General features: G+C 38.0%; 6 protein-coding genes across 13 annotated transcripts; 3 read left to right on the top strand and 3 right to left on the bottom strand.

Annotated features, from left to right (window-relative positions):
- The first annotated feature begins 14,320 nt into the window (after positions 1-14,320).
- Positions 14,321-57,380, top strand: MTMR7 (myotubularin related protein 7). 2 transcript variants are annotated; one of them, XM_040065163.2, is made up of 14 exons: positions 14,321-14,415; positions 25,784-25,906; positions 27,529-27,691; positions 30,964-31,121; positions 32,884-33,012; positions 35,927-36,061; positions 40,866-40,998; positions 45,673-45,782; positions 48,411-48,536; positions 49,302-49,351; positions 51,004-51,204; positions 52,340-52,480; positions 54,115-54,241; positions 54,692-57,380. In XM_040065163.2, the coding sequence occupies exons 1-14, from the start codon at positions 14,392-14,394 to the stop codon at positions 55,046-55,048; spliced, it is 1,977 nt and encodes a 658-aa protein (XP_039921097.1). In that variant the 5' UTR covers positions 14,321-14,391; the 3' UTR covers positions 55,049-57,380. The 2 variants fall into 2 exon arrangements, with proteins under 2 accessions (XP_039921097.1, XP_039921098.1); XM_040065164.2 differs by lacking the exon at positions 48,411-48,536.
- Positions 57,381-62,281: 4,901 nt separating this feature from the next.
- On the bottom strand, positions 62,282-76,708 carry VPS37A (VPS37A subunit of ESCRT-I). Its single transcript, XM_040065106.1, has 12 exons — positions 76,584-76,708; positions 73,030-73,104; positions 71,937-72,051; positions 70,975-71,075; positions 69,878-70,094; positions 68,824-68,894; positions 66,572-66,699; positions 66,425-66,483; positions 66,264-66,332; positions 64,198-64,341; positions 63,408-63,488; positions 62,282-63,214 (listed from the first exon to the last, which is right to left on the bottom strand). The coding sequence occupies exons 1-11, from the start codon at positions 76,706-76,708 to the stop codon at positions 63,408-63,410; spliced, it is 1,185 nt and encodes a 394-aa protein (XP_039921040.1). The 3' UTR covers positions 62,282-63,214.
- A 274-nt stretch (positions 76,709-76,982) lies between these two features.
- Positions 76,983-100,203, top strand: CNOT7 (CCR4-NOT transcription complex subunit 7). Its single transcript, XM_040064877.1, has 7 exons — positions 76,983-77,083; positions 77,633-77,839; positions 78,092-78,285; positions 81,189-81,350; positions 86,800-86,944; positions 94,865-94,975; positions 98,495-100,203. The coding sequence occupies exons 2-7, from the start codon at positions 77,723-77,725 to the stop codon at positions 98,621-98,623; spliced, it is 858 nt and encodes a 285-aa protein (XP_039920811.1). The 5' UTR covers positions 76,983-77,083; positions 77,633-77,722; the 3' UTR covers positions 98,624-100,203.
- A 4,547-nt stretch (positions 100,204-104,750) lies between these two features.
- ZDHHC2 (zinc finger DHHC-type palmitoyltransferase 2) lies at positions 104,751-139,944 on the bottom strand. Of its 4 annotated transcripts, XM_058420748.1 has the most exons (14): positions 139,026-139,159; positions 129,535-129,561; positions 126,474-126,568; positions 124,126-124,163; positions 123,468-123,588; positions 122,477-122,546; positions 120,846-120,878; positions 115,894-116,014; positions 114,995-115,127; positions 112,970-113,096; positions 112,719-112,811; positions 111,524-111,633; positions 111,000-111,077; positions 104,757-108,363 (listed from the first exon to the last, which is right to left on the bottom strand). In XM_058420748.1, exons 1-13 carry the CDS (start codon positions 139,058-139,060, stop codon positions 111,037-111,039), a joined length of 1,044 nt encoding a protein of 347 aa, XP_058276731.1. In that variant the 5' UTR covers positions 139,061-139,159; the 3' UTR covers positions 104,757-108,363; positions 111,000-111,036. The 4 variants fall into 4 exon arrangements, with proteins under 4 accessions (XP_039921222.1, XP_058276731.1, XP_039921223.1 ...); XM_040065288.2 differs by lacking the exons at positions 124,126-124,163; positions 139,026-139,159 and adding an exon at positions 139,809-139,944 and having other exon boundaries at positions 104,751-108,363; XM_040065289.2 differs by lacking the exon at positions 124,126-124,163 and having other exon boundaries at positions 139,026-139,138.
- Positions 139,945-146,671: 6,727 nt separating this feature from the next.
- MICU3 (mitochondrial calcium uptake family member 3) lies at positions 146,672-200,421 on the bottom strand. Of its 4 annotated transcripts, XM_040064457.2 has the most exons (15): positions 200,122-200,421; positions 187,779-187,932; positions 184,207-184,238; positions 183,353-183,431; positions 179,987-180,034; positions 178,577-178,659; positions 173,647-173,718; positions 172,312-172,350; positions 169,899-169,994; positions 164,779-164,879; positions 163,103-163,274; positions 158,232-158,340; positions 157,109-157,266; positions 154,148-154,222; positions 146,672-148,953 (listed from the first exon to the last, which is right to left on the bottom strand). In XM_040064457.2, exons 1-14 carry the CDS (start codon positions 200,419-200,421, stop codon positions 154,154-154,156), a joined length of 1,512 nt encoding a protein of 503 aa, XP_039920391.2. In that variant the 3' UTR covers positions 146,672-148,953; positions 154,148-154,153. The 4 variants fall into 4 exon arrangements, with proteins under 4 accessions (XP_039920391.2, XP_058276628.1, XP_058276627.1 ...); XM_058420645.1 differs by lacking the exon at positions 169,899-169,994; XM_058420644.1 differs by lacking the exon at positions 172,312-172,350.
- A 5,624-nt stretch (positions 200,422-206,045) lies between these two features.
- Positions 206,046-210,421, top strand: FGF20 (fibroblast growth factor 20). The gene is made up of 3 exons (XM_040064980.2): positions 206,046-206,346; positions 208,546-208,649; positions 209,376-210,421. Exons 1-3 carry the CDS (start codon positions 206,046-206,048, stop codon positions 209,619-209,621), a joined length of 651 nt encoding a protein of 216 aa, XP_039920914.1. The 3' UTR covers positions 209,622-210,421.
- The last annotated feature ends 43,315 nt before the right edge of the window (positions 210,422-253,736 follow it).

The following is a 253,736-nucleotide window of genomic DNA, read 5'->3' as shown; positions in this document are numbered from 1 at the left end:
GTCTGTGAATGTAAAGGTCAGAAAAGGTGCAGCTCTCTTCCTGTAACTTATGACTTAGTCTTCTCCTAAATCCTGAATTATGCAAATTTCACAAAACCGAGAATCTGTGTTCAAGATAGATGCTTCAGGCTATGTGCGAGAACAGAATGACTCATCATAACCAGAGTCATATAAGCAGTTTTTTGGTCACTGACATTCAAAAGCTCTGAGTTATCTCCCTAGAAGGGAATTTCAAAGCATGACTGCTCTGATGTTAGAAGATATTACTGTTTCATCCTCAGGTGAATCCATAGACTGTGTCCGGTTGTGTCCCCGCTCCGGGTGCAGGGGTTTCAGGGGGTAACAAGGTGTGCCCACCCCCAAGCTTCAGACCACTAAAATCCAGAGCCAAAGGAATTTCCCCCAGGCTACCTATCACCTGAAGCTCTCTCACGGAGATTTCACAATCCGGGAGGGACCCCGGGAGTGATAGACAAGCTGCCCCAGAGAGGGGGGTTGGGGCAGAGGGGATGTTACATGTCATGTGAGGTATGGGATGATTGACACAAAACACCTTATTATACAGACAACACAAAAGGGATACAGAATTGGGGATACAGTGAAACGAACCATAACATAAACTTCTTACAAAAATCTAATAAAACAGTTCTGCACCACCACAATAGACAATTTATATTTTTGTTCTTTTTTAGAGTGACAGTACTCTCCTCTAGTTGGAATAACCTTCCCTCTTCCTTTCCTTCTCAAATATGTTATTAGGAAGTTACCATATTCTCTCTCTGATTTCATTTTGCCAGGCTCAGTAAGTAAAAACTTTCAGTCTTCTCTTGTGTAGTAGGTTCTTCATACCTCTGATCAAGCTAATTGCCTTTTCTTATATCTAGTCAAACTTTGTTCTTATTTCTTGAATATGGATGAAAAAAAATTGTAGACTCTTTCTTGTAGGAGCTTACCAGGTCCTCTACACTGGCTACAGGACACTAATACTTCCTGTATTTATATATGGCATTCAAACCAGGATTGTGTTGGCTTTTTTTGTCTGAACTACACCTTCAATAAGTTGATTCATTCTTTGTACATGCAATTTCAGATTTGCAGATTTTTTTTTCATATTTTTTAAACAGCTGGCTCATCGAAGTATGAAAAAGGGAAGGCGATTAAGTCTTTTATTCAAGTAGGAGGACCTTAAGACAAGGGGATAATTCAGACAAGTTTGCTTAAAAGGAGAAACTGTGAGTTCATGCTAAAACAATCAGAGTCAAACTGCTAATACGGAAACTTCAATATGACAGAACTCCAGGCATTTAGTAAGAAAACATTACAGAAAGCCCTAGTAGAGGAAAGTGAAAAAGAAACAGGATTTCATAGCAAAACCATTAAGTTTTAGCTCTGGCACCACACAAGTTAAAGGGAAACTAGCTGCAGTGGAAAGAAAGAGAATTAATATTGCTTGGTTTGCTAAAGTAACTGAGTTCAAGAAGAGGGATCTTGGATTTCTCCCACATCATCTTGTGTCAGATTCCCTGGTCTCTAGTAGCTGTTATGCTGACATTGTGTTGTTTAGGTGAGGCTCTTACTTTCTCTTTGCAGCAGCCAAAAACTTCTGGAAACTTCCTCTCTCTCTCTCTCTCTCTCTTTCTCTTCACTCCCCTTCACTCCCCTGCTCTTAATCCCATTGCCATATTCCTTGCCTTGAGAAGTTAGTAAGGAAAACTGACTGCCTTTAAAACTCAGACAAGGTACAGTTCCTGACTATTACACTTTTTCTAAACTCTCCAGTTTTGTGGGAAAAAATGAGGCATCAGATTACATAGAAATTTGCCAGAAAATCAAAAATGCCGAAAAATGGAATAGAATAAAAAAAACCAACAAAAAATTCAGGCTTTCCGTATTGCTAGGCACATTTCCAACACATCAGTCTATCCAGTGTGGACTTTCCCATGCCCAGTATAGAAGCCAGAAGTGTTACTGCACATTAATAGTTAGCCTCTACAAGTTGTGTCAGTGTTCTTGTCCACAGGGACTTGCTGATCACATATGGGAGTGGGGGTGGATCTGGCAGTGTAATGTGGGATCCAGCTTCTCTCAGAGAAATCAGAAAGTGGTGAAGGTCATCCAAAAGTGGCTCAGACTATCATTGTCACTTCATCTTGCACGAGCAGCTTCCCACTGAGTTTGATGCTGAGTCTTGTCCAGCTTGTTTCCAGAATACTTTGACAGGTCTGTGATTCAGCAGTGTCAGAGAGATGGGCTGATGTTACTCCTCTTTTACTCTACACAGAACATTCATGCTGTAGAACTACAGGCTTTTAACTTAGATAGTTTTCCTCTCTTGTCTCTTTCAGAGCAGCAGTCACAGCAGCAGTGTAGTGTAGATGCACTGAATGGTTCCCTCCAGCCTCATTGAGTACCTGTGGAGTTTTCCAAATCAGCCCCTGAAGTTCTGGGCCTAAAGTGCATTCAAATGAACTGTGTCATGGATAGATTTGCTGCAAGTTAGTTGGTTTTCCTCTCCTTTTTGAAAAGGAGAGAGCATAGGAATGACAAAAGAAGCAAAAGAGTTTTGCTGTTCCCTTCACCCCTACATCACAGGGATACAATGAGAAGTTCACTCTCATTCCAACTCAAGTCATGCATAGAATGGGGTTCAGACACTGAGCACTTGCTGTAAGAGGTATTGATGTTAAACCTGATAGTAAAAAGGTGACAAAGACTGTATGTATTGCAATACTGGAGGTGCCAACCCAGAAATTCTCATTCGCTGAATAGATGTACTAACTGGAAACCTGTTCAAAGAGAAGAAATGCCTTTTATTCAGGTTTCAATTTTGTAAGGTGTTGCACACCCCTGGGAAGATTTTTGGGTTATCCTGAGCAGGGTCAGGAATTGGATTCGTTGATCCTTTCAGTCCCTTCCAACTCAGCATATTCTGAGATTCTCTAATGACTTTAATCCTCCCAATTAAAGCCTCTTGAGTTTGTGTGAGTTCAGTGTATTGCAGAATTAGATTCCTAATCAAGAAAAAATTCCTCCATTAAAAGGGAAAGAGTAGTTCAGGGTGAAGGAGGATGAGGATTGTTCAGAGAAGTGAAGACTTGCAGCTATCTTATACAAAGTGACATCCACCACAATAACAGAAACATATTTTCTATTCTTAAGTTCTACTTATGTGTGGGGTTTTTTTGTTCAGTTTGGTTGGGGGGTTTTTTGTTTGGTTGGTTTTGTGTGTATGTGTGTGTTTAATTCAGCTTGAAAGAGACTTTGGTGTACTTCCTCCCCACAATACACTGATACGTTTGTTATGACTCTTTCTGCTGAATAGGAACTTTCATTCTGTTCTCATTCACACCATCCAAATAAGTCTAATTTTAGCAAGATACTTTTAAAAAGTGGCCTCAAACTTGCCACTGTTTAGTTCTGTCGAAGTTTACATTCAAGAGAATAGACAGTGCCAGAAAAATTCTGAAAAATAGCTATTTTTTTACCATTTTCCATTTTAAAACTAGGAATGTCTTGATTTGTACAGATCAGAAAAATCATACAGAGAAAAAGCAGCTACCTCACACTCTACTGCTGGTAAGAACAAGCACATGACAATTCCTTTGACTTAAACAGCCTTGTTAAATGCAAATTATAACCAAAAACAATAACAAAGAAATAACAAAATAACAAGAAAACCAAAAGGAAAAGCTCAGAGTATTCATATAGAAAATAGTGAAATAAAATATAGTTTTGTATTTCTTTTGATACTAACTGGTTATGTCTGACTACTGCATTTTCCATCCCTTGAGCAATATGACGGCTCTAAATTCTCAGGGAAAATATCATAATAGGTACCAGGCTCCAGCAAATACCTAACACTGAAATCTGTTGAAAAACCTGTGAGTGGAAATCTTGATTTAATTCAATGTTGTGAAATCATCTTCTGGAATGGAATCCTGGACCAGGTCAACTTGATGGGAGTTTCATAGCGGGAGTGCATACTGCCATTGTCTTTATGGTATTTAAAGTATCTGCTCCAAGATCTACAGTTGCCAAGGTGATGCAAAACCTTAGTGTGCTTTTAAGAAGAGAACTATGGATGAAGTTATGAGGAGCAGTGTCTGCCATAACCATGCCACATCCTGGAGTAGACAATCTGTTGGTCTCCTTGCTCAGTTTTGCTGTAACCTGTGGAAAAATATGGTTTAGTAGGTTGACTTTCATACAGTAATTTTTGGAGCAAGGCTTGGCCCTGGGCAGTATGATTTACGTATATCTACATGGACATTTTATTGCTGGCAGTGCTACTTCAGCTTATCTTTTCCTAAAGACTTCCAGTGCTCATGCTTTGCTGCCTATCAGTTTTTGCAACTTGGCTCCTCTATTCACCTGGTGAAGAGGGAACTGTCATACTTTTTAAGTGCAGAGGATAAAAACCCAGTTAATCCTGTAATTTGTTTGTAGTTAATAATACAAAAATAATTTAGGAAATGAAGAATCTGACTGCACAGCTTCTGAGTACCCATTAAGGTGTCCAGATTACAGCCGGAATTCTCAATCCCTTCAATAGGTATCAACAAAGCCTGTAACAAAGAGAAGCACCTACAAAAGGATTTCTCAAAAAGTATGAAAAACCCCAGCCTTCTAGTCTGTAATTCATATTGCAATTCACTTTCTCATATTAATAGTAATACATTGGATCATATAGCAAATAGAATCAATTGATGAATTGTTAATGTAATGAATACTGAAAAAATGTGTTTATGATGGAAAACATTTTTGTTTCCTAAAAATGATGTAGCATGGAGTTTATTATGATTTATGCCTACAGTTATTGCTATATCAAAATCTAACTAAGGTCACTGCTGTTAGGGAGACCATGTGTGATATACCAGTGGGAAAATTACACAAGGTTCTAAATTACACAGACCTTGGATTTCTACTCTACTAAATCCACATCACATATTTCTATTTAAATAAGCCCTCAAGGGCTTTGTTTTACTGATTGTTTATTTAACTGCAAAACATACTACTGTAATATATTTCCCAATATTAAATATGGAAAGAGATTCAGGCAATAAAAATTAAGATTATGTAGTTTCATTTAGGCATCTGCTTTTCATATTCTCCATTTATCTTCCCTGTCAGTTACCAAAAATTATGTTTTGATGATCACGTTGAACAAAAAAAAAAATCACAGTGGCATATTATCCATCACAGTAAAAAATGTACTCGGGTGTTAATAAGTGACAGCCTAGTGAAAACCTCACATCTTCCCCCCAAAAGAGTGCATTTCTGCATTGTTTAATCAACTCATTTGAGTCTCAGGCAAATCAGTGGAGGACCCTCTTATCTTTCTTAACTTTACTAATTTTTACTGTCATGCTAGAAATGGTCACTTGTGAAGACAAACCTTTGGTATTTTTATAGATTCACTTCAAATAAATGTTTAACCATAGAATATTTGGAGAGGTTTGTTTTGTTTTGTTTTGTTTTGTTTTTGTTTTTAGAAGTAATTTTTTTGAGGTTCATGTCTCTTCTAAGTTCCAGGTACCAAAAATATTTCTTACTGTCTCTGTGTTTCTCTCATGTAGGCCATATTTCTTTTTCCCATTTCCACATCATAATGAGAAGATAAAAAAAAAGATAAACAAAACTCAAACTTTTCAACAAATGCAGATTTAAAGACAAACATTTAAAAATTCACTGGAATATGAAACAAATGAATTGACTCCTTTGATTTTGGAAATATTCCAATAAAAGGCTTTTCCTACAAAGAATAGAAACTTTGACAAGAAAAAATAGCACCAAAAGCCAAAACACCTAAAAGAAATAAAGTCACCTTGAATCCCAGTATTTCCTTGAGTGATTCTACAAATGTTGAACTTTCCCTTTTGCAAAACACAGCAGTAAGATTATATTTCAAATAATTCAATTAATATAAAATTTTCTAAGATAATAGAGTTAATAGTATGGAAGCTAGGCTTAGACACTTGAAAATCTAGTGAAATTGTTCTTTGAAATTTATTTTTCATGTACCAATATGTAATAAGTACTACAGACAGACACTTCTGGAGTGCAGCTTTGGTGAAACAAGAAGGCAGGGAATCTGTTCCACAAGTATTTCTACCTTGTCAATCTGGCATTTTTTTTTCTTTCTTCCTCTCTCTACTTTTGAGCACCAGATGCAGTCAGAGACACTGGAGCTAGATCTACCTCAGAATTAGTCATTACTGCTTGGAGGAAATTTCTGTAGCTGAGCACTCCTTGACAGTGTAGAAACATTAACTGCCAAGTACAATTCTCTCTCTCCGTCCGAAACAATCCCAAAATTTTCTGAGAACATTGTGTTCTCAGGAATGCCCTGAGATGCCCTCAATCCTTATGAGAACCACCAAACAGTGTGCAAAAAAACTTAATTTCTGCGTGCCAGAGAGCAGTCACTTCTGGATTTGGCACTAACCTTTACTGTACAGTTCATTCTCAGCAGGAAAGATGACACCTATGGGACACAGAAGGTCCCATTCCCGGCTTTATAGAGACAAAATATTTTCTGCCTCTGAGGAGACCACAGAGGATTCCAACCAAATCCCAGGCTCTTCCGTAGGACTAGAAAGGACAAAAGTCAGAAACACTGCTGTTACCTAACCCAGAGATGTATAAAGTTCACGAGGCAGGTGGCTAGTGAGCAAAGACACGAGAGGTCTGCCCTGTGGGGACACTAAGCTTGAGACATGAGGATGTGACCGGTCCCCTTGATACTAGTACAGATGTAGATCTGCACCATTAGAGATGTAAGCTGGCAAGTACCAACCCAGTTCAGTGGTTCATGTCGTGGCATGCAGCAAAAAACACAGTGTAGACATGTGCTTTATGAGTTGACTATAGCCATTAAGTTAGTTAACTCTTAACTCATTGGCTTTTATTACTGTTGACTCAAAGTGGGCAGTTTTGTACAACCATGTCCAGAACTATCTGAAGTTAATGGTACATCTCCTCTCACAGATATTTTTTCCTAGACATTGCATCCTTTCCACTCAGATGAGGACCATTCAGCCATAAAAATCTATGCACCCTGTGACCAACGAGCAAAAGTATTTTTTAGCAATACTCTGGACGTTCCTCTCTGGGAACAGTTACTTCAAACACTGTCTTCACATGAAAATAATTGACAGAGATAAAGGACACAAATTTAATACTACACAGGGTGAGAAAATTTCAAGAGTTACAGAAATTTCCTGAGCTTCAGAGTTTTCAGTCCAGTAATGCCAGAAAGAGTTTGAACTTTCTTCAGAACCCATCCCAAAATTTAACTTTTTCCCTAAACCCAAGCAGCAGTAATGGAACCTGAAAAATACTGACCAGGTGAAACAGTGAATTCAAGTATAAAAATGGGTAAGTTTTGTAAAAGCACATGTGAATTTATTCATAACACACTTTCAGTCTGAACACTGAGGTTTCTATGACCCTTGCTTAATCAGCTATTTCTCAAAAACTAAATTGCTTGTCAGTAGCTTAAAGATTACCATGTATTCTGAACCCCTTTACCACAGAGGTTTAGTGATACTTCACGGACAGCTTCCACAGTGTCAGTTTATTTCCATAATCCTATGATAGATAAGGGGCCAAGGCAATCACCTGAAATTCAGAAGGATTTCAAGAAGCACAAGGCAGCCAAAACTGATTCTGGCCACTTATTGTGATGGCTGCAATGGCTTGTCAGTCAGGTAGGAATCACATCAGTTTCAGCTGTTCTGCAGAGACATTTGAAGAACTGTGTTTGGCTTCAGCATCTTACTTTTAAAAAAAAAAAAAAAAAAAAAAAAAAAAAGCCTAATCTTAAGGTTTGTTTACAGAGGGTGAGAGAAACAAATTATCTCAAAAATAAACTTTCATGCGGAGTGAATTTAAAGTATGAAGCAGCATTTCAGTCAGGGTTTTATTATATATCTTGGGGAAACAACTGTTCATTTTTAAATTTTATATCATACAGTGTTGTAGCTTCTGTAAAATTTGGAGAGCAATAAAAATTAATTTATAATGATCACACACTCATGCATAATCCTGACTATAAAAGCCACAATTGCTTCACTGAATTCTGATCATCCTAGGTCAATGAGGAACTTCAAGATAAACTCTTCAGTATTTTAAACATAGCCTTAGCTAATTCTTGTACAAAGGCAAGAGAATACATTTCCTTTGTTATCCACTTTTTTTTTTTTTTTTTTCCTTTCTCTGGTCTTTTTTCCCTGAATCCAAATATACCATGTCCATATCTTTTTCTCCATGTTGGGGAAAATCCTCTAGGCGGACCACTAATATGGTCCCACAAGTTGAGAAAATTTTCTTTGTGAAAGTATTGGAAGCTGCCTTGCTATCATGATGTTATTTTTCATTGAGCAATACTGCTTCAGACTATACACAGTTTTGGTCTGCTTTCAACTCTATATCTTTATTTTCTTCTCTTGAGTTGTTGCTGAGCCTCTGACAGAATGTTTCAATGGAAATGGTCTAAGACAAAGGTGTTTTTAACAATATGTATCTTCTTTTAAAAGTTATTTTTTTATTCTTCAATATAATTTAAGGAATATTTCCTGTCTAAGATTCGGGACAAGCTAGTGTAAAGGTAGTCAGCATATAACAGATGCTACAGTTTGGAGGCAAATCTCTAAGCAGTATTTCACCTTTTCAAGAATTTAGGAGCTTTAAGTCATCTTGTGGAAAAGTCTGTTTGTCCAGTGGCTATATTGAGAAGCACTTCTCTCCATATTGCAATAGCTGGCTGACCCCTTCCTGTAAGTGCTAAGCTTTCCTTTAGGTGCTGTGTGTGGTATGAAAAATACCAGCTTCAGGACATCACAACTGACCTTCTGCCATTGTATCTCCAGCTGGTTGTGTTGACATGCTTTGTAATGAAAAATGCAGCATTCAGAACAACAGGGTTGAGTGTTCTAATCTTGTTGAAATGCTCTTATCTAATCAACAGCTATAATTTTTGCATAATCATTGCTGTTTCTGCAATTTGTGAAATCCTCATGTAAGTAACTGGAGTTATTATCCTGAGTAATTCTAGAGTTTTGTCTATTTTATTTCCCTGCTATGCATTTTTGGCCAGTTATAACAAACCTGGACAGATATCATGTGTGATGTATCATAAATCATGAATCACAATGTTATGTGGTAGATGTTATATGATATAAATATCAATTTGTTTATCTGCAGAATAGCACCAAACCATTCCAATTTCCAGAGGCTGGATTTCCCCCCCCTCCTTGCAAAAAAAATTGCTTTTTTAACAATGTAACAATGTTTTATAACAAGGACAAATCAAAGACTTTGAGTCACTCTTGAAGGAAAAGTTAAAAGGTCAAACCTAGTAACAGCCAAGTTAAACAATAAAGTCAAAGCTCCTCCTTGCATCCTTCACCTTGTCACATGCAGCTCCTGCTGTGTTAACTGGGGGTGAAGTCTGTGTGTCCACGTTCATTTGCCAGGAGAAGGTTGCATGTTCCTTAAAAAAGTTCAAAAGTCATGAAACAAATATAATCAGACACACTGTTTCTGAATCTGTGGCACTCACTACCTCAAGTGTAATCATGTTCCAGGCAGAATTAATCATTTGACAAGCGGCACAAAACTCCCTGATGGAAGGAAATAACAAGAACAAATCTTATGAGGAGCAAAGCAGCTGAGGCAGCTGGGGTTGTTTATCCTGGAGAAAAGGAGGCTCAGGAAAGACCTTATCACTCTCAACAACTACCTGAAATGAAGTTGTAGCCAGGTGAGGGCTGGTCTCCTCTCTCAGGCAGCAAGTGACAGGAGGAGAGGAAATGTGCCAGAGAAGGTTTAGGCTAGATATTATGTTTAATGGTAACATGTTTAGGTTAATGGCTGCTAGAACTCTGGTCACTGAGAATTTTAGACTTTCTGTGCCAACAGGCACTGACACCCAAGAAAACACGGCATTTGACCTGAGGTGTGGAGAAGGCTTCCAAAATTCAGTGATAGAACTGGGATTATGGGTGTGTAGTTTGAATAGAAGTGTGTATCATCACATGGTGGAAAACTTAGAGTCTAAGGTTTTAGAATATAGTAATATATATATAAAGGAAGATGGAGGTTTTAGGGTGGAGGCTGGTTCTTCTTTTTCACCTTCTTCTTCATGGATGTAGGTGGTATTTTGTAACTGGACGGAAAAGTCCTCATTGTGGGCCATGGATGCTGGTTATTGGGTGAAAAGTAAAAATAATACAGGTGTCATTTTGTCGCAGTGCCCTCGCACGCCTGGCAGGCGCTGACCACAAGCTAGCTCAGCCTCTGCACTGCGGCTGACGTGTGTAAGGTCGGGGTTGCCAGCAGGGCAGGCAACCTCCTCCTGAGGGGCCTTAGCTCCCCACACCAGCGGTAGGACCAGATGGGATCACAACGCCGGCAGCAGACAAAGAGCCGACTCTCTCCAGCAGGGAATAACAGTATTTACTAGGAGGGAGACTGACCAGGAGGTCTGCCCCTGACCGCTGCTGCCAGAGAGAGCCCTGATCACGGATCGTGCACGAACTTTTAACTGGGGGAGGATCAACGGGTGGCGACAATGGGTCAGCCATTCGGGATAGCAAAGGGTGCAACTGGGGGTGTCAACTTCTTAACAGGGAACGAACCACAAAAGGCGGGTGGGGGATTTCCCAGGCACCAGCCTATCACTCGACGCCCTCCCTGGAGCTTTCCAGAAGCCAGGGAAGGGCCCCAGAGTGACAAAAAAGGCCGCCCAAGAGGAGAGAGAGGGGATTGACAGGGACAGGTGAGGGATAGGAATGATTGACACAAAACCGAACATTATATAACAAACCGGTAGGAAAGGAACCATTGGGAAAAACCAAGGGGTACATTGGAAACAATCATTACAAATTTCAACATAAAACTCATAAAATTAACAAAACAAAGACATGCACTTCCACATAATTTCTCAATTAGCCAGTTTATCCTTAAATGGCCTTGTAGAGAGGCTCCATTTTTAGTTTGTTAGCTAAAAGTGCTGTAGAACTCACAGTTTGTGAGACTGTAATATGGATAAAAATTAATAAACATCTGAGTCTGAACAAGAAATACTGTCTCCTGCATTTAATCCTGACTCTGGCAAAAAGAAGATAAAATGCAACAAATGGCTGGACTCAATTATCCTAGAGGTCTTTATCAAACTTAAAGATTCCATAATTCTAAGAAATTATAGGGGTGATTTCTTTTTCTTATGAAGAGGTTAAACCAGCAAAGAAGTACTGTGTAATTGTGGAAGAAAATAATTTTGAAACTACAAAGTAGTTATAATAAGTTCCATGACACTTACTACAAGTTCCATGACGCACATATTACTAGTGTACATATATTATGTTTGAAAATGTATTAATATACTGCATTTTATGGTAAACAGTGGTACTATTTCCCTTTTTTACTATAAAAAGTCTATTTTGCCATGTGTCTTAGTGGACATTTTCATCAGAAGAAAAACTGATAAGAAAGTCACTTTGCTTTGATATAGTCCTATTTGGTTTGTGTGTAATTTTCAACAAATAATGTACAAAGGCCTGTATGATGAATTGCATGAGAAAGAGTTGATGCCCCGAAACCACTTTTTGCCACCAGTGGGTCCAAAAGCATTTCCTTGGTGAAATGTCAAGCTGGGTCTTTTTAAGCTCCATTCCTTATCCCCAAACCTGGGGCTGCACTCAAACTGGTGCTGTTTGCCTTCAGCCCACAGTAACATGGGTTGAGCCCAATTGCAACATCTTCATCCCACATACCAGACTCTAGTTGGAGGATTCTGCCACCTTGTCTATAGCTGTCCCAGCAACAAAACTGTTATAACAATAATTATCAGTTATTTTCTTCCCTACATGGCAGTATTTAATTTATGTCTACAAATCTGTAGACTAGACTTTAAAATAAGTATTAGGAGTACCTAAATATATTCTTTGATTTTGTATTATATTAACATGCAGCCCACAGGAAGCTACCCTTAAACAAGTAAGATATAATTGGAAAATACAAATAAATCCAAAAAGCCTTCCACATCAACACATGGTTCAAATCCAGGCCAGGTAGGTGGTATGCAAAATGCCTGAGTATTTGGGTGACTCCACTGAATATAACAGAAATATTTACATATTGGAAGTGAAATGTGCTTTCAGGTTTTAATAGATAGGGCTGAAAGCTGACTCTGTTACTTATGGATACAGAAAATAATTACACTGTTATGATTTTAGTCCTCAGTGACCAGCCTTCTTCATGGGAAATAAATTAAGAGCTTTATTGGCAGTTTTGGTAGATAGGTCAAAACGTATGTAGTCATGGAAATTTAATTTTCCTGCCCCTACATATTAGTCGAGTTAGAGCAGTAATCTGCAGAATTATCTCTGGTTATACCTTTACAGAGGATTTAATTCCCAGACTGTTGAGGCAGCAATCTCCATGAACCTAAAATGCAGATGAAAAATGTAAGAGAATTTTTAGAAGGCTGTGCTTACTGAAGCTTTCCATGACAATTGCATTAGATGTAACTTTTATCTAGACCCAAGTTCTGTTTACAGCTGCATTTTCCCATCAATTATTTTATCAGCCCAAAACAGGACAAAAACTCTGTCAAGATATTGAGCAACTGATTGCTACATGAACAGCAATGCTTTAGTTTTGCAGCTACTGATGAATGTAAAGCAGAGTTAAAGTGTGTTGTCACTTATGTCTGAAAGTTTTCCTGACATTAACTGTAGGACTTGAACTTGGCCGCGATGAATCACAGAATGTACCAGAGTAAAAGCATCTCTGGGGACTGAAAGGATAAATGTACTTTCTTCCAACTTTACTCATTGGTGCTAATGCCAAAAGATGATAATGTATGCAGTGAATCACATCAGCCATGACTACAAAGGAAATATATTCCATGGTTGGTTAATTCTTAATTGATTCTGCTGCTCTGGCCTAAAATAGAGAATAAAAATATGCCACTGATCAAGAGTCTTGTGAAGTCCACACTTTATGCACATTTATGGATGCTATCCAAACAGCAGCTGAACTATGAGGGAACAGTGGGCAGAAATGTGCCAAAATGGGGGTGGCAAGCAGAATGAATGGTCAAATCCAGGGATGACTTATTTTCCACTCATGATGGTACAGCTTTTGTCTCCTCTAACCTAAGAGTTGATATTCAAAAACCCTCTTGATGTCCTGGGTTTTGTGGGTAAGAAATGGAGAAAAAACCCTAATCTAGCCATTCACTTGCAAGTGGCAGGGTTGGAGAAACTTTGGAACCAGTGCAGCTTGTTCCCTTTCCCTTGAGATAAAATGCATTTCTGTTTTTGGTAATCCCATGTTATTTTCAACCCATATTTTATCTTTCACAAAACAAATTAACCTTGCTCTCTTCTCTGCAGACAAGAAGAGGATAATGTGGAGAGCTTCTGTTGCTCTGGATTTGAGTCCTCTTGCTGTGGCCTTTGTGGGGTTTGTTTGTCAGGTCTCCACATTTATTTCTATGCCTCCATGGGGCTAGTCCCTACTTGTGAAGAATTGCTGGAATACCTTGATCGATACAGAATATCTGGGAATTTTATATTTATAGTGTTTCTGAAAAAATATACTAGCACCTCTAGTCATTTGCATGTTGATATAAACACTGAGAAGTTTCTCTTTTTGCTCCGAATAGGATAGAAAATCAAAGATGGTTAGAGATACCCGTTCTTTATCTTCACACTGGTAAACTGGGAAAACCATCTCAGTGCCATTTCTTTTTGCTTCCTGATGAAACACATCTCTGGCAACAGGTAAGGCAAAAGATGGGGGAAAAAAATTCTGGTATAAGGCTGAAAACCGTGCATCACAGAAAATACTCCCTTGTGCAAATCTGAGGATGTGGCAGAGTCGTGAATTACAGACACACAGAGCTTAAGATAAACAAAATTCAGTGCTTCAGTTTCAGTAGGTGCTTTTTGTCTTTGAGCTACTGTACATGCTGGTCCAGGGAACAAACAAAATGGGGGGAGGCGACCCCAGAGCTCGCTTTATGCCTCCGATCTCATTCATCTCCCCTGACAGAAAGGGCAGAGCGATGCAATGCTCGGTAGAACAGCCGACGGCGGCGGGAGGTGGAGCCAGCCCCTGACCTGCCGGCATCATCTGCCGGCAACAAATCCTCCCTTCTTCCTTCCCATCTGCGCCGGAAAACGCGAGGAAAACATAAAATGAAAATATATTATTAAAAAAAAAAAAAAAAAAAAAAAAAAAAAAAAAAAAAAAAACAAACACCACCAACAAAAGTCTTTTTAGCAGCAGGGCCGTAGAAGCCGGGGAGCGGCCAGGTGCGCAGGGCCGCCTCCGCCGGCGGCGGGCGGTGCCTGAGGAGCTCGGCCGGGCGCTGCCGCCATGGAGCACATCCGGATGCCCAAGGTGGGTCCTGCCGGGAGCCCCGGCCCCGGCCGCGGCAGCATCCCCTCGGCCCCTCCTGCTCCAGCCCAAAGGAGCCTGGCGCCGCAGCCCCGCGGGCCTCCACGGCCTTCCAGCTGATGCTGCGGGCTGGTTTCCGGCTGTTTGCCATGCTAGCTGCCCAAAACGCCGAGAGGTGGGCGCGCTGCTCTGCGGCGTGGGCTTGTCGGGCTGGCCGTTCAGTCCCTGTGTTCGGGCGGGCACTGGCCGTGAGCAGTAGGATCCCAAGTGGGAGCTGTGTTACCTGCTTTTCGGACGCCTCCGGTTTGCCCCAAGGTTTCAGAGTCGGTGATGAATGGATTCGGTGTTTCTACGCATATGTTTGATCTTTAGCCGACGTAATCCGTCTTTTTCTACGGCTTTCTGAGCGCTAGGCCTGTATTTGTTAACAAAATTGCCACCTTGCTCTAGAGGAAGGATACGGTTTTAACGCATAAAAGGTTTAGATTAAAAGTAATAACGGAAAAGTGAAGCAGAGCAATGTGTTAATTTGAAATGGGGTGGGATATATTTTCACGTTTGTTTATTGATTAAATTACTCAACCCCCTGAAATGAAGCATTTATTTGTATTTATTACCAATGTTTAACGAATTTGAGATTAGGGCCTTGTTATTTGTCTATCTCTTTTGGCCTTTAGGTGTTAAGCCGAAAATCTATTAAGAAGACAGGCATTTATAACAACTGCCTTTCATCTCATTTCATGATCTGTTATTTGCCTTTTTGGGAAGGAAGAATTTCAGAATAGTATGACTGTATCCTCCTTCAGGTGGGATAACAATCAGTGGAAGTTGTCTGAAAAAATGCTCCTGGCGAAAAAATTCGCTGAAGAATGCTGAAAGCATGAATGAGAAAGATGTTGAAAACAAATTAATAAGGGTGGCAAAATATCAAAAAAAAAAAAAAAAATGGTTGTATTTGCTGTGAATGGAAGACCCAGGCAAGTCCCTGTTGCAGGCAATGGAAGCTTATCTGTTTTCTTTTCTACAACCAGGTCCTGAAAATATTACTCTGCGTATGTAAAACCCATTTCTGTATGTGATACTGTGAGATGGCACTGTATCAATGCCTCAGGTCGCTGAAAACCTTACTCAGCATGAGGTGATTCTGCAGTCCTGGATCCTGGCAGTCTCTTACATTATAGCTTTGCTAAAAGGTATCTGATATAATAGAGCAGTTTAGAGGGCATGATTTAAAGGTACAAGGGGTACAAAAATCCTTTAAAATTTCCAACATAACTGTAGAAAATCAACATGAGTCACTTCTGAAACACTTCATCTCTCCCGTTACTCCTAAATACACTGAAAAATCAGTGTATCCACAGCTACCTAACAGAATTGATACCTTTGATTATTTTTTAAACACCTCAGCTTAAAATCAATCACCACACCAGAACTTTTTTTTTTTTTAAGTGAATTTGGTTTTGATAATTTGGAACTGAACGTTCAATGCTTTCCAATGCCTGTAATGTAAAAATAGGTAAGGGAAAGCTCACAGTATCATGTGTTAGCCTCTGGTGTCACATTTCCTGACTCCATGCAATCTTTTCCCAAGAGAAATTTGAGAAGCAACTGCCCTGCTATGCAAAGGTATTAATCTCAGAATAATGACACTTTCCTTGATTCACAAACCCAGCCAAATGGAAAATCAAGGTAAATCCCATACTTAGCAAGTTAATATACTTAATAATATCTGAAAACAAAATTCTTGACTCAAGTAAAAGCTTTTCCTTCAAAGAGAGGTCTGTATTACATAGCACTCATTAGATCTCAGCAATTGTTTTAATTTTAAGTGAAATATGACTATAGTGATTTCTGGTTCATAAATATTAAAATTAATCTGATAAAACATAACAGACATTAAAAAAGCAGAGGGTAATTCCGTAACAGTTGGATCGTTAAGGTAACTGCTCTGTGTCAGAGTGACAGAGGAGAGAGAGCATTAGACCTGGCCACATTCTGCAGCTTCTCAGCATCCACAGTTGTATTAGGATCCATCTCTCCCGAGCTCCATTAGTATCCATTTATGGACCTCTCTGAGTGAGTTAGCCAGGACACCTTATAGACAGGATGACGCTCTCTGGCTCCATAGCTTGCATGGAAGCGAATTCCAGAAGATCATGGCTTTAAAAAAATCACCATCTTCTGTCTATTGAAAAGTCCTGAGTAGCTTTCTTCAGTGTTGTTTCCTTCTAGCTTCAAGGATTTGTTCAATAAAAATTCCATGTTCACCTTATCCATGCCTTCACATTAAATCTTGATCACAACCGACCAGATTCTGACAATTTCAGATAAATGTCTACAGTGACCCCAAGATCTCTTTCCTATGTCCAGTCCATTGTTCTGTAGATATATTTTAGGTTGTTTTTCCTGGAGGTATTCTACTATGTCTGTCTGTGTTGAAGCTCCTGTGTGTCTCTTTTGCCCACACGCTGTCTTGCAAGACTCTTCTGGAGTAGGATTTCCTGCTTGCAAAAGCCATTCTGGTGCTTTCCCAACAGACTGTGTGTATCCACCTGCTAAAACACTATTTGGTGTACTGACCATTATTGTTCTATCATTATACTCTTGGTAGAAAACAGGGTGCATATGTGATGTATGCCTGTATGAACATGCATCGGCACTATATTTTCACAAGGTAAATGCCATCCTATGTATGAAGGCTTCTGATTGTGATGGCATGAATTGTTAACATCTGGAATAAAAGTCTTTAAAACGCCTCTCAGGAGCTCTGTCTCTGGGTCAGAAAAAGGGTAAAATCCAACAAATGCTGTAATTTAACAGTTGGAAACCGTCCCACATTGCTGAATGGAATCATATATAACACCCATACCCTTTTAAAAATTAAAAATTAGTAAAACCAATGACTGACATGAGTTTGGATTGAGCAGCAAGATAGTTTAGGATAACTCTCCAAACCCAAAATATGACAAACAGCTTGTAATATTCAGAAAGAAAGAAATCAGCGGTACTTCTGAGAATGTTAGAAGCATGTTTTATGAGCATGTGTAGAGATATGTCTGGCCATAGACAGGATGATAGATACAGAGCTCTGTAGATATGTTCATAGGGCAACTTTATGCACTGTAGCTAATCAGTTACTTTATTTTATTTGTAACTCTTCGTATCATTTGTGTTTGTATATTGGCAGCAGGCCTACTTAATGGCCTTATAATGAAAAACACATCTGTTTATCCCTGGTGTACTAGCTGTCTTCAGTGGACTTAGCAGAGAAATTCTTCTGGCTCAGTGTTAGCAGAATACTTGGGATGACTTGAGTTGCTCAAGTGCTTTCATTTTTGTGATGTTACGGTGAAGTATTTCCTTTCAATAATGCCTCTCTCAGGCAGAATTTAAGATCTGCTCCCACGTTAATGACAAATCTCTTTGCCAGATGTACTGCTTCACAGAATAAATTCCAGCATGTGTGAATGAACTGTGTGTTTCTTTTTGTTTTCAATCTACTTTCCATAATTCTTGCTTTTTTATAAAGTTTTGTAACACGTCCTTTTTCATGAAGTCTCCATCAGGAAACCCATATAGTTACATCCACTTTATATATGACAATATAAATGGCAAAATATTTATCCAGGTGCCTATCCAGATCAATAGCAAAACTAAGCCCAGCACACCCAGTCTTTACTCTCCAACTACATGTTGTGGGTTACTGCATCTCCATCCTTTTTTAAGGTGAGTTGGCATATTCTACCACTTCTGCTCTCTGTGTGCCTTCTGTTGAGATAAAATGTGGTATTATAGTTACGTTCTCTGTATCCAAGCTACAATTCCTTCTGGAAAAGTTTATTTCTGTTATGTAGAAAGGTGGCAGCAGCCCTGAGGTCATATTGGGAAACACCTGGGGATGTGGACTGGTTGTTTCCCCCACTGGGAATGGGAAATGGAGTGCCACAGGCACTTCACTATAGTACTAGAGTTTGGCTAAGCTTTTGTTTAGTTTCCTACTTAGAAAAGATAGAGGAGGTGAAGCTGACATGGCCTTTGCCTTTTATTGGTTTTTTGGGTCATCAGTTTACAGCAAACACATTACTGTAACATCTTTTAAGTGCCAAGTTGCTTTTCTGCTTTTTGAGTATTGTGTGAAGGTGGTTTCTGTACTTTCCTCTACGTATACAACTTAGAGCATCGTGTCTTACAATTCAGCTGGTGTTTTCTGATTTCATAACTGTTATCTCACTTTACATCATGGTTAAAATTGCTTTAGCCTGCTCTGGGTCCAATAATGTGTAATGGCTTCAAATATGTCATTTTCCTTCACTGCTCTAGTCAAATGATGCATTAAAACATCTACACTAATCCTGGAAACATTTAACTCTGATTTTGTGAGTTATGGATTTTTTTCTTATTAATAAATATTCCTTATTTAGAATGTGATTTAGTTTTCTTTGGGTTCTATTTATTCCATCTTTGTGCTATGAAACTTTGAGCCCAAAGGATACAAATTTAATACCAGTAATCTTTGTAGTATACTATGCCAGAAAATGTTCTGCGGTAACATCAGACTGGAGGTGGATAAAATGAGAAAAGAAACTGCAGAAAATAACCACATATTGTGGGATTGGACTTAAAATATCTTCTTGGAATTGTGCTATAAAATATTTGTTTTGAATTGGAGTCATCAAGCTACCTTCTTATTAGTATGAGTTTTGATTTAAACGAAGTCTTATTACAGCCATTATTCTCAAAATATTTAATCAAAAATGGCCAGAAGATCACACAGACTTTCATATTTTCAATAATGTGGCACTCAATAAAGAGGTAGCTGGATAAAGTCACAAAACAAGCTCTAAAAATCATGGGTAAGCCTGTATTTTAATTTGTTGTCTTGGTGTTTTTGTCTAAACCACTAACTCTAAAACTTACTGCACTTAAAAAGTAGAACTGAAAATCATGTCTGCAGGGTCCTCTTTGATTTTTTTTTTTTTTTTTTTTTTTTTTTTTTTTTTTTTTTTTTTTTTTTTTTGCATACTAGGAGAAGTTGGAATGAAAGTTTTTGAGAAATTAGGCTTTGGGATGGTCAAGGCTGTAATCTCTAGGCCTGTTGTTAATGGGCCCAAGTGGATGGTATTTGAGCTATTGCTGTCTGTAAACTAAAGAAACGATTTATTTGCAATAGAAAATGCACACTGACGTTTCCTGGTGTGCAGGTGTACTCTGCTGAGAAAGACAAGCCCCAACCACCAGAAAAGGGAGTCCTACAAATCTATTTTTAATGCAAATCTCTCATGGCCTGCACAGCTGAAATGGCTCGCTACTGCTGCTCTAAAATAGGCTGCTGAACAGGGTGTGGTTTTAAATATGTAACAGAAAAGGCAGTATCAAATACAGGAGTTTAAAGATATATTTCTTTTCAGTATCCCTTGGTTTCATGCAGAATTCTTTATCCCTATATAACTTCACAGAACAAAATCTAAACAAATTTGTCAAATGTATTAAGATTTACTGCCCTGGGGAAGCCCTATTTTTCTTAAATTAAAGCTCTTAGATAGGATTTTTAATAGAACACACTTAGTTGCTCTCTTCTTTTCGTCCTTAAATGAGATCTAACAGAGGCTGAAAGAGAAAACGTTAGGTGTGAGCCTTGTGTTACAATGGTGATGCCATACTGTAATGCTCTATACTCTTGTAATGGGTTCTTGTTTACTGCACCCATTATGCAGCTGCTGCTCAGGTGTACCCAATAATGTGGTGCTGACCTCACTCTTTTTATAGATCTCAGCAGACAACAGTCCCTTTTTTTAAAGCCAAATTATTAGGTAGTTTGTTCTCTGTCTTGCTATTACGAATCATTCCTTACTCTTTTTTCAGCTCTTTTCCTCCATTTCACATTAGTCCTTTAGAAAATTAAACTTGTTTAGATTTTTCATGAATATTTTCCCCCATTCTGCCTGATTTGCCCTGAGGAAACTTTTTACAGTGCATATCTTAAGTGTTTTTGCTTCTATTTGATGATTTACTTTTGCTTTGTTTGAGTATTTTGACATATGCAACCATCTAACTTCATAGACTGTGCATTATTTTACTGCACTTGGGAGATCTTTTCAGGGAGGGAAAAATAATAAAAAAAAAAGCATCAAGTACAGTTTTTATGATTCTTAGGAAATAGAATAAAAACCACTTTAAAAGGCAGCATCAACTGGCAATTCAGTTTTCTTTTAGTCTTGCTCCAAGATCATGCAAAAAATCACTTATTGTATGGTTTGTTTAACAAGTACAACACTATTATCTTTGTGCTGAAAAAAAGAGAAATAGCATTTGGTCTTTTACATGTTGTCTTTTTTCACTCTCAGGAATTATGTTAAACACATGGATAGCTAGGGTCAACCAGGGTGAAGAAAGCTCAGATATTCCACTTGGCCTCAAACCATACCAGCTGTGCTCCCTTTTTCTCATTAGGCTCAGGCTTTTGGCTTTCACAAACTCTTCCCTTAGCTTTTGTCTGCCTGCAGTGCTGAGGCCAGTGAGAGTCCTCTCGTGTATTCCCAGGATGCAGTTTCTTCTGGCTTTTACTCATGTGTGTAACCTTACGAGGTTACACCACACGAGGAGAGTAGGGGAGGCAGTAGAAATCTCTGGTCAGTCTGGAAGCCCAAGGGGATGGAAAAGAAGAAGCCTTTGTAGGGCTAAGTGTGTGACCCTAGGGCCTAGCCTTGGCTTTGGGTCAGCTTTTTCAGCAGCAGATATGTTTGTGAAAGTGGCCTTTCTTTGTTCTTGAAGAATCACTGAAACTCATTTGTACAGCCAAATTTCAAGGTACTTTATCAGTTTTTACGTGAAACTTGCTTTCACCTAAACAATAGAGAAGCTCCTGAGGGTGTGGCCTGAGTGAGGACATTCCCTGCTTGCCTTTAATTGGCAGCTTTAATCGGCTCGGAGGGTTTTCTGGCCTTTCTCCTTCCTGGGATAAGGAATTAGAGGAGAGGAATTAGTCAGTGTTCCTCCTAGAGGAACGGGGAACACTTGGGTATGGGAGCTGATGGCTTTTGTTCTTGGCTGACAAATAGGCTTTTCAGCTTCAAGATGCTCAGTAATAATGGGCAGGTCAGCAATGACCATGGCAGAACTACCTGTTCAAGTGTCTTCCACTTCAGGGTAGGTAATGCATAGAAAGCAAACACATAGACTTAAAACCTATTTTTTGAGGAAAAAAAGCTCTTTGAGATTTTTTTCATAATTAATTTTATTGGAAAATCCTACCGCAGAGACCATTTTGTGTCAGATAGCATCTCTGTGCTACACATGAGCTTTGCTGTGACAGGGAGCTCCAGTTCTGGCCAATCTGCCGTGCAGTTTTGCTTCTCTCTCTCCTTTCCCTGCTCAGTCTGAGCCCACAGTTGGAACTGATCCTGTGTTTATCTGAAAAAGCTTTCCCACGTGGAACTGTGAACAGCCTGAAATAGTAGCAGTAACTTCTGCACAGTTTTGTGATGCTGACGTGTTTGGAGAGGCTGAAACAGCTTAAAGAAGTGAAGACGAAGGTAGCTACTCAAAAAGCATTCAAAAATAGGCCATGCAGTCAAAGCTTATTAAAAAAGTTATCTAAACTAAAAATGAAAACAAATTAGGGTTATTTTTAATAACAGATATTTTTAGGAATAACATTTTGGCACGAGAACTTTTCCAAATGCTTTCAGGGTCATATACTCGCTGTTCTTCCTTAGGTGGGAATCCCATTGAAACTGGTGGGAGTTGTTCCTGAAAAAAACTTAGGCCCATGATTTTCCTTAATGTGACATTTTTTTCTTCAATGACCTCCCGGCAACCTTGTTCATAAGACATTTGTCATGTTTATTCTCTGAGTAAAAAGTGCCTTCCATCTGTTCTTAATCTGTGTTCCCTTTAACTTCTATTTTTTCATCCTTTTTTTCTGTCATCTGTGTTGCATTGAAAATAGAGTTTCTGGGTAACTTTATTTATCTTCACGTAAGCAGTTGTAGTCATTGAAATAAATCTCCTGGTGGTCCTTTCTTTAGGCCAAGACAACCACAGTCATCAGGAAAGAAAAAAAAAGAAGTGGGGAAAAAAAAAAAAAAGAGGCAAGAGCTTCAAATTAATTATTTAAATTATTGAAGTTTTACTTAGATGCTTCTCTCTAGACTGCCATGGCTATTGCTTTCCTTTTAACTCCTTGAGGTCTTCCAGCTCTCAGCTCTACTGACTTGTGTTTTCTGATCTGGTCTCTCACGCCAGCTGTTCATTTTAGGTGAACAGCTGTGCATGGTCTCTATGCTTTTTCCTGACATGTGTCAGTACATACAGAATTTCCTACATTCTCCAATAACATCTAGAGTTGTTTTGGTGGAAAAGTGGAGCATTTGTTTCTAGGAAATTAAATAAAATTATTATCTCTATATAAATTTTGGCTATTAATGCTGATTTCTCAGCATGCTGTGACTTTTCAGTTGGAAAAACTCCTCTTCTTCCAAAGCACTGTTGCAATGTGTATTCCCCTCTTGTGGAAATGAGCATATTCCCATCCCCTCTATTTCCAGACTCTGTAGGTTTAAAGACACTGCTTGACATGGCTTTCTTTTCCTGATTGGAAGAGTGGAGAAGAAGAAAGAAGCCTCATTCTCTGAATCCTTTGATCAATGCCTCATTATACAGATGGACTAAATTTATCATTAGTAAATATAAGATAATACACATGGGCAGTAGGTCTTAACTTATGTATGCAAGCATGACTAAGAGTTACAATTGCTAGTTCTAAAAAAACCAAAACCAAAACCAACCCCAAAACTAACCCAAACCCCACTGTGTTCAGCAGAGGACAAAACAGCAAGCAATGTTTGTGAACTTTCAAAAACTAAATAAAACACAAAACAGCAAACATCACTATTCCACTACACAAACTACAAAAATCTGTTGTACATCCAACTTTTGAATTCTGTTTGCGCTTTTGGCTTTTTCTCAGGAAGTAGACCTCTTGCAGAATAATCAAAAGTGTGGAAGAGCTTGTCTGGAATAGCTTCCATAAAGGTCACAACTATGTAAAGTTGGGCTCTTCATGCTTGGAACACGAGGATGGAGGGAAGGATCTGTCACAGCACATATGGCACATTACTGGTGACAGATTCAAAAAGAGCAGGAGGAAGGGATTTTATTGTACAATGTATAGCTGAAATGTGAAGTTCAGTCTCACAGGGTGTTATGGATGCCAATACGTTACAGATATACAAAATGCTATTTAATAAAATTAATGGAATGTAAACACAGTTATGGCTATTAACAAGTGTGACCTTATCTTAGGAAGGCCCCAGAGCTGGGCTGAGATCCTGAGGGACTATGGGTACATCCTGCCTCTCACACTCTTCCCTCAGCTGCTGCAACTGTCTGTTCTTTAGAGACAAACTGCAGGGAGAGGTGAATTCTTATCTCCCCTGGTGCAGCCACTGCATTTGCTTTGATGAAATCAGTCTTACCACACAGCTCTTACTGCAACTGGTCCTATTTATTCAGATCCAACCTTAAATTTATTTGTAGCTCTGTGTATATTAAAAAAAACCCCAAAACCAACCAACCAAACAAACCCCCACAAAAACACAAAACAAAACAAACAAACAAACAAAACCAAAAAAACCCACAAAAAACCAAAACACACACACACAAAAAAACCCAACCCAAAACCAAAAAAACCAAACCACAACCAAAGAGGAGCTTTGTTGGTTACATTTTTCAGTCATGGGGCTGTGATTGATGGGTGGGAAAGGATGTGACCTAGGGGGTCTGTAAACTCATCCCTCAGCCCTACCCTGCTGTGTGGATGCCTGCTTTGCTTGTGTTTCATGGCCCATGCTGGCTCACTTTGTAGGCTGGGGTGGGTGGTGAGTGCCTTGTGCAAGATCAGTGCCTGTGCAGCAGAGCCCTTGTTGGATGGACTGCAGTGTAGGGACCTTTTTTCATCCAGACAATGCTGATTTGTACTGGTTTTGTGGGTTCCTTTCAGAAGGTCACTGCCTACGTTTTCTTTTGTATCATCCCTCCTCTTTTGCTTGTTGCTGAATGCTTGCTGGGTTAATATTGTATTTCTTCCATTCCTTCTCAAGCCAATACATGACCTCTGAAATAGATGGCCCTGGGAAAAGACTTTGTTCATGCTTTCTAGCAGGTTTTTTTGTTTGTTTGTTTAAATAAATAGTTTTATTTTTGTTTAAAACAGATTATAACTGGCCTTGAGGGAGATGACTCTGCTTTAATAATTGTTTGATTTTAAGCATTTTGCTACTAAACTGGCTTCTTTTCATTTTAAGGTTTTCTTTATTCCTATTTTTTAAATAGTGCAATGTATTTGGAATACACATTGCAAACACGTAATCCTCAGATGTTGGCATTGTTTTTCAGGAAAATCAATTAATATTAGTTTTAAAAATGCTTGTAGTAAGAGGTCCATCAAAACCCATGGTAGCAAATTTATAACTGGGGCAAGTTTTATCCCACAGAATATCTAACTTGTTGCTTTTTTTATTATTCTACTTTCTCAGTCAGAAACCTAGATAGAAGCCTAGAACAGTTTGTGTTCAAAAGGACCTTAAGGGTCATCTAGGTCCTACCCCTATTAGATGCCTATAGCACATGCTATATACAAAATACCGATGGTGTACGAGTCACAAGCTGGTGATCTGAGAGTTAATAATGTGTTATGGACTCTCCTGTTGTCAGGAGTGCAGCAAGGGGACAATGCCCATTTTGTGCCCAAGGTGGGAGAGCAGTGGGAATGGAGCTCTTGAGTCCCATTGAAAAGCTACTGAAGGCAAAAACTTCCAGTGTGACCTCTGCTGTCAGCTCTAACAGGAATGTAGGGACCAACATCAAAATGCTTCTCTTTAACACTTTTAATCTCTTTTAACTCTTTTAACATTGTTTCAAATCTTAGCAGAGATTTGCATGGAAGAAAATTTGCCTGAGACCCATTGAAGAAAGACACTCTACGACTATTATCTCCTACTTACTATTTTAATTTATCTGGAATGGCTTGAATGGAGCTAGAGTTTAGCTGAAAGACAGGCTCTGCCTTGCTCTCACAGGGTTTTGGTAAGATGAGATCACAAGGAAGGGCTCAAGTGAGAAGTTGTCTTTGGAAGTAGTAAGTTTTTGGATACAGAGGTACCACAAGAGAGGGGGGGAAAAGGAACAGTAAGGAAGATCTGGAAATAGATCACATAATATAATCACATTTTCTCATATAGTTCTTTGATATTTAATGTTGTGCTGAAAAGAAGTTTGTAATAGACAAAATGTGAACATAGACGTCTCATTACTGAGCTTTCTGTAATAGCCTAATTATTTACTATTTTTCCTCTGTTACTTTTTTGTATAGGTGGAAAATGTTAGGTTACTTGATCGTTTATCTTCAAGAAGAGCTGTGGTGGGAACCTTATATTTAACGGCTACCCATGTCATATTTGTGGAGAATGGTTCTGAAACTCGCAAAGAAACCTGGGTATGAATTTTTATTATTTCAGTTCGTTGTAAGTGCATGGCACTTTACTGATGGTAATTTAAAAATTGCTTCCAAAACAATTTAAAAATAGTTATTTAGTTCATATGGACGCTTTTATGAGGCCATGTGAAGTTCCAGTCTAGTAATTTTCAAAACTTTTCTGTGGATTCTAGATATTACACTATAGTAAGAGGAGTAGAAGGGCCTTCACTCTATGAATACCAGATGTGATTGACTGAGGAGCAGCTGCTGTAAATGGCACTGGTGCTCCTATCATCCCGGAAGAACTAAGGAGAAATGCCTTGACTGGGAACTACTTCCTTGGCTTTGTCAATTCTTGGCCTTCTCCCTTACTGCTAGTGTTAAATCAGTGATTTTGTCAGTTTAATACTTTAATTTTTTATATAAAGTAGTATTTTGAATTAACTGTTTTGACTGATTGACAACATACGTTGCATTTTCTTGTGGTTTAACCCTAGCTGCTGACCAAGCCCCATGCAGCCACTCGCTCGCTCCCCCAACCAGCAGATCCAGGGAGAGAAGCTAAAGGGTACAAGGAAGAAAATTCGTAGATTAAGATAAAGACAGTTTACTAGGGAAAGCAAAAGCCACACACACAGGCAAAGCAAAACAAGGAATGAATTCACTGCTTCCCGTGGGTGGGAGGCAGGCCGGTGTTCAGCCATTTCCAGGAGAGCAGGGCCCCATCACACATAACGGTGACTTGGAAAGGTGAATGTCATCACTCCAAATGTGCCCTTCTTCCTGCTTCCTTCCACTGTATATACTGAGCAGGATGCCATATGGTCTGGAATATTCCTTTGCTAAGTAGGGGTCACCTGTCCTGGCTGTGTCTCCTCCCAGCCCCCCACGCACTCTCAGTTTCCGTGCCAGCATTGCAGAAGTCCTTGGCTTTGTGTAAGCAATAACAAAGCCATGTCTATATTATCAGCGCCCTGTCCAGTGCAAATCCAAACCACAGCCCCATGTCAGCCACTGTGAAGGAAATTAACTCTACCCCAGCCAAAACCAGCGCACATGTACACATACAGGCACAGCTATTGCTCAGCGTCATAGATCTGAGAGTCTTCTATATAGCTTAATTATGCATCCCTTGTCCATTTTTGCACTAATTAACTGCATCTTCCTTTGATCCCACTATTCCTTACCAGGTTTTTATTGTAATGTTTCATCTCAATTCATCTCAATTTCTCACTTGATGCAGTATTCAAAGTTATATCAGCGTTACCATTCTGCCCATGAGGAGGCACAATATTTTAGCCTTATGTAACTGATGCCGGCTCATCTTTTCATTGTGCAAATAGATGAAAAGAGCTTTGACAACCGCTAGCTTGCAATAAAGCAAGCAAACAAAAAGCTTTGGATAACGTGGGCAGGCTGATGTTTGAGCAGCTGAAACACTCCAGAAATGCCTCTTTGTCTGCAGGTGATGTATTAAGCTGCTTGAGCCTGAAGCTGGAGATAGGAACAAAACTTCAAGAGGGAGGAGCATGAGTGTTTTCCAAAAGAGTAGTGGAAGCTACTGTGCCTGCTCTTGCACATCATTATAAATAATTTTCTTCCTGGAGATTTGACTAGCATAACTCTTCATTTCCCCTCAGGTTCTCCACAGCCAAATTTCCTCTATTGAGAAGCAAGCCACCACTGCCACTGGTTGCCCGTTACTGATCCGCTGCAAGAACTTCCAGGTCATCCAGCTAGTGATCCCTCAGGAACGAGACTGCCATGACGTTTACATATCTCTGATACGTCTGGCTCGACCAGGTATGGGAAGAAAACAGCACAAAAATTGATCTTCATCTCTAAGAGGGAGAATTTAATGGAATCTGTGCATCTTTGTCCGTTGCAGGTTAAAGGTTTTGTCCTTTGCAGTGAAAGGTTTTGCAGCAAGTAATTGTTTTATTTCACTGGGCTGCCTGTGTTTCGGCCAGTTATTATCTACATTTTGAATATGCCTTGTGTGTTTCTGAATTCAGTTCAAGGTCCTTTTGAAATCTTTCCCCTTTTCAATGAAAAACCAAATGTTGCCCCAAAGCCCAACATTTGATTGCCTACGTTATAGCTCCTCTCTGCACTCTGCTCTCTTAAAACCAAACTGACAAAGCTGCTGGATTGTTTATTTTAAACTTTGACTTTAGAAATATAACATCAACTTTTGTTCTTTATTATTATTTTAACAGTATGCAAAGAAATTGTTTATTGTAGTCTTTACAAAGCTGACAACAACTGGCTTTTTTTTCTTGTTAGGAGAGTACCAATTTTATCTACTGTGTAGAGGGGAAAAAAATTGCACAGTCCACCAGCACAGCTACTGAACTTTATAAAGTACTAGTAGTAGCAATAGTACTATATAACCGTAGCAGAAGTAACTTGGTAAGCGAGGTGATGCAGGATGAAAGTATTCAGAGAAATTTAAAACAATTAGGAAAAATTCTATCAGTGGTTCTGCTGATGAAAACCTGGATTCATTCCATGCACCTCAGCTGCAAGTACATGTTCATGTATGCTGGAAGGCATGTGATTCTGTAATCCTTTTTCTTGGAGGCAGAAGGAGGTGTGTGTGCTGCTATGCACCAGAATGATTAAAGGACAAGTAGCTGAGGACCCTGAATACAAGTTTAGTGACTGACTGCAGTGGACAAGAAGGTCTGAGTGAAGAAGATGCAGTAACAACACTGCAGAATTTGCTCTTTGCATAGTTTAGCTGCACAGTAGTTTTCCTTCTCCAGCAAACTATCTGATCATGATTTGCAACAGGATAAAAGCTTGCCTACCTATTCAAAATTAGAAGGCTCTGATTCAAGCTGAGTCATTTGTACTCTTCTGTGTCATTTTGTCAGGACATGAAGCTGTATTTTCTTTAGGTAATAAGGTTACTCAGCATTGGAAGGTATGCTTTGCTCCATGAGCAGATAATTTGACCTCTTCAGGCTCTACTTTCCATTCTCTGCTTGTTCTTTTCATTCATTCCTGAGAGAAGCTCATGTTGTATACTGCCTTATCATGTTCTATGATATCTGATGTCCTAGTTACATTAAAGGTGAAGGTTATGCTTAATTTTATTTTTGCTAAAATTTGAATAAGGTCAAGCTGTAACCTGAATTTGGCCTTTTTGCTTAATTAAGCCATTTTGTAAAGCAAGCTGACCATAAGATATGACATGTTTAATAGCAGGTGTTCAGGTGTTTATGGCAAAATTACTGAAAGATTGGGAAAGGTCCTATAAGTACTGGCAAAGATGTGGAAACTGACCTTTAAGACACTGACTATTAATACTTGAACATTTTTGGTACTACATAGAGATACCATAATGTGATAATACTTATACTGCTGGGGCAGACTTCTGTCATAAATAACCTGGACACATAGGTAGATTTTTAAAGGCTTTCCTTGTGCCAGTGAACAGCAGGTCTATTGGAAAGAGAATCCAGGTGCTTCTGACAACCACAACAAGCAGTGAAAACAGGAGCTCAGAATATTACCAAAAGCTCAGCTTGGATTTATAGATTGTACTAAAACTTTAGGTTAAGAGGTGAGAAATAAACCAGACTGTTTTCCTAATCTATGCCATGCCAGAAGTTTGAAATTAGAGGAACCAGGAGGAGTTTAAACTGCTGGAAAATGTGGAAATCATTCTCTTTTTTTCTCCCTTCTCGAGAGTGTTGATTTTGTCCCTGACAGAGTTAATATGAAGTTTTTTTCTTTCTGTTTTTATACTTTTGTATGTGTATGTGTACAGTAAATTTAGCGACATTTAAAAAGGCAAAACTTAAGTTACATTAGACCTTTCGATGACATAATTGAAATAAAAGTAAAAACTTTCTATAGAAAAAGGTGGGAGCCTTGTAATTATTATTGGGGGGTGGGTTACATTTATTATTTTTATAGCTGTAAGTTCTGTTCAGTACAGAACACAGCAATGTAGTAAGATTCTGCTTATTAGGTATATATTATTAGAAAAGGAGTGTAGTATTTAAATTTACTGACTGTAGAACAAGTATATCAGTGGAGAACTAAAATCAGAGAGGACTCAGATTGTGACTTACTTCAGTTCTAAAGCTGAAGTTCTGTTGATCGGAAAGCTTTAAGGAACTTTGATCAACAGAATGAAATAAACCCTTGTGATGTAGCAATATCGGAAGTATCAATGAGAACAATAATTTCAAGCTGCATGCTGTATACTCATGTGACAGCTGGGATTCAATGGCAGTGGTGTCTGCCTGCCACTGGTCACCAGGATTAGGACACTCATTAAATGCAGATATACTCCTAAAAAAAGTTTAAAACTCCAGCCCCACCAAACTTTCATATATGGTGTGCGGTTGAGGGGGGACAGGTGGCATAGCTACTTAAACAGCTTCCTGGTCATGATAAAATGATTGATTAGCATATAATTATTTTATGCTTTTATGCTTTTGTACATCATGTGTATCTCAAATGCATTTGTTAATAATTCAAGAACAGAATTTTGCAGTCCACAAAACTATGATTCATTGGACACTTTCCTAATTTGGGACAAAGACTACTGAGTATTTTTCATTTTTGGAAGAATATGCTGCACAGTCCATTGTTCATAACTTCTTTTCTTTGCCACAGGATAGATGTTACATTAAATAAAGGGACTTCTAAACTACCTCTAGATAGCAAATTCTTTTGAAGAATAACTGCTTACTCTGGCACTGACTTTAGTTTTCTTTGGATGAAAGCATATTGCTGACATTTTGTCTTTGTGCTGGGAAGGTTTTTAAAAATCTACCGAAGACTAGCAGAATAGTATATTTTAAGTAGCACTTCTGTTAAGGCACGTACATTGCAACATATAAAAATAACAAAAGAGCATGCACTTTCAAAATTTTCTTGACAGTAAAGATAAACCAGGATATGTGCTTTTGTAAAGCAAAGTGTACTCTTCAAAAAGAAGCTGAATCAATATCAATGTCAAGTTCTGGTTTTGAAGCATGATCTCAGGACGAGAAATCTGAAGTCATTTACACTTTCTGCTCCTTTGCTTTTTTTTTTTTTTTTTTTTTTTGCAGTGAAATATGAAGAGCTGTATTGCTTCTCCTTCAATCCAAAATTAGATAAAGAAGAACGAGAACAAGGCTGGAAGCTTGTGGACCTCAATGAAGAATATAATCGGATGGGTGTTCCAAACAACTATTGGCAGATTAGTGATGTAAACAGAGACTACGGAGTGAGTTGTTGTGATTTTTCTGTTACAGAGGCTGTCTGTACAATAAATCAGCAGCCTGGCTGAGGACCACCATAGTGCTTGGTGGCAGCATCTCTTTGTGCTCAGCACTGTACACACATGTAGTAAGGTGCAGGTCCTCTACTACTTCACATGAAATGGCACACAGAAAGTGAGAGAAAGGATGTGTCTTTATTTAACAGATGTGGAAATGAAGAGCAGCAAATAAGTCCACTGTGTTTTAAATATTGGAGTTCAGCTGCCTGGGAAGAAGTTTATGTCATACCTAAGGTTATATGTGTGAATAAGAGTTTTCCTGATGTGTACATTTATGTAAAATTACAATGTAGTCATTTTAAGAAGAAAAAAAAATTGCACCAGATAGTGAGCTTGGAAATATTTTTCCTTGCTGGCTGTTCCCACACTCCTTTTGAAGCATCTGTGATTGACTGTTAGTGTTTTTTACAATTATCTTATAGGTCATTTATCTTCCTAGCTGCCTGTTGTCCTGCCTCATTCAGTCATGTATGATTTAAGACCGTACAATGTTTATTAATTGTGAGAAATAATAACCAAGACATTTTTGAAGAAAGTTTGTCCATGCACTCCATTGGTTCTGTTGCTGGAACATATCCACGTTAAGGACAGACTGTGACATTCTCAGAGAAGACTGAATGTGCTGTAAGGGTTTGTTTTCTTTTTGTTAAAATGAGTGGAAAAAAATGTGTGATCTCTTTTAAGATAAAGTGTAGGAAAAATGTCATCATGAATAAAATTCATGTTCACCACAGCAGCAACTGTAACCACAAGCCTTTCCTTTCCTTTCCTTTCCTTTCCTTTCCTTTCCTTTCCTTTCCTTTCCTTTCCTTTCCTTTCCTTTCCTTTCCTTTCCTTTCCTTTCCTTCCTTTCCTTTCCTTTCCTTTCCTTTCCTTTCCTTTCCTTTCCTTTCCTTTCCTTTCCTTTCCTTTCCTTTCCTTTCCTTTCCTTTCCTTTCCATCAATACATATCTCTTGACTCAGAAAATAATCTCTTCTCAAGCATCCTCAGTGCTTTAGTCATCTCAGAAAGTCAAGGGGAATATCCTTTTGACCCCAGTCAGAATGCTACAGACAATATCAGGTAAAGGGGGTAAAAACAGGACTCTGTCTGTGGTCTCACTTGTTTTCAGAGGGAATTTGGGGCTTTTCTTTTTGCAGGCTCATCAGGTTCCTCTCAGAAGTGGTAGACATTGTCAGGGCTGCTTGCCTTTTGGTAACTTCATTTCATGTGGCTTAATTTTTTGTCTCCCTGTCTCTATTTTTGTCCTTTTTTTAAAAAAATTATCATTTTTTCTGAAAAATTTGGCTCTATTGTCCCTTCCCTTTCATTATTGTCCCCTCCCAGCAGAATGCTTGAGAACTTCACCCACTCCCATCCTTACTCCCAAATTCTGCTACAGAGGATACTGCAGTTGTAAATACATCCTTGCTATATGTACCAATAAACCTTTTCTGGGATGCATGTGTGTTAAACCTGTCTGTTCTCAACAAGATATGAATTAACACTTGGAAATATACCCCTTCAACCCTTAAGCTTCAGTTTTCCCATCTGTAAGTTAGGAGTAATACTTTCCAGCTTCAAAAGTGTTTTGAGCAATGCCAGTGATATGTATACAATAATAACAGACTATTCCCTGAGGTTTGAGTTCCTTGGCATTTTGTTTTTGCTGTGGAAATGGCTAATGCTCCTTGTACTTTGTAGACCAAACAGAGTTTCCTTTCACAGGTCTGTGACTCCTATCCTACGGAGGTCTATGTACCAAAGTCGGCAACTGCACACATCATAGTGGGGAGTTCTAAATTTCGCAGCCGAAGGCGTTTCCCAGCTCTTTCCTACTACTGCAAGGGTAACAATGTAAGTGTGAATTTGTGACCTGAAAGTGATTGCTTATTTTGGCCTTGGTCTCATAATTCTTCTAATAAGGTTTTGTAAGACAAAATCAGTGTTTATTTAATTAAATATATATATATATATAGATAGATAGATAGATAGATAGATAGATAGATAGATAGATATAGATATAGATATAGATATTAGTGTGGGCTGGTTAGTGTGGTTAGTTCATTAATAATTCATTAATTTAATGCAGACATTTAAACCCAGATTCATCATCCAGCTAACATAAAAAATATGTGATCTCTATGTCACAGGGAAGTGGAGTAGTACAAGAGGCCCTGAGACACAGGCAGTGGAGTGAAGGCCAGTAGCAGGCAGCTTAGTAGCTGATTGTGAGAACAGAGCAATTTTAGATCTGGTAGCTTGAGAGCAAGTTGAGGAGGTGAAAAACTATACTTGCATCAGTTAGAGAATCAGGAGCAGCTTTTCAAGAAAAGATCTGTCAAGGGACACCAAAAGGATGGATATAAGAGCTGCTAAATTTTGGCTGAGCAGTATGTTATGGTTTTGCTGAAGAGACTCTCCTTGTCTGCAAGAGTGAGGAGTTCCACCTTCCTCTCTTCATAGCAAACATTCTCAGGGCTGAACACGGAACTGCTTCACTCATCTGTAACCGTTTGGAAAAAACTCCTGTGCCTAGACTATTTGCATTTCCGTTTCTGGCAGCTGAGGTGAGCAAGGAGACCCTTGGACTGAAGGATCCCCCAAACTCGGTGTTTTACATTTGTGTTCCAGCCCCTTCGGGACCAGCTGAGCTCAGCTGTCATTACCAGTTAGGAGAATGGTGTACAAAGGTCCCCTTTGTAATCTCAAAGGATCTGTGTGACTCCTGCTTCAGTCCACAGTGGCATTGAGAGGTCTTCCCTTGCACTGGGGGATGGTCAGGACCTTCCAAGAGACAGAGCTAGTCTGAGGTTACAGAGCATCTGTGGTACTTGCCACACAGGGTAGGACATATTTCTGCAGAATGTCACAAGTACAAATCATAGGCTACAATCTCCATGGAAATCTTGCCTTTACAGCAGCTCTTATCATAGATTTAAGATTCCAGAAGAAAGAAATGAGGCATTATTTTTACTCTTTTACCCTGCATTTCATCAGAGCATTACTTCCATAAAGATCTATGAATTTTACAATGAAGTGGAGAATAGGAAGATTTAAATAGTAAATACAATCTCTGCATAAATTACATATTATTTTTAACATTTTGTTAAGATCAAATTTTCTCAGAGTTAATCACTTTGCATGGTCAACTGTGTCCAAATACAGATACCTAGGATTCAAAACACTTGAACATTTCCAAATCTCAGTGAAAGAAAAGGTCTCAGGGTCAGGTGGATTACAATACATAGTAATTAATGTTGGATGGGTTTCATGTTTCAGCCTGAATGTTTTCCCTGCTGTGGTTGAAATTCAAGTTAATGTTCAAAATACCAGGATCTGAAGTATTGTCTTTACTTCTGGATCCTTTATAGTTTAAAGAGCTAGAAAAAGCAGTGTTGGAGCAAATACCTCCTTGTGAGTTTGGAGGTTGCCAATAAATAGAATAAAGGGAGGAAAGGGGTAAGATTTTACAGCAGTTTGGGGAGAGCCTGCTGCATGTAGAGGAGACAGGTACCACTCACTCAGTCTTTCATAGACAGAGCTTTCACACAGCTCCTTTGTCCTGACAAATTCAGTGGTGATGTGACACCTCTGCATCTTACACAATCTGTGTGAATATGATAAGATCAAAGTCTAGAACTATCTGTTCAGCTTACGCAATAGAATGCAATAAATCACTGGAATACGTGCTGATCAGAAGACTAAACTCTGAATAACAAGAACCTGATGGCAGAAGCATTAATAAAGTATGAACAGGGTCTCACACAATTCTGGGTTTCTCGCTTAAAGACCCATACTTTATTAACTACTGATAGTTCAAAGATGTGGCTGAAAAAAGCATGTCCTTTCTCAGAGTAATAAATAATCTGTAGGACAGTCTGCACAGGTTGTGACCTTCAGTAGGCAGATTCTCTTCATGCTTGTGTTCAGTGCTTAGAAAGTACACATATTATCCCCTTGCCTTCTATAAATCTAGCTGTCCTCTGCCTAGCAAAAAAAAAAAAAAAAAAAAAAAAAAAAAAAAAAAAAAAAAAAAAAAAAAAAAAAAAAAAATCTCCTTACCCACTTATTTCACATTTTGTTTCTTCTTTCCTGGTTTCATCTGGAAAGAAAGTGATCTTGATGGGTCTGTGGAGAAACTCTCTTGCCTCCTTCAACAGCCGTGCTTAATATGAGTACTCCAGGAGTCAGGCTGCCTGACCCACTTCTTATGCAGTGAGATCTTTTTCCAAGGGCAGTGCTAAAAATACATGATCATTGGTGATCTGGTTGCATGTTACACATTTCTGTTTCCTGGACTCATGCTGTCAGGCTGTTTAGTAAAGCAGGCACTGGTATAGGTTGGGTGTAACCAGTCCTGTACCTGGTGTGAGTGCGAAGAGACCTGTTCTTTATGTTAGATCACTGCTCTCATGATTTCAAGGCTGTACTCATCCTCAAGATATCACCTTTCTGGAGTTATTCTACATTAGGGAAATACAATACTTAAAATAGGTCTAAAATTTGGATTCAAGACTAGACTTGGGCCAATGGGATTGTATTGTTTTAATGCTTCCCTGCCTTTTTAAAAATAATGTATTTATTAGGATATAAATTAAAATAATGGATTTTTTGATATGCAATTAATTTTACCATTCTGCCTTTCTCATGTAATTGTACATCTATGCAAACATCTAATGATCTGGTTTTGTAAATGCTTCTGGATGCTAAATAATTTCTACTTTGTAGTTACGTTAGGTTTTTTGTTTGCTTGTCTGCCTTTCTGCAGGCCTCCATATGTAGAAGCAGCCAGCCTTTATCTGGCTTTAGTGCTCGATGCCTTGAGGATGAACAGATGCTCCAGGCCATTAGAAAAGCCAATCCAGGAAGTGATTTCATATATGTTGTTGACACTCGACCCAAAGTAAGTACCTTAAATTTCTTGCACGTAGCAAGGCTGAGTCTGGGCTGAATACATTAGGGAAGATACACCTAAGTGACTGACCGAGTCACTTCTGATCTTAGTTGCACCTGTGTGACTCCACAGGTACATGAGATTTATCAGGAATCTTAACTAGGAACCTTGACCTCTGAGAGAATTTTCTCCTTTACGCTGAACTTTTCCCTTTTCTTATTCTTAGCAAAATGCCAAGATACAGAAAAGTAAATAATAAAGTAATTGTAACTGTTTACACACACAAAGGAGCTATCAAGTAAGTATATTTCTGGTGAGACTGATAAAAAAATAATTCCCATTATAAGATATATTTACAGTTGTTTGTAATGCTGTAAACCGCAGCCTGCTTATACTGTAATTTTCCATGCATTTTTTCTCCTGGAAGTGAGAAAACTCTAATGATGTCTGCACAAGGCTAAGGAAAGATAAGTTCACAGGAATGGAATAGACCTTTAAACATCTCCTGCACTTTTGTGGTTTTGAGAGACAATCTGAAATATGATAAATAGTGACATCAGATGCCATATCTATAAATGGTTAAAAACCCCTGGCCAAGATAAAAAGCTTTAGAAAATAATACGCTACAGAGTAGTGTAGAAACTCAATAATGATCTAGAAGAGGTTGGAAGTTAAAAAAAGGTTGTGTCCAGATTGCCATGCTAGCAAACAGCTCAAGGTGATAAAGATTAGATAGACTCCAGTATCTGGAGGTGAGAGTAGGGGTGTGATCTTTCTTACACTATGAGCAACTTTCCTCTTGAAGTTACCAAAGCCTCTGAAGAAAAGAAATTAAAGAGGCAAATCTCCCCTAAATCCCGTGTAGGTATAGGATTAGCTGTAGCATGGGAAAAGGAAAAGTGAGAGTAATAGTTTGAGAAAAAGGAACAAGGAATCTATTTCAATATCCTGAGATTAGAAGACAAGGTCTGAAAGGGCAAGGTGGGTAAAAACTGAGAAGCATGAGTGAGGAAGGGCAAACCTGGCAGAGCTGGAGCAGATACAGGGAACCTACATGGCTGGTGGCTGAAGACATGGTTGTTGGGGGGAAGGTGCTGTGAGTGCTCACAGCTCTAATGGAAGGCAGTAGCCAGAAAATGAGGGCCTCTCATTGACCCACGCCACTCCAAGGGCTGTGTGGTAACTACTTTGACCTTCAGTTCCCTTTTTTTTCTTGGGAAGACGAGGATGCTACCAGCTTACTTGTGGTCTTGAAGCAAGTGAATTCTGATGAGCACTAGGAAAGGATGGGTACCATTGTGTTCAGAAAGGGCATTAGACATGAAGTACAGACCTAGCTGCCTGAATAATGCTTGTGTAACAGTTTTCTGTGTGTAATAATAGTTCAGCTTGTTTCTTGTCTGATGGTACTGCTACTCTTCCCTATTTAAGGCAGTCTTTGACTGATGGGATTTATTGCTAATGACTTACTGACTTGGCTGTCACTAATGTTTTAGGACGTATTAACAGGAAGGAGCCATCTTTTAATTTTTTCTGATAAATGGCTTTGAGACACCTTCTGTGTGCAGTGATAAAAGCCCATACTTTGTGGAGGTTGTGGAGAGACTGAAATTGGCTCACTTAGCCATGAACATCAGCATAGGTCCAGCAATGCTGGCTTCTTCAGGAGCCAGTCAGACATCAGGACTGTTTTCACTTAACTTCTCTGTAGAAAGGTTTTGATGTAAAGATATTTGTATACCAGATTCCTACTTCTCTCTGGGCAGCAAAAATAGACATATCTACAAAGCTCCTGTGATCCCAGATGCCAAATACAGCCTTTTGTACCTGATAATACATTTATAAATCTAGAGTATATAGCAAAGGATAGATATCGGTGGAAGCAGTTCCTGGAATTCTTCAGGGAGCCTTTAACAAATATAAAGGTAAGTTATCAAGTCTAGTGGATAGCTTCCCATTCCCATAGGTGGCTAAAAAACTATTTGCCTCATATCTCAAAAGAACCACTTTCTTGCAAAGGTCATGAACATCGATGGACCCTTCAGTTCAGCATTCCCAAGGGCTCTTCCCTCATTGCACTTGATAATTTTCAAAACAAAAGGTTTGTCTGTTCATCTAGAAAGCTTTGTTTCTACTTCATTTGGATATATCAGGATGAAAAAATGCAACTTTACTTAAGCCACTGTCATTCGTCTATGTGATCACAGAAGAAGCTAATAAACATAAATGTACTTTTTATGACTAAAACACATTAGTTCTATAATCTTTATAACAAGACTTGGCTTGGTTATCCCCCAGATTAAAGAAAATGCCAGGAAATCTTGCAAGTGGGGTCTTTTACCTTAACAGGTTGTATCCTCATATTCACTGAGATTAATCAGGGACATGCACAATTTAGATAGCTTCACAACAACTACTTTAAGAGCAACAGATGGAATTTTGGTAGATGATGTGGAAAACTTGTCAGTAAATATTGTGGCAGCTGCAAAGTTTGGCAACTGACAGTATTTAAAATAAATGAGTGTCAGAAAGCCTTGCAAATTTAACCTTGTATTTATTTACTTTCCAAGAGTGGTATTTCAGATTGCCCTTTGAGAAAGGATATTTGTGATAAAATTGCTCTGCTGCAGGAACAGTTAATGGTATTTTTGTGCTGAGTACTATATTAGTCAGAGCAGAGATGTTTTTCATTTAGGGTTTCATGGGTTTGTGGTGGCTGAGACTCATGTGTACAGGTCTTTCCTCCTGAAGCTATAGGCTGCTGCAGAGAGACACTGCCTCATTTTGTTTATACGAGAACACTGATGTCAACTTCAAAAGAGAAATACTAAGATTCAGCAGATAATTTATATCTTTGTAGCAAGTCACACAGAGGACTCTGTCCTTAATTGACATGCTGTTCACAGGCTGTATCTTTTTTTTTATTGTCCATTGATAGTCAATACTTCAGCAGACTGCTGGTTGATAGACAAGAATGGAGTTTTTTGTTTGTGCTCTTCCCTGAATTGCATACTACAAGTTAAAAGAAATTTTGCCTAAGATTCGTATAAATCAAAAACGCTGGTGTTTTGCTCAGGTTCCTATCCAGAGTGTGACTCCTTCTGTTAGTCACGAAATTCATGCAATATTTCAATTCCTAATGGTGGTTCACAAATGTAACTTTTTAGCTCTTTCCTTTGAAAGTTAAGATATCAGCTTTGGTCCTTGGAAACCTATTTTGACATATAATGTAAAAAAGCAAAACAACTTCCTCTTGATTGGAGGGAAGATGGCCTCAGATAATCAGTCCCCAATTGTGCGTATTGGTTCCAAATTAAAATTGAATATTGAGAGTAAGTGTGTTTGGGGTGGAAGAGGTCAGAAAAGGAGACATTCTTGTATATCCCCTGATGCCATTTACTAAGCACTAAAATACAGTATTGTGAGTTTCAGATGTGACCACAGAAGCAGTGAATCAATAGTACTGCCTGCACTATTGAGAAATAAACTGGAGACAGAGTTATCTGCATAGCCTCTTGTCCCCTAAGCAATTCCTAAGAGAGACTTTTTTACTTTTTCATGAGCATTGGCTCTCACTGAAATGAAGATGAGTCACTTTTTGTCCAACTGACACCTCATAAAGTCTATAGCCTTTATTATTTTTTTCTTAAATCTTTCCTGAGCAGAAGCTGTTAGTTGTGCTTGGGGGCATGGAGGTTCTGCGCCTTGAGCTGCTTTGTACTTTCAGAGCCCTCATATTTCTTGGGAAGTTTGAAGGTCCCCCAACCCTACAGCATGAATTTCACAGAAAAGCATGGACTTTATGCAAAAAGACAATTTCTTTCCATTGCGCAGTGAGATATGCTGTAGAAAATTCAGAAAAAAAGCAGATAGGTACTTAATAAAAGAATAATTTAGTTAAAAAGACTTATGAAAGAAAATGTAAAAGTACTTAATTAATTTTTATGAGCTCTTGTTTTCAGCCAAAAAAATCAAAATTTGACATACTGAGCTTGGCAGACAGTTTTCCTTCCCACCCAAGAGTTCCAAAAGGGGTGAAAACATACATTAACCCCACCCTTAATTTTATGTTTGGGAAAAATGAACTAAAATATTTAGTAACTTTCCCATGCCAGAAAGCAAGTAACAGATTCGAAGACAAAGCTTCAACTTCCAGCTGAAAGTATTTTTGCTGAAGCGGAGCAACTCCTCTGATAGCAGTGCATTGCAGATGAAAATATTTGTGGTGATGTTGTCAATTCAAATATTTTGTAGTCTCACATAACAAGAGCCAAGTTACTATAAAATCAGGAAAAACTACTCCAGCTCCCTCTTCATTATTGCAAGCTTCAAAGGAGTCAGCTGTGTCAGCTTTTGGATGGTTTGAGCAGTGAACAGGGTAACTTGGGCAACGCCGCAGGGTGAGCGCGCTGTGAGCCGCGGCGTGGCAGATGAGACACTGCCACCTCCTGGGTACGTTCTGCCAGGAAACAGAATGCTGACCCAACATGAAATCAAAACAGCCCTTTAAAATGAAAACCTTTATGCTATTGCAGAGGAACCCTGCCTAAGCTGGGGGGGCTTTGCGTTTAGCCTCACTAAGGAAGTTTCACTCCAAGTGTGTGAAACAGGGATATCAGAGGCTCAGCAACCCAGCGCCCTGCAATAGGCTGTAAACAGGTCCCCGATTCATAGACCCCTGTCTTGACACTGTGACAAATGCTTCCTATTTGTGCCTGCCTTAAACCCCTCTGATTTATTGCTGTAGACCACAAGGTTTGTTTTGAAAAGATTCTGCTCCTGGTTTTCATCTAGTTTTCCCTATGTTTTTCAGCTCAACGCAATGGCAAACAGAGCAGCAGGGAAGGGATATGAAAATGAAGACAACTACTCCAACATCAAGTTTCAATTCATAGGCATCGAGAACATCCATGTTATGAGAAATAGTCTACAGAAAATGCTTGAAGGTAATATTCCTCTTCCTTGGAAACTAGAGGAAAGAATTGATCTCTCTGTCAAAGAAATCAGAATAACCACTCTGAAATCAGCAGCAGTGAAAAAGAGTATGGAAATTAATCTTTACCTGTTGCAGCTGCTGCTGGCTAGTTGGACTTGTGCAATGGAGCATCATGGCAAATACTGGTTGGTGATTTCTTAATTATGAAAACACTTTGTTTCCTGGCTGAAATTCAGATATCATTTCATATAAAATTAATTTTAATTACGTGCACCTTGCTGCTACTATAACTTTTTTTGAAATTTACATTTTGGTGCTGAAATGAAAAAAAATAAATCCTTATAACTGACTTCGAGGCTAGTGGAAAATACAGGGTTTTTTTTTTTTTTTTTTTAAGCTCAGAAAAACTATGGTGTCATTTTCATATAAGATAGTCATGCATTTTAGACTGTGAATTTTAACAGAAACTTATTCATGCCCTGTAAAGAACATATCACATCAGGTCTAGTAATGAAATTCACGGTCAATGGGTGTAACAATTCGTCACCTTCAATATCCCATGCAAATTAATAACAATTGCCTTAAAAATACTTAGCAGTATATAAACCAGCAAACTGTTCTGCCATTTCATATTTGCAGTACATAAGTGTTTAAAGGTCATCTGGGAAAAGAGCAAGGATAAATAAGCCATCCTTGACCCTCAATGGCTTGTTGATTTTTAACATGCAAATAGGAAGTAGTGCTCACTCCGCCATGTCTCTGTATTTACTTCGTGTACATCAACAACTTCCATCACCTCCCAAATCAGCTTCATCTATCTTTTGATTTGATGCTCTGCCCATGCTCTTTTACTCTTCAGCTGTCTCCCATTGAGTGCAAATTTTCCATGATAGGGAAGCCATGCTCTGTTTTCAAATTAGGGCACTTCATGGAAACCAGCATAATGTGTGATGCAGGTAAAACATCCCCTCTCTTCATGAGAGCTTTCTTGGTCTAAGGGTCTCACGTGGGAAAACAGAAAGATTTTTTTGTTTGCTAGGAAGTCTTGTTTGGCTAGGAGAGAGGGTGGGAGAGTAAACAGGTCCCTTTGTTTGTTCAGCTCAAGACTATCAAAGTTAAAATAGCAAACAACCTGCCTGCCTGCATGGGCAGTGTTGTGTATAATTTTTGAGCCAGAAGTTCATGAGACCAGCCCATGGCCCAAGCTTGCATGTAACAAGGTAATTTCTAAGGTATTTAACACTTCAGGCTGCTTGGAGGGCACAAATTCTTAGCATCTATTTTCAAATTAACTGTATAATTAAAAAATCTGCTTTTTTACTGGGTTTTATGTTTGCTGTGTTGAAATCTCTCATGTAGCAACTTGACAGATAAGATTAGAAATCAGAGAAGTTAAGGACTTTTTAAAAGAAAAATCTTATGATTTTCAGCATACTAGGGCTTTCCTTATGTCAGATACTATGTAGGTTTTATCTTTTTCTATTTGTATACATCTCTTAATCTGTTTTTCTGGTGACCTTTTACCTGACTTGAGCATACAAAGAGACCTAGAACCAAAAAGGCTGTCAAGGATGATGATAACACACACCTAATATGGCTTTAATTTTTTATCAATGAATACCTTGATAATACATCAGTAATTATCAATTACTGACGTATTATAAATATCAATATAAAATAGAAACATTTAAAAGAATACATAAATAAGATAGCAATATCACTGTACCTATGTGAATCTTAAGTAAAACATCACACTACTCTACAGAATGGGTCTGCAGCTCATGATCTGTTGTAAGGTTTTATAAGATGCATAAAAACTTTGAAAAGACAGAACTGATTTTAGTTTAATGTGAGCTGTATTGTTGCTTGGAAGTATACAGCATGAAAAGAGGACACCAAAATATAATTGGCCAGATGTGTTGCTGAAATGCAAGGCCAGTTTCATTCAATTTACTAGTGCTAAGCAGAAATGCAGGGCAAAGGATCTTCACATGCCAGACTACAGATTATTTTCAATATACAATTTTTAAAAACTTCCAGTCCTGAGAGAATGTGAAAAAAAAATATTCTTTTTCATTAGAAAATACACTTATATTAGGAATTGAAATGAATATTATAATACATATTATATAATAATAATATTAATTTTGGGGGGGAAAATCTGAGAAAATAAATTTATACTAATAAAAAATCAATATTTTATTTGAGTAGGTGAAAATTGGTTTCAACTTTGTGATTTTTCTGACTTTATTTCAAGCCAATATATCTTCTTTTAATATATACTTACCCTGGTATAATGTTGATTTTCAGCAAATTATACCAGCATTGCAAAATGATTAAATTTTTAGAATAATTTTTTTTCAGAATATGCAAAAATGTTGAGGTTTGACTGTACTGCAGAAGTGAAATGCATTTCAACATGATGGAATTTCCTTTCGGAGAAAAAAGAATATTTTCCTCTACTGCCTTTAGTATAGTATGGATTTTTTATTTTTCTCCATTGATAGATGGGTCTACGTGAAGAACCCTGAGATAATTTTGATCCTTTGCACAAACCTCCTTGAAATAATTCTAAACATTAGAAGGACATTACACAGGGCCTTTTCTTGATAAAGATCCAAGGTCTGCCTGGGGCTGCTGTTTGGCATTTGGGGTGGGCTGTGCTGCACATCCAGCTGAGACATGACTCCCGTGTCCTGTGACTCAGGTGATGGCCCCACATGCTCCCTGTCTGTATTTAAACAGCAAATATGAGCTTCTCCTCCCCTCATACCAGGAGCAGCACTTGCTGCTGTAGGAGCAGCCCTCTGATCCTTGGACTTCTGTGACGGAGCAGCCAGTAAGAAAACCTGTGGGTTTGGCCCACAGTGACCATTCCTTCCTCTTCTTATGGCTGTCCTGCCAGAAATGGGGAGCTAGTCCAGCACACCTCCCTGTTACTTCTGCTGGTGGAAGAGGCAGTTTTCAACATGTGCCATGTTTCTTCCTCCCATCCTGGGACGTGGGCATGTTGCTGGAATTCTCAGAGATCTGCCCATTGGCTCTTGATTTTCCTGTGCATACACTCTGCATGAAGCTGGCCATATTTCTCAAAGGTTTTGGTACCTTTTCTGCTGAGATGGAAATGCCTTTCCCCCTTAGGATAAGCCTCATAATTGAATTCATAATTGAACTCAGTATTAAGGTCCAGATCGGTTGCCAAAGTCATGTGAAATATACAGTGTATGCATTTAGGACAGTATGAACTTTGCTCAGTGAAGTGGTCAGTAAATATTGACTCCAATTTGGGAGTGGGAATGAGCAAAGCACTGTTCCAGCCTTACCTTGGGCTTTTGTAAACAGAGACAGCAGCTTCGGCCAGAATTCAGCCACTAATTAGTCATGCTTCCATCTGCACAGGGACATTAATCATGTGAAAAGCTGTTTGCTTTCAGTGCTGCTATCTCTGCATCTTTATAAATATCCTCCAAAAATTACTTTTAAAATAACCATCTGGAAGGGGCCTTACATATAAACATTGCAAGACTTCGTACGGACACATTAGGCCATTTTGCTTCAGAACTAAATGGAGTTAGGACAGTCAAATAGTTCAGATATGGTACAAGCTCTGTCTTTGGTTTGTAAAATTAAATTTTAGTTACACTGAAGGAAAATAAAGCTGTGCCAGGGGCCATAATGGCCATAAATAACTGAGTCTTTTAAGATTTCCAGACCGCAAGAGACTTAATAAGACATTAGTGATTGACAGATCATACATTAACTGAGAAAAAGCCATGTTTTTCACTCTACTCTGAAAATTAATTTCAGTGGCTGATATATTTTTTCCTTAAAAGACAGTATAACTCTATGTGGATCAAAATAAAGATGTAGCCTATTTATGGGGTGAATTTAGCATCTTACTGTTGAAAATAGATTGCACCAAATTTCACTGAGTATTTGTGCTGGATTGAGGTACCTTATTTAGATTCTGATTACTTTTTTCTTCTGATGCCACAAGCTCTTTATTGTTAAAAAATATACTTGGATACAGCAGAATAGAAACTTAGAGTTAAAACTGAGCAATTGTAATTTTTGTCTTCAAATGTGGAATAGAGGTTGGAAGATTTTAATGAAAATATTTTCCTTGATGGATTATGTCTTGTCCTCAGCATCAGAGTACTTTTTGACTCCAACTGAAGCTTTAATAAGGTTTAATTCAGGGATGGAGAAATGTGGAGTGAACCACTTTTACTCAACCACCATCATCTGTGGTGATGCTGGGAGTAGGAGGCAGTGGCACCATTTAGGTGCCTGTCTCCCTGTCCAATAGCAGAAATCAAATGCTTTCTGTTTCCAAGCCCTCATCATTAGGTACATTAACTCCTCCCAGGGGTTTGAAAACTTCACTTCCAACACAAATCTTGGAAAATATGTGCTTCACAGAAGGATGGATTTGGATTTGTTTGCAATGGGCTTTATGACAGCTTTTCTTTTTAAATTAAATCAACATATTGGGTGAAATTAGACCCAGCCCCATTCCTTAAATATATGTGTTTCTCAAAGATTATGTTTGAGTGTGAAGTAGTTCTTCGTTTCAAAGGATCCATGTTTTACACCATGGATATCTGAAGAAGAGATAACGTAGAGGCTCAACAGTCAATGAAGCTTAAGGGACTCTACATTTAAAATGTATCTTATTTTGCAGTTTGTGAGCTGAAATCACCTTCAATGAGTGACTTTCTGTGGGGCCTAGAAAATTCTGGCTGGCTGAAGCACATCAAAGCCATTATGGATGCTGGCATTTTTATTGCAAAGGTAAAGTGTGTAAAATTAGAACAAAACTTGGAGTAACCAGATACAGAAAATGAGGACCAAATTCTCTGCTTATGGGTAACTTCTGTTATCTCTTCAGTGATGTTATACATGAAAAAAAGCCCATTTTGCAGTGCTTTGTGTATGAGGAGAGGTGATTCTTAGGTGCTGTTTTGCTGTTTTGTCAATATTTTTCTAAAGTAGTAAACAGAAGCTTGTGTTCTTTCACACTGAAGCCTCTACTAGCCTGTGTCTTGTTTTGTCAGGCATGAATGTCCTTACATTACTCCCCAGTAGTGATTATTTTTTCTTTCCCTATTTGCCCTGCCTCCTCCACTGGTTTCTGGACATTTTCTTTGTGGAAGTGGTAGTCATAAGATATTATGTATAGTATCTTATGTTATACACAATCTGTAGCTACTGTGTTATCCCTGTTGGAGTCCAGGGCATTTCTTTGGTTGCCCTGGAGGGTCAGGGACCTGGGCAGGGGGGTCTGGGACCCCAGCCCAGAGCCCAGAGCTCAGAGAGACACTGGATTTGATTTCAGTCCATGGGAGAGGCTTCTTGCACTGCAGGAAGCATTGCAGGCCACAAGAGTGTGAAAATAGTAATTTTGTACATCACAGGGTGAAAAAACAGTGGGTTTGGGATTTTTGGCATTGAAGTGAATGGGGCAAGATGGAGAATTTGGGGCGTTGTCTCTTTCTTCTTCCTTCTTGTTCCCTCACTCCATTTCTGCAGTGACGTTGGCACAAAGTAGTTAGTGAAGATTGGGTCAGGGTAAAGATGACCATTTTAGTAACAGTGATAGACATTGGTAATAAATAGTAAATAAAGAATACGTAGCAATTAGTATAAAAGATAAGGACAGCCCAGAGACAGGAGGAGTCACCAGATGTCCGAGCCGTGGCAAACACCTTTTGGACACTGAGAAAATTGTAAGATAAGAACTAATAAATGAAGCATGTAACCTTGAAGACTCCGTCTTTCCCTGCATTTGGCACAGAGCTTTGCAGAGGGCCAGGACTCTAAAACCACCTAAATGCTGAAGAATTTAAACTCCAAAGGAAAGGAGCCCCCGACAATCCCCTCTGAGTTATCAGGCAACCAACCAAATTCAGCTCTTGAACCAACTTCTGTGTATTACCATGGCCAAACTCTCTAGCAGCTTCTACTTCTATATACTTGAGAACTCTTCCTGAAAATAGTTTTGGCTTTAGTAAGAAATTATTTCCCCTACTTCCCCCCAAAGTAATGTAGACATTTGTCATCTGCCAGCAGTAGCTTTAATTTTGGTAACCCTGTACCTTGTGCTCTCCCTTTTACTGCTTCAATTCTTATTTCTGAGATAACAATTTCTTATTGGCCTATTTATTCATGTGACCTACAGCACACAGCTGTACAGATAAAACTTCATAGGTTTCCCTCCTCACTAACTGCTTATTTCTCTTGCATCACTTCTTCCTTCTCAGAAGGCAACTGTAGTTTTTTACCTGAACAGCAACTGTGTGATAAATACACGTATTATTACTCCCAGCCCTACCACTTTTCAATAGCTCATAGAAATAAGTTCACTTACATTAGTTTTCCCAGTTTTTCTCCAGTGGGTAGGTTTATTATCCTTTGTGCATATGCTTGCTAGCCTAGTGCCTTCTCACACGTGCATTTTGCCCAATTCTTATTTGTACAGTTTCCAGTTCTCTTCTTGATCTTCTGCCCACAGGGGTTCTATTTTGACAGAATTTACTTCTCTCTTGAGATAAATATAAATAATTTACTATTATTCCTCATTCCCTATTAAGCCCAAAATTTACCTAAATGGGATTTTTTTTTCTAACAGTATTTTTCCTAACCTACTTTACTTTCTACTTCCTAAATTTAATTCTCTTTAGAAATGACAAAGACCTTAGAATTAAAAAAAAAAACCTCCAACCCTCAAGTTCTAAAAATAATACAACACCAGGCTCTGGAGAACCCAGTACAATTTCTTCTTTATGTGTTTATGTATAAAATGGTATCCTCTCTCCCCAGTTATTACATTAAAGATACTGATAAAATCTTGTTTATTAGATGTGGAAGTTTCCCGCTGCCACAGGCTTTCCCACAGGCCTTTACAGCATGTCATCAGTGCAGTGCAGCGTGCTGCAATAATGTCCAGGCTAGTGATGGCATGGGAAGCAGACGTGGCCCTTAATGATGAAAAATCACGATGAAAAATTTAGGAGCCATATTGCAAGTATGGCTATTCTTTTAGTGGTATGTAAGTGGCATGAGATGTGTTGGAGCATCTGAATCTGCTGCAGGTAGTTGTCTGCTCTGACAGATAGATGTATTTTAGCTGAAGTGAATCCCACATCTTCCAGTACTGGAGCATAAATGGGTAATTCTCAACCACCATATTGCATGGCCTGAGGTCACTTAAAACTTTTCGAATTAGAGGAGTAACACTGATTTTCAAATGAGATTAATAACACTCAGCTTTATTTAAGAATTTGTGGTAAAGTAAAAATGAATGAGCTTTCCCAGTTCCCAAATTTTAATACTCTCTATATGGCTCTTGTCTCACAGTTTCTCTCTTACCATTGTCTTCCTCCGTGCTTGTGAACTTTCTGACTTTTTCTGTATCCTTAGGCTGTGGCTGAGGAAGGTGTGAGTGTGCTTGTTCACTGCTCTGATGGCTGGGATAGGACAGCCCAGGTTTGCTCTGTAGCAAGCCTTCTATTGGATCCATATTACAGAACTATGAAGGGATTCATGGTAAGCGGGTTCTTTCACAGAGTAAATGAACTATGGCATCACTTTAGATGAATATCTGTTTTTAACAGGAAATAAACTGTCCTAAAATATACTCTTGGTTTGGTTTGGTTTTAAGTAGGAAGGAAGGCTTGTTCTATGTTCATGTTAGTCTCCCAATTTCGCTGTGAAATCTTATTCAAGGTGGGGATCAGTTGGTCACCTGTGTTTTGGTTTTTTTTTCCTAACCTTGACCAAGAAACTTCCTCACAGCCCAAAGAGCTTTTGTGCAAGCAAGAATTTGTATTCATTTGCAATGAACATTTTGAGTGTCAGAAGTATGTCTTTTCTAGATATTAGATTGCAATGAGCAGCTATATTGGAAAATCTGTTCCTTTCCCAGGTCAATAAGCAATAGTAAAGCATCTAGAAGTGGTTATGAAGTTACTGGTCACATGTTAAAAAGATGTTTGATACATTTATAAGTTCTATTTTAGAAAGCAATGAAACAAGATATTTGAAGTTGTGCTGAAATACTGGCACCCTCTCTGCATCCATGAAGAGGGCTGTTTCCCTCAGCTGGCAAACACTGCTCATCACTGATTATATTTTTCTGCTATTTTTGAAAATTATTTAAGATTCTAATATTGCTTGCTTACATTGCTCTTGTTTACCACTTTTCTGCTTATTCTAAAAATTAACTAGTATTCCAACACTGCTTTTTTATACCATCCTGCTTCAACATGTCAGCTCCACCCCACAACATTGAATGCAATATTCTCATTTTAGGTGTTAATTGAAAAAGACTGGGTTTCCTTTGGTCACAAATTTAACCACAGGTAAGGCCAGTGCTAAGGCTTTCCTCTCTCTCTGTATATATATGTTTATGTAGTCTGTATCTGCTGCCATTCCAGTTCTACTTCTTTGCTGCTTTGCAAAACATAGCAACAGAATGCCCCAGGAAAGTGCCATAACCTTTTCTCCAACTATATAATTTAGCTGCCTGGAAAAGTCAGAGTGAAATATTTCTATACATGCACTCCAGAACTACTTAGGGGAATCCTGCGTGCTGGTCTTGCAGTTGTTAGAAGCATTGGGAAGTCCATGTGAGTAATGTGTGTTTGGCTTGCAAAATCCCTTTGGACTCCAGCAGATCTTCTAGCAGTGCCAAGGCCCCCCACAGAAGTCCCTGCTCATCAAAGGGACTTCTACATCTTCCAAGACAGTACTTAATCTTAGGCATGTCTGTGACTTATCCATTACATAAAACATACTCTTCCTGTTACATTCTGTTCTAAAAAACCAGCAAGATCAGAAATGTCAAGCAAATTGGAAAATCATTTATTTGGACAAATATTTTGAACATCGATCCAATGTAAATGCTATTATATAATGAAAATATTTGAAGAACTTAATATATTTAAACATGGATGCATTTTCACATTTTTCTCTCTTTAATGACTTTTATTTTCTGTAAAAATTAAAAATGCAATTTTTATATTGGGGCTTAACTGCATTATATTGCCTGATTTGAATATAAATTTGCTATAGTTTAAAAAATCAACAAAAGTCAGAAAATCTGTGCATCTTCACAGCACCTGTGAAGTTCCAGCAGGAATTACTACATTTAATATTATACTGTCAGTTGTTTATGATTATCCATGGTAAAAGGTATTATGAAATGCAATAACCACTGATAGCTTTGGTTTGCTGTGCAATATTGCTGTATTTTCTTTGATGGTAATAGAAGTTTCAATTTTAGATGTTTATGAAATTCTACTCTGTTGGCATGTGTACATATAAACACACATAACACTCCCCAACCCTCCGCCGAGCAGAATAATTGATTGAAAATGCTTCTTCCTATTATGTAGACTTAAAAAATACTTCTTACTTCTATGTGTTTTTTATTTTCAGGCTCCTTTTCTTCATTGCAAGTGGTTCCAAGAGGCATTTTTATACACAGAAAGTTTCATGTGCACTTGACAGTCTCAGTAGCATGTAAACATTTCCGACTTCCTAGAAATTTCACCAAGAGAGGGCAGCTTTAATCTCTTTTCTTCTGAGGTTATAATGTAGCTTTCCTGCTCAGTTTTCTGGTTTGTGGAATAATCTACTATTTAGAGACTGTCTTGAGACACACTTTTGTCATTAAGTCATTGCAGCCATTCTTCTGATAACTTATGTTACCGGGGTACGATTTATACTGATAGCATTAAAACACAACTATGCAGCAGCCAGCTTTTTGTAGCTGTAATGTAACAAGACACACAATAAAAGAGGCTTTTCTGTTTGTAATTTTGCCTCCACTCTAATTCAGGATTCTTGCATCATTTTTGTAAGTAAAAATATAGTAGTAGTTGAGATTTTAGAGATGAATGCCTAAGTTGTAACTTGCACACTAAAAGTGAGGGGTTTGCTTTCCTTAGAGTTAAATCAGTTTTCTTACAGGAATTCAAGTTATAATTGGATGCATCTTATCTCGTTTCAGGTATGGTAATTTAGATGGAGATCCAAAGGAGATATCGCCTGTTATTGACCAGTTCATCGAATGTGTTTGGCAGTTAATGGAACAGTTTCCTTGTGCCTTTGAATTCAATGAAAGATTCCTCATCCACATACAGCATCACATCTATTCTTGCCAGTTTGGGAATTTCCTGTGTAACAGCCAGAAGGAGAGAAGAGAGCTGAAGTATGAAAATGTTTTCTTTAGTAGCATATTTATGCATGGGGTCTGTGGCTGGTGGTGTATTGAGCAGTCAGACATTCTCCAGTTTGCAAGTATGTGTTTCATAAGGCACAGGGTGCCTGTTGTCTTCTGGTAACACAGATTAATACCAAAAAAAGTTGATCCTCTGCAGTGTGGCTCTGCTGGGAGCATAATCCATGGTGTGCGTGAGGGATTAGTGGAAATTGACAAGAGCATTATGCTTTCAGCCATGTGGGCCTGCCTTTACTGCAGCCCTGACAAAATACAAGGCAAGCTGGCCCTGTAACTCTAAAATGATAAAATTATAGTAACTCTAGTTTAAAGTTCTCAGTTTAAGAGTTACTGCTCCTCTGTCTTTTAACCTGTCTTTGGATCTCATGTCAGGACATTTTAGTCCTGCTCTCTTAGGCACTTCTTTATGAACAGCCTTTTTGTCTGGTAGCCCTCCCTAGGACTGAGTCAGCAGACTGTCCTTCTGCTGTCCAGCCCCAAAACAATTATGAATTAATCTACCTGCCCCGAGGCCCAAAGAAAGACAGCATCATCATTCCTCATGTTTGTATCTGCTCCCCAGGGCCCTGGGTCCTCAATACATGATGATACCCATTGCTTTTCTCAAGCAGCCTGACCATGTCAGCAGTAGCAACGAGAGGCAGGTGCTGATTACTGCTGCCTGTTGCCATTTGGTCCCTTTCACTGCTCAAATGCAGAGCAACCACAGTCCATTTAAAATCAAAACCTTCACAGATCACCACATCCCAAGACCTAACTGTAAGAAATTGCAGCTCAGTGAGGTAGGAGCGCTTTTAAATGTGGGGGTCCCTTTGGTGCAGAGATCACTCTGAAAGCAAAGATCCTTTCCACTTCAAAAAGACTCACCACCTACTCACTCCAGCTGGTTCTGCTTTATGGGAAATGGATCAGATTTTGTTTTTAGTGACCAAAAGTGGAATATGGGTCTCTGTTTCTTTATTCTTGTAACTTAAGTCTAATTCTGTTAAGGAAGCTGATTGTAAACTGGAAGTATGGAGGACAAGAATGCTGCACCTAAGCTTCAGCTATCCCTGAATTTTAAGAGAGGCTTTAATATATTTTTATTTAATGCATTGCTTTTCAGAATCAAAGAAAGAACGTATTCATTGTGGGCTCACTTGTGGAAAAATCGTGCCGATTATCTGAATCCTTTATACAGGCCAGACCACAGTCAAAGCCAAGGGACCCTGCACCCACAGATAGCTCCATGCAACTTCTTGTACAAGTAGGTAGTATCACTTGCTGCTGGGGATTGTAGCATGGGTTAGTACAGAACAGAATGCCTTTGTATGTAAGTATTTCTTGTTCTATAAGGCAGTTTATAGAGAGTAAATTCAGTCTCAGATGCAGTGTGTTTGTTCCTTGTGTGCTCATAGTAGCCAACACCTCTGCACCATTCCACAACAAAGTATTAGTCTGAAAAGAAGCTTAAGATTAAAGCTATATTGATAGTTCTGTGTCCTAATTTCATGCTTACTCACTTCTTCCACTCAGAAATGCCTCTTTCAGTCCCGTTCTCATCTGTTGTTTCTAAATTTATAGCTATTTAACTTCTTGCATTCCAAGATTTTGTGACGTTAGTTTGGATCAGTTGGTGTCAAAATTAAAAAGGATCTTTTCAAGAAATCATATGAATATGAATACTTGCTAAAACAAGTATTTTGTAAAAAAACCCTGGACTTTCCCTATGGTGTTATATCAGACAAAATGAATTTTTTTCCAGATTTTTTTTCAAAATTTATTTAACAAAATACCATCACTTTAGAAATGTTACTATTGACATTCTGAGTTAATTAATTGTGCCATTAGTCTTAACAAGCTTCAGGAGCACTTGAATAGAAATTCATTAAAACTATCATTTAAGTAAAACTGACCCATTTGTTTTCCAGTTGCGAGTAATAGCACCTGTTAAAAAGTCAATAAAAATCGTAAATGACAGAAATTGAATTCTTTAATGTCTACTATACCAGGTCACTTCCACTTTACAACATTTTAAAAATAGTCATAAATCGTCTTCTTTGGGATAGTGGGATTTATAAAATAAGTACTGATACAGCAGATCCTCCAACGGCTAAGTAATCCTGTTGATTAATTACATGGGTGTGTAAAGATTTCCAAGCATGAGCTATCAGATGATAAACTTAAGGGGGAATGTGATTTAAATAGTATACTATTGGGATAGTAATAATAAGCCACCAAGCAGCATGCACATGCTCCAAAAATATCTGTCAGCTACTTGGCCAGACAGCTGCAGTGGACAGCAGGGCTCAGCTACTTAACCTGTCTGGTGAACTGGTTACACACTCAGCGCCTGCCTGTGGCCCTACTGCCAGCAAGGCAGGAGGAGCACCAGAGTAATACAGAATTTCAAAGTTGAGCTCATGGGAAGCTGAACAACAACTGAGAACTATGAATTTGAAAAACTGTCTTTACCGTTGGCTTTTTTGTACATACTATCACTCTAAAGCCCATAGTGTAGAACAAAAAAATAATACCAAAAAAATGTCTGCAAAATTTTGCATTCAGTGAACCTTTCTCAGTTGCGATCTAAACCTTTCTTTCTATTGTGTATAAGAATTCATTTGAGTTGCCTATTTCCAGCTGCCTGTGAGTTGCACCTTCAGGATGGAGGAAATGCAAAGGAACTGTGAACCTTGCTAAATAGTCTGTGAACTTATGTGTATGCACTCTAATGATGAATAAGCATGGAGAGATCATTTAGGACAATGTGTCTGGGAGAAAAAAATAAAAGCGTGTGCATTTAAGTCTCATGATGATACTTCTCCAAATGGAATTTTCCCACTTGACGAAGTAGCCTCATGAGACTTAAATGCACTATGATCTTGCCATCCATTCCAGGTTCTGGAGTGGTATGTACAACCGCTTCGAAAAGGGGCTGCATCCTCGACAGTCAGTTACTGATTATCTGATGGCAGTGAAGGAAGAAACTCAGCAGCTGGAAGAAGAGCTGGAAGTCTTACAAGAGGTAATAAAGAGCTCAGCTTGATACCCTAGACATGGTAACTGATCATAAATGAAACCCAGCTCCATATGCTGCAGAGTCCCTATAAGCTACATCCTTTTCTGGAATGAGGATGTTCAGCCATCATCTTTGGTCTCAGATAAATTATTGCGAATGCTTTGTATTTAAGACACAAAAGTGGACTTTTTACCTGTGTTGGTGCAAAAGTACTACTGAAAGTAAGTTTAATCCTCCTGTAACTCAGAGGGAAGCGTAGCTCAGAAGAATGCTGTAATTCAGCATTGGTTTGTGACAAATGGCACACTTTTCATACTCCATAAATGCAAACAATCAGTTTTAAAGGGTGGGGTTTGCTCTGAAAGTTTATTTTAAAAGAAGAAAAGCAAGGACATGTTAGAGGATTTTTGGGCCCTAAATGTGTCCACATGATATATCCTGTTTCCTTTATTTCAGAGATTGGCAAATCTTCAGAAATCACAATCAGGTAATAATAAAGTCAAGAGTAAGCAACAGGACCAAAGCAAACAGTTTGGACTGTATGCTTCCAACAACAGCTTAGCTAACACTCCCCAGGAGTACAGCAATGATCTGAAATCATTCCCATCCCGGAGCCCTTCTCAAGGGGATGAAGATTCTGCCCTGATTCTGACACAGGACAACCTGAAAAGCTCTGATCCTGACCTCTCAGCCAACAGTGACCAGGAGTCTGGTGTGGAGGACTTAAGCTGTAGGTCCCCAAGTGGGGGTGGCTGCTTGCCTAGTGAAGACAGTGGCAAGGACTCTGATGAGGCTGTATTTCTGGCAGGCTGAAATACCTTCAAGGCAGCAAGGATCCAGATGACAAAGTCTTACACAGTCTGGAATGACATCTTTTTACCAGATGAAGAATGGAAGTGGTCTCTGGCCTATTGAAATAATCCAAAGAAAGAGAACTGTGCTATTGTGTAAGTAAAGATCTAAGCAGAACAAGCTATTACTAATTTTAAGACATAACACTAAAGGTAATATCTGCTGTCATATTTCATTAATCCAACTTGGTGGTTGTTTTATCAATGCTGTACATAATTATTCCTTACTTTGTACATTTCCATAAATATTTATTGGACAGGATAATAGTTCCTTTCCTAAATGATGAAATTCCAAAGTACTCTCTTACACAAGGTTGAAGATGTGTTACTGTTAGCCTCACTGGTGAAGCAGTAACAACTTATTTTTATGTATATTCTTCGCTTTTTTCTTCACAAGAGGTTCAAACAATTATTTGGCATATTGTCCTACTAAAATACTTCAAAGCAAAGTAAAAGTAACAAATGAATGCCCTGGCTCAGGGGAAAAATGAAGCTTTGATCCTGAAAAAAAAAAAAACCCGTTAATAAGCAGTTGTTGCTGCTGCATCTGAATCCAGCACTTGTACTCAATTCTCAACCAGTGTTGAAAGTTCAGTAGTTTCTGTGACCAAAACTTCAAGGACTATAACAACACTCACACAGCCTTTGTGCTAAAACACCCCATTGTAACAAAAGGTACAGGACGCAGTTTACTCTTGCCTCTTTATGTTTTGTTATCAAGTTTGTTTATATCTACCCTTGGTCCAGACCACCTACATAAGATATAAAGGTAAAATTTTAAAGGTGATAAAATCCCCAACTCTTTGGCCTATTTTCCTACTTGAAAATGTTTTATTTGAGAGGGAATGAGGTACATACACAGTGGAGAGAATAGGGAAAAATAACTTACAGAAATCACTTACAAAAACATCACTCTGAATTAGTAAATAAATGAAAGCTATGCCCATAGAGGAACTGTTATAGAGAATATTTCTCCCAAATTTTGTTGTTCAAAACAAACTAACCATAACCAACTGGTGTTTTATTATCCTTACACAAAATTTGCCTTTTAGTATTTGCCAACCTGAACAGAGCATTGCAATACTAATTTAAGAAAAGGACTGATTCATCACTCACCAGAAAGTTTAATCTCATTTAAGAATTCTGATATTTTTAAGAACAGGAGTAATAGTTTCATAATCAGCAGGTCAAAAGTAAACAACTGAAAAATGTTCAAAATTTGGAATGTCTTGAAACTCACAACTTGAACTCTTTCAAGTTTTGGGGCTTTTTAAAATTTTATTTAAAGCCAGCAGTTAAAAATATAATTCATATGGCTACTTTTACCTGCTTGGAGATTGCAGAATTGAACTCTAGTAGAATAAAACGGTAGGAATATAAGTTTACTTAATTGCATTTCACACTACTCCTTCAAGTACAGACCTACAGAAAAAACTATATTATATAAATATACCTCAATTTAGATAATTAGATTTTATTATTCAGTCTGCTTTTCTGGAATGGCTTTTCATTCTGTTCTGTGAACATGTTATTAAAACTGAATAGGTAAACTTCAGTTTTATTACTATCCTCTGAAGGGAGCTGCTGTCTTTGAACAAGTAATACTTATTAGCAAGGTTTATCTTAATGTTACATTGGAAAGGCCAGATCCGCAACTTGGTAAATGACTATAGCTCAATTCAAATAAAAGCAACTATAAATTACATTCTGTTCAGAATCTAGCCTTCTGGTTTTTAATCTTTATGAATTTTTAATGAATTAAAGCCCTGATTTTAACTGCAGTTTTGAAAGTGTTTCGTATTTTAAACATAACCTGTAAACTTTATGGCATTAAAGGAAACTTTGAATGGGTTTTCTCAAACTAAAGAAACATACTGCAAAGTCAGCCATGAAAACAAAACACACAAATATTCTGTCAAAAAATCGTTTGAAAATGGGCAATGTTATTGTACATCTTTAAAATGTAAAATTGTACATGATGGTACTGTGTTCAACTAGACGTGTATAGGAATAAATGCAGAAGAGCAAGATATGCAGATTCAAAGTGGTCTTTGTGTTGCTTATGCAACTCCTTGTAACTGGCTTTACAACTAAAATATTAACATACTAACATTTTCTTTATTAAGCCTTCACTTAGCAGCCCTCTGTGATGTGTTTTAGCTCGTGGAATTTTCCATTAACTACTACTGCTTTCATTACTGTATGTATTTGTGGCATTATCAGGCTAATGAGAAACACCTTCAAATAAACACTTAGGTGTTATGAAATGTTATTTCACACTAGAGAATGAAACAGGATTGCTTTCCTGATTTTTGTAATAGAGTTCTTCATTTACTCAAAGAGTCACTTTGTCACTGAGAACAAGGGATTCTTATATCTTCCCTACTCTGATACTAGAATCCAGCAGAGCTGTGGAGGAATCTACAACTGATAACCAAAAAAACTGAGACTCTCATCAATTGTGTAAATTATATGGGAGTATGTTATACCCCTGTATTTTTTTCTTTAAGTGAGGAAAAAAAAAAAAAAAAAAGACTTCTGTATTAACTACATTGTTTTCTCGTAGCCTTGCTGCAAATCTTTGCAAATTGGGCACATGCAATAAGCTCACTGTAATTTGAAACAGAACACAGATGAATGTAATTAAACTGCTGAATCACTAGGTTCAGGCTGTTCTTTAGTATCAAAATATGCCTCTAAGGGACAGTGAAGGCAATGGGATCAAGCAGCTGAAGGCTTCTTTACAAAAGATCATCATCTGAAGCACAGAAGGAAAACTATTTGCCAGCTGCTTTCATTGGTAACTCTATACAAGAAACAATTGGGGTAGACTGGTAATGGATTCTAAAAAAATGAGAAATAAAATTAGTTAGTTGGAGGGCACAACAACACGGTATCAAAGTATCAAAAAAAAAAAAAAAAAAAAAAAAGGAGAAAGAGAAAGTAAAAGTAGGAAGGCAGGGAAGGAAAGCTCTTTGTAAAATCAGCAAGTAAGGCAGGGAACCATGTTCTTTGAAGACAGAGGCAAGCCAGGGCACGGGTTCACAGCATGAAAGACATTTAATGACACAAACCAGCAATTAAACCACAGCAACCAAGTGGGGACAGCCTTTGTGATGAAGGTAAGAATGCCATTACTGTTGACCAGCTGACTTAATACTTTTATGTGGACACTGCCCTGATCTGCAAGCAAGAGTTCTCAAGTAGATCACAAACACAGGAAAGGCCAGGGGCTGCTTCTGGGTGCAGGCTGAAGGCTGACTGCAGCTGTTAGGCTGGCTGGTCACCCTTACACTGTAGTGCAGGGACAGGTAAACACCACAGTGACTGAAAAATCCTCCAAGGACAGGTAAGTAGCTGAAAATTCCTTTGGAAGGGAGGAATATGTGCTGGGTGAGTTTGAAGTAGGTCAACTTATGACGGTGCTAAGACATGTGAAAAGTATGCTGAAGATCTAGAGCCAAGTGTACTGCAAACCCTCAATTCAGAGAGATGCAAGAGTGCAACCCTAAGAAGATAAAATAAAAATTCAAATTTACTTACATTATTTAAATTGCCAGTAAAGCACCTGCAACCAGCAAATCAAATCATGTTAAATGTTAAAATAAAATGTACTAGCCTTTTAATATAAATCATTATGTAAAGAAGCTAATGAAACTTTATAGGTCCACCAGAAACACAACTGAATTCAGGCAAGGACTAAGTCTGTTGCTACAGTTATTCAGATGAATTTATTCCCTTTCTGAAGACTAAAGAACGCAGTCCTTTATGCTGAGGTATTCCCTTATTATTGAAATATAGGCTCTCTTTATAGCTTATTACTGCATAGAAATGTGATGTCTACAGATATCTGACCAAAATGAGGCATTTTCAAAAGCCAGAGATGCAATACAGGTTTTTAAAGCCCATTTTAGTGAAGGTAGGTCCAAGAATTACTGCTGTTGAAATGGTTAAACAGGAAAAGCTCAAGCCCCTGCACATGAAAATAAAGTTTGTCTTTGAGTATTGTACTGCATCCACTTCCAACACAAATCTGTATCCACTCAAAAAGTCCTGCAATGCCTAACTGTAAGTTAGACAACTACAGGATATATTAAAATCCTAAAACCTTTATTTGTAAGTTTAACACATTACAGTATTTACTGTTCAGAATAATTAAGGCTGTGATACTTGACTTTGTTGCCAGTTTTAACTGAGTTTTACCTGAAGGTCTCTTAAATCTCTATTTTATAAAAAAATTATTCTAGTATTTGAAGAGAGTAGTTACAACTTGGACATGTATAAAATTGTACGATTTCTATCTTCCACATTTGGTCCAGGTCCTAAGTGGCAAAGATACCACAGTATATCTAAAGAGCAAACAACAGAATTAAAGTACATACAGCTTAGAACTGACTTTATCATAGTCTCTTGTTTGCAGTGATGTCTGGCATAGTGCCTCCTCAGCAGGTTCACTGATGACACAAAGTTGGGAGGAGCAGCCAATACCACAGAGTGCTGTGCAGCCCGATGGAGTGGAGGGATGGGCAGAGGAACTTTCTGAAATTCAACAAAGGCAAATGGAGGGCCCTGCACCTGGGGAAAAAAGTTTTGGGTTCCTCAGAACAAGGAAGACATGGAGCTCCTGGAGTGGGTCCAGCAGAGGGCAACAAAGATGAGTGGAACACCTCACTTAGGAGAATAGGCTCAGGGAGCTGTTTTGGCTGGCAAAGACTGAGAGGGGACCCCATCAGTATCTCTAAGTATCTGAAGGAAGGTTGTCAAGAGGATGGAGCCAGGCTTTTCTTGGTGGTGCTGAGCAATATCACAAGAAGCAAACAGCAGAAACTGATTCCCAGGATGTTCCACCTCATTATGAAGAAATTCTTTACTGTGTGGGTGACCAAGCACCGGAACAGTTCCCCAGAGAGCCTGTGGAGTCTCCCTCACTGGAGATATTCAAGAACCCTCTAGACACAATCCTGTCCCATGTGCTCTATGATGACCCTGCTTGAGCAGGGAGATTTGACCAAATGACCCAGTGTGGACCTGTCCAATAGGTCCATGACCCATTCTGTGATTTAGCAGTAAGATCAGGTATTAAAATTAGGCAAACCTCAATCTCAATTAGCAGTTACAACATAGAATGTACACTCCACCCCGCTAAACTACAGCCACATTAGAGCCGAGCCATCTCCTTACTCTTCTATTTCTTGGTCATTGAGTTGACCTTCCCACTGGGAGAACACCTGAGCACACACTGTGCAAGGCTCCCAAGAAACATGTCATTGTACATAGCATGTTATTCCAGATGGCTTAAAAGTTCACTTGGCATATTTCAGAAACCTTTAGAATATGCATCCAACAGCTGCCATTCTCTTATACATTATATATGGGAAACTGGACTTACAAATACATTCCATATTTTGGCAAAAACTGATGTAAAGATTGTGTTTAACAGTGAGCTACCATCATGCTAGAAGCAAAAAACCCAAACTCGGATAGTGTTATCAGTGTTCTACCTAGTCTTCTGGTGAAAGTAGACCAGGAAAGGCACCACCAGTGTAGGACTAAAAGAAAAGAAAAGAAAAGAAAAAACCCCTCAAAAACCACCCCAACCAGCAGCAGGTTGGCCCTTAAAGACCAGAAACAGGCTGGACATTCTTGGATGCGGCAGCATTCCTCCAGCTAATCCAGTATACACCATCATTGAATACAGAGACTTCTGTGCTTCTTTTCTAGAGGATGGGTTTGTGACTGCAGAAGGGGCTAAACATAAGGGAAAAAGTCCAAAGAATAGCAACAACAATATCAGAGAATAGAAGGGGAGAAAAGAGAAAGTTAACTTTCAAATTCCTGAACAGTAAACACTGAACTTGCATAGAACAGTGACATTTTCTTGTAGCTTCTACTCCACTATCCTCAGAAAGACTTCATGAAGAAGTTGTCAATTAGAAAATTTGCTCACAAAAGTAACGTAAGAGGAAAAGCTGAAGTGTTCAGAACTTGTACTAGCAAATCCCCTGAAGGTGACCCGGCTAAAGTATTAAATGACAGCAAAGCACCATCACACCTGGCAGATGACAACAGAAGCCTGTCATCCCATGCTGTTATAAAACATATACAGATACTAGCCCAATACAGCAAGAACACCAAATGTCTGGTCATCCATGCCTTTCTCGGGTCACAAGAAACAACAACAACAAAACAGCTCCATACAGAATTGTGTGTAGTCTGGAGTATTAACTAGATCCTCAGAAAGAGATCAGAAACAACTCAGCACAAAAATAGATGGGATTTTGCCAAGAAGGTAACAGTGATGACTTACATCTAACTCTTCTCCAGAGCTGCAGAAATCACACTACTCATAGACACAAGTTCAGAACCACTTGGATGCTTACACAATCTAAGGCTTTAGTTAGCACATTAGTGCTATGTCAATATACAAGCAGCACATTTTTGGAATAAGAGCCTCTAAAATTATTGCTTAATTACTCCATTTATAAAGTGGGTTGGTTTTTTTTTTCAGACACCTAAGTATCTTTGATTTGGACCACAGACCTGTTTTCTTGGGACATCTAATCTCAGAATTTGGATCATCTTTAAAACAATACCAATAAAATACCAGTGAATAGTTTACTCATCCCGAAAAGCAGCAGCTTAGGACAATCACACAACTGTAACAAATGGCAGGGTGGAGACTGAAGACCCATTAGCCTCTGGAACAGACTTCTTGCACTTATGTGATTTTCCTTACTCATTTTTCTCCATTCAGAAGAAATATCCTATTTTGCCGGAAGAATATCAAGTTTAGGACTGAAGATCAGTGACACAGAAAAGCATATGCTTGGACGGTAGTCTGAGACTTGAACCTGCCATGTTCTGTGATCCTATCTAGGTAACAAACAGGTAGAGTCTTGGCTAAGAGGTTTATCTCCAAACTGCTTCCTGACAAGAAAGAAGCAGGATTTCTGATACATTACTTAAGCAGCACTTTATCCTACTTAACTCTCAAAACTGTACAATTCCTTCTACTCCTCCTTCCTCCTTGACTGTCTAATGAAAACCTAATGTATTGAGAAAGTTAAGAAAAAGAATATGTCTTCTTGCAATAACAAGAGAGAAAATGCATATACGTATTTTGGCGCTGCGTTTTTCTCCTACAGAACACTGCATTTGGTCCTATCCATTTTCACCAGACATGCTCCCATCCCAAGACTGTCAGCTTACCAGAGGTAAGATTTATTAATTAATTAAAACACAGAATTAAGTTTCACTTCCAAATTCGATCACTTGCCTTACCATACAACACTATGCAACTCCAACTGAATTAGTTTCTTTGTTTCTTAAAATTAGGCAAAAAAAGGAAGGTGACCTGATTATTATTCCTTTATAAACAACAACAACAAAAAAAGAAAATGAAATAGTTAGATGAAAATTGTGTTTAATTAGTGGTAGGTACCAAGCGACTCTTCAAATCAGTGCATCAGTGCTACTAAGCAACATACTGAATCTATGCAGATATCATTTATTCTATTTTGATTCCAATATAGTTTGTTCCAGCACATCCTTTGCTTAATCCCCAGTCTACTTATCCAAAACACAATACAAGCTATACGTAGTTTTCTATTATTATTTAGAAGTAAAAAACTTGTTCTTTAGTATTTTGGCTTCAAGAAAAGACGGCTTGTGAATCCACTGTCAATCTCCACGAAGAACTTGTTTAGTTTCCAAAGTCCTATCAACACTTAAACTCTTCCACAGATTAAGCCAAATCTATGGTTAAAGTTCAAAATACAAAAGATATGAATTATGTTTTTATAAAAATGTAAAAAGCTAGTCAAAATTACATGTTTAGATATTTAATCTCTGAATAATGGAGTATAGCAGCAGGGAACTTAAATATTATAACTATCAACAATAAATACAAGAAATTAATGCAAAGATTGCAATAGAAGGATTCTTGAGTAGAAGGAGAATATAAAGAGACATTCTAATTTGTACAAAAACCATCCCAACTCTGTATACAATCTCTTCTATAAATACAACCAGATAAGATGAAATGCTTATTTGCAAATAATAGTTATTAAAAAGTGTGCTTTATTGGGTTTTTCATTCGTTCTCTTGGCAGGTGTAGTTTGCAGGAAGTCTGAAAAGACAAATTTCCATAATTAGATACTTTAATTTCTCCAGAAATTATATTTTAAATACAAGTAACAACAGATGCAGACCATACTTGATCTTCACAAAAGTATTATCAGAACACTAAACACTGTAACAAATCCATTTGCAGTTACCACGTGTGTAACAATAAGGTAAATTGTTTAATAAACAAAGTTTACCTATAGCGGAGCATGAAATTGGCTGTGCATTGCTATTGCCTGTTGAAGTTTTTCCTCTTTGGCTCGTCTGCAGTGGCAGAGCTATGAAACAAGACATACAAGACTGAATTCTAAATGCAGTTTTTTATAATGCATGCTGCAGCTTCTCCTTAACTATTTAGCTATTTTACAGGCTCTCTTTAAAGAAAGACAACCTGCCTGACTTACATCCCTTCCAATCTTCAGGCTGAACAATGGTCTATATTGATAACATTATTCTAACCAAAATTGCTCACAAGGGGTTGTTTCCAATGTTACAAAATAATTTATTTGGCTTCTTTAAAGAAAAGTACACTACTTGTTAAGTTACTTTTGTCACAGCATGAGCAAGAACGGTGCTTTTTGAACCTCAGTTACTTATTTGATGAAAGCCGTCAACAGAATTTGTTTTAGAAGTTTAATAAGTTAAACATTAAGGTTGTTTAATGCAACATGTCAGTTTATGTCAACACTCCAAATTTGAAATTTACCATGTGGCTATCTTCCCCTATTATCTATATAGGGTATAGAAGAAATTGGCACAAAAATATCTGCAACACATGAATAGGGTCTAAATCAAGAGACCTGTACACTCCCATCAGATTATAGTCTAAACAGACGGAAGCCATTTAAGGATATTTTTTAATTCTGTCAAAGCTCACTAAATCATTGTTCTATATCACGAGACTGCTCAAACTTTAAAAAAAAGTCCTAAATTTATTCGCTGTGTGTTGTACATGTCTTGGATTAGAACTATTTGTATATTACATACCGTTCTCTTTTCCATGAAACTACTAAGAAAGTCATCTATCTCTGTTTTTCCTTCCAAGAAGTCTTCCGCAATAGTGTCAGACTCCTCTTCAGCTTCATGAGCAGCTACTTTAAGTCTGGCCTGCAGAGCACTTGGACTGCAACTCTAAGAAAATAAAAAGTCCAATGTAATATTAACCTGTCCATTGAAACATACATTTCCAAGAAGATAAATGACTATATAAATATGGAATATGTGGATAGAGCACTTTTATTACATAAAAGCCTAAGTAACCAGATGAGGTTCCATCTCCAAGTTACAGCACAGCTTGTTAAACTAGAAAGAATTCAATGTGAGAAGTGTTGCTAGTTTGATACACAATCATTCACACAAATTAATAAAGTTTTTCAACTTTTACCCTACACTGTAGAAAGCATCCAGCTTGGAAATCTGAAAAGTTCTCAGGTGCATTATTTAGAGTAGAACTAACAATTCAAGTGCCTTCAATAAATAGGGTCTACTTTTGAAAATCAGTTAACCTGAGAAGTATAAAAAGGTAAAAAAAGCACTTACTGTTCAGCTTTTAAATGCCCTTGAAATGATTGTGGAGACGAAGACAGGAAAGCAAAAGGCACTTACTCAAGAAGTAGATGGGCTGCTAATCTAAACCAGTATACTCATTTTTCTGTTGTTATAAACCTCAAACCTTACTTCTGTTTATTGCATACAATTTCATTATTTTTTCTCAAATATGTTTAGGCAGTTAATCAGGACATGATTCACATGCAGTAGGAGTCTGTACAGAGCCAGAACCGTAAATTTAAGGTATTTATAGATTTTAGATGCTTGGCCTAACCTTCATTTACCCTGTGAAAAATCTTTTACTTAAGTACTTTAAAACCTAATGTAATAAAAAAATTCCTGTTAAATTAATCTTGTACAAAATATGGAGAGTTTGCTCTAATAAAAGATGACTAAAATTCACTCACAGTACAAGTAAAATTACTTGCCCGCAAATTTGAAGGAAAGAGAGCAGGAGATACCACGACGTACACAGCAAACAGCAATACAAAAACATAAAGCATATAGGGGAAAAAAGCAGAAAAATTCAGCTGCTACTCCTCAAGTCTCAGCCCCCTACTCATTGCTAAATTGAATCATCAAAACTAACTTAGAAAAAAGAAAAGGGACTACAGCAGTCAGATATTATGTCCTGTTCTTAAATGGTTTCTTGCAAAAATAGGTTCATCCATGCCAACTACCTCTGCCCACTTTAAAGTCAAAGGAGGCAGCAGGAGTTAGACTATTCTGATTTCCAACTGAGGAAACTTTTAAACACATTTAGACCACCTATAAAATAATTTGGTTTGCCATCATGCAGCTTTTTTTTTCCATTTTCGTTATTTTGTTATATTGGGGGGCATTCTGAAATTCAGGTACTACGCATGCTAATTTGATAGACTGTTGCATTCTCAGGTGACAGGTCTTGCAAATTATGAAGATCTCAGTGCAGAAAGTGGTTCATTTGAAGTTACATCTTCTAACGAGAACCCTGGTAAACGTACCAAGAAATTATTCTCCTTCTCCAACATTTTCTGAAGTAATAACTCTACCCTATTTGCACTGTAGAATGTGCAGCACATACAAGACAGTGCCTGAAGTAAGCATGCCCAGTGAATTGCAGAATTTAAGTTCCTGAAGTTATTGAGCACTTTCATCTGGGCACAGTTTTACAAGCTCATTATGTTAAATGAGTACCATTAATTGAACAGGACTTCTTTACAATTATTCTGTTCTTAAAACTGGTTTGGACCAGGACTGTACTGAACAGCTGTAGATGTGTATCACTCTTTTCTTCCAACTTTGCTTCTATTGTAGCAGTAAAACCCAAAAACTCAACCAAAAACCCCATTGTTTTGCTTTCAACTCGTTGGTATCTCATCCCATTTTTTTCATACTTGATGAAATACTTAATCTACTTCATATTAAATTAGAGTTTAACCAAAAAATATTATTAATGGTTAGATACAAATCAAAACTTCAGGTTTACTGAAGCCTTCTAAAAGGATGACATATAGGAATTGTACCTCACTAAGTTCATGCTGTCTTTGCATCTTTTTTTCAAAGGCTGCTTTCATTTGCGTGAGTTGCTCATACTGGAAGGAAGAAGAAAAAGAACATTATCACCTTGGAAAAAACCCAGATATTACTATCAATACTTCTGAAGATAATTTTACTATTCTCTTACTTTATCCAACACCATCTGTCTTTTTGCCTCGAGACTAGGCTCCAGCAACAAGTTTTTTTCTGGAAAACAAAACCACCATTACTACTTTTTTTTAAAGGGTTTAGTTCACAGAACACAGGCACACATGTTAACATTTTGAGAGCTTACTTGCCAGCTCTTCAATGCTTTTCACTAACTCATCTCTATCAGTAATGACTTGCTTCAGTTGTGGAAGAGTCACAAACTGTTCCAGTAATACCTCCTCTTGCTCATTCATACTGGTCAGCTGTGATATACTGTATTCAAACAGAAAGAAAGTACAATTAAATCTAACAGGAAACACCACACATAAAGTAATTCCTTTCTACCAAAGTCTGAGGCATTTTTTGGGACTTTACAAATACATGACACTTGACTACAACTTATTTTTCCCCTTTCTCCTGGTTTGTGAGCCCTATAATATGCAGTGATTTTAAAAAGCAATATGTTATAAAGTACCTCCCATTTCAAGCCTTACTTTCCATAACGCTACTGCGGTGGGTTGACTGTGTCCAGCTACCACATGCCCACACAGCTGCTCTCTCAGTTCCCCTCAGCAGGCTGTGGAGGAGAATCTCAGGGGTTGTGATAAAAACAATGAGATCGTTTACCAATTACAATCACATAAAAAACACACTTGGAAAAATTTAACTGAATTTAATTTTCCATTACAGTAAGAGTTGGATAGTGAGAAAGAAAAGCAAAAACTACAACACTTTGCTCCATTTTTCCTTGAGCTCCACTTCATTCCTTCATTTCCAACACTACCTCTCCCTGCCACCCACTCCTTGGGGCAAGGGGAATTGCAAGTGAAATGACCAGTCTTTAACAGCTCATCTCTGCTTCTCCTTCCTTCTCACACTTCACCTCTGCTCCACAGACCGCACTCAGCTCCTGGCAGGACAGACTATTCCAGTATGGGGAATATATGGCTGCAGTTTCCTTCAGGGCATATCAGCCTGCTCCAATATGGGGTCCTTCCTGGACTGCAGTGTGATAATTGCTCCAGCATTGCCCTCTCATGGCTACAGGGTATATTTTGGAAATACCCCTCCTACTGCGGTCTTTTCCAAAACTTCTGCAGGCTGCAGAAAAGTAACTGCTCTGACACTTGGTGCACCTCCTTCTCCCCCTTCTTCTCTGACCTTGGTGTTTGGAGGATTATCGCTCTTTTCTATTCCTCCCCCAAATCCTCACTGCCTCTGCTCTTAAAATGCCTTTCAGAGGCAGTGCCTGCTTCACTTATGGACTCAGCAGTTCTGCAGTGTTTTTGCTGCCAAATCAGCTGTGCGTAGCACAGGGGCAGCTCCTGACACTTTCTCACAAAGGCCTCTCAAGAGGCCCCAGCTACCAAAACCGTGCCACCTATACAGAACAGAATTATTCAGAACAGCTGCCATTCCATTGTCATTCAACTCAACTACCAACAAGAAAATCGTGGAATTTTAATCCAGTCTTCTTGAAAAGAACTAGGCTTGATTAGAATGTTTTGTTTAAACAAATTACACTTCCCAGCAAAAATCTTAACCTGCTGTTATGTAATAAGGACGCTGCTAGAACTTAAAAGATAAGTCAACTAAACAGGCTCTTTGGAAGGTATCAAAGGAAAAGAGAAAAAAAAAACCCAGCTGGAAGGACAGAGTTTTGAATTGCTTAACAACACCACCACCAGAAAGATGTGAGATCTGAAGAAGTTTATAGTGAATTTGTATCCTATTCTATCCCACATAACTGATCTAGGAAGCTGTCTCGTTAGATCTAAGCAAGCTGCTCGGAGTAATAACTAATACAGTTTGTTTGAATAATGACAAGGTGATGAAAATATTGGTGTAGTATGTGTATAAAGTATTTAGATGTAGCAGTGATTTGCACTGGGGCAGCTGACATATTTACCATCTGGATTTGTCTAATCCAGCCTCACCTGAACATGTTGAGCTGCTCACAAAACAGTTCACCATTCACCCTGCACTACAGTCCTTTGGAGTAAAAGAGAATACAACTTTTGAACCAGCCTCAAGCTGTCCCATTTCCTCCTTCAAAAGTTATGCTTATTAAATTACTAGAAATTAAGTCTTTGTCAAGGCCTCAGAAAACAGTACAACACTGACAGTTAGAAAAAGTAAAAATAAATACTCTTTTTTCTGGTGTTGAATCAAGTACTGTTCCTGCTGACAAAACCCTAAAAAAGCAGCAGCGCATTTGAATACAAAGCAGGGTTATTTTCTGACTACAATACTTTAGTACATGGTAGTTCTCAAAACTATAATTTCTATGAAACCCTTTCAGTGATGTGTACAGACTTCTGACAAAAATCTGATACAGGCCAGCAGTAACTGCCTTTTAATAACTATGGAAAGTTCAGCGACCTTCTGAAAATTTACCTTAGTTCTGAGAGTTCTGGAAAGGTATCAGGAACATCAGGCATCTTGTATGTAAATCCATTCTGGCCAACCTGAATCAAAGTTTAGAAATGCTTAGGTTTCTGAAGTGCAATTTCTTGATATTAATCAAGATTAATCAAAAACTGAAGATGAGTATTTTCCAGCAACAAGGAAACCAGAAAAAGCAGTAAGAAGCAGTAGCACTAGTCTCTGAACAGAAAACAATTCAACCAGTGCAACAAAATGCTTGAAGATGTTTGGGGTAGCATGTCATAAAAGATTTGAAGAAAAATAATTCTGTTTTGTCACGTCCTTCATTTGAAAACAGTTGGATAACTGAGGAAATATACAAGAATAATAAAACTCAGGGAAGTGAAAACAGAGAAGACTGACATTTTGATGTCCTTCATGTGCTTTTTGAAGCTACAATCCCTCAGAAAACAAATGTTTTAGATAAGGAAAAAACTATTGTCTCCATAGAATGTAGAAAACTTAAATTCTACAAAGCCAGAAAACTGCCTTCCAAGCCTAAGAAAAGTTTTATTTCTATAAACATGATTTGATTAAAGACTAAACATTTAGATAAGAAGTTTATTATTAAAACTAAAATTCCTTCCAGAGTTCATCAGCAATAGGGAGTTTGACTATAAACATACAAGATAAAACTCTACGTATAAATACTTGAGATTGCATATTGCCCTCACCTAATAGGTTCTGAGGAGGAAAGAAAGAAAAAACATTTTCTGTGGTTAGAAATACAGCTACAGCTGCACTATGGGGGAGTGCAACTCCAAAACAAAACCCCCTATAAGCGAAGATCTTAAGCATAACACTAGCTTCATTGAAACTCAGACAAATTTGTTGGTCTGACTTTAAGTTCTAAAAAATTCTGCATTGAAGCCAGAATGACAGTTTTGTTTTCCTAACACCAGCAAAACAGTGAAGTGCACTCACTCAAGGGCTTCCTTGAGATTTACAGCAATGCCTTCTGTGCTCTTAAGGGAACTTATAGCCACTGTCTGACAGCTCAAGCAGCAAAACTCAGCACACAGACCTGAAGCACCGCTTCTGCTGTGGGAACAGGCAGTGGCAGATCAGCAATCAAGCCATAGGAGGGAGCAGCAGGCTTGTCTGTAGTGTAGCTTGAAGAAATTGATTCAGAAACAGGCATGGCTGCCATTGTTCTGTTTGTTTCTTGAGGTGGATATGGAGGGAGAAAAGGAAACCCCTGAGGAGCAAAAGCAGGCATTCCAGCTGGTTTGTTGAAAAGGCTAAAAACAAACAAAACCGCAACCATGAACAACACTTATTATCATTTGAATTATAATTACCAGACCACATATAAGATATAAGAATGAATTTTCAAGTGGCCATAAACTTCGTATTTTCTGTTCCCAGTTACTTCCAATGTAGTAAGGCTGCCTAATACTGCAATATAGTATAGAACTCTATTAATCTGCATTTTTGTAGAACAGTCAAATACACACACTCTTAATTATGAGAAAACTACTTCTCAAAACTGTAAGACAGCGTAATTTTAAATTGTTTCCATCCTGAAGTCATGAGAAAATATCTGTGGCACACATTAGTTCTTATTTATGGCATAGCATTTAATAGCTTAGGCAACACACATGCAATTACTTCTAAGTAACATGATTTTTTTTTTTTTTAATTCACAACTGCAGCGCATCTAAACTTAGTATCACTGTCAGCTATGAGAACCACAGTTGTACTGATACAATTTGAATTTAATGCAATTCTTTAAATCACACAATTACTGCTGCACATGGTGTAACAGAAGCTGCCCTAAGCCTGGGAAATTATGAACAGAATATGGAAAACCACAACTGCTCAGATCATGAGCTACAGCAAATTCCAGATTTCATTTGATAATGTAAAAATGTCTTTTTCAAGAAAACAGATATAAAGTTATATCAGGCATGCTGATACAGTAATTCCAATGAAATCTAGTGTCTCTTCTCATAACAATTAGGTCATTAAGCATGCAATGAAATTGTGCAAGGACAGGGAATCTAATTCTTCCAACGTATCCATTACATTACTCCTGTCCCTGCCCTCCTTAAAATTGGCTTAGTCTCTTTTTACAAAATTAATGGACATAGGTCCATTTATTATGTTTAGGTAACTTACTATGGAAATGATGTTGAGCTAGGAGCTAGAACCGGAGGATTCTTCCAAAACTCATCCAGTAAACTCTGAATAATTTTTCCAAGATCCGAATGCATTGTAAACTAGGAAAAATACAAAACAAAACCCAACAAAGAAGAAAAATTATGTCTGGAATCCAAGAATTTCAAAATGTGCTGAACTTTATTGTTTATTATACCCACACGACAGTGCTGAAAAGCTTTTTTGGACATACCAGCTAATCCAAACTGTGTATATACAAGCGCCAAATAAAGTGATAAAGCCACCCAGAACTGAACAGAAACTAAGGGTCTTTTGTATATTCCATTATCAGTGTAGAGTCAATGAAGTACCACATTTCTGTTAAACCACCAAAAACCCCCACTTAAGTTATCAAGTTACATTTATACAAACAAAAGAAGAGGAAAAAAAAATTAAAATATCGGACGACAAAGGAATTAACTGCATTCTGAAAGAGTCAGAACCTCCATCCACTCCAAAAAAATAACACATTCTTGTTGACAAAAGAAACAGCATAATAAAATTCTGAATATTCAAGCTAAAACCTTGATGCCATTTTAATAGGATTAGGCTAGAAAGAACTATGTTACAAAACCATCTTAAAGCATCCCTCTCCTTTATTTGTAATGCACTGGAATGTAGTTGGAAGAACTGTGCAATTAATAATAACCAAAAACGTGTGATAGTAATTTTCTAAGCCTTTGTAACTTAAAATAGTTTTAGATATATGGAATACTCAAGTCAGTAATGATATAAGTAAAAGTATAACTAGAAGTATACCGAATACTTCTGAATTTCTGCCTTCAGGCCCCCAAAATACCGTTTGAAAGAGATTAGAATCCATAGTAATCTTTTTTACTAGGAGTATTAACAATAATCTAGTATGACATGTATTAAAACTCCTATTAACAGTAGATCTGTGTGAAGCTACAAATTATACATACGTTACTTATTAACGGACCGGTCACATATATTCCCTGCTTGTCCATTAAATGATGTCTCACAGGTGGGAAAACACTGATGACTGGTTTTTCCTGAGGAAACTGAGGTGGAAGCAAACTGCAAATACAAGAATAATTATTACTACAGTGTCATTCCATGATAAAGTTTGCATAAGAAGGCTTCTTATGCAAAGAAAATTAATTACATAAAATCACTTTTCCATGATAATAGTTACGGAGAAGTTTACAATGAATGAAACACACAAAAGGATTACTCAATTACAAAATTAGTCCAACAAATTGGAATATTAGATTTCCACAAAACTTAAAAGAGCATTTACTGGGCAAAATTTTAGTATAAAAAAGGAGCAATTATTACAGAATATTCTGACTTGGAAGGGACCCACAAAGATCACTGAGTCCATCTCTTGAATGCATGGCCCATACAGGCACCAAACCCATGGCCTTGGTGTTATTAGCACATGCTCTGACCAACGGATAGACAACAAAGAAGCTGTAGCATAACAACAACATGTTTGAATACAAACGTTATTACTACAAACACAATGTCACTCAACCTGTAAGACTATCAGGCCAACTCTGCAGGCCAAAGTAATAAAAAACTTGTGAACTCAGAATACTAACAATATTTGTCAGAGCAAAAGCATCCCCCCAAAGTAAATTCACAGGAAAGATCACAACAAATCACTTAAGTTATGATCCAGAAGCTTCACCACGGTAAGAGTCTGGAGTTACAGCAGACTAGTAAATTACCAATCAAGTTTATTTTCAGTGGTAGGGAATCAAAGTTATCAGAAACCCTCAAGCATTTCCCCCTAGTTACCTTCAACTAAAATCACACAGCTATTTTAGGAACTGACAACAGCAAAGCACCATTTTGTTCTCAGCTGAACACCTGTATCTTATACAGAGTCAGTTTCTGTCCAATCGCTGTAACCACTAATACAATTCCAGGTTATGGCTCCTGAAATTAATTATGAGCTGGAATTCTATTATTCTTATATTCTGTTACTATTTTTTTTTTTAAGAACGATTTTAATTATGAAGATGTGCATATACAGCTCACTCTACTTACATGTTAATATTAATTGTCAAGTTGTTTACAGTGAACGGCAGCCGATACTCTACATCTTTCTGTATTTCTGCAATGCTGTCAAAGAAGAAATTGTTAGCATCCATTTCATGGTCAATATAACAGCTAAAAGTCTAAAAGAAACAAGTATGACCTCAGACATTTTTACTCAGTTTCGTTTTGAAAAGCCCTGTAAGAACAAAATTGAAAATGCTGGAATAAATTAATAGTCTTCAGCATTCTATATTGAATATTAAAACAAACAAACAAAAGACTTAACATTTAAACCTCATATATCCTTACAAGCAAAGAACTATAGTAGGAGAAATCACAGTACTCACTCTTCTGACAACAATCTCAACTTATCTTTCTCCCCTTACTGACTTAATTTAAGACAATACATCAGCGTTTTTTTAATATACTGAATTTTATCTGATTAAACATTTACTTTGCCAAGGCATTGTATCAGATTCATATCTAAATATTGCAACACTGCCTTCAGATCAATATGTAGAACATTTATTAGACTAGGCATTCTTCCTTAATAGATTAGCCTAATATTTAACAGTAGTTTTTACTACGTGCATCAAGCTCAATGCACTTGCACAAGTACTTTCAAGAATTATGTGGAAAGCTACTTTCAACAATGTAAAGCTCCAGTGACACTCAAGATGCCGGCCCTCCTGAAAGCAGTGATGCGCCTTACAAAATCCAGTAAGGCCGAACCCAAATTTATTTTTCTGCAACAGGTAAATTACAGAGGGAAAAATCTTGAAATGAGCTACATTAATAGGAAGTTGATTTCAATACTTAAAGCATTCTACAATTTCTATGCACAGCAAAATTTCTTTGAAAGAGACCATCCCAGAGAATGAGGAGGAGGTAGAGATAGGTAAAGATGAAGACTTAGTTCAGAAGCAGAATTTCTAGACAGTAAGAAAATATCTAAGCTGAGAGTAAGAAACAGAAGGGCAGAATATTAGCTTCATCTTATAATGAACCAACACAAACTGTAAAAGTAGATTGATTTCTCTTCCATGTATTTTTTCTGCTTGCACTTTGTTAATAATACTCTTCTCTGTCACCTAAGACTCCCTTATACAGGGGAGGGGACACAGCTTCAATGGCAAATAATGGCAGATGGGTGTTCCTAGAAAGCATCATTTGATCCAGCTTCAGAAATGCTCCTCCATCCACAGCTGGGTACACTCCATGCAAATCCTTTCTCAAGAAACCCAGAACACATTACCTGCAAATGTGTTAAGAGTAGTACTGGGAGTGTTTTGTGTCCTCCCAAAGCATTACCAAGGCATACACAGAATTTAAGTCCTCACGACTAAGTCTTTAAGAGCTTGGGGAACAAATGGGAGTAAGACACTAACTCGGCTATGAACCTTGTTTCTGCAGCCCCATCTTGTTCCTCACATAGGTAATTCAGTATTTGCTCTTTCCCTGTGAAATCATGTGCTGTTTAAAGAAAATTCCAAATATCTTCAGCACAGGAGAATTCAAATCAAGAGTTCTGCTGTGTTACACCACACCTTCTCATTCTTAGCTGAAGGATTCTCCCTGGAATCTCTCACGCACATTCCTGCCCTGTAATCATCTGTCACACTTTTCATTAGCCTGCTGCAAAATCCTTTTGAGAAAGGTATATAATTATGCTCCACTTATGTGCACAACCTATGGAAACTGGGGAAGATGAAACAGGGAGTGAGGAACAAGAAAGCCAGAATCTCATTGAACTGTTCAAATGCTTATAACCCTGCTTCTGAAAAACCTTAAACTAATAATCTTAGTAGTCCCTTCTCCAAGTGGGAATGAGTACACTGCAAAAATGATACATTCTTAACTTTGTCTAGAACAACAGCAAATGTAAGAAAACTTTTTTTTTTTTTAACACAAAGGTTTTATTTCAAGCTTCTAACCCGTGAGGGACTGTGTAAAGAAAAGCTAGCTGCTTTACTGAAATGAAGATCAGGCACACCTGAGCTTTTATGACCTAAGACAACACAAACTAAGCTCGACTTAGTTAACTACATACCAAGAATTTTGAGCATTTTGGTGAAGAGCAAGAACGATACTCATAAGTTAATAACATTTGGGCAGCTACCCCTCACCTCAATTCTTGGATACATGATCCATTCCCTCTCTGCCTGTGCTTCAGCTGGTGCCTGCACAAACAGTAGCAAACTGTTCAGCAAGCTGACTGACAAAAACTGATCCCCTTTTTGGGGACTTAATTCAGGATGAGCTCATCTCACTGTCAGATTAAAAAAAAGTGGGTATAAACAAAAGGCCAAGTGAGGCCAGCCCAACAAAAACTTTTAAGTTAACTAAGCTCCTATATGCCCACAAGAACAGCTCCTTAGAAAAGTGAACTGCCTCAAAAATATCTGTGAAATTGGCTCTGAACAGGCTTAAGTTTATGCAAGCAATGATAAGAATACTTATATTTATGTTTCCTGACCATGTGTAGTTCAAAATATTAGGAATGCAAACTATCTGCAGCTATTAAATTTGGAAATGCATTTAATATCTCTTCCACTCCTAGTGTCAGTCAGATGTGATAGGAAACATTCCTTTGTCCTTTTCTGAACTATTCTGGAGCTCCAGTCCTACAGAAATCCTAGGAAGTTGTGTATCAGTAGAAAGCTTACTTCACTGTAACTGTAACTTCAAATGCGGATCTCCTCTAAAATGTGAAGAGTTTTAAAAGACTAGGCAAAACAGGCAGCATACTGCCAAGAGGGAGTACCTCAGCATAAAGTAAAATATTTTTGCTTTAAATATTGTGGATGTTGAACAGGAATAAACACAACCAGCCTCTTCTGACCATCTAAACAAAACTAGTTTTTAAGGACCAACCAGTTTTTAGCAACTAGCACTAAACACCGGGAAAACTAGTTTGTAAAGCCAGCATGGCGTCTAAGCCACTGTGCCACTGCTGGCAGGTCACTGTGACACACAACTCCTCGGTGCTCCATGTTTTAGTCTCAACTTTTAATGAACTACGCTACTACAAGCAGCTTCCAGAGAGGTTTTATCTCGAGACCTAGTCGCATCTCTTTGAAGACAAAACAACTCATCAGCAGGCTTTCCGGTCAGTGACAGGTGAAACCGGGCACGGCGACCTGCGCCCGATCACCCGGCCAGGCCACACAAAAGCCATCGGGGACGCCTCCCCGACAGCCAATTTGACTTTCAGTTTCCAAATTCTTCCTCCCAGCCCGCCGGGGTCCCACATCCCACTGTCCTCCGGCGGGAACCCCGCGATACCGCACTCCCGCCCGGCGGGACCCTTCGGCGCCGGAACAGCGCGGGGTCGGGCCGGCCCGGGCCGCGGCGCCGCCGGCTCGGGGGCCCTGTTTACCCACACGGCCGCGAGGACCCGGCCAGGCCTCACGGCGAGGGGACGGGGCGCAGCCGGGTCCCCGTGTGCGCGCATAGGGACACACGACACTCAACCGACACGGCGCGGCCCGACCGCCGTCCCGGGACGGGCGACACGACGCGGCCCTCCCGCGCCCGCCCCCGCGCCCGCCGCGGCCACTCACGATGCGTGCGCGGCGCGCAGGGACTCGACCTGCCGCTGCCGCTGCTGCTGGAGGCCGGTGCGCGCGGGCGGCGCGGCGGAGGCGGGGGCGGCGCCGCCCTTGGCGAGCGGGAACAGCCAGTTCATCGCGCGCGCGGCGGCACCGGAGGGGCGCGAGGGCACCCGCGGCACCGCGCGCACCTAACCGAGCGCCAGCGCGCGCCTGCGCGCGACGGCGGCGCCGCCACCGCCCCTGCCCCGCCCCGGATCCGCCGCCGGCCGGGCCGCGTCAGCGCCGCGCGCCCGCCGCCCGAGCGGCCGAGGGGCGGGGCGCGTTGGGCGAGCGGCGGCGCGGCCGGCGATTGGCCAGAGGGGACGGGGGGGGAAGGGCCGCGGCGCACGGCGATGATGTAATGGCTTTGTGCGCGCGGCGGCGGCGCCGGGGGCAGCAGCGCTTCCTGCGGCTCGCGGGGGCCGCGCGGGGCCTCCCAGACCCGCCGCGGCCCGGCCGGAGCGTGAGGGGTGAGCGGGGCCGCGCCGCGGGTACCGGGCGGGGACGCGGAGCTCTGCGGGACCCCCGGGCTCCGCAGCTCCTCCGGGCGCTCCCGGGGCCTTTCACGCGCACCGTGTGTCGGTCTCCGCGAGCCGCTCGCTGGTTTAGCGCGGCCCTTGGGAGCTGGAGGAGCTGCTTCCGTCTCGGGAGGCCGCCCGCGGGGCCCCCGGGTTTGGCGTGACTCGGTTTTGCCGCTTCGCAGCCCAGGGATCCGCAGGAACGCGCCCTTCCGAGCCGCGGGGCAGGAGCGCCCGGGAAGCCGGGTGTCTCCGATATCTGTGTCGCTAGTGCGCTTTGCCGCCTTTTTGCAGGAAACAGGCGCTAACGAAAATGTAGGGGTTTCGTTTCTGATGGTAATCTGAGCTCGTAGCTGAAATTCTTGTGGTTTTGATGGCTATGTTGTCCTCCTTTTGAGAAGTCTACAAGGATAAAGCCTGGTTGTAGTGCTTAAGCCTTTTTTTTAGATAAACTAAGAGTAAAAACTTACATTTTCATGCTTTGCTTTCTTTCTCCCATAGGCTAAAAAAAAATACAGTTAAAGTCCTCTTTATGAAACCAATCCTCAGTCAAGTATAACTTTTGATGTATGGTTTCTAAAGCCCCCCACTATGCCAGCAGCTACCGTAGATCATAGCCAAAGAATCTGTGAAGTTTGGGCTTGTAACTTGGATGAAGAGATGAAGAAAATTCGTCAAGTTATACGGAAGTATAACTACGTAGCTATGGTGAGTGGATGCTTGATGTTTGTCCACCAAATTACTGCAAAAATCGTGACTTTGGCTGAGGTCAGTAAGCCTGCTCATCCCTTTAAACTGAAAGCATAAGGAAGTCTTAATGTTGAATTAATGCTGTATGAACATCTGTATCCCAATCTTTTATCTTTTTAAAAGTTAACTTTACACACAGTACTCTTCAGCTATGATATGGTTAGATCTATATGGCTGTCCTGTGTTCAAGTTTTAATTCTGCTTTTGCAGGACACAGAATTTCCAGGAGTAGTTGCAAGGCCTATTGGAGAATTCAGAAGCAATGCAGACTATCAGTACCAGCTCTTACGCTGCAATGTCGACTTGCTAAAAATAATTCAACTAGGACTGACGTTTATGAATGAGCAAGGAGAATACCCTCCAGGAACTTCAACTTGGCAATTTAATTTTAAATTTAACTTAACGTAAGTATTCGATTTCTGTCCTGCTAAACGTATGTTTCTGACTTACTGAAAATGTATAGATACTGCAGCAACTTTGTTATCTATCTGATTGTGGTACTGGAATACCATAAACACTCATGTAAGGAAAACTTTTGTCAGCCAAACATGTCCCTCATTTCTGTACAGTCTGTCTTACTGTTGGTAATTTGGACAAAAATGCTGAGCAGTTTTAAAAAAAATTGTGGAAGGCACTTTATACTTAGTGCAAGAGTTAGCTCTGTGTTTTCGTGTTTAGCATTTCAGAGTGCTTCTGCCTTTACTTAGTTTACCTCTTAATAGTTGTTATAGAAATCGCATACTGTTCCTTTACATACTTTAAATGGAGAATACCAATGCTTGAAGAAAAAAAAGTGAAGTTACTGAAGTGACTAAAAAAGTATGTCAAATGTTATCATTTTGAATTGTTTTGTCTGAAGTGCTGGTTAAAAAGCAACCTGACTTTTACTATCTTGGAATAATATTACAAACCTTTTTTCAAAATGTGATTTTTATCAAAACTTTTTAAGCATAAACCTCACTTTTTCAGGGGGATCAAACGCTTATCTGGTGCTCTAATTATATCTTTAGCTGGTGGTCAACAAAGTTACTAGTATCTAGATTTTGTTTTTTCTGAAGTAAACATAATTGGTCTGATAGATTTTCATATGTTTTGATTATCTATTGAATTGAATATCAATGCAAACACTTCTCACACATTTCAGTGTGTTCAAGCCTTGGGGTTTTTGGCAGTTACGTTACAAGCTGAGAGCTGGACAACTTTATATAAATGAGTTGAATTCACAGTCTACAAAGGAGGTTTAGAGAACAGACCTTTATTTTTTCTTCAGATGAAAAGACTTGTTTTCAAAGTAGTTGGGGGTTCTTAAGAGGAAAGCTGCTGCTGCCTCTCTTGATCTGTGTGTTCTTTTAAACGAGCAGTGCTGTGGATTGTCACAAATCAGTTTGATCTGAGCAATGACATGCTCTATTTAGCCTTGTGTGAATTGTCTCTTGAAAGAAAAGTAAGCACAGATTTAATGTTCTGGTATCTCTGAACTTACCTGGCCATATGAATTCTGGATGAAAGTTACCTATTTTCTTAAATAGAAGAACATACTAAACCTACTAATTATGAGAGAAAGAGGAGTGAATTAATAACTACCAAACAGTGAGCTATGAAGAATGGCCTGTGCTGCACTTCATTTGTTTTCTGAGCTTCAAAGGTCTACTTAATATCAAACAACTGAACCCAAAAGTAGTTTTCCATCTATTTGTGCCAGATGCTGCAGAGATAAGACAGCTTAGTAAGGCAAGATACAGGTAATCACCAAATTACCTTATTACTAGTTGATGGGGGGGATTTATAAAAAAATATAAACTCAGTAAGTACTGCAGGAGAAGTTTATTTACATATATATATATATAAATATATAAAAGTGGATGGACAACTTACATATTTCTGTCTGTCTCTAAACATCCATTTGGGAAGTGGCACTGTGCCAAATGTTTTCCTCCTAAAGCAGAACAGCTGTTGGTTTTTCCTAGAAGGTAATTTTTGTGTGAGTGTGTGGTTCCAGCCAGGTCTCGTTTTAGTGTGCTTTTAAAGAGTATAGATATTTCTCTAATCATACTATGCACCTGATTAGTGCAGAGCAGCAACTAGAATGAAACCCACTTTTGTTTAAATGGTGCATTTGTTTTGGATGGGTTCTTTAATGTGTTATGGAGATAGACAGGTTTTGAAAAGCTGATACCTCAAAGGTTGGAGAACTAATGAGCAGCTGTGTGGGAGGGAGGAAAAAAGTTGTAACACATCTCAAGGATGTATCTCTATGTTCTAAACAAGGATGACTTGCTATTGGGAAAAAGGAATACAGGTCTATGACTGAATCTAATACTCAAGTTTGATATATTGATTGTCTTGTCTGGGGTTTTTTGTATTTTGTTTGGATTGTTTTTTATTAAAATTTAAAACGGTACACTAAGAGACTTTGTGGAGTAGCATGTTGTAGACCGTAAAATGAATTTCGTTCTCTTAAGTAGATTCATGCTTACATTATTTCTTTTCCTCATTTAACCATTCCATGTTTTGGTAACGATGATACAGTTAAAACTTCAGGGAGAAAATAAACTCCAAAACATGAATTTCAGCATGAAATCCTTAAGACATTGCCAAAAAAAACCTGTTAAAGGGAATAAACGCAGAGGTAGGAGGGGATCAAACAAACCATAGAGGAATTTTTATTTCATCCTCTTAAATTCTAGGCCCAAAATAGGCTTTCAAAGTTGAAACAGATTGTTTAGAGAGAAAAAGTTTGGATGCCTGAATTCTAAGGATTGACTAGATGGAATAAGTACTCCATTTCCAATTTTATTGAGAAACGAGTTTTGATGAACACATCCAAATATTTACATAAGCTTAAATCACAAAAAACTTTTGAGAAATGTTATCTACAGAACTAATTCAGTACCGGTATCTGAAGTGTATTTCTCATAGTTCTGTATTGTAATGTGTTAGTGCTTCAACTGTTATATTTAATTTGTCACTATTCAAGTGATTTATACAGCTATTTTACCAAAAAAATTCTATAGATGCGCTTTCATCTGTAGGCTTGCAAAAGAGCGGTTATAGGTAACTGGAAGAGGAGAGGAACTCATTTTTTTTATGAAGATGGTAAGAATGGAGGTGCTGGGAAAGGTGAAATGATAATGAAGGTTAAAAAAAACCCCAAACTTTGAAAAATGGTTGGCTTTGTAATTAACCTGGAACAAAGTCAAATTGCTCCTGCTGTGCGCTAGTGAAGTTTACAGAATAGCATAAAAATAAATGTTACCTCTTTGAGGCTTGCAGATTTTGGAAATTTACTTTTCCTTTTTGTTTTTAGAGAAGATATGTATGCTCAGGACTCTATTGAACTGTTGACGACATCTGGAATTCAGTTTAAAAAGCACGAAGAAGAAGGAATTGAGACACAGTACTTTGCAGAACTGCTTATGACATCAGGAGTTGTATTGTGTGAAGGAGTCAAGTGGCTTTCCTTTCACAGGTAAATTCTGCATGTTAAGTATTTGAGATTTCATCATATGATCGGTGTTTGAATTTTAGAGCTTGGATTTCACATCTCCTGGCTTTTAAGTGCTGTGCATGTAGCCCATATGTCGGTTGGTAAGACTGATGAAATATTTCTGCTGTAATACCTCTAACACCATTTTGTATTGGAAGATAGAGGGCATGGAGGTTTTACTGGTGTTTTTAGCTTTGGTGTTTTTGCAATAACGAGAAAATTGTAAAGCTGAAAACTACGAAAATTATAAACCAGCAGGTGGCGCTGTACACGTGCAAGTAAATAACAAGCATTACTAAAAGCAAGCTATTCCTAAACAATCCTTGAGGAAATATTGTTTGTTTCATGGGAGAGAGTTATCAGCGAAGAAGTCTATAAAGCACTCTTAAATTTGTTGTAAATCTCGTGCTAATCTGGGCAGAAGAAATTATTCATCTTGGAAGGAGATCCCTGATAAGCCTTATGCATATATTGTATTGCTTATTCTATCAAAGGAGTCAGTTTCTCAAGTAGAAATAGAAATACAAATGCTAAATCTCTGTGAGTATATCATGATACGAAAGATTTTTGTGTTAATAAGAGTTAACACTTTAAAAACCATACACAGTTGTTTAGCTAACTACATGCCAAAATTTTTGCAAGCAAGTGTCTTTAAGGGCTTGTTGCTTTGTAATGCCCTTGGATTGATGTCTTAATTGCTGGCTTCTAAGGAAGTCAGCAAAGTAACGTGAATGAACAAGGCTGTAAGTAAACTAGTCTCAGCTAAAACATGTTTATCTCTCATGTTGTATTGGTGGGTGGTATGTAAATGATGAAATTAGCAGAAAAAATTTTTCAGCCGTAAATATTAATAGTTGGAAAAGACAAAGTCAAATGGAATTAGAGAAGTATGAATTCAATAAAGAAACTCAAAAATAAGAACTGGTTTGGCAAGGAATGTGTACCAGTAGTAGAAGGGTGCATATAACGTTGTTGCAGAAGTTGTGGTTTGATTTTGTAGAAAGAAGTGCTAGGCTGAGTTTCCAAAGCAGAAAAGTTTTAAAGAAAAGACAGTTAAACAAAGAAGGATCCTCTGAGCACAGTTATAATTTCCATCTTCCACCTAACAGCTATTTCAACTCACAGTAGGATTCTAAAATGATCTTACTCTTGCTATCTTGCTTCTAGAATAGCACCTTGGGGAAGAATGCTGTAATAAGAATGCCTTAAATTGTGCCAAAATAACTACAAAAGGCAAATTAGTATTTTCTCAGCTTTCTAAACACAGTATTATGGGCTCTTATGCGTATATTTGTGATTTACACTTGACTACAGTAATATGACTTGGATGGTTCAAGAGCAGGGAAGGCAGTTTATGCATGTAGCTGGTGCCTCAGCAGAGGATGCCGTGTAGAAGCAACTTCAGCCTCAAACTGGTGTTTTTCCAATATTGCCTGATGACTAAAGGGCCCAGTATAGGGTATACCTGAGCTAATTTCACTAATTAAAGTAGGGATTCTTTCTAAAGCATAATCATATTTAGTGTGTGTAATTCCTGATGAATAAGCTGGTCAAAGTGTAGTGTAAGCCAGGTGCAATAATGCCATTTTTTTACTGGTGCAGCTTATGAAGGGTTTTTGAATGGCTTTATTAATAGAAGTCCAGTTTCATCTGTGCTAAAACGAGTTTCTGTTGTGGATTTTATTGAAATTGTCTTTAGAAATCCTCTTAAGACAGTTGTTAGCAAATGTTTGTCAAAACTGATTATTAGAGTGTTTAAAGCTTTTGTGCTTTTCCAGACCTTGTTGTATCTTGAGCACAAAACCTTGGAGTAAGTGGGTTAAGTTCCGAGGAAACCAAAATTACGCAATGAACATGGTCATATAAAATGTGTCTCAAAGAAGAGCAAACAGCAGTTTCTAAATACATCTTTGATTGTGATTACGTTCTGTCACTGGAAACTTACACAGTGGGATGCTCAGTTGAAAATTTGTTCCATTTAGGCTCTCCATGCAGTAGTTCTTTGACAAGTGATAAAGCTGTGCTTGGTAGTTGCTGACTGCTATTGCCTCTGTTTCCTTAAAATGCTTAAATTACTACTAACTCTTAAAATGTGAGTCCCATAGTAAGTAGGAGAAGGGAGTTACTCCTTTCTCTACAGTATGAAGCTTGGTTTTCATTTTCTAGTCTTTGATTTCCTTGAACTTTTATGCAGCTCATTTCTAAGCTCTTTGCTTCTCAAGTAGTTCTTTTTGTGTGCTTCTTATCTCTGCATTTGATGTAACTGCTTCGGCATCCTGACATGTTGGCAAATCTGTGTGGACCCACAGTTCTGTCAGGAGTAAAGAAATACTTGCACTGTCATCAATTCTTGTGTATTGCAATTTCATAGACAACTTCATCAAATCCTGTGTGTGAGTGCATTAAAATGTAATTGAGTAGATGGGGGGGGGAAGCCCTGAATTTGTGATTTTTATCACAGTCAAAGGAGCTGTGAGTACTTGACAGTCTAGCAAGTTAGGAAGGAACTGCTCAAGTGCTGATTTTGTGGATGTTCAACTGTCTGCTCTGCTGAAGCTTTGAGTGTCCACTTGTGTGCAACCTCCTTTGTCTACCTTTGAAGGGTCTGTGAAAATATGCTTTTTTGAAAACAAAACCCCAGATGTCCTTGGGATGCTGCAAAGTTCCAAGCTAAAGTATTTCAATAATCATTTGTGTCTAACTTATTTTAGTAAAATTCAATCTGTTGGCTAATTTCTGTTGGTGTTATAAAATGAACCAAAGCTTTCTCAACTCTTGAAAGTTTTTATTTATTTCAGAGACTTGGTGCTTGAGCAGAATTCATTGTTAATTGGCTATCTGAAATCTTTCTTGATAGTAAGGGGAAGAAATTGAGGCATGTTTGATCTTTGCTTTTGTCTTGTTGCCTTGAGCTATCCGTGTTCAGTGAAAAAAACAAAACAAATGTCTGTAAGAGTAAGTGCTTGTGTTGTATAGCTCCACAGATTGTGGCTTGCTGTGCTAAGCAGTTTCAGGTGATTATATTAGAAATTGTGCAAGTTTTTTAAGTCAAGGAAGCCTGTGTGCTTCAGGGTATAAACCAACCACTAATCACTGTTAGAGGATTAGAAGAAAACTTCTTTAATGAGCAAGTAATTACATAATTGTTCACTGTGGACTTTCTTTGCCTTCTCTTAGCATTCAGCAGTGGCCACTCAAAATTTGTTTTACTGGATCTACCTTAGTCTTGGAGTGACAATTTTTATGTTTGTAAGCTTGGATCTGCTATAATCTCCAGGTGAAAAAAATGTGTAATTCTCAATCAAAATTGCTACTTGTAATAGCCTACTCCCTCTCAATATGAATAGTAAAGGAATGTTAACTTTTCTTGAAGTACTTCCTTCTTTAAAGAAATTAGAAGTGTTTGAGAGCACCTGTTTTTTATTATTTTATTCATATGCTTTTTTAAAATGACAAGTCAAAAAAGCTTTTTTTGAAGAGGAGTAGCACAAATATGTTTCTTTCACTTAAAAAATTTTAATATGACTGTTCTATTTGAGCCTTGAGGATGATCAATATCAGGAATTCAGTCAACTGTAGATGCTAAAGGAGTAAGTCACTGTAAACCTGAACAGTGTTTTTTGCATCTCTTTGAGCAGCCTTTTTTGCTAATGTGGCTTTTTCTTTTCTTCTTCTATAGAGGGCTGATATGGGCTTTCCCACCACTTCCCTCCCCTTCAAATGATCTAATAAAATTAAGGCTTCCAAGCTACTGTTTTGCCAAGTTTACTACAGTTTTTACTTTTAAGAGTCAACTGAAATCCTTCTTTATCTTTGCCTCCTTTGCTCCCTGGCCAGTGGTTGTTGCTATAGAGATTGGAGGGTGGCCAGCACAGCTTCAAAGTGCCAGATGCAGTGCAGGATTTGTTAAACATAAAATTTCTGCTTAGAGTACTGGAAACCCCCGTGAGAGATCTGCAATAGTCTGTAGCTATTGTATATCTTGTATTAATGGACTTGTAGCAAAGAGTTTGTTTACCTCCAGTATGTTCAAGGTTTTTCTATCCTCTATCTAGAATTTTATAGTATAAAGATGACAGAGATAACCTTATTCTATGCAAAAAGTTCAAAAAGTAAACTTAATTTACATTGAGTGCATAAGCTGAAGCCTTGAGCCTACATCAGAAGTCACCGCTCTTTGTGGAACCAAAATCTCCGCAGGATCAATGGTATAGTGCTCCTAACTGTTTTGTCTTTTCTATTGCATATCTCACAGTTAAAGATCCTGGCCAGTATTTACCAAATTGTAAAATTCTTGGGTTTGAGTACGACCATTGTGTAATCAAGAATGAACACAAAGTCTTAAACTAGAAATTTATAGTCTGTGGTGGCTGCCTGCTCACTTGAATCATTCCTCAGCTCTACACTAAAGTTCCTTAAATAGCAGAACTCATAAAGCCTTCAGCAGAGGCAGCCCTGCTGTGTGTTTTCATCAGAACAGATGAGTTTCATGGTCAGGTCATGAATAATCTGGTTCGTAATCACTACCCTCCTAGGAAAAAGCATAACTAGTCATCACTGCTTTTTGTTGTGGTGTTCAGGCCTGCTTTAATACCTGACATCTGTCTTTCCTGTACTTAACCCTCTTGTTTCCTCTCATAACTCTTTGTAAAAGTACACAGTTTCCCTGTTACTGCCATGCCTCATTCCTACATCCTCTTTATTCAGTCGAGCTGTGGAGGAGGAAGCCTTCCCAAACCCTTCTCTCTACCATGTACGCACTATATTACCACCGTTTCTTCTAACAAATAAGCACTGCTCAGTTACCTTGTTGCCTCCTGTATACTTAACATATACACACAAAAGTTCTTCCAGCTTACTCTGTCATTGCCTTCAGAAAGAGTAATAGTCTCCAGGCTATTAAAGTTTTTAGTTGTCTGTGTGCTGATTTAATTGGAAAAGTTGAAAGACAGTTGCTCATCTTTGTTGCTGAGGGTTAGACTTTCCTCCAGGCATAAACATGCATTGGCTCTGGAAACTCATTAATCTTCGGGATTTCAACAGCCGTAGAAGTCTCTTGTCTATCTCAGTTTGTAGTGAGAAACTCCAGTCTATGTGAAAGAAACCAGCTTAGGGGTCCTTCTGGTGGAAATTCTTGTTATCAAATGAAGACCCAGCAGCCCTACCTTATCTTGGGATTTAGAGGAACTCCTGTAGACAGATCTTCCTGCATCTTCACTTGGCCTCATTCAGACTAAACTAAAATGTTTTCTCTGGAATCTGCAATGGGGCTGTTTATATTGAAGTTTAGGGTATTTTTCATAGAAGTTGGTCTTCATTGCATTGAATTTAAGCGGAATATCCTGTCAATGTGCAGTGAAGACTTGATGTTGGAAGTCAGAAGGATGCTTCTAAGTCACTTGCTTATTTTGTTTTTGTTACTAATTTGCAGCGGATATGACTTTGGCTATCTAATCAAGATCCTGACAAACTCCAATTTACCTGAGGAAGAGCTGGATTTCTTTGAGATACTGCGATTGTTTTTCCCTGTCATCTATGATGTAAAATATCTCATGAAGAGTTGCAAAAATCTGAAGGTAAGTAATCTCTTAATGGTTTGGAACGAATTTTGCATTTGGACACAGAGTATGTCATGCTTAAAAAAATCTTCCTCTATTATTATTGTCTGCTTTTGCTTTGATGGTGCATATTAAGCATTGTTGTCTCAAGCTTTATATATTTAATGTTAAAGGCATTGTTAGAAGCAGGCAAGAGCACAAATCAATTTTTATAACTGCTTACCAGTTGAAAATATCATGTTGAAACTGTATTTACAAAACTTTGTTGATAGATGATAAACCCGTGTTTGGAATTAATTCTTTGTTTCCTTAGCCATAAGAATTGATGGGTCTCACTTACTCTTACTTTTTCATTGTGCAGTCCACTAAAGGACTGCAGGCATCTGGGCAGAGGTAATTGCAAGAAGATGATGTGGAAGTGTCTTGGGAAGAGAAATGAAGTGAAGAATGTTTCAGATGGTCCCGTATGCAAAGATAAACAACAACATATGTTCAGGAACAACATGTGACTTCTAGAAAAATAATGAACTAGAAACTAATCTCTCATGTCAGGCCAGTGGGGCTACTAATTGGCTTACTCTATCAGGCGTAAAATTTGGATACCTTATTGAACTGGAGAACGAGTGGGAACTGGAGCTATGTGTCTGAAGGGGAAGACAGCAAATGAAAGAAAAATACTAAAGGCACTGTTAACAGCTTTACTTGCCAAAGAACAGTTAAGAGTCTGGACTGCTGCTGAAGTGAGGTGCATCACTTATCTGAGGCCGTTGATGATTTGTTGCTTTTATGGAAGGTAATTTAACTCTCTAGGATTTCTTGATGACAACTGCCGGAAGAAGAGAACACTCACCTTAGTAACATCAAGCCTAACTAAGGAATGGCTTGCCAGTTCATTGTGCTGAACTACTGATCTATGTGTTGTTCATAGTCTTGTTTCTTTCTGAGATGAGCTAGCAGAGTGTATCACTTTGAGTAGTAGCCGACTTTTGTGGGAAGTAAATTGTGTGAATCCTTTGTTAATCAAATTAATGTTGAAAATGTAGATCACCCTTCTAGTTAGTAAGAGAAATATACTTTCCTGTGTTCATATACAATTGTTACTGGTATAATCATCTGGGCAAATGGCTGTGTATTAGTGAACATCTTAAAAACACTTCTTCTCCACAGAGGCCAGGAGTAAAAATTAAATGCTCCTAAACTTCAGGAGTCTTAAACTGGAGGGGGTGGAAACCTGCCCCAGAAAGTCCTCACTTTCTCACTCCCAGTGAAGCAAAGCAGAGCATCTGGTGCCTATCTGGTGACATGCTTAGCAAGAACAGAATGTATATTCCAAATTTAGTGACACAGAAAAGGTGACAAATTGATGTTCCATGTCACCATTCAGAGGTGACATTCCCAGTGGGCTTGGGAAAGAGGGTATTGTAGTTTCTGGCATAATTAAGGCATAGTTGTGTGTAACCTGCGTTTTTTAGAGACACTAAGATTTTTTTGGAGACCAGGACAAGCTTCACAGGTCTCATTTTGGCAAGCCATAAGAGCAAGGGTGATTTTTTTTTTTTTTTTTTTTTTACAGAGCTGAATATGTAGGTCAGCTTTCCTGCAGTAAATTTTGATCCACTCACCTAACCTGCAGACTGATAGTGACAGCAGGGGAAGGGAGATGGACTATCATAGCCCTCCAAATTTACCAGTGATGAAATGATGGTGAACTTGAACTGTACTCAGAGAAGCTGCCTGAAACAAATTACTAAACATTTAGTGTTGTGACTCTAAAAATGCATGTGCTGTCTCCTAATGTATGTCACTTTTGATCTTTATTAAATTGCACTGAATTGAACAGCTGTGCAGTTGTCTTTTATTGACTTGTCTAAGTTATTTTTTGTATGATAGTTACTGATCTTCTGTAGGTCCCCCACTCTCTGCCCCCACACACCCAAAAAAGATTTCTTGGCATTGGAAAGAGAAATAGGCTTCAGAACTGGAAATCTGTTTGATGCTTTTTTTGTGGAACTAAGTAGTCTGTGAATTTAGTCTGTTATTATGACTTTACTGGCATACAGATTGAGAGTTGACTTGAGATATTAATATATTATAGGTTAAACTTCCTTACAGTCTAAAATGCTTTTTATGTAGATAATTCCAAACATTTTGATAGTAGTGGCAATCCTAAGTAATGTAGATTGGTAGATCTTGTTGGAAACTTGCTTTTAATTTGGGGTTTTGTACAGAGCAATAAGCTCTGAGACTGTGCTGTGAAGTGATAGTTCAAAGTAGATTTGCTGTTGACCATGGTTGTGTGATTATGAAAATTATTCTGTGGCTTTTTTCTTGGAAGGTTGATACTCTGAAAATTTGGGAAGAATTTGGCCTCCAAGAGTGAAGCATACCTATGTGGAATGCAAAAATCTTACCTGAAAGAGTATTTCAGTAGTCTAATGATTTCCTGTTCTGGTTCCATCCAAGACAGGGTGAATTTTTGCAGTAGCCTGGAGGGGGCGTGGCAAGGACACGGAGGTTATTCTGTGACACCTCACATCATTTTCTGGCCATGGGGGAAGGGCTTGCTTCCATGGAGGGAGTAAGGCATTATTGTGTTTCTGTGGGTGAGCAATAATGTTTCTTTTCGTGCACACTCTCTCATTAGCATTGTTGCTATTTCTGTTTGTTTTCTTATCTCACTGCTATTTTCCAGCAAGTTGTTTATATCTCAACCCATGATCTTCACTTTTGTGCCTCCAGTTCTCCTCTTCAGTCTGCCACAGGACAGAGGGGACCGAGTGAGCAGCAGTGTAGTTCGGAGTGGTTTTAGTGGAAACACTAAATGGGAGAATACCATTCCTAAACCATGGCAGCCTTACTTGGCACCCAGTGTGGGGCATGGAGGGTTGAGATCTAATCAGAGTACGTTGTAAACAAATTTCATCTAAGCATTTGTCCTATTAGATTCAGAGCCAGTGGTCACAGTGTTGCTTGGTCTATTTGTGGGAGTGTGGTACCTAACCCTGTATATGTTTCTATATATGTACTGTGTGCCCATCAGGGTGCTCTTTTTCAGATCAGGATTGCTTTGTTGATGTATGTTGGTTGTATGAACTGAAGTCATGTTTATGACATGAAAACATCAAGTGCAATACGATCATTTGGGATGGTCAGTGTATTCAGTGCTGCTCTCCTACTCTTCCCTTGGCCGCTACCTTTGGGAGTCCATTGCTAATCATACCTAGTCTGTGGGGAGAATGGGGAGGATAGCTTTCCTCAGCTTTTCACTATCTTTTTCTTCTTCAGGCCTGTTAGAATAGCTTCTGATAATTTTGAATTTCCTTTGGATGTTAAGGAAAACATGTTCTTGCTCCTATGTCAGCTATGTCTCCTCAGCGTAGTCTACACCATGTTTAGAGTCAGTACAGTCAACAGTGTGTCTAGAATCAGGACAGAGATTTCTAAGAAGTTAACCAGGGATTTATCTGAGGGAGGATAGTCATGAGTAGCATGGAATGTGGGATAAAATAGGCCATTTTTTGGGAAAATTCTCTCCTCCAGCGTTTTGAACGTATCTACTACAGGACCTTGATAAAGTGACAGAATATTTGCAAGAAGAATGCTGTGGCAACTCCATAAAGAATCAACTTACTGAAGTGTGGTAGGCCCTGTCTGCTCTTCACTGGACACAGTCCAGTGCTAGACAGAGCCCTTAGGGGAGGAGGAGGGAAGCAGATACACAGGTGCTGTGACCACTCAAACTGCAGCTGTGAACTGGAAGAATTACTCATGCCGGTAACAGTCACACCTGCACAGAAGAAAAAATCCAGGACAAATGCGTTTGCATAGTGATGGATAAAGAGGAAGTAGAGCTCTCACAATAGGAGGAGGAGGCAGCGCCAGAGATAATCACCCAGTTCCTGTACCTGGGTGAGCTGAGTGAAAAGATTTCAGCTGCCAGTCATGAAAGCCTGAAGGAGCTGGATGCTCTGATGCTGGAATATCGTGGCCCGCAATATGAAACTAGATGATAGTGAAGCCAAGCAACTGGTATCCCTATCCTGGTGGGGATTTGGGAAGAGGACAGAAACTCTCAGCCTTTGGAGGAGACTCCTGTCAAGTGTGATATTGTCTCATGGATGATCTAGTGGTGTGCCCAAGCAGATGCAGTGCCATGGAGAAAGATGTGCAATACTTGAGACACTAAGTTGTGCTGGAGGTGATCTGTAAGGATTCAAATAACAAGAAGTCCCCTGCAGATCTAGAGAAGGTCCATTGTACACAATCCATGTGGCAGAAGTTTGTACGGAGCATACCATTGTCATTCACCAACTCATTTGCATTGATGTCAATGAAAGAAGGAGAAAAAACAGTCCTTCAGGTGACAGACTCCAGTGATATGAAGATCATCTCTTTTCCTCCTTGCCAACCTCAGCTGTGGAAAGACTATCCAAGACTGCGGACAGATTCAAAAGACTCGAGCAAGCTGGAGAAATGTCCCATGCCCCACCAGTATGGACCAGGGTCTCTGTTATTGAGATACACAGAGATCCTGTATCCTTGGCATAAATTACTTCAGGACCCAAAAGGGCATTGTTGGGCTTTTGGGATAGCTGCTGTGGAGACAGAGGAAATTAGCTGAATAACTTGCCTTGTTTTTTAGAGGACCCTTCTGCTTTGGGAGACTACTGAGGGTCAAAGAACAACAGGTACCAATCTCTACCACAACAGTGCATTGTTGACAATACCATGCCAACCGTGTACTCCATGACCTCTGTCCATGAGATGATTCGTGAACTGGAGAGCCAGGGAGTGGTCAGCAAGACGTGCTCACCCTTTAATAATCCTATATGACCTATTGATGGTGGACTGTCATGGCCTGAGTGAAGTCATACCACCACTCTGTGCCTCTATGCTGGAGGTGCTAGAACTTTGGTATGAATTGGAGTCCAAGGCAGCAAAGTGGTACCACCATTGATATTGCTAATGCATTTTTTTTTTTTTCCATTCCTTTGGCAGCAGAGTGCAGGCCATAGTTTGCCTTCACCTGGAGGAGCATCCAGTACACCTGGGACTCACTGCCCCAGGAGTGGAAACAAAGCCCTATCATTTGCCATGAACTGATCTAGACTGCACTGGAAAAAGGCGAGGCTCCAGGAGACTTGCAGTACATTGATGATATTGTATGAGGGAACATTGCACAGGAGGTTTTTGAGAAAGGGGAGAAAATAATCCAGATTGTCCTGCAGACTGGTTTTGCCATAAAGTGAAGTCAGGTCAAGGGATCTGCCTATGAAATTCAGTTTTTAGGAGGAAAATGGCAAGAGGGGTGTTGTTAGATTCCAGCTGATGTGGTCAACAACGTAGCAGCTAGATCCCCACCAACCAGCCAGAAAGGAGCACAGGCTTTCCTAAGTGCTGTGGATTTTTGGAGGATACATATCTCAGATTACAGTCAAATTATAAGTCCTCTATATTAAGTGACCCAGGAGAAAAATGATTTAAAGTGGGGTCCTGAACAACAACAAGCTTTTGAATAAATCAAATGGGAGATTGTTGATCCAGTAGCCCTTGGGCCAGTCTGGTGTTTCACACCAGGCAAGATGTGAAGTATGTGCTCTACACCACAGCTGGGGAGAACGGCCTTCCTGGAGCCTCTGTCAGAAAGTACCTGGAAAGAGTTGAGGCTGACCTCTGGGTTCCAGAGTTGGGCGTACAAAGGATCTGAGCCCTGTTAAGCCCCAGTTGAAGAAGAGATCCTGGCATTTATGGTGGGTTTGAGATGCCTCAGAAGCAACTGGCACCAAAGCACAGCTTTTGGCACCCCAACTGCCGGTGCTGGTCTGGATGTTTGAAGGGAAAGTCCCTTCCACACATCATGCCATTGATGCCATGTGGAGTAAGTGGACTGCACTGATTTCAAAAACAGCCTCATAGACACCTGGGCCAGAGAACGTGGTGTGAAGTGGGTGTATCATATTCCCTATCAGTCTGGTGAGTTTGGGAAGATTAGATGGTACAATGGACTGTTAAAAACATTGAAAGCAATGTGTGGTGGAACCTTCTAGCAGTGGGTTCTACATTAAGCAGAGGCCACCTGCTCAGTTAACACCTGAGGTTTTACTAACTGAGCTGGTCTTGACCAGTCAAAACCTCCAGGTACCATAGAAGGGGATAAATCCCTTTGTGCATATGAGCAACATGTTAGGGAAGATAGTTTGGATTAGTCCTGTCTCAAGCAAAGGCGAACCCCTCTGTGAGATTTTTACTCAAGGACCTGGTTACACATTCCCTACAGAGGGATGGGAAAACATGATGATGTATACTTCAAAGGGATTTGATTTTTGGGTAAGAACAGTTTGTAATGTTGGATTGTATAATATTGGTTCCCGAATGCCACTGTATGCCATAACTACTGTGGCCAATGAATGTGGAGTGGTCCGCACTCATGAGCCCCTGATGCAGATTGCAAGGAGCTGACAGCACACCAGCCCTCCTGCCCTGGAAGACATTTGGATAAATAAAACCCACAGTAGTGGACTAAACTAACAGACATCTCAGAGCGAAGGCCATTGACTATAGAAATTATATTTGTGCTTGTGAATATATGTATATAGTTGGAGTTACAAGATTTGGACATGACATAGATAGTATAAAATAAAAAATGGATAATGTCCTGGTTCCAGCCTGGACAGGGTGAATTTTTGCAGTAGCCAGGATGGGGCATGGCTAGGACATGGAGGTTATTCTGTGACAGCTCACATCATTTTCTGGGCATGGGGGAAGGGTTTGTTTCTGGGTCAAGGTAGTGTGGTGGAGGGAGTGATCACGCATTGTTAGGTGTTTTTCTGCTGTTCAAGGGAGAATAAAACTAGCAATAGCAGTACCAGGTTTTCATGTTAGTTTGTAGGTGTTATTTGGGAATTTTATTATTGAAGCTTCCATCTTTTTAAACAAAAACCTGGACCCAAACATGTTGCCATAAGAGTCACAGGAATTTTCATAATGTTTGATCTGATTTTCAGTGTGGACTCCTTTATAGCTCCATGAGTTTTAATTTTGACTGTTACGCTTTTGCCTCTTACTGCTTCACTTCCTGTACTTGGAACAGGTTAAGAGTGCATGGGAAGGTAAACTCTAGGCATTCTTTATTTAAAAGCATTGCTTCTGTGCAATGTTTTTGCCTTTCAATGCTTATGGCAGCACTAAAGTTTCTGTCTTTTTTTCCCCCTTTCTAATCTTTCTAGATCTTTAAGAATGTGCATGTGCTTCAGTCTTGCCAGTAGCTTTTTTAGCTTAATGAATTTAAAAGAGTCTTTGTACAATCATGTGCTCACAGCATTAAAAGACTGTGGTTACAGTATTACATATCTGTCCTTCAGCTGATCAGTGTTACCTGTGTAAAATGAAACCAAATTTTGACAGCTTTGCTCTCACATGTAGAAGCTATTACTGTTTTGGAGAGGACACTAAAATGATGTTCATTTAGTCACTTTGCAGTTAAGGGGATTTTCCACATAAGCTTATTGAGAAGAAAATTTCCTTCAAAACTGGAGAAGTTTTACCTTTGAGAGAAGATAAATTTGCAGCTTTGGTGCGTTCTCTACAGCCTTGTAGTCTCTCCTTTTAAAGCATTGTATCACCAGTCATCTTGAAGGAATTGTTAAGTAATGACATCTGGTTACTGGAGAAGCTGGAACATGAGGAGTACTAGTTCTGTTGGTTGCAGATACTGCTTTATTTAGTCAATACTAACGGAGACTATTAATACTGTTTGATACAGAAAGTTTGATTCTCCTGATATGCATTTATCTAGTATAATGACTGCTTCAGCTACTGTGCAGATATTAAAATATGCCTGAGGTTGTATGGCCTGTGTAACAGTTTTTCCCAAATACAGCTGTTCCATGTTCTAATATAACTTTTTTCAGCATTTAACAAAAATATTTTGTTTTTCAGGGTGGATTACAAGAAGTGGCTGAGCAGTTAGAGCTGGAAAGGATAGGACCACAGCATCAGGCGGGATCCGATTCGTTACTCACAGGGATGGCCTTTTTCAAAATGAGAGAAGTAGGTGGACATACCATTTTCATTTCCATTATAGTAATATGCTGTGATAGACACATGGAATTGCTGATTCTGATAAGTCTGTGGTATCTTAAAGAGGTCTCTGAAGGACCTCAGGGGTCAATCCTTACTTGACAAAAATGAGACCCACCTGCATTTTTTCCTGAGTGTAAACCAGCCTTACTGATTTCCTTGATTTACTGCTGTGAGTGAAGATTTCTTCCCAATTCCAGCCTAGGCCTGACATTTGGATTTTTTGCTGCAGTGATTTATGAACTGCTGAAGCCATACTCCTTTCTGGATGACTGTACTCAAGCCATGTGTTGTTGGTGTGGTGTTTTTTGTTTGTTTGTTTGTTTGTTTTTGGTTTTTTGTTTTTGTTTTGGTTGTTCGTTTTGGGGTTTTTTGGGGTTTTTTTTAGAGTTTTTGCTCAGTGTAATATCCAGCTGGTGTGTACTGCTGCTTGCAGCAGGCTAGCAGGCTGAAAGGCGGGGAAGGAGTGTGTATGAACCACTTCTAGCTAAACTTTCAGGCTAGAGGTATATTAAATAATGACTTCCAGGTTGCTTTGGAGAATTTCCATGCATTTAGTTTTCTTAGCCATTGAATGAAGCACAGTTTAACTAAGGTTCTAAAAGTCAGTTAATTCAAGGTTTACAGCAAGAAAAATCAGGTCTTAACAAGCTTCACATTTCCTTGCAACTTGTCTGCATACAACAGGAAATAAAACAGGAAAATATTAGGGTATTTTGCAGTAGCAGAACAATCAAATATCAAACAGGCCTCTTCTGGAAAACAATTGCACTGAACAAATGCCAGTGCATCAGAACATGGCATTCTTCCAGCAATTCAATGTCATTTACCATGTCAAGACAGATAATATCAAACCTCATCATTTAATCATGTTAAGTACTATATGCTGAAGTCTGCCTTCTGGAGTCCAGCCTCTCGTATGCAGGAGAAAATGATCACGAGATTGTGACAAATATTAGTGACACAGCAACTGAACAATGAAGAATGATGGTGTAAGCTGGTTTGCTCATCCTAGCACTCTGTTCTGCCTCTGCTGGAACTGTTGCAGTTGTCAAGCAGGTCATGGGCTCCAGAGGCAATAAAAAGGATTACATTTGGTAATACATACACCCTGTGATCTGGTACAACCCAAACGCAGTGCGGCTACCTGCTGTCTGTCTGGTATTGTTAAACTTCCACTCTTGAATTGGAAGCAAAATCCAAAGCAAAGAAGAAAGGGAAGCATATGATAATCATGCTTAAGATACAGCCTTTCAAGTTAGTTTTCTAGAGTAAAGGTTCAAACCCATGATCGTTTCTTTAATGAGATGCAGTTTGTGTTACGTGGCAAACTAGCTGGTGGCATTTATTTACTGAAAGCTTTTACCAGAAGTAGAAATGTCTGAGGTTTTTTTTTAGTGCAACACACTTGCTTAATTAAGCCAACATAGACGGATAATGAATTTTTCCCCTAGTACTTATAAATACTTTTTGCAAATACAGGATTTCTAAATAAGAACACAATAGTAAGCAGAGAGAAATACATTTAATGTAGATTTTTAAAGCTTTTCAGCAGAGTTCAATGTTAAAAAATGTATTTCTGAGTAAAAATAGTTCACTTTACAGTGCTTTTTGAGGCACAGAATTTTGTTACTAATTGCTGTGAAGGAGATGTAAATTGCTTGCTGGGTTTTGGAGTGCCAGCCAAAAAAAGTTACTGATCCTTTTCTTTCCATCAGGAATACTTAAATAATGAAACTAGAAGAGTAGAGTTGTTATTTTGGGCTTTTCCTACTTGTTTTATTTCATTAAGAACTGTTGTGGGCTGTAAAACTTTCAATTAAGTCTGATTTCTGCAGTACAGAACTCTCCATCCTGACTGCTGCTAAAAGCAAAGCAAAGGGAGAAGTTTTGAGCTGTGTGGTATATACAGGCCTCCATGTTTAGATTGTGTATTGCATCCATTCTGTTCCTGCATACTTCTGCCTGTCTTAGATTTCTGATATTGATGATGACTCAGAATGTGAACCACTGGGGTGTCCAGGATTGCTGTGAAGGTTTTAGGGTGAAAAATGTTTGTGTATGTGTGTGTCTTCTTATTTTTGCAAGATAAATTCTGATTTTGTTCTTAAAAACCCAAGTCTGAAAGGCAGAGCATCAGAAAATCATGGGCTTTATTTTGTCTTCCCCTGAAAGGTTCCATTTGCAATTTAGACTTGTATAAATGCAGTCTTGGTACAAAATTTTGCTGTTCCTCATTAAATGAAGTCCCCCTCGGTGAGGAGCTGAAGATGCATCTTTCTGCATTTCTCTAAGCTGTATAATGGTGTCCTGATTTAGGGCAAATTTTGGGAGGAAACCTCTGAGTGGGGTCCCTCTAGAAAAACAAATTCAAGCAGCCCCTCCTCCAACTGGTTCGGGAGAAGGTTTCCTTGGAGAAAAGTGGAAAAAACTGTTTATTTAACAAGCAAAGTATTCACAAGCATTAAAAAAAAAAAAAAAAAAAAAAAGAATAATATTAAACAATAAAACTTCTCATTGTTCTTAAGAGGTTGCAAATTCAGAAAGTCCTTTCTATGGGGTGTAGCCCGGCTCTCTCAGTCTCTTATCAGTCCTTCTTGCACTGGAAAATGCCGCATCTTGGGCCCCAGTGGACCGCAGGTGTGAACTCCCAGTGTTCTTTTGGGTCTTCAGTCCAGAGCAGGCTTGAACAGTTCCAAAAAAAAGAAAAACCACAGTCCAGGAAACTTCTCTGCCTCAGCTAGCTAAAAAACCTCTAACTAAAAGCAAAGGAGAGCCCTCTCCAGCACGTTCGTGCTGCAGACAACACTGTGCTGAAGAGACGAAACTGTGGGGTAGCAAGTTCAGTTCCTGCAAACAAACTGCACACAAACTGCGCACTTCTCCTGTCCCCCCTTCGCTCTTGGAACCAGACTTAAAGGTGTAGAACTTAATATCCAACATAAACAATTGGGGATAAAAGCATCATAAAGTCACCCCAAGACAAGTGGGTTTTGTGCTCATCCTCCCCACCCCCAAACCTATATAAAATAAATCAGGACATCTCTATTCCAAGACAGACTATGGTGAAAACTCCACACTGAGGAGAGGTAAGGGAACGAGCACTGATGATGGATGATGCTTAGCATATGCCTGTTGTAAAAACAACCACAGAAATCAGATGGAGAAATATTTTGGTTGCTCTTGCAGATATGTGAGTGATGACTAATAGAAAATGGTGAAAACATTGCATTTGGCCATTTAATTGAGAGAGGTGCACAGGAAGACTGATTGTATTTCTGACATTTAAATAATTGTGTCATATAGCACATTGTGATAATGTATTGAGATTAAGTGTCTTACTGTACTAATTATATAATCTTTTTCACCTTGGGATTTGATATCTTATTTTAAAATAAAGTGATTTTAAAGCCTTTCTACAGTTCTGTTGAAACTGAACTTTTTTTTTTTTTTTTTCCAGTAATTCATGTCTCCCTTTTAACTTTTTAGATGTTCTTTGAAGATCACATTGACGATGCCAAATATTGTGGCCACTTATACGGTCTTGGTTCGGGCTCATCTTATGTACAGAATGGCACAGGAAATGCTTATGAAGAAGAAGCCAACAAACAGTCATGACATGAAATGAAAGGCCGTCTTTTTGACCTCCACATGCTTGTATATAGGTTTTATCTCTGGTTGAACCCCTTGGACAATTAAGGCTTTTTTCCCCCGTTTCTCAGCACACTTTCTTTTCTGCCTTTCTATGTACTAAACTTGACTGTTCCTATCACAGATTTTGATCTTAATATTGATACGTAAAATTTTCTGGGTTACATTTTGGCCTCTTAACAAGCCCATTTGTAAAGAAGCATGTATAGGATCAGTGTGGCAGAGAGAAGGGGAAAGTTGAATGACAATGAATATTCTGGTAAACTTGCCTACATCATTCTTCCAGTTTTTTGTCTTTCCTTTCCCTTCTCTAAATTAATTGGCTCTGATTATAACTAACTTCCCCCTTCATGTCTGTTCTTTCCAGTATGCAGGCGTTTTAGCTATTCAAGATTGTGGACCATCAAATTTGCACTTTAGAGAGCGACTCTGACTCAGATCCTCTGTTTTATTTGAAGTTTGTTTTGGTTTTTTTTTTTGCCCTCAGCTAGAAAACAATCATCTGCCAAGTTCAGCAGCTTCAGGCTGTATTTCCTTGGTATCTCAACCCACACAACGGGACTTATTTGCTGCATAATCTCTGTTTGTTCAAGCAAAACAAACTACTGAAATCATAGTAATTGCTCTTAATTTACTAGTGTTTGGTCATCTTCCAGCATATCCTGCACATGTCAACTGCTGGTTGGCCTGCTGCTTTAAAATTGCTCTGTGATGGGGAAAAGTGGCTTGAAAAAACAGCTTTACACGCTTCAGGAAAAGAACAACTAGGACTTCAGCCTTTTTGCCATTAAGCTGAGAGTTGAAGGATAGTGGAAAAGTGTGAGTCTTGTAATGGCGCATTTCCCTTGATAAACCTTGTGGCTTTTATCTTAGCAATGTACACCTCAGATATTTTTTATGAAGTCATATTTATTATGTACTTGATTTCATGATTTTTGTAAATCAGTTTAGTTGAAGATAAACCCCAAAGATCTGAAAAAATACTATTTAAGTGAACTATTGAATTAGAAGGACAATTAAATCATGCTTTTTTGTAGTTGTTACAAAGACAGATGTTACAGGTATTTGTTGTAATACAACAAAATATAAATAACTTCCAGCTAATAAAGTTACCTGAGGAGTGTAATGCTAGTTTATTTTTGAGTATATCTTACAATATATTTTAGATGTATTGTTTTGAAGGACCCTAAAGTATGTTCTTAACTCTGCATAGCATGTATACAGAGCAGTTGTGCAGGAAGGATTTTTGGCATTGAATAGCTAAATACTGGCCTGGAATGATGGAATGCGTGACATTGTGTGTCTGTGCGTGTGTGCGCGTACGTGTGTTTGACACGGAAATCAATGGCAGAAAAATCTCCAAATGTTCACCAATTACTCTGTTTTCTCTTGTACTTAAAAGCAAAAAAATCAAACACCTTTTTCTCATTGAATTATGATGATGTAACTGGGCGGTCCTTTTTAAACAAGTAATTTGCATAACAGAGGGTATTTGTTTTTAAAGCTTTTGTAAATAAAGGCCTAAGAAATGTTTTCTTACGTAACAACAGACTGGTGGTTTTGTTGAAAAATTTTTCCTGGAATGTGTTTTATTTAGTCAGTTCAGCTCTGTTTTGTTAGGCATGATAGTTCTTTTCTACATGCTGATATAGAGGGATCTAACTCGCTGCACCCTGACTGATTTCACATTCAGAGAAGAATTTTGTTCATGGGTTTCCAGTCATTTAATTCTTACTATCCTGAGTTGGAAGAGCGGTGATTGCAATCTACTTCTAAGGCATCCTAATCCCATTAGTACTTTTATACCATTATGCATTAGATGATGGTGACTTGTTTTAACTTCAGTTGTCTTTGGCTTTAAGATAGTGATAGTGAAAGCAGGATCAATTCTTACTGTGGCCTCCAGGGAAAGTTTGCATAGACATGGAATGAAGAACTCCTGAAGTTTGATGCATTTACTTTAAAGTAGTAGCTTTGCCTAAAGCATATGGATACAGCTATCTGGTTAACTTGAGCAGAATGACTCTTTGAAGGACTTTAATGGGTTTTTGTTTTGAAGTAGGTTTTTAATCGAGGATCAAAAGAAGTTTTTAGAGCCTTCTGAATGCGTGCCTACAGTAAAAGTTCTAGTGCCGATGGGGATGTGCTTTTGAAGTGACTGCTGAGCATCCCATATGCTGTGCTGTGCTTTTCTTTGCTTCCTGTCACAGAATCATAGAAGGGTTTGGGTTGAAAGGAACCTTAAAGATAATCTAGTTCCAACCCCCCTGCCGTGGAGAGGGACACCTTCCACTAGACCAGTATTTCACTTCAAAGAATTCTACTCTTGAGTTTTCTTCCAGTAACAGAAGTGTTTCTCAAAAGCCACTGGTCAGCATGAAACAGATTATGCTTTATTCTGTGAGAGAACTCTTGGTCTGATCACTCTGCTCTGTCTGTTGAGAGTTGATTGCAGCTGGGGAGACATCTGTGCATCATTCATTTCCTTGGCAAAATTAGATTTAGTTTCCATTAAGGAGTGATTTAAATTGTTAATTGCAGAGACTATGAAAAAAGTAATTTCTTATGTGTAGGACCATTATGTGTAAACTTCAGAGCCTGAAATCTGTTTTCAAAGTAGCCAGCTTTAATTGCTTTTGCAAAAATTAATGTGGAGGCATGGTTTCAGCCGTCTAGGCGTCCACCTTTTTGTTCAGAGACAAGAATTCTCTCTCTAGGCCTCTGCTTTTCCCAATCCATTTAAAATACACTGTTGTTGAGTAGGTTTGTCAGAAGAAATGCACTATCAAAACCTGTTATATTTGATCTTTCTATTTTTAATCCACTTGTATTTTTGGCTTCTGGAGTCAGATGAGTGTTCCAGGAACCTTATGTTCTCTGACACTGGTTTTTTATATATATATATATAATTTTTATTTTAAGCATTTAGTTCTTTCCTCATTGAAACTAGGCAAGAAGCTTCCTTGAGGTGGAGGAAAACAGGTCTGGAACACATTCAGATATTTAAGGCTTTCTCCCACATGAATTTACTGATGACCTATGAACTCTGACATCCACAAAATTGCTCTTACCTTATCTGACTGGTTACTCCACACTCAGGAATGGTTCATTCCCTTACCCTGAAAATCCAAGAAAGGCAGGAAGCCTGAACAAGGTGCTTGTGATTCAACTCAAAACACAGAAGGGTGGAAGCAGGACATGTGACATTGTCTGAAGTATGGATGAAGGGGCTGGTTTAAGAAAAGCAAAGTCTATCTGAAGTTGGTTCTGGTGAAGGACAAGAAAAGCTTGTACAGGGAGAGCAGGAGCAGTGTGACACTACTGCTAAATGGGGCAGGAGACTAACTTGTAAAGGACAGGGAAAAGGCCAAGCTACTCAATGCCGCCTTTGCTTTGGTTCTTACTCTTAGGACCTGCCTTTGGGCCCCCCAGGTCCCTGAGATGCCTAGCGAAGTCTGGAACAAGGAGGACTTATCCTTGGTGGAGGAAGTTCAGATTAGGAATGTAAAAACAAACTGGACATAAAGAAATTCTGTTTAAACTCGCAGTTGCTTTTTCAACCTTGAATTAACTAATAATTCACTTAAACCAACATGCACTGAAAGGAAACACTTGTGCACTGAAAGGAAACACTTCTACACTGAAGCAGTTTATTAACTGCAATGAACTGTAAAATAATTAACTGTAAAATAATTAAGTGAAATTTTAAATAAAACAAGCTTCTCAAAATTTTTATTTTACACCACATCAGTGATGGCAAAGCAAGCCACAAGACTCCAGTAGAATTGTGGATATTTGTCTAACTACTTTAAGTTGCTGCGTTTGAACAGAATCTCACAAAGAATAAATCCCAATTTTTACATAGAGTAAAATCAATTATCTCTGTGTATTTTTCTATGCATACCATGAAGTTATTTTCCTGGTATATCTGATGTTTAGTGTATCTTGACTGGTTCATGGGAGATTGTTTTATTTCCCTCTTCCACAAGGGCTTATTTGGTGTTTATTTCCCTCTTGCACTACCCTCACACAGGTAGTTGAGGATGATCTCCTGCATTATTTTAGCAGTCTTGGGTAGGCACATTCATGCCAGCTGTGAAGATCTGATTACGGCAGAGGCTGATGTTGTCCTGCCAGCACTGGTGAGATATTATTTCCTGCCTCTGTTGAAGTAGAAGTGTTTTGCCCAAGAGTGCTCTTCCCTGTGCTCCTAAGTCACGTGCCTCAGTTAACTGTGTTGGATAAGGTGAGGGAGAACTGGAGAAAGTGGAAGGGAAGCATTTTCCCTTCTCTGCATATCAGGTAGAAGTTGGCAGCAGATGAACTTTCTAAGCTGTGTTACAGAAAATGTGCTTTTTCTTTTGTAGGACAGCGAAGCAGAGTTGGGGTTGCACTGGCAATACCCTTTCTTTACTTCTTATCATGTAATAGCTGAGCTTGGCAAGCTCCCTGTTTCCTTCCTTCTTGTCCCATTGCATGCTCTGGGGAGTAGCTGTAGTATCTATGACAGTGTTTTATATGCAGCTGCTGATCGTTACTATTGTATGTATTTGAAATACCAGCCAGTTAAATCTCTTGATTTGATGGAGAAAATAACTGGAAACAAGTTCCTGTTGTTTGGGCACTAACAGTGTGTGTTGTCTATTTTTGCCTTCATAACAGGAGTTCTTTCTTAAGTGAACTAAGAATTATCCTATTTTCAGACTGAAAAAAAAAAAAAAGGAAAGTGACTTCATATAGTGATGACTGTCAGGAAGTGTTGGGTCTGTTCCAGTTATGCCAATCGGTTAAACTGTGAGCATGCAGAGGGGGAGAAAGGGGAGATGGCTCGCAGCACATTCTTCCAACTGCTGCACTCAAACTGTTGGGACCATCTGCTTGAGATTACTGTGATCTAGGATAGAGGATGTGATCAGTGCCTCAAATACTGGATTTCAGGATGACTGAGTTACTGTATTTCAGTGATGAGTGCCAACTTGGAGAAATGAAGGAATTACCTATCTAGAATCAACTTTGGGATGGAGAATAATAAAGAAAACATAAGTAGTGAATGTACATTTCACATTAAACACATAATCTGGATGTCCAAGGAAAGAGAAGAGAGAAAGAAAGATGATAAAAAATTTAAAGACGGAACAATTGAAAAACTGCTGAGGAAACATGACAAAGCTTTCCTTAGGTTATGTCAGATGTCACTTGCTCAAAGTTTCATCCCAGAAGCCTGCTGCTTTTCCCATCCTACTATACAGTCACAGATAAGCAGATGATAGATGCAAGTGAAGTAGCAACAGAGACATCCCACCACCCCCTCTGCATAGCAGCACATTCTTTTTTAAAATCTTGTTTTGGATGAGAATGTTTGTGTATGGTTCAATATCAATATTTTTGGAAGGGTTTTAAAAGCAGAATGAGCTTGGATCATATACTGCAGGTTATGTCTGAAGTGGAAGAGGTAAAAGCCGCTTTCATCTTTGTGTAACTGTTCCTGCAGTTTTAGAGGTCCCTGAGCTGACAGTCTCACTCCTCTTTGCACAGGAGGTGGATCCAGCAGTTTCCTAAGGAAGACTTAGAAAAGGGGAAAGTCAGGCAGCTCTGAAGAATCTGGCCTGGCAGGGAGTGGAGAACCCTCATGAAGCAAAGCTGCTGTGTGTGACAATCCTTAGTAGTAGCTATTTTTCCTGTACCTTTTCCCTTTTATAAAGTATAGGGGGTTTAAGACACCCCCTTTCCATCCCCTCCACCCTTTTTTGGGGGACAAAATTCCACCTTTTTGACCATCAACACTGCTCAAAGGGGTAATCAAAGCTCTGTCCTCTCTGCCAACATAAAGGCAGTGTTTCACCCATGAAAGATGATAAAAGAACTGGTTCCTTCCTAACCTATGTCAGTGTGTTGTGAGGTGAAGCTTGGAGAAGGGAGATACACCTATAAAAGTCCAAGACTCTGGGTGAAGTGGTGAGGGGGGACATTTACAGCAACTATGTTGTTAGTGAGGCCCTAGTAGAGATGATGTGCTGCTGTTCAGCTGTAGCATCAGTAAAACTTGGGTAGGGTGTCAATGACTACTACGTACATGGCATGCTGAACATGAAGCATTTATTTATGTGAGCAATGCGTTAACAAGTAAAGTTATACACTAAATTTACGTAGGAATATATTTCCCCCCACCCCTCCACATACCAGTCAACCAAACCAGAGGAAGAACTCTCAGTCCAAATAATGATGAAAACCAGCTACAGCATTCCCCACACTGAAACAAACTTGTTTCCTTTCTGGAGTGTCCCTCACAAGAGATACTTGAGAACCATCTGTATTTCATACTGTGCAATGTGCTCTAAGGATGATCCTGCTTGAGCAGGGACCAGATAACCCCAGTGGTGGTCCCTTCCAACCCTTGCCACGCTGTGATTTTTTGTTTCATTCATTACCTGCCCAGCCACAGTCTACTGAAGAACTTTCAGTCTGTAATCTAAACTGGACAGTGTTTTTTCCTCTCCAGTTAAAGAATTAAAGTGCATAACAGCAGCTGTATCTTAACTGCTCACAAAGATTGTGTTCCGTTTTCTTAACAAAAATAGTTCTCTGTGAAGACTTTGAGTACTCCATCACCAATACATCTACTGATATAGAGTATGTGTGGACTACTTCTGGTGCAGGCGTTTTGGATTTGTTCTAAGCTACAAATAAAAGAATTTTTTAAACACATTTAGGGAGCTATGGTTCATATGACTGTTTACATATATACAAAATAAATTTAACTCTGTTGTCATTTGGGACTCAGGTTCATCTGAGGCTCTGCAGAACTCATCCAGTTTCCACTAAAGCTTGAAATGCAGTTATACCTCTAGACAAATATCAGGGATATTATTTTCTTTTTAGCAAAAAAGTAGATTAGTAACTGTACAGTAGGTAAAAAGCACTCCTTAAAAAAAATACAGAAATTACATAAAAGGCTGTAGTAAAGTGCCTAGCAAGAATATAAAGGACAGGAGAATCAGTGTAGGCAGAAAACAACATTGCATCCTTGCTACCCTGACTTCTTCACAAATTATCCTGCCTGCACTGTAACATTGACAATGCCCAGTACGTCAAAAAGAGAATTTTCACTTTGTTATAGAAAGCATTAGAGAGTTTAAAGCCAAGAGTACAGTCACATCATCAGATATTATACTTTGGAGCATGATTAGCTCGATTTTGTCCATACTCTATACAGTGAGAACTGCCAGGAGCCCTCAAAGCCTGCGCCAGTGCTCTTCCAGAGAGGAGATGTAGCTACAGCCCTCTGGCTCAGATCTGCTCAATGTTTCCCACTGAGCTGCCATCCTTTCTTTGCCTTTCTCCTCCCTTCATCAGTGTCTGTTTCCCATGCCTCCAGCAGTTTTCTGGGAGGGGGACAGCCTCTGGCTGCAACAGAACTGCAGATTATTTCGGGCTGTTGTGCTTTCCAAGTGTGACTTCTGAGACATGGAGAAGCCAGGCATTTCTTGATCCCTTATCCCTGTCTTTTCTTTACACTGATCCCCAGCCTTACTGAGAGATCTCAGAGCCCTGGACACAGAGAGACTGACATCTGTATTAGAGAGATCCATTTCCATGATGCGTTTTGCTGGGGAAGAAATCTTTTGTCTTTACACAAAAATACGGCGCAATATACACCAAAGCTGAATTTCAACTTTCTATTCAGTATTTTTAAATGCATGCTCCATGACAAACCACCCTGTGACTAACTGCATAAAAAACAAAACTTTACAGATAGAGAACCTGAAGTGTTAAAAATATATATTTTCCCTTTCCCCCTTATCCCTTGACAAGTTTGCCTCTAAACAAACATGAATATGAGGTAAGCTGACAGAACAACACTGAATAAAGAGCTGCAAAAAATCTTTTGGTAACTAGATCTCTGCAGGCATCATGTAAACTGTATGCTACCTTCATGCTAGTTTAAAAAAGGTGTTCTACATCAAGGGATCCACACTCTGGCACTTCTGGCAATAAGCAGATGTTTTCAGGCTGGTAAATTTTTTAATTAAAAAAAAATTAAATATCTTTTCCCTCACTAGAGAAAAAAAAAAAAACACCACATTTTGCTACACCAGCTATCACTTAAGTTGCAAACCCAAGAAACAAATTTTGAAGTTACCTGCTGGTAGAAGAGTTGATAGTATCTTTTGCTTTCAAAATTATATCACTTCGTCTTGCTGCCAGTTTCCTAAAGAAATGAATGGCATCTTTACACTGTGAACCAACCTACTAAGTAACTCAGGTTTGATAATAGCAGCACTTCCCTGTTTCAACCGAACTCAGCATAGTCTGAGAGGTTTTCACCTTTCCTTTTTGACTTGTCTTTTTATCTAGCCTCCTAGAATGCATAATTAAGTTCCTCCTAAAGTTGTTTTCAGAATAAAAATTTGCATTTAAATGTAAACACTGATACCGTAAATGTAGTGTATACAAAAGGCACAAGACAATTAGATTTGTGTTGCTGAAACTTTCTTGACTTTGAAAGCCAAAAATACCTCTTTTATTCTGGTCAGTAAACTCTGATCCTAAGAAAGCTGCTAGCTAAATCCTAACTTAATTGAATGGGATTTCCTATGTGCAGCAGCTTGGCTTTTTGGTATTGCAATCAAAAGTCCATTGTCCTGTAAATGCAAATACCACAAGTTATAGCAGTAAGTCTCCTTGACTGTACATGGCATTCATTAAGTTATGCAGTAAGAAAGGCAGTGTCTTGAAGAAAAAGTGAAAAAAGAAATCTGAGACAAATATTGATTAATAAGAAATTAGTAGCTTGAAAGACAGTGGCCTTCAGTAACTAACACAGGTTGGTAAACAACCTTTTGGATCAAAGTTCAGGGCCAACATTTGCTTCCCAAAGGGGTAAGAGCTCAAAATGGGACAATAAAATCCCATTTCATAGGACTGTTCAGTGAAGCTTCCATCAAAATCCCCAGCTGCCCAGTTTCATTTATGTATTCCCCATGTGAACACAGGCTTTTTATCGCCTCACTGAGCAGTGGCTCACTGTAGCATTCAGTTAGCCAAAAGATTTTTTTTCCCTTCTCAACAGCTTTTCAAACTATTGGTAGGGCAGACCTGAGGAAACACAGAGCTTTTACAATAATAGTTTCCAAAAAATGTTCCAAAAATAGTCAGACACTTCACTTAGGTCTCCTTATCTTCAAAAACTGCTTATCAAGGGCTCAAAAGAAAATACAGTCCACCAAGCCACTAAACTATTCCTAATCAACACTGGCTGTTCTCCCAGTTCATAAAGCCAGTAGTGCAAAATTTTGATTTTAAAGTCAACTACTTACAACAATTTGAATTAAAAGGTAAATTATCAAAACCAAGCCATGAACATGAACTGATAGTAAGGAGGTCACATTTTTCTTGTGCTGAATATCAAAGCAAAACCAGCCATTGAATTTTTACAATTGTAAATGCAGATACTTCTTTTTTTCCACTTTCTAGTACTCAATCATTCTTCACCATTCAAAGCCAGTAATTTTAAGTTGAAGCATCCTTTATATGGTTCAGAAGTAGTATGTTTTAGTTTCGTGTTTCAAGCAGTGACATGGAGACAGCTAATCATCTGTCAGTTTGTTTTCTGAGCACATCCATAGAGGAGCAGACAGGAGCAGCTGGCCAACAGGGCTGATATTTGGAAGAATGCATCTTCCTTCCAACAACAGCTTGTTCTTAAACTGGAATAGAATATTAATCACAAAACACATTATTTGAATCGAAGAATAAAAATTATGTTATTGTAACAAGTCTCATCAGCTTGAAGGCAAAGGTGACTAACAGCAGAATAAAAATCCCACCCCGAAGAGGAACCCAATTAAGACTGTTCACAGATATGTTATTAATCTAATTCAGGATGACAGTGATAAGTACTGACTACACAGCAAGCAGGCCACCAGTTTATAAAATGACACGAGCTATTTTTACAGTACTTCCGGATACCAACATAATTAAAAAACAATTCTCTATTACATTAGTGTAAACTACATCTGGCACTTCTGGCAATTAGTCCTCTGCTGAAATATGAAAGCTTATAGGACACAGGATACTGAACAGATCCTTTAGTGGGACAGAAATTCTAATTCTAACACATTGACAGGGGCAGCTGCATTTTTCATATCTAAGATGAAATTACTTAGTTTTGTTGTGGTGACTTCAGCAGCTGTACTAAAAGTATTCTATTCAATCCCTAGGAAAAAAATATAACTCATATATTGACAATAATGTAATGAAGTTAAATGCAGAGTAGCTGAAAGAAGTTTTTATATAAGGGCTCTTATTCCTGCAACTGTATGTCACATAAATATAGACAGCAATCTATCTTTTTTGTTACTTCTCCAGAAAATTTTACCTGCCACACAGAAATGTCTCAGAGCTAAGGGTACAACCAATCTGGTGCTTATGTTCATGCCAGAGAATTACCAGTCCTTACTACCCTTCTGAAAGTGCATGAATCCAAGTGAGGCAAAACTAACTTCCAGGAGCTCCTTTATGTGACTTCAGATTTACTCTTTGGAACATAACCTCTCTGAAAGTAATCTCTCTTTAAAAAGCCATGGTTCAAAATGGATGCTTCCAAAAAGAAAAAGCACCACCAAACAAAGCCCCCAAACCCCACAGAGTGAAATAATAAGACTGTAAAAAACACAACTCTTTCTCAGACTGGACTAAAAGAAGAAAATAAGTAAGAAAGAGCACAAGATATTTATCAAGCTAAACTGATGGGAAAACCTATCCACTTTTAACATCTTTAGAAGAGTCACAGACCATGTTCAATATTCAGAGTAATCTGAATGACAAAGTTCCAGTAAAATGTACATACTTTTCAAAGAAAGATTGACGTTTAAGAGCTATTACTTAAGTAAATGAACCAACTGAAGGTAGGTAATTTAGTCTTTTCCAGAACTGTTGTTTTGTTGAAAGAACTGATGGATTAAACAGTGCAGAAATGCAACGATTTACATTTTGAACAAAGGGTTAGAAATGAGGGGTTTATAGTCTATTAAAATATCATACACAGAGCAGTGAAAATTGCAGTCACGGTCTGACTTGCCTTCACTCATCTCTAACTCTCTTCATCTGAACACCCACATTTTCAACACCTCTAACACTTCACATCATCATCAAGTTTGCAGATGCACCTATATCTGGAACTGTGTGTTCATCACTGAACACAAAACCAGAATGTAAGGGTCAAGAGGTTTTTAAATTTCTCTTATGAACCAAACAACTTTTGGGGACTTTCTGGTACAAGCTATGGGTCCATCTGTTGGTATCTGCACACCTACTAGCTTAATAATCTGCCTTGACACTGCAATACCGTTTCTAATGGGTCTAGTAACAATCACTGCAGTTCCCTGATGACTTTCATTTCTTCCACGAGGGACCACGAGCAACCTCGCAGCCATGACAGCATGTCCAAGAGGCGTATCACACATAAATGAAGGACATTGGCTTTAAACACTTGTTCAGGATGACTGAAAAGGTGCTTCCAACAGCTGAGAAGAAATGACCCTGCTGGAACAACTCCTCCATACCAATTATTTGGTATGCAGAAAGTCTTAAGGTTGGAGTCAGTCTTTTCATACAGTTTTTAAATAGAAAATAATTTAATTCCGTAAGGTTTGGGTTTGAGTTAGCTATATTCAAGTTCTAGAGTGAATGTGATGATTGTGTTCATTCTCCACAACCCAGGGTAAAGGTCAACTCCTGTTATGTACCTAAGAGAATTTACTAGCTGCTTCTCAAACCTGCCATCTGAGAAGTCTGTGTTGCAAGATATTAATGCAAGAAATCAAGAAAATCTAAGCTGCTTTTGACAACAGGTGATTAAATGCTCAGGAAGTCATATGGACACCTTTCGTCTTCAGTAGGCAGTACATTTTTACTATTAAATAAGATGCAGCTCAGTACCTGACTCACTAGTAGACACTAATAGCTCATATATTAGACTACATCCTTTCTGCTCCATCATTTGATAGACTTTTACCTGTTTTAGCAGACATGATCTTTACATTCAGTGTTAAGATCCAGCCTAATTTTCAAACTTAGTGTGACAAATACTGGCTGAACAGCTTGAATACTCACAATTTCAGTATCTTTCTTAAGAAAGGGAATAATAATAATAATAATAATATTGGACTATTACCTAAGAACCAATGAGTATAAAGACCAAACTAATTTGCAAACATGACACATCAAGAAATAGGAGGTTTAGTTTGAAAACAGGAAGGGTTTTAGTAATTTTCTTTTGTGAATTCTTCAAATAGTAAGGGATCATCGAATAAAATATTAAATACACAGAATATTAACGTACCTTTCCTTACATATTCAGAAGTTTCTTTTAAGGGAAATTAGGTTTCATTTTCCATGGTTAATGCAGGATTGCTCATACCTTAAAAGACAAAAAATAATATTCCCACAGGAAAAAGTCTCATGTCTATTTCAGCAAATAATACAACTTTGAATTAACATTCATTTTAATGTCATTACTCTGTTAATAAGTCTAGTCCTGTCCCGTGTTTTTTACACAGCTTTTCACTAGCTGCAAATAGGTGTCACCTCTTTTATAAGCAATTTGTTGGCAAAGGTGCTTTCAGGCCTAGTTTAAAAAATAATTAGCACCTACTGGTATCAGTGTTCTGATATGCCTAGGTCACGTTTAACTGGGAAAGGCACAGCAGCCTGACACACAGAACTTCCTACAAGCATGTATTCAGGAAAAGCTTCATGAATTTTGGCTGATGAATACAAACCACGTGACCGTGGTCAATGTTACACTATATCCTCCAAAACTAGTTTATACAACACAAATCATTGCAGCATAAGTCAGCTCCTTACCAACTTTGCCCTTTTCAGCCTTTGCAGAAGTTTCTGACCAAGATGGTGTATCTGTAAGTAGGTGGCTCTGGGAATCACGCAACGGCTTTGCAGGAAACAGATGGTTCTCACTGTAGTGCCAATAAAAAGAACATTAGGGAACTGCAGCACTTTTTCATCATCTTACCACGCATTACAAACAGTTTGTCATATGCAGTATTTTCTTTACCTCACCTTGCTCCTTGTCTGATGAATCACTACTTTTTTATCATTACATACATTACACTGTAGTTGTCACAAGTGCAAACACAGTCTAAAAAGCACAGGGATTTTTAATTTGACATATTAATATGTGTTTTTTTATTTAATATATTAATACATGTACTTCAGCCCCAAATACACTCTATATACCTATATATTCTTCTTCACTACAACAAACGTGACAAGATAAATAGTGGAGAGAACATCTCCAAAATCTCTTTCCTAACACAAGCTACAGAATGCTAGGGTAAGATAAAACGTCAGTAAACAGCTAGCTGAAATGTCATCTATTTTCTTATGAACAAAAGATTATCAGTGTGATTCCGTTATCATTTCTTAGCCACATATTCACTATACCTATCACGCCTTTCATTACATAAATGTTTCAAAAAAGATGCAATATAAATTTATTTAAAGAAGAATACGCATACTTTTCACACTTTAAAGATGTCATGTCCATTAAGGATAAGAATTAATGAAATGTTCTATTATCAGCAGAAACAACACTGAATATTCAGCTTGCTGTGCTTTGGCCCAAGTGCCATTAGGGATGATTCCCTTACATGAAGCAGCTTTCACCAGACAAGAAAAAGCAGGTGTCCCCCAAAAGCCATGCAAGGCAATGGATCTGTATCACAGGCAGACTGACTAACCATCTCATATGCATAAAAAATATTGCTGATAATGACTGTTAGGCAGGTGTGAAAAATTCAAGTCACTGCGCTGAGACAAAGCACATCAGGGTCAAAACCCACCCCACCTCACTTCCATAAATTTAAATATAAATCTGAGGATTACCAGATTTACAGCTTAACTGTTAAAATACGACCTGGATTTATTAAAAGGATGTTCTTCATTTGCTTACCACTTTTAAGTATATTATACATCATTCTGTTTATGTGTGCACAGAAAAAAAAATTCAACTATTTGAAATGGGTAACAAAAGGCAGATTACTTTTTGGATGTTGAATTAAGTCCACCAGGTGTGGAAGCTTGCTCAGGATCCTGATTAACAAGGCAAGTTGGAAAGGAGCAACCATCCCCTAAACTGAAAAATTCAGAATTAGTGTCATATGTCCAAAAAACTCTCAACTTTGAAGAACTTTTTTTATTAAAGTATTACTACATCTTATATCAAAAAACTAACCATCCCTCAAACTTTCTGTGATTATTCAACAGTTTAAATAAGCATTAGGAACGGCCTACCTTGAAAACACAGGCAGCAACCAGTATTTCTTCTCATCACCAAACACCTGCCTTAGGTTTTTGCTGAAGCCCAGGCTAAAGCCATTCTTATCTGTTCTGTGACGAAATATGGGAGCTCTGAATACCTCTTAAAAGAAAAAGATTAATTAGACAGACCTCTTTGTAGGTCAGCATGTTTAAGTTTTCAACCGGTACTTTGACAATTGCACTGCAGGTACCATCACCCAAGAGGAAAGGCTGTACTGCCCAAACGACTCAGAAAGAGGCTGAGTGCACTCTTGGAAGCCAAAGTCAGTGCTACACAGCCGCTGTGTGTGTGGAGCAAGTCCAATGGCTGAGGAAGGGTGGAAGCCTCCTTCATCCTCCTCCCTCATCGAGGCAAGGAAGAGTGAGGAACTCAGTTTTTAAGAAGGCATGATATGTTTATATGAAGATTTCAGTATACGACTATACCACAGACAGTGTTCAAGAACGGAAAAACCTAAACAAAGGGTTTATTACAGAAAAGGTAATGGAAAAGAAGAAAAAGTTAACCTACTTTAGTAATAAGACTAGCTTTTCACACACTGGGGTATGAAAATACTGTGTGTTTTTACCACTGCATTTAGAAATGTCTTTGCTCATAGACCCAGATTATTCCCCCTGGCCATCCAACCTAAATTTCTGGAGAAGAGAGCTAAATTTAGCTTCAAGTGTTGCAAAGTCCCTGAAGCAGAAAATTCATTCACTTTCCACCAAGTGACTGATAGCCATTTAATTCCCTTAACTGGCTATACATAGCAGGCAAGCGCTGATGTCCTGACAGTACAGCTGCCACAAACCATGTCAGCACCACGCTCAGACTGTCCTGCAGTCAAACCTTAGCTATGAACTGCTGGAAATGACCTTCCACATGCAGTGTGCATTAATTACAATGGGTTTTAAAGATGGGGGAAGGGAAAATGGGGGCACCCTTTTAGATGCCTATATTAGGTTAGGAAAAGAGCTCCCAGGATCATTTAAGCACAGTCACACTTAAAGCTATCATGGCTTCATTACCAAATCACCACGTCTTAAAGACTTCACATATCGAGGAATTTCCCAAAGTAAAATGGGAAGAGACACCAAGATCTTTTAGAGTAACTTAAGTATGCAGGAAACATGTTATATTACCAGTATGGAATTCCATTTGTTTTGAAAACACAAAATGTTGAATTGAAGTGTAATGCATTATGATTAGCTCTGAAGAAAATTTTGCACTAAAATTATAAGATCAGTTTATAAACAGAACACTAATTTATTTCTGTTCAAATAAGCATCTTTAATAAATTTTTTCTCTACTTATACCTAGATAGAAATTAATACCAGTAAAAAAAATTGTTCAAAGTTAATGTATTTGTTAGAATACTGAAGAAACTCAAAACCCCTAGAGGAAATCTTGATGTAAGTAAGCTCTCTTCCATTGATACAGATACCTATTTTCAAAGTTACCATTAATCACTAAAACCATCATTAACAAATCCAAAGAGAACTGGAAAAAACAGGTCAATTCACTGGCCTATTTTAAATCAGCTTATGTCAACAGGAAAGCATTTAGAGATTTAGAAATTATGACTATATTGCAAATTGGCATTACTACAGTCCAGCATGCAGTAGAGAACTTAAGTCTTCTGCACTTTATTCATGAAGTTTTGTGATCAGACACACATGCATTCAAGCATTACGTGTGCGAGCACACAGTAGTCCATCTACCATTTATTAGAAATTCATCTTGATTTTAATTTTTTTAGATGATTCAGTTTCTGTTAACAAACTGTGGGTGGAAAGCAGCGAGAGGAAGAACATTAAGTTTATACATAACTTGGCCCTTTGGGGCAAGAGAGAAAGAGTCAAAATTTCCAGGGAGCAGAAGAACTTGGGAGACTTCGAACCGAGATCCAAGGAACCTGTGTAGAATTGCCCATTTCCTTCATTACCCCCATGCATATAAGACACAATTATTTTTTTTTTTTTTCTGTCAAACGCAGAAGCATTAAATCTACTTACCTAATGTAGATTTATTCTTGCTGACAAGCCAACAGTGATACCCAAAGAGAGAAGACAAACTGACAGAAAACATAGCTGCAGCAAAGAATAAGAACATGATGTGGAACTTGGCTTGAGTATCAGGAAGGCCATTCTAAAAATTAAAAAAAACCCTGCTATTAGAATTGGGGAAATAGCTCTTTCATTTGATTATTAATAATCCTCTATTCAGCCAAATCAAATTCAGCACACAGACAAACACACCACACATCAAGGATATCAATAAAGGGATTATACACCTTCTATGGACAGACAGCCATGCAATTAGGTTGATAACAGCATCTAAGTTAAAGACACAGGCCCTTTCTTGGCAAACTGTAACTACTGAGAGCAAGAACCTGAAATTTAGGTCTGCACTTTGAAGTGTCTTTTAGAGAAGAATAATTTGAAAAAGTGAAGGCTATGATTGTATATATAGGCTATACTTTTGTACGTGACATTAGGAGATATCAGTTTACAATGTAATGCCTTGGAATCACAGAATGCCTTGGCTTGGAAGGTTCCTTAACGATTATCTAGTTCTCAACGCCCCGCCATGGACAGGGACACCTTCAACTAGACCAGGTTGCTCAAAACCCTATCCAACCTGGCCTGGAACACTTCCAGGAATGGGGAATCGCTAACTTCTCTGGGCAACCTGTTCCAGTGCCTCGCCACCCTCACAGTAAAGAATTTCTTCCTAATACCTAATCAATATCTGCCCTCTTTTAGCTTAAAGCCATTTCTCCTTGTCCTATCACGACATGTCCTTGTAAAAATGCCTGTCTTTAGCTTTTCTGTAGGTTCCCTTAGAATCTTAGATTTCTTGCACAGCAGTAGCTTCACACACTTAAAGACAGTATGTAGATCAGAGTACTTACCGTCCAAAACTTGATAAAGTACTGCAAATCTGTTGCAGCAATGAAAAGGCAATACAGTAGCGAGTAAGCCAAGAAGAGAAGAAAAAATTTGTAATTGGAGAATCCTACACAGTTGTTCACCCTGATAAAAACCAACAAAAAAACCACATAAAAATGAAATGTCATGAAAGTATTATTTGCTTTCATCCAATTTAAATTATTTACTGTAAAAACATTTATATCAGCATGTAAACCAAGTTTTGCTTCCTATCTCTGCTGCCTCAAGCTACTGGAATGGATTTAGTTTCAAGTCTTAAGTTAGTGTAGTAACCCAAATCAAAACAACACCACCTCAAAAAAGCCCAAAGAACTTTACCAGGTAACACTGCTTTCAACAGCTTACCGAAATGAAATTTTCACTTATGGCATGAAAATTGTTCTCAGCACAACTGATGTAAATGTGAAGGCAGTTAGCAATTTGGGGTTTTTTAGTTTGCAGGTAAGTATCCAACTTATACCATTATGCATACTGCATGTTAACTGGGACAGTAACAAACCACGAACTGAAACTTCACTGAATTTTGTGAGAATAAAAGCAGTCTCATTTAATCAAGATCCTCCTTCATTAATCATAACTTCTCATACTATAAAACTTCTTAGTAAGATTCTCAAATGTAAGAGCATTCATAGGAGATTCCTAAAAATATTTATATTTACATAAAATAATGAGAGAAATGCTACTCTGGAATAGAAAACATTCCATATCAGTGACAACATGACAGGCAATAAGACATTAAAAACACATCTAAATGTTAAAATAAATCTCATTTTATCATTTTCACTTATTGGCTTTAAGATCTCCTGTCTCCCATTTGTAAAGATTTTTATACATGATAATGAGCAACTAGTAGACAATATGATTATGAGGGTGCATTTAGAACCATAGCATCTTCCCATTTGAGACAACATATTAAGTATTATGAATTTTAGAGCTCTATTAAACATTTAATGATATTGCACCCACCAAATGAAAAAATACTGGAGCGCTTCCCATGGGCAGTTCATTGGTAAACCGCTTTCTCTTTTATTTGGTTGCACTGAGAAGCTAATCAAAGTTATCTTTGCACTAACCTTGACAGAACTCTTCATATGAGTTTAAAAAACCCCCTAACTGATACTGCTGTCAGAAAGATCAGACAATTAAGAGAAGACTGCATCCATAAAGATACTTTTGTATTCTGCATCCATAAAGATACTTTTGTATTGATAAATAATTTAAAAACTAAAAAGTATGGTGAGGCTCAACTTTAGCTTCCAGAAGTGCTGGACAAGTTGCCACAACTATTCTCTTCTTTAGGGAGATGGTGATGCTAATGACAGAAGACATGCTAAAAAGGTAAGGGTAAAATCTTAAAACAGCAAAGAAATTTTCACTGTTTATTACTATATTACCGTTATCCATTCTCAGGGTTGGTAGCAAGCTGGATTTTTTTGTTCTGCCTTGTTTAAACATAACATAAAACATAACACCTTGGATAAACACCAAATTTTGCACTTTTTGTCATTTAAACATGCAGCAATAGCTAAGCATTCATGTTAACTACAGTTAAGTACCCATAAGAGATTGTTCTAAATGAAGAAAAATAAGATAAATTTGTAAGCTCATCATTATTCATATCAAAAAGTAAATATAAAATTCTCCACAGCAAAGTGGTTTTTTTTCATTTAATACATCAAAGTAAGCAATTCCATGATAAACTGCAAGCAATTCAGGTTCAAGTTTTCTACGATAATCCTACTTTCCTTTCATGCTACTTATTTTTGAACTTTCTTACTTTAAGACACTCATGTAAGGTAACAATCAAGTGAAATGTTAATCCCCAAAGATGAAGTTTCTTGAATCAAAGATAGATTTATTTCTCACTGTTGTTTTGCACAATAGCATGGGGTACACGTGTCAAAATAAACTTGCTCCCTCCAATTTTGAAAAGGCCCCAGACTGCAGAGGTCTTACTGGAAAAAAATAGCTCATCAGAAGATTGAAGAGAAAGTAAACACCATGGTTTTCTAATTGTGCTGTTTGAGCATGTAGCATCAAATCTTAAACCTGAAGAGCAGTGAATGGATTTAAAGTCTAACATTTCTGAGAAAGAATAAAAATGACAAATATACCAACAAGCGGCTATATAATGGTAACTTATTACATCAAAACATTCATACAGTCAGAACTGTCCAGAAAAACAATTCGGATTACAGCTATTGTTTTAAATGCTCCATTTTCAAGTACAAAAAGAATATATATCATTCCTGTCCAAGGGGTTAGTTTACTGAAAATGCCAGGAAAAGAAATAATTTACAAGGTGCTGAAGGTGACGCAACTCAGTCAACAAAAAGCATCACAGAATCCAGGAGATGCTAACTATTTGGGTTACTCAAAAGATAAAGGAGAGATATTTTGAATTATTTCTAAGGTGCTCCTAAATGCACCCTGTTAGTACTAAGAGTGTTACATACAAACAGTATTTCTGGTGATGCCTCAAGCCATTGGATTCCCACCTGCAGCTCCATCTGTATACAGAGAGTCGCAGCAGCACTAGAAATCATCAAAGCAGCACTTAAACCTTTCAGAGTAGTTAGTGGGCAGTTAGCATGAAATACTTCTGTTTATCACAGTGCTTCCATTAGCGCAGCAGTGACGGCCAAAACAAAGCCTCCCAGAGAGAAGACAGTTGACTTGGGGCTAGGACATGACAGCCTCTCATTACCTCTGCCTTCCAAAAGCTTCATCTTACTTTCCACAGGTTATTTTTACTTATCCTCTCCCCAGAAATCCTCCTCCTGGCAGAATATTAAATTAGAGATAGCTCTCATTGCAGTTCCCCTGCTCTCCCTACGCATCTCGTGAGTTCCTTCCCCCTTCCTTCCCACCCAGCTTTCTCCCACCAAAAAATTTGCAACAGGAAAAGCAAACCAGAACTGAACAATGTTCAGAGAGGCTAAGCCCCATCCATTATACTGAACTGCACCCTTACTTTGTCAGCAAGATAACCAGATATTTCCCTAAGATCCTTTGAACATGGGTCTTTACAGGAAACTATAAAGCCTCATCAGCACCTCTGCAGTATTTCAAAACTCTTTCATCTCTTCCACATAGTTTTTTTTTCTGGGTGAGCAAGGAACTGTGAACATTAGGAAAAAATGCACAATACCTCTTTTTCTCATGCATTTCTGTTACTTGGAGTACATCTCTCCATCAAGAAGCATTACACATCTTTCAACTACCTTCTCTATGTGCATTTTTATTTTTTGCACCCATTGCCTATAAAACTAAAACCAATGAGCAGTGTAAACACTCTCTCAAAATGGGTTTATGATGTTTGATTAAGAAGACTGCAAACATGTATAGTAAGCAAATGCTACTGAGAGGAAAACAGTTTTCCCAGAAGTTTCTGCCCTAGTGAAATAACACTTCACTGTCCCTTTACACAAAATCTAAGTACTGTTTATGATTTGTTATTTAATAAAATGGATTTTTATTCTGAAATTGAAGCTTACATGAAGGACATTTTCATGTAAATGGCTTAAGCCAGAAAAACACAAAAAAATCCCAAAGAGACCACAAAGCTTTTAAGAAGTGTTTATAATACTGAATATTACTAGTAAAATTGAGCCTTTTCAGTGATATTTTGTCAGGAATAGCCTGGCAACTTGTAGGTAAACTGTTTACTGTTTTTCTCAGACCTTCCGACAAGGCAGCTATCAAAAACCTGAAAAAAGGAAACTGTCTCTGTTCTAAGAAATTTGATCTACATGGAGACCGTCTCTTTTTCTCCTAAGAAATTTGTTCTACATTCAATGGTTTTATCGGTTTGCTTTGTTGTAGACTTATTTTTTGTTGTTTGTGTTTTTTTTAAGAAGCACACTATTAACATTGAATACCATCAATTTCCACACACTGATTATCCCTACAGCAAAAAAAGAAAAAAACAAAAACAACCCTCTACCCTACACTGGTAATTGTTTCTTTCAGTTGTATCTACCATGTAGATGCAAAATAAGACAAGATGCTTAAAATCAAATTACATTATGGCAGACGCTGTAGTCAGGACCAAGAGAAACAGAGGAGTCCAGCAGCCCTTCCTGCCCCAGGACAGAGCCCCCTCTGTCCTAGAATTGATACAAGAAAGTGTCAAAACAACTGCCTAGACCCATCCACTGTTCAGTTTGTCCAACACAGGGGATTCTTCTTTTCTGATCACTTTATATGGTGAAGAACTGCTATGCACCACTCAATCTTCTAAACTTGGACCCTACTAAGCAATTATCTTTCATTATTTCTGTGAGATAACCTGCCAAACTGACATAAAACTAATTATACATCCTGTCTATCCATTGGTTCCAAGGCCTGCTAAGAAAAGACAGGAGAACAAAACCACTGTGTGGGTTGATATGGCAGCAAAACAAGGGAGGGTGGGAGGCAGAGGGGAGAAAGAACGAAAGAAAACAAAGAACCCATAAAACTGAAAGTGCTAACTTGGTGTTTCCAGCAAGCCCACTCCAGCTGTCCTGCGAGCTTTGGTAAAAGGAACTAGGCACAGCCTTGCCCTTCCATTTTAAACCTAGGGTAGCATTTCACCCTTCAATGCAACTAAGGCACAGTAATATTCAAACTCTATGAAGAAAAGGTGCAATTCTTAAAAGAAGTTCTCACTGATCAGAAGTCTAGTTCATCCATACTTGTAAAAATATGAAGAGGTACCTAACTCAAAGGTCCAAGAGAAATGATGCTTGAAGGTTTTTTTGCATCACACAACCAGGAAAAGAGAACACACAGTAAATAACTCCATTCTGCAAGACCAATAACCTCATGTACTCTTCTAACTCCAGGAATGCTGAAGCATCATGGCCGTGGCAGGCCCCACAAAAGCGTATTTTACCAAATTAGAACATAAGAAAAGCAATAATACACTCACCAAGGACAGTGATGATCCATTTTCAAAATGCATCTTTAAAAAACCCCGAGCACATTTCCAAGCATTGCCGAAAGAAAAAAAAAAACAAAACAAAAAGTCAGAAGCAAAGTTACTTGCCCGTTTATATTATTTATATAGAGATTAAGAATTATCCCTATTTACTATATGTTATGTAATCTGTTTAATAAATACATCTATTTAAATTCACATAATACAGTTACCTGCAAGGGAACTGCAGAAATGGCAGATAAGCCAAAGTGAAAACATTTGATGTGTCAAGAACTTGTGATTTAAGAAAATGCAATCCATAGGATTTGGTCAACTTCACCATTTGGTCCTCAATCTGAATAAGATTTTCAACTACTGTTTATCTTCTGGCAGAGCCTTAGAAACTGGGTAATTCAATTATTATGTAGTCATACAACTAAATATATTTCCAAGAATGGGTCTGTTTTTATAGAAATATATATATATATCTTTCTATTCAAATAGACAAGGCTTTTAAGAGCTTACCTTGTATGAAAAATCCCAAACACTTTTGCAATAATACACTCTCCAATAATAAAATGTTCACAGGAAAATCAGATATGATTGAAATGAGCAAATTTTGGTAAGGACAAAATAAAGATATTCTACAAAATATGTTAACTAATTGCATTCTGCAAATTTCACTCACATTTTGTAAGATAACAAGATAACCTTTTTTCTTCACTAGAAACACATGCTGATGTTCCTGTCTGACACTGCAGCCACCATCCCATAAAACACAACCAAGATGCTCTTCCTGCCTCAACCCTGTCTCTCTTTCAGAGCCTCTGCTGCTTTCCGGGACAAAAGGTCTTCTCTGCCTCATAATCATGTTGGAACCTTTGATCAGCTGAAGAGTATTTGGAAAAGCCTCAAAGCTAAGAATAGATCACCCTTTGAAGAAGTGTCTTCTCTCAAAGTTTGAAATATAAAGCACTGATGGACCAGAGTGAAGAAACACACAGACATCCAAGCTAACTGAAGAAGGGTCAGAGTAAACAGCCAAAAGAAAGATTAAATTTGAGAGCAATCAGACTTCTGGAGAGTATAGATAGGAATTTCCTTTTGTGCAAGACAAACATGAACTTAATTTTACGGCCTCAATTAGAAATGGGAAAATGCTTGGCTGTTCCTTTCTTTAAACAAAAGTAACCTGCAAGCTACCCAGTAAAATATAGGATATTAAGTTTATTACCTCAGGTAAGATCTAACTGACATCGTGATTAGATTGAGATGGGTAGTGATGTTTATTCAGATTCTAACAAAAGAAGCACATTTTTTAATCAGCTATTTTTTTGTTACGCTCTTAAGGAAGATTTTTTATTAACGTTTATAATTTTTAACCATTATGTAAAGAATGTATAAGACCATTTAATCCATGCTGGCATCATGGGAGTCATGAAATTAATTAGACTAAGCTACTGACTGCCTTAGAAATAAGTAAATGAAAACTAAATCTAAAAAAAAAGAAATCTAAGGGGAAAAGAAGTGCATCTGCCAAAATATTAAACCTGAAAAATCTACTCATAAAAAATAAAAGCTTCTGTGCTAAAAAAGAAAAATTGATTAATTCAGAAAATCACTTATTTAAGAAACATTCTTACTTGTCGCATACTGAACAGTGATGGCAACGATCTGGTTTTACAAGGTGGCATCTGTCACAGTATCTGATTGCTAAAGAAAAAGGTTCCATAGTTACATTTCAATGTACAGTAACACATTTTGATTCCTGAAGTCTGTGCAAAAGTAAACACTATCAGCTCAGCCCAGCAGAACCCCTAGGAAAGCATTTCAGCATGATCAGAAACAGTTGCAAATACTGAAGCATTCTTCAACTACTTGCACTGCTGAATCTATCAGACCAAACCCAAAAGGGTCAGTTTTTGCAATCTCTGCTAGTCAGACAAATATTTTTTTCCTCCCCCAAGCCTTTTAGCTCTGCAAAACAAACAACAAACAAAACCCACAAAATCCTCACTAGACTGGAAAAATGTTAAACACTGTTCAACAATATAGCTATTTTAAGCTATTATTCTATCAGCTTTAATTTATTATGTGAGATGATCTCTTGGATTTGCTTAGCTAGCCAGCATTCAAAAACTGACAGTATGAGTAGGGTTATATTAACTCTTAGTCTTTTGTTCTTGCAACTGAATGACCAACAAGTAGAACAGTAACCATTTCTTATTGTGATCTATCTAGCTATACATGACACACAGACAGTGATTCTGTTTTTATTATTTTTTTAACCTATGATAAAAGAAATTTATGCAGTTAATGCCTGCTAAAGCCTGTTCTGCAGCTTGTTAGTATCACAAGCTATTTGTTAATATCAATTTGAAGACAAAAACATGGCATTATCAATCCACTTAAAAATCCTAAATTGTATGCTGCAACTTACTTCCCAACAATCTCATACACAGAATAAATGTAGCTGCACAAGGCTAAATTAAATTTCTTGGACCACTTTGTTATTTTATGAAATATGAAAAACACTTCTTCCCTTCAATCCAAACTCTTGAAAAGACTTTTTAAATTAGTTTAAGTAGTACATCAAGACACCTGCCTTTGTTAGTCCCCTGAACATCTATTTACCTCCAGACATTGTCCGTGTATAGATAGGAAGATCCTTGGCTGCTCGTCTCAAGACTTCTTGCTGGGATTCACCTCTAGGCTCTCTCTCTAGGGACTCCTTGTCTGAATATGATAGATGAAACTGGAATGATTTTTTAAATTAAAGAAAAATTAGCAAGTGCCAAGTAAAATATGTACCTGTAGATGTGTGAAGAGGAATAAATATTCATTATATAAAGATAGATTAGCAACATGTACAGGGTATTACAGCAAATAACCCAGTGTTCCCACGACAGCTAATTTATTTTATGGCAGCTGAAGACAAAATTAAGAACACTCCTGATTTGGTATTGATGCAATGCTGAATTCTTCTAGAAGTATTAAGCAACATTCTTCAAGAGGAAGATCAAGTGCTTATCATTCCCCTGAAAGGTCAGTCAATTTACTTCTGTAATGCCAAATATTAACAAGTGAATATAACTTAGGTTCAGTTTAACTGAAGGAAAATACACTACTAGTAATAGCAGAAGACAGCTGTATCTCTCTTCTGGTGTCTGGCATTTTTCCTTTTATTCTTTGTCACTTCTGTTCTCTTCAAGCAGGTGTTAGGATGTGTTTTTACTTTAGAGCCTGACTGAGAGAAGGAAGAGATGGGTCTTGTATGGCAAAATAACTGTACCTTGAATATCTTCCTGAATAAAATGCCAGCTTCTGTCACTGCTCAAAACAGTAACAAACACAGCTTTAGCAAGTGCTGAAAAGGTAAAAATTACTGAAAGAGATGCTTAGTATACATGAAGCAGCAAATTTCTTAAAACTCCGAAGTCCTCTGCAACACAGCAACATAGCCAGCTTTGTTACTGTAGCTTCTAGAAACAGGCAGAAGTCTTCAGTATCTCTATCAGAGAGAGAGGATACAAAATCACCTTTGAACAGAAGTCCACATTTGGCAAGAAAGCTGCCTCTATCCTGTGCCAGAATCAGAAGGCCTCTGCACAGCATTTATGTTTACAGGAAGGCCAGTTATTACAATAATATTGATTTTTTTTTTTTTTTTCCTAAAAGAAAGTGATGCATGTGAAATTAAGAAAGCAGACAGAATCATGCAGTTATGCATGCAGTTCTCTATGGAAGTTTTCACTTCCATAGAGAAGGCACCTTCCTGACACTTCCTGACAAAGCCCACAGTCTTCCAGCTGAAGCTGGATATTTACTGCTTGAGTTTCTCAGGTCACCATATTTTCCTCTTGCATGAACACACTCTTACCAATATCTGAGTGGATTTATATTGGGATGCGTAAGATTTCTTACTGCAGAAACTTGGTTTAGAATTTTTAATGCTTATTTGATGTAAACAGATCTACTGTTCCATCTTTTTTAATTGTTCCTCAGAGTAGTCCTACATCTAAAACCTTTGTGCCTGGGTAACTATTTTAACTCCCATTTTCATGCATTACATGTATAAAGCTGGTACACACTACAGTAAAGTGGCTCAAAACCTACTTTACAAGTAAAAGTTTGAAATAAGCTTAAAAGAAAGCAGTGGGGTTGCACCAGCTGCAGTATTCATAAAAATAAAATGCAAAAGCTTTATCTGTTTTCAGTCTTCGAGTGAGTATTTGCTAGTTCAGTTCACTTGAAAATACTTCTTTTTCTATTTGCAGACTTCATCCTATAAAAATGGAAGCCATGTAGTAATTTAACATTACAAAATACCCTAATTAAATTTTTAAAATATTGCTCCAGTAGAATAGGAAGTAGACATAGAACAACGAAGATGTCACTTACTGCCAGCAACACTATGTAAATTCAAAGAACGCAGGAACACCACACATTGCTTTCTATTACCCAACCGCAATACTTTTCCTATCCCATTTGAAATTCTCCAGTAGCACTGTATGACGGATTTGGAATTGTACTATAATCAGCAGGATATGTCAAAATGCTTTTATTGGCATCAGCCCAATGACTTGAAAACCCTTCTAATTACCAGTAAGGTCACCTTATACATGCATACATTTTGCTATGTAATTTCCAAATGAAATAGGTTTTTAATTTATTTTGCTCCCACCCACCCCAGGCTGCAGCAAAGACTGCAGTGTGAACTCCAGTGAAGATGGCAATTAGTTTGAATTATCTACTTGCTTTCACAATTACATATCCTAGTAGTGAATGAAAACTACTCGGAAAAGAACGTCCACACAACAGACAGTAGAAATCACAAGCTATTTATTTTAGATTGACCTGGTACTTAGAGCAGCTAGAGCTGAGTCCATGCCAAAGTGAGTGCTTGCTTTGTGGGTATTTCAAACTACAGGGCAGCCATAGTATGATTCCTCCTGACCTCAGAGTTGTGTAACACAGCACCCACTGAGGACTCAGGGGTTTCTGTACGAAGACAGAATGGAAGAGGCCAGAAAGTTGTGCTAGCTATAAAAAGCTGCATGGGCAGAATTTCCACCAGGGCATTGATGGAGAACCTTCCCAGACCTCTTTTTTCATGTGGCTGTTCTTTACTAGCTCCCTTCCTGCTTAGCCAGCTGGGGCTTCCCACCATCAGCTTACCTAATGCGCACTCCCACCACAATCCAGAAGTTCCTCCATACCAAAACAGACAGGGAAGAAGTTTTAATTCAGAGGACAACACACAGATGCTGACAAGAAATATAAGTCTTAAACACATGGAAATAAATTTTTGCCCACATAGAAGTCTGATATTCCCAAGGCAAAGATATACACTTCTAGTTCAAATAACTCATATTTTTCAAGTGGACAGGATTTTTTCTTCTGCCATAAATATCTCATTTTAAACTATATATTAAAACAAATTAGAAGAATTGCTATTTTTTTTTTTGTCTTGATCACTACACTGATTGCAATCTGACTCCTATTAAGAAGCTGTAACTGCCATCTGTGTTTTTCTACAGAGTATAAAACTACATGAGATCAGAGACTAAGTTAATCCAACACTACAAAAACAGGCATTTGACTAGGCTATTTCATAAACAAGAGTTAATTTTATCTTACTTCTTTTGAAGGATTCATTGGTAGCGTAAAGATTGTTTTCCAATATGACCAGACGAACAGCATGAAAAATATGTGGTAAGCAACCAGGCACACAACTAAAATCAGAAGGGAACAGAATTAATACAAACAGACCGGTGATACTGTAGTACTTACAAACAGCGCCTGTAGGCATCACAGATAGTTCTCTAACAGATGTAAATACAGAGGCTCTGGAAAAGCTTTGCAACAAAATATTGCACTGCAACTTTACGTAAGACAAATACAAACTGTGTGGGGAAGGTCATGATACAGTCTACACAGATTACAGAAGTTTGAGGAAAATGGTTAATACCCTAATAAAGCCCCATCATTAATCAGCAAGCAGTCTCCAGTACACATTTGTTAAATCCTAATTAACTGATGCATCTCTGCCTTTTAGCTTTATAAGCCTTGTAGAGAGACTGCCAGCCATGCAAACCCCCACTCTGCTTCCCCCAGCAAAAGCCCCAACCCCCCAAAGGACGTAAGGGGACAATGACAAGCGTGAGAGAAGTCTTGGGGTGAATATGCACATAATACCTGAGCAGTAACCATATCCAGTTAATTTGTTCTCCTAGATTTTAGGAAGGAGGACAGTTAGGTTGTTTTAAAAACCTACAGATCCTTTAAATTCAAGTGTTCATTCACTACTTTATATTCTTCACTGCCAGACAACATTTATTTGTATGCTTTTCAACAGATGAGAATCAACATTTACCATGCCAAGTTGTTTTACTAGAATACAGAAGGCAACAGTAACTTTTCCAGAGTCTGCCATAGGTTGATAGGTATTTCCATTTAAAAGCTCTCACCCCAGTAAGCAATTCACTACAGTAAACAGCAAATCATAAACTCACATCCCCTGATTGACTTACTCTAATGACAAGAGAAAAAAATATTCCTCCACAAATTCTTATCCTCAAAAAGTGTCATAGTGGGAAACCTGTGTACTTTCACTTCACGATCTGAAATATTGCCCTTGTATGGTCAACTCATAGAGTCTTTTTATATGTCATATTATTCAGGGCTAGAGCATTCTTTTAACACATGCATGATGGTGCATATAAACACAGGAACAGTTGTCTGGTATGTTCTTACTTTTTGCAATTTTGCTTCGAAAGTAACACTGAATAAATACTTTTGGTGTTGAAGTTTATTTATCTGAATAGCAGGAACATTGAAAATACTTACTCTTATTCACCAAACTGTCAAAAATAATAAACAAAAGCTAATAGAATCTGAGTAGCAACTCTGTACAAAGCTTTTGGAATGATAGGTGCAAAGAGTCATATGCCATGTCTATAAACTGAAAGAAAAATCTTATCAGCATAAATAAGTGATAGAACTGGACTCCACACAAAGCATAATACACAAAATGACAATCTTGTTATTGCATAAGCATCTGGACAGGAACAGTCCCCACTTTTATCAGAGCATTTCTATCATCTCTAAAAACCCTGATTTACTCAAACAAAACCAGTGGTTTTTTTAAGCAACGATATATTCATGGCATACAGTGAGAGCAAAGTCACCTCAGTTCTGTACATGATGCACTTACTGATCTGCATTAAGCATTTTATTGTTGCAAAAAACCTCCACAGTAACTGACTGACAAGAAAATTTTTCACATAAAAAGAAAAGCCAATGCCTAATGACATTATCCAAGGTTTTCCCTTTGAAGTCTGAACAGCACTTGAGCTCATCTTGTTTGATCTTGAACCCTAGCTCCCCGGCCTGGCCGTGGTCCTGGCTGATCACTCCTCCCAGGTTATCTCCCCATCAGTTTCCCTGCACTGTGATGGAGACCTTGGGCTACCCAGATGCTCCACCGGGCGTTCAGAGTTCAACGTAAGAACTTCGTTTCACTTGAGCAGTTAAAGAAGAGTTGTCTGCTGCTCCCTGGCAGAAATCTATTTAACACATTTTCTGGAAAAAAAAACCCCAAACCAATCAACCAACCAACTAAAAAAAACCTGACCCAACCAAACAAAACTAATCCAAACCCAAATGGTGTCTCCCTTGCTTGAAGGGAACCAATTTACAGCTAGCTAGCACAGCTAGAGCTGCCTGGAGATTTGAGGTAGCCTGGAGTATGGCTGAGCCCCTTTTACCCACTTTTCACTCCTGAAAAATCTTAGGGAAGAAGTATAGCTAGGTTAAGTTTCTTCTGACTGGCTGAAGCCCACCAAGGCTTTGAGCGAAAAAAAAGAAAATTTAATGCTCCCCGATGCATTTTGATGATAATTTTAACGTGAGCAATACCCCTCAACCCACTTTTTTCCCCTCGCACAGAACATGGAGCAGCAAGAAACAAATTCAAATTCAAAGCCTGCAGATAACATTTCTACACTCATATGGGGGATGAGATCACTGAACTGAAGAGAAGATTTTCAAGTAAATGCTTCTTAATTGACAAACATGTTTTCTAAGTGAGGGAGTTGCCAATGACTTAATAAAATCTGCTGGAATCACAGAAACATAAAAAGCTCTTCCTCCAAAAGCTCTGCAGCCCTACACTTTACGCTTCCATGGTGTGCTGTAGTATTGAAATAGCATCTGGAAAAACAATCTAAACATGCTACAGACTCAGGGTAGGAACTGTAACTAGGCAGTTTTATTATATACTGACAAGGCTACATATCTGAAGGATTCTATTTCTTTAAATATGTTAAAAAGAAAGTGCAGGAAAAAAATCACCTCCCATTTAAGTATGTTGCATCTGCACTGCTCATCTCTAGAAATCCTGCTTTTACAGGAGCTTTCTGTATTAGGAATAAATTTTTTCAAAACAAGAATATAATGAATTAATTGACACATCAGAAAGCCAGAAGAGAAAAAAAAAAAAAAAAATCTAATTTTTCTCATCTCTATTTGTAATGACTAAGGCAATATTCAGGAACAGCAAGATAATAACAGGTGCTCAGGAACCAAAAAAGTACAAATGTAACTGGTTTAAGTTAGACTGTTTCTCAATTCTACTAGTAAACTAATGTTCTACTCTGATACATGAATTACACCTATAAACAGCTAATAAAAATCTTACCTTTTTCTCCAATATTTGTCATTGTCACTGAAAGAAAGAAAAAAAGGAAATAATAAAAATTTATGTTTAAATAGCAAATCATGTAACTCAGTATTTAAACTATTTTTTTTCAAACCAAAGATGGAAGAGTAATCAGCAAACAATACACGTTTAAGGTCACACACTATGAAGCTTTTATGCTGTGTACATTCATCACAAGAATAGGTACACAATATCAATTGCTTATAAGGTTTTTTGGCTCCTCTTCCCAGGCTCATTTCCTGATAACTAGGACTTCCATCTATCTGAAGATGCCAAGAAAATCCATCTCTGAAGAGCAGTTATTTCTTCTAACTGTGGTTGCACAGGTTTCACTATTTATTTATGTCCTGTTCTTGAAGTGGAGGTATCAGACTCCAGAACTGGTTTTGACAGCAGTATTTAGTGATATCTTAGATATTCAAAGCATAAAAACTCAAAGTAGACAAACGTTACATTTCCTTTAAGAAATTGTCCACGGATTACAGGATTTGGGGACAGTAAGAGAGTGAGAAAGGGCAAGTATGTCAGCCATGAAGGGAGCACACATCAGGTATCACATATCAGTGACTACATTTTCCATTCTTGATCACATTATTTAAAAGTAACCATCCCACAAAAGGTATCTCAGAGAGATCAGAATCGTCCAAGTGATCAAAACCTCTTTTCACTCAAACCACTCCATCACACATTTATCCATCCCAGTTAAGCAGTCTAAAAGCTGTGATACACTGGTGCCTACAACAGGACAGTAGATACATGGAACTCTCTTGTTTTCCTAATAAAGATGACTGCACAACGCTGGTCTCCAAGCAGCAGGCACAAGGCAACTCCCATGGAAAAGCCAAACAGCCATGCCATCTGACTGATGGATTAAACTTAAACTTGGCAATTGAGTTAAAGCCAGTATTTAAATATCTCTTGCACATCGCAAGGGTGGACCGTGGGACCAGTGCTCCTCAAAACCTTACCTAATGCTCTGGAAGAGTGAACACAGTGAGTTTGCAGATGACACCACCCTAGGGGACAGCAGCTGGGATGTGCAGGACTTCCATTCAGAACGACCACAACAGGCTGAGGGAATGAACCAATGGGGCCCTTATGAAATTCATGAGGGCAAAGACAAAGTCCTGCACCTGTAAAGAAGCTCTGGGGACAGCTGGGCTGGAGCAGCTCTCTGGAAGTAGCCATGGAGTTGTGGGTGGGCAGGCAGCAGAAAGGGCCACCAGCCACAAGGGCTACATCAGCAAGGGAAGGGTTTATCCCTCCCTGCACAGCATTCATCAGACCACATCCAGAACACTGCAGGGATTTGAACTCCCAACACAACAAAGAGACAAGTCCAGGAGGAAGCAAGCAGGCTGGCAGGGACTCACCCTCGGAAGAGAGGCTGCACAGCCAGGGCTTGTCAGCCTGGAGAAGACGTGGTTTTGGGACAGCCTCCCAGGACCTCCAGGGAGGTATTGAGGAGTTAGGCTCTTCATACTGGCGCAGAGTGGGGTGACAAGAGCCAGTAAGTGTAAGTTGAGATGACAGGATCAAATTCAATACAAGCAAAACCATTTCTACCATGAGAACTGTCCACCAGTGGAGGAAGATGTCAGGATACATTGCACAGCCTCCACCAGTGAAGTTTTCAACACTCAGGTCGATAAATCCCTAAAGAACCTGGTGTGATCTCACACTTAGCTCTGTTTTGATTAGGAGGTTGGACTAGATGAGCTGAGGTCCTCTCAAACATGAATTATTCCACAGTTCTGTAATTATAAAATAGGTCTATTAAAATGGAGATTTGACTATAGCTCTACCAAAACAAGCATCCACCTTATCTGAGGGAAAACAGTAAGCAACCATGTTTATAAAGCTCCTCAAAAAAATCAGAAAGACACCACAGAAGTTGCATAAGCCACTATAAAGAAAGCTATAGTTTTCTCTCAGTTTTCTGAACTCTTTAGAATTTCAGAAGCTGAATATCCATCTAATCAACTGCTAGAGAGAAGCTGAAGGAACACGTATATACATTTGACTCTGAGGAGTAGACCCGCTCCCCTACAATAATGCACGAGAATTGTAAAATTGTAAGAAAACAGTCATCCACCAGATGATTGTTCACAAAACTAAAGACATCTTCAGACCTGATATGCAATTTAGAAGTGATGGAGTTCTCAGATTAAGGCATATTAGCCACTATTCAGATTTTCTTTCTCCACTTGGAACGGTCAGCAAAGTGTGCAGAAATTTTGCCAGTCTTCTTGGAGTAACTACTCTCTGCTAATTAAAAAGTCACAGCCAAACATACGTTGCAGAATCACCAGTTTCAAAACAAAATCTACTTAATCAACCTTTACAATAATTTGTAGTATTTTTCTCTCCTTACAAGGGAATGCCACAGAACATTGCTGCGAAAGCAACTGTAACCTTTTTTCCACCCCTTATCGTTGGATAAAATGTATTTACTAATGTGTCTGAGGCATCTAAATTTTCCACAATGCCTGTAAGTAAAGGACAGACAAATCCAAATTCAGTAATTCCTACCAGACAGCAAACCTAAAGCTTTTCAAAATTTCTGTCCACGTCCAGAAGGAAATGCACTCCAGAGTCTACACCTGCACAGAGGACTGTCTTCTCAGCTTTTGCAGTATCTAGCTTGGAACCCAAATGCTCCTGATGCTCAGGATCACGAAGGCTAAAACACAAGTGCCCAGAGATGTCCAGTTAACCCCAGGAAGGTGAGAACATGTTTTTGCTTTTTGTTTGTGGTTTATTTTTTTATTTATTTATTTATTTTTAATATATCTATCTTGTCATTTTAATTTCTTTTACCACCAAGTATAAATCAAGTTATTTTATATACTCCTGAGCTGCAACCACCTTAAGAGACCAAAGCAGAGAGGAACAAGGCTGAAAAGAGATGCCAGTACCTTCAATCTTTCCATCCTTTTTCTCCACACATATTGCAGCTGGTGTTTACAAGGAGACTGGCTGCACTGCCCAACAAGCATTCCCACGGACAGTGACAGAAAGGGACCAGGCAAGATACCCAATAACCTGCATGAAGTGGAGTACCAGTCCTTCTGCTCATGCCTTTCTAAATCATCTTTGAGAAAGGCTCCCTGGAGCAGGTACAGTGTGTACAGGGAAAGTAATGGACAAGCATCTACAATACGACAGCACCAGAGAGGAAATGAAGATGTGGGATTTTTTTTTTTTTTTTTTTTTTCCGTTGGTCATTGGTGTTTTTGCTTTGGTTGCTGGCTTTTTTTTTTTTTTTTTTTTTTTTTTTGGGTGGGGGGGGAGGGAGTGAGAGAACTTTTTGTTTTGCACCAATGTGGCAAAACTGACCAGCAAGAAAAAAATAAATTACAAATCAAACTCTCTCTCAAATTTCTCTAAAATATTTAAACTTTCTCCATTTGTTGAATGGCCATGATATAAAGCCTTCTTAGAGTAACTACAAGATGTTTACCCTGAGATCACACTAAAATCATACTGTTTAAGAACATGGAAAATAATTTTCTGTAATGAAAAAATCTTCTAATTTTGGATTTGATCAAAGAAATGTTTGCTATTTTCCCTGCCTTCTGAATGGGCCACAATATGTTTATTTAAACCAAATTTTATATTTTTTAGTAGAATCGTTTGTGTCAGTATATCTGGCAGTTTTCTCATTCCTGTTTCAAGGGGTAACACTCACTGTGGTGAAAAGTAGGTCAGACTTTGCATCCTGTCATTAATATCAGTTGAAATGCTGCAAATGCACTTGCTGATAGTCAAATAGCACAGAAATAATACAAGTTAAAAGCATTTATGTCTATGATGACTAAAATAAGCACAAAGGACATGGCAATCCGAACTGCTAAGCAATTTCTGGGAGAAAACAGGGTAAATCCCCCTGGGATCAAAATGGAATGATACTCCTGTATATTCAGAGATGGAAATAATTACAAAAACATGACCTACCTTCAGGAAATCATTAAAAAGTTACAGCATTGTTTGCCTAAGATACTGTAGGGGCCAATTTCATTAAGTATCACCCTTGCACTGCTAAAGCATCAGGATGCCATTTACAGCTCAGTACTAGCAGACTGTCACATCATTAGAGCTCCTCTGGTTCGTTCCGCAGCTTGCAGATGGTGCTCATCAGAATCAGGGACCAGGCTGGGACAGACGCAGGATTCAGCCAATGTAGATGCCAATTTCCTGAGCCAGAAATATTGCTCCCTGCTTGCCCCAAGCCGCCAGAAACGGGAACAGCACATTCAACAGTCAATGCCACTAAGCAGCCTGCACTTGCAACTGCAAAGCAGACAGAATGCTGTGTTTCAAAAGATCGTAAAATGTCCAGGGTGGCTTCCATCACCTGACTAGTTTGCTAGGCAGGGAAATCACATCACTAGGCACCTTGCACACTGGGTCAGACCAAGTGGATTTCCCACTTCTTCAATTTCCACTCATTTTCTCTAATCTTTATTCTCACTCAACCATGTGAAAACTAGGTAGATGTCCATCTCCAATGTGGTAAGACACATTGCTATCACAAACCCCAAAAGATTTTGAAAGATAAATTTCATATCAAAATGTGCACTGGTTTTGTAATGTTAAATTTTGCTTGACTTCTAAACCCCAAATCAAAGTTTCTGAACAGTAATGGCTAGATTTAAAAATAAGGGGGAAAAAAAAAAAAGAAATGGGAGAAAGCAATTAATTTTTTAAAGCTGTAGTGAACAAAATTGATGGTGATACAAAATTTTGCTATCATGTTTTATGTACATTTTTAAAATATTTATATCTTTGGAATGGGAAAACAAGATATATCTGATTCAGAGACTCTGCAGCCACATCTATAAATAGCTGGTTCTCTCAAACTTTTATGAAGTTTAACATCTTGGATCTGATTCACAAAACTAAGTACATATTTCATCTTTATAGTATATTTGAAGCTGTAAAACACTGATCTATAGATGCAATTTTACTCAGCTCTGTGCACACATAAAAGTGTTTTATAGTTGTGACAAGTGTTCTGTCATTGCCTGCAAGAGTCCTTTAGTAAAAATATCAGTGCTTGCAATAAAAACCTACCTCTGCTAGACAGAGAAGTGATTTGCATTGATTCAGAGTGACAAGGTGCCACCAGTGCTTTGTTTCAGAACAAAAGTAACGGAAATATATCTGGAATGTTTAAGGTTGGCAGTGGTAGTCATCAATAACCCATACGTTTGCATTTGATGGTATTTGCAAATGTTTCAGAAGATTAATTTTAACTCTGTGCCCATCAAACTGCATCACTGTCCACCTGCCCAGCAGCAAGCTGCTGTTTGGTGCCTTTGTAGGCAAGGTCACAAACCCACTGCCTTTGTATAGGCTATGACAAAGAACTGATCTTAATCTTTCTTCTTCACAAGCTTCACATTTACCTTCCAACTCACAGAGACAGACTGAAGAATGAAAAGTGTCTCGCTCTACCTAAGTTGTAGACACTTGAGTTGCCAGACACTTTTCAGCAAATAAAAACTACACCCTGACAAGAACTCTTGAAGTTATGTATCAAGCAGTGTTAAACCTTTACCTGAAAACATAATCTTGTCCAGTTACTATATCTTCACAACAGACCTTATGTTCTCAACTTCAAGCCATGGTTTACATTTCAAGGCACAAAAACTACAGGTAATGCACTGGGCACTACATGGAGAGATAACCAGCCATGCTTAACACAGACTTCAAGTCTTGTTTCAGAGTTGTAGAATGGCAGCTGCCGCCAAAAGTCTGAGAAAGCATCCACGCAAAATCTGGGAAATGCACAGGAATACTGCTGGCTATAATTCAGAAGCCAATTCTACTTCAGCCACAGTTTTGAAGCTTTTCTCAAAGTAGCCACAGATGTCACGGGGCGGGGGGGGAGTATTTCTAAAAATGCAAACATTCTTGGACCAAAGTACTTCTGTACCTTAGCAGCTAATGTGCAGACCAGGTATTTAACTTGTATTTGGTAACAGCCACCTGCAATGTTACAATGTACTTGTATTTCTACAGTCAAACCTAAGCTCTAAATGGTTCTAAGACACAAGCTACAAGTACCATAAATCCTTTAATCCATCTGGAGAACATATTGAGCAAAGAGCTCAAATTTAGATTCAGCTGACCAAATCCTGGGTCTAACTAACTAACTATATATATATACATATATATATATATATATATATATATATAAAAACCTCCCCCCCCCCAATCAGCTTCTACCTCCTTATTTTCTGCCACTTCTGATGCCCTGATGTCACTGTGCCAAGCCCACAGGGCATGTATTAATTCTGCCTCTAAACTGTGATGAATTAAGCAGCTTTATATCCTGTTGTAATTCCATTCCACTGATGGTTCAGTGGGTCAAAAAGCCTCAATTCAGCACTAATCAATCTGATCCTCCAGCAAAAATCTTTCATGATCATTAACATCTTTAGCAGCTAGATGTCATTACATGTTTTCTGTTCCACTCTGAAGGTAGCTGTGGGCAGACAGCAGTCACATATTCTACACCAAAAACAAAGATGTGACTTATGAGCATTCCTGACAGTACTGTGAATGTCTTATTGTACCCCCTCTTCAGCTATGCTGAAGTAATTTATTCCTTTCCAAATCAGGCAAATCACTCACCAGGTGGCAATATTTCCTCTCTTTCCCTCCACTGGAGTAGTCACAAAATGCTTATTGCTCATTTGTTCCACAGTAAATCTCTTTTCCTTCCTCAAAATTACAAATTCAAGCTGCATTTTTTGACAGGATTCCCTGAGCAAGAGCATTATCCTTTGAATTAAAATTAGTGCCCTGTAAAAATGGATCAAAACTGAACAGATTTCTATTGGATACAGGATATCTATGGGATAACCCTTTCATCAACTAAGCTGTTATTTTTACTAAAAACATCTGTCACAACGCTGTCAATTTTTTTACATTTTCCTTCTTATATGCACCTCCAAATCACGAACAGGTAGAAAAACAAAACAAAACAAAAATCTGCATTTGTCAAGAACATTTCTGACAAACCGATGTCAGAAACTGCAAGTAGCTACTGGTACTGCCTTACCTAAAGCATGGAATGGATAAATCCTCAAAGTCCCTTATGGTTCTACTAACCTGAATTAGAGATGTATCTAAGAAGGGAAATGTAAGAATAACTTTTTTTTTTCTTTGTATGTGAATTAATTATGCAAAGACTTTAATAAACACTGAATGTTAAATTTCAGTTTTTCGTAAACAGTGAATCCAGTGTGCATTTTCTGAGTATAAACACATGGATGCAGGTGCTGGGGTAAAGTATTTTGTTTGCACTTCATGTTACTATTGTTCCACATATTCTAGGTTGAAATTTCAGTAGCTTGAGCTATCAAAGTTCACTGTACTTACTGTGTGCCGCTTGTTTTTTACCCATCCTTTTTAGAGAAAGGAAAACAAATCTGTATCCCTCAGGTTCTCACTTTTTTTTTTTTTTTTTTTTTTTTTTTTAAGAGAAGAAATACTTAAAGACCCAGTAATTTTAAACACTAAATTATTCAGGGTATTCAGGGTGAAAAAAGGAAGTACTTCTAGACAGAGCTTGTGAGATGACAATGCTGGCAAAATCAAGAAAATGGCTCTGGATTAGGGTAAGCAATTTTTAGTCAAGCGTTGTAAGACCAACTCATATATGCATTTAATTCCAGTATTCATTGTACATCCACCAGAAAGAACTGTTTGTTCGTGTTTAACACCTTTCTCCTTCTTGTTAAAGGTTAAAGCTGCATGAGCACTTACCTGAATCCACTAATAAAAGAGATGGAACTCTAGACATGGCAATATTAGTGTTAAAAACAGTGGATTAATTTTTCTGTTCCTAAAGCCCTTCTTTTTTTTTTTTTTTAATGCTAGTCAATACTGTAACTGTTCAGCTTTAGGTATATAAAGAATCAGCTTAGATTTCTTTTTAAAAAAATTGTCCCTCCTATAATGCTCAGATGAAATTAAGAAAAAAAAAAAAACCAAAAACAAACAACAACAACAAATAAACCCAAACAAAAAAACCTCACAAACCCATTCAAAATATTACATTTGAAACACTCTCATTACTAAAAGCTCAAACAGACCACTTACATTACAACAGTGCAGTCCTTGCGAAGTCCTATTGTACAACGGTTAACACTGTTCCCTGGCTGTGTCAGCCTCAATGACAGAAAGCTGCAGAAAAACCCCCAGCTATATACATCCTCTTTAGCATTCAGTGCTGCAGCAATAAAAGATGCACTCAGTAGACAGGCTGGCTTCAAAGCACTGAAATGCTTACAGTCTATTCCTGCCGTTGGCTTTCGTTTCCAGAGTTGTTAGTTATTCCTTCTGTTGTTTACACTAAATATTCATTAGTAAGACAAGACATAAGCTTATTTTATTTTAATATGCCAAAAATGGGGGAAAACATCCAGATATAGATAAAAGATGGAACTACTGGAGATTGTGGATGACTGTTACGCTGAATTAAAAAAACTGGTGAGCCAGCTCTCGCTGGAAGGCGTGGGGGTGGGTGGGAAACAAACAAACAAACAAATCACTCTTGTCCATTGAAAGGAATTCAGTAAAAGATGCTTTAGCTAAGCCCCAGGATTCCACTTCCTCCCCCTCCCATTGCAGGCCTTTTGCTTTGAGGGGTTCTCAAGGAATCAGTGAAGCAGTTTATAGTCCGAAGCAAGTTTCAAGCATGTCATTTCCTTAAGAGGTACCTCCTTGCAGGCAAGTTAAAACCCAACCTTCCTCTGTCATACAGTTATACAGAATAAAAAATACAGTAGAGTGCTGAAGCAGTAGTGCCCAGAACAAGCCTACTGTACCTACCACCAGGCTGCATACATTAGGACATTAACTACAGAGTGGCTTTTCCCTGGAACATCCTTGTTCTCCTTGTGCCAGCTCACAGCTCTCCTTTCCAGGCTTGCTCAGTCAACTCCCTGAACCCTGCAGACAATTCACTTCCTTGCGCTGGAGGAAGACACTTCATTTTTCCTCTCATGAGGGCACAGCAACTTTACTGAAGAGTGATGTTTTAAACTAACAGATTTGAATGGTCTTAGCCAAGAAAAAAGATGCAAAAAAGTCTAATCTCCAATATAGGAACTACAGCAAGTCTTGATACCACCCCAAAAAGCAGAAGTGCTAGGCCTGGCATTAAGCAAAATCACTTTTTGCTTAATCCATCAACTGTTCAGCCAAGCATCCATAGGACACAAATCCTATCAGTTTTCTGTATACAATTAAAAAAAAAAAAAAAAATCAGAAATTAGGTACTAGACTGCTGAGATTTTCAGCATGAACAACTGAAAAACTAAGTAGAGCTTCCTGTGTGCCATTATTATGACATGGTTACTGAAATATCAGTATGCCGCACATTAGCCTCATAAAATCAGATTCAACGTTTTTCTACAAGATGCACTGTAACAGAACCAAAATCAGAAAAATACCTCTCCAAACCGAGGGAGGCTAGAAAGCTGCTCATTTAATAAATCCTTCTGGCTTGGCTACTGTAATTTACACAAATGCTCATATCACACCCAGCCTCCAGAATGTAATTAGCGATCCGCCCGACGCTAAGGATCAGGTGCCAAGGTGCGCCGTCAGGATGACTTCCGAATGTTCTGGCAGGCTGCCAATGACAAAGAAGGGATCAAGAAGTTGTGCGCGACAGCCGGGCATTTTCTAGACGGCTCAAGAGCGGCACAGGGAGACCCGCGGATTTCCTGTTACCTATTCCTGCTTCCACGTCCGTCCTCAAAAGACTCTGTACGTGTGTGTGTGTGTGTGTGTACATACGTGTGTGTGCGCCGAAGGGACGGCGAACTCTGCTCAGCCACCTGCACAGCCAGTCCCGCTCCCGTGTCCGGGGCTGGGACCGGCCACACTCTGCGCACTCCACGGAGGGGAACTCACGCCTGCGAAAAGCCCCGTGCGCCCGGCTCCCTCCTCGCGTGGAAGTGGAGAGCAGGCGCGATGGGTCGCGGGGGATATCGGGCCGGGCAGGGCGGATGTCTCGCCCGCCCGGGGGGCCGGGGCGCGGGGGGTCCGGTCCAGCCCAGCCCAGCCCCGGCCCGGGCGTGGCAGCAGCAGCAGCAGCCGGGGGCGGCCCCGGCACCGACAAACAACAGAGCTGGCCGCCCGTGCCCGTGCCGCCCGACTGCGCTACCCCGGCAGGGGCGGCGGCGCCCACCCGCGTCCCGCCCGCCCCCCGCCGCCGCGGCGGCACTCACGCAGGCAAAGCTGGGTGACATAGGCGTAGTAGGACCAGCAGAGGATGCTGGAGATGAAGAGCACCGGCACCCAGTAGAGCAGCCGCTGGCAGCGCCGCCGCACGCCGCCCCAAGCGCCCGGCGTCCCGGCGGCCGGCGGCGGCGGTGCCGCCATCTTCCCGCACCGCATCCCGGCCGCTCGCTCCGGGGGCCCGGGCCCCGGCCGCGCTCCCCGCCGGAGCCCGCCCCGGCCCCACCCTCCCGGCACGGCCGCTCCTCCCACCGCCCGCCCGCCGCTCCCCCCGGGCTGGGCAGGGCAGGGCAGAGGGGGAAGAGCCGCCCCAGAGCCCATAGCGTCCTCTCGGGGTTCGGTCGTCTCTGCCGGGCCGGGGAGCACGGGAACGGCCGCGGAGTTCGGGGCGGCGGAGCGGCCCCGCCCGGCGCAGGGCGCGGCTCCGGCCTCGGGCGGCCGCCACGTGCGAGGGCCCGCCCGGTGCTCGACGCTGCTTCCCTCCTCATCCCCCTCCGAAACGGGGAGGGCCACGCTTAACACCGCCCTGCAAGTGCTTTAGAACACCCGGTTCCAAAAAGCGCTGCCTCGTTTGCAAATAACGCTTGGGAGTACAATGAAGAAGCGTCGCGGGCTGCCGTGCCTTGGCGGGCTGCAGGCGGTGAGAGGCCGCGGTGGCCAGGCATGGCTGGCTTGTGGCTTTTGGTGGCTGTTCGTGCGGGGGAAGGTGACGGAAGGTTGTGCTGACTCACCCTTCCCGGAAAGGCTTTACTTTATACTCATCGTAATGAAACTGTAACAGTGTGAACTGTAACAGTAAACCCAGCCTGCGTTACACTATGCGCACCCTAATCGTTGCTGAATTAACATTGCAAAATTGGAAATGTCGAGCACGGCCTGTAGTATTTCTGCAATCTGCTGCAGTCTCTCAGAGCATCAGCGGCACAGTAGGTGGGAAGTAGCTGGTTGATTAAAAATGGGTTTGGACTTTGGAAAAAACCTTGTCTAACATCTCACGCAGGAGACTACACATGAAGATAAGTAATCACTATCTAGAAGGCATACAACTGCCATCGATTGAGAAAAAGGCTGCGAGGAAGGAAAAAAAAAAAATATGGGAGAAAATTAGACAGAACCAATAGTAGATATTCTGGCAGGTTCCAGAGTAGGAAATGGAGTAGCTATAGTATGTTTAAGAGACACAAAAAAAGAAGCTGACCATATGGCTGCAGTGTTTTTATGTGATGCAAAATCATGCACCCCTGTTTATTGTAAGATCAAACTGAGTGATTTCAGTTAGCCACAGTGAACTGAGTGAATGACCAATGCAGGATGATGTATCAAGAGAAATAATATATATCCTATGGCAGCAAATTGTCTTTTGCCTGTTCAGGAAAAAAGACTTGCATATCATTCTGAAGGGCTCAGCAAAACCATCTCCTCAATGTATGGTTATTGCAGTAATGAACAAAATGTGCCACAAAAAGATTGGAACATAATAATTTAAGAAAAGTTTCTGTGTAATGAGGAATTATGTACTATACATTAAAAGGTAAAGATTGAGCGAATGGAAAAGCTAGATTTTATATTCCTGCATGCTATATTTCTCAAAACAAGAGTAAAGGGACTGAAACCAACATGATGTAGACAGTAAAAGCATCTTGTTTTACCTTATTAATTGTGCAAGTCATCGCTGAGGTCAGCATTTTAATAGAACACTTAAAAGATTTGACTTTACTATGTTTTAATGAAAACATCCATGATTATTCAACATAGATTTTAAAAGCATAAGGAATAAGATTACCACTGCCTGAAGGCAAACCCCATGCTCTGCTGGCAAAAGTTAAAAGAAATTAAGGCAATTTAATTCATTTGATGTTTTTTTGCACTTATGTGGAAGTATGTGACAATGACCTCTCTCAGGTACCAAGGATAATGCATCTATTGTTCTGTGTTTCCAGGGAGACATGTCTGTACCTTGAGAAGTTTGCAGCTGCGTGCTGTGTATGTAAGGATGAGGTAGGTTTTGCATCGTCTTCCGGGCTATGAAAAAAATTTCTCCTGTAAACCATTTTAAAATGCTGTATGTGACACGGGGCTTATTAGCAACACATGCCAGGGAAACACAGTAAACATTAGAGAAAACTTTATAATAGAGTAATTTATTCTTTGGATTCATAGTTATTATAAAATATTATGCATATAGAGAGGTGGCAGTTTGCCAGAAATGTGGGAATAAAAAGATGATGTGTTACAAAGACCTTAAATTATATCACACAATGTCTGTGTTCAGAAGCTTTTCGTTATCCCTTCATGGAAATGGGCTGGTGTAATTCAGCATTCTACTTCTTCCATGGCCACTACCACCCTCTGCTCACTGCTCAACTTTCACAGTAATCAGAATTCTCTTATTTCATATGCTAGTAATTACATGAATAATTATTATAGTGTATGCTTTAGTGTAGCTCCAAAATCATGGTTATCTGGTTCAAAATTAGTGAAATAAACAGGCAAACTTCACTTTAATTTAGATGGAACACAAAAGCTTGCCCTGACTAATACTCTGAATTACCTTGGATCATCTTTTGGCCAGAGAACTGTAAGGAATCTCTCTCTCCTGTCCTTGTGTCTTTCCCCATGGACATTGGCTCTCTAGCTCTCTTTCATGTCCACAGTTACTTTCTGTTCCTTCCATGACTCTCATCACTCTCCAGCTGGGTCACGAGAGACCCTTTCTTCTGTGCTTTTCCTCCTCTTCCTCTCTCTGTGGTATGACCTGCAGAAATTTTAGCTAACAGCAGAAAAACTCAAGAGCAAGCACATTGAAGGGAGCATTGTGTTATGGCAGAAGTAAATCCCGGGATAGTCCAAGCCATTAGGTGTTAATGGAGAGGTTTCCCAAATCAGTGTACTTGGGCTGTGTCTCTATATTGAGAGAGGTTACCTGGGGCACAGTTTATTGCTGCTTGTAGGAAATGTTCACAAGAAAAAGAGAGAGGAAATGAAGGTAATTTTCTTGTCAGGAGCTGGGCTGAAGGAAGCCGGGGTTTGAGGAGGAAGCTTGAGTGTTTGGCAAATTGAAACAAAATGTTCTTGTCGTAAGTGGTACCACTCAGCTTTCCCCTCAGGCAAGGTATATGCAAGTTATTGCTGGTAGATTTTTTAAAATGTGTCTCTCCTGGCATACATTTGGGCATTTCTAATATTACCACTTCTGACTATTCTCTGTACCCAGTTGTGCAAAGGCGTGCTAAAGGAAGGGGTTGCCACCCATAGGTCTGGGGCTGGTGGACCCTGGTGTAGGGACCCAGTGTCTCCGTCCCAGAGCAGTGTCTCTGAGCAGCTGGTGCTGCTCAACCAGCAGCAATTCAACAGCGTCTCTGCACAGGGCTCACACAAGTACCAACAGCCAAGTCCCCTTTTCCCCTTTGGCTGACAGGGCTGAGGGTCACTAGTGAAAACACACATGCCTCCCTCCCCTCTACCCTCACATGCATTGTTGCAGATCCCCAAGTACAGGCATGGCCTCCCTGGTTGTCTGATAGCCCTGCTCAGATCTCAGATCTTCTTACCTGCTCCATGTCCCTGAATCACCAGCTGTCCAGCTTGGTGCTCACTGCATTTTGACAAGGTTCTTGTGCAGCTGATCTGAAACAAGATCCTCCTGCTCCACATATCCTTGCCAAGTACTCTGTCTGACCAGGGCTGTCCCTGTAGTTGTCTCTGTGAGTGTTGTTCGGGTGCATTGTACATCTCTGGCTTTCTCCCTTTGTCATTCCACTTGATAAGGTCCTCGATCAGATGACATTAATGAAGCAGGCGCTCTCTCCTTCCACATACTCTGACAGGTAGATTCCAGCTGGGTTCAGATACAGAATGGGGAGTGAAAACTGTGCCTCTTTCTGAAGGAAGGCATCTTGACACCCTTAGCATTAAAAACTACTCCTTTGGAAGTCTAGGGGGCTCTGCTCCTCTCTGTAAGCAATCTGACACGATGGAATACTTCCTCCACCACCACATCCCGTGTATTCAGTGGAGTGGCAAGAGGAGGAGGGAGAAGGGAGAGTAGGACAGGAAAATACATATTTACTCCTACACAAGTGCAATACACCGAGAAGCAGCTAGAAGCAGGAATACACACAGACAGACTGACAGGCACACAGCACCCATTAGGTGAGCCAGCAGCCCTGCAGGGATGCTCCCGGGCCTTCCTGACAGTGACTGTGCTGCTTGCTTCTCTCTAGAATGTTTGGGTGTTGGACCACACTTAACACACACAGGAAAAGGAATCCCTCTGCAACATTTCTGGCGTAAGATATCACCTGGAAAATGTGTGTTGTATCCCTGCTGGAGTTAAGGACCATCTGTGTATAGTTCGTAGCTCTTGGCTACATAAAACCAAGCAGTTAAGCAGCCTCTCCAATCTCAGGGTAGCTGTCAAATGTATTTAAATTCAAGGGCTGGCCCAGATGTATTCAACTTGTTTTCCCTCTCATCCCAGCTTGGTACTTAATTATTTCCAACTGTTTGGATACACAAACCTAACTGTTGTATGATTTTTTTTTCTTAAATTTTTGTGGCAATTTTCCTGGTTCTCCACAGGAGAGGCACATTTAGCTCCTTTCCAATTCCTTCCTCAAATTTCTTGACTTCTACCTCTGTATTGATACAATACTGTATTTGTCGAAGTCTGCCTTCAGGGAAGTTTTTTTAAGTCCTATTTGGGCTATTATCCACCCACTCTTCTGTCACTTTCAGTGGTAATTTTTTCATTGCATTGTTTTTTTCCCAGATGCATTCATCTGGGAATTTTCATTCCCTCACTGCTTTTTCTTGTCACTTAAGGTGGGAAACAGGGGAAAAAGCTAAACCAGTTCCAATCAGTACTAGTTCTTGTGCAATGGAGATCAGTACAGTGCCCTGAGGCATGCCTCTGCTTAGGCAAAAATCAAAACCCCTGCAGTAGAAAACCCTTCAAGACCTGTATGTGAGAAACCTTATCCCATGCAGTGTGCACCGTTCCAGTGCTTTCTGCCCTTTGGAGTAGAAGTTATGTGATTTAATGGTTGACTCCAAAAGCAAACATCTAAATTTAAAATGACCAATCTGATAACCTCCTTTTTCTTTCCCTCCTGCTTCTTCCAGACTGTTTAAAACTTACAGGGTAGTTTGAAACTTTTAAAGCTTATGCCCTGGAATGCCTTGACAGACTTGAGCCACTCCATGCCTTGGTCATGCATCTAGGTTTGGCTGTTGTCCAGGGATGAACCTGCCGATGTTCGTGCTTTTTGTTGCTGGGGATCCTCAGAGCATGTCTGCACAAAATGCACCGACAGCCACGTTTTCTTTCTGTCCTTCCACTTCCCGTGGAAACATTTTAACTGCCAGACTGCAAGCCAGTTTTGGTAATCTGTCCACTGTCTTCATGAAATTATACAAAAAGGCTGCAAGGGTCACAGCACAGAGAAAGTAAATGCTTCAGCAGCCTCTTATGGCATCTGCCTGAAACAGCGGAGACCTGGATTCCAGTCTTTGCTCTTGCAGTGGGTTTTGTCACACGGTTTCCAGGTGCAAGGACATTTTTTGTAAAGCCTAGGTAACTAACTTCAGACTCAGTATTTTATTGCAGAGATTAGAATACCTGAAAGTCTATTTTCACAGGGTCATACTCTTTTGAATCTAGATTGTAGCTTCTGAATCAGGGTTAGAGTTAAAAAACCCCACAAGTAATGAATTGCTGTTTCTACGAATATTTGTATGTATTAAATTATATATTTTAATAACAAAATTCAAGTGGGTACTAGTATTTCTATGGAATGCTACTAACTAATTATAATGTTCATCTGTGGGAGGAATTTGTAAGTCAAACTAGTGGTGAAAATTAACATTACCCATTCAAGATTAAAGCACATCTTTGTATTAAATTGTATGTGTAAGAAAAAAAAATGCAGTATATCCAAGGGCACTATCTGCTGACAGGTTCAGGGTGCCAAATACTTTCATGGATTCTCAGATACAGGGAAGAATACTGTTCATTCAGACCTCACGCATATTAGAAAATATTCATATAAGTTTTGACTTGATTTTAAGGGGATTTCAAACTTGATATTGCTAAAATAACTTCTCCAGATCCATTTTTGAATAGTGAATTTTTGGTCTGATTCTTTTCCTTCTGCAAGTATTAGTCTGGAGTTCTTTTCCTAGAAACTGTCTCGGTGACAGTCTTGAATATATCCTCAGTGGGACAAGAGAGCAAGACACATCATTAGGATATTCTGCCAGGAGCTAGGAGCTCATCACAGCTCAGACAGAAGTTGGTTAGTATCACAAGGCTGCCCAAAGCTGAAGGTTTGCTAGTTCTCATTTTATCCGGGCTGGTCTGGGCATCTGTGGGCAGTTCCGAAGCATCCTCTGAATATTTCCTTGCATTATTACAGTTTTCTCAGCTTAAAGAGGAGAACAAGAGATGGTTTTAAAGAAAGCCTTAATTTATGCAACTTTTCACGTAACTGCAGCATACACACCTTCTATGCTGTCAGGGATTTTGCAGATTTTGAGCAAGGTTTTATTGAGCTCAGTGACTGTTGTTTATCCGAGGGGTGCCTCTACAGCAGATGGCATGTGCCATTACTGTGCCTTGTTTTCACATGTCTTTGCATTTTCAGGTCTTTTATGCAAAATTCTGTGGCTGAAAAGCGAAGCTATCTAAAGAGATGACTAAAAGAAGAAAACAAGTCTATTTTTTTTTTTTGAGATGATGAGATGCTCTAATTCAAAGCACTTACAACATTCATGTTACCAAAAAAAAAAAAAAAAAAAGGAAAAATTACTATGATAAAAGTATTTGAATTATATACACTACAAAGAAAATTAATTTCAAGTGCATTTATTTTGAAATAAACAAGAATATTATATGTATCTATTCATATTCATATTTATATTAAATAATATTATTAAACATGAAGAAAAAATAGTCTTAAAAACTAATCTGACACTTTCACATTCTATTTTTTATTAAGTAACTATAGATAGGAAATCTATAGAAAAATGCTAAAATTGCCTCAAGCCAGCCATAAAAGCAAAGTGCACTATTGCCTAGGGCAGTGGAGGAGCAAAATGATGGTGATACTGCTGCTTCCTCCAAGGGGAGGATCACTGTGAGTGGGCAGTCATGAATGAAAAGGAAGGATGGGAACCCCTTCAGTGATGACCAGTATTTTCTTCTCTTTTCTTTGTCTTTCATCACTGAAGTAGCAAAGTGGGTTTTGCATATGCTGACAAGAAGCAGTGAGACAGTTTTGGGTACCAAGACAATACATTGAATACAGTTGATTCCCTAAATGATCACACAGGGACTGCAGCTTATCTATGTTCTGCTGTGTCAATTCAAGAACCTTTATCTCAATTTATTTGATTTATTTCTTGCTGTCAATAGTTTAAGGACACCAAGATGGAAATTTTGAATTTATTTATTTATCATGAAATACTAACTGAAGTATCATCCTTTGATAGTTTTCTGAACTGGCTTGGGTTTTGAGGGTTTTTTTTTTTTTTTTCCACATAAAAGCCACGCGTAGCACATATTTCTTCTACAGTTCCCAGGGTGGAATTTCTTTAAAAAAGCTTCCTTCTCATTTTGTTTTGATTTTTCTCCCAGGGATATATCTTAGTATAAATGAAGCATTTCTAAACTTAGGTGCACAGATACCGTATATCTTTTCACATGACATATAATATGGTAATTAAGCAACATGGGCACTCAATAAAATTTTAAAAAGTTTTCTTTCATGATTTGGAGTAATAAGATATTTAAAAGCATTATTTGAGTTCTGTTTTGATTGTCTGACTACCAAATATTTCTGCTTCTGATGAGAGTTAATTGACATTAGTTTAAGTGTGTGTGTGTGTATTCAGCTGGAATTATTTCAAGGCACAGTCTTTTCCTAAACAGATAGAGATTCATTCAATGTCCAGTAAACCTTTCCAAGAAGGGTGTAAAAAATACGTGTTCCTGTTTGTGTGGATTTAATTACTACTACCTAATGATAATGTTAATAGGAAGTAAGGAAAAATGTGGTTGCTGAATAGCAAACAAATAATATTCAAATAATATTACTTAGTGTTGTTCTGTACTGTGCATGCATTCATGTTTTTTGGTTTTTTTTTTTGTTTGACACAAACACAAGCTATTTATCTAGTTTTCAGATACAGCATTCCAGAGTAGCAAATTAGACAACTATAATTTCTACTCAGTGCCGCTTCATATAAAAGTGCACTATTTACAAGAAACACATGAATTTGTACTCTACCAGAAACATACCAGTGTATGGCAATAAAATTTATAATAAATATTACAAAGTGTGTGTTACATGAATTTGAACATTTTGACTTTTCTTTGACATGCTGCTTGTAAGACATCTTAAAATCTATTTTTTAAAGGATAAATTCATAAAAATAGTAAGACTTGGAGAATCTGAACATTATAGTTCATACAGTACTTTTCCTAGGTAAATACCTATCATTCACATTATAATCAACAGCTTTACTCTTTGTAAAATAACAGCCTCTAAGAGTTTAATTTATCCATTCAACTCATATGTAATTTTTATGCTACTTCATGTAGTCTCATTTTCAGTTTAGCACAAACTTTTAATAGTGCTCTTCTGAAAGTAAATTCACAGTCTAAGCTGATGCAGGCAGTTTCTCTTCACTGCCAAACATCTTCCTGCCCAGGTTAAGACGTACTTTTGTTTCCTTTTAAATGACAAATTTATCTCAAAATAGTAAAAAAAATAATATTCAAAAGGCATTCTTACAAAAGAAGGCTTCTCCCATTCACATGGCATAGTTAGTTCATCAATTAAATAAAATACATACTGAAAAGCAGGTTTAAGAGTTGATGATCGCTACACTAAGTGGAAAAGGAGTCCTGTGTTTTCTACTGCAGCTGGAAGATTCACCATTCACCTGGGTTAGTTTGTTCTTCATTAAGAATTCATGGGAATAAATAATTCTAGCCAGTGCAGATAATCCTGCTTTCTTCCTTTATCTCAGCATATCTCGTCTCCGAAATTGCTTCCATAGATCTCTGAGATGCTCACTGGTTACGGTCATCACACAAGAGTAATATTCCTTCCAACCATACTTCGGAGTCTCCTGTGAAAAGTAAAAACCATACAATTGGAAAAAAGGCACCATTCACTAAATTAATTAACTCTACCTTAAATTTCATTCAGACTCATACATACTAGATAGATCTTTTAATATTAAAATAATGTGAGATCAAATTTACTTCTGTAAAATGAGAGTTATCAATCCATACATAGGTTAAGTATTCAAAAGGCATCCTCACCTCACAGCACACAGCATTCAACAAATAGCTATTTATATTAAAAGATGCAAGAAAGTATTTCCTCTTTATTCAGGTATGTCCAGCTCCCTCTCTAGTTTCGTTCCTTGATTCTTTGTATTGACACTGTACTAAAAAGTTCACCTATGACACCAAACAAAAAGCATAGAAAATTATTGAAGTTCATTAAACTGAGGCATCAGCAAAAGCCAAATACCATATAGGCAGATGACATGAAAGCTTCTTTAGATTAGACTACCTTAATCCTAAATTGTAATTAGGCAACATGAATAGTTGTCCACTGAATGGAGAGGAAAACTGGCCAAGGGCTGGCCTGGGAGATTCACTACTCTGTGTTCTATGCTCTCTGTAATTATCATTGGATCTCATTATTTCTTCCACTATCCCTAACTCCACAAGTCTGTTTTCATAGTAAGTGTAAAAAATAGATGGAGGGATACTAAGAAATAGAGCAGCTGGGGAAGGAAACCACTTTCCTCCTAGTTTATATGCTGAGCATATGCCACATGGTGTGGAATATCCCTTGGGCCGATTGGGGTCAGCTGTCCTGGCTGTGTCCCCTGCAACTCCTTGTGCACACCCAGCCTCCTCGCAGGTGGGGTGGGGTGAAAAGTTGAAAAGTTCTTGACTCTGTGTAAGCACTGCTCATAGCAACCAGTACATCAGTGTGTCATCAATAGTATTCTCATCCTATTATTTAAAACACAGCACTGTAGCAGCTGCTAAGAAGAAAATTAACTCACTCTTAGCTAAAACCAGGACATGTGGTGAGACTGTCCAATACCTTTTGGTTGAACTGAGTGAAGATGTTAAAGAAATGGTCACACTGCAGTACATTAAAATCCACCATTAGACACTGAAGCCTACATGTATTTATTCTTATCCCTCATCTTGTTTAATTAAAAAAGCATAGAAGTTCACAAAGAAGTTGTAGATATTCAGAACACAATTTAATCCACAGCAGTATATGATGCAGACATTAAATATTAGAAACCATACTTAAATGAATGTATAATTTAGCTGACATTTATAGTCAATCTCATGATAAAAGCATAAGTTGCAAATTGCAGTGCATTATTTAACAAAAGCATATTCAGTTTATTAACCTGTGCTTTAAGATATGCATTTATTTTTTATTTTATTAAACAAGTTCAGAGAAATGTTAATGAAAGTCACTAAAAGAAATGCTGAAACACACTGACTGTTCATCTACTTATTTCTAAAGTATGCGCTGTTGTTGTATATACTCTCAGTGTACCAAATCCACAGAAGGAACTGCTTCTCCACATGTTCTGCAATGCCTTCATGTTTCACAGGAACATTCTCCTCCCACCGTATCCAGGTATGTTTTTAAGCTTCTTGTCAGGTTTAGGATCAAAAGCCCAAGTTCTGCAGTTTCCAATTACTTTTGTAAGACGAGTCAGGAAGGTGTGCCTAATCACACACTTCTCACCTCTCTGCTTTAGAGAAGAAGTAAACAAGAGTCTCTTCAAATAGTAAGCAACAGCTTGCTTTTTTTTTTTTTTTTTTTTTTTTTTTTTTTAAGCTGTCTTTTACACTAGATGTATTCAAGTGTTGTGTACTAGGAAAGTATAGAAATTAAAAGCTTTAAAAAGATTCACTGCGTGAAAAAAATTAATCTCACTTGACAGAATGAAGTGTTTACAAAAGACAGCAATTTATAGTTGAAATGGCTGGAAATGAGGTTCTGAATCCATGCTTCAGTTTTTCATGTCTTTTCTAAAATAAATTTCCTTCCTCACTAGGTCTCAAGGTACTATTTTCAGCTATTAACCATTACCTCCTAAAACCTTTTAATCAGAAATTCTGAAAACCCACAATATTCAAAATATCTAGAAATCAGTTATTTTAATGCAAAAAAACCTGAAATTGTCAGAAAATTACTAGAACATAGAGATTAATTTATAGATTTACATTTGTGATGTAATAATTACTTTCAATACTTTAGTAGTCAATAAAATCACAGTTATGGCCTAAATATCTATTACAGTTACCGATCACATGAATAGTTTAGCAAACAGTTCTTTAGAGGGACTTGAATCCCTTCATAAGTTGGTCTCTAGCATCCCTTTTTGGAAATTAACTTTGAAAGGGCTTTGTTAGAAATTTCCTAGTTAATCCTTCCACGAGACATTCAAAGCAGAGCTGTCCTCTGTGCTCTGTCAGGCAGTTCTCTACTAACATGTTTTTTCAGTCCTCCCTGCAGTGCATGCAAAGGAGACCCTGCCAATGCTGAGCCAGGCTGTGTGCCCTGCAGGGACCACACACAGCTTGTACAGTTGTTCCCCAAGGAGAATTCTGCATTATTTATTATAAGGGTATGACATTCTTTGCACTGTGGAGTAGTGGTATTAGTGCATTTTAGAGATATGTGACGTACTGCTGTTTATCACTTTTCAGAGTACAGATTCAAAGTAGGGTATAATCTGTGGTAAGCGTGCCAAGTGTCTTAATCTCCTTCACCAGAGCTCTTCATTTACCATAGAAAAGCACAGTGTTTCAAAGCACTATGGACTGTACATTTATATTAGGAAAAAAGTAAAATGAATAGTAGTACTGCACCTTACTGTGGGATGTAGTTGCAGCTGATTTTAGTATTTCATGTACATTTATGTGCTTCTTTGGACATCAGACTGAAATTTAATTACCTACTGAAATTGTTCAAATCTCCAATGATTCCATTTTTATTATCTTTTCAATTTATAAACGAAATGGCAAATAATTATTTTTAGAATGATGTAAATCCACATTCACTTCACAACGTATGGCAAATACAGACCTATCTCTGTTCTACTCCACAGTACTTTTGCCAGATCACTTCACATGCCTTGGCTAAAGTTTCCATTTCCATTACCAGAAGTTTACAACAAATCTGAAGAAATATTATGAGTTATGCGATGTTTTGCACAAAAAGGAACTCTTAACAGCCAACAACTGGTTATATCCCTGTAATGCCTGGGCTTGATCTCAGAGGTCTTTTCTGACCTTAATAATTCTGTGATTCTGACTCATGATCAGAGACAAGAAGCAGTTGCTTAAGTGAAGAGCAGTAGCAAACTAATGTGTCAGCAGGGAAGAGAGAATTTTATATATACAAGGCTTATATTGTATTTTTCAGTGCACAGGCAACAGGCATTTGATACAGACCTACTCAAGCAAGCTTGAGTACAAGAAGAATTTTTGTTACATCCAGGAGCTCCAGGTGGGAAGAAGAGCAGGGTAAATAACTAGCAACCTCTACATTAACTCAGTGAGATTGCCTGTAGCCAAGTCCATGCCCTGAAAACTAACCTGGTTTCTTCTGTCTCCAAATGGGTCATGTAGAAATACTATAATTCTTTTTTTTTTGAGAATTTTATACAGAATGAACAATATCTCCCTTTATAAATCTCCATGGTACATTTTTTCCCACTTTACATCATCTCAGCATGTGAAATAATTAATTTCGTGCCTGAATTTAAATCTGACAAGGTATTGATGTATGTACACTTGATTCTTTTACCACAGTCTCTCTTTCTGTCACCAAGATAATTTTATTAGGTTTGTTGATTAGATACTGGATTCCTTTGTGTCATTGCATTTTCTTCCACTTGGTCACATACCCTTCACTGAAATTATTAGGGAAGCATCATGACTGTGTAGCATTTTGCCAGTTTCCTGTATGAGCTGCTCCACATCTTAAAAAGTTTACAGTTTGAATAATACTTAACATGAAAGTACAATATGGGTTTCGACAAAAAGATGAAGTCCTCCTAATAACTATTTTTAAAAACACATGAGAAAAGAAGAAAGGAAGCTTTGAAAGTCAAAAGTTTCAAATATAAAGTTACATAAGATTAAACCAAAGCCATGACTTCCTCTCATGAGACTAGTGACTTGGATTACTAAAATATTGTTTAAACTACTTTATTAGTCATTTACACTTCCCATTAGTAAGGTGGAGAAACCAGGCTCTTTGTTAAGATTAGATTTCCTCTTCTGTTCCTCACATATTAGTACGATGCTTCAGTATTAGGCTATAGTATTGAACAAAAAATCTCAGCTTAATATTGTGCCTCAGAATTAAAAACAGCACAGGAATGACAGTCAAACCCTCCTGGCTCAGGGGCATGAGATGTGCTGGACCACTCACGGGGTCACTCAGAGCCATGGGGCCTTGCTTGTCATCGTGTACATCTCTTTGCTCACTGGGAGCCAGCAGCCTTCATAGCAACTCCTGCAACGTCTTTACATGGAAACAGGAAAACCCCTTAAATTGCAAAGGAACAAACACTGCCTTTACGTTAAGAGGAGAAATGTCTCCTAACGCAGTGTCTATGTTCCCTGTGTGACAACCAGTTTCACAATGGGGCTCCAGAATGTGCACACCCCTGGTTTTTACACTGAAATCCACAGTACAACTGAACTGTATGAATGGACGTTCATGTAGTGGATATGTGAAAACAGCCATGGTGATTATGTGTGGACACAGTGCTGATTTTTCAAAATTGCTGGTACACCATTAATTGGGCCAAATATATGTGATTGTTTTCAAGAATATAGCAATATAAATCAAAGTAGAATCAAGTCACTAAAAGTCAGAAAAATCTGCCTCTACCATCTTCCTTGGTAAATACTTATTAGCTATAGGTACCTGAGAAATTACTTAAAAAGAGGTAATGGGACAGACAGAAAACAGCAACAGAAACTATGAAAAAATAGTTTTCCTAATTTCAAACACAGTACAAAACCACAGCTGGCTCACAGAACAGTGACAGTGTGAGTCAGTCATTACCAACTCCAGGATAAAATTCTATTGCTTCAGTCAAAAACACAACGTGATGCCTTGAGCTACTACGTTGCTTGCAGTCATATATTCCTGTTCCTGAGTTTTGGAACAGGAAACAAAGCAGTGACAGTTCAACATTCAGCCATTCCTGCAGGCATGCCAGCACACTCAGACTGGTGGCCAACACATACCGTCATTTATCTGCTATAGAGCTCCTTCCTCACGCAGGATTTGAAAGTAGTATACCTCTGTATAGGTTTGTAGCCCTGTGGAGCAGAAGATGGAGAAGTGTGCAGATGCAGACAACACGTGAAGGCAGCCAGGGGTAAGCATAAGACAACGGTATCATGAAAATACAAAAAAATGGCTTTAATTGACAAATAGCTAGGAGATAACAGTACAGTACGTGCTATGCAAAATGTTTATCATTTAGCCATTAAGTTCCGAGGCGTCCAGTTTGAAATAGGAATTTGTAAAGGAAAGGGAATCTTCTTACATATTTTTAAATTTGAAAAAGAAAGGGACATAATTAACTAATAAGCAAAAGAAAAGCTTTTTATGTTGGAACATTTTTAATAAGTTTATGGCAATACTCTGACTGACCACTTGATGGCAGCTTAACATATGAGTTTGCTTCCAACTACTAAAACAAAACCAAGGTTTCAGGTCGTGCTACAAAAGTTTAAAAAAGAGAGATTTAATTTGGTAAAGTCTTTAAGACATATAGTTTTCCAAAAGCGTATCTAAAATTTGTATTAAAATTAAAATTTATTGTGCTCCTATAAGAGGTAGTACCTGACCCTCCTCAAGTTTTTAAGTTCAAGGCTAAATCTTTAAATAGGACAAACCTGCTACATACTGACTGATGTTTCAGAACTGCATTTTCATTGGACTTCTGTGACTCTTTCCTCTTAAACAGGTTCACTTCAGTCCGACTATATAACCACAAAATTCCCTTTTCTAAAATACATGGTCCCAGTACCAAATCCTGTAAAGGCCTCAAGATTCTGGGCAAACATAATTAGTGAAACAACTTTTAAAAAGGTAGAATTGCTAAGTGCCAGATGTTAATTGTAAAATTGTACTTCAAATCATAGGCCTAACTGAAACTGTTATTTTTGGATGTTTTTGGAGAGATAATCAGACACTATGTTAATTGGCAGACATTAATTATGGGATACTTAACATTAAAATCAGGCATTTATACTTCATAAAGGGGTTCAGATTTCTCATGGCCAAGATGTCTATCTTGCTACAAAATACTGAGTAAGCTTAAGCTGTTATGATCTCTTATCTGTATAATAAAACCTGACTGAATTTTCATATGGATTCAAAACAGAGTTATTGATAATGAAAAGGTTAGTAATTTGTTAGCTGCGATTTAGCACAAGACAACATCTGAGCCCTCCACACTGTAGGAGCAAGAGAGCAAAGTTTTACTTGTTTTGGACACGTTAAATACTCTGCAATTTTTAACATACAAACAATAGGAAGCAATTAATGACACTTTCCATCAATTTGTTCTGGGAAGATGTTCTTAGGCATTTTCTACTTTCCATTCTAAACCAAGACTGCAGTGGGTGGGGGGTGTTCATTAAGGCAGAATTTTTTGCAGAATTTTTCTTATGAAGGAAAATTTTTGCAGAATTTTTACATTACCCACTCTTGGAAAAAATTGGTTTGTGTGTCACATATGAAAATTTACTGGAAATTGTAATTCCTCTGTTTACTACTGTAATTATCTTGGAATACTACTGCTCAGTGAAGAGAATGTTTTTCACTGAATTACAGGACCAAATCACAATTGTCTCCTATGTAATATAGGAGATGTCTAGTATTTAACTTAAATTAGAATTATAATTTATGAAATATTGTGGTATTCTTCTGAATATTGGCTATTATTTATAGTTCTTTTATAGTCCATTGGAATATTTAATAGTGGTCCAGACAAAAGTAAGATACATACATAAGACTGAGTAGTGCTGTATGATACAGATTATTAAAATTATATATGATTTCTGTCATGCATTTTGTGAAATAGGAAGATGTATTAAATACAAGAATTACTAAGTAAGCAGACTGTTTGCTGGTTAGATTAACATACACTGCACATTTACAATTAGTAAACAATTAAAACATATAGATAAACAGCTTGAAACAATTGTGAAACAATCATCATTACCACACCATAATAAATGGAATTCAGGACCAACAAGGAAATAAGTTTGTTACAAATACAGTGGTTATCCACATTTTATGTTTGATCAAAATATTACAGAAATAACAAGTAAACTATCCGACTCAACAGAAAGTTCTAAAACTACATTTAGGAGGCTAACTAAAATGAACTAAAGTTACAGAAATAACATATTGAAATGAGACTTTAGGAACCATAATACAGTTTAAGATTGATGTCTAAGCTATAAAGCAATACGGTTGTTAGTTAGAACACCATTTTACATTCAGTTAAAAATGTTAACACCTGTCATATCAAGGAAAAAAAAAAAAGGCTGCAAGTAATTCCCTGCCTTCTAGCTTATTATAATTGAATATTAGATACAGGGTTTAATTATTAAAATCAGCTCTGAACTAGAACACAGCAGTGTTCAGCACCACTCCACCAATTTTTATTTGAAAATTAAAACTACCTTCTGCTGCAACTCTTTCCAACTGTCATTATGAGCACTTGGTATTTTATATAATGTTTTAGAAGAGTTGACCTTTAACTAAACTCCTTGAGCTTGAGAGAGACAAATTCTCTGTTCTCTGCAAGCAATAGACATAATTGCTGCTGTTGCTAAAATTCCTAATGGTAATCTATTAATCACACAATACAGAAGAAATGACAGTGTACAGGGGATTTCTCATCTCCTATTTGGTTTGCATATTGTAAAGGTACATCACGACCTCTAACTGTTGCTTTCTAACAAAAAAAAAAAGAAATCAAGAATTTATGAAGGCTTTTATCTTACAGATTGCTTCAGTATTTCTATAAATGTATGCCTCAAAATGTGTGTCATAAAATGTATGTCATAAAAAGTATGTCTTTAAACATATGCACTGCTGGTTTGAAATCTACAGGTGCTACAGATGCTAAAGTAGTGGTAAGTAGCGAAGTCAATTAAGGTAACTGTGAAATTAAGAATCCTTACCCTAAACCCTCGATTGAGTCTGTCTTTCATAATGCCGATAAATTCTTTATAACTCAACTGGTCATCTCTGTCGACATCAAAAATCTTGAACACTGTGTTCACCAAATGTGCTGAGAGCTTCACACCTGTGGCTACATACACAGCACGCTTGAATTCATCTGCATAAGGAGAATGCCAGAAAAAAAAATTAAAAGGGGAATTTAAGGGTACTTTGTGAACAGCATATTATGAAATATAGGTTAACTTTTAACTCATTTCTTCACATTTACATATTCAAAAATAGGAAAAAGTAAAAATTAGGACTGAATTTCACAGTTCTAAACCAAGGAGTCCTTAACTGATATAAAATGACATTGATTAATTGGTGCCAATTATTTTACAAAAAAGGTAACAGTCCATCTACTATACTATGTGCAATAACAAAATTAGAAAATCATATTATAATTAAACCTATGTTACATATATGGCATTTACTTATTTGACACAAAAGAGAACCCAAGAAATAGAGCACAGAGAAAATGATACAATCGCTTGGTAAGGCCACATTAGGTAGGACTATGCTGGTGGTACGGGCTCAGACCCGTGAAGAGGCTACTTGAGGAGAGCCCATAAGTCTGACCACTTTGCAAACTGCTCACCTTGTGCTCCCCAAACATCACAACTGTTTTATTAAGGATTTTAGTAGGTACATAAATGCTGAGTTCTTTTAGTACCCACTTAACTGATTTGTTAAAGATCTGTCTGATCTCTTTGGACCTTCTGACACTGTTTTCTACTCTAGCCTTTGTAGAAGGCCAAGTTTCAAATGCTCACTGTGTAAAGAAATGCCTTTGCTTTCTTTAATCTGATCTCTCATTGGTGTCATCAAGTACCTCTTAACTCCTGTATTGTAGGATTTGATGGACAATTATTCTGCCTTCAATTGTACACCACATACATGACTTTGCACGATGTCTCTTATGAGATGACCAAGCCTTTTCCTCTCAAAGCTGAATTCCTAGCATTTTTAGCCTTTTACTGGAAACATTAAAACTACAAACTAGGAAATACAAAACATTTTTGCATTTTTTTCAGCAGTTCTATATGGATATCAATGGATTTTTATAACAAAACAGATACTTACCTTGACCGATGGAACGACTTGCAAAATTATACATTTGCATTGCAATTGTAAAGTCTTCTAGATTGTTCAAGAATTGAAAAAATGATCTAAATTCTTCAAATGTGATACCCTAAAAACCAGGAGAACAATATGCACTGTAAATTATCAGTAGTAATAACAACTGAATAAACAAACTTTGTAATTATATACATCTACTTCATTTAAGAACAGATACCATATCCATTTAAAAAAAAAAAAGGTTTGTAGTAAAAGTCAATAAAGCAGAGAACTGGAGGTTCTTGAGGAGGAATGCAGTATGTCTTTCCTCTCTGTGACTGCAACAAGCCAGCAATTCTCACCAGAGCTGTTGAAAATACTGTTTCATTGCTGAGGGCAATTTTTAAGAATTCCAGGATAATTACAATACAATAGTCAATACTGAGAATAAAAAAGTCTAGGTTTGGATGAACATTGGACTATGCTTACTACCAAAAACCTGCAAACCACTATATGTGAGTGTGTGTGCTCATATAAACAAATACATTGAATGGATTCATAAATATATGTTATGGTCTACCTTAAGCCTGTACTTTAGGGTGAAATTTTTAAATGTCTAGATTTATACACCCAAGTCTCTTCAGCTGAGAGTTTGCAAGTACTGCAGGGTTTGTCCAGCTTTTTAAAAAAATCAATTGTATTTTGACCAGACTTTAGAATATCTTCTGTGAAAGTTTCACTGAAAGTGTTCTTGTTAAAAGAGTTTATCTTCGTTCCTTGTAATATTTTTCTGCTCCTCTCTCATCTTAGAGATTGAAAGACCTGATAAACTATCTAAATCAGTTCTGAAAGAGACCTGAAAATAAGACTTTGAACTAAGCCAGAACCATTGCCTATATCGAATTCCCACTGGTCTCGGCCATTCTGAATATGGAAGGGCATTCTTTGTCAAACCTTGACTTCCCTGGGCTCCTTTAACTATAATTCCTGACTATTTTTACATTTGCTTTTTTCTTTTATTCTATTTAAGTACATGTCTCTGAAAATATACTTGGAGGCAATAGTAAGACCTGTAAGCCTTTCTGTTCTAACTAAAACATTGATTTATGTCTCTCCTCAAACATATACAGTCTTTATAGTATGGTGGAACACAGAAAATGTTGGAGTCCAGGGCGTTCCTTTGGGTGCCCTGGAGGGTCAGAGACCTGGACAGGGGGGTCTGGGACCCTGGCCCAGAGCCCAGAGGGACACTGGCTTTGATCCCAGTCCATGGGAAGGACTTCCTGCACTGCGGGAAGGATTGCAAGCCACAAGAGTGTGAAAGATAGTAGTTTAGCTTATCACAGGGTGAGAAAACTGTAGGTTCGGGTTTTTAGTATGGAAGTGAATGGGAGCAAGATGGAGGATTTGGGGCGTTGTCTCCTGCTTCTTCTTTCTTCTTCCCTCACTCCATTTTCTGCAGTGACAGTGGCACAAAGTAGTTTAAAGAGACTGGGTCAACACAGAGATGATCTTTTTAGTGTAAGTGATAGGTATTGGCAAATAATGATAAATAAAGAACACGTAGCAATTAGTATAAAAGATAGCAACAGCCCAGTCTGGGGGGAGTCGAGGAGTCACCAGATGCCCCGGCAGCTGCACAGACCTTTGTTGGGCACTGAGAAAATTGTAAGATAAGAAACAATAAACAAAGCATGCAACCTTGAAAAAACAGAACCTGAAGACTCCGTTTCTTGCGTCTGGCTCAGAGCTTTGCAGAAGGCAAAAAGACTCTAAAACCACCTGAATCTCGGAACCAAAAACCGAGAAGAAAACATGCAAATACAGGTTTGTGCCAGAGGAGAAGATGGCAGAGGTTGGATGCTAACCCATATGAAACAGCAAGCACTGTGGAAAATGTGGAGAGCAGCAGAATATTGTTATAACTGAAGAATTTAATAGGTCTCCACACACTTGAGATGTAAACCCCTGTTTAAGTGATCCTACTTAACCACTAGCTAAGATTTATAAACTCTTTGGAGAGCGTGGCCTATCTCCATCATGAACTGCTTTTCTCAACAAGCAGGTCCTTCACAACTGGGAGGAAACCCTCATAGTAGAACCACCACCTTATTTAATTTTTTAGCTTAAAAAATTTAATATTATCAATACTCTCTTTTTGTTTCATTGCATTTGACACTATTAGTTTATGTGTCCAAGTTCTAGTTCTTGCACTGTGTTTAGACTGAAAACTCTATGACACTGGAATAACTGCCATGCATTTGTGAAATTCCTAGATCAGTGAAGCTTCATTTCTCAGCCAGGAGCCTCAGGCATTATGGCAAAACAGATATCATAGAGAACATCCACCAAAGTCTTGAGCTCACATTTTTATGTTCACAAATCCTTAATGTGCCCCAATTTGCCTGTAAAAATTCTGATTGCAAAAAATAAGTGTAAGAGGTCAGGCTACTGCAAAAATCTTGTTTCTGTCCATGACTTTTGCCTTTCCTAATAAACTGTCTCTTTCTCATTTCTCTTTTCTGGCTTTTAACTTTCCAATTCTCTCCCTGATCCTCCTGGTAGGGGAGTGAGCAAATGGCTGTGTGGGGCTTGGTCAATGGCTGGGGTTAAACCACGAGAAAAAAAAAGAAAGCTAATTTTTTTTATTTATATGTACAGGTTATATTTTAATACAGAAAAGAAAACTCAGATTAATGTACCAATGCATAGACTTTCTTCAGGAGCTGATACCTGTAGTAATTAATTATGCCAGGTTACATGAATCACTGTTTGGCACCTAGTTAGTAAAAGAAGAAAAACATCCTGTGAGCAGGCAGCATGCCAGCTGAACATATTAACATGATTACAGTGTGACAAAAGATCATCATGCTTTAGGGCTTCTTCATAGAGCGCCATGAAAGATTAATATTGCCAAATGTGAGAGTATGGGTCTCGACTAATTTTTCTTCTAAATGGAATCCTCTGGTTAGTATTAGTATTGCAGCATATCACTATCATGAATTAAAGAGCAAGTTTTATAATTTTCAAATTATAGTGCTACGACAAGAGTCAAGAAAAGTGACAGTTGAACAACATACGAACAATGGCAGTAAGAGGCAAAGTACTATTCTTAAAAGCCTGTGGCCAGCATAAGAGATGAAGTGAAAGCACATTTACCAAGCCAATAATACAAATTTATGAAAAACAGCAATGTCTTGTTTCACTTAATGGAGGTATAGCATATGACATACAGATATATAGCACCCATCCAGTGCCAGGACATTCTCAGAACACAGCATAAAAGCAAAGTTGTAAATGAGTGATAAAGCTTTCTACATCGAAGCTTTCCTTAACTGATGGTCCCACCAGAGATCAAGAAGAGGAAACTGCAGTGGAATACTTGCTATGACACTGGAAGACTTAGAGATTAACTTCAAAGACTACTGCCTTGTGTTCAAAAGAACTGTATATTTACTTAAATTCACCTTTGACATTCAAAGTATTTCTCTGTAACTATAATGGTAGTTATTTTTCAGTTTCCCAAGTGCTACTTACATTATTATTTCTATACAAGACCCAAAGTGAATGGTGGTGTGGGGGTTTTTTGCTTGTTTTTTTTTTTTTTTTTTTTTTTTTTTTTTTTTTTTTTTTTGTTTGTTTGTTTGTTTGTTTTTTGTTTTTGAGATTTCCATCTGGAACCATTTGGTTATGGCAGTTCTGTTGCATTGTCCTGGCTCTGAATATTGAAAGCTGCACAGGCTTTTTAAAGCAGTTTGATCTGAGCACCTCAGTGCCTAGACCAGGAACTTGGAAAGAGTGACTGAGCAGGAGCTCTGATCCCAATCCTACCACATCATCTGACACTTAATCTGGTCAAAAGAGACAGCCCTGCTTTCCCAGCTATATTTAACACTCAGTGGTCCTAACTGCTGTACAATCCCAGGAGGAATCAGATAATCCAGATATTTGAACAGCAAACTGTTGATTTTTAGAGTGTGCTTCTATCAAGTCAGTTGACTGATCTTACTGTGAAGATGGAAATTACAATGTCATTTCTCAAATAAAAACAAAACCCAAATAAACTGTTCAAACTGATTTATTATTTTTCATTGCAAGCTCTGCTGTCAATGCTATTAAACGATATAGCTATTGAAAGAGTTAGATTTCTAGGACAGATTAATCTATGCTTCTTCTGAAAACACACATAGAAGTAGTATGTCCAAAACATCCCTTGTTTGAAGTGCTACTTTTAATGTTATCCTGTAGATTATCACTGAGGCATAGTTGCTACTACGTTTCTCTCAGATACATTTCTGACAACATATTTGTTGTTAAACAAGTTAAGGACTATCTACCTCCTGACCTTTACTTTATATTATCATTTCTGTCTCTTCAGCCATTAAAAAACCTACACACCCAACAATAATTACAAGATATCCACTAATAAAACTATAAAACAATGACATAAAATGTAACATTATTTCTGAGGAAATGCTACTCCAGAGGCAGTGCAAAGAAGAAAAAGAAAGAAAGAAAGAAAGAAAGAAAGAAAGAAAGAAAGAAAGAAAGAAAGAAAGAAAGAAAGAAAGAAAGAAAGAAAGAAAGAAACTTTTTGTAAATAATTAATTGCTAGAAATTTTTTCATTTTAATGTCTTATGTTTTTTTCAATTGAACTTGTTCTATCTGTTACTTTCTATCTAAACTTCAACAATACTATGAGCTAAATCCTATGGAATATAATTCTATGCTATTTACTCTTTTACTTTTTATTCAGCAAGTAATTTGAAAAACCAGGCATGCAGTTTATGATCAGAAATAAATCCTGGTGTAAAGTAATTCAGTCCAAGAAAGCGAATGTTTTCATCTTAGTGACACTGGGATTGCATGCTGTGGCCCACTGCTAAACAATTACCTTTTCTTCAGGAATACTGCAGCGCATGTTTTCCAGATAACTTGATGTATTTTCCACATTTGTATACCTCAAGAGAATATGGGCAAAGTCTTCCTCACTGATGGTGTTCATCCCATTAGAGTAGGAAAGGAATTCTATCTCCAGAACCTCAGTTTGCAGGTTATCCATAAATCTAAAGCAAAAACAAAACATGAAGAAATTGTAATACTTTATATTTCTACTGTTCATGTCCTTAAAAGACTCATAGAATATGAGCCAAATAATGTTACACAAATTAGTTCTCTTTTTGCAGCACTGATGCTAAATTTGGTAAGTCCCTTATCTATATTGACGTATTTTCATGTCGATGCAACATTCTTAACACAATGAAATGTGTTAATAAGGATTAAAATTACTTGACACTTATGTTTGTAATCTAATTTTAGTTTGTGTTTGCCCCATTTTCTTCTTCAGTGGGTCACAGATCTTTATTTGTATATGCTTAATTCAAAATTCCATCATGGTACTAAATTAATTCCCAAAATGTATTCCCCGTGTCGTTGCTTAGAGTTTGAAATTTAACCTTGTCTTTTTAACAAGCTGAGTATGGTAAGTGCTTGCAGTCTTTCAATCTAACCCTTTTTGAGAAATACTTCACTATTTGCATGATATTTCTATAAACTCTTCCCAACTTAACAACACATTTAGAATATTCTGGACACCTAATGTAAAAACAGCTACCTATGAAGAGGAAAAGTAAATTCCCTGATTCTGTGTGATGCCCTACACCCACAGCCAAGGGTGTAATTAGCTCCCTGGTCACAGTAGTGCACTGGGAGCTCATGTTCATGTCATTGTCAACCACAACCTATAACATTTTAACTAGATGCCTTTTGTAAAACTATCTTCTTTCCTGTTTCCTACTTTGAAATGATGTCATTATTTCACTTAATGATACAGTTTCTATATTAAGTATAATACTGAATACTTTTCAGGACTTCTCATTTAAGGCAAAATATTTTGCAAACTTCTGACTGATTGGAATACACAGTTAAGTGATAATGATAAAGACAATAGATATTAGGAGTATTTACTAAGGAAGCAGTAACTAAACGTATCTCTCCCAATTATGCAGACACATACAGTTTTATGGTTCTGTTTTTATGGTACTCTCCCTGTATTTTAAAATCCCATATTTACTGGCACAATAGCTAAGCCAATATCTTCCACTGTGTTTTAACTTTTACCCAAAGTAGCGTATTTTAATGTGCCAAAATTATTATCTTCAGAAAAATTTTGCATTCAAATATGTCCCTCAGTGCAGGGATGCACAATTTTTTTTTTTTTTTTTTTTTAAAGCACTGACAAACAGGGGAAAAGATATAAATAATTCAAAACCAAGAAAGAAGTTCCTACCTATCAATAAGGACATGGCTGGGGTATAACCTTTCCACCCAAAACTAACTAAACGCACAAGTGCTAACAAAATTTGCAAATGCGTCAGCATTGGAAGAGGACTTTTTATTGTTGGGACATTTATTGTTTTATTTTGCTCTTTGTGTATGTAACACACACAAAGGGAACATATACCATTATAAACATACCTGCATAATCTATGTGTATAATAACATAGTACACATTAATTAGAACAACTATACCAATACTTTTTACAAGGAATTAATGAAGTTGAGACTCACCTATAAAAATCTTCAAAGTTCAGTTCAGCTTTCCCTTTCTTGCCAAAGAAGTGTACAAGCAGTGTAGTATCTGACAGTGAACTTGAAATATCATCAGCACGCTTAAATATTAGAAAAAAAAATATTAAAAGCTATGATTGGATCAGATACAGAAGTATTTCTATTAAAAGAAGTTTTTCTATTAAAAAGAGTTTGTATTTTATGTTTATAGTCTTAAAAAAGATTTTAGTATTGAATCCATTACATTAAGTTTGTCATGCATTTTTCACACAAAAATAGCAGTAGCTGTTAGTTGCATTTAGTAGAAAGTAGTTAAACCAACAGAATGATATAATGGAAGCTTCAATGAAGGTTGAAAAACAAAACAAAAGGTATGAAAAACAAAACCAGAAACTTGTGAAGAAAAAAAGAATTCTTATCATTCAAGGTAAACCTTAAAACTTAACTCCCTTTGTACACAATCTCTTTTCCCTTCTACTATGAAACTACAAAGAAATTAAAGGACCTTAGTTCATATACTCTTATTCTATATTTCAAAAGTAAGTACGGGATTGTGTTCCAAAATCACATCAAGCTAGGTGTAGTTTACATGATTCTTTTCTCTAAGTGGCAGATAGCTACATCTTAAATGTTATTGCCCAAACACATTTAAAACACCAGAATTACAAAATATTTTGAAATAATGAAATAATATTTGGATTACTTCTCTTAAGGATGTTCCTCATCTACCGGGTTGTGGTCTCTGTGCAGGACTGGAATCTCTGAATATGTATTAATACATTTTCCTTAATAAACAACAAAAAGATTTTGAAGGCCACAATAAGAAGAGAAAGCCAACTAATTTTGACCATTCATAATATCAAAAGTTGTAAACAGGAATCCAAACAGATGCAACTATCATCTGTGTATAGTGACTGCATAACATTCCACTTTTTTTACTACATATTCAATGCCCTTAACTATTGTATATATGCATTGATTTTACTTCTTTGAAAAAGAAGCTCCCAATACACTGAAGAGCCAGAAGAATAATTCAGCAATATAAGGGTCTTGAATAAGCCACAGGAGTCCAGCATGACACTGCCCTCCTGGCAGTAACATGCTTCTGCCAACATTTGAAATTTAAAAAGTAATATATTTAGTCTCCTTACAGCACCTGCTTAGGGATTACCTCCCATCCAAGCTCTCATTTTTCTTACAAAAACTTTATGAAAAGCAAAGAGTAGGAGAGCAGTCTCTGCCTTCCTAGGCAAGCTACCACCCTTTAGGAAGTTTGCCTGCTGACTCTAGTGTTACAGTATAAAACAAGGCACAATACAGAAACCTAGCAAATATTTGGAGATGTAACAGTAACACTTTATCACCTTAATGATACATTATAAACCCGTGGGATCTACCATAGGTATAGAAAACTGTTTATACCAGCTCTATAAAGATCTGTATGTATAAACCTGCAAGCCACACTCAGAGTCCTTTAAAGTCTGACTCTTATTTCTTCACTGAGAGGCTTTAATTTTGTAACAGACAAAGAAACTCTAAGTGAAGAAACCAGGAAAAAAATTTGAACAGTATGCAATAGTTCAACATCATGATAAGCCATGTACCATGAAAAAGCATTTCACATCTACATTCCCTAAGATATAGTATATTATTTTCAAATTTACAAACTGACTTGTAAAAAAATGCAAAGTGCAATATTCATTAAGAATATTTATGTATCAACAACAAGGGAAAATACAAGGCAGTAACAATACAACTCCCTTCCTTTCAACATTCAATCTAAAGAAATGAGAGAGACTTTTCTGTTCTTTAGTAGAATCAGTTTAGGATTCTCAAGATTGTATTTCATGTACTCTAGCTTTCTCTTTATTCTCATATTCTTCTCCAGGGAGAAATAAGATGACATAGTGTATTTGGAGGTAGAGATATTTCATGCCCTTCAATTAAGACAGCTTTGCTCTTCAAGTGAGCAAACTAATTCAGAAAAGTAATCGCTATTTGTCTTTTAATATTGTTATCGTTCAGTACAGGACAGAATATACTGAAATGCAGATACCTTGATTTCTTATGTCTTTTAAGCAATTAAATCCCTAAGCACATTCAAACAATTTCCCTCAAGTACACTGAAAAGATATCAAATGTTAAATTACAGCCTTTCATCTTGCAAAAACATTTCAAAACCTTAGACTTAGGTTGCATTCACCCATATCTAAAGAACCGTTTTAAAAAAAATACAATCTGTAAGTCTTTTCACAATTCCCACTTGGTTGGCCTCATTAAATGAAAAAAACCCAAACAAGAAACTCAACCCAGTATGTTTCCCTGAAGAACTCAAGGCAACTGAAAACTATTCCCGTGCTCCTTCTGAACTGATAGCATTAAATAAATTCTCTCTTTCATGCAGTAAAGGATAAAACCAGAAGCCTTAATCATTTAAAGTCATTATTCATTTCTCATGATAAAATTACTTTTATTTATTTTAGATCAGTGAAAATTAAATTACCTCCCCTGTTTCCATGTATACAAATATGAGCCTCAATTTTGATCAAATGTATTTTGCAGTCATTTAAATGAGAATAAAATCCTTCTCATTTCTCTTTACCTTTACACTAACTGGAATACAAATGCAGGTACAGTGACAGACTGAAGACAAGTGTTTCAATCACCTTATTGACTTGATATGTTATGGCAGTATCTTTTCCTTTCTATTTTCTAACCAGAAGTGCATAAAGCCCATTTATTTTGTATCCTGCAAAATTAGTTTCAAGTTCTTGATTAACAAGGATTGACTAAAAGTAGGAAATGCTTATGAGCATTGATTGTACTTTTACCAACGTATTTCAACAATTATGTATTTTATGATTTGATTTAATAAGAGCTTTCTTGCTGCAAACTCTTGATTCTTCCAGCAGTGATAACCAACCTACTGATTTCCAGTTTCACTCAGTAATTTAAGAATAAACCCCAAAACTGAACTGTGATAACTGCCATATTCCAACAAGACAGTAGAATTGCTAATTATTAAGAACAGAAACAGTATTATACAGTGTCCTAGAAAAAAGTAATTGTGATAGATAACTTTACTCTCTGAAGAGACCTTTTGATTCCCCATAGCAACAAACCTTATTTACTCTCCTTTTCAACTTACATATAGCCTTCTCAAAAGCCTATGAAACAACACAGACCCCAGTATCACCTTGCTGTATGCCACTTTCTTACTATAAATAGCTATATTATTCAAGTTCAAGAGTACCTGGGAGAGATAAGAATATGGATGAAAGCCAGCTGGCCTAAACCAAGCAAGATAAAGACAATTACAGTGAGAAGTGGGAAATTGCCAGTGGAAAAAATGCAGAGCATGATTTTTCTTCATAAAATGATTTACAAGTGAGCAGACAGGCCTTTTATACACTTTACAGAGAATTTAAATCACTACTGAGTATAGCTGCTATTAAGCTTCAATTACAGTACAGTTACAGATATTAGTCTGAGGCACTGGATATTAAAAACCACTCTCTCTTCAAATTAAACACGTGTAGAGATTACCAAACTTAAGTCCATCCATACTTGGGACTAAATTCATGCCAACTAAGTGTACATTAAGATGACATTTCATTCAGAAAACTCAATACCCCAAGCTTCTTGAATAAACAGTGAAATGAGAAGCCTTCTCTCCCCTCCATGTCTCCTTATCTGACTAGACAAGAACACTGATAGTCTGGATTTTAAAACTTTGTGGAATAAATTAGGATTAATAACTGGACTATCAATTCAGATGCTCATCAATGTAGAAGCATGGGAATATGGGCTGGGTATACTGCTTTACTGCAAGATTGCTATGTATATGTTATTACTATAGATAATGCTATAAATATTGTTATAAAATTCAATTCTGTAACACTACATTTTCTTGTGTTCAAGGGCAAATGAACACAAGCTGAGAGAAATACAGAAAAGGCTTATTTGATACGTAGGAAATGTAGCTTCTACCTTAAAAGAAAAATCAAATACCTTGTTTGGCCAATAATTAAAATTCAAATAAAATTCAACAGAAGACTATGACTGCATTTATAAACACAACCATGAGTAAGAAGATTAACACTAAAGAAGAAAAAGCCCTATGAAAATTAATGAACAACTAACTGACTGATATAAAGGAACTATGAGTAAATTTAGCATGGAAATCAGAAATAAGGCCATCAAAGTCCTCAGGTTATTCAATAGCTCCTGCAGAGGAACAGAAGGGACAAAACACTAATTACTTTTAATGTGAAGCACACACTGCTTCCAAACCAAGGAAAAAGACTGTTTTACTCTGGAGGTCAGTTTTGGTTCCTTGTTCTTTTCTCATTATGTTCCTGCTTAGGAAGCATGGCACTGAGACCAGAGTCAGTGGGGAGTCACTGTATGTTTTTAATGCCATTACCAGCAGGGCAATCACTCTCACTGTTTGGGGCACAAAAACCAAAAATGATCTAGTTTTCTGACCCTCTGAAATGAAAAATACCAAGAAATATCTTACTCAATTATCTAGAAGTGATTATAAAACAAGAATTATTAGAATTTGCAGCATTATGGAAATTAATTTTACAGCTCAATGGTATTTCTAGACCTCCCTAACTATCATGTAACATTAAAAAAGATGGACCAATATTTTGGTTACCTTAAAACACTCCTGGTTTTCTCCAATAATTAAATCTTTGCATTATACTTTGTGTGAAGATTGGCTCTAATAATATACATAAAAAGCACATTAAGGACATAAATATTAAAACCTTAAAGGGCTATAACTCTCAATAAAGTTGTCATTTTACTGGAGCACACCTAAATGACCAAGGTTTCCTGAATTACTTCTCTAACTGTGAAATGCCATGACTATTACTGTTAGAAAATGCTTCTTACAGGGAGGATTGAAGAGAACTTCACCTTCCAACTCAATCTTCAATTATCACATTGTATAGAACCAAATGCATTTGATCTGATAACTTTCAGGTTCAAAACAAAAAAGTAATTAAAAGGAAAAGAAGAAACAAGGTGCATAATATAAGAAAACAATCAGAACAGAATAAATCAAATAGCAGTCTGTTTATGGACCAGAGACCAGAGAGGTTGTTTTATACCTCCGCAAGGTCTGAAAAGAGTGCTTGGCTTGTGCTACGTCTCAAAGTATCCCAATAGCTTCTGGGGACAAGGTCCTCTCCTTCTGTTTTAAGAACCTGCAGTTTCAAGAAGCACAATTGTTTGAAAAACAACAATAGAACAACCATTTATAAACTCTAAAATCTTTTCTAACTGACCTTCAAAAGCAGGGCTCGGTTCTCTTGTTTCTAAACAGTGACATTTTAACAAGTTACGTGACACTTTGTAAATGAAAGGAACACTGGTCTATTACAGCTATGTGCTTAATGATCCTGGCTGCACCTAAAGTATCACCAGACTCCATCTTCTCAAACAAAATCAATTCAAGAAAGCAGAAGTGAAGTATTTACTAAAAGTACATGTCAAAATGGCCATTTAAACTCAGCATTTTGCCACTGTTTTTTCCATCAATTTTGTTTTTCTAGATAATATTAATTTATATACTTATTAAAATTGGTTAAAATAAAAATATCACCATAAAACTACTTACATAAAATAATTTAATCTAATATTTATGATAACATCACTGCACAAACAAAGAAAGGCAAAACCCAAACCTAGTAAGTTCAACTGCAACATACTTATCAGAAAAACTGTCCACGTCTGATGATCAAACTTACCTTGTCATCTGAATGAACACCACATTCTTTCATGCATACAATTCTATAATTATCTATTTTAAATATTCAATGAATTTGTTCTCTTACTGGAGTTACTTTAGTAAATTGAATTAGTACTTCTGGACGTGCACATTTTATTTCCCTTACATGCATTATATCATCGTTTTACCATGTTCTGGTTGGCATTTGGCCAATGAAAGCACTCATGCAGTACATGCCAAGACACAAATGCAGTATGCACCAGAACATGACTTGAAAGAATTAACCTATGCAAATGAAAACACTAAAATATTTAACCCATTTAAAACATCACCATATGCTTTTTATGGTGTATGGACCTCAACACATTTAAAAAAAGTTAGAACTGATCGGTAAGATGAAGTGAGGAGAAGGGTCTCATGCATGAGACAGCATGTTGGACTATCCCAGACATTTTAGGCTTGCATCTCCTTGGAACCTGCGTATCTTCAACTCCTCAGGACACCAAGGGAAACAAAAAGCTGCTACACTTCTTGTTTCAGTAGGAGAAATCAAACCCCAAAATATCAGTTTTTGGAGATGAAGGATTTTTTGAATTCCTTGAGTCTCCTTTGTATGGAGATCTCCATTCAGAGAGTAGGAGGGCAAAAAACATGGCACACACTTGGGCATTATCTTGATAAACTGCTTGGACATGGCTGGAGCCCAGAAGATTTTTTTACTGAAGCTGAAAATTATGTGAGTAGAATGCCTAACAAGTTTGGTTTCAGTATGAAACAGGAGGAAGCCATGGGAATATGGTGATCACTGGCAATCAACAAGTTTTGCTACAGTAAAGCTTGATCTGAAATCTATTAAATCATAAGGCCTTGCACATTCTACTGCATTTTTCTCACATCATTGCAGTATGCACATCATGTCAACTGCACATTTTAGTTCATTCAACAGACTTCCTTCCTGCAAATTGCTCAAATTGTAGGTGCCAACTTCACAAGAAATAAATCTGTGCATTTCTGTGAACAATTATATAAATAAACAAAATTTAAAACGGTAATTTCACTAGTCATGTAATTCTCCTGGATTCCATCCCCTCACTTGGAATATCACAATAATGCCAAAACAATACGAATTCTTCTATTTAAACATCAAATCAGTCTGTTTTTTAAAAAAACTGTTTTACTTCTGCCATGATCCAGAAATTAATCAGGTCATGATGAAGACATTAAAAAAAACCGCAGAAGATCTCTTGCTGCTTCTCTTTTTCACCCCTCAAAAATGATTGAAATTTACTGTCACCTATGTAATATAGGGAATATTTTCTGTAAAATACTTTCCTAGTTCAGCACTGAAAGTTCTTACGTATTTTTTTTTGTAGGTGAAGCATAAAAATAGGAAAGCTCTCTTCAGGTTTGTTTTTGGGGGGCAACAAAGAGGTGAAGGATTCAATTGACTTAATTATTCACACTATACACAAGGAAACAAAGAGATGGATCAAATGCCTCATGCAGGATGACAATTTGTCTATAGTTTATTGAAATGTATTTTTGTACTTTCCCTTAAAAAATACTGTTTCCTCCATTTTATATAAATAGAGAGCAACCTTTCCTACTGAGAGGCTTGCATGTTCAGCATGCATGCAACAATCTTTTATGCAAGTCAAGATTCGTCACATTTTTACTGATTAGCAGAAATAATTTACTTGATGAAAAAGATAAATACAATAAATTTCCTTATAGCATGTTATTTCATCTCACTGGTGAGGACTGCATCAATTGAAAATAATTATAGTACATACACTGTTAGTAGGAGTATGATATCCATAAAGTTGAAGACGCTGACATACAGCAAAAATGGGCCAAGCCAAGTATCACATGTCAGAATGAAGACGAAAGAAGGGGGAAAAAAAGACAACAGAATAGGTTAAGACAAGCAAACCTTTACTTTATATACTATTAGTCTTTCTGTTTATTCGTTTTCAAAATGATAGTGAAGAAAAAAAAGGTTTATTTTCAGCCTTACTCTTCAAATTTTCAAGAGAGAAGTACAGATTTTTAGAGATTACCCTCAGGACTTGTGTGCCATTTTGCAGTCTTTATGTTCTCCAAAAGATCTTTAGGTATAAGTTTCCTTTGTTCAAAATAAACAGTCTGTGAGAGATTCAACAACTGACCTACAGTTTTGAAAAGTTATAGGTCTCTCTGGGTGGGAAGAAAAAACCCCTTTTTTTCTCAGGGAAAGTTTCAAAAGTATTAATTCTTGGAAATCATACCTCCTGTGGTTTCAGGGACAAAAACTGAGACTGAGCATTGATATTGGCAAAGGTGTAATGGACACTGAGAAGCTCTGCTGAGATGTCAAAATGGATCTTATAATAAGGATTTTTTTCCATAAATATGCAAATTGCAAATGAGCTTTTTTTTCCTGCTCTCTGCTTGACAGAGATTTACCTGATACTTACTTTTCCAACAGTAAATGAAGTACCTGTTACTCTTGCCATCCCTTAGACAAATCACCACAGACTCATTTATTTCTGACTTACCTTTTTTATTTATTTGCATGAAATGCAAATTTGACATTATGTGACTACCCAACATTCCACAAAAATCTATTCAGATTAATATATTTTGCATTGGTAGTAAGCATTACTTAGTAGGAAATTTAAGAAAGTTGTAACATTTCATAATCTATTTTAAAACTACCGTGTGGATAACGAGCACCAGGATCAGTAGGTCTACATGAACAGCTTCAGTTAGTTCTGAAAGCAAGTGTATAACTTGGTCTTCCCACTGAGATGTCTCTCTGTTATAGACAGTAACACTGGGTCATTACCATTCACTTTTCCCTAGATTTCTAAACTCCAAATGGAATCAATGCTACTGCCATAATATATACTACAGTATTTAAACACTGTTTTTTTCCTTCATATAAACCACTTAGTCTTTTTTTCCCAGTAACTGTAGTTTAGGCTAAATACTCCTTTTTTCTACATATAAAGTTATGCATATTCTTTTAACAATATGAATTTAGTGTTCAAGAAAAGTGATCAGTGAAATATATACACACATAATTTTGTGTTACATCAAAAAAGCGCCAACAAACTATCAGATGCAACTTTTCTGATTTTACTTACCAGCATTGCACGTTTTTCTTCATCTCCTCTTTTTTCTCTCTTCTCGTTTTTTTTCCTGAAGATCTCTTGGAGCTAAAACCAAACCATTTTGTTCATATTTAGTGTTCAGACTGCTTTCACATACATAACAATATCCTTCATCATAAGGAACATTACAAACAGTATTAAAATGCAGTTTTTCACTGAAATATCAGAGTTTCAATGATGCTTTATTGTTCATACTCATGCCTTCATGTTCCTTCTGTGACTTAAACCATCACACAGAAAGGGGAAAAGGAAATCTTTTTTTACCCATAAAGTAAGGGTAACAATTCTAATTGGGAGCACAATACTAAGAACGTCCTATTGAGCCAATCTGGCCAATATAAAAAGGGGAAGTTCCACCCTTTTTCACCACCTCAAGGCACATCCCTTCTTGTCAGGTTCTAATTTGTATCTGTATGGTTATGTAGTCAGCTGGATCAATGTTTTTTTCATATTAGTTTCCAACCTGATCAGTTCTTACTCCTGCTGGCACAAGGGAGGGGTAGAAACACCTGGTGGAGGTGAAACATTCCCCTTCAGCAGCAACAAACTACTGCTGAAGAGTAATTTATCAAGTACCCTTTCTTTTCAAGTCTGTTCAAAGAATACCTTCAGGTCTCATAAAATACCCCTTTCACAACTATCTCAACATGAAGAGCTTTAAACATGACTTCTGAGAAAACCTTAAATACAAGATTTCAAACATACAGATTCTTAAGCATATTTATTTTTGCAATGCCTTCAGAGTAAGAACTAGATTGTACTTATCTTTCTTTGCAAGTATCTGTTTTATTTACATGTTTTTATTTACAGTAATACCAATTAATGTTCCCAAACCATTAGCAAAAGGTCTCACAGTGTTTAGCAAGAGAGAGAAATATTAACTATGATACCATCTAGGTCTCTACTAGAACTTCAGCTTTTAAAAAAACTGGATGTTAAAATATCATACTGTCACGTGCAGCATTTGTTATCCTCTAAGTGGGCTGGAAAAGGAATAAACCCTGCTCTGAGAAACTTGTCCTATCTAGAATATGGTATTTTCAGAACCAAACACCTTGGCATACAGACACAATTGTGGCAGTCCTTTCAAAAGTGCAATTTTAGCTACCAGAAGTCTGGTAACGCCTGATAATGTAATGGCATGTGCACAAAGCTCCACAAAGACAGGAATGTGAAACATAAAGTGTGTGTGATAGATTTTGCAAGGAAATTTTCCAAACTAAATTTTAGGGTATCTTTATTTCAGAGAAGACAGACGACTAAGACAAAGGGATCAGCAAGCTTTACTGCAGGGGTATGACAACACTGAAATGAAAGAATTCAATGTTTAGTGATTAAGTTGCAAACACATTTATAAAAAACATTTTATAAATTCCCAAAATTAACTACTGAGTTCTGGAATTTCCTGTAAGACAAATACAGACCAGAACATTTTACGTATGAAAATACCTATTTTTGAATATAGGATAAATTTACAGACCTTGGCAGATTTTTTTCAATCTTTTTTCCAAACCTACAGGCACAAGTTACTCTAAGTTATGCCAAGAAAAGGGTCATGATAGGATAGAGTACTACAACATTGTTCTGAGTTTGCAACCCAGGACAATGCAAAGAAAAAAGTTAAATGAACAGAGAGAAACAGAAAGAAAATCCCTTGTGAAAAGTGAAGTGACAAGCCATCAAGCAGGAGAGAAGAGTGGCAGTAATTGAAAAACCAAAAAAGATCAGTAGAAAGCAAGGCATCCTTGGATTTATTTCCCCTACCACAGAGGCAAAAGGAGTAGGATTCTGTTGCATGCATTATTAAAGCCCTTGCTAAACTTCTGGAAATGGATCTTTTGTTCAGAAAGAGTGCTATAGGATACCAGTGAGTGAAAAAAAGTGAATGCAAGAAGGGTCTAGGAGTACTTTCATAGGAACATTGTTTGAAACAGGATCATGAGATTGACTGCTGAAGATCTCCAGTAACAAGGCAACACAATCCTTCTGTTCCCTGACCTCCCCCTATGACACAAGCAAAGAGGAAAGCACAAACACCATGAAATTAGTTTACAAAACAATACAGCTGTTATCAGAAAAATTAATTATTTTTCAGCTCTTCACTACACATACGGTTTTCCTCAAGAATCACATAACATATGATCCCTAAACAAAGCTCTTCAAAGTCTCTTTATTTGTAAAAATGAATATAATTTACTACCAATTTTGAGATAGCTGCCTGTAATTGATGGATAAATATTTTGCAAATGTTGAGGTAGTTCAAATGGCAACTTTTGAACAGTCTCCTTCTTTCATGCACACAGGATATGATACATCATATTCAAGCAAGGTGAGTGAAGATGCCAAATGTATGTTCTGGGGCCAGTTCCATCACAGCCACACTATCACTGAATCAACTTCTATTTTCATATTTGCTTTTATTACACAAAAATCTATCTACCTATCTATTTTAGTCTTTTTCACTTCAGATCTAACATTCTAACTTAAGGGTTCTGATCTAATTTTTGAAGGATCACTGACAACTAATGAAGCAGAGTTGCACTCAAATTTAATCTATACAAATTTGTTAAATACAATCATAGGTAGGGGACAGTGTATCTAATATTTGAAAATTCTACTTTTTTTCTTTTATCCACCAAGCCTGCTAACAAAAAAAAAGAATAAGGAGAAACTTTAGTCAGGGATCATGACAGAGAAAAAATTCATACCAGGATGTGAGCAGGACTATAAAAACTTAGTTAGAAAAAAAGATGCAATATCCATAGTTAAATATTGTCCTTGTTTCCCACTTTACATGCTTATTTTATTTAATTTTTAGCATCAGTTTCTGAAAGACAAAGCCTCTTGCTTCAATTTCCTCCCATTTAGCTATTGTAATGGAAGCCCTTTTTTTGTTTTAGAACAAACTTGTCAGTCTATTCCACCATTCTATTCTGTTTAACTGAATCATGAAAGCAAGCATGCTTTTTCTTCTTCCTCTATTTTTTCCTTTTGTTAATTAATCCAATGTTTGCTGGTTTGTTCCTCCAAGTGGAGGAGATGCTTATTAAAAACTAGCACATACAAGGATGTGTACATTTAATAACAGAATACAAAAAAATGACCAGCATGCCACAATTTGCAAGTGGTGTCACCTTCCAAAGTAAATTTGGAATTTAAGCAGACATCTGTTCTGCTTAAGCCATGTCACCAGAACAAGCCCCCAGACCTCAGATCTCAGTTCCCTGAAAAGGAGAATTGGGGGAAGTTCAACATGTTAAGGACAGTTTCATCCACATTTCTATTTTCTTAAGGTTAGCATAGTTTATTTGAACCAATTAAGAAACCACACACAGGAAACTAGGGCGTCTCTATTTTAAATAAATTGGGCTCAGACACTTAAATACATTCTATGTGTCTGTTTCATTCTTTGTATTTTGCTCCATCTTTTTCAGTAAGGCACTGGGCTTTTTCCTCATGTGTGCTCACTGTATTTTAGAAGCTCAACTGCACAAAAATACATGAAGATAAAATGTATGTCTTTTACACATCTTTTTCCCCAACATCTGATTCAGTTGTTATAAATGTTTTAATCATTGTATTAATCATCTGTACTTGTTCAGTAGAAAATTGAGGCCTTGTGTAGTCTTCAGAAAGCTTGTCTACACCATTAACCACAAATTTTTAAATGTTAATTTCTAAAGAAACGTTAAAACCTATCTTCACCATAACTAAGTGCTTCAGTGTTATCCCAGGCAGCTGCTGCCTATGGACACTAACAATTTAGAGATCTCTGGTTTATGCTGCACTTTTTTTAACATAAAGCCACACAGATACTGTAAACTCGGGAGCCCTAACTTTGAGTGGTCAATTTTCTGCATAAATCTACAACAGCCCTCTTGTTAGTGCAAAGATCATTCTCCTGAAATTGGTGCATCCTATTACCTGAAAACTTATTAAGTATTCAAATTTTACGATGAAATTATCAGATTTATCATGATAAAAATGAATATACAGTGGATGATTTAAGATTTTTCAAAGATTTTCCCTCAAGTGCCAAATTATTTTTAATTTTCAAATCTCAACAACCTGTGAATTTTTCTTTCAAAGTCTGGGCTTTTTAGAACTGTTTAGATTTCTAACCTGAAAAATATACTCTGCTTAAATACTTAATAAAATGAATTTATAGAACTGCTTTTTCTAAGCAGTAAACAGAGTAAAGCTCTAACTTGAAAAATACTGTAATTTAAATTAGTAATGTAACTAAACCTTGGATGCAACCAAACTATTGCCAAGTTCTAGGTATCCTGCCATCTGTTCAAAAGCAGGTGGAAATCATTCAGGCCAAAGTCAATTTCACTTGTAGGAATATTCTCCTTAAAAAGAACTCACTAAACCCCAGCTCAGCAAATTGCTTCAGCATATGGATTTATGGGCTAAACTAGATATATGTACAGTATGTTTTACTTCATTACAAATCTTGTCCAAAACAGATGATAGTGTCACATTAGGTCAGTCAATAGTTTCATGTCACTTGTGATTACCAGCAGAATGAATGGCCAAGTGTGGTGGTCTCCCAGCAAAAGATTCTTTTACAAGTCCTTTCATCATTGAAGTAGTTAAATAACTCTGGTAACCATTAAAACATTTCTATTACTTTAATATCCTATCTCTGACTACAGTAGCAATTAAAAGATCCAGAATAAAAACTAGAATTAAGCTCCAAAAGTAATTACATACTACACTCCTGTGCACTCTAAGAAGGAGCTTCTATTTTCAGTTTATGGTAACTATTTATATTAAATAACGCAAATAAACAACTAGATTCAGTGAAGAATAGCTAGCAATGTAGATAGTATTCTCATGACTACTGACATCATCACATTAGTTTCAAGGTTACATCAAAAACTGCAAATATACATACCACTAAGAATTCCTTTTTGTCCACCATTTCGTTGCCATCAGTATCAAACATGTTGAAAGCAATTCGAAAACCTGCATGTGGCTCTGACAAAAAAATGCCAAACATTCAATTATTTATTTCCTTGGAAGGAAAGCAAGTATAATACTCTAAGAAATGATTTGCTGTCCCTTCATAAAAGCCAGAACCTCAGCTAATTTAAATCAGGATATCTGTGTACATAATAAATGCAAATTGTAACATCTGTAAAACAGTATAACCCACATTATTCAAACAGAAGGCATGCTTACAAAAGTAAAAATAGAACATGAAATATTCAAGAATAATATCTCATAAAAGAGTGTTAGTTCATGGGTAGAGTCTCTTTTATATTACAAACAGATATATAGAAAATACATTTTCTATGAAAACACAGTGTTCTAGAAGACACTTTAGAAGATTTTTGAAAAAAAGGTACAGGATGCAACTTCTGGTCCAAGTAAATGTTATACTGAAAGACATTCAATATTTTCTTGTTTAAATGCTTAGAGCCATTGAAATTTGAGATCAGGTTAGAACTTTAAATTATTTCTGAAAAATGGCAACTTTAAAGGTAACTGTGAGTAAAGCCTTTAGGCAACATTTTGGGGATACCCACTGATTTGCAATATGAATGAACTATGGCCAAAAGTTAATTCAGATAACAAAAAAATGATGGAAGAATCATTGATCCTGTATTGGAAGACACGAAGGGTTCTGGGTCAATTCCAGCTCTGAGTCATAATAGGAATCTAGTTCATGTCCAAAAAACCCCACTAATGAATCTGATAGAAATTATCTAATTACATATAAGTGAAAAACAAGTTAAATTCTTTGCTACTTCCCAGGATACACCTCTTAAAATATAAAAAAGTTCTGTATCAGGCTTAACTTACTCTAAGTTATTTTACTTCAATTTAATGGGACAGAAGAATAATTTTTCAATTTTGTTAGTGTTTCTGACATAAATACTTTATATGTTACCATTGACTCTTTGATTTTATCCATAATGCACTAATTGGTGAAACAAACCAGCAATAATGTTTATCTTTCTGTTCTCCCTATATTCAGAGTCCCTTACAAACTTTAGCAAATTTAGCTATAAATTTTCTATGAATTTCAAACAAGAAAATAAATTTAAGCTCTTAACTGGGGTTTAGCTGAAGCGTATGGCACAGCTTCCTCAACAGCCCCTAAAAGGTTCTCTATATAATAATGCATTTAAATAAAGCATAACACAAGATTCCAGAAGGGCAGAAGAGGTTCAGAGGGACATAAAGATGTATGGTATAGTTGTTCTATATGCAGGCATGAAAAGTGTAATTTAACACACAACACATTCAGAGCTTTGAAATTGTAAGAAATCTTTTAGACTTCTTCTCCAAAAATACTTACTTGTTAAAATACATAAAAGGAATAAATATTCTGTGTAAGAAATCACACCTGAAGACAAAAAAAAAAAAATTATGTTAGTTTCACCTTGTCTTCACATCCTAAACTTGAAAACACTAAATCTAGATATAAGGAGAATTTTTGTACATGTGCATATGCATATTCATACTTGTATGCATGTAACTATTCAGCCTGTTCAATAATTTATTTGTCTACAATATTCATCTATGGCTTGGGGCTTTTTGTTTGGGTTTGTATTTTAGGGGAGGAGTACATTAAACATAGCAAGTAAATTGACAGTCAGTGGAGCACAGCTCATTAAAAAGAATCTGGACAGACTCTTAAAAGCTAATAGAATGATTTATTTAATTTCCTTCCAAAAACCCCACCTGTATTTCATGATAATACTCTTTAACATTATGAAAACATTTGAGAAAATTATTAGTGCTTCCTCCTGATACACACCATTTGAATACAGTTCTTGACTTTACTAAGTGTATTGTGAGTGTATGTGCTATATTAACTGAAAACTTGATCTCATGGGTTTTTTTGCAAGATCACAAAAGGGAAGCACACTGTGGAATGGCACTTCCTTTTCTCTTCAGAAGTGATAAAGGCAAAATTTACATTAGAGCTGAAGTCAATACCCAAATAGTATGTCTGATACCATAAGTTGTACTTGTGCCTTTCTAGCTCTGGAGTAAGGGGTTAAGAGACAACCTTGCAGAATGTCCAGAGCAGCAATGAAGAAAAACATCTCATAGCTCAGCAAGAACAGAAAACAATGGCTTGCAGCTCTCCTAAAAGCCCTTAGCTCCAATGACCTTTGAGGCTGAACTAGGAAAACTTGTTCCTGATTTCTAACAAATTGGCAGTCAGTCCATAATATTAGATTATTTCAAAAGAGGGAAAAAAAAAAAAAAAAGTATTTAGATGCCTGAGAGTAAAGATGTCTATCAGCTAGGATTTTCAGAAGTTGCTGGCTGTCTCCTTGATTTCAGTCCAAGTCAGGTGCAAAAGTTTTTCCAAAAACAGGAACATCTTTGGATGCTTAAATATCTTTTTAAAATCTGACTTAACTGAGTATGTGACAAACTAGGAAAGCAGTCATCTCAATTTTTTTGCACTGAAAAAATGGTACAATTAAAACTAAAAACATTGTATCATTCATGTGAATTTTACTTCCATTATACTTCACATCCCATCTTTTGATCCAAGAGCAAATTTAAGTCTTCAGAACCAGTATTTTATTACTTCTAGTAGATCTAGTTAGGAAAGTTACTACAATTTTTAATACCACCTACTCTTTTCCTCAATTTACACATTTTTGAAGATTAGCAATGATTAAATATAGACATTTAAGTTACACATGCTCTATGCTTTATCTTCTTGATTTTATACAGCAGCTTGCAAAAATTAAGTTTTCAAAGGCTTGCTTGAATCTGTTTGGACAAGCACCTATCAAGAAATCAGATACCTCAAAGGTTCTCATTCAGTGATGGAAAACATTCTTTAATAGCCAGTCAATAAATGTAAATATATATTTTTGTTTTTTTGATGGCACCTTCTTTGTTGGAAAACAGGAAGAAAGTGCAATTGTCAAGGAGTCCATCACAGGTACGAAGAAAGTGAGATAAATGGCCTTGAAAGCCTTCTCTCCTTTTGTTTGCACTGGCATATTGTAGTTGTAGACAGATAGTTCTGGTTGATTGCTCTGAGTGTTATGGGAGAGAGGCTCTGAAATGATGATTGAAGGGAAAGAAAAACTTACACTAAAATCAGAAAAAAGAGAAGGAAGGCACTCAAGGGTAAAACATAATAAAAAACTTAAGATCAATGGGCATAAATCTGCATGCCTCAGCTGAATTACATAAATCCATGGCAAAAAAAATGGACATAGGCCTTTGTTACTTGCTTCATATGCACATGTTAAAAAAAAAAATGAGTAAGGAAAAAAAAAGAAAGATTAAATTATAACTAAGGAGTCCTGAATTCTATTTCTATTTCTTCCACCAATTTACACTATCAGTCATAAGACACATATTTTTTTATATTTTCTATAAAACTGCTGAAAAGATATCACTTTTTCATAAAACATGCTGAAAAGATATCCAACTACGAAAGTCCAGTGCTAATTTTACCATCTTGTTTTGACAGTTTGAGTCCTACCAATTCCATCAACTTCTGTAGAACTCACTGGTAGAAAACTGGAGTAAGATACTGTTGAATCAAGACTGTGCATGTTGCGGACATTTTATTACAGGCTTCATAAGAAACATCTAGATACTTTTTTTTAACTAATAATGTATTGATTTAACAGATTCTGAGGCTGAATTTTTATGTAATTAATATTTCAAAAGTCAGCTGTTCTGACTATATAGAAAGCAGTCTAGGGTAAAGAAGTACACTGAAATAAAATGCAAAAATGTGCCAATATCTGCCTCTCTGGAGTGCTGGCTGCAGACTTAGGGTAAAAAAGTGAGAGCCTCCATGCCCTTAGAGAGCCTCCTTTGAGAGTATGTCCATACTGCTTACTCTTTGAATAAATCTGAGCTGCATTTCAGTTGTATTAATCAATTACATGCATATGTTTGATTGGAATTCTGTTGCTGCTGTACTTATTTTAAACCCCCATAAAGTGTCTTTCTTTTACAAGTACTTGTGTCTACTTCTGAAAAAATTTCAAACACACCACCACACCTTTGCCGCTCTGAATATAAACAAAGAAATATGTGGATTATTTATAATAAATAGCTTTTAAATGTCTGTAAAGCCATCACGATTTTATTTCCCTATGTTTTTTTTTTTTTGTTATAAAGTGATAGAGCTTATTAAGAAAGAAAAAAATACAACAGAGGAGGCCAAGAGTGACTCTTGGCTCTTCGCTTACCAATAGTGTGAGTTTTAAAAGCTATCAAAACCCTCATTTGCAGAGTTTAAAGGAATATATAACAGTTCTGAAACTGTCTCTTTGTGCTGTGTACAAAATGCTTATTCAGTAATATAAGATACTGCTACTGTGTTTAGAAGTAATGACATTATTGAACCTATTGGAAAGAAGTGAAGAGATACTGTTTCTTTATTGGAATATTCTGTCTGTAGTCCAGAGATCATTCATGGCAACAAACTGAACCCGAACTATTCAAACATTAGCTTAACAGACTCCGAATCCCCAATCACTTAAAGAGGGTAGTTGGAAGATGTCATCATTGAAATATTGCAGAGATTACATGGAACTCTTCCATGCTATAAAACATAGAAAGCAATTTTTTTTTTTTTTTTTAAATGTGATTCAGATTATAGTACATCATCATAAAAAAGTTAATAGAATTATAATTTGGTTCAGGATAATAAATTCTCCTCAATCACCTTTCTCATTAAGATTACGGAAAAGTTTGGATGATCCTTTCCAAACTGGTGGTGTCTCCATAAGGATCTGATTCAGTTCCTAAAAAATAAGGTTTAAAAAAATTTAAAAGCATAAATTTCAGTATTTAATGGAGTAGTTAACAGATTATGATTGAATTCTAGGATACCAGTATAAAAGACAAGAAACTGCATGCAAATCTAACAGTTAATTTAACTTCAGTTACCACAATGATTTCAGAAGTACTCAAGCACTCCATAAATTTTTGCACACACGATTATTGCAGGAATTACTCATCTGCATGAATACTAAATGTTTGCTGAGCTGGAGAGAGACATGCAATGTATTTGTGGCTGAAATAACTCACCACTGCTCATATTGACTGAAGCCAAGGATAAGTCGCCCTGGATTTCAGTAAGGTTTTCATACAAAATCCAAGCAACTGTTCTTTTAAAACACTCGACCTGAACTAAAGCAAACTTTACCCATGAATATGAATGTACTTTACTTAAAATACAGGGAAACAGACAGAGTCCTTTTGCAGTTATACAAGTGAAAAAAAAGGAACACCACAAAAGGGAGAGAGAGGCATAAATATTTCAGGCAGTTTTGGATATACATATTACATCTAGACACTAAGAAATGCAGTCAGATACAGACTGAAGGAGAAACTGACAGATGCTTGAGAAAGTCAGTAAATCCAACAAAACAGGCACAGTGGCTAAACAACCTGAGATTCTAGATTCAGCCGAGTCTAAAGTGACAAAAATGAAGAAATTACCTGTGCCTCTACATCATGAACAAAGTCAACTATCAAAATGTATGGTTATAAGACCACAGAGGAAGTACTGCTCACCTGCTTTGAAAGGGATCGCCACGTTTTAGCATCTGCAACAAAAGAAAAAATTATGAATGCACAGAATTTAGCTGCACCAATACCGTGTCATAAAAATTGGACTACATCTATACTGTGTTTTCTAGATGAAGAATTATTTGCCTTACTTCATGAATGCAACTGTCTTTATGTTATTAAAAACCCCTTTAACTTAATACATACCTGAAGTCCTAACTTTAAAGAACCAATTCAGATGTAGTTTTTAATCCAACTCTGCTTCAATAAGGAAAAATACTTTCAACCTCCAAAATACATCCTTAAAACATTTAACAGGAAATGCAGGGCATTCATGCTAACCCGATATCAATATTCTGAAATTATTTAGTACCAGTAGTATTAAAATGCAAATTGTAAGGAGACCTAGATTATGACCCTTGCTTCATGGACTACTCATTAAAGCAAATACAGAAAAAAAGCCCTTGAAACTACACCAAGTGCTAAGACACATCCCTTCCTATCAACTCAGATTCCTTTTCCACCCTCTGTCAGGCTCAATTCTTTGGTAGTTTTAATTAAACAAGAATTGTCCATAACCATTCAAGAATTTAAAACTTGAGGTTCATCACCACCTTCTCAAGACAAATATTTGTACAGATTCAATATTACAATAAGGTATTGTGAATATCAGAATTCATTATGTTGTCAAATCCATAACTTTTTGGTGAGTAAAGGCTTCTTTTTATAGAGCAAAACACGCTATGTTATTAGAAATCATTTTCTCATAGTGAATTTCACACTCCACTGAATAATTAAAATGATACACAAGCTACCTACCATGGTCTTTCATCAATTCATGGTTAGAAGCTGATTCAAATTTTTATTTTACATCTTGGTAAAGGTTTACACTGAGACTGCTGACAAATCCCACTCTAACTATGGTGGAGTTATATCATACAACATATATCATACAATATATCATATAGCATGAGCTAACAGATTTTCATAAGTTTTCAGTTTAGTTTTTTAAATAAAGTCCCCTAAAACAATCTCATTTGCCATATAAATTGATGTAGGTTTATGCCTACCATAAAAAACTTGGAGAATAAATATATCTAATTTTCCAATCAGATAATTTCCCAGTCTCATACGTTATATACATATTTTCTTTCTGTAAAAGTCAGTGAAGGTTTATGTATATATACATACACTTCTTACAGCTCAGTATTAAGCTAAATTTACTATAGTTAGCACTAAGGGGAAAAACATATTTAATCTTCTCTTAATTTGCTTTCTCAATATAGAAACACATATTCAGATTATAAAAAATGTATCAAGAACGACTCTTAAAAACAATGTATGTTCCCAAATGAAAGCCTGCACCACAATGGCAGAAGCAAGTTAATTACAGCATTTATTTTATACTTTTTGCAATAAATGCCTGGAGTAAAAAGTTACACTTTATAAAAGAAAATATACTCTTACCATATTAGTTATTGTTTAATCAAAAAAGGAAGTGAACACCCTCTTGACTTTTGTAGGGTTTACATGATTTCCAAAGTAAATCAGTCACAAAAGACACATTCACTCCATCACAAATATAATTCAGGCCTAGTATTATTAGCTTTTCTATAAAGCAGACATAAAGAGTTTCTATTATTATACTTCAAAGGGCATTTTTGCTTTTTGACAAAACTCAAGACCTTTTTAGTCTTCTTTCATAAAATCCTCAGGCATACGTGCTTTTTTTATTATGCAAAATATAGATGATCTAGTATGTCAGTCTGAATGGACCCAATTATATACAACTTGCAAGTTATTTATAAAATTACCCCCAAAAATAAAAGGTTTAGAATGTATTAACTTTGGCAATGCTGTGGTACAAAGGTTAAAATTACCATAGTCAGAGAGATGAGAAGCTGGATGTGGTAGTCTGTGGGTCGTCTATTTCAGCTATTACTTCCTATTTATCAGCCTTCTCTCCCACTGCCTCAGACAATATGACCTGCACTAGAACGAAGTGATTCACTTCTACTTAGTTATAATCCTTTAAAACAGTTATGTCAGCCATGTAATCTGATACCATGAAACCTAAAAGACATCCAGGTTCGTTTTGCTCTTGGTCTCAGAGGCGAACTGGATCAACAAAAGGATTTTAATAGAAACAGGTTTTGCTACACTGAATTCAGAAGGGTGCTTGACTGTCCAATTCCAGATCTCTTCTCCTTTTCCATGAGATAAACAGAATGTCCTAATGAGCTTAATGGTCTTTGGTTTGGTTTTGTTTTTAAATTCTGAATGCTTGCTTTGTGAGAGGAGGAAGCAGAAACTTCATTTGCATGGAAAAATTTTAATATCAAGCCATACATATAGTGTGTTCTAGTCAATCAAATGTCATAGAACAGAGTTAAACCAAAATGTTTTAATGATGTCCAGTATATATAGCACAAATGCTTCATGACCACACGCAGTGAAACTCAACTCCACACTAACAAAAAAGGGAAGAACTGAAGGTCTGAGCAGAGGAAATAGATAAAAAGTGCTGATGTGTATTTGTATTAACTTGTGTGATAAGCAATCTGCTTCCTCTCTTTTAACTGCAAAGCAAAAAAAAAAAAAAAAAAATTGTGTTCTGGTAAGAGTTTCAAAGTTTTGCAAGTTTTCACCATCTAAGCTCTATCTTCTGTCTTCATTGTTACAATGAGATTATATCTTTATTCAAAAGTTACAGAAGTTTTGATCACTGATGTGCCATGGCTGAATTCTTTCCTCTTGTTTCATTACTGTTAAGAGAACAAAGTGGGGGGGGGGGGGGGAAATCTCACATCTGCAGAGAATTTTAAGCTTTCTCTGACTGTTTTAGCAGTGTTTTTGACTGTTCTCTGTACTAGTTTTGTGGTGTAGACTGAAGAAAGGAAAACCTAAGGTGAGTGATTATACGTGTCACACCTGAGCAAAGATATTCCTATTCCCCTGTGTGCTGCTACCAATGCACTGCAAGCCTGAGGGCCAGGAAATCAAACTAGAGCAGAAAGGGATCACCTTACTATTTAGTCACTCTTTGATACTGAAATGACCTAAAGTTGATAGTTAATTTTTCATTAATTAACACACAGTATTAACACTGGCAATGTTTAAGTGTAGAAAGTTGATCCCCTGGAGGACTAAAACTCTTACTGAAAGCATGTTATTTAGAAAGTCATGATATATGTTATATCTTAGGTATTCTAGAGAATGCATATGTTGCCTGCTTACAGAGAACCTATATAGAAGAGGAAGCAGGAGTTTTACAGCAATACAGGCCTGCTCAGAAAGAAATTGTGTCAATGCAAATGGCACAAATCAACTTGCCATCTTTCATGACTGTTAAGCTGTTTGCAACCTTTAAGACAAGAATGTTTAACTAGCATATGGATGTTTACAAACTAGTAACAATCAGGACACAGTGTGTATGCATTTGGACACAATTAAAATTCTAAAGATGCAGTACCCTTTTACTACAATCAGAAACAGAAGGAATCAAGAGCAAATGGGAAAATAACATGCACCATGGACATTCTCCCTGGCAGTTTTAGCATTATAAAACTCCTGCTTACGTTTGGGTTCATCACTTGTAACAGCCTGGATGAAGTCGTATGGAGTCATGTATAGCTGTCCTTCAAATTCTAGACTGGCAAACCTACGAAACCGTTGCTCCCGCGGAGTTGCATAAAGGTGTAAATCTTCGAGGTCTGATCTGTTTTCTGTAACCTTCAAAGACAGAAGGACACAGTCTTAATCTATGAAAAAGTTCTGATTTACAACTGCCACATTCACCATAAAGGAACTGTAACTATAAAAGTGATAAATCATAAAGTCAAGCACATCCAAGTATTTTTCTACGGTAAGAGCTGAAACTGCAATTGGGATTACACTGCTATAATTTTCAGTCCTCTAAAATTTTAGCAACAATCTTTGTGTATTGAAATTAGTGGTACTACCTAACCTCAGAAGAAAAAAAAGAGAATTTGAGCTGAATGATAGAAGGGGCAACTTTAACTCAAGGAAGTCATTGTAACTTCAGCAGGCAGACTTCAAACAATTCTGCCAAAACTATTTCAGTTTTCTGATAGTTCCAGAAAAGAACAGAGTAATACTTTTTCCATGTTGCTTCTTAATACAGAGTGCAGCTATTGATAGTAATAGGCCTCCATAATATCCACCATTGTAAAGCTACATATCTGGGGGAACTGAAGAAAAAGAAGGGCATAATTATAATTCCAGAGTTACAGAAGTATAATATAGCATTAAAATCACATATTATGAGAGTCTGTGTCAGGAATTTCTGGTATATTTCCTATTTAGCTGATTTAAATGTAAACTTGGTAGTACAAAACCATACATGCTCTAAATTTTCACATCTTTCTGTTGCACTGCTAAATCTTTAACAGAAAATATGTTACTGCTATCTGAAAACTCTTTTTAGACCATAATGTGGTAAACTCCTCTGTGGAATCATTATCTTGAAGTATCAACAGTTTTTCAGAGATGATAAAACCAAACCTTTTCTAGAAGGAAGAGCAATTGTATAGGTAGCTTCTCCCATTGTCTTAAAATAGGAATGCAGCATCTTATCAATGAAATCTCCCAACTTGCTCGTTACTCCTATCATTTAATAAAGTGTCCTTAAAATTCTCCATCTGTCTAACTAAGGAACACACAATTTAACTAATATTATGTTATGAAAACAGACAAATGCAGTTTATTTTTCAGAGAGGCATCTAAATCCAAACATAAGTTGGAAGATGTCTGCAGTGGCTAAGGGATAACTGTCCTCAAATACAAAGAGAAATTGGTTTTCCAAAACCCTTCCAAGAACAGATTACAGATTTCAGCAATTAGAAGCAAAGACACATTTATACTCAGTAGTCAAAAATCTGGGCTCACTTTTCTTCAGCTTTCAAATAACACCATTAAAAAATAAAACACTGGTGAGACTTCTGCAGTCAAACAAAACTTTATGGCCTTAGTTGTAACTAGGAGATTAAATTAGATTTTTAGAAGAGAAACATCAAAGATGAATGTATCTAGAAGAGGTCAAACACTTTCTATTTGGAAAAAAAAAAAAAAAAAGTTTTATAGGGGAGTCTTACTACTTAATACCTTATCTAGGACATTTTAGCCTGCCTTCTATAAGGACAAAAGACAAATGACTGTGTATTTCTCTTTCTGGACTGTCTCTAGTTCTTTCAAAATCATTGCTCCATGTGTGTATGTGTGAAAATGTTTCATTTTATTGGATGAACCTGTCATAGAAAGTAAGATTAAGAGAAAGGTCAATACAATAATTTAATTTTCAATAGAGAGCTCTACAAATATTCTGCACTTCTGCCTGAGATGCAGCTCTAAACCAGGGCTTCATGTTTTTTTTTAATTTTCAAATGATTACCAAATTAAATATGAGGAGAAACAAACAGTCTAACAGCCAAACCGACAAAGTCAAAACGACAGAAAGGAGCAGAATTCTTTTCTAACATACTCGCATGCGAGACCAAGTATTTCTGTCCTATCTCACTGTTTGAATATTCTGGTCTTACTGATCCTTCAGCAGTCCAGTGGCATTCAAGCTATGCCTTCATGTGGGAAGTACACAGCTCTGTTGTTTTGACAGAACTTGTAGCCACATAACTGATTATCCCTGTGTTTGAAGTTTAATAATCTATCTCTTTTTTTATATGTATGTTATTTTATCACTACTACAAACATGCTCATGAATACAGTCAGGTTGCAAACACGAGTAATAAAGCAATATTTCTGCAAAATCAATTTTCAGAAAAGAAGCAGCTTTAAGCCCCTATTACACGCACTGTATGTACAATCAATTGTAATCAGTCATAATCAATCATACACAATCACAGCAATCTCTAGATAACATATCTCTCAAATATCATTTTAGTTTTGACCACTGTCAGAATTTAGAGAGCATGTTAAGATTCTTTGCTCTCAAGAAATTCTCCCTGTCTCCACTGCTTAGTATCTTGCTTGAGACGCTCAGAAAAACATTTGCTAAGTTCTCAGACACATATTTCGACATTATCTTAAGGACTTTATGCTAATACAAGTAGCAAATAACATGCTGCAAACATGGAATTTTAAAGACATGCTTAAAATTTATGCATGTCAGTAAAGCCTTAATTTCTGCCTCTTTTTTCAATCTAGCTTCCCTCTGACTATATAGCAATGCCAAATTTCATGCCCTGGCTCAAAATCATTGTAACCTGATATGAATACAGCCTGCGCCCATAAAGAGGAGTAGTACCTCCCTACAGACCCAATACCTGCATGACCCTGCTCTGGTGCTTTATGTTCACTCCTCAAAGCGTCAAAGTGGATGAGGGAGAGACCTGACAGAACTTTTGGTGGTGTTATTAAGCCAGATAGATGCCTGGATCTACCCCACGAAAACAGCTATTTGTCTTGAAACCTATGCCACAGGAGCTTACAGATTATGAAAAGAACAAAAAAACCACCCGTTCCTGCAGCAAGCTCCACCTACTTCAAGTAAGGGAAAAGTGTAAGCTTAAGCATTGTTTTATTCCAAGGAGTAAAAATACCACTTTATTTTGAACCTGGTGGTTCTGTTTGTAAGAATCAAACCAACTTATTTCTGCTATTGATCCAACATGAATTTAAATAAACATAACCAAGGCTTAATATGTATTGGATCACTGGTCCATACACTAAACGTCCAAATAAAACCAAAGTTTGGCTGCAGAAGACTCCAGGTACACAATTAGCAAACTGAAAAATAAAACTTTCTTTGGAAATAATATTATTTTCTATCCAAATTTTTTTTCAGAAAGAAATTCTGTTTGAAGAACAGAAGAAACAAGAATTACTGCTTCTATTATGCTTAATAATTTATGCAACGAACAGAACATTTTCTCTTGTATAAAAGCCATAATTACTGGGAAGTAACAAACATTCTAACTAAAACCCACTACATTCTAAAGCATTACTTCAATTTGCACTTCTTTGGGCATTCATTTATGAAATTAATTTCAACACATAACAATGAAACTTCTGTTTTCCCCAACATTTGCAAATGACAATACAGTGACGCAAGCGTGAAAATCTTAGTGACACCACCAATTGTTCTTGATTGATTTATTTCATATTTATACCCATCTTGGGCAATCTCACTGCAGCAATGGACACAATGGGCATATTTCCAGTGAGGAAGGGCTGAGAGAGTTGGAATTGTTCAGCCTGAAGGATTCCATGGAGACCTTACAGCATCCTACCAGGACCTACAGGGGGTCTGCAAGAGAGCTGGAGAGGGACTTTTTACATGGGCACGTAGAGGTGGGACAAGAGGGAATGGTTTTAAACTGGAAGATGGTAGAGTAAGAATAGATGCTAGGAAGAAATGCTTTATTGTGAAGAAAACAATGGTGGTCAGACCCTGGCACAGGTTTCCCAGAAAAGCTGTGGATACCCTGGAAATGTTCCAGGCCAGGTTGGGTGGGGCTCTGAGCAACCTCGTCTAGTGGAAGGTGTCCCAGTCCATGGCGGTGGGGTTGGGAACCAGATGATCTTTAAGGCCTCTTCCAAACCATTCTATGATTTTGTGAACAAGACACAGAAAATAGATGTGGAATACCTCAGGGTGATGAAGGAGTGAACAGGATTCACCAGGCTTCCAATTTCTATTTGAAGTTTCAAGAGCTTATCCAGACGAAATCTCTGTGATTAGTAAGTATTTTCAAAAACTTTCATGAAAGCACATCTCTCTGACAGGTAGATTTTTTATGCTATATTTACCAATCCTCTTGGTGAACATGCCTACTTATTACTATGATCTTGTATCATGTTACAGTTCTCTGTTTTTTAAAGACACGCCCATTTCCATCGCAGAGAAAGTAACAAATCTCCTAATAGCAGTTTTACCTTAACTTTAGGCATATGTACACTGACCTGCTTTGTTATTAGAAATATAGGGGAAAAACGTCCCCAGCTGAAACCAAGAATCTAGCTCTTAGACAAACTTTCCATCCTTTCAACTTCATAACTCAAGAAGTAAACAAAAAGAAGCAAAACTGAAGCTTATAAGAACTCACAAACAATATATTATCTTCTCCCTATTCTCAAAAAATTTTAAGTGTTAACAGTTGTAATCAAACAACTTATGTTTATCATCCTTCTGGCCCTTCCTTTCTCACACTCTGGTGCCTTGTTGCTCCACATTTCACCATCCTCCTGTGCCATACTCTTGCAGAAGGACTGCAGAGAGAACACGGCACCTGATCTGGGTGTTGAAAACAACTGAAGAGAAAAAATTATCTTGGCCTATTTTCCTGCTGTTCCCTAAAGCAGAATTGCGTATACACGGGCCTAATTCTCCCCTGAAGGATATTTCAAAGCCCTTTCTAAAATGGATTAAATAGATTCAACACTTATATACAAACCACACTTGGGCAAAGGAAACAGAGGGAAACATTTTTTATTGAAAAAAGGTAAGTAGAAATTAAATTGAAGACCAAATAGTAATTTGTCGGGGTACTTCTCTGAAGGAAGAGTATCATTCTTCAACTGGTCATGTTGTTGACAATCTGTACTACAAACATATTACAAATAGTCTAAAATATCTGGGAAGGGCCTCAAAAGTTTCAAATTTATTATGCAAATGAAAATATGATGATAATGCTTTTTCACTAACATGTTTCAAAGCCTTACTTGTTGTAATACTACCACCACATGTCACAAAGCAATAGTCCTTTAGATGAAGGCTTTTGTTACAGACCATTGACATTTTTAAGTCAGTCAACTTTGCAAGCATTCCTTACAGAACCTCTTCAGAGTGACACTCCTCCAGTATTTTTTCCCTCTGTTCACAGCAAAAACCTGAGTGAAAAAATCTAGACTTTTTAACAAGCAAATTCAGTGTTGAAAACCCGTTCCCATCTTGGGTTCTTCATTCATGTACTATCAATAGAAACAAGTCAAAATGCCCTAAAAATCCGGTGTTCTCACTGGAGGTCTCCAGGTAGTCCTTCATGTTCCTTAAAGCACAGGATAATCTCTATTTCTGGTCCCATGTCCGAGGTTCATTTTACTGGCTGTCTTACCTCAGAAAGATTTCCTTTCAGAATCTGGAATAACATGAATTAATTTGTATGGCCTTCCAGCGAAACCCATGCAATAATGTTACATTGTCACAACACAATGCAAGGCCTAACACAGGGCACAAGCCCACAGTGACATTGAAATAGCTAAAATTTCGCAGGAGTTATGACACTGAACTATCTGAAAATGTTAAAAAATAGCAATGATATGGCCCAAATTCCCTGGAAGTAAAGTGCAAAAGATAAAGCAGTACCTCATTGCTCTTTTTATTAAAAAACACAAAAGAAATGTTCTTTGTCATGTGTAAGTCTTACGTAACATTAGGTCAATAATAAGTAAGTCTTATTTGGTAAAAAAAAAATAAAAAATTCTAGTTTTCTCATAGAGATAAGCTTAAATGCCAGATACAGGATTTTTGGAAATTAAAAATATAATGCCTACAAGCTCTGCAGAAGTAACCTACAAGAATCCATTGTTGGAACCCAGAATAATACTCCAATTCTCAGATTCTGAGAATATCCACAAAAAATGCAAAACATTTAACAGAATGAATAGTTAAAAATATACATTCTGTGTGCGCATGTGAGGCAAAAAGCTCCAGCAGTATCACATAAAATCTCACAACTTTATTCCAAGTCAAATCAGTGTTCTCTTGCTTTTTCCAACTGACATAAAGGAGAGTCTAATTTAGCTAAAGAAGCCTACGTTTACTACTAAAGGAACATTTTGCTCGCAGTCAAAAATATGTTTGCTACAGTAGTGTAATCTTTATTTTATATCAAGTGAGTAACTTTCTTTGAATTTTTGTTTGCAAAGTAATCTGTCTTCAATCAATGAGAATCTGTGCAAATTATTAAAATACAAAGGTTTTCAAAGCAACACTGTTCCTAACTTCCTTCATTTCTATTTGACTTGAGGCTTATTTAATACGCTCCCATGTAGATAAAAGTAGCACAATTCTGTTTTCATGCTGGGTGGCCAAAAGGTTAACCGTCAGGTTCCCAGTGTGGGAAAATCCCAAAGTAGACAAAATTGTTTTGATGCTTACTGAAGTTGTACTTCTAGCAGACTACTTAGATGAACTAGCCAACAATTCTGTTAGTTGATCTCGCTTCACTGAGATAAAGACATTATTATATTAAAGTATTTACAAGCACAAGAAGCTGAAATGTTCTTAAAATGCTGTAAAAAGGGCCACGTTCAGATATAACTGTTACAGGAAATCCTTGGGGTAAGTGTAACTAATATATCAATCTTTGCATTAGTTTCACAGGGGACCCACTTCACCTCTAGCAGGTCTTCAAGAAACCTTAGCCAGTATGTATATCCAGCTCCATGTGTTCATACGCTTCACTGCATACAACCCCGAAACACACCAGTAGCTGGATCTGTCCAGCCCAAACATGCACCATCCTTTTTAATATTATGAGAAACACAGAATTAATGACAAAAGGTAAACCTTCCTTGTCCTTCAGCATGGCTCTCACCTCAGCTGGCAAGCAGTATCCTTCTCAGGATTATGCCGGAAAGAAGCTTCACACGTGATCAGCCAAAGAGCAAACTATCTTCATTCATTTGGCAACTGCCCTATGGCATGAAATGCACAATACTTACGAAACAGCATTTGCAAATGGCTTTTGGAAAAGTGATGCTTATGCATCTTTTGGAATAGCATCCTCTTTGAGCAGGCAGGAGAGCCTCCTCTCTAGGGGAGCTTCCCTTACTTTTTGGAGGTAAAGTCTTGTTCTTCATTTCACGGAGATGGAAATGCATGACATAATGCATTTAGAAATGTGCTGCTATGAAAACACTTGACCCTTTGAGTATTTTCATGAAGTGGGAGTTTGACACTACTGCTGAGATACTAAGGAAAACCCTTTGGAAACACCTGTGGTATATAATTATATACTTGGAAATTAATGTGCCTTCAAAAAATGTGATGAAGTACAGAGTCTCTATCTGTCTCTCCCTGCCCCTCTTTAAATTCCTAAATCATCTCTGAAGGAAGTGATTCGCAGAGAATACCCCCCCAAAAACAAATAGAGGCCTGGAGTTCACTACCTTTATATAATGACAACATGATTACGTAGAAGGTCTCTCAGGAGTACAAAGATGCATCATTGGTATTTCCAAAACTGTTTTAGTAAGTTTTACTAATGACACTGAACTTCTGGAAGTAAGAAAACAAATATTTATTCACCTGAGGAACTCTGTCACTCTGTTAAAATAACAGTTCTTTCAAACAGATTCTTGCTCTGCATAACCATTTTCAAAACTTTAAAGGAGCTGTCTGCTAGCAGAGCTCTCCCAATCTTCACCAAAACCTTCAGACACAAAACTAGCAGCTCTGAGTGCAGAATTTTACTTTGTTTCTGAAATGTTCTGTGGCAGCATACCTGGAATTAAAACTGCCAGTCTATTATAGCATCCAAGACTTCACTCCGACTAATCATATACAGAGCCCTTGGGTCCACAGTTATTCTCAGAAAGCATCTGGGAAAAGGTAATCCTCTAAGTAGCTGAGCTTCAACGCTGCTCCTGTAACAAATCTTACTTTCCACTAGAACACCTCAAGTGTTATGCTTGGTCAAGCAAGTATACTTTTGCACTGATCCCATGATTTTTGTCTGATCAAATAGTCTGCCACACCACAGACCCCATGTTGATGACACATTTCAGAGCTCACTTGACTTTTGGTGAACAACATTTTCTTACTCATCTGTACATAAACTCATAAATCTGTTGCTCAACAGGTTTCATACTGTAACAATTTCATAGAACATGGAGACAGATATGCAGACCATTTTGACACATTGTTTCTCAAGTCTCAAATACATTTTTTTTCCAGTTAGTCTCAAATTATGTGCCTCATTTCTGAACTGGCCAAAAAGGTGTGCCATCAACATCTGCGTAAACATCACTATTAGTTCTGGAATGTAAAACCCCTTTTAAAATTTCCTGGTTTATAAATCCTAGAAGGCAGTAGTAGGAGAAAGCAACCAACTATTAAGATATATATGATAACTTTATACACCTAATTATTCTGTCACTACTGCCAAGCATTATTTGAACTCAATTGACAGAATCTGAAGCAAGACACCTGTAGGGATACTAACTGGGACTAGCACAACTCTCAAAATACTTTCACAGGACATATGAACATTATCTGGAAGCATGTGGCCTGCCAGAAAAGAAAGCTGTTCTTTGAGAGTCAAAATGTAAACTAGGTTAAGCCCTGTTTTTTAGCATTTAGGAGTATCAGAAAACTACTCGGCTGTCCACTGGAGCTGCCTGCATGAAAAAGAAGGCCACTCCACTTATTACACTTTTACAAAAACTCCTCTGAAGAAGTAAAAAATACATATTGGAGTTCAAGACCAGGTGTTGTACTGTTTTTGGCTGGGATAGTTAACTTTCCTTACAGCAGTCAGTATGGTGCTGCATTTAGGATTTGTGACCAAAAGTGTTGATAACACAGAGATGTTTCAGCTGCTGCTGAGCAGTGCTGACACAGTGTCATGGCTCATCCTGCTGCTCACACTGAGTCATCTGGAGGTGCACAAGAAGCTGGGAGGGGACACAGCTGGGACAGCTGACCTCAACTTACCAAAGGGAGATTCCATACCATACAATAATTGTGCTTGCTAATAAAAGCTTTGGGGAGACAGAGGAAATGGTCACAAATGGACACAATTCAGCGCGTTTGTCTTCCCAAGTCTCCCTTACATATAATGGAGCCCTGTTTGCCTGGGGATGGCTGAACACCCGCCTGCCCACAGGACCCAGTGAATCAGTTCCTTGTTTTGCTTTATTTGCACGGCTTATTTTCCTTTGCTTGTGTGGCCTTTACTCTGCTTGTTAAACTGTCTCTATCTCAACCCACAAGTTTCCTCACTCTTAGCCTTCCAAGTCTCTTTTCCCATCCCACAGCTGGAAGATGAGGGAGTGGTTGTGTGGCAGTGCGTGGTGCCTGCTGGCCAAGGTTAACCACAATGCTAGAGGTGAGGCAGCCATAATTACCCTGGATCTCTGAATACTTTACACTGTGATACTGTTTTCAGTTATAAACTCACTATGTGTTAACCTTTAAAATTAAATTAAATTATCCACTGTCAATTAATGTTTTAGAATGGATTAAAAAAAAAAAAATCAAACCACAAAATCTATGGGAGGAAATATATTTCCCCCACCAGAACATTTACAAAAAATTTAAGACTAGTCAAGTCTACATTTTTACAAATCCATATATTACGGCTGTCTACGTCTTAAAGGAAAGGATTTCAGGTTTTGCAAGGGCTGGTCCCTTTACTGTCAGTACTGGGGTCTTTTTTAGTGGTTATTCTGTCCCCCAAGGGTGATGGAAGAAAGATTTGGTGTAATTGCTTCTACCAGCTGCTGTAGATCTCTATACCAAGACACTGACAGCAGAGACACCAGTTCCTTCTTCCAATGATCCAAGTAAATAGCATTCGGGAAAAGCATGCTGCTAGAGGAATGATTAAGGAAGAAACACGCAAATAAAAATATTAGGATGGCGTAGAAGAGTGTGGCTTGGATGGAGGGAGGAAAAAGAAAAGCCGCTGCATGATTTGCTTTGGTGGAATGAAAAACAGCCTGAGGTTGGAAATGAAATGGAGAGCTCAGGAAATGGGAAAGTGGCATAAACATAGACCTAGAAAACCCCAGAAAACAGTGACAGACTTTCTGCATCAGGAATAAAGAAACAATCAAAAGCAGCTAGAGAGGATTCCAAGATACATGAACCTCATCATTCTTTGTTGGTCAGTACCTGATAAAACTGTAAAAGTATCCTAGAAAAACATGCATCACATTCCATCAAACTCATCTACACGGGAGCTGCAGGTTTTCATTCTCTATGATTACTCTAAACACACTCTGTAGTAGGTCCAAGAGCTCCAACGTTAATCCTAGTAAGACTGACACCTTTATGACTTTTCATGACAGAATTTTCTACTTTCAAAGTTATCAGCCTTTTTAAACTGTTACACACAATAGAGTTGAAAGCTCAGCACTCAAAATCAGGAATTAAAAAAGTTACTGCCACTCAGGCATCACTAATTCAGCCTTCTAACAAAGGATGTTACAATACAATACCATTGCAAACCACCATGAACAGCATTCAGCACCATTTGAACACAGTATTTGCATCCTTTCTTCCTTCCATCTCTGGAGATGTTCTAGAAACCTGCAGTGAAAGAGTTGGTGCTCATCATAGGTCTAGAGGGCAACTATAAATGAATCACAGATACAGCTCATAGTCAAACTACTCATGGTAGCTCTCCGTCTAGATTAGCTTTCAGATGATGGTCTTTTCCCACGAGCCATTCTGCAGAACAAGAGTCAATAATAAAAAAACCCACAGGAACCCACTACATCAGACCAAAAATTCCGCAGCTGTTTGATACTCATTTTAGGAAGCTTCAATTGAAAGGATATTTTTCAGGAATCCTGAGCACACAGACATGCAATTGGAAATCAAACAGATCAAAATTTTATTTTTTATTCAAAAATAATAACCTGCAACATAAAACTGGTATTCTTAGGCTCTAGTCTGGATTTAGTCTGCACAATTTGAGTGGACATATTTCAAGTTAATCTTTCAATTTTTCTGCTATGCAAATAGAAAACCAAATTAATCTGAGCTCTTTTCCATACAGAAGCAAGGTGCTTCAAGACAGTGTCTGTCTTCAAAAAATAGGTATACATAGGTATTATATTTTATAAATTTTTTTCAGTTTTACACTAATTAAAATATAAACTTAGTTCTTAACTTTCAACCTCAATGCTTTTACAGTGATGTGTGCAAAACTTCATAATCATACATCCAAGTAAATTCATTGACTTTTCAAAGGTACAGCAGCAATACTTCCCTTTAAAGAAAACTGACCATTAAGACTGGCTAAGTAAAACAATGTAAAGTTCTGTCAAATCAAAACACTGTGAAAAACCGAAACAGTTTGTCTTCGGTCCTCTATGCCACAGGAATACACTCCAGACACAAGACTATGAATAATCAAAAATACCAGATTCAATATCCCTTCACAAAGGATGCCGCCAACAGAAATCTGCCTTTCCACTAATGGCGCAGGGCAAAAGGGTGAACCACATTCATACTTACGCAAAAGGCCTCCACTGCAAAAATGCAGATCCTGTTGTCAAAGACAGTATAAAATAAACTTAGCACAGAGAAAGCAGGCCATCTCCACCACTGACTCCCAGTCTTAGCAGATGCCCCAACGCTATGATTACCCTATGTTACCATAGGCTGTGGTGCAGGAGTTCATCCTTATACAGGAAACTTCATTTTCCAGGTTAACGTCAACTGTTTCTTGTTACCCCTAGTTATTCAACCGGTGTTTTCGGTGGATTAGTCCAACCGAACCGTTATTTGTCACAATGCTGTCTGTCACTTCTTACGAAGTTCAGCATAAACCTTTCACTCTACAGGAAATTTTACATTAGAAAGGTAATTGTCTTAAGTATAGATCGAAAGTCAGGGTTTGCGCTGCCAGGTGCTGTTCCATTTGCAAAGCAGTGTTTTCTACTAAAGAAAGATTCGACCAGGACAGCACCAGAGGCGAAAGAGGATTCAGGCTGCGAGGCGCAGCCACGGCGCGCCAGTGCCCGCGGCCGCGCTCCGCTGACAGCCCGTCTCTCCCGATGGGTGACAGCTCCTGCCGGGGCCCAGCCTCGCCTCCCGGCCCGGGGCTCGCTCCACGCAGGGTCACCTCTGCGCCACATCCCGGGAGCGCCCTCCCGGACAGCCGCCCCCGGCAGAGCCGGCTCCCCGCGAAGGGGCGCGCACACACCTACCGTCACCGTCTCCTTGGCAGCGGCCGCCACGGGGATGGGGAGCAGCGCCCGGGCCCCGCCCGGCTCGGCGGCCGCCGGCTCCCGGGAGGGCTCCCGCCGCCGCTCGGACAGCCGGTACCCCGCGAACCCGGCGAGAGCCGCCCCCGCCGCCGCCCAGCCCAGCTCCCGCCGCCACCGCCGCGGCCCCGCCGCCCCGGCCCCGGCCCCGGCGCCGCCTCCCCACAGCCGCCGGGCCGGCGGAGCGCCGGGCGCGGGCCCCAGGCGGCGGCGCCACCGCAGCAGGGAGCGCAGGGCGGCCATGGCCCCGCTCCGCCCCAGCGCCCGGCGCACCGAGCCCCCGGTGCCGGCAGAAGCCTCGCGAGAAGCGGGGAAGGGGGTGGGGAACCGAGCGGGCCCTGCAGTCCCCGCCCCGCGCCGCCCCCGGGCCGCCCGCGGGCGCTGCTCCCGGCTCCCGGGAGGGACGGCGGCGGGCGGCGGGACGTGTTATGCCAGCGGCGGGGCGCGGCCGAGTTAGCGGAGATACGAGGCGGCCAGACCAAACGCGAGGAGCCGGCGCGGACCTGGATCCGGGCAGTTCGAGCCAAAGTGCCTGGGCTGGGTGGTGCGTGGGAACTGCCGTGAGCGGGGCAGAGCCGTGCGTGCGCCTCGCTGCAGTTCTGCGCGCACGGCGGGTGCCGCGTGTGCTCAGCATCGTGCCCCAGAGCCTCGCCGCGTTACTCCATGGCCTTGCGCCCGGGGGAGCGTGCCGCGCGATGCCGCGATGTGTCCTTGCCATGTCAACAGCCTCTCTAATAAATATTCTTGGCGACGGGTAGCTTCCTTAGCGTAACCAAGAACTAGTTAAAGACCAGTTGTGAAAGTTGAGCTTGGTCTTTTGTCCCTACTTGATGCTGATGGGCAATAAATCTTTTCAGGCATTTCATGTTAGGGCATTCTTCCGTGGTACAACCTGCATCATCACCTACAAAACTTTATAAACTGCACACAAACATTTCAAGATACAGCACACCTTTTTTTCTTTTTTTTCTCCCCCCCCCCCCCCCCCCATGGTACAGTCTCAGTCTCTCTCTTCTTTACATAAGTATATTTTCCCCAAGTTTCAGCCACTTACCATCCCGTCCCATCCCGTCCCATCCCGTCCCCCCCCCCGCCCGTCCCCACCCCCCCCCCCCCCCAATATCTAATGACTTTTTATATTACTATGAACAAGATTTAGGAGAATACATGAGTGATAACCTGATACCTTTTAGGACACTCTCCTGGATTTTCAGTTACATTCAGTGGTTATGATATGTGTCAAGGAGTATGTGTGGCCATGTTTGTCAGCCAACAGTCTGTTAGATGATGCAACTTCAAGCATGGCCAAGGTTGAGTTACCACAGAGCTATGGCTGGAATGGCAGGTATCTGGGCTAAATGATAGATTTACTGCGTTTCTTTCAAAATTTTAGAATACTGTAAGCCAATTGATTCATCAAGTAGTTTCCTTGACTTCATTATTCCCAACTAAAAACTATTTTTTTTTAAAAATAATCTACTGCTTTATTTTATAAATACTTTGTATGTATGACTCCCAGGCAAAATCCTTGTCTGCAAGTCTGAGTTACATCTCTGTACCAAATGACTAAAGGCCAACAGAAAGACCAGCATTTAGGAATCAAAGCAATAGTTTCTGATAATTAGCATGACTGAAACACAAGTACTATTCTTGCAAGTACATGATTAGACATCCCGTCTGAAAAATTTTCTAGAATGTGGCTCTTGGATCTTATCAGTCCTAGCTGCCTCATTAGGAGACATGATTCACCAATACAATAACTTTTTCAAATAATCTACCTTTTTGGTTTGACTGGAAGAGAGACCACTTTTAGTCAGTGTGGTGTCCCAAAGTAAACCTGACAAGAGTTCATCAGTCACCTGAACTGTAGTCATGAACCATGAGTTAGTTATCTCCCTGTTCACACTGTTTCCCTGAAATTAGTTAGCCACATTTTACTGACTTTTCAATAACACCTTCAGGCTAAAATTTCTTTCACTTCAAAAATCCAATTCACATCTGCAACTACTTACACTGAGGTAATTTCAGGCAGAACTTCCCTGGTGAGGTGTTTGCTTTGGAACAAGAGCAAAATTTATTTGTGCAGCAAGTCTAAAAACATAAGCTGTCTGAACATCTTGTAAGCACAGGTTCCAAAAGCATGCAATTTAAATAAATTAGGGTTGTTTTAATCCAATGATTCACTTACAGGACTAATAAAAAAACTGCCAAATGAGGCATTTGAATATTGATTTATGGAAACAGTCTATTCTCATTGGATGTAGCCATGTAAATGTGTGTTCATTGCAATAGCTTCTCTGTTCCATTCTGCATATATAGAGGTTTGTTCATGTGTGTCCACAAAAACATGGACAGTAAAATCATGAATCTTTAAAAGCCCAATGAATTTCTGTCTTCAATTAAAGAAATAAAACAAAGCATGAAGGTGTAAGAAATGCAGAACTTCCTTCCCATAGGAAAAAAAAATCATCATTGCTTTTTCCTTATCTGAGTTTTCTTAAAGAATTATAAATATACATGTATGTATACATGCATACATACCTGCTACTGTATCTGTTCAGAAGGGAAAACTTTCAATGTTTTTAAAATCCATATGTATTGCATTTTAAAGACATTACATCATCAGATTATGGCCTAATTTGCACATGGAGCCTTGGAATGGTTCTGTTCTTTTCTTCCTAGTGAATTCTGCACAAGGATACACCTTTTTCATACAGGCTTGCAGTGCTTAGGAAGGCACTCATTGTGCATGTTCTGCTTGCCTTCCTGAAAGCAGAGAACCATATTTTTGTGTCCAAATCTAGGGAGAATCTGAAACTGGCCATGATACATAGGTACATCCAGCTGGACACATTCCTTTGTGTGCTGCTCCATGGTTTTTGCTCCACCAAATGTTTGCTTTCTCATGTATTCATGAACCCTCCCTTTCCAATATTTTATTAAAATCATTAAAAATTCATGCCTGGCACAAAACTGTTGTGAAGGAGTTCTAAAATTAACAAAGGTGCAATAAATTGCAGGACCTAAAGTTTTATAGCTAGCAGTAGTTTTACGGATATGTAGATCAATCTTTCTCTCAATATATATACAGACTATCGATGAAAGATTTCAGTCTGTTACATTCTCCACTCGCTTGGTAGCCACTAGGTTTTGCTTATGACAATATGCTATTCTTAGGAAATATACAGTAATTATATTGTCTATAGAAGTCCTGATACTTGCTATGGAAATAAAAACTTGACCACATATATATTTGTTCAATGACACTGAAAGTGCCGTCTCTAGGAAGTATACATAGAGTCGATTAGATTGTACTGTATACTTTAAGTTGAATTATGTACTCTTAAAAAAAAAAAAACCCTCTTCAAAATTATTTAACTTCCCATGGTATAGTTTCAGAAGGTGCAAAAAAAAAAAAAAAAATCTTTAGTGTTATCTTTTCCTGTCACATGACTAGTGCAAACACACACACACACAAAATCTTATCTTTTTGTTTCTTTTCTGGTACTTTATAAAACAGTATAACCGGTTTAGTTCCCAGACATTAAAGACTCCACTCAGAAAAGATCGGTGTTATGTATTCCGCTCTACTTTAAATGTTTCCATTATATAACAGGAAAGATTTAGCCATAAGGGTCTTCAGGGTGTGATGGCTGAAGACTTTTTTTCCTTCAAAGTAACCCCGACCCTTCTCTACTGCAGTCAGTGACATTATCAGAACTGTAGACCCCTCTACTGTTTGTAGGACTTGAGGGTGCTGCTTGGACCCAGGAGCAGTATCTGTATGGGGGCATCTTTAGGCTTGGAACAATATACCTCTTCCATTTAACTGTACCATCCTGGTGCATGTCCTGCAACTTAACAGCTGTGATGAACAGTTTGATCTCGACCTGCCAGTCATGTCAATAGAAATACTTGATGTTTGTTTCAAACGTTTTTGGTGTATTTGAGTAATCAGTGAACAGGCTATTTGAGAAATAGGTGCCATATAGATTATTCAACTTTGATCTATTTCTTTGATTTAGCACTACAATTAAGTAGATTTGCTTCAAAGAGAAAGCTCATTGGTTGATGTTTTACACTGATGTGATAATGTTTACACAGATGTGCTTTGAAATCTCGATTATGGTGGATTTTTGGGTCCCACCACATGACAGGCTCCTGTTATCTGAAAGGTAAAATAATATAACATCTATCTGTAACTGCCTTCAGAACAGGTCTGCCTGTGCTCTCCTCCAAGGTGATTTATCTGATCATTGTATTTAGCATTAATTTTTTTCAGTTTTAAATCCCTCCACAGTAAATCACTTGCTTTAAAGCAGCCTTTTTATAATTCAGGTGCACACAGGGGCAGTACTTAGGACTGCAATGATGAAAAGGTGTCACATTACCTGCTTTAAAGCACCTGCCAATTAATTAGCCCTATACTCTCCATAGCAAATAAAGGTAAGCAGTCAAATCCATTTGATCTCTCAGATTTAGACTGTGACTGAAAAGACCATGAAGCAAGACGGGAGAACTAATCTCTCATGATTCTCTGCAACTTTTTTGTTTGAATGAAACCTTAAACCACCAAGTGATTCTCTTGAACTTTTGAAAGAGCTAACTATGAAAGATCTTTACATTTTATACTCTAATACCATGTTTTAACATTGGCAAAGAACTGCATGTCTTAGATGCTGAGATAGGTCATGTCATTCAAGCCCTAAAATTCATTAGACTTTACAGAAAAAGCAGGAAAGATGGCAAAATTCAAGCTCTTAGGTTTAATGTCGCATTGTTTTAACATTGGTGAATATGTTTTCCTCCAAAACGTATTTCCTGTGTGAACCATTCTACTCTGGGGATGAAAAAGTGCATATGCTCACCTGGAATGAGACAACAAAGTCCCAAACTGATTCAAAACCTTTAGAACTACAACAGGGATCTTTCCGTAGATGATATGGCTAATTTATGATGCTCACAGACCTTGGCTACGGGCCCAATGAAAAAAAAAAAACAAAGAAGATGGATTAGATGAGCCATCTCTCAATCTTTCTTTCTTCTTCGCTGCAAGTTTTGAAAATATTTATTCCAAACGACGGGACTGCCCATTTATGTTTTTAAGACCTCCTGTCAATACCCAAATACTATAGATCAGTTTAGTGTCACATTAATGATAAATTAAATGCGAGGGAGAATTTGCAGAGGGGAAAACACCTCCCTGACTATGCCAATTTCTTTAGAAATTCCCCTCCTTGTAGTTGAAGCGATAAAAGGGAAGCGTAATGCATGTACATTTTATTAGCGTTTTAGAAACAGGGAGTAAAACTGTCAGATCTTCGGGTTTTTTTCTTTCATGTGTGTCTGGGCAGGTCTAACCCTCAGGTAACGCCCTTTCTCCTTCTTCCCTCCTGCCTCTCCTTGCACCTGTCCACGTAATGCTCCGGCAGCTCCCGCCCGTCCCCCGCTGCTCCGCTCCGCTCCGCTCCGCTCCCTCCGCCCCCGCCGCGCGTGTGCGCGCCCGGCAGCGCCCGGCTGCGCGCGGGGGCGCGCCCGGAGCCCCCTCCCCGCCGTCACCGGAGATCAGAGGAAGGTGCGAGCGGAGGGGGAGCCGGTTTACAATTTCAAACGCGGCCTCCCCGCAGCGGCTTCATTAGCATGTGTCAAGGGACCGCCGTATATATATACACACGCGCGAGGCTGATGAGCAGCGCCCGCCGCCTGGCTCGCACCGGCTCGGATCAGCACGGCTCGGCTCGGTTCCGCTCGGCCCTGCCGGCTCCCCATGCTTGGGGCTCCACCGCGCACCCCCACATGCCCACCGGGAGAGGCCGGCAGCCGCTCTCCGCCGCCGCCGCGCCCTAGCCCGCTCGCCCCGCGCCCGCATGGCTCCGCTGGCCGAGGTGGGCGGCTTCCTGGGCGGCCTGGACGGCCTGGGGCAGCCGGTGGGCGCCCACTTCTTGCTGCCGCCCGCCGGGGAGCGCCCGGCGCTGCTCGGGGACCGCCGCGCCCCGGCGGAGCGGGGGGAACGCCGCTCCCCGGCTGCGGCGGCGGCAGCGGCGGCGGACCTGGCGCACTTGCAGGGCATCCTGCGGCGGCGGCAGCTGTACTGCCGCACCGGCTTCCACCTGCAGATCCTGCCCGACGGCAGCGTGCGCGGAACCCGCCAGGACCACAGCCTCTTCGGTAGGCGGCTGCGGCACGGCCCCGCGTGTGCGTGTGCGGGTGTAAGCGCCTCTGCGTGTACCTGCGCGGGAGCAGTCGTGCTCTTGGGAGGGAGATGGGATGCTGGCGATGCTGAGGCAGGTGGATGAGTTCTCAGAACCGGAAGGCTTCACCCTCCGGCTTTTGACCGTGGGGTCTGCAGCAGGGCGGGATAGTGAGGAAGGGGCTGTGCATCCCAGGTGAGTCAGGAGATGGGCATTGCTCAGACTATGCTGAGGGTCTGTAAGCACATGCATACCCCGGTAGGTTTAGAGGGAATGGTTGAGAGTCAGACCGATCCTTTTTGTATTCGCTATCGGTATCAGAGCTTCCTGGGTCTCTGTAAGACAGTATAAGTCACAGATTCGGGCATGCGGATCCTTAGGCTGCTTTAGACTGCTTTGCTTCACGGGACAGAAAGCTGAAGCTGAAGAGGCAAAAATGCCTCTTTGATCAAGTGCTTAAAATGCTTCCCAGCCAGCTTTCTCCGTCAATAAATCCAAAGGAGGTGGAGACAACCTCAAAACATAAACATTTCCTGTGATATGAGAGTAAATCCTAAACAGTAGCTGTAGAAGCTGGACATCCGAACAAACCTGCTGTTGTCAACTACATGTGAATTTGGGTGTGTATTGATTTTGCAGTTGTAAAAAGGTGATTAAAGAGCTTCCTATCACCTTCCCCATAGTCAAAGCAATCTGTTGGAATGGCTCTTAATTGCTTTTATAACACATGGATGTTTCAAGAAGTAGAAGAGCAGCAGTCAAACAGTTCTCAGAAGGAAGATTTCCTACAGCATGTAGACATGAAATAAATCTTTGCTTTAAAAGGAAAATCAAGTTAGCCATAGATCTAACATTTTCTGGGCTCTTTAGAATTGTACTACCTTTATTCTACCACTACTCTTGACAGGTTTGTCTGATGTGGTTTCTTTGTGGGTTGTACCACCTGCTTATTATGCTTTTGGGAAAAGGTGGCTTTGAAAATTATATCAGAAAGACAAAATGCCTCCAAATCTTTTATGGGACTCTGTGCTTTATGAACTGGAAAACTAGGATGATTTACGTGTGATACAGTTCTTAATGCTTACTGTTTGTAAAGGACTTATTTTCTTTGCTGTTTGTTAATGCAACTAAGAAAACTGCCAGAGCTCAATTGAAAATATTTTAAATTATTATATAGTCCAGGTCCTGATAGTCCATGTGTCTGAGAGTGAAATTGTCCTGACATCATAAATAATAAACAGACGAAAAGTCATAATCAGCTGCACTATTTAAAATGACTTGCTTTAGATTCAGGGGTTTTTAAAATGTTTTGTGGTTTTGCTGCTGAACGGCAATATCTTAGATCTGATTCTGGCACTTCTTTTTGAGGCTTTGTTTACATTGTTAACAACTTCCAAAAAGCCAGTTCACACATTCCCTTTCTTTCATGTTTTGGATGTGCTGTAATCTGTGCATATCAATTGGTTAAGTATGTTGACTTATCTTTGCCAAATTCAGGCTTCAAATAGTACCTCATGTCTCAAATACTTTATTAATATATATTACATTTTTGGGCAAATGTAATATAAATAATGTTATAATCCAAACAGTAGCAAAAAAAGCAGCATATTTTATGTACTTTAAAAGCCTGTGCTAAAGACAGCAAGTTGTGTCAAGAGGTGTGGGCCCATATGCTAGATAAGATGTCTGGCAAATACTTTTCTTTTTCTGTGGGTAGATTTTGTTACATAAAATTCCCATCTGTACTTTGATTTCCATTCAAATGACCTAATAATGGATATGTTTTCTTAAGATAACTCTGTAGAAGTAGTAAAGTATATTTTCAGGCAATTCAAACCAATCTTCCAATATTTGAGTAGGCAGTTTAGCAAATAGCAAATAATCAGTAAAGACTCCAACAGCATGGTAGTAATAGCTTTAGTCTCAGTGATGAATAAAATCCTTTCACATTCAACATTTTTAAAAAGTTTCTTACATGGTGTAGGATTCATGTTCCTAGATGAGGCTTCTCACACTTCTTTCCTGTGAATGTTCTGTATGTTTTCACATAGTATTTGAAATTTCAGAGAAACTAGGCCACATTTACTATAATGTGCATTTTCTACTTGTTTTCAACTGAATTTTTGGATGCTAAGTGTTTCATGGTTATAAAATTAAAGTAATTTTTTTTTTTTAGGTATCCTTGAATTCATCAGTGTGGCAGTGGGACTGGTCAGTATTAGAGGCGTGGACAGTGGCCTTTACCTCGGAATGAATGAGAAGGGAGAACTCTATGGCTCTGTAAGTACCACTTTCATATCAGCTCATACATCTTTAGGTTTTGCTTTGTTTCCTACCACAGTGCAACCCCCTCAAGAAGTTCATCTCAGTTTTCAAAATACTAACATAATTTCCTGTTGAAATGTGTAATGTATTTTTGAAGTGCACAATGTTTAGCCGTGGATACTTCAACAAAATAGAATTGATTCTTACAAAGCTATGAGGGTTATATCAGTCCTACTCTTCTTACAAGTTTTAAAGCATCTTCAGATAATATTTTGTTTCTCCACTTCCTTTGGTTGTGGTCATTCCGGTTTAAAATGTGAGAGGTGATGCACGCTACAAAAAGAAATATGTAAATACCTTCCTGCTCTGTTAGGTTGCATCTGAGTCCCTCTACCAAATCTCATTTGTAGAAGAGTAAATACCCCAAGACAGAAATCTACATAATATAATTCCTGTAAGTCAGATGAATTTTAAATAAATCATAAATAAGTAATGTTTTCTCACAGTAAATGTTAACGAATTCATTTTTTTAAAATCCAAAATTGTCAGTGTACAGGTCCAAGTTTCCAAACTCATTGTCAGGTCTCCATACTCCTCTTGGGTTTGGTTTGTTGACATTTAAATGAACTGTAAGGCTACACAAAGCTTAAAGCATTTTGTTTATTTTTATAATTTTTTTTTCATGTCTTCAAATATCTAGTGACAGCTTAACTTATTTTTCTTTTCTCTTTCTTTCTATAGGAGAAACTAACTTCAGAGTGCATCTTCAGGGAACAATTTGAGGAAAACTGGTACAACACTTACTCATCCAATGTATACAAACATGGGGATTCAGGGCGGCGTTACTTTGTAGCACTTAATAAAGACGGTACTCCCAGAGATGGGGCAAGGTCCAAAAGACACCAGAAATTCACACATTTCTTGCCCCGGCCCGTGGATCCTGAAAGAGTTCCAGAGCTATACAAAGATGTGTTAGGATACAGCTGAGCAAAGAGGCAGCTTTGGCAAAAAAGCAAACTGGAGCTGTGGCCCATGCTTCCATGGCAATGCCAGCATGAGGAACCTGCAGAGGTCTAGGATGCTGGATGTGAAGAACCTACTTGGTGAAAGGCAAGCCTCTGTTTTCTAACCACCGGATTTAGGAGACAAAGCCTTGAAGCTGGACGTGGACCAGCTTCCCCAAGACTTGCTGAATGGTTTGGGAGCCAGTCACCAGGGGGAAGTGGGACTTCTTAAAACGTAAGGAACTCTTGGCAATTCTGTCTGGATTACCTGGTGTCTGTAGATTAGCAAGGCACCATCTACATCATATGGATGAGACAATGGCTGGAAGAATAGAAAGAAACGGACTGTAAAATAGTAATAAATCCTGAGAACTGCGTGTGAAGTTTTACGGGCTTCACTTTAGTGATGGACATTAGATGTTAATACATAGTCAAAACTGGAACTTTTCTTCAGGATGGACCTATTTATACATCTCCAGATAGCATATATTTATTTTATATATTTATTTATTAAAGAGTTTATTTTTTACTGGGATATGAAGAGAATACAATGAGAAATTATTTACAGTGCCAATATTTACTCTGAGTAGTGTCATGATGCAGAAATGACATTACCTTGCAATGCATCCAAAACCTGAACATTCATGTTACATTGTTTATCAGTTACAGATAAGTTTTTATTTTATGTGCATACCATTGCCTTGTAACTGTCTTTATTTGGAAAAGAATGTTGGTGTTTTTTTTTTTTATTATTATTTTTTTTTTTTATTTTTTATTTTTACTTATGAGAGTGCCTTATGAATTGTATTAAATTCAAATGCACATTTAAAAAAGGGAATTAAAAGTTACTTCACTTTCTTTGGTTTCTGTTATTTTTAAAATGAGAGTCTCTTAGCACACTATGTACAACATTTCAAACCTGCAACAATTGTGTATTGCAGCTACCTTGAAAGAAAAACTAATATTAACTCTTGAAATCTTGATTCAAATCACAACATGCTTGATGGTTTTTGGCCAAAGGATTCCTACTATTTTTACTAACACACAAATAGCTATCCTCTGTACAATTTTCATGTAGTATTGTCATGCTTTAATTATATTCCCTATCAGTATGGTTAAGGGGAAACAAATCCAGAGTGTGAAGTTTCAGATACTGCTGTACAAAAAGCTTCTGAATGAGGATTGTTTCTCCACTGAGTACAGAAAAGCCTAAGAAGACAGCTTTCTTACCTTAATTCCTCATCTAGACAGTATTTTCAGCATCAGATATTCAGTGAAAGCTGTCAGGACAAAGATGAGCTGTGTCTCTGTGCTAGTGACAGCTATAAAACAGGCAGATCATACTAATTTAATTCAGAACTGTCAGTTACGAAGCACAAACTCATCTGAATATTAACTGATGGGGAAGCCTGCTCTGCAAGAATACAAAGGGTTAATGACAGATTTCTGATTTAGACCTAAACCTCCTGAAGCTTGCCATCACATGATTGCCACCTGCATGGGCAGAGCTGGCCCAGGAAAACTGCAGGGAAGGCAGTTCAGGAGAGGGCACCAGAGGAGGGCTCATGTTGCAGATGCCAACGCTCCCAGTGGGCTCCTGCTCATTTGCATTCAGTTTTATGCAGCTGTATATGGTTCAGGTACTGCACATGCATAATTTATATAAAACCATGGTATCAATGAAAAGCATTTTCCAGTATACAGCACACTTGCTAGAACCTTTGCTGTGCCAGAGTTTCCTCCAGTCTATAGTGAGAAGTGGATGAGCACAGGTTGCTGATGGATTGTTGACAAAATCATTTTACTTTCTGCCAAATAGAAATGAAATGCAGATACACAAAAGCATGTTTCATCACTCTGTGGCTAGCAATGTAACTTACTGAGATAAAAGATTTCATTTAAATTTTCTGAAAAATGGGAAGTAGGAGATCGACAACTTAGTAAAATAACACTATAATGCATTCCAGTTTACCATAAAATAATGATTTTGTGGGTGACATTGAGTCTCGTTAGCAACTGATCAATAGCTGAAGACAGAAGTATATGCTTTAAATAGAAAAATTCTTCCTCTGCATTTTGAAAAATATTTTATTCCATATAAATTGTGTAAAAAGGAAGTAGCTGCTGCTTAGGCTATAGTTCCCATGCATTTCTGGCAAACACACTCAAGGAAGAATTCTAGCAGGAAGAATTCTTGCTCTTTGGATTACCAGTTTAATGTTCATCTTCAAAAGTACATTAAAGATGCCAAGGACTGTAATCAACCTTCTTCTTGTCATTGTGCATCTTCTTTTCACAGATTTGGTACAGCCCATAACAGAAACTGAGGATACCTCTAAATGGTAAATAATAATCTGAAACTTCTGGATCCCAACACATACTCAGCATCTAAGTGAAGAGGAAGAAAAAGAGTGATATGTGCTTGCCCCATTTCCATTTTAGATATATGCAAATAAATGTTGAAGAAAATATAATGGAGCAGGTACAGTGGTGGTGATGAATGACTGTAAAAAACCTCCAGAGCACTGAAAAGCTGTCACAACCTCCTTTTTAGTTCTGGTGTATTGCCATGGAAGAAATATTATCAAGGTTCCTTATTTTGTTTTGCTTGCAGCATTTATTTGCTCTCTGTTACATCCTGTTCATCATGATCTTCAGATGCAGTTAATGTTTTTCTAGTTTGAGAATGGTGGATACAATAGAAGCACTTCAAAAGGGCAATTTTTATATGCTATTAAACTAATAGCTTTAATTGTCAGAAGTTGGTTTTTTTGGGTTTTTTTTTGTGTGTGTGAGATTTTCACTCCTACTTCAGAAAGCCCAACAGCATAGAGGGAGGGGTTTGTTCACCAGTAGGATAAATGATCTAGTTTAACTCTCATTATATTTTAATAACTGTATAAATCTGAAAGGTATGGGCTGCTCTAATACTATGGAGTAATCTGAAGGAGGTGACGATGTTCAAGGTTCAGGAGGAAAACTCTGAAGGCAGGGAAAATACCACATCTTGTAATAAATTCCTATATGATTGACTGCCCTATTTCTGCCTTTCCTCATTTATTTTTTTCCCAGGGAAGAAGAACAATTCAAGACAGTTAATTCAGTTTGTGCAGTAGTTGCAGCTCCACTTTCTGCTTTCCATGGATTCTCCTACAAGCTGTAAAATTTGGTCCTTTGATCTCAGGGCTGGCTTGAAATGGAGTGCTCCTTGCCAGCTCTGTATTTCTTTATATATTTTGGGTTTTGCTGCTCTGTTTTCCAAGTTGTGTCAGAAATAAAACACTGGCCATACAAAAAGATTTCTGAAATCCGGGAGGAACCTTGGCATCTGAGCATATTTGAAGTGAAATTGTTATTTCTATTAATCTTTGTGCATTTGATCAGAATGCAGAAAGTGGAATTCTTATCAGTCTTCCATGGAAGTTTTACAGCCATAAGAGTTACCAGATATAGGAGAACTCAAATTCCTCTGGAAATGTATATTTTTTAAATAGCCAAGCTGATATGCCTTACCACAGTGGTAATGTCTTTCTACAAACTTTGTATTTTCATCCAACCTCCAAAATTCCCACAGCCCATTCTGGATTTTGACATGTTGGCATGTGTCGGGATCTCATTTAGTACATCTGCAGCCAAACAAAATGTGTGTGTTCTCAATCAGAAAAATTGGGCAGCTAGTCTATAAGGTACACAGTCCTTTAATTGGTCTGGGCCATTTGTATTTGCATGGAGCAGTTTGATCCTACCCATATCTTCAAGTTTTCTATCATAAGTTTATTGATGTTATCTTTCAGGTGTGACAGCCAGCTCCACTGCTTCTGTCTGAAAATTGAAATCTCTGGTATGGCCATGCACTCTGGTAGCACTTCAGAGCTGGGCAGAATTTACGTTCTGACATGTGAGAGTCATTTGACAAGTACACTTTCATCACAGCTTTCATTTCCAACTACCTTCATTTCTTGATGTGCTTTATTTACTCTTTTTTTTATAGGCATCTAGTCTAGCTTCTGTAACCTTGTGAAGTTTACCTAAACATAGGCCTTTACCAGCAGCTAAAAGAGCAATGGGTATAATTTAGTTATTTACCATTGTTTATGTAATCTTAATAGTACCACTGTGCTACAGCTCTAGTTATACTGTTGCAAATTAGGTTTAGCATACTACTTTTTCCACACAGCAAAGAACTAAAGAGGTAAGGCAATTTTATATACCATAAATGCATCTTAACTATTGCCTTAATGTACTGGACCAAGCCTGTATCAGATACTGAGAACATGGTGGTAGGATGCTTAAAATTTGCTCTTATTGTTCCATACTGCATGGAGATGCTATTGGTAAGGAGACCTTTTGGAAGTCTTTGCTGCATTTTGTCTTTTCACTTTTAATGTGAGAAAAACTTCTGACACTGTTCCAGTCTCTGCACTTACTTGGTAGTTTTTCTAATAATAGATCCATTTGACGACTCAAATGTTATATGAACATAACAACAGCTGCCTGAGATGAGACACTACCACCTTGGGAGAGAGTACTTCACTGAAAGGAGAGTAAGACAGACATATCTTCTAGGGATTCTCTATCAATTCTCCTCTGGGCTATTTCCTTTTATGAAGAAGAAAAGAGAAATAAACATTTCACATTGTTGAAAAATATGATGGTGGAATTCTTCACCTCCTGGACATCTTTAAATGTATACTTTATCAGACATTTCTCTTAATTTCCTTTGCAGTAGTGTGTTCAGCAGCTGTGGTGGAATTGTTGCTGTTACTGTACCTAATGTCAGTGCTTGTCTCAGTGCATGGCAATAAATATATTGATAGAGAGGGAAAGAGAACATTCTGAAGTGGTAATATGCCATTAAGTGCTTATGTGCCATTATCTTGGTTATATGACATTAAATGGTAATCCGGGAAGTCTGGTTTGTGGCATTAATTTTAACTCAGTTTTTGACACAACGCTTTGCATACATTTTCACAATCCTTTATGATTTCTTAACATTCAGAGATTCATGGGCAGAAAACCAGAAAGTTCTTAAAACTCCTCAGGTGGGGCATACTTAACCATGACATCTTTATCACTAAGTTGTGCACAAATAGGAAGAAAAAAATATCCAAACAGGGAAGAGGTCAAACAGTTGCTTCTATTGCAGGTTGAAGAGAGATTAAGTTTCAAACAGAAATTGGTTGGCAGCTTGCCAAAATAGCTGTTTAATCTGCAACATGATCAGTCACTAGAATCATTCTGGAAGTTCAGGAAAAAGAGAAATTACTGAGTTAAAACAGCACTGACAGTAGCTCTCTGTATTTTGAGCATATCCAAAAACGCTGTTGTTGTTGCTCTCTTCTAGCAAGCCTCTTGTAAAGGCAGTTTGTGGGGAAAGGAATAAAAGTATTGGAAATGCAGTCTCTTGACAGTGATCTTCGTAAAACTCTTCCTGTGGTAAGGTCCTGGTTTATATATTTTGCCTAATTACAGCAAAATTGAGCCATGTTTTATCTCACTTAAAATATCACAAACCATGTATTACTTTCATGGGTATCCACCTCTAATTCTAGTGACTATAAAGTGCAATAGACATGAACACGGGTCTCAAGATGAGTAGGTTTGCCTTAGGGTGATTTCATCTCTAGGTGGCTGAGATATCAGAAGGTGGTAATAAGCAGCTATGCTTACACCAAAGAGTTTTTTGCAGTTGACACCTATTGTGCTGAAGCTTCTGGCTAAAAACATTAAGTAATATTAGCTGCAAGTCATCAATGTTCTGCTAATGCTGGTTCTGTGTTTTCTAGTTTGCTGAAGCCAGAAAATATAATTTCATTTTTTAGTAGAGATATGAATTGAAATTGGTATAAATATGATGAAGGTGAAATGGTAGAAGGAGAATATTTTCAAGACTTTTTTGCAAACTCTGAGATGATCTTCACAATTAGTAAGTCTTCCTTACTAGAGAACCTACTGATCAAGTGCGTTATCAAGTTTAGAACTCCAACAAAAACCTCTTTTTCTTTTCAGCTGGACAAAGACTATGTCTTCATCTCCTTTTTACATTTAGCGCTACTTTCACCATCTACTCTTTTGAAAACTAACATAATCCAAGTACAGCATGAAAACTCAGCTGCATTATGCTTTGTTCTGCCTTTTCCTTTAGCTATTCAAACTACCTCTATAAGTCTTTATATTTTAATTTCACACCTATCAGGTGACAAGACGTCTAATTAATCATTAAACTAAACAAATGCAGAAGAATCTTATAAGACACATAACTGTATAATTTGTCGAGTATTTTAACCTGTTCCAGAATGGGCCTATTAAAATGATCTATCTCTTTGGTAACTTTCACCACAAAGATGAGTGCATGACTGTAACCTGTATTCCAGCTTTTCTTTAGAGAAGATTTTGATTTTTAAAATGTCAGATGGTAGCTTTTCCTGTTCAGGAGAATCCTTGTCATGGTTGTACAAAGCTATGCTGTCTTTCTGGCCCTCCAGTCAGACTTTCACAACTGTAGTTCTTACCCACTGTGATTTAGTGTAGTGATCTGGATATCTGGGGTTTTTTCTTATTAATCTCTTTACAGTTAATCCAAAGGAATCCCTACTCTTTCTAGAATATTATACCTCTTTGTACAAACAAACAGTAGATTTTTGCTATGAGAAGTTTGCTTTGACTAAACTTTCCTCAGTGATCTAGAATCCAGTACTTAACAGTCAGCAAGTAGTTGACAAATGCTCTTAATTCTATTCCATGCTGTTATCTTTATGTTTAAAGTAGAAAGTGAAAACACTGAACTCTCTGTGACATAGTACCTAGTCACTCAGAATTTTTCTTTTAGGTCATGGTGCCATGGACATCTTTTCCAAAATCATAAAGTCTCCTGAGGTGAATGTTATGCTTGTGAATGCTGAACACTGTAAGGTGCAGTATGAAGCTGTCTCATATGCTATGAAGTTCTCATCTGATAGACATTTCTCATTGCTGTATTCAAGTACTATTGCAAGCACCACATTGTATTTGATTTATTATGAAAAATTGTGCTGAAGATACTCACATTTGCATAGTGATTGTGGTTTTGTGGCTTACAATCTCAGTTTACTTCTCAAGTTGACTGTAATGAGAATTCTTTCATCTAGGAATGTGTCTGCTAATCTTAGCTATGCAAAGTGTTCTCCAGTCTGTGATGGTGCTGGGCAAACAGCTACAATAAGGAATATGTAGACATTAATGTAGTTTTCTTCATGGTATATACACCTCGAAAAGCTCGAGTTATTTAATTCTAGGTTATTAGCAATGTTTGCCTGTTCTATTTGCTCTCACCTCCTTTAGGTCACTCTTTAGGATGCGTTTTCTGTCCCTGAGCATCTCTGAGAACAGATCTCTTGCAGCCCAGCAATGCTTTTTCAAAGACTGCCTCAAGTGAGCAAAAATAAAGTGCATCTCATATTCAGGCATTGTGTATGTATTTTTGATATTTTTTCTTGCTTGTCTTGGGCTATTAGTGAATTCAGGATCAAACCCCAGACCTTTCTTGGCTGTGCAGTGTAGTAGCTCTCACTACCTTTGCATATTTAGGCAGCCCTTGACAGTGTTTCAAATGAAAAGTTGACAGATGATGAATGACACACAGAACTCTCATATGTTTTCATATTAAAAAAAAAGGTACTATTGTTTCAAAACAGCAAAATGCTTTTATCTCATGAAGAAACTTCAATAGCTCTGTGAAAGTTTTGGTTGTTTAAAAAACTGGTGAGTGTGCCCATATGTTTTTGTATGATTCTTTTATGAAGCTGGCCAGTGATGATGAAATTAGCATGTTTTGATCTATATACAAGTTGTTAATAAAGAACTTGAAAGGAGTAGTTAGGAAAATCCAAGTGCTGAAACATTTAAGATATACTTTCTGGGCTCACTTTTGTGTGATTGTCAGCCAGGGACTATCATGAGGAAGGTAGCTTGCCAATTGCCTGCCATAAATACAATATTTATTGCTGTAGTGGGGATTTCCTATCAGAGATCTGAAGACAGACTTTTATACATGGTTTCTCCTAGGTAACTTATTCAAATCAGCAGAAGAAATCTGATAGTAAGGGAAAAATAACCAAAAGAAATGTATTTTTGGTCTTTGGGCTCATTTGAACCACTTTTTTTTTTTCTTTTTTTTTTTTTTTTTTTCCCCCCCAGGTTTTTCTTCACATGGCTGGAAAAAGGTGAAGGAAATTGGCTGTTGTTCTGCTTTTCTATACAAAATGTATAACTGTTTAATGATGTTAAAAATAACGTATTTTGCTACTGACTTATGAGGTATAAGATTTTTTTCTTGCTATTAGAAAGTAGATACCTACAGTTTTGCAGGAAGTTAATATTTTTTAAGTCTTTTGGAAATATATGGGAATACTCATCTGGTCAAATAAGAGTTGGCTAACATTTCTGCTTGTCTTTTCCTAAGACAGAAATACAGTGTTTTAAAGCACTAAGAATGACAGGATGGGATTTACTGTTCTGAACTATTCCCAGTCCCACGTCCCAACTGTTCACAGAATCCAGGCTCTCCCGACAGCTGAATCCCTTGAAAATTTGAGTGGTCAGTCATCAATTTTCATTCTGTATACATAGCCTCCTGTTTCCCTTTGTAGGCACATTCACCTCCATGAGCAAATCGGGTCTTCCTAATTACGCATTTTTACGGTTTTTTTGGAAACCGTAGCCTTAATTCCTTGTTCAACCAGCATCTCCTGTTTCATCGGAGAGACCCGGACTCTTCTGACGGAGGTCGTGCTCCTGCTGCTTGTATTGTTTAGTGTTACTGTCAGAGGCAGCTCTGGATTTCGAACAGCTGGGCCCCTGCTTTTACATTTTCCTGCCCCAAAGGAAGGCATTGCCTTGCCTCCCAAGACCCGCTACCCCCCTGGCCCAGCGTGGCTCCCCTCGCCCGCAGCGCTGGCGCTGTTCCTGTGCGACGAGGCGCGGCCGCGGCAGCTGAGGGAGCGCGGCTGGGACACGCGGAGTGCCCCGGAGCGCGGCTGGGACACGCGGAGTGCCCCGGAGCGCGGCTGGGACACGCGGAGTGCCCCGGAGCGCGGCTGGGACACGCGGAGTGCCGGAGCGCGGCTGGGACACGCGGAGTGCCGGAGCGCGGCTGGGACACGCGGAGTGCCGGAGCGCGGCTGGGACACGCGGAGTGCCCCGGAGCGCGGCTGGGACACGCGGAGTGCAGGAGGGCGGCTGGGACACGCGGAGTGCAGGAGCGCGGCTGGGACACGCGGAGTGCCGGAGCACAGCCGTGCGCTCAGGCGTGAGGGCACAGAGCTGTGCGCGCAGGGAGGGGAGGCAAGGCAGCCCGCGATAAAACTGCTTTCCTGCTGCTTAGCCCTGGGTTATGTAGCTGGGAAGTAGGAGCAAAAACTCTCTGACACAGATCTCATTGGCTGCCTATCCTGAAAAGGCAGATGAATTTTTTGCTTTGAAGAGCCTTGAGTAGAATGCTCACTTGCCGTATTCTCTGAGCTACAGCACCTGAGGCCTCTCTGTGGTGCGGGTTTTCATAGCGCTGTATTTCACTTGCTGGCTAAATGGTGACGAAGGTGGTTACTGGCAAACGTGGTGTTTTTCTTGCACTCTACAAACTATGTGGGGAACACTGGTTTATTTGCTAGGGAATGCTGATCAAACTATAATTTATAGTAATGGGGTTCTTTTGTTGTCAATGTCTGGTTATACAAAAAGCTAAAGACTTTGGATGAGATATTCACTCAGGTCTGGCACATTCACTCATAGATAAAACAAACTATCAGAAATATTAATCTCTGTACTTTTTCATGTCCACAATTTACGCTTAAAATTTTCTAAACGCCTTTGTTGGCTCTGTAGCACATTAAAGTTTTTCTAATATTAAAAAAAAAAAAAGTTTCAATGAATTATTATTTTGTTTTGAAGCATGAATATATTAGTAAACAAAAAAGTGAGAATATTGCGTTTCAAATCTGAGCTATTATCTGATTGTGTCCAATGAGAAGACAAATTTTGCCAGAGGGTATTTCACCAGGAAGGCATGAAAGGACACACTGCAGAGTCATTAGCAAGAGTTTCACTGGGAACTTTAGCCACCTCTGATGTATCATTGCAAGCTCAAGAAACATGATCTGCATTATTTTTTTCCTTTAATCATCATCATCCTCCTCCTCATCATCATCATTGTCCTGGCTTTCATCTTTTTAAAGACCTCAGATTAAAAGTTATATTTTTGTTAGCTAGATTAAAGATATCAAGGTAGAAAAAGTAGAGTTCCTAGCCATGTAGATCAGAAATAATGGGAAAAGATTGGGGAAAAAAAAAAAAAATCATATCGTATAATTACTAAGATAACTATTTTCTTCCTTTACCTGTGTATTTGCATTCTATTTTTAGTGCACTTACATAATCTCATCACATTATGTATAATCTTACTGCTCCCAAAGGGCCAGTAATAATGTTAATTTGCTGCTTTCTAATTTCCTGGAATTCAGTATCTTGCCAATAAAGTGAAGCAGAAAATTAGACTAAGAGAATCTTATGTTTTTAATGAAGTTTGAAAAGAAAAGTGGTGGGCAAAATATTGTGCCAATTTAAATAGAGAAAAGATCAAGAGGGCACAAAAGAGATATTTCTATCAGAGACACAAACTTGTAGACAAATCTGTGATATCCTTATACTGGTGCACAACACTGGTAATTAAAAAAAAAATAAAGAAAAGAAAACATGCTAATTTCACACAGGTGGGAAAAACCAATCAGCTCAGATAGGGTGCAAAAATAACAAGTAGCCTGAGGTAGGGCTTTGTAGCACATCTGCTGTAATTCTGCACTACTCAGAACTCCACCTTCCACACAAATGCTTTCCCAGTCTTCAGGGTAAATGCCAGTAAAGGACATGGCATTTTGATAACATGCTTTTCCAGAGGAATAGATGGAATTCTAAAGAACCAGAGTTTCTTAAAATGCCTGTCTCATCAGCCATGCCATTATTTGAAAAATAGAAGTCCCTTAAGGAATATTATGAGACAAAAGCAGTCCACTTTAGCACACTGCCTGAGACTTCTGTACATGGAAGGACAGTACAACATTGAGGAGGGTGCTGTCTCCTATCAGACACCTGCAGTATTAGTCCTGTAACCTTGAAAAGTACAGTCCAAAGAAACAGTACATCAGTAACCATATTGGCATCATGTATACTGCAAAGAGAGAGAGAGAAATAAACCACAGTTTTAAACTGGGATATTTTTTTTTTCCCCAGTAAAAGTGCTGCTGCTATCAGAACAACTGATGATAAAGAAATGCTGAAGAAGTAGCATAGTTCTTTACTACCATTTTCTTCCAGCAAGACTGAAAGCCTACTGACAGAAAGTATAAAAGTATACATCTTCATGGATGGAACGACTAAAATGCTGAACAGACTTTGTAAGACTTTGTAGGTGGAAATTGAGTTTGTATGCTTTGCTGGTAGAATTTATCAGTGCACCCCCATCCACACCCTGCCCCCCCCCCCCAAAAAAAAAAAAAAAAAAAAAAAAAAAAAAAAAAAAAAAAAAAAGCATCTGGGGCATTTGAGAATAATCTGTAGCCTGAAGAGAAGCACACACATAGCATGAATTTTTGTTAGTAGTTTTCCCTATGAACAGTGCTACCAGGTTGAATGAGAGGGTATGTCCATCAATCTCAATATATTACACAATGTCCAATGCCGGATGTGAAGGACAGAAGATGTGACCGTGACAAGCATATAATGATATTTTTTCCAGCACAATTCTTTCATCCTCCAACTTCTTCCTTTATTTCACTAACAGTCATACCAAATATTTTGTTGTTATCTTAGATTTAGTGTCCCTTAACACAAAAGTCTTTTAAAATTTTTTTTATTTTAATACTCCTTCTTCCTCCTTGATAGATATATCAAGGGAGGAAAAGAGTTTAAAGAAATTAGGAAAGAAAAGAAAGTCTTGGACATGCTTTCAGTTCTAAAGATATAAGATTTTCCTAAAAGTAAGAGAGCAAGACTTTGCTGTATGGATTCAGATTTTAGTGTAGCAAAGGGGCAGCATTGATATTCATGATACAAGATAAATAACTTATCATTCTTAGCATTGCAAAAACTCTTTATAAAAACTTATTAAAGCAGTTTCAAATTTTTGTTTGGAGGTGACTTGACTCGTAGCTGTCCTAAGGATCAAGAAAATATAAAGATTGTTTAAAATCAGAATTCCTCTGATTACACTGATTTCTGGAACAGAGATTTCTTGAATAAATCCTAGGCATTAAACATGATGGTAAATAATATTTTATTTACTAAAGGTATAACTTTTTGGCAAGTAGACTAATATCTTGATTCAGTTATTAACACTTTGCATTTAATTTTAAGATACACTTCCAGATGTAAGACCTGAACATTCCAACATGTATATACACATGTACAGTTTATCATGAAAAGTAAGATCAACCTCTTTTCTTGGTGAATATATAAAACTTTTAAAAATTTTTATATATTTATACATATATAAAAATATATGTATAAAATAATAAAACACTTGTTTTTGAATGTAACACTGCCATCTAATGAAATAACTGTAAATTACATGAAAGCATTTCATGGTTTTGTCACCTGTTTTTGGAGATATAATACAGGATATAACTTCATTATTAATACCATTTTAATAATAGGAAAATAGTACCTTTATCCATTAGTTGTTTATTAATATTAAAAAATAATGGTCATAAATTTTAATAGTATTAATAATTGTATTTAAAATTACAATAAGCTGATCATATGGCAGACAGCTGGAAAAAAGCCCTTGTCATACAGATGATATTTAAATAAAACTGTGGACTAAATAAATAAAATGAATAAAGTTTTCTCTGAAGATCAGAATTAAAAATCCAAAATTAAGTGAAAATTAATTCTGCATGTCACAATAGATTTATTTTATGGATCATATATAATCCTAAACACAGTATTTACTGTGCCAGAATTTGTTTTTACCAACTGGTTCACATAAGGAAGGTCCTAAATGAATTTTGAAGGTGAAGATACAGGGAATAGAGTCTCCTGGGCTGTTTGCAGATATGCAGTGTATTTCTTGATTGAACTTGAACAGTCTCTAAGGGAAAATCCTGCCCTACATCTATCTGCATAAATTACTCAAGCAGAGCTGCACTGCCGTGTGGATGCTGAAGCAGGATAAGGGGATCCCCAGAGGGTTCACAGTGCTTCATTTTCTGGGACTGTTGGAGGCCAGCTGGGATCCAGCCCTGTTTGGATTTTCCCTGTAGTGGTGATTCTGGGGCTCTTAGAAACCTTCTGAGCAGCTGGGTGCCAGCCATGGGTGTAGGGCTGAACATCTCAGCAGGAGACTCCTGCAAGGAGTCCGCTCTGCACTGTGCTCTGGGCTTACAGCAAGTGGGCTTTCTGTCTCAGTTTAATTTCCAATCATGAACTCAGTTAAAAACCATCCTTCTCTTGCTCCAATTGCAACTATAGCAATGCTAATGTTAATGCTAAGGAAGCAACCTTGTTAGGTGCCATGTTTGTTTTACAAACCCAACTGAAGAATATCTAGAGATATCAAAACACTTCACTGTAGACAAACAAACATTTCTGAAGTGTCTGTTAATTTGCTATGGTGTGTTTTTCTGAGAGCAACCATTAGTATTTATTTTACAGTCTCGGTTGATATGCTAATATGGCTAGGTCATAATATCGTCATATAGCAAGGTATTTTATTCTAACATGACTATGTCATAGTAGTAAAGGCACTTGATATTTCAACAGTGTTTGTGAGGTCATCCTGCAGCTGAAATTCGACATAGACAAAGGGGAAAAGGCACATACGCTAGCAAGTAGTATAGTCTCACCAATCACCAAGTCTGAGATCTGGCTTTTCAGTGAATGAGAGCATCTTGTTGATTTTATGGAACATGAGGATCTTCACACAAGGAAGATCAAAGAGCTGCATTACGTTTCAATACATAAGTTTATGGGACAGATGGAATCCACTCAGAGAGACCCATGACACTCAGGGCCAGATTATCAAAAGTTTCAGACACTAAAAACCTATTAGTGTGTTCAAACCTTTATTTGAACACTGTCAGCACTTTTAAGCTCTATTTAAACCATCAGTCTACAATTTAACTACTGCCAAAGTTCAAATGGAGGTTAAAAGGATGGGCTAAAGGAGGTGGCAAGTCAAAAGAAATTTTGGGTTGGTTTTCTTTGTTTCCACACACATATTGTCAAACTTCTGGATATAATTTTGTTTAGCAAGGGAGAAATGAATATTCCTGCGAAGCATACCAAAATGTCTTTGGTGAGGTAATAAATATTAAAATGCTGTTTTTCCTTGCCTCTGCAATGTTGGAGCATGAAAAAAAATTTTGCTATATCACTGTTGAGAACATTTCAGGAGCTTCTATCAAATAGATACCAACTACACTCAGGAAGAAAGGAGGCATGACCTCTCCATCTTAATAGCAGTCTGTCAGATTCCTTAAACTCCATGTTTACCCATGTTTTCCTTGATAATGAATTCTAGTGCTCTGATAAACTCATCTCTTTTGAGGGGGACTCTAGTTAGGATTCCTGCTTTGTGTCTAGAAGTGTCAGACTCCATGCTCTGGGGTTACCATTCTGTGGGTTTTAACTCTGAACACTTAGTTCCTCCATCACAGTGACAAGTCTTATACGCAGATGGTTTTGCTCTGCTACCTTTTCAAAGGAGTAAGATCTTGTATTGTAGCTTCTTTAAGTAATGGAACCTAAGGGGACCATTTTCCATATGCCCGGTATTGTGCAGACTGTGATTTTATGGAGAAAAGACACAAAGCTGAAGTTAGGTGTTTTACAGTTTCTTGCACAGGAATACACAAACCCAGATCACATAATAACAACTACGTGGGTGTTCAGCCTCAGATTCCTCATCACTTTTGAACACTCCTAAAGTCCTACTTAGAGACTGTTATCCTCTGCTCTTCATTCAAATGGCTTCTTTTATGGAACCATCAGCCTTTCTCAAATTGATATTGGGAAGCCTTCTGTATTGAGGACTTTCTGTGAATTGCTTTCTGACCCATATGAAGTGGTGAAAGTTCATCCTTGGGGTATTAATTTCTTAATTTATTTCCTTCTAGGGTTCAGACTTGAAAATTATGTTACCTCAACTGATAGCCAGCTCTTCATCTAATTGAAGTGTCATTTGAATCAAGAAGAGTTGAAGTGCTCTTGCTGAGTAGTTCTGCAAATGATTTTTTTTTACATGGAGGAAACGATGAAAAAAATACAAATAAGCTTCATTCAAACCCAGTAGAGTTCCTGGTATTACATGGCATCACCTCTTTTTAGACATGAAGAAATTCTCCCAATGCTTCTGACAAAATCACATCTTGCTGCTGCTTCATTGGTGTGATCATTCTTTAGTATAATTTAGGTGTGGGCAAAATGCAGTTTGCACAGCTGTGGTTGCACTTAGTTGAGTCCACCCTTTCCACCTCAATCCTTCGTACTACTTTAAGAAGTAGAACTGTCTCCCATATGCAATATCCCATGTTATTCCAGTGTACAGTAATAGGTTTTGAATTAATTTGGAACTTTCCAAGCAGTAGTGGAAGGCACTAGAAGATTTTTACATGGAATAGTGAAGGAAGCAGAAAGTTACATCAACTTAAAATGACATATTAGCTGCACTTCCTGCACAAGTTTTCAGTTAGGCAAACTGCTTTTATTGACAATGGCAATTACCCTGTGTGGATTATCTTAAAGGTGACTCGGGACCTAATAATATGAACCTCATTTTTAATATTAATTACAACAGAAGAAAAACTGTCAAATATTCTTCTTTATGAAGGACTGGGGAATATCGAAATGTAAGAACTTCTGCAACAAGGGCCCTTGTTCATTCATTTGTGACATTAAGCATAAGCCCTGTGTACATCAGCATGTACACTCAGTGCCTACAGACTACCAAAGCAGACCCAGTAGATACCTGGGCTCAGCTTTGGCTGGATGGTCTTTAATTATATCATTGCAGCCTCTGAAAAGCAGGGAGAATGATTAGACCACTCATGGTTTTTTTGCAGCATATGTCTGGTCAGATATAACCATGTGATAATACAAGCATGCTAGATACGGAAAACTGTTCCACACAGCCTGTATGATTTTTTTTCCTAAAAGATTGTAGACGTAAAAACACCTGTCAGGGTAGCTAGCCCTTCAATACAAATAAAAGAGTATTTGGTACATTTTGACAAGAAGGTAGAGTTTAGTTTCTGTTTTAAACCTGTGTTTTAAAATATCTTTGGTTGCATCATTCTGTTACAATCCTCTCCTATTATAAGCAAGGCATTTGAGAATGAAGATGAAAGGGTTAAAAACTATCAAGCAGCTGTGTTGGTTAGCAAAGGCTTTAGCTTACTTCTTGGCCCTCACACAGTGCAGGTGTTAAACATCAGCATTTTCAACCTGTTTGATATCTATGCTTTTGTGTTTGTCATCTGGGGACTTTTACATTAAATCTGTAGGAAAACCCCCATTGCTTTGTTGTTTTGACTGAATAGGATAAAACAGAAGTTATTTCTCACTGGTCTTAAGTTTAAAAACACTAGCACAGCTATGTCTGTCAATCTAAGAAGTGGAGGGGTTTTTTAACTTGATAGTTTATGTTATTGTAGATCACCCCCTATACAACAACAATCACTAAGAGGTAAGGAACAGCAAGTGGACAGTTAAAGAAATCTGCAATTACTAATAAGTAAGCAGAAAAATGTGTCCAAAATTGCATTCCTTTAATGCCTACTTTGTATATCTTAGCTTATAAACCTAATAGATGTGCTGGGAAAAAAAAAAAAAAAAATTGGCTTTATGATAAAAAATCACTTCTAATTGAATATTAAAGAATAATTAAAGAAATATATAAAAACTCATGTAACTTTAAAATGTGTTACATATGCAAAAGTATTTTATATATCTTCATATGCAGATTTAAGTGCCTTCAATGTCAATAGAATCAACACGGTAATTTCTTTTTCCCATCCAAGTAACTCTTAAAACATACAAAATCTACCACTGCTCTAGCTTATGTAAAGTGATGAACAAAGCATAATAAGGCCTTCTGAATAATTATAAAACTCAATCAGCAACTGGTTTAGTCCCTTAGTCTTCAGAGTGTGGAACTAATTTTGAATAGTTGATTTCTCATGCAGTTGTCATTTGTGACTGACTTTTTTTTGCATGGAGACCATTCAGAATAGAAAGGTAGAGTAAGTTTAAGATGTTTACTTTCCCTCAGGGATTTCCCTGAAATTGCTTGAACTAGTCTGATAATTAAAATTGTTAGAAAGAAAGTACAACCCTTCCACTTGTTCCCAAACTGAGTTCTACAAAAACTTTCCAATTTGTACTACAGTTATTGGCTTGGTGTGGAGATGGTTTTCAGGACAGCGTCCTTTTTATTCCTGGATGATATGGCAGTATGAAAAGTGGGGAACTGGTTCACTTTATCTCAGACACTAGGAGTAAAGGTGTCAATCTGCCTCTGTGAAAATTGTGGAGTCCTCTTTTTCTGAGTAGTTTCCAGATAGCTGATTAATTTTGATCTCAGACCTCCACCAAAACCTTTCAAAAGGTTGAGCAGTAATTACACCTATCTGTATATAATGTATATATATAAAATTATATTACATACATCTATGGTTTAGCAGCAAGAAAAAAATAGTGATGCTTTTCTGGCATTTATTGTATTTGTAAACACTCAGATACATTCCCCTTCTTAAATCCCAAATAATGCTTGTAGTAATACAGAACAAGGGTTTGGGAACTAGTTCACACAACTGGCTTTGCCTTTATTTTTAGTCATCAAATGCTGTTTCAAATGTATGCAAAAATAATGTACTGATGCATTTAACAATAATAGACAAGAAATTCATGGTGTCAGTCTGTCTCCACACTGTTACTGCAAAACACAGGAAAATATTCTTATGTGAGGTCACATTCTATAATTTCCTCTCTGTATCACTGAAGCAAATTGAAAACAATGTTGTATATCTTACTGGAAATCTATAAAGCAATGCATTTGCTCCTTGAAAATCAATTATGTAGTCTTGACAAATCATCACAACAGAAGTTACTTTGTATGTGGAAGATTTTATCAGCTGTGTCATAAGCTCAAAGCACTTAGAGGGGTTAAACTTGACTTTCTGTCATTTTATTGGCATGTTTACTGCATTATCTCATCATGCCAATACTTGGCTTGGACATGGAGAGAGGAGATTTTATTTATGATGTGGTTCCCTTAAACGTTTTTAACAGTTACTGTAATTCTGTGTTTCCATAACACACTTCACAGTTTTAGTGAAGACGAATTTTATCATATTAGTGACACTGAAAGGATCAGTCTTTAAAACAAAGAAATTTTCTTGATACATTAGTGCCTGCCTAGAACCTATCCAGATATCAGTGCTACTTCATTATTCATTTTGGTAATGATAACCAGCTGCCAGTTAATGTTTGATATAGTAGTCCATTTGGGAATCATCCCTCTCCTCAGATAATCAGGCAAGTTGAACAATTGTTCTATATTAGCAAACTCATTTATTGCCCTGCGAAACCTAAACCGAAAGTTGCAAACGTTGTGTTTTGAATCACTTTCATGTCTGAACATGACTGACACAGAATGACTTCAGTAACTTTCAGTAAAGTGCATTAGAAAAAAAAAAAATTAAGACTGAGTTCAGGTGCCAAAAGGGGTGTACTCTTTATTGTTAGAATAGGCCAGGTTTTTTTGTTGACAGACATAAATATTTTTATTTTATTAGACTTGTTAATTTGGTAAAACAACTTCTAAAAATATATTGATTGTTTTTGATCTTGAACATGTGGGAATACTCTCTAAATTGCTGAAGTTGAGAAACAGCTAAGAAGAAAGAGACAGTGGATTTAAAGACTGGAGAAAATTCAGTATTTGCAAATAATAGAAAATTCAGAATTGCAAAATAGCAGAAAGTAAAACTTGTGTAGTTTTAAAGTGGTCTGAGAGTTACTAATTCAATCTTTGCTTATCTACATAGGAATAAAAATATTAAGGTAGTACAATAATAATAATAATTTTTAAACATTACTTCTTCAAAAAGCAAATATGAAAGAATGGGAAACATTTCACTTAGGAAGGCTTTAAGAAATACTCAAATGTATGGTTATCATACCCTAATCCTCAAAATCTATTTTCTTCCTTCCCACTTCTCCCAGCAATATCCTCAAATCAGTCGTAAAATCTAAACCAACTTTATTCACAAGACATATAAATTCATATCACAAGTGCTGAAGAAAAATTTAAAGAAAAGTAGATTAATGCTTTTAGTTACGATGCCTAAAGGAGAAGGCTGCTGCAGTTTGTTCTCAGGATGCCTGTAAAACATACATGTTTTCAAAAAACAGGGAATATAATACTGCTTGCACAGGTACACAAGGTGATGCATAAAGCAGCTGTGAATAACTATGAGTCCTTCTCACCTTCTACCCTTCCCTCCTGTTCTTTGAAGATACATATTGTGCATCCCCGCATCTTCAGTATGCTGAGTGATCTGGTAGATTGTAATCTAGGTTCAGGTTTTTGATATGCAGTCAGAGGTGGTTAATCTAGTTTTGATGAGGGTTGGACTGAACATAAGTTAATAAAGGGACACTTGACATGGCCAAGTGTTTTTCCGCTTTATAGATTGCCTAGAAGAAATATAATGAAATCGAACTGATTCATTCAATGGTATCCTAAACCTGGACCCACATTTGCACTGCACTCCAACATTAAAACAGCTGTTGGGTTGTCTGAATCAATAGACACCTCAGCAAAAAAGGAGGATAACTGGCTTAGGGGAAAATTCTACACTGTGAGAGTGGTGAGGCACTGGACCAGGTTGCCCAAAGAAATTGTGAATGAACATGGCCATAAGGGTTCAATGCAAGGTTGGATGGAGCTCTGAACAATCTGGTCCAGTGGAAGGTGTCCCTGCCCATGGTAGGGATTTGGAAATAGATGGTGTTCAAGTTCCTTCCAGCCCAGGCCATTCTATGGTTCTGTGATTTTTTAAGATGGAGAGTTCATCCCCTATAGGTAGTAGCGCATTACTCATGCTACTGACACAGGAAATCTAGCTCTCATTATAGAATAGATGCTCTGGTGTTTTTGTTGTTGTTGTTGTTGTTTTTTCTATTTTCAACATGAATGAAGCTTAACTTTAATTCAGAGGGAATCCAATTTTGATTAATTATGAAGAATGTAGTGAAATAATTAAGTTCCTGCAGAGCAAGGTGTTGTCTTGACATCATTCATGTAACTGCTTGGATTTTCAGTATGTGGTTTATATTGTATTTGTCTTTGTCCAAGAGCTACTTAAATGCCAATAATCAAGGGGCACAGATGGATTGGAAAAATTTTCTTCAGATTTTCCCGTGTGTATTCTGATATTCATTGTAAAGACGATAGTGGCAAAGTATTTGAAAATCAAGAAAATGCTCAGAAAGTTTATCTGAATTCCATTGGATTGAGAAAACCAAAGAGCAAATGGTAAAAGAACATGGAGGGTAAAGAGAATTTGATAGAATTTCAGCTATTTAAGAATGCCGGTGACCAGCAGGTTTCTCAGTGACTTATGGTCTGATGTGTTTTGCAATTCCATCATCAAACATCATGGAGAAGAGAAACACATGCAACATGTAATTTCAATATGATATTGAAGCAGTAACAGGCAACTTCAGCTATACATGACTGTTCTGAACCAGGGTTTTTTTTTGTGGAATAATATTATTTTGTCTTTTAAAATGCATAACTAAACAGTTCTTGCCTACAATGCTAATATTAATTTCAATGCTTAAAAAATTCCCTTCACTATTCTTATAAAAAATTCACAAATGCTTCTTTATTCTAATATGGCATTTGAAACAGTAGATCTAAAATTTTAAAAATCAGGAAAGAAGAACAGACAGGAATGAACATTTCCCACTCAGCATTATTATTTAATCCCCTTGTGCATAAGTGTTATGATATAATCTTTAATTACACAATCACACACAGCTTTTCTCCCAGGCTTATTATAGAGTGAGTAATAATTATCCAGAATGTCTTTTTATCTTGTTCACTATATGGTTTAGCCTCAGGCCTTATTTATGCTACATCATACAAAATCTTGACTGACTGCAGAGTTATTAATTTCTTTTCCTGGGAATTTCTTTGGTTCTGTTATCACATCAGCTAATTGCTTCATGGCTGCTCCTAAACCTAGCTTTATTTTCCCTTTGAAAATGTATTATCAGTGTCTCATTTTTGCAGCTATGGAACTGAAGCACAAAGAGATTAAAGCCAAATTTACCATGTCCATTTTTGTGTGCCAAAAATGAGCCATAATGAACGATTCTTTTAAGAATATCTGAATTTTTGAAAGCAATATGTACATAATTGCAGTGCTTACTAACTTTATTTGCAACCTATCACAAGTACTAGATGTCTCATTGAGATTTTTCATTGTGTATCTAGCTGCATCATGTAAAACCTGAGCGGATTCAACTTAATTAGTGTTCTTTATTTTCCTGAAATCTCTCCTCTCGTGATTCATACTTTCTGATGAAAGAAATTAGGTTTTCCCCATGCTCCTCCTCTGTATGTGTCTTTGCCAGTATCCTGGCTTTTTGGCATCTTTCTGAACTCCAGGTATTTGTGTTCTCTGGAGCCTCTCCTATGGCTCCCATATTTCCCTAACTCTGCAGCTCCTTCCTCACTTTTCTGCTGACTTGCATCTCCACACTTGCCACTCTGGTGCCTTCAAGATAGGTAATGTCCTCTTCTCTTGCGTTGTGTGGGCGGCAGATGAAAGGTTCCTGAGGATAGGAGAAATGGACATTTTGCTTTCAGCTCCAGGGTCCTGTGTCACAGAATTTAGCTGGAGCAATCATAAAGAAGTCCTATAACAGCCTTTCATGTCTTGGCAACAGTGTGCTCAGGGCAGGAAGAATCATGGAAAGCTTGACTGACCAGGTGTAAACAGTGGTCTTTGAAAGGCTTATAATTCAACCACAATAAAGGGAAGTTTTCAGAGACAGAAAATAGTGCATATCACATCATGGACACTGCACTTTAGGTTTCTACTCTTGATGATAAAAGCATGGAGATTTCAGTGGAAGATTTTTTTAAGAGTCAAAATATCATTCTCAGAAAAGGCTGTGCTGTTGCAGCTGAAAGCTTCCCCAAACAGTTCCCCAAGTTCCCCAAGTTCCCCAAGCCAAGATACTAAGAAAGGCAAATGAAAGGCTGACAAGAGATATAAAGCAGCTTCAAATCCAAACCTAAGAATGAACAATGACAGTTTTATGGGACTATTAGACTATAAAAATAACTTTTTCCCATTACATATGCTCAGTCCATAGCAGCCAGTACATTTTAACAAGGTATGGAACTTCACAGTCGAAGAATTCAAGAAACTTTTTTAGAATAAAGTAAAAAAAATATTTCTAGGGCTATATTTCACTGACACAATGTCTTGGATCCATGATGTGGTTATGTCAAACAAACAGTAATTTCAATACTGTTATCATTACAATGAACTTTTTTTTCCCTCATCCCATTGTTCTGATCACTATAAATGTTTCTCTTCTGTCAGGCTTTCATGTTCAAGATCCAATTCAGCATCAGAAAAGCATCTCCATCTCCATGCTGTTGCCATTGACTCTGGTGTTGTTGTGTTTTTCTTTTCTTCATCTCAGTCTTTCTAGAACCTGGAAAGGTATCTAGGTATTGGCCACTTTTGGCCCCTCAGTGTATGGCAGTGTTATTATATGCTTACCATGTGGTTATAAGAAATTGTTAAATAATAGTTTTCAAATGAGACTTTCTGTTCGTATTTTATTCACGTTGATTTACAGGTGCTAATGCATTGTATTTTGGAGTGATTGGTGCACATTTGTAAGGCATAAGTCTTTCTGGTTTAAATATGCAGAAGGAGTTGACATTCAGCATAAATAAAAAAATGAAATTTTTGTTGAAAATATTGAAAAGTTGAAAATAAACTTCCATAAAGAAACAAGCTATCTGAAAACACAGCAAAAATATAAATATTTATAAAGAATTTGAGAAGAACATGATAACAATTCATTGTTTTGAGATAACTGAGAAGCCTTTTTTATATTAAAGGTTAATGATAAGACCAAATTGGATGCAAAGAATAAACAATGCTCATTAGCAGACATGGTTTAAACCATTTTGATATCATCAGTTAACTTTTTATATAGGTAGGAAAGCATGCCAAGATGAGGGTGCAAGTAACACTTGCAAACAAGTAGAGGCTCAAAGGAATTTAAGATGATATCCCTAATGAAACCCAGAGCTGCAGCACTGTGAGAAAATTAAAGCTTGGGCCAAGAATCAAAGAGAAACTCAAAATGCCTCAGACGACTTTTTATAGTCTAGGATCAAGGAGGTTTCAGCTTTTAGTGTGGAAAGGGCTAATAATGATCTGCTAATCTGTGTGCAGCATTTATATTGTTTTCCTTGTAATTTCTAACAGTCTATCAAGTAAGGGTTTGCATGTTGGGAATCAGATATGGCTATAGGACCAGTGCATATAACGCCACATTGGCTTATGTGATGTTCAGGAGGATGTGGAATGCTTTTAGGACTGTCTAAAGGTTAAAGACTTTAAATGCTGCTGCTCACTTCAGTCACATTCTGGGAACAGAGAGTAGACAGAGAGCAGAACAGAAGCACCTGGAGAATATTTGCCCTAAAATAAGACTCCAGCAAGCAGCTATTCAGAGAACTTTGAAACATTTTTTTTTCATGCTTATCAGAATAATAAAAGTCTGTGGTTCTTACACCTTTTGAAATTTTGATGTATTTCAGTCCAATAGACACTCTTTATAACCTTAAATATGCAAATTCTTCTAGAGTAGGTAAAGTTTTGACCTAAATGAAACTTATATTTTTCTGTTTATTTCTGTGTCACAGGCTTCTGCCTCCAGTTTTAAGTTTTAGTAATAACCCTCAAAGCTTTTAATTTTCTGAAGAATCTCTCCTGGTAGATTATAGGCACTCAAACATCTGAAGGAAAATATAGAGGAAAAATCTATGAGAAGTGGGAAACAGACAGTTATTTGAATTTCTCATGCATCAGTGAGATAAATAGGACCCAATACAGTAAGTTTTCATTGTTAATTTTTCAGCCCACACAGAGTAAGCATCCATATTTTTATAATGTAAATGCTGAAAGAAGAAGCTTAAAGTATTTATCTTTATATTAGTGGTTTAATTAGTGGTTTTTGTGATTATCACTTCAAATTATTCTTGGCAGTAATCTTGTAATACATGCTTGCTATTTCTTTGTGGCACTTCAATGAGATTTACATATCCAACTGAAAATGAGAACATAAAAAATCCTCCAATATGTTTGATAGCTTTCATTGCTACATAAATGATTGCAAATTTAATATAGGTATGCATATGTGAATAAATACCATTTAGTATAGTGAAAGACCCTAATATATATTTTAAACAATTTTGAATCTGGGTTAGAGATGTAAAAGATCTTTGAAATTTCATGAAAGCAGGTTACCAGGCAGAAAGAAGATGGAGAGGCTATAATAATTCACCTCCTACAGAAAAAGAAAATGTAATCTATAATGTTCCTAGTGATTAAAAAAGTTACATTGGAAGGGGAAATGAGGGACAGAGTTGAGGAGGGAGGGAGAAGGTTACGAAGAGAATGAAAAATAAGAGAGGCTCAGAACACCTTGTTTTCTTGACAATTAACTTATTGACACTAAAAAATCCAGTAATTCTGACTGAGGATTGGATTCTCTACTGTTTAAAAGGGCATGAATATACTTTTTTCAGACCATGAGGTGAGATATGGTCTCTCTATGAGGCTTGTCTGCTTTCTCATAATTGTTGAGCTCATATTTATTTTAATTCATTTTAAATGTCTATCAATCATGAAACACAAATTCACTGGAAACATTGAGACAGATATACGAATTTCTAATGCTTTTCACACTTGTCAAGTCATTCCATCTTAACCTGGCTTGTCAATTATTTGCTTTCAGATTTTATGGCCATATTTAGAGACATTGTAGAACACATCAAGTGAAATGTGGCCTGCTTAGGTCTATTGGAGATTACTGCTGACTTCAAAGCAGGAATTTGCCCATATTGTTCCCATTCACATTCTGGAATGTCATGTTTACTGGATGAAATACCATGTGTATTGGCTTTGATTTTCTATTCAAACCACAAATGGTAGGACATGTTCTGTTAGCAAAAAGATTGTAATTCAAGTAAGGCAAATTAATCTACTATGGGTGTTGAATTGTTAGAAGAGAGATTAAACACAAAACTTTTATAATAGGAAAAAATTAGGCCACATAAACAATAGGGTTTTGTGGTTTTTTAATCAAAGCAATATTTTTTTTACTAAGAAAGCTATTTTCTATTTTTTTCTTCTGTAGACCTCATAGGTAAGAAGACACCTGGATAATTTTATATTTTGTGATATATCAAGTTGGCATGCTGAAAGTCCTCTTCTTTAATTAAGTAATTAAACACTGCCTATGAATTTTATGAATATTGATGTGATTTGAAGTGGGATACAGGGACTCTCTAGTGCCTTAATAACCTGGGACCAATTTATTGTTGGCTTGATAGAGCAGTGTGGCAGTGGTAGGCGATGAAGCAGAACCTAGGCTTAGGTCTACTCTCATGTCCCAGCTGAAAACAGGACCAGAAACACAGATACCAAAGGAATAAAATTTCCAGGAAAAATCCCTGGAGACAGAAGGAATCCATGCTGTCATTGCTGAATTGTGAACAAATGAACATAAAATGATACTCCCTAAAGATGCTTTGAAATTTCCTGTGGTCTACCATTTCCTGGGTTCTGTGGAAATTTGAGGAAGGAAAGACTGGTTTAAATATTTGATTGTCCTAAAATGTGTTTTCTATTAAATGCTTTCTGAAATGGTTTTTTACACATATTGTTTGGGGCACTAAATAAAAAACTATGCCATATAGTGGGAAATATGGGGAATTTCATCACATAAATAATGAGTCAAGGTAAGGGCAAGAAAGATATGGTCACTTTAGTGATGGTCTATTCCATTTGAAGCAATAAAAAAGCACCCTAAATATATTTGATACTAGAAAAGGAGAAAAAATGAATCTGAGGCTTGATTTATAACTAAAAGTTATACCTGCTGTATTCATATATAAAACAACTTCCATATTGAGATAATTAGTTATCATGAAGAAATTGAGAGAAAGAAGTTTCATCATGTCAGGTCCTATTAATAAAAGCAAGAGTATGTGCTCAGTTTGCTACAGAAAAAAACAAGCCATCCATTTGACATTGTACTAGATCTCTATTTCCATGCTAAGGAAGAGGCCAACTAATTGTCCTTCTTTTTGTCACTCAGCATGTTTTTGGTGCCAAAGGCATTATCTTCAAAATAAAAGAAATATCGTCAAAATGACATGCTAGATAACAGTCTGGCTCACAGGAATCCTTAGCAGAAGCAGGAGTTTAATGGAATGAGCAGTCTTTGTCAGATTTTAGAAGTGTTTGCTACAAGAGTAGTAAATGCCACTGTGCTTAAGAGTAAATGGAGTATTACTTCGAAGGATGAGCATGCAGACCCATGAAGCAAAGAAGCATAAGGATCTTGGGCTTGATACGGAAACTCAGCAAGGTCCGAGGGTATTCCAAAATGCAGCTGTTGTGCCACAGGCACAGAACTGGTGCAAGAAATTGGCAGATTTAGAGCCCCTGCCTCACATTCCCTCATTTGCAGCACCCGTATCTCTGCCTCCTGCCACATCTGTGTATACTAAAGAGAGCAGGCAACAGATAGCACACACAGCCAAATGCTTGAGGTTTTGGTTTTACCAGTTATAATATCAGAATAATTCCCTGGAGATCAGAGATAATGTCTGGTATTACTCTCACAGTGAGTAGGTAGACACTCAGAGCTGGTAAATAATAGGGTGTGTAAACATTATATGCAGGTGATTAAATGTAAAAATGCCTTAAACCTGATCTAGAGGATATGCCACAGAGCATAAAAGAAATTTTATAGAAGACTATAAAATACATTATTGCATGTTGTTACTTAATGTTTAGGGGGAAAGAGAAAACAACAGGAAAAATTGCACTCTACTTTGAGTTGGATAAGCACTAGGTTTTCCCGATGTTTTTTCTTATATCTGTACAATAAATTCCAATTTGTATTTGGCACCTTCCACCCATCCTTCCAGACAGCAACCTTATTTATTTCATTCAGAAGATATAAATTGTAATCTGAAATTAATATATATTTTTTTGATTCTCTATGTACCCTGTTTAACATTTCATTCTTTAAACACGTTCAATGGTAAAGAAATTGAAATTATATATGAACTCCTTCTGTAGTGGCAGACTTAATTTAGAGCTGCTAATAGGACTAGGTTCTGGTGGTTTTAGTCAGTAAAAATGAAATAAATTTCAAGTGAAGTTGTACCTTAAAGAACTGAGAAGTAGAAACTACCAGTTAAACACAAAGAATTTGCCCTAGGTGCTGACATACCTCATATTCAACTGCTGCTTCTTTCCTGTTGCACAAAGTATAATGCCATGAAACAAAAATGAAAGCAGAATAATGTTTTGTCAAGATAAAATCATAATGCTAGTAACTACAGATGAGATTTAATATATTTTTTAAAAATGTATCTTTTTAAAGGACACCTACTTGTTTAATAATTCCAAGACCAGGCATATATACCTTCAGAACAGGGATTAGTATACTATAAGTATGTGAATATGAGTTCTTCCTTGATAAATACATTTTCAAAAAAAGATTTTATTGTTTATTGTTCCACTGTATGCACTGAAAAACTACTACTGTCTATTAAACTTCATGTTTAATAAATATATTGTCTCTTTGAGCCACACAAGTCAAATTCTTAGGGTTCAGATTCAGTGTGCTCCAAATTTGTGTTTGAAAACACTTCTCTCTCCATTCTTGCCCCACAAAGATCTATTGAGTATTAATTGGGAGCTGTGCAAATGTATCAGTTTTAGGGCAAACCCTCTCATCATTTTGAAAAAGAGATTGTATCAGATACATAAATGTACTCCGGAATACAACTACCTTTGGAAACAGTAGGAGTAAAAGATGTAATACCTTTTTGGTACCTTTGGTACCTTTACCTGTTAATGTATATTTATATATTGTATTTACATGGTTGATCTTGGTTGACTGTCAATTTGTTTTGATTAAAAAGACACTGCAGCAAATGGGAATGTTCTTGACACAGTGAGGAATCTTCTGCCTTTTGTAAGAAGCTTTTTACATGGTCTTTAATGACAATCAATATTGCAAACAGCAGTGCAGGCGGCAGGATACAGGATTTCCCCAGCTGGTCAACTAGTAGGGCTCTCTGTACAAGTATGGCAAACATTGCAGTTGTTTTCCCTTCTATTTCTGCCAATTGAAGAAAATAAATTTTCAAGTTTGAGGTCTTGAATTGTTACTTTTTTTTTTTTTTTTTTTTTTTTTTTTTTTTTTTTTTTTCTGAGGGAAAGCTAATCCAGCTTGTTTGTAGTGTTATAATGAAAATTTTAGAGAAACTACGCATGTAAAAAGCCAGGAAAGCCTTAGAAATGTTTCCTACCTAAAACTTTTCCACTGAAACAGAAGAGTCAGTAAGCCTCATAACAGAAATAACTTCTTGCCCTCTCGAGAGAGGGTGATTCCCACAGGTCAAAACAGGGGTTACTGGTAGGTCAGCTGCGAGAGCCATTACTGCAGCTATCTGCACAGTGCTTAGGCTTTAAGCAAACCAGAGATGTTATAATGTGGAACTGCTGGTTCTTGGTTGGCTTTCCTAAGGTCATTAAGAATAAGACAGCTTGTTAAGCCTGAAACCATTAAGGAAAAACACTAAATCCTGTCTCTAAACAGAAGTTATATCAGGTTAAGTAAAACTGGTTTTGGTATTCTAGTTAGAGTATGACAAATCTGTTCAGACACTGTTACCATTCAGAGACATCATTTAACTACTTTCTTGACCCAATCAATGTTATTTTTTATTTCTATCATATTTCATTTGATAGTTTCATTATCATAGTATATTCAAGCCTGTGCTGCTTTTCAGGTATGAAATTAATTCATTGAAAGCACAAACATTTGCATTGAGAAAATAAATGGCCACTAAAATCAAACTAATATTGGTTGACTAGAACTTCTGTGTATGTTGCACAATTTAGTGTGAATGCTCCTAAAGTCCAAACACAAAACTTCACTTTTTTTATTTTAAAAAATTAAAATATATTCATTCAATTAATATTTTTGACACACCCTCATTCAGTAAAAGTATTTGCGTATTGTGCTATAAAAGGAATTGAAAATTGCAGAAAATAGTGTATTTTTTGTTTGTTTGTTTGTTTGTTTACAGGCTCAATTCTGAGAAACAGACAATAAAAGGCTTTATTATATGCAACAGCTACGGGTGTGAAGTGTCTTCTAGAAAAAGTCTGTTGCAAATTTTGAGAACTCAGTGCACTATTTTTATGTGAAAGTTATTCACACCTTAACTTCAGACGAGAGGGATACATCACACTACCTTCTGAATTTCATGAATGAAACAACAGTTATGTTCCTAGACAGAAACTGCAGAATATTCCAAACAGGGTCTGACCTGGACTTTTGGAGAAACGTCGATCCGGGATAAATGAAAGCATGCCCCAGCATGTAAGTAAATATTCAGCCTGGAAGAAGAATGGGGATCTGTGTGCTTGTTCTGAAGTTTAGCTTATCTCAGTGCTCAACACATTCCCAACCCAGACAGGTTTATGCTCCAGTTATCATGTGTTTTGTCTTTTCTATTTTGATAAGTACTTTATTTTATATAGCAGCTCTCAGCTTCTGTTCCCTTGAGCTAATTGCTTGTTTATTATATATCACAGAAAGTGTTTCCAAGAAAATACAAAATAACAACCACCAAGAATCAACAATACTATCAGGACCTCTGGAAACAGCCCTTTGGTTCCCTGCTATTTTATGATTAAACTCCAGAACTGCCTATATCTTGTTAGGGAACTTGCTGTTCTTTGATGGGGAATGTCTTTCTAACTCTTAACTTGCCCTCTCTTTTCTTAATCAGACAAACTGGTCTAAAATCCACCCTTTTTCTTTTCACAGATGTCTCTACTTTCTAGTCTCAAGAGTTCTGCACAGCACAGGGCCATTTTTCCAGTTAAAAGAATAGAAACTTTGATTGACTTGGTTTTTTTGTCGACCATTCACAGAACAGACCCAAAGGGAAAGGAGGTAAAATGTCTACATAGTTAATGTAAAAATAACAGCAAAAAGTTCTAATTCAAGACTGCATGAATAAGAAGATGAAACGTTTCTCCAATAATTTCTGTTATTTCCATCTTTATCTCAGAAGTCACAGGAAATTATTAAGGAAAGACACAGTTTTATGTTAAGGGAAAGCTACAGTCACTTGCTCATTAAAAGTTATGTCTCTCTTTCCTCTTCTCTTCCCATTCTTCTCAATTACATCCCTGTTATTGAAGAAAACTTTCCTCACTCAGGAGAACTAACATTTCTGCTGAAGTACATGAAAACAAATCACTTAATCACAAGTTCAATAAAAATGTGAATTCTCAGTAAACTATTAGGATGATCTCTTGAGTATTGAAATTACTCTCAGTAATACAACAAATCAGAATATGATATAAATTGCATTCTAGAGAAATACCTCACTTCTGGCTGTGTGAGTTGAGTAACAGTATTACAGTTTGAAATTGTGCTTGCAATTCTCCCTCATCAATACTACTGTGACACTGATGCACACATAACATTTCATTTTCATTTCCATTACATGAGGTTGTTTTTCCAGATACTGCCTCTTGTAGTCAAATCAGTATTTTCTGTATACAGAAGACAGCAGGACTGCAAATGAGACATAATGAGGAGTTTGTATACTAGGTACAAATTAAGAACACTGTTTTTAAAGGAAGTCTCAAAAGTTGTAATAATGCCTATGACAAAGTAACTTTGTCAAGCTTCTTCAATTTCACCCCAATTAGGAAAAAAACCCAAAAAACCAAAAAACAAACAAACAACAACAAAAAAAAAAACCAAAAAACCCACACCAAATCAGAAAACCAGACTTCCAAAGCATGAAATATTCTGAACATTATGCTTATCCAGAGTAATTCACAAGTTCTAACTGTACTCCTCCAGAACAGTGTCTGAGTTTGTGCTACACTATTACACTATGACAACTGTAACACAATTACAATATTACAGTGGAAAAATAATAAAATTGCTAATTACAATTTTCAAGCCTATCTTTCTTGTGGATTAGATTATGGTGGTTTTTTTTTTTTTTTTTTTTTTTTTTTTTTTTTTTTTGGTGTGATCTGTCAAAGATGTGTAGAAGGTGAATAGCTATGGCCACACACTGCTCTCTAGAGCTACACAGGGAAATCCATAGGCAAGGTCTGGTCTGTCTCTGTTATATGTATCTGAATGTCATTTAAAAAGAATTTCACGAAGGATATTTCATCTGTTCAGCTATGACCAATTTTTTTTCCATCTGTATCATGATCACGTTAGGATTAGCAGTACTTTGTTATATTCATGAACAAATAAAAAATTAGACACGAATTTTCAAGGGATTAAAGACTCATTTTACTCTACAAACAATGAATTTTGATTCATTGCTTGATTTGATGAAGGATCCAAGTCCACACAGGGACAGAACTCTGAATGGGTATATGGACAAATAGTCACTTTGCCTGTGAAACTGTATTTTAGCATAAAACATCATGGAAGTATTCTCTCCCTTGAGATATGGATCATCATATGCATGGGCTAAGACTAACATATTCCAAAGTATCTTTCAATGAACATCCAGCATATTAGGGAATTTTAAAACATCTTATTAACTTTATTGATCAAAAATCAAACAAACCAAATAACAGCCCCCTTGTTCTTAATGTTGCCATCACTAATATCTGAAAAAAGCACCTTAAAGCCGTCATTAGTCCTCAGAAAGGTACACATACAGCTTGAATTATTGTTACTATACAGTTTTTAAGCTGTTGTATCTGTACACAAGTATTCATTAAATTAATTTGAAAAAATAAACTTTCATCTGTCCATTTATATTTTTCTCCTAGGGTTTCAAGAAAAAAGAAAGAATGTTGCATTTCTGCCCTCCTGCTCCTTGCTCCCACGAAGTGGAAACAATGCACATTAAAACGAGTATGTTAGGACTATTAGGTCTGATGTAACAAAGTACCCTGTGTATATGTGTCGAATTACTAGAACAGAAGGCTATGCAGCAGTTTCTTTTGGGTGTCCAAATACCCAGGCACATGGAATTAGAGGATACCTGAAACATGTATTTCCCTTAACCTATGTGATTCACTTCCTCTCCCTTTGAAACTCGGGTATTTCAGTCCTCAGACCCACAAGATATTGTATGATGAAAACTGGAAACATCATGAAAAATTTTGAGGATCTCAGATAAGCTATGTTACACATTTGCAAACTGGCATTAAACAAATTATTAGTAAAGGCACTGTAGTATTACTTTCAAAAATTAAGAACGAGTAATATATTCACAAGGGAAGCATACATTCCATGGATGGACTTTGATGGTGTTGCTTTGATAGATCATGTATCTGAAGTGTAAAAAGACCCCAGACAGGATTCCATTAAACTCGCCTCTAGTAAAATGCCCTGAAATTAGGAGTTTTTTTCTATAGATATAAGGCCAGATTCCATCTTGATAAAAATCCTATGCAAATATTTTGAAGTCATTGAAAGTGTTTGGATGCAAGTTAAAATATATGTTGGTTTTTTGCATAGAGTTATCAGTGGTAAGAGCTAGACAGTCCTCATGAACTGTGGAAATACTATACCTGGAGGACACACAGAAAATTGCAATGCATTTTAATGAAAATATCTCAGTAAATTCTAGAATTCTAGAACTTCTCTTGAATAATGATATCTTTGTATTGATTAAACTCTTTTTAATATATATATTTAACTGTTTATTTAATAAAAAATATTAACTTCAGCCAAGTATCTCTTCTCCAAAAGAAAAAAGAATTTTTGAGGATTCTGCTTAGCCTCTGGTGAAGGAAAACTGGGTGAAACTTATGAGATAGACACAGTACAAGTGATGCTTGATTGAAAAGAAAAAAATGTGTAAATCTATTTTATTGTTCTGTTAAACACAGCATTTACTAAGTTTGAATATTTTCCATTTTTAAAATGGAATATGTCCCTGATTTAATGCTACTTGCATTAAAAGTTGAAGGCCATGACCTTCAACAACTATCAAAATGATGTATCTGACAGCTCTTCAATGGAAGTATTCCCAAACTAAGTAACAGACATGGAAAGACATGGAAAAATATGATGAGATTATATCACAGTTTTAAAAAAAAAAAAAGAAAGAAAAGAAAAAAAAAAAGAAAAAAAAAAGAAAAAAGGATTAACAGAATAATAAATCCATGTTAAATGAAAGTTCTGTAATACCATAAAAATTGACTTCACTAGACAGCTGAATGACACAGAGGTGCAATACTGACTCCCCCACGGTTTGCCTCTAGAGGAAATCTGCACACTGAGGATCTAGAAGGAATGTGCACGTATCTAAACCCTGGGCCACCCTGTTTCACTTCTGGGCATTTCATCCTGTGGTTTGCAGAAAATTCCCTCTGGCACTCAGATTCAGAGAAGAAACACATCAGCCTCTCTGCTTTGCCAGTGCTCCGTCTCCGGCACCCCACAGCCCTGCCTTGCCCTGCCGTGGGTCCTGCGGACCGAGATCACCGCGTGGCCTGGCTGGGCATCCCCAGCTGCCTGCTCCTGTCGGGGTGTGCGGCCGGGCACTGCCCAGCCAGGCCGCTTCCATGGTGGGCCGCAGCCCTCTGCCATGGTGGGCCGCAGCCCGCTGCCGTGGTGGGCCCCAGCCCTCTGCCATGGTGGGCCGCAGCCCGCTGCCATGGTGGGCCGCAGCCCGCTGCCGTGGTGGGCCGCAGCCCTCTGCCATGGTGGGCCCCAGCCCGCTGCCATGGTGGGCCGCAGCCCGCTGCCATGGTGGGCCCCAGCCCTCTGCCATGGTGGGCCGCAGCCCGCTGCCGTGGTGGGCCCCAGACCGCTGCCATGGTGGGCCCCAGCCCTCTGCCATGGTGGGCCCCAGCCCGCTGCCATGGTGGGCCCCAGCCCTCTGCCATGGTGGGCCCCAGCCCTCTGCCATGGTGGGCCCCAGCCCGCTGCCATGGTGGGCCCCAGCCCTCTGCCATGGTGGGCCCCAGCCCTCTGCCATGGTGGGCCCCAGCCCGCTGCCATGGTGGGCCCCAGCCCTCTGCCATGGTGGGCCGCAGCCCGCTGCCGTGGTGGGCCCCAGCCCGCTGCCATGGTGGGCCCCAGCCCTCTGCCATGGTGGGCCCCAGCCCGCTGCCATGGTGGGCCCCAGCCCTCTGCCATGGTGGGCCCCAGCCCTCTGCCATGGTGGGCCCCAGCCCGCTGCCATGGTGGGCCCCAGCCCTCTGCCATGGTGGGCCCCAGCCCTCTGCCATGGTGGGCCCCAGCCCGCTGCCATGGTGGGCCCCAGCCCGCTGCCATGGTGGGCCCCAGCCCTCTGCCATGGTGGGCCGCAGCCCGCTGCCATGGTGGGCCCCAGCCCTCTGCCCCGGAGGCAGCAGCTGCCACCACTGTGCCCTGGAGCCGGCTCCGGCTGCCCTGTAGCCATGGGAAGGGGAGCTGGGGGTGGGGATGGGGCTCGCTCGCCTTCCTTCTGCGCTACTGGCCCCGTGCTGGCCTCCAGCCCCGGAGTGGCCTCCTCTGCGGCTGGGCCAGCGCTGGGAGCTCCTCTCCTTAGTTTGCAGAACAGCTTCTAATTTGAAGTGATTAGAGAGATGATGGTCATTTAAGGGTGTGGAAATGGTATGTGAATCCCAGTGCAAAAATAAAGTAGCATGAATCATTTCACTAACAGAGAAAATGAATGCAAACCTTTTGACTTGGATCACGGTGTACAAATGACATTCCTTCTGAAACGGAATAACAATTCTTACCTGGCTTTTGTTGTATAAGCCCTAGTCATTTCCTGGTGAAATGAAAGAGGTGCCCAGGAAATGGAACCAGACCGATTAACCTTCACTTTCTTTTTCTGCAAAAGCTCCTACGGAGTTTAGTAAGAGAAACAGAGAAGAAGGGTTTTAAAAAATTATATGTACAAACTAGCAAAACAAAGGAAATGAATGGGAAGTTAAATACGACACATAAAAACCAGTGTTTTGAACAGAACTAGGCAGAGAACATTAGTAAAAATGACCATAAAAATTATGTTTAGGAACAGGGAAAATGCAGAATATATTTGTTTGAAAGAGATTTAGATTTCATCTACGATTGTAGACAATTAACTTTGGAGCTTCTGAAATGTTTATGTTCATGAATGTTTTTCTGGGATAGGAAAACAAAGTTGTAGTGTAAAAGCTATAGCAATACCATTAGCTGCTAAAAGGAAAGGCAGCTTTTGTTTTTATTGCAGCCTAAATGTTGCAATTTTTAGTACTTTTGACCGTACGCCAATATTCTTTGCCAATGCATTAAAGCTCAGGCTCACAAGGTCAGCAGCATTACCTTCCACCATCTTTTATGCAACATCTAAGTCAGAAGTCAGAATAAGTTATTTGGACTCTGCTCAGTGATCAACACTCCTTGTGTAGAAGTATATTTGTAACTACTCCCATGATGATGTTTTCACTGTAAATTCTGTTTTATAAGCCTCAGCCTGCAAACTATAACTGATAGAGATCAGAATGATCAGGGTATATCCTGTGCAGTAGGAAATAATCAATACAAACACCGTATGGACCACTATGAAGAAAATTAACTTTATACTAGCCAGAATCAGTACACTCCTCAGTCAATTCTCATGGAAAAATTCAACCACAGAAGGGCTCAATTTTCTACATAAATATTATCTTCCCTAATTAAAGAGCTGCTAGAACCACTAAATACTTCTCATAGGCATGTTCTTTTTTGAAAGAGAGGAAAAATACTTGCATTGTTCATTTATCTCTGGAGAATTAGTTCAAGTGCACAGCTGCTTTTGTATTTGAGGAATGGAAATTGAGAAGGAAAGGTAGAATTTGAAGTAACTGGTGATTTTGGCTTTAAATAGTCTTGTATCTTGACAGATCACAAATTATGTATTTGACAGGGTGGTGTTTTTTTATTTTTTTTTAAATATATTTGAGTTTAGCAACAGAACCATTGTTCTGAATGAAGGCAAATCCCTGAGGTGCTGGAAGAAGCTTTATCTGTTACTGTAAATCTGAAGTATTCTGTAATTTGTTATCTAGAAACTCCTCCAGATGGATTTTAATACATATTCATGAACACAGTGTGGAGATTTTCTCTGTACACATTATTCTATAAGAATCCACACCTTTATATTCTTGTTAAGCAGCTGTAAGTGGTCAGTTTTAGAGAGGAAAGCAGATTATATAGTCCTCTGGTTTGATTATTGTGGCCATGTCTTTTAAAGGAAGAAATGTGGAGAAGAATCATCACATGAATTGGAGATTACACTGCTATCTCTTTTCTGTCCTGTATGAATCTGTTACTCTTTATTGTTGTTCAATGAATTGTGAAAACATGGAGAAGGATAATGAAAAAGTGAGAAAATGTAGGAGCACATTGACACTACAAAAAGACAATCAGCAGAAATATACTGCTGAAACCTGGCTGCAACTATTTATCTGTGTGATAGTAGTGTCTGTAAAAAATAACTCCAGAGAACAGAGAGAATGAGAAATCCTACAGCTTGAGGGGAAAAATAGTTTCCAATGGCAAATATGCAGTAGAAATACAGTAGATTGTAAACTGTAATCCTAGAATTAATACATAAACTGTTTAATGCTGTCTTGCATTTCCAAAATTATTGGACAAAAAAGAGTAAGAGATCCTAACCTGAAAAGTCTCTAAATTAGCATAGTTGCTTTGCCTGGTAGACTTTCTGGAGCTTAGAAAAATAAATAAAGCTAGACTTCTTTCTTTGTGTTATTACTACAATAATAAAAGTGATGTTATTTTCTTGGGTGCTTGTGAGTGAAGGCAATTTTTATATTTTTGCAAGAAGGATTAGCATTTTCTTAATGGCAAGTGTTACATTATATAGGAGAGGTAAGCTATATGTTTTTCTACTTTTACCTTTATCTCTGCAAGTATCTCTGTGAAAGAAGGGGATGCACGTGTACACTTACTGCTGAAGTTGCTCTGAAGCCAAACAGAGTCCAAATATTCTTGAGGATTTAAGACAATTTCCACCTGGCAGGGCCTCACAGAGATCAAAAAAAGGATGGTTGACCACTTAGAAAGTACAGGAACTTAAGCTGAAGCCCTGGCAGTGCAAAACTCTTGGGATGCACAAAATTTACCTGCCAACAGTTGAAATGGAAGTGAATTGCAAGTTGATAGGGTTACAAAAAAACTTATTAACCTCAAAACTATTTCAATGACAAGTGTAAGTTTTCAATAGATTTACATATAATTCTCTTCAAAGGAAGGAGGTGTAAAATGTTAGAGCTTAGTCAAGTGATTAGCATTTCAGCAGTATTTCCTTTCTTGTAAGCTGCTTCTCATAGAAAAATGATTGGTCATAAAAGTTGAAGAAGCAAATAAGGTGAATGTTTAGTCCAGAAGATTGTATGCAAATGAAAAGGCTAGTTTGATAGTAAAATGAATGAATGAAACAAAATGGTCAGCATATGTTTCTTCTCTGTATTGAGCAGGTGAATGTAGCTTTTCATACAAAGACTTTTTCCTAAGGTCAAGGTACATGCACACACCTCTGGATATTTTTGAGCCTTTTAGCCAAGAGGAACAAAGTGTGTCACCTGAAGATTGCAAAATGCAGAATGATGTTCTTGTGGCTGTGCAAGAGATGAAAGAAATATGCTTTTGCCCATGGGTCTAATCAGACATATTTTCAAATTACATATTTAAAGATAAAGCTAGAAAATGTGGCCAGGATACGATTAGCCAGGAGCCTGGCTTTATTTCTTTCTTGGGCTAAAATATGACTTTTTTTTCTTTTTTTTTTTTTTTTTTTCTGTAAAATGAAGTAATACTATTTTCTCATTTTATTGTAACTGAAAACCTCTCAGGATGTAAGAGTAGTCTAATTGAAGTGGCATTTCTGCATTCCAATATACCTGTTTTCCCTGGCTTTAATTTTGTAGACAAAATCACAAATATTGCAGGCTAAAATTGTCACTGTCTTTCCAGGGGAGTTATTAGTAGGATTATATTCCTTTGAGGGCAGATGTTCTAGAAATTAGGATTTATGTTTTTTATCAATAAAGGTAAGTATTTAAAGTATTTTTCTCAGTAGAAACAGTAGCTGAAAAAAAAGCGCTATATTTTGATTTTAAAAATATGAATACTCTCTAGTGGAAATTAATATTCTGAAGTACTTAATCTTGACCTTTAAATATTCAGTTACCCTCTTGTCAAATGCTGTTCAATGCCATGTTAGACTAGAAGGATGAATCATGACTGACTGTTACTAGGAGATGTGCTTGTAAAGCATAGTTGTGAGTTAAAAACTATGGTGAATAGAGGTGACAGTATTAATATTTTGTCTGTCTAAATCCTATGTTGAAATGGCTGATAATATAAATACACTTTCAGAGTCCTTAAAATCTCCATCACATTGAATTGAGTTTCAGTGTGAAGGGTGAAACAATAATCACAGGCCATAATGGAAATATGCTGAGATGGTACATGTAATGGAGCAAATTTTATGGCTGACTTGCTTTCTGATTCATGGCGTGTTGTCTGTTGTGGAGAGAATCCATTTAATCTGTTTGCATTTCTTGCTATCTACTTATTCTTTAAAAGAAATACAAACCTGTGTCATGCAGATGCATAGATTATCACAGCAGTAACTTTTTCAGTGTATTTGACTAGTGCAGAGAAAAACCTAAAATGCTGAATGTTTGCAGAGACACCACTGTCCTTTAATCACTCATAAATACCAGAACCGGGATTCCTTGCAGCAGCTAGTGGAAAAAAAAAAAAAATGTAGGAAATCAATAAGCTTAAAAAAATATTTTGCTAAAATGAGAAAATTAGTGTAGTAGATACCCCAGTTTTGGTCTTTTTGCCAAAACGTGTTCTTGAAGAGTACTAATTGTCCTTGGAAGACTGTGTTTCATCAATATTTTAGTGGCAAATATGGACAGATGCTTGCAAAAGACTTATTTCAACCACAGATTTGGTCTAAGATATGTATTTCTCATCTCATTGATGCTGTATTAATTTTACACTGAAAGCTGATATTTGTGTCTATTTGGACAAAGTTAGTCTCTTCCTGTTAATTCAAGCTTTTGCAGAACAAGAGCCATACTATTTTGGTTCTGTTCATGCAAACAGAATTTTCTCTGATTACAAACTAAATTTAAAGCAATGTCCCTATCCTCTCTCCAAAATACTAAAGCAATAACTAGTAAGTAATATACAGTGCAGAAAAATAACTTCAGCACCCCTAGAAACAAAAAGTAAGCTGATAATTTGTTTGGAAATGTATTTTACAAGCACAAAGTGTTGTATCTTTTTTGGAAAATTCAAATGTTGAAAGAAAAGATGCAAAATATTAATGAAAAATAAAGAGATACCCATAATCGGTCTCTGTAATAATAATTTTCTGAACTTTATAGCAACTACATTTCTGGGTATATTTAGTACTTATTAGATTTCTTGGAATAATTAATGGTTAGATGAACAGAGCTTTCTTTCAAACATCAAGAGCCCCATACTTATTCAAAGATGTTACAAGCACCCTAGGAAATTACAAGAGTAACATTGGTAGCCATCACCAGTTTAAGTAAAAAGAATTAGAAAACCATTTTTTCATATTAACTTGCAATATTTTCTGAAATTCATTATCTAAGCACAAATAGAAAGATAATAAATGTTTTATTTGCATTTCTTTACAAACTGAGAATATAAGTTCATTGTACTGTTACCTTTTCACTAAAATCACCCTGAAGTGTCTTCAAATGACAATTATCTGCTATTCTTCCGAACAGGTGTCTTTTTCTTATTGCTAGCTACATGTTCACACCTCAGTCTCTACAGCATTTTCAAAAGGGCACATCTTTGATGTTTGCTCTCTGCATCAATATGAATCAATTTACTGGAGTCATGTTCATAGGATGGATTAGTTAACCTGCTGACAGAAAACAGATTTTTTCAGCTGTTTGTTCCAGTTGTTGATTTATCAGTTTATGAAATTAATCAGTTGATTTCTATCAAATCAGCTGAGCTGAGACATCCTGAAGCCACACAGTCACTAATGCAAAGGAATGGGCTGGAGCACACAAGTGGAGACAGAAATGAGGAGCAGCAATGCCCCTTTTGGTGGCCATGAGATTGGATTTCACCTGGTCTGAATCTGCCCTCTCTGACAGCCAAAACTGCAAGAAGAAAGATTGCTTCTCTCATACCTCACATCACAGACTTGCTGCTCCTAATCAGCAGAAAACAAATTTATTTCTCTACATTTCATTCACTAGATCTGGAGTGAAAATAGTGTGTGCCAGAGGTGACAGTCTAACTAGTCTGCTTTTCACCCTACAGATATGTAACACACAAATACCAAGAGGAAAGCTCCATTGGGAGCTGTTTCATCCATTCAGATGGTGGATTACAAAAGAGACATCAGGCAGGATTGCTAAAAGCCTGTGCTTACTGGAAGTTTTCTCCTGAATTCTATTAGCAGATGATTAACTTGTACAGCTGAAGGAGACTTTTTCTTCCACCTACCATCCCCATGTATGGTTGTGGCTGATCTTGCCAGCTTTGTGTTTCCAATATTTTAATGATATTTACAAAATTCATGATCTGAAATATGTAATGTGGCAATTAATAGGAAGGGTTATTTCGTGTTAGCTTTAAATGAGTTAAAAAATAAATCCACTAATTGCTATAGAAAACCTTCTGAGCACCTGTAGGCCAGACATCAAAAGTAAGCAAATCCAGCAATAAGCAGTTTGCAAGCTGGGCCAAAACAACAGCAGACAAGGAGGAAAAATATATTGCAGTTTGCATGGGTAATCAGTTCTTTGGAAAACAGCAGGAAGAGGATAAGGTAATAAATACCCTGCAAGGAAAACCACTGTACCTCTAACTGCATGATCACTGTAGGATAACAGAAGAAGGCTCTTCACTCAGGCTGTTTGTTATTGAAATGTAACACAGACGACTCCATAGCAGAGTTTGAGTAACTACTGCTATCTAAGGACTTAAATAAGGTAACAGATGCAGAAGCCATTTATTGCTTCATGGAACTGTGAAAATTTTATAAATTGTGTCAATATTTGCTGATAAATAAAGCTAATAATCATAAATTCAGAAAGCATCTTTCAAAAGTGCTTTCAGGATAACCACATCTTATAGCCTCTCTAGCCTATCAGGATGTACATAATCAAATACTAAGTATTGCTAGCAGTATGTGCTAAAACTGACTACCTAATGACCTGTATCTACCTTCTGTTCCTCATGTGACTGAGGTCAGGATGACTACAGTGCAGTTTTGAGCTGATAGCAATACACACCACACATTGTTCCATCCTCTGCTACAAAACAGGCACAGCAGTGATGAGCAGGAACTTTTGTTCAGCCTGTAGCTAAGAAATGCATGTAATAACCTTTAAGAACACCTCGCCACATTCTCCTGACACAGAGGTTAATATATTCAGAATATATTGCATTAAACATGATTTATTTAATTCTATTTAGTATTTAGGAACCCAATTGATAATTTGTATTTAACCAGAACTTACATCACAAGTGGTTTGCATGCTGTGCCCTTTGATTCAGAGCATAAACACCTGCATGGATGGAACTCAGAAGGGTGTAAATTAGATAAAGAGCTTAATATTACATGTATCACTCATTTGAAGGCTTTGTGTTCCTTCTGATTTCTTTCTGCAGTGTAGGAGGGGTCCCTAGATTTTGAGAGCTGTGTTTCAGGTGGATACAGTAATCCCATGGCAGTTCTCGTCTAATGAGTCCTCTGGTCAGGTAAGACTTTGAGATGGGTGTTCATAGATCTTTGCTTTATAGTGAGTTCCTGATTTTAAAAGCCTCTAAGTTTTTTCACTAGGGCTAATAAGAATAACTGAGTCTTTCAGCAGAAAAAGACACCAAGACTGACTAAAAATAAAGGTGGTTTATGTTTAACTCTCTTCCTGATAACTGTATTTCTGACAGGTAATGGGTTTCTGCTTCCGTCAGTTGTGTGACATTTATAGTTTCATAAATGATATGCAACACTCTGCTGCCCAGCAAGTACACTTGATCTAGTAAGGCTGATTTGTTGCCTGCTTCTCTCACACTATATCTGGACTAATAAACAACAAAGCAGAAATAGTTCTAGAAAGAAAACCTATTGTTTCTGAGCACCCACGACCCATGTTGGGCATGTTTTAGATGTTTTATTTCAGGCTAGGTCTAGTCTGGTCCCCGTGTATGTTGTGATGCATTAATTGGGTTGATATTGTTTTTTCATCGGATTTGCAATGTTTTTTCTCTGTATCACGTGTTCTGTCCTTGCCCAGCAGTGCCCATCCCCCACACTGAAATGTAACCTAACCCTGTTCCCCTCCCACTTCTCCCTGATTGTGTGGTGTCATGTCCCTGCCTCTGGGCCCTGCCCCCTGGAGAAAAAGCCACGGCGGGGGGGGGGTGACGAGCTCTCTCTGGCACCAGCGAGCCGTTGGGAAGGTCTCCAGCCAAGCAGGGCAGGACTTGAGAATAAAATCTGTACTATCCCACCCGGGGAATAGAGAGCAGACTCTTTTCCTTTTGCCATCGGTGGCCGTCTGGTCTCATAAAGAAATACAACACATGTCTCTATGCCAATTAGTGGTTGGAGCACTCTGACCCAAGTTTATGTTGGTATTATCAAGGTGCACATATCCTAGTTCACCAAAAGGGATCAATTTTATGTGGTCTGAGACAACTCTGTTGCAAATAAAAGCATGTTAACTGAGGAAAACTAAGAGATTTGCATTGAAAGGGCATTGATAATGAAAGCCAATATGCAAATATGCCAATGCAGATTTGCTGTCTGTGAGTTACAGATTCTCATCTACTTGAGCTCTCATTTATTCATTTATTATACTTGAGGCTTGATGTTTTCTTTCCCTTGGCAGTGAAGACGGTTGTTCTTCAGAGCAGAGAAATCTTTCACTCTTTCTAGACGGTTCTGCCTGCTTGTAGAGAAATCAATAACAAAATTATTTGTATTTCACAGGGAATTTTTTCCACAGCACATATGAATTAGAGGTGATGAGGCAACATCATCTTCTAGAAGATAGATCAAAAGAGTATATGAAATGGGCAAAAGTCATTGTGAAAGCTTTGCTGCAGCAGTTAAGGGGGATCAAGCTAAAGGAAATGGGTGGTGTTGGGATTTCTCATTAGGTACTAGAATAAAGAAAAGCAGATAAGTAGTGTTTTGGAAATGTCTGGCAATTACCTGGATATTTTTGTTGAAATGCAGAAAGCAAAATAAAACCATTCAAATTACTCTTGTGTTTGTAAAGAGACTAAGTATGGCTTACACACTTAATGCCATTTTAAAACATTTTGGAATCTATATTGTTTATTTCAAGATCTTAAATATGAAGTTGCAATTTCTCTTCACCTGTGCAAGGAAAGTTTAATTCAGTGAAAAATCTTCCACAAGGGAAAGGAAAAAAACCCAAACTCAAGCCAGTCTGGAAAGAAGCTTGTTGTATTGCCTTAAACATTTTATTCTGGGCACCTGAGCAGGGAACAATGCACCACTTTTCAGCAGAACAAAAGATTCCTTCATGGCCCAAATGCTGGGAAAGATGACAGCTGCAAAATCGGAGCCTCAGAGGACAGGTAGCTTGCATGAGTTCTAATAGGAAACGGACTATTCATGCAGACTTTAATGTCTAACCCTATCTGCTTCAAACTGAAGTAAGATTAGCCTCCTTTAAAA

The sequence above is a fragment of the Hirundo rustica genome, chromosome 5 (genome assembly GCF_015227805.2).
Source record: "Hirundo rustica isolate bHirRus1 chromosome 5, bHirRus1.pri.v3, whole genome shotgun sequence".
In the NCBI taxonomy this organism is placed as follows: Eukaryota; Metazoa; Chordata; class Aves; order Passeriformes; family Hirundinidae; genus Hirundo; species Hirundo rustica.
The sequence above is the reverse complement of the archived record's forward strand: the minus strand, read 5'-3'. Positions and strand labels throughout refer to the sequence as shown.

Excerpts from the sequence above, each read along its gene's own strand:
- MTMR7 (XM_040065163.2), top strand. The coding sequence starts at position 14,392 with ATGGAGCACATCCGGATGCCCAAG. Across the intron at positions 25,907-27,528 it reads AAACTCGCAAAGAAACCTGG|GTTCTCCACAGCCAAATTTC; the intron begins GTATGAATTTTT and ends ATTTCCCCTCAG. Across the intron at positions 31,122-32,883 it reads ATGTAAACAGAGACTACGGA|GTCTGTGACTCCTATCCTAC; the intron begins GTGAGTTGTTGT and ends TTCCTTTCACAG.
- ZDHHC2 (XM_058420748.1), bottom strand. The coding sequence starts at position 139,060 with ATGAGCAGCTTTCTAGCCTCCCTCGGTTTGGAGAG. Across the intron at positions 123,589-124,125 it reads TATTCAGGAAGATATTCAAG|TTTCATCTATCATATTCAGA; the intron begins GTACAGTTATTT and ends AAATCATTCCAG. Across the intron at positions 112,812-112,969 it reads TTGCTGCCTGTGTTTTCAAG|TTTAGGGGATGGTTGCTCCT; the intron begins GTAGGCCGTTCC and ends TGAATTTTTCAG.
- CNOT7 (XM_040064877.1), top strand. The coding sequence starts at position 77,723 with ATGCCAGCAGCTACCGTAGATCATAGCCAAAGAATCTGTGAAGTTTGG. Across the intron at positions 78,286-81,188 it reads AATTTTAAATTTAACTTAAC|AGAAGATATGTATGCTCAGG; the intron begins GTAAGTATTCGA and ends TTTTGTTTTTAG. Across the intron at positions 86,945-94,864 it reads AGAGTTGCAAAAATCTGAAG|GGTGGATTACAAGAAGTGGC; the intron begins GTAAGTAATCTC and ends TTTGTTTTTCAG.
- VPS37A (XM_040065106.1), bottom strand. The coding sequence starts at position 76,708 with ATGAACTGGCTGTTCCCGCTCGCCAAGGGCGGCGCCGCCCCCGCCTCC. Across the intron at positions 72,052-73,029 it reads TTGACAATTAATATTAACAT|TTTGCTTCCACCTCAGTTTC; the intron begins GTAAGTAGAGTG and ends TTGTATTTGCAG. Across the intron at positions 63,489-64,197 it reads GTTTCATGGAAAAGAGAACG|CTCTGCCACTGCAGACGAGC; the intron begins GTATGTAATATA and ends CTTGTTTCATAG.
- MICU3 (XM_040064457.2), bottom strand. The coding sequence starts at position 200,421 with ATGGCCGCCCTGCGCTCCCTGCTGCGGTGGCGCCGCCGCCTGGGGCCC. Across the intron at positions 183,432-184,206 it reads GGCGATCCCTTTCAAAGCAG|GAACTGAATCAGATCCTTAT; the intron begins GTGAGCAGTACT and ends CTTATTTTTTAG. Across the intron at positions 154,223-157,108 it reads GACTCAATCGAGGGTTTAGG|GGCTACAAACCTATACAGAG; the intron begins GTAAGGATTCTT and ends TCTGCTCCACAG.
- FGF20 (XM_040064980.2), top strand. The coding sequence starts at position 206,046 with ATGGCTCCGCTGGCCGAGGTGGGCGGCTTCCTGGGCGGCCTGGACGGC. Across the intron at positions 206,347-208,545 it reads CCAGGACCACAGCCTCTTCG|GTATCCTTGAATTCATCAGT; the intron begins GTAGGCGGCTGC and ends TTTTTTTTTTAG. Across the intron at positions 208,650-209,375 it reads AGGGAGAACTCTATGGCTCT|GAGAAACTAACTTCAGAGTG; the intron begins GTAAGTACCACT and ends TTCTTTCTATAG.